Raw genomic sequence first — 230,174 nt, 5'->3', positions numbered from 1 at the left:
TATCTCTGCTGACCCATGAACAGCCTGCAGTGCGTCTAGCTCTGACCTTTAGGTGGTTGACCACCAAAGGTAATCCAACAGAAGGACACCAAAAGGTGGGATGGTAGATTTGACAATCAAAATGCAGATCAGTTTTAGAGCTGCAACATTTCAATTATTATTCTTGTATCGCTTTGATCGTATTTCGAGTGTTTAACAAACATAAAAAGGAGATCTTTGAGTTTTCAGCTTCTTAATTGTAAATATTTCCCAGTGTCTTTCGTCCATATAACAAAGAAATTGTTCAAACTGATTCATTTTGGTTTGTGAACACTAAGGATGGGGGGAAAACAATCGAGTGACAACGAAATATCACAACTAAGGTTACAATTAAACACCAGATAGATTTTGTAGCATTGGTGCAAATTCTCCAAAAACACCTCAGTTTTCGAGTTCAATCCAAAATGGCGGCCTCCCTGTAGGATTCACAGGACACTTGTCATCGACTTTTATTTACAGCACAACCTCATGAACGTGTGTACCAAGTTTCGTTCATGTACGTTAAATCTGACAGGAGATGACCTACTAGCACTTTTTTGCGTCACTCTTTAGCCCCTCCGACTTTGAATTTTCCACGTTTTTTCACCGAACCTTTTAAATACGTCGATTTTCACCAGGATTGATGCGGTCTCTGTGAGTTTTGGGGTATGTTCAGGCCCTCAAAAATGTGATTCCTTTGGCGGAAGAATAATAATCCCTACAGTTTTAAGTAATTACACTTTCTGTGGATTAGCATAAAAAATATCAATTGTGATTGCAGTCCACTAGGTGGTGCCAAGTGCTCATTTTTACTCGGGCTGTTGTGTGAGGAAATCGTAATATACGATTTCACAAATACATCGCAATGTTGCGATACCATTGCATCGTGACTTAAAGATCACACTTCCCCCGTCATATATTAAGCTCTGAGGTCAGGATGTCTTTTACGTGACTTCCTATGTTGCAATAGGGTTCACAAGCTCCACTGGAACACTGCAATAGACACCGGGGAGTAAAAAGCTGCTCAGCAGTGGCACAAACTAGGTCAAAGTGTCTGGATGATAGCAACTAGGACTGAACGATTTTAAATAAATATCCAATTGAGAATATTTTGACAGTAATTGCGATAGAGATAGGATTCGCCACATGAGAGGGAATGGTTCATTTTTACATCGTTATTCTCATTTGAAAACCATATTTAAAATTATTACTGTGTGATATTTGTGCAGATCGGTGAGAAGCAAGGATGTTCTCTTGAGTCTGTAGAATAAGACTCGTAAAGATGAAGACGACAATTAATCTAAAATGACATTTTGACACACACTTTGGCTTTAACAAATATTGCGATTTTGATTCAATTTAATTGTTCAGCCCTAATAGGAACCCTCTAATCTTACTTCCAAAGAAAGCCCCTCTCCCCCTGAACATGAAAGAAACTTGTTGCAGCATATCACAATCACATTTGTTTTGGTCAAATAACCTGATTTTGTACCTCTAATGTACATATCTTGTGTGAAAACTTGGTAGTTGAGCATGAATTGGATGACAAGAAAATAGTCTGACAAGGAAAATGTGACAATAATATGAGCCTTTGCTGGGCTTTGTCCTCGCCTGGTGATTAGACGGGGAACGGTAAAGTGGCACAACAGCAGCACGAGAGCCTCACGAAGAACACAGCAGGTGTAAGTAAGAGCATTTCAAACTCCAAACACCAAAGCCCTTCGACTAAAACCTTCAGTGAACCTTTTCAAATTGGATCAGTGAAGAGACACAGATGGCCGAGCGCTAAGCTCAGTCTCACAGACGGAAGCCACTATGCCATGGCATGGTATATACGGATATACTCAGGGTTTCCTTCAGTTTACATGTTCAACTTCTAGTTTTAGTAATTGTTCAGTTGTTTATAGGACATTACCCCAATTTTCCCTTGTATTTGGTTTAGTTACATCTCTAAAGCTGATTCCATCATCATCCTCGTACACACCACTCTGTTATCTGTGACTGTTGTGCTGGTATTTAAAAGTTTCTTTGTGTAAATTGTGTTAGTTAGTATTAAGTTATTTGCTGATGAGTAAGTGTTTTGGACTTGTGTTCTGTATCACAGTGACACAGTGGTTTTTAGGTTTTTAAGTGTTTCTGAAAAAGTCATGAATGTAGGTTTTACATAGGTTTTCAAAGCCTAATTGAATATTACATTCACACTCCAGTTTTTATAGGCGGTCTCCTTAAAACAAATGAAGCAGGCAAAATACCCATTTCCTTAGAAACGTATTATTAAGCAGTGACTCAGAGGAGGAGTAGCTATTTACATTTAGTGCCCAGAGGAAGTGTAGAGGTGTCATTCTCTCTGCGATCAATTCATTTACATTCAACTGAAAGGTTATTCTGGAATACTGATCAATAAGGACAAAACACCTTGCCTACCGTACCTTTATTTGTGGTTTTAAACATCTTTAGGGATCAATGACAGCCAACACTTGTAAACATTCACACATTCGAAGCTAAACATTCCGAGTCATTACGTATGATGTGTTTTTATTACTGCAGCAAGACTTGTTTCGAAAAACTGGAAGAACGCCACAGCACCAGAACTCAGTGAATGGGTGACGTGACTGAAACTGCTTCTGTGGGTATTCAATAGCGAGAGTGAATAATGTACCGGGGGGGAAACATAAACATGTCAGGGATCATTTCTTGCTGTACCTCAGCAGCACAGTGCACTTAAGGACTGTGAGGGAATCTATTTCAGATATAAAAGGATCCAAATAATTCAAGTTTCCTCCCATTTTGAGTCTGCATCTTTGACTGATGACTGGGTAGTGTAAACAATTTATAAACTACATAAATGAGACTCAAACCACAACAAAAGTGAGTGATTATCAAGTTTCTTACACATTTTTATCACCATTTCATTAGGTCCAACTACTTTGTTAATACAAATATCAGTCAGCTACATGGCAGGAACTCATTTATGCATGTGGACATGGTTAAGATGACCCGCTGAAGTTCCAAACAAGCATCAGAATGAGGAAGAAAGGGGATTTAAGTGACTTTGAACGTGACATAGTCGTCAGAGGCAGACAGCTGGTCTGAGTATTTCAGAAATGATCTGCTTATCTACTGGGATTCTCATGCACGGACAACCTCAACGAACAGTAAGTCAACCATCCAATTACCAAGTTATGAAGAAGACCATCTCTGACACAGACCATGTTTAAAAATGCAAAAGCAAAACCAACTCCCCATTTTGAAGCCTTGAGTTTTGCTATATATGTTTGCAGACTTGCAACCAGGCACCTGTTGGACGATACCATCTGTCACTCGCAGTCATATTGCTGTGCTTTGTCACCTACGTCCCCCTAACTCTGAACATAATTTACAAAACTGACATCAGGTTTAATTAAAGAAGACCAGACACTAACAACGGAGACCAATAAATCCTCGGGAAAACGTTTGCCGATGAAATAAATCAAGTGATAAGTAGAAGCTCATTTTCACACCGACTTCCATCATCGCACTTCTTGGGGCTTCACTTTTGAAACTGAAAGACTACGTCCATTTTTAGACTGTCTATGTTTGAACTGTGAAGCACATGGACTACAGCAGCAGAAAAACACACGTTATAAGTCACAATATACCTTAAGAAGTGAAGAAAATTATATACAGTAATTGCAATAGTACCGCTGCCAAGAAGATTGTGTTTTCGGCTCCTTGTCTCTTTTTGTTTGTCTGGGAGCAGCTTAAGTCAAATGGCCCAAAGAAAAACAATGGTGAGATTTTTGGTGTGAATCTGGACATTGATCCAGGTTTCCGGGATTTTTAATTTGAATACAATTGTTAACCCTGTGGGATATGGGGGTGTACGGACTTTGTGGGAAACTGATGAACCTTGGTGGAGGTGTTTTTTCTAGCTGGTATTGAATTATTTCCTGGCACTAAAGCAGTGCACTTACCAGACAACTCCAAACGCTCCGTAGCCGATGGGCCTGTCCGGCTCTATGTCCAGCTGCGGCTGCTGCAGGTGGTGTGTGTGCTGATGTTGCTGCTGCTGATGCTGCTGCTGCTGCTGGTGGTGATGATGGTGGTGATGATGATGGTGATGGGCTTTGACAGCAGCGGTGGCTTGAACCTGCGCAGGAGCAGCAGCAGCCGCTGGCCCTGGGGCTTGTCCCGGGGCGGGGGAAGGAAAGTAGGGCTGCTGCTGGCCCGGGTTGAGCATCACTGCCGCGGCTGCAGCAGCAGCCGTGGACGTGTGCTGCTGTTGCTGTTGGTCCGTGTGCACGGCGGCGATGGCGGCGGAGCCCGGGTGCTGCTGCAGGTGATGCTGGCCGGCGTGGTGATGGTGGTGCATGTGTGGGGCTGGGAGGTGCTGAAGCTGGTGGTGATGCGGGTGTGGGTGATGGACAGCCACGGCCGAGGAGCCACCATTGTAAGCGGCCATCATTTTTGGAACATTTGCAGCCGCTGTGCTGCAAAGAGCCATTCACTGATGCTCACACAGCCCCAGTCAGTGTCTGCTGCTGCTGCTGGAAGTGATGCTAATGACTAAGCTCAACACTCAGGAAACTTGGAGACAACATAGTTACAGAAAACACTCAGGATGTCTATATGGTGCAGCAGCTGCTATTTCCTGTGTGTACTTGAAGAAGCCACTATATCATATATGAGAATGTGAGTACAGCTGCTTATCAATGCTGATGAATGATCAATCGATTCTTGATCAATTACTAACTTAATTGCTAAACTATTTTGACAATCATGTGAGGAGATTTGTTTGTTGTTGTTGTCATTTTGAAGTTTGGGAGACACTGATCAGCACTTTCTGACATTTTTACGGATGAAGCAATAAATCACTAAATCTAAACAACAAAGAATATAATCAAATTAGTTGCAGGCCTTAAATGTGACCACTTGCTTTGCCTAAAGATGATGAGCCCCAGCAGTGAACCCTGATCCAAAAAAATATGTAAATAATAACAACCTGAACCCCTTTCAGAAATAAAAGCCAGTGGCCCCTAACTGTTCCTCATGATAGAGGAGGCGTCGTCCTCCTTCCTTCTGACAGAAGTGTGATGTGGGGCTTGTCACATGGGAGGAGGCAACATCTTTTTTTGATATAGTCCAAGTTGGCACACACTGCTGCTGCTGCCACCTCCAACTCCTCCAACACCACCAGCTCCAGCAGCAACGGGGCTGGAAATCTCATCCAAAGTGAATTGTCCCCGTCAGTCTGCCGTGTGCTCTGTAAACAAGGCTAATCTCCTGGGCCGTAATTACCACTGCTGCTGCTGCTGCTGATCCGCTGCAGAGTGAGGTGTTTCCAGCTCAGGCCACAGTTACAGCAGGCAGAGGCGGGCACACATGGAGGCCCAGGCCGCGGCAGGTCCACTGCGCTCACATATTACTCCAGCTGCGATCCTCCAGAACACAAACCAGCCATCACTGACACACAGAGGCGGAGAGAGAAGAACTCACACACACGAAGGCTGCCACACAACTTCTAATCCCCATGGACAGAGTCTGTGTCCTCCTGCAGATCACATCCACGGGAGGAGGAAGAGACGGAACAAGAAGAAGAAGAAGAAGGCAACAAAGTTAAATCCTTTAGATGCGGAATAATCTGTGCCAGGAGGAGCAGAGGAGGAGGTGGCGATGGACCTGACAGCTCGGAGCTAGCAGAGAGAGAGAGAGAGAGAGAGAGAGAGAGAGAGAGAGAGAGAGAGAGAGAGCGCTGTGCGCCGCATCAACACAGCCCGGCCTGCGGGGTTGAACTCACCGCTGCGCGTCACTTTCTGTCCCACCACGTTCCCCCTGTATGCTGCTAATGCTAACGCCGCCGCCGCTGCTGCTCCCTCTCCGATTCGATCAAACTATCGATCACAAGGCATCGATGAGCAGAGGATCCAACATGGTGAACAAATCGCGAGCTACTCGGAAGTGAGATTATGGGCGACGGACAGCCAATCAGCGCGCGCCCTCCGCTGACATCACGCTCAATCTGTGTGATTGTCACGGCGCGCGGCCAGTGTCGCTGTTGTTGCTGCTGCTGCTGCTCCCTGTGAGCGCGTGCACGCACACGTTGTGTTTGTCATCATTATAATCCATTACACGATGATCATTATGAGTACTTCGTGTTATTATAATATATAATGTCTGGTACATTCTGTATTCACAAGTATATAATTACATGTTCCTCCACAAGTTGCCTCTATACTAATTCTTTAATCTGTGATGGTAAATCCAGTGTTGACAGTTTATCTATTACTGCCTGATTTATTGAGATTAAGTCCAATTTGGAACTCACTAACGGGGTTGCCAACAAACAACCATCAAAAACAGAATGTATATATTACATGATCATTAGAATATTTGCCTATTGTGTTATCATTTCTTATAAATAATTTTGTCACAAACACATAATTGCAGGCTTGTTTCTATTCTACTATTTCCTTAATCCAGAGGTCTCAAATTCACATGCTGTCAATGCCCCCAGTTGATGTTCTGTGGCCCTACGCTTACTTTAAAGTTATAATGAAAACTGGCCTGTCAGCAATATTTTCATAATAATAATACATTAGGTGACATTCAACATATTATTAAAGCATTGTATTATATACAAGCTTGTCTAGTGTTTTAATTACAATTGTCTACATGTTATTATCGATAAGAAGAAAGAAAATGTAGTAATTCTGTATTTTATTTCCTACCTGTTTTTGTTATTTATAGATTCATTTTGGCATCATCATGCTTTTTTGTGAACTATATATCAAAACAAACCCTTACTTTGACATTTTTAAATTATACAATATCTTGATGGATTATCAAGATATAATTTTAATTTAATCACTGAATTGTTATTTTTTCCCAAACTGTTTATCACTTGACTGGCCTTGGTCCCTCCTGACCAGATGACAAGTTCACTGGCCCCCAGGTCATTCTGAGTTTGAGGCCCCTGAATTAATCTGTTATGGTAAATCCAGCGTTGACAATTTATCATTGCCTGACTCCATGGGATTAAATGCTTTTTAGTGCAATTTGAAACCCACTAACAGTGTTGCCAACATAAGAATATGCTCTATAATAGTGTCCGTAACTATCAACCATATGTAACCTTTTACCTGTGACATTACTAGCATGTGCCAATTAACACCTACATGCAGCATTACAGATCAGACAACAAAAATACATTAAACTTATAAATATGAATATCTCACCAGAATGATGTACGGATTTTTTTTCTTTTCTGTTTTTACTTTACATTATGCTTAGTCCCTCTACTTTGGTTAGCCCTATTTGCTTTATTTATATTTATTTTATTTATTTATATATATTTCTTTTTCTTGTATTCTTTAATAACTGTGATCAATTATACATTTCTTCTCATACTGATCATGTGCCTGATCTTTCAGTGCTTCAATCTTGGACTTACTTTGTAGTGACATCTAGTGACGAGGCTGCACATTGTAACAGAGAAATGCTCCCCATGCTCAATCCTCCCTTTCCTAAACACTTCAGGGAATGATAGTGGGCCCACATGTGTCGAAACATGGTAGTGTTAGATGGTGGCCTTTGTAAAGCAAGGCCCTTGGCTAAAGTACATTTAAAATGATACAAAAAAACAAACATGGCTGGGTGTGGTGTAGCGTGGTCAGGTAAAAACGAAGACAATATTTCAACACAACCAACAATGAACAACAATTGTTGGATCTTTGGTTTCTAACCATGTCAGTGAGCATGAGTGTGTTGTCTGACTGATCAAAACCAGCTGACTGTCTCTTTCTGGATGTTTGACAATGCTCGTAACAAACGTTTGACATCAGATAATGTCTCTGTTCTTTAAGTTCTTATTCTTTTGTAATGTCTGTGTTGTTTAAAGTGACGGTTTCAAAGTAAAAAATTGCTTTTGTTGCAGGGAATATTACTGTAACTGCTCTGAAACAGTTTGTTGTGAAATCAGATGTTTCCAACCATGACGAATAAAATATGACATACAAGAAATTCCTGCAGTAATATATGATCAATTTGTTTCTCCAAATCATTTATTTATTTATTCATTTATTATCTATGATTTATATTTGTGGTTTGATTAAAACATTATTTCAGTTTCCTGATTTCTCCTTTCAGTGATTCCCAAAGACTGGACTGAGACCCCCTAGTGGGCTATGCAGGCACTGCATGTAGTCTTTTACAATTTAATTTATTTAGGGCATGAGCACTGTAGGTGCCAGGACCCTATAGGAAATGTAATGTTCCTTATTAACAGTAATAATAATAAAAATTATTATTATTATTATTATTATTATGCAACTTATTTTGTATTGCAAAAACATGTGTCCATGTCCCTTTAAATTAAACCCAGGACTGAGTTTCACCCATGCACGTGAAAACAGGTGCACACACATAGCTCATGTCCAGATGATCCTCATAGGAGCAGAGTTGTAAACCCAACAGGAAATCGTCCATTTTGAATCTAAATCGCCAGTTTTGCTGTTTTGCACGTGTTGTACTTTAACAAACTCCTTGAGATTTGATGATGATGTTGATGATTTGCTCTGGAACACTACATTGTTATAAGTCAGCTGAGCATGTTTGAATCTTCACCAAACTCTGTAGGTGTGAAGACAGTAATGCTACTCCACGTAATTGACCCAATCCACCTTAAATTTGGTCAAGGAGGCCCAAAGACCATAACAAAGCTTCAATGTGAAGATTGTGAATTTTGGTCAACTGGTTCCTCCGTGGCGATATGGCAAATTTCAATCCTTCACCAGAAATAATTTACACACTCAAACTTTAAAGTCAATTGTCCGGATATTCTGTATAGAAGTACAATGTCTATTGTGATATAGTAGTAGGAGCAGGAGTAGGAGCCCTGGAGATTGGGAGGTTTTATCATGTATAATGTATATCATATAATACAAATAATCTGTAACTTTTGCAATACAATTAAATGTCATGAATTATCACATTAATCAGAATTTGACTTTTTGGTTGCTTCATAAACCTGTAGGTGTTGTGCGTGGCATGACTTGTGTCATGGCAAACTGTAGGCAGGTTCCAACTGGGGTAGTAATGTTTCAATTCCTCAGTCACCAAGGCAAGGAAGAGTCATGTAAAAGGGTTTGCACATTCCACTTGCCATACATCCAGGTTACATTTCCATCCACATTATACCCAAACCTCTCTCGGATCACGCTCTCCATCCAGCCTGCTGGCAGTCGCTGACCAGTCATGTTGCTCGAGGTCCACCAACAGCTGCCAGTCATTTGCAGAAGTCAGGATGCCTGCAGGAGATCTTCGGGCAGGGGTTGCCTGTTCTCCAGCTTTGACAAAGGTGATTGACCTCTTGGAGGGTTGGCACTGCTTATTATAACAATAATAATAAGAAGAATATTAATAACAATAATAGTTATTATTAAAGATAACTGTTATTATAATAATAACAACAATAATAGTTAGTATTAGGGTTATTATTATTTTTCCCACTACAATGACTATGTTTTATTTTGGAGGGTTAGGCCGGAAATGTCCGTGTTGTCTTTTGGTAAACTTGACAGTGTTTTCTCAGCAGCTCGCCCACTGACTGCCACGTCGAGCTACGGAGGAAAAGCGGCGTTCTGACCGATTTGGTCCCGTGAGGAGACCGGGACGTCACCGTGAGAAGAGTCGAGGAGCTTTCTGTAACACTCTGACTCCAGCTGTAAGACAACTTTCCATGCCTATGTCACTTCTTACTGGCCCTTGAACAGCGGTAATGTCGGTCGGCGCTGTACTGTAGCTCACCTGTCTCTGTTAAAGTTAGTTCGTGCTAACTAACGCGAAGATTCCACCGGATACACGAGCGTAACAGTCGACAACTTGTTTAGCAGCGTAGTTGTGGACGAGAAAGTCCAGCCACGAGGCTCTCTAATAATGTCTGTGTAGTCTTCACTGGTCCCCCAGTAAAGAAGCCACTGCCTTATTTGAGCGGGTGTTGGGTTACACACAGACTGTCGTTCGGCCGCAGTAACAACTTGGCCTGTAAATTAACTTTATCATGGTTGAGCAGAGCGGTCAGCAGTTTGTGGAAGTCAGGTCAGGTGGTGCTTCACCCTCTTCCTGTGCAGCTGAGACCATCAGTGTTATTAACATCTCGATTTTAACTTTTAATGTCATGATTATCCTAATCAAAAAACGACTGTTGTCATTTCTTTGGTAGTTGCTACTGAAGAGGGATCCTACTTCATACCATGAAACGTTCAAAGATGACTGTTAGGGTTTTGCAACCAAATGTCTGAGAACACTTCCTGACAGTGTCAAACATATTGGTGACTTCATAAAGTTTTCAACAATGTGCTAACATTACAAACAAATTAACTTCCTGAGTTTTGGGGGAGGAGCTTTGACTAATGGACTGACAGGAGGGGTTTAAACTTTTATTGCTAATTGAGCTCTGGGCCGTGACGTCACATAACCATGGTAACGCCTCTGACACGCCCCCTGGCATCAAACAACGCGGTTCATCTCTTAGACCTAACGAATAGACAGCACATGAATCAGGCAGTGTCAGAAAATGTGTCTCTTTGCTGGCTCTTCTCATCATGAAAGTGGAGATTGTGCCATAACAGGCTAGTGTCCACTGATTGTCCAGTGACAACAACGCTATTTTTAGTCGGTAGACTCCAGATAGCGTCCATGAGTTTCCCTCGAGGCTCTAGTAAACTTTCAGTAATTCTCTGGAGTAAAATAAAGGGAAGTTAATTAGGAAGTTTAAAATATCGGTGTACTACTCATACTGGTCTGTAATAATGTTCGCTCTCATTAAAACTCACACCGGGGTCATTGTAAGGATCAGATATATTCACTATTTTCAAGTTTTGTGAGCTATTGGTCGATATCTGTAGATTTAAATTGCACAGTGAACACTGACAGGTTAAATCCAGCAACTGTCCCATTCATTTTGCTGCATCTGAGGCTGCCATCATGCCATCTAACCCTAACCCATTTCTAATGGAAACAATTTTATTTTATGTTCCAGCAGCTTGTGCAGTTTGATTCATTTAGCCCCTCTTGAATTTTCTCTGTCATCTGTCATTCGAGCGGTCACACCCGCAGACACAATTACAAACACCCCGACAGCAAACACATCTGTGCAGTCAGACTGGTTTAAAAACATCATTTGGTCTTAACATTTGCATATAGAGCGAGATGTGCCCACAAGTAGTCAAAGGAGAAACATCTGCGATTTATTCCCTCTGACATTAAAACCAACATTTTATTGCCTTAATCACATATGCCACCTAAACACTTCTAATCTACACTTCTGATCTAATAATATCAAAAAAGAGCAGTTTTTCCAGTATTCCTATTGGATTTTAGAGGTTGTTTTGCTCTTGAATCTGCTTTGAGATGTTTTGATGACTCATATCCTACTAAGTGCTATATGATTCTTTTGATGCCCTGCCCCACCCCAACTTGACACCACCCAGATACGTGAACTTCATAACAGGAATGAGCCTATTTTTCAGCAGCTCCCCAACAACACATATCCGATGAAGCCCTGGATCAGGCTTGTGTTTTGATTGAGAACAGTACCTTTACAGCCTTGCTCCAACTTGACCTTACTGTACTATTTCTCTGGTACCCCAAGGGAAAAAAATGGAATGGTAGGGGCTGGTTATTTTGGTACTATTCTCCATGGAAACACGAAAAAATATGTGACGTACTGTCCCAAATCGAACTGTTCCACTCAATGGAAAGGTGGCTTAAGTGAAGAGGTGCAGCTGTTTTCGTCATGGCTTGAAATCCAGCTCATTACAGTGTGTTTCTCTTTTGTCAGGTTTCTTTGTGCCCAGTGAAGACCGAGAGCAAGCTGCTGCCGAGGCATCATGAGGCAACTCAAAGGCAAACCCAAAAAAGAAACCTCCAAGGACAAGAAGGAGCGTAAGCAGGCCATGCAGGAGGCACGCCAACAGGTGGCCACCATTGTTCTGCCCACACTGGCTGTGTTGGTGCTGCTCATCGTGCTCTTTGTTTATGTGGCCACCAGGCCTGATGTTATGGAGTAGACCCTGTTGTTCTACTGAAGAGACATGGACGACTCGGGGACTTTGACAAATTGACAGCAGGCTTCACCCAAAAGACCATGTGGCACTCTCTTAACTGGGAGTGGACCAGTGACAGCTCACCATTCGTCTTAATTAAAGCCTCCTCCAAAGAAGATGGCCATCGTCATCAGTATCATCAGCAGACTCATGTGGAGGTCTCACAATTATGCAATATCTGATGTACCAAAGGACTTGTGTTCAACTTGCCGAGTGTGTCCAGAAGTAAACAGTCCTAACCAGTTGTGTTGTGTCCTAGTATGACTAGGTGCTGTTGTACATACAGTATTTCAGGTCACTGCAACATGAGCCTGGTCTCAGACTAAAAATATGAATAATGTGCATGGAGACAATGTTAGAAGAATCCGGTTTTTCCTGACTAGCTAACTCTTTGAATCCAACACTCGAGTTCTATTGAATGTCATTGAAGAATCTGTCCATGTAGGATTTACAAATTGTCTGTATTTCTTCACATTGTATTTTGAAAAATGCCACTTCATTGTCCTACATGTGCTCACACAAAGTTCGCTGGCTGCTGAGATCTTGTACTTCCATACCCAATGCTGTATAAAGTATGTCAACCTTAGCCTATTGTTTCATGGAATGGGTTCGTAGAGTTAAGGCTGGGTGACATGGCAAAAATCATTATTGTAATAGAAATGTACCATTTTCTAATCGATATTGACAATTATCTTCATGTTTACTGTTAGATATTTATTTTTCCTCCGAGTGAAAGTTGAATAAATCATTTAAATGTAATTTTGGACAAAAACGACAAAAGCTTCACATATTTGAGGTAAAAATTTAAAGGAAAACACTATTAAGGAATATGTATTTTGCTACAATTTTACTACACAATTCCATAGCCCTATGAACACCTGCATTTCTTCATCTGTATTGTCACTGTTGCCTTAAATTATTGTAAAACCATACCTTTGAGTCTTTCATGACATCTGTGCAGAAGGAAGTGCCTTACCAGATTTTCAGCTGTTCATTCAGTTCTCTTTATTTTTTATTAAAAAACAATTGAAGTTTGGTGGTTCATGCTTTAGAATGACTAAATGTCCACACACTCTTATGTTATAGCGTCAAAACAAAACTGTACCTGTTCTGTGTGTTTCTTCAGTCATGTGTGCTGCAGTTTGCTCTGTGAAGATGAATCAATAGAAACTGATGGGTGTCAGAAGAACACGGTGGACACAGCAAACAAACCACTCTTCATGTGACGATCTGAGGAAAAGGCTGCCTAATAGAAGTGACATACATTAGCAGACATTAATAAGATACATTTTTTATCACTGAGCCTTTTAAAATATGGTTTTAATCAGTTTTCCCCACAGTCTGTATATGAAAATGGACAGAATCCTCCGAGCTTAATATGAATGCCTGTTATGAAGCCTCAAATTTTAGGTAGTAACCAGCATCGACAACAGCAAATTCACAGACCTCACTTGCATCCAGGCACTGATGGATGATATCAACTGCCAGTTATGCATGTGTCCACTCATATCTATTTTCCTCTAAATGGGAACATGATTCATCACTCTTTACCCACATGGGAACATCATTTACAAAACTGACATCATACCCTACAAAAGAAGAACTGGGACTGAGACCGTTAACTCCTCGGGAAAAAAGCTTACTGATGTTATAAATCAAGTGATAAGTAGGTTCATTTTCTCCATGGACTATATTACTTTACTTTCTTTTACTTTTTTTGTAACCAGCAGAGTCGCCCCCTTGTGGCCATGTGATATGCTCGCCGCTTCAAAACTTCATACAACTACATGTGAAAAATCCTGAACTATCACTTTATTTTACGATTGAGGAAAAGTATCAGGCAATTAAACAAAAACCTAAAAAAAAAAAAAGCACCTCTGATGCACCAAATCATGCACCAATTGTTTTCTTATGATTCACAGCAAGTTAATGTAAAACATTTACTGCTTAATCATTATTGTTGGTTAAAGTTTTCCTCAGTCTTCACTTTGTGTACTTGGTTGTGTCCAACAGTGTGATACCTCGAGTAAAAGTCTACAGCCTCTGACTTAACGATATAAACAATAAAAATCACTCGGAAATGAAAACATTACGATGATCCTGATCCGATTTGACGCATGTCCCAAGCGCGCGGACAAGCGGCCGCAGTTGTCTCCGTTGGCGGCGGAAGTAAAGACCACTGCATTTCAAAATAAAACCAGAAACACATAATCTCACACACCAAAGACGATTATCACAGAGTTCAAATGTGTTAATGCCCACTACACAGCTGTAATAGCTTCAAAGGCAGGACTTAGTATGATAATGTAAACTGTTTGAAATGCGAGTAAACAACATTTAACCTTAAAAGGTGCCAATATGATCTACCAGCTCTTCTTTATTTACAGTAGTAAATAACTTTACTACTGTAACTTTTGTTTGTCTCTACCGAATCAAATATGTGGGTTATCCACTGTGGCGACATCTAATGAGGGAGAAGCTGAAAGCAAACAAGGTTTATGAACAGAGAAACAGAGATATTGTGCATACATTCGCTGTAATCATGATTTATATCATGAACGGATGGTTTGTCATCCTTAAAGGTCCAGGTTGTAACAGTCGGCAGTGACTATTGACAGAAGTTTGATTGGATAAGCACATTAAATTAAAAAAAGCCTTAAATTTACAATTTTTGATGTACTTTTGTCAAGGGCACTGATTTACGGAGTGTGGATCTCACTTTTTGAAGTGGAAGTTTCACATGCAAACAGAAAACAGTTACATACTTTTTGGTTATGCAAAGGTCATAGTTTCATAATAGAGGTCTCAAACTTGCTGCCTGTGGGCCACATGCAGCTTTCCAGTTGATTTCCTGTGGCCCAACAATTAATATGAAGTTATGATGAGTTATTTATGTGTGCTTTTTAAAGCAAATATCAATTTGATATGATAAATACATTTTTATTTTGAGTTATATATTGTTTCATATCATAACTTGTGTTTTTTTTTTAATTATCAACAAAAATTATAGTTACAATACAATACATAATATAAACAATATAGTTATTGCAATATGTTTGATATAATTTTCATATCGCCCACCCTTAATGAAAAGTTGCCTTTTCACTTGACCGGGCCCCTCCTGACCAGACTCAATGCTCAGCAGCCTCCAGGTTATTTGACTTTGTGGCCCCTGATCTCCAGCCTGACCCAGAAATTAAGGGGGCGATTCCTCTGGTTGCAAAAAGAAATATTTAAATGGAAGTACGATTTCTCACTTGATTTACAGCATCAGTATACATTTTCCTGAGGAGTTGATGGTCGCAATATCTAGTTTTGGGGCTTCTTCAATAGCATATGATGTCAATTTTGTAAATAATGTTCACATTTAGAGCAGAATAAATGAAAAGTGAGTGGACAACAGTGTGATTGACAGTCCAATGGATGATGTATGTGAATTTTTAATTGAAAAATCGGACACATCGCAAAAATCTCAAGGCTTCTTAACAGGGATTCAGATCCTAATGGGTCACTACTGGCTGCTACTTAAACTTACCACTAGATGTCACTAACTCTTACATAATGGATCTTGCGAAACTGGTATTTATCATCATGATTAATCATTAATTTATGTAACATTATAATATTGAAATAAAATATTACATTTGGAGCACATGATTTGTGTTTGTGTTCATAGCTTTTCCATTACATGTAGATAACGTTTTTTAAAAGGCACAAAATGGGTTTGACTTTCAACAATCTACATTTATGAATATAAAACCTGGCCAACAATATAATGAGGTAAGAGGGGGAAAATAACACAAATAATAACTATTTTAATCTGTGAGGATTGTTTCTGAAGATTTTCCCAGGAAGCTGTGCAGCTCTGTCACCAGAGCCAGCTTGACTGTGGTGTCCAACACCGCCCACCAGTTTCTCTGAAGAAGACTTCCGGTGGTGTGTCATGGCGGTGGCATGGTGAATCTAACAGAAAAGGAAAAATACTCGGCCCTGTGCTCTTCTCCTGACTAGCCAGGGCACATTTTCATGCGGAAATAAGAGTGTCAGCTGCGGCCTCGCACCTTGGATTAGTCGGCGCTGCGCTGCGGTGTCCCTCCGCCCGGCCATGGCGGCTCATAAACCCGTGGAGTGGGTCCAGGCCGTGATTACTAGATTTGATGAGCAGGTAAGACTGGCACATTCAGGGGCTGGGTGTAGCTGCTGCTCAGCTCTCACTGGTCGCTGTTGACGGTACATTGGCTCAGATATGGCTCTCGTTATTAAAAGGATTCAGAGGAGCGCTTGTTTTGCCGGCGGTAACAGCTCAAATGTCTGTGTGCTGTTTGTCTCAGCTGCAGAACAGTGAGGAGCGCTTTTAGCTGTCGCTGCCTGCACAAATAACACACTTATCCCACATTTGATCCGGGCGTTGTAGGGACAGAGCCGTCAGCTCATACAAACACACTGCACTGGTTCATGTTCGGAGGATTTGAACCTGCACACACACACACACACATGTACACACTCCTCTCTATTACAGTGTCCCTCTCTGTGCGTGCGTGTGTGTGCGTGTGTGTGTGTTCAATTCCGCAGCTGATGGCTCTTTCACGGCAGCTAGGAAGCTAACATTAGCAGGCCTAGCTGTCCAATGTAAACAAATAAGACGTGAGTTAGTTGGCGTCATGGGAAGGTTAGTGAAGCGGCCACCCGGACTCAGTCACAAGGGGTCCAGAAGGTCAGAGAGCCGGGGCCCGGTGTTGTGGCTCCAGGGCCAGAGCCCCTGTTAGCATTTCTTAATGAAAGTAGCAGTGCTTTTGTGTGTGCGTGTGTTTGCGTGTGTGTTTGTTTGTTTTTTTGCCACCTCTGTAGCACATTTTCTGTACAATCTTTAGCAATAGCAGTAAGTGGTCACAATGAGGTAGAACCTCATTTCTGAAATGCTGACCAGTACTCCTAATGGAGTACCAAACCCCATTTTTAATGACTTAGAACCTAATCTGTGAGGCAAGTTTAAGTTAATGTTCGGGTTATACATTAAATGGTTATGTTAGTTGGTCAGCGAATAAAGCTTTTGGTTAATGGGATCAGTCAAGTGTCCTCACAAATACAGCAAACCTGTGTGATTCAAGTCTATAAAGTCCATGCATATACTGTAGGTTTATTCGTATACTGTATCATATACTGTAGGTTTATTCATATACTGTAGGTTTTCTCATATACTGTATAATATCTTGTAGGTTTAGTCATCTACTGTATCATATACTGAAGGTTTATTCATTACTGTATAATATACTCTAGGTTTCTAGGTGAGCTACAGACCTGAGCAGATGATCTCATTAGGAAGAGAAAATGTTGTTCTTCCTGTTACTTTCGGCTCATTTCCTTGATAGGTAACATTTCCCATGATTTTTCTTATTTCATACTGCTCATACGTCCTGGATGTATTTATTCATCAACAGTGTCAGAACTTGTACATAGTTATTGCATTCATATGGTTTCTGTTGTGTGGCAGTCAGGTGTTTGTGTGGAGGTGAATGCTGTAAAAAGTACTGGATTCTAGCTCTTAATTACAGATAATGACATTGCATGTAAATTGAGTCAGAACAAGGATTAATTTCCGCATTAATTTCTATGTATTTTGTGTATTTGTTCCGTGAATATGTTGAGTTTTCCTCACGTGATGTAATGAAGATGTATTGTTGGTGTGTTCCATTTATTTCTGCTAAGAAAGAAATCCATCTGGCGGTTTGTGGTGTTCGGTCAAAAGTCTTTGTTTCTGATGTAAATTGTCACAGATCCTGGATTGTAGTCAGGGTTTAGCGGCTAATCTTGGATTATTGCAGTCAGAAGAAAGTGGCTTTAGTCGTTTAACCCACTTTTTGGTTAGTGTTATCCAAGGCAAGTAATCCCTCATGAAAATGACCCAAACCAGTCCAGTTAAGGTGAAACTGAGGTGTTCATTCAACCCATCGCTCCCATGAATAAGTGATAAGTATTGTTAAATGTGTCGTGTGATTCGAATTGTCTTCAACAGTAGTATAAAGCAAAGTTTATTCAATGCGATTATTTGTTGAATATTAAAATTATCACCCCAAAACACAAACGCCGGTGAGAGTGCACACACACACGTGCAGGCCGAAGATGAACATAAATTGATTGACGATTATGAATCGATTTCTAAGTTAATCATCAACTATTTTGATAATTGAAGGAATGGTTCAAGTGTTAAAAAAAAATGTTTTTTAACATTTGTTTTTTTGATTTTTCAGCTTCTTTAATGTAAATATTTTCTGTTTCATTGCTCCAGACATAAAGAAATCGTTAAAACTGAATAAGTTTGTTTTGTGGACAAAACAAGACATTTGAGAATTTCCAGGTTTTAGAAACACTCGACATTTTCTGATATTTTAAAGACCAAACAAGTACTCGATTAATTGAGAAAGTCATTGACAGATTAACTGATAATCGTTCCACATGTTTACTTTCTCTGATCCTACCTCTTAAAATTAAATTTCTGCATCACACATAATTTTAGCCACGGGAAATTCTCCTCTCCAAGAAAACAAACCACAACAAACTCCAGCGCATGCGAGTTTGTGAAAGTAATGCAGGAGTGTTGAGCTAAGAAGGGCAGCTCACGAGTTGCATTCAAAGATATATATCATCATCATCAACATCTGCAGGGTCCACAGAATACACTGAGTGCAATCACTAATCAAGAATTTTTCTTAATTATGAAACAAATAATCAAATAATAGTTATTATACCCATCCCTAATTTATATATTCCTACACATGCTGTTTTATTTATAAATATAGAGTAAGAACTTTACGTCCTCTACAATTATTGGTACATTTATTGAATATATCTTAGTTGTTTTATTGATACAGTGTTAAAATATTAACGTTCGTATAACAGTAACAACACCTACTTTATTTTGGTAGTCTTGACAAAGACTTTATGACAATCAGTGTCACAGCAGCAATCTGTTCTTTCACAGCTGACCTTGAAAGAGGTTAAAGGTGAACATGAAACGTATGAAAGTTTAAACTCTGTAACAGAACATTCATGACATTTCACATGACTCACTTGGGGGAAAAAAACAGACGAACTCCTCCTGGCTTTGGGAAATGAATCGGTCGTGCATATTTTATTGACAAATTTTGACCTTAAAGGAGGAATGATGGACCTGGAATCAGGGTGAGCTTTACAGGTTATGTTTTGCAGCTATTACAGTCACTATTGGATCTGTGCTAACTTGTAGGGAAGGGGGAAGGGGGAAGGTTGTGGGATTGGGACCTGTCATGTACTCAACAATCAGTGTTGGATACAGGCTACTATTAAGGTGAAGCCACCAACTGGAAGGTCTTCGCTTAGGTTACATATTACGGACATAAGAAAAAGTTGAATTAAATGCCATGCTCTGTGTTCACTTGTGGCATATGAAGAAATAACAGCAGAATACGCTATCGGTGTCAAATACTGTGATATAACACTGGAGAACTGACTGCACTACGCAAATCTATGATGGACACATTTTTTTGAAGGCTTTGTTCTATGTGCAATTAGAGATTTGTAAAACATTCTTCAATTTTTTTATTTAGGATAATTTTAAGTCAAGTTTGGTTTGTGTGTGTGTGTTTTTTTATTTTTAATTGTTTTTATTGTTTTTGTATTGTCATCTACGAAGTAGTTCCCCTGAGGGACAATAATGGTCTTAACTAAACTGGACTGAAGTGCTTCATCATCCTCCTTTGTCTTTTCCCTCAGCTTCCCATCAAAGTTGGTCACCAGAACACTCACACCAAAGTCAGCACAGATCACAACAAGGAATGTCTGATCAACATCTCCAAATACAAGTTCTCCCTCGTCATCAGTGGTCTCACTACAATCCTCAAAAATGTCAACAACATGGTGAGTGGGCTTCTTCCTCTTCACTTTGCTTAGTGGTAGATTCTTAGTCTTTACATTCACTACTCATTATTGCTGCTACACAGTGTTGTTTTGTTCCCCCGTCTGTATTGGTCTGTACTGATAAAGTTAATCTTGGTGACCACTCACAGTTTTTACATTGCAATTTTACCCTTCACCCATTCACATATGCAAAGGACACACTCGGTATGTTTACATGCACAGTTTAATTGAGCTTTGAACCGTAGTCCAGCAGGCAATCGGACAACTTGCTGAGTCTGAGTATACATGCACAGGAGGAAATCGACATAGTGTGCGTCTGACTGTATCTCTCTATAAGCTAGTGCCTATTGAATCAGTTTCCCGTTGAACTTTACATCGCAGAAAAACTAACAGTGACGGTGAAATGTATCATGCAGTGGTTCTCAATGTTTCTTACCTGCTGTACATTAACCCATTAAGGCCTGAAGCGCCTGGAAAAAATGCCTCTAAAACCTGAGGTTCAATGCCTACTAAATGACTGATTTCTTATCCGCTGTAGCAGATAGGAACACAATTCAAAAAGTATTTGAGAGCTGACACCTGTGGCTTTCCTTTCAATTAAAAAACAGTAAGAAAATATATCAGTGCCTTGATTTAGTCCTGATGGAGTGTGAATAAACAAGAACAGCATGTAATGACTGTAACAGTCTGCTTCACATGTGACGGTGATAGTGCTTACAGCGCTGTGGCATCTGCAGGTAAATCCACTGTCACCCCTGGTGTGTGGTTGTAAACACTGCGTCGATTACGGTGGTACTTATCGTCATTATCGCCGACCTCGTCGTCTTCAAACATAATTATGTCTTAACCATAAATCCCGTTTGATTTGTTCAGCGCGTTCGAAAGTTATCAGCGATGACATTATCGAAGACGAAACTCCTCAAAATCACTGCCTTCAGAAATCTCTCCGCTGTCAAAGTCCTCCATGTTTGCGTGAAGTTATTTCAAAACAATGTAGCGAGGAAACCTCATACCCCCCCGAAAATTGACGTATCCGCTTTACCGGTGTCTATGGTAGAATAAAACGCGCAACCGCTCTCCCGGCATCAATGGTAGAAATGCGGCAATGCTTTCCCGGCGTCAATGGGTTAATAGTGATACAAATTAGACCGAGCATGGCTGTGGTTGCTGTGTTGTTTGAAGAAAGAAGATGCAGCCGTATAAATTCCATCAACAGTATTGCAGTTTACACATTGTCTCTTTCTATGTCCGGTTCAAAACAGGCGAGAAGATTTTGGTGCATGCAAATGTCAAATCTGACTCCAATCTAATTAAGAGTATACATGCAGGAGTAATTAGACCATGAAGTGTTTTGTCCAGGTATGTTAGTCCGATTTTAGACTAGCTTGACTTTGGTTGGACTAACGTGTTTATGTGACATTAAGAAAACCAAATTATTGTCTTGGTCCAACTAAAGTCTGACTTTTGCAGATAAATGCTGACTGACATGTTTGACTAGCGGAGTTGGGGATTGTACCATCGACATCGAAGTGTGTGTGTTTTGGGGGGGGGGGTAACAAAAGAGAAAAACAGAGTCCATGTCCACAATCAACTTTGACAGTGAATGAGTTCAGATCGAAGTGATTGTAGATCTTCTCTAATGTTGAGTTACTGATGTTAGGACTGTAATTCTTTTCACAGCGGATATTTGGAGAAGCTTCTGAGAAGAACCTCTACCTCTCCCAGCTCATCATCCTAGACACACTGGACAAGTGCCTGGCTGGGGTGAGTCTCACACAGTCTGAAACACATTTAACAATTGATCTGATCTCTTGAAGTTAGGAGTCAGTTGTTATGTCCCATCCTTTTGCCGTCAGTGTAATCTAACCTTTAAATTATTAAGTATCTATGCTGCTGTGTTTTTCCTCAACCAGACACTAATCTCTGGTAATGTACTTATCATCCATCAATCACACTCTCCCAGTCCCTGGTAGGATACCCAGATTTATTTTCAGGCAGTTGGTGGTAGTTATTTCCAGTTTCCACATTACCAGATGGAAGCCAAGTAGCTGCCTGAGGTTGGTCTTACTGCCCTGCCTTTTCCCTATTATGCCAAACAATTGTTCCAGTTCGTATTTGTGAGAAGGACTGGGTGATATAAATATATTTATATTGTTAAAAATAACCAACAGTATCATATTGGGCCCCATGCACAAATTATTTGTGTGAGTGAACTGCTTTGTTCTGAAGTGGTGTGTACTCCTGAATGATTTAGGAGAACTTGCATTCCTCGCCATCACTTTTAGTTTTGTAGCACATTGATGGAGTCCGTTCTCATTTCCAGTGTGATTCAGAGGTCTTTGTCCTGACTTGTCTCCTCATCTGCACTTTGCTCAGCAATCAAAGGACTGCTTGCGTCTGGATGAGACCATGCTGGTTAAACAGCTGCTGCCGGAGATCTGCCATTTCATCTATACGTACCGTGACGGCCACCAGCACGCCGCTGAGCTCCGAGCCTCAGCCTCAGCTGTCCTTTTCTCTCTGAGCTGCAACAACTTCAATGCCGTCTTCAGCCGCATCTCCACCAGGTAGCGCTTGCAGTATGACTTTGTGATGTCATGTCTACCTTTGAAGTGACATTTTTGGTTGTAGACTAGAGCTGCAACTGCTGTTGACATAATTGACCTCAAATGTTTACCTATGTTAATGGTGGACTCATGGGTACATGTCACTTTAATACAAGATAATGAACGGGTCTGATGTCTAGTACACTGTCAATGGGGAGAAAACCCTTGTCAAGCGGTGTTAGGGCTTTGTTGTGTTCTAATCTAAATACATAAACGCATAAACTTGATTTGATTGGCTCGCACCTTTTGTTGGTGGTGCGTTCATTGTCGTCGCTTAACGCCGTCGTTTGTTGTTGTGACACCAGTATGTCTTGTTTGTTTTGAACGTCTTGTTTTGTCCACAAAGCAAGATTATTCACTTTTAGTGATTTGTTTCTTATGTGGAGCAAAGAAACCAGAAAATGTTCACATTTAAAAAAACTGAAAAACAACAACAAATCAAATCAAAAATAGTTGACGATTGATTAAGTAATCGATTAATAATCAAAATAATCAGTGTAGCCCTACCACACATCCTTAAATGACATAATGAGGTGTGACACTCCCTGTATGCGAAATATGTGCTCGTGTGTGTTTGATCAGGCTCCAGGAGCTGACGGTGTGCTCAGAGGACAATGTGGATGTTCATGACATAGAGCTGATGCAGTACATCAACGTGGACTGCTCGAAGCTGAAGAGGCTGCTACAAGGTTTGCCCTGGAAGTTTTTGCATGTTTACACCAACAGGCTCAGAATTTTAGAAAGGAACCCAACCAGTGGTCCAGAGGGGTTTCCACGTGTGACTGTTTTAGACCCTGACCCCAACCTTCAATTGTGAAGTTCAGAAGAAGAAAACTAGGTGCTAACGAATAAAATTCAGCTCATGAAAATTGTCCAAGCTCTAAAATGATTAGATACCAGTTGTATTTGAACTAGATTCCAGTGCCCAGTCTTATGGAAGACATGTTGCAGTACTGAATGTGGACAGAAGTGCCAGATACACAGTTGCATGGCTTAACTTTTTTGGAATAGTACCTGGTACTTTTCTAGTACCTGCTCTGGTGAGGTTCCAAGCGAGCTGAGCTGAGCTGATACTAAAATGTGACGTCAACCGACTGCTGGCCACTGATTGGTCAGAGAGTGTCGTCACTGGAAGAGTCATGAGTGCAACGTCAGACACAAGAATCAAACGAAACAATGCTGAACTGTAGATTCTCTAAATAGATGTAAAAATCCTGAAAACATGCGTTAATCTCCAACAACAGGAAATTTCTAAAATCTCAATAATAATAAATGATAATAACAGTGGAGTCTTGTGTATTTAGCACTGGCAAAAGCCGGTGATCGTGAACCAAATCACAAACCCATTCAGTCGTATTTCAATTCAGAGTCTAGAGTCTGTGCTCTGGCCAAGCAGGAAGTACTAAACTAATATTTTTAATTAACTGATTCTAATGATAAAGTTTGTGTCACGTATAAAACAACATCATGGCATTATCATGCAGCTGTGGTATGACGACTCCGCCCATGTCGAGGTGGGGCTATAGTATTAGTAAACGACCCAAACCCCGTAGAGTCGAGTCGTACTGAGCCGTGCTACAACTGTATAGTGGAAAAGCGCCATGAGAGCTTGTTATTGAATCTCTCAGTAGTGATGCCAATACCAGGTCTTAACAGAGCTTTAATATCTTGAGTGCTGGTCTTGATGGTTGACTACTAGAGCGTAACAGTGTTAAATGAGTGTGCCCTTCTGTCTTTAGTTAGATTAAGATTTTTATCTGACTGGTTTAGTCAGATTGTTGTACAAAGAAATCTCATTCATTAGATGTAAAAGGCATCTTGAAGTGATACATGTGTTTGTTGTCTTGTTTTTGCCCTAATGCCGTTTGTTTTCTTGCAGAAACTGTACTAAAATTTCGAGCTCTCAAGAAGCCTGCTCAGTTAGCAGTCATCAACAGTTTAGAGAAGGTAACAGTCCTGCCATTCCAACTCTCTTCCATTCTTTTGAAGGCCTTAAGGAGAAGTATGTTAGAACTTTAATGTCATAAAATTACCAAAATATGAAGGAAACGCATTGAACTGAAATACCTGATAACAATTGTACGGTTAGTGTTACTTCAAGAGTAGCTCATCATAGAACCATTGTTCAGTTCAAGTAGAATTGGTTCTGCCAACTCCCTGGCAACCTTGTGTCTCTGGGAAGGAAGTGTAGGGGGGACAGTGCTCTGCAATATTTTTTTAAACTGGAGTTACATATCTTGCGTATAAACCTTTTCAGCTTCTTGGACTTTTTTTTTGATGACTTTGACGTGAGGACGATTTAGTGATTTTCTTTCCAGAGCAGAAATCAAAAACAATTTAGAATCTTTTTTCAAGTTCATCTGACTTGACAGCTAAAGCTGACTTGGCTATGTTTCTAAGAAATACCACACCAAAGTATACACAGTGTCTTCCATTTGATGTTTTTGACTCGGTTGTGATTGGCCATTTAACCTTTAAGCTCTAACATTCTTTCTCCTAAACACTGGCAGCTATTTTTCTATCTCGAAGCCCTGTAAATGGCTTTTTTTATAGGTACAGTCACAGTAACTTAATGGGTCTTTGTTCTTACACTTACTCTTCTGCTTTTGTCTCTGTAGGCATTTTGGAACTGGGTGGAGAATTACCCAGATGAGTTCACCATGCTCTACCAGCGGCCACAAGCGGATATGGCAGGTATAGCTGATCCATCCGACATTTGAAACGTATGAGGAATAGGAAGAAGAAGCAGCTGCTGTCTTTCTCCGAGTAGAACAAGCATCCTCAGGACGTATAGAGACGGCATATATGTCTCTATACGTCTTATAATAGATTTATGGCCTATAATCTATTTGCAGTCATCGCCACAATTTCAAAACTGATCATCACACACCCCCAATGTTATGGCCCCCTTTACACTTAGCATTAGAATGCATTCTCTGTGATCACATAGCGATCAGATAGCACTTCACTTCATTCATTTATAGCTGGTATTAACGCCAACTCAGGTGTCCAGATCCGATTGTTATCCTTTCACACCCCCTCTTCTTCTGCAAAGATTTCCTGCAGCAGTCTTCAGCGTCACGTCCTGTGCGCCGCCATATTAATAACAACAATGTTGGTTGCACGTCAAGTCGTGTTATAGTATGGACTTTTCTTTGCTTTTTGACACAGGGGAAGAAGTTGTCCTTGGTAAGTGGAAAACAGACGAAAGAAGAAGGCACTGTAAAGTTTTGCCACCTCCACAGTCGGCGCTAATGGGCTCCACTTGCTGTTCTCTGCAGATAAAAACGCCGTATTGTTTGGCTTCCGTTTCGCTAACATTGCGTGACGCGTCATTCCTATCATGAAGGTTAATTGAACAGCTAGCGGTGTGTTCATGAACGTGGGAAAGAGTCATTTATAAACACAGTTGCGCTCACAATCCAATCCATGCAGATCTATCTATTTATAGTGAATATATACACACCGAAATATTGCGGTTTACACCCCCCAAAGCGAACCATGACTTGTGTATTGAACAGTTCTATTTTTGTATACGGTTTGGTTTTGCACCCCCTAGTACTCACAAGTGGTCAGGCACTACCCAATTGCAGTTAGATTGCAGAAAACACATTTTAATGCCAGGTGTAAAGGGCGATATTTATTTTGTATATTGTGGACAGATCTCCTGTTGTTGAAATCAGATAACAATCTATTCCCAACCTTTGCAAACTTAATTAAACTACTCTAGATAATTTGTGTCCTGCCTACTTGGCTTTCTCTCTGCGGTTGTAACCATTCTGCCATTATTTGTTAATGAGTTTCAGATTTGTAAGACATTTGTGAAAAAAATCATTTTCAATGCTTCACGAGAAAGCTGTGAAGTTGGCTGTTACTAACTCGGAGTGTTTTTGTGCGTGTCCAGACGCGGCAGAGAAGTTGTTTGATCTGGTGGACAGCTTTGCAGAGAGTGCCAAGAGGAAGGCGGCTGTGTGGCCACTGCAGATCATCCTCCTCATCCTCTGTCCAGAAATCACACACACCATCTCTAAAGACACTGTGGAGGACAGCAAAGCTAACAAGGTGGGAGGAAAGAACTCACACTCACTCTCGCACACGCATGTACCCAAAAACAAGAAGATTTACTGACTCCAGCTGTGTTGTGTCTGCAGAAACTGTTTCTGGACAGTTTGAGGAAAGCTTTAGCCGGCCAGGGAGGCAGCAAGCAGCTGATGGAGAGCGCTGCCATTGCATGTGTCAAACTGTGTAAAGCCTCCACCTACATCAACTGGGAGGACCACTCCACCATTTTCCTCCTGGTCCAGTCCATTGTCATGGATCTCAAGGTCTGACCAATTCCTTAAAAGTAGATTTTTTTTCTTCTTTTGTTGTTACTTTTTTAAAATTCCATTTGTTCACTGCATCTACAAAACTCATATGTGACACATACCTTTTATATTCACTCTGCTCATCTTTATAGATAAATTCAGCTTTTTTGGTCCAAAAACACATATATGAATACATATACTATACATTTAGAAATTAATTAATGCAATTTATTGGGCTGTTTCATATTGCGTTCTTTTTTTTTCATTTTACAGATTTGGTCCTCTATAAATAATCGGTACTTGGTTTTTAGGCCAGTCACTTATCAATGTTCCAAAGCTTATAAAGTCAATAAAGGATTACAGGCCAACATAAAACATTTAAAATAGTTATGTGTCACAGTTTTGTAATATATCACCCTGATATGTGCTTTTGAATGACATCGAGTGTCCCTGTTTCCCACCAGGCTCTGCTCTTCAACCCAGCCAAACCTTTCTGGAGGGGGACGGGCAGCCAGAACGCTGACGTGGAGCTCATGATGGACTGCTTCGTCTCCTGTTTCCGCATCAATCCTCACAACAACCAGCACTTTAAGGTAGCATTAAAATAAATCAATGTTCTTTTTGATGTTTGCAATCTTCTTCCATAGTTACCAGTATGGAGCAGGTACACAAGCAGCAGCTGTGTTTGATTCTCATGAGCATTTTTCTTTTCTTTTTTTCTTCTCGTAGGTCTGTTTGGCCTCCTCCTCCCCCTCCACCTTTCACTTTGTCCTTGTCAACTCGTTGCACAGAATAATCACCAACGTAAGTGACCACAGCCTCTCCACATATTACTGATGGAGGAATGTTTTCATGTGTCATTTCTCATCTTGTGTTTTTCCTCTTATAGTCCCACCTTGACTGGTGGCCCAAGATTGATGCAGTGTACTGCTACTCTGGAGAGCTGCGATTCATGTTCTCAGACACACTCCATCGGGTGATTCAAGGCGCTGGCACCCACGCTCCACTACGCATGACACCGGTGAGTGGACAGCAACAAGATTAGTTACTACATGAATCTTTAAGTTTGCTACTGAGGTATATAAGTTTTAAATCTTGAAGAATTATTTGAATGCATAATATTTAAGCCATTTAAGTATAGTGAATGAATCTTATCCTTTTGACACATGAATAAGCCACAAGTACCAAAAGCCTTTTTATTCTTTTTTAAGCCACGTCTTAGATCTTGTTAAAGTACATATTTTAAAATAACACAATGCAAATTTGTTGGACGTGCTGTTCCTGTAGCAAACGTACCATAATGAAACCAGATGTTAGAAGACTTCTCTCTCTTTAACTCACCTCAGTTCAGTATTGTGATTCAGTCTTCTGATTTAATTTTTGAATTGAAGTTTTGCTGTGTATCTTCCGCCTACCTCAGAACAGTCACCTGATGTTAGGTGGTGACATGCCTTATCAGCTGATTTTATGGAGGCGTGATCTTCCTGTCAAGTCTGAATACAGGATTGTCTTGCTGTTTTTTTCGTGTTCACTCCCACAAAATCTCCCAAAAATGCAGCAGACTTGAACACATCATGATGTGCATGTTGGGAAAAGGTGCAGACTTGAGAACTCAAGGCACAAAATAAAGCAGTAGATGATGAAACATTCACCTGGGTGTCATGTTTACATCACTGCTGAGCCAGAGCAGACGAAAACCTGCGTTTATTGCCGAGTCATTTGACCTGGGAGTGATTCAATTGTTTCTATTCCCATTGCAGACAAAAAGCCAGATGTTTGTGTTGGATGTTTTTGTTTTGACCAATAAATAATTCCATACACTGCTCTGCCACTACAGTTAAATCACCTATTTTATTGTTGTGTCACTTCTGCTGTGAAAGGCTTCTTCATATTCTGCTTGTGGCTTGGGTGAGAGACCTCTAGAAGAAGAGCATTTCTTATTGTACATTTAAACAAGTCATAGATTTAAAAGTGCCATATGTAAGTATGTGGCCAAAAACGGTTACTACACTCAAATTCAAAATACAGAGGTCTTTTAGGTTTTGTTTTCTCCGCCATTGTAGCTCAGACGTAACTGGCAACCCGTGTTTGCTCGGCAGCTGAGACTCTACTGACTGCAATGATTGGTAGATGGCGGTAGGTGGCGCCACATGCCAAAACATGATTTCAAAATATAAACATGATTGGCGGTCTGCAAAAGATTTTTTTTAATTTTTTTTGTACTGTTGTTGTTGGTGGTGAGTTCAGTATGTGATATGAACATGATTCCTAAGTCTCTCTGACATTAGGAGGATTTTACGACCAGTTGCTTTAGATTTATTACATAATGCACCTTAAAAATAACGGATAGAGTCTTAATTTTTCAGCACCTGAGATAGGAGACATTACAGTTTGTAGAACTGTCACCATATTCTCAGGATCCTCTTGATTGTGTGTGAATGACTTAACTTGTACACCTTATGTTGTCATTCTGCAGAGTCTGACATTCAAAGGGAAGATGACCACCAGCCTTAAGTTCAAAGAGAAAGCCACAGACCTGGACACTCGAAGTTACAAGTGCCTCCTCCTCGCTCTGGTCAAACTCATCCACGGAGACCCCAAACTTATGTTGCATGTGAGTCTGCACAATGATTATGTCAAGTCTTTTCCTTGACATCATGTTCACTTTCTAGCCTGACTTTCTTACACATATGATATGATGCAGCTGTGTTGATTTGTGTCACTTATTTGTAAAACTGCAATGACAAAAATCTAATTGGACTTGATTGTGTTTGTGACGCGTTAGAACCCAGTGAAGCAGGCTCCAGAGATGCAGAGCAGCACAGCAGAGCTCATCACTGGCCTGGTGCAGCTAGTGCCTCTAACCAACACCACCCAACTCTCACAAGAAGCCATGGAGGTCAGAAAAACACAAACACAACACTAAGAACAACACTGACACTTCTCATTCTGTAGCACAGGAGAGAGCTGCAATATGTTCACTTTAATATTCAAGAAACTTGTATTTTCACTCAACATAATGGACATTAAGAGGATAATTGCACTCTTTTAATTGCATCATATTGGTTATAATTCTTATTACAGTTTATGTACAAATATACTTTATGACTAATAAAAAAAACAATGGTAACAACTAAAGCAGTACAAGTTGAGATAGGTTGAGATATCCTGTCTTATCCTGAAGGAATTACGCACTTTAACAGCTGAAATACTTCCGTGTGTGGGATTTTTAGGGGATTTAAGAACTGATTTATTTGACACTAAGTAAGTGTACATTGTAAGTATGTGGAAACAAAACCATTATTTGTGTTCTAAGCAAACCGAGTATCACATTCCTGTTTGTTCTGAGGCATTTAGAAGACAATAAAAACAGGCTGCTACTTAATAAAACATGGTGAAATAAACTTAATGAACACAATTACACACATTGATCTGTCTGATTATCTTTGAAATTATGGTAAATATGTGCATACATTATTTATGAATTGTGATTGTTTGAGATACTGACACGAAGTCAACGTTGATTACCCTGTGCTAGAACCAGCATTAGACAGGCAGGTATGTTCTCACTGAGAATGTGTTAGTGGGGATATAAGAGGGAATACAGATGTTAGCCACTTGACAAAAGGCTCACCTAATGAAGTCAGTAAGCATATAACCACTTCTAAACCTACGCCTTTATGGTCTACAATGTGCATAAGTGTCTTGTTGTATGTATAAGTTTGCTAAAAAAAAAGCTTTGGTTGTGTGTTCTTCCTGGTTCTGTTTTCTAGGCTCTGTTGGTTCTTCACCAGCCAGAGACCATAGAGCTGTGGAATCCCGATGCGCCCATAGAGACGTTTTGGGACATCAGGTACTCAAGAGTCTTATGGTTCTATATAATTAAATTAAATAAATATCAGTCATAGACACGGCTGCCCACTGTGACCGGTTCAGATGACACGACTCCTTTGCAAGTTTTCCATTAAATCTCACACTTTTATTCATCAAAATATAGTCAAGACATTGACAAGATTTGAAATAATGATTTTATTCAAAATAATAATTTAGCCCTTCAAACTTTGCTTTCGTCAAAGAACCAGCTAAACTGTTTTCAGCTGTGCTAACGTAATTGCACAAGGGTTCTCAAGGGTTTTCTAATCATCCAATAGCTTTCTAACAATGTACCATTAGAACACTGGAGAGATGGTTGCTGGAAATCGGCTTCTATACACCTATGTACATATTCCATTAAAAAACAGACGTTTGCAGCTAGAAAAGTCGTTTACCACATTAACAATGTTGGAGTGTATTTCTGATTAATTTAATGTTATATTCATTGAAAAAAGTGTTTTTCCTTCAAAACTAATGACAACATTTCTAATTGACCCCAAACTTTTGAATGGTAGTGAATGTGCCTATCTTTAACTTAATCAGACTTGTACTACTTCCTTACAGCAGAGGGCACTGTTTACACGTGCAGTGAGAGACAAATTGCAGGAGCCCAGAGAACAATGTACAGTGTTTGTAATTATAGTCGAGTCATGTTTCCTTAAGCATTATTTCAAACTCTGCGTTGTTTCTGTGTCAAATGTAAACGAAAACAGAAAACCATGATTCCTTTGATCCGTGTTCAGTTCAAACTGATAAATTGTTGGGGCACTTTTATCATTGCACTAAATCACCATTTGTTTTCTGTCAGCATTTGGGATCAGATGACACCAATTGTTGAAGTTTTTAAGTTAAAATCTTTCCCTTGCTTGACATTCGAGAAGAACTTCCAAATTGATATTGGCGTTGTAATTACCTCCCAACCACGCCTTGTTCCCGTTGTGTATATTTGACAGTTGGGTGTCACTGCTCCTTGAATGTGTCAGGTGATATGTCTTCTCCCATTGACACTTGTTTGCTTCTTTCTTCAGTTCACAGGTGCTTTTCCTTATCTGCCGTAAACTGATTGGCCAGCAGTTGGCTAATGGGACTGAAGTTCTGAAATGGCTAAGGGAGATCCTCATCTGCAGGAACAAGTTTCTGCTCAAAAACAAGGTGTGTGGGCATGCTAAACAGTAAATTTTAGACAACGTGTCATCACAATACCTGTTATGGCCAATCTGTGCAGTCACCTACGCGCTGACTTAAGATTAGATGTGAACCATTTCTGTGAGAGGAGCTGCGACTAAACTCTGTGTTTTGTTCTCGATTGTTACAGGAGTGTGCCACTATGGGTGGTGGGATTCCCATTTGCCGACAGGCTCAGACAAAGCTGGAGGTGTGTCTCTACATGTTCCTGTGGAGTCCAGACACTGAGGCGGTGCTGGTCGCCATGTCGTGTTTCCGCCACCTTTGTGAGGAGGCTGACATCCGTAGTGCTGCCGATGAGGTGCCTGTCCAGAACATGCTGCCCAACTACCCCACCTTCAGTGAACTGGCCTCTGTTAGCAACATGATGGGAACTGGTAAGTACTTGCCAGTATCACAGCATTCAACCTGAATATTCACAACATATTCTGACAGTATTTTTTACGTAAATTACATCACAAATTAAATCAGCTAAAAAAATGCAAAAGGAGACGGGAGGGTATAGCTTAATGCCACAAAGATGGCACAGCCTATTTATTCCTGGGACTATATTGCATTTTATATGTTTGGTTACTTGAGCCATTAAGAAAATCTTATCACATTGTTCTGAATTTAACTGCACTAACCTTCTCATACCCCCAGGATGAGTTACTAATAAAGAGGAATGGTTAAAGAGAAAGACCAATGTATTTTAATATGATAACTGAAAGCTAGGCATTTCGTTTAATGATGAAAGCCTTTTTCTCAACAGGGCGATCCACTTTGCAGAAGAGGGTGATGGCCTTGTTGAGGAGAATAGAACACCCCACACCAGGAAACATTGAGGTAACGTTCAGTCCCAGTTGGTTTTTACATTAAATTAGTTCTTTTTTTGTGCTTTTGAAGTGACTTTGGGCTTTTTTGTTCTCACCTCCAGGCTTGGGAGGACACATATGCTAAATGGGACCAAGTCACAAAACAGATTCTCAACTTTCCTAAAAACAAGGCTGATGATGGACAGGTAAGAATGGCTGAAGTAGCTGGACAGTAGCTCACTTTGTTTGTCAGCATTAGCTTGATAGCTTTGGTTATTGCGTATTAGGGTTAGCTTCAAATGGGAAAATGAAATTTGTCATTTTGATGTTAAAACCAATGGTACAGTTTAATGCTGATAGAAAAACAACACCATCTATTTATATTAGTCCCTTATAAGTTTTGCTTTCTCTGCATTATTCTCTTTTCCTTTGTGATGCAGTTTTCACTGAAAACGCTGACTTGTTGTAAGGTGCCAAGGAACAGCATTATTCAAATCAATGAAGAGAATAGCATTCACCTTGAATCTATCATGTTTTTTACACAGGGGTTCTAAATAATTATGACAGAACACAACACCTGTGCCCTTACTAACTGCTGTGTCTTTACAAAATGATCTGTTGCCTTTTAAACTCTGAACGCATCCGTTGTTGACTTAGATTGTGTTGAATGATACATTTTGTCCTATCATCTCACTGGCACTGTGCTGCTGCTGCTTGTATGTGTCCCCCCCCACCCCCCACAGCAGGAGTGGATCAACATGACTGGCTTCCTTTGTGCACTGGGCGGTGTGTGTCTCCAGCAGCGCAGCACCCCAGGCCCAGCCACCTACAGTCCACCAATGGGCCCCATGAGTGAGCGCAAACCCTCCATGATCTCCATGGGCCCCTGTGAGATGTCCAACGCCATGGCCTCTGCTTCATCCTGCTCCTCATCGGCCTCCAGTGAGACGCCTGTCAGCCGCTTTGTGGACCGGTTGTTGGCCCTGCTCGTGTGTGGCCACGACAGGGTTGGCCTCCATGTTCGCACAAACGTCAAAGACCTGCTGGGGCTGGAGCTCAGCCCCGCCCTTTACCCCATGCTCTTCAACAAGTTGAGAAACAGTATTGGAAAGTTCTTTGACACACAAGGACCGGTGAGTTTGTATTCATGTAACAAATATTCATACTCGCAATAAACCTAGTAAGTGTAATCAGTGTGAGAAGTAATTGGAGCAAGAAGCAGCATTAAAAGTTCCGTTGCTGTGTGAATCTGTGAGAATTTTCTTCTGCTATTTTCAAATAGCAACCGAAAATGTTCATGCCAGTTCCGGCAAGAGAAAAAGGAGAAGAGAGTCCGTTTCGTTTCACTGTTTCTATTTATGAAGACCAAGCAATGTTGTTTTTATCCAGTTTGTGTGATACTGTTTTTGTGAGGGAGAAAGTGAGCTAATGGAGTAAGGAAAGACTGACTGAAATGTTTTTTTTTCTTGAATATGCACGAATAATAGTACATATTCTCTGATGATGGTTTGAAATTAAGAACCTGCTTTATTTATTGTGATGTTTACTCATTTTCCTCAATGCTGATATATGGAACTCTGGTTAAATTTTTGGAAATGCACTCATTGGTTCTCATCTTTCCAGGTTCCTATCAATGACACTAACACCCAGTTTGTGGAGCAGACCATAGCCATCATGAAGAACCTGTTAGATAACCACACAGAAGGTAGCTCGGAACACCTGGGACAGGCCAGCATCGAGACCATGATGCTCAACTTGGTCAGGTCAGGACCTTTACTATGGGAAAGGAAATGTCTGAATTGTCTTGATAGGTCTTATGGCTTCACCATGTGGGTCCTGTCCACATGACTGCTTCTAAGGTGAGATAGTGAAGGCTACCCATTTAGCAGGAGCCAGAGCTTATGTCTGCAAAATAAGAAAAAAGATTGTATAAATTATAGCCTAATACAGCACTAAGGAGCAGGATTTGCCACTCAATTAAACATAATTTAGTTCACAAAAAGTTTTGGTAAATGAACCAACACGGAAACCTGACTCTCAGTGTAGAGTGTCTTAAAAACTAATGTGTATCACTGTGCTCCTTCCCTGCTCTCAGGTATGTACGTATCCTGGGTAATGTGGTCCACGCAATCCAGATCAAAACCAAACTGTGCCAACTGGTGGAGGTCATGATGGAGAGAAGAGATGACCTTTCTTTCTGCCAAGAGATGAAGTTCAGGTCAGTGACAACAGCAGACAGTGAGGGATTCACACTCATCTGAGATATTATTAATACAAATTCAGCTCAGTGTTGACTATTATCTCACATCGGATACTAATTAATTTCACTGTAGGAACAAGATGGTTGAATACCTGACGGACTGGGTGATGGGAACTTCCAACCAAGCTGCTGATGATGACATCAAGTGCCTGACGAGGTAACCTTTTGAATCGCGTGCTCAATTGTATTGTTGATAACTTATTCCTCGCAATTTTTTTCACATGTGCGCGTTTCTGTGTATGATGATATGTGGTGTGCAGAGACCTGGACCAGGCCAGTATGGAAGCAGTAGTGTCTCTCTTAGCTGGTCTTCCGCTGCAGCCAGAGGAGGGGGATGGTGTAGAACTGATGGAGGCCAAATCTCAGCTCTTCCTCAAGTAAGAACACACCTGCAAATAATTCTGCTCACGGTAGCAGACCTCAATTAATGAACTGGCCTTTAGTGTCGAGCCTTGAGGAACACCATTAAATATGTGTGCGCAATGTCATTTACTGACTTTATCATTCTATGAGGGAACCTACTGTCGTGTTTGCTATAAGACTGTCGACTGATCAGTAGTGCACTCACTGCAGATCCTGCAGAAGTCATGGTCATTAATCATTTGAACGTTATTTTACAGATATTTATTTTATTTATTCACACATGATCAAATAATATACATATACAGGCAGCAGAATAGAACAAAATAGAAATAACATCTTTTGATTGAGAAAATAACCTTTAGTGTTTTGCTTTCTTTTTAACCATTAACAGTGGTTAATTATCTGCATACAACACTTTTATGATTTTAATTATCTGTTTGTCGTTTGCACAGGTACTTCACTCTGTTCATGAACCTGCTGAATGACTGCAGTGAGGTGGAGGATGAGGGCCAGGCAGTTGGGGGCCGAAAAAGAGGAATGTCTCGTCGCCTTGCATCGCTCCGCCACTGCACCGTCCTGGCCATGTCCAACCTGCTCAATGCTAACGTAGACAGCGGCCTCATGCACTCTATTGGTAAGGGATTGTGAAGAGCCTTTCGCCATATCTTGTTTCAATCCCTTTTTTGTCCCCAATGCCTTTGAAAAATTCCTTCCTTTTCAGGTCTGGGCTACCACAAGGACCTGCAGACCCGAGCCACCTTCATGGAGGTGCTGACCAAGATTCTGCAGCAGGGTACCGAGTTTGACACGCTGGCAGAGACCGTGTTGGCTGACCGCTTTGAGAGGTTGGTGGAGCTGGTCACCATGATGGGAGACCAGGGAGAGCTGCCCATCGCGATGGCTCTGGCTAATGTGGTTCCTGGATCTCAGTGGGTGTGTACCACCTGTTGATTTAGCATCAGTTCTAAATATTATATATATTGGTAGTAGGAATGTTACCTGACAGTGCATAGGATATGTGATCAGACCTATGTACTGCATGTCAATTAATTGAAAGTTCTTTTGCCATATCATAAAGGTGTTTTGTTTTGCATTTCTTTTATTCCCAGGACGAGCTAGCTCGAGTCCTGGTGACGCTGTTTGACTCCCGTCACCTCCTCTACCAGCTGTTGTGGAACATGTTCTCTAAAGAGGTGGAGCTGGCGGACTCCATGCAAACACTCTTCAGAGGAAACAGCCTCGCCAGTAAAATAATGACCTTCTGTTTCAAGGTAGAAAACGCAGTGCAAACCCTGACATTAAATAACTTTGAAAGACAAAGTTTATCAAAAACCTTAACCCTCTGTGTTGTATTTTGTATGTAAGGTATATGGTGCAGCATACCTGCAGAAGCTTCTGGAGCCTTTATTACGAGGGGTCATCACTACTCCTGACCACATCAGCTTTGAGGTGGATCCCACCAGGTGAGTACCAACATCACTGCTCTGTAGTTCTTTAATTCATGTTGTCAGATATCATTTTGTAAGACGAGCACCTTTTCAAAGATAATATTACTATAGGTTTATTAACTTTACTCTGTTTGGAAGATTGATTTGCCTTCATTGAGGTAGTGCAACTCATGCAAGAGGAGATACAATTGATGGGGCAAAATGTTCATAGATTTAGGAAATGTTTACATTTTCAAACTATTGATATGTCCATCCATATAGTGAGGGAATCTTGTTCACTCGTATAAAATAGAGTAAACTTAACCAGGAGAAAGGTGTAATTAGACAATGTATCAATAGTATAGGAGATCCCAGTGTTTAAATATGTAAAATCTCTTTTATGGGGCTGGGGGTTGTGGCTCTCATTTTGTTGGAATAAAACATGTTTCATCATCTGCATACAGGGCTATGGTATGTTCTTTACCTCCTTTTGATATTTTGATATTCCTGATATTCTTTGCAAGTGGTTTCACAAGCATTATTTAATTTCTGCCACCACTAGGGTGTCACAATCAAAACAATGATAGAAGACCTAGTTGGATGATGCCAAGAAGCAACATGCGATCATGGGAGTCTGTTGTCATGTTTGTTTAACCTGTACGATTGCACTTTAAGATGAGACAAACTAGCTAGTAGTAGTTAAATATTTCCTTACGTTTCTTTCTTACGGGTGAAGTTAAGGGCAGATGACTCGGAACTATTTGATCCACAAGTGGCTAATTTGTCCTCAGAGTTGTATCCCTCATGGCCCACATACAGCTTATGATTTTTGTCCTTTCTCAGCTGTTGTCTTTGGAACGCTAGGACTGACAGGAGCTGCTTATTTTTCTCCTCAGGCTGGAACAGGGTGAGAACTTGGAGGAGAACCAGAGGAACCTGCTGCAGATCACAGAGCGGTTCTTCCAGGCCATCATTGGTTCCTCCAGCGAGTTTCCCCCACAGCTCCGCAGTGTCTGCCACTGTCTCTACCAGGTAGAGTCCCCACCACATCCTTTAAGCCACTCGACTATGGCCCACACCTGCTCGTCTATACAGTCAAATCTGGGTCATTAATATTTAGGACTTGTAAAGTGATGTTCGCCAAAAGCTTCACAGCCTGCATTTGTATACCACCACGGGATAATTTGTGAACATCACTGCACAAGCTGAAAATGTTAATGAGCCTTCTTTGATTCTATTCACACCAGCCTCTGTCCTTTTATGTGCATTGTCACTCACACATTTCAAGCTCCTGCCTCTTTTACTCATAAGGTCCCCTGCTTTTCCACTCACTGCTCGCTACATCACGCGTACCAGTGCACAGCCGGGCTGAAAGATCAACTCTATATATTCTGCTAAAGTGATACCTGAAGGCTTTTTTTTTTTTTTTTAGATGAGTGGTTTATCGTTGAAAAGCTCCATGTGCTCAACATTTACAACCCAGAATATTAGAAAAACTGAGGCCCCACAGGATTTTGAAAGATTTTAATGCCATTCAAACAGAGACACTTGTTTTTCTAATTGTTGCCATCATGAATAATTAATTGTTTACTGATCTCAGTTCAACTTAACAGTTATATTTCACTGCCGTCCTGTATTAATTTTACAGCCCAACAGGGGTCCGGCACTCATACTTTGAACAATATTGACAATATACAGTCCTATGGACAGAATGGATATGCAACGGATATCAGCTGACTATATATTTTTTAATATATATTTTCCCCATCAGAATTTTTAAAATCCCACTATGATTTACTGAAACTTCTTTCTGAATTACTGAAATATAAACCGTTTCCTGGAATCAGAGTACTTCATTTAAGAAACTATAAGAAAATATTATGAATTCTTCCTCTAATGATTTATCAAGCTCATCAGTGTACTTGCCAAAATATGTGACAAAAACTGAAATGGGGCAAAAGGTACAGGAATAAATGAAAGGAAAAATAATTGTGAGGGGATATAAACAGAATTTGCAGGGTGCAAATTAGAATTTAAAATGTGAACTGTCTACAATTGGTATTTCAGTTTAACACATTTCCGTAATCCCTGGTAACACATTATGATCATTTTACGACTTGATACACTAAATATCCTACATAGAGCTTATGAAGTGCAGACCTAACATTTTTGTTACTTGTTACATCAAAAAAGTACTCTACTCAACTATATCCCGAACAAATACAGTCTGTATGGTGATGTTGGTAGGTATTCATGTTGGATTTTGTGTGATCAGAGCACAGGAGGACAACAGCTGACTGCTCTCTCTCAACAAACATATCTCCTGATAATATTCCATGCACAACACCTCATCTCCACTGAACCCTGAGTTTGCTGTTGCTTTTTACCTGAATGTCTGAGCAGCTTCACTTTTGCTGCCACTGCCGCTGCTGCTGTGCCCTCACACTTCTGTCTGCTCACACAAACAACTCGGTGAATGCGAGTTCTTCATACACACACCCAGAACACACGGTGTGTGTTTGAATTTTTTTCATGTAGTGACATTTTTGGTCAAATCATTATCCATTTTTGATTTCTGCTTGCAAACTGTAGATATACACACACACATATGCACTCACTCACACGTGCTTAAGTAGAAACACGGCAGTGCATGCATGGACACGCTTAGAGTCCCCCGGAGAAAAGACAACACTCCTCTTACAGCAGTTTACATTTTTTTCCTGTGTTTTCAAGATGTGAATATGTTGAGGTGTAAGAGTGGGTGTGTGTGTGTGTGTGTCACTGGTGCTGTGACCATGATTGTGCTCATCTCTGTTCTGTAGGCTACTTGCCACTCTCTACTGAATAAAGCAACAGTAAAAGAAAAAAAGGAAAACAAAAAAGCAGTAAGTTTGGAGAATCTATTTTCCCTCAGACACTTTACCCCTGAAGCAAAAAAGCCTTTTTTGCATCTCATTTGATTATTATTTTTTTCTTCATTTTAAAATTATTTTTAAAATTTGGTGTTTCTCTGGAAATGTTTTATTTCTCTCCATATTCAGCCTTGTCTACAACCTTCTTTTAAATCACTCTACTAATACTGGCACCATGTAACGTCAATTAACAGTTCCCAGTGAACGGAGGCATTCTCTTCTCTTTTCTCTCTCTGGACTTTTGTTTGCACATGAGGAGACGTTTTCTTCAGAACATTTCATCACGTCCCTTCATCTTATCTGACTAATTTCAATCGATCAGCACCCACTGCCCAAAACTCTCACACACAGACACACTTCAGCATTGCTCTATTAAAAACATGAATGGTGTTGAAATATTCTGATCATCAAGCCTCCCTCTGTCATGGGTTGGATTCTTCAGCTGTATTCTTCTTCCATAATTAAAGACAAACGTCTTTGATTTGGGAACGTGGTCGATGACGATCACGTTTCTTTACTCCCTCAGATTCTTCTCTCTCTCTCTCCATACATACTGTATATACATATGCATGCCGCATAAACACACATAGATACACAGTATATGTGTATACAGTGTCATTGCGTGTGTGTTTATAGTATATGTACTCTATACATTTCATGTGTGCATATATTCTTGTGGATATTCATGTTTATTAGGGTTGCTTGATTTTGGGTGAATAATAGTTCATTGTTTAAGATTTATAACATATTACATAACACATTATGTGATGTTAATGTAAAGAAATCACAAAAGATAATAATAAAACAATCAAACTCTGTAGCAGGTGTTTGTCGGGCACACAGAAAATAACATGGCTAACATGGTGAAGTGTGGGAAAAGTGGTAAAATTGATTCTTACCAGTCAATACAGTTGACACCCAGAGTGGAGATTTTGTTGCTGAGGGAGTTTTATTTATTTTTTTACTTCTTTACTTCTTCCTCTACATTTTTATATCTGTGTAGCATAAGCAGTAGCATCATGGCTGTAGCCGTTGATGGTATGCTTGCTATTTTTCAAGCTTGAAGATTTAATTGTAGCTGTAGCTGTAGTACTGCCACAGTATTAACACTGATCAACACATGATTCATTTGTTCAAGGTAAAATCCCCTGGTATTAACAAATACATTGATAATGGTCACATCTGAGCAGTCGGAGCCATTAAAAACATAATTAGGTCGTACATCGTATATCTATCGAGGTTCTTGGTCATTCAGATAATTGTAATCTTCAGGAGTTACTTATTGGCAACTGGAGTTGCTTTAGTCAGTTTTAGGCATGTCACCTCCCATCCAAGAAGCTTCTTTAGCTCTGGACAGTTACCTTTTAGCCAACTCCTGAAGATAACGCTTCATACAGCATGACACGGCTATGTTAACAATTCTAGTCATGCAAGACCAACAGTGCTGTGCTTTGGGCTGCAAGAGTAAGCAAAGACAACACTTTTACACAGGAATACACTGACCAGAGTGTCTCATCCAAGACACTAACAGGAGCACCACCAACTTGTAGATGGCATGAAATAGACAAACTCAGTGGGAGGAGGAGCCTGTCGAATGTACTACTAGTAATGATGTATATGGATATAGGGTGAACTATGTGCATTTACCCCCATGTGACCCACACAATCCCGGTTTGGCGTAAAGCAGCATGTGATATGTGGGTTGGGATGTTTTTGTGACGTCACTTCTACAGCTCATCCTCTGCTTCACACATTAACCCAGCTCTACTTCTCTCATCTGTCAAATGCCTTGTTTTTGTTGTCAGGAGTTCCATGTTTCATTATTCGGGAGCAGAGAGGGATTGGCTGGGGTCCTTGTTCTTGTTTTTCCTTCTCATCTATTTCTTGGGTTGTTACTTGAGTTGGAGCTTTTCTCACTCCTGTTACAGCCCAAAATGAACTGGGATTTTCACTGTCTCCCTCCACTGTGCCTCTTCCTGAGCCCAACATCTTCACCTCACTCCTCTCTTCCACATGTTGATAAATCTTCACTTTCACCATTCCCCCTATGCTGTTAAATTAAATCAATTTCCAATGTTTTTTTCCCCTCTGCTCAAACATTTCTCTTCTTTTTTATTTATTCTACATTTCTTTTTTCATTTCCCCTGCTCTCTCCATCCTACTTCATGCAGGTGGTGAGTCAGCGCTTCCCACAGAACAGCATTGGTGCAGTTGGCAGCGCCATGTTCCTGCGTTTTGTCAACCCAGCAATTGTGTCACCATATGAGGCAGGCATCTTGGACAAGAAGCCCTTGCCCAGGATAGAACGTGGTCTCAAACTCATGTCCAAGGTAAGACTGGTGAATATAATGGTTTATGATTCAGCTGACTAAAGGGAAACCTAAATGGATTTAGTTGTAGTTTATGACACTTAAGCCCTTTTCTCAGTGTTGTGTGCTAGGAAACAACACTGAAATACTACACAGGAATTCTTGCCCCAAAAGCAGATCCTTGGGATTGTCAGTTTTTGTGTCCGTGTAAGTCTCCTTTGAAGACTGTACAATAGTATGTCGAGTTCCCTCCAAACTGTTACACAATGCTATTCTCAACTGTTCAAAATGCTAACAGGCTTTGGGATTAACCCTTAGATCTCACGCAGCACAGTTCTGTGCCACAGGTGCGCCCATGGTAATTTGCAGTGGGAATAATAGACAACTCCTTATATGGACATCCTGGTGGATGTGTTTGTAGGTCACATATTCAGGCTTTTAAAAAATGCAGGGTTTTTTCGTCTTCTTATGTGACTAGATTTTATGATTCATTTTATATCACATTTTAGTAGTGAAATAAAGTAGCAATAATTCTGCAGAAGTCACAAAATAGAGCATTTTTCTTTTGTTTTGGTTCATAAAAACAAGCCAAGTGACCTTTGAACTGTAACGTGTTTCCGAATTTCACAAACTCAATCAGATTTTAAACACTTTGAGTTACTTTTTGCTCCTTTTAAAAATAAATAAATAAAATAATAAATCAGATTGCCTTGGTTGTGCTGAAAAAAAAGACACTATATTGCACATTCATATAGCCTCTTTATACTGTACGTTTTCACATAGTAATGGAAAAAGGCAGCTGAAATGCTCTGTATAATAAGAGTTAAATGCTATTTAGAAAAGTTGGATTTAGCATCAACCAAGGTCAATTTCCATATTAAGGGAATTCCTTCAAACTTGGATTAAAATACCTATAATTTGTGGCCTCCTGCACTGGGTACACACTCAACCACCATAAAACCACTAACCTCTCCTCTTCCACTTAAGCTGTAAACAACGCTTGGACTAAACATTGAGACAGCGAATGTGATTATGACGGTGATATTTACAAAGCAAGACGATTCAAATATTTCTGAACCACAACAGTATGCAGGATGTAGTGGCATTTATGGTAAAGTTGTGTATTGCAACCTAAAAAAACCTGGCTGACCAACGTGGCAGACTCGATCAAAGAGGACCCACACTGGTGTAATATGAAGTGCTGATTCCAAGCTAATACATTTACAACAGTTCTTAATGAGATGTTAATAAATGAAAACATTGAAAAATATTTCAATTTTCTAATGGCAGATCTCTCCCCTTAATTCTACATACTGGACCTCTGAAATAGCTGATCCCAATTTTCTTCAGATATACTTGGAATGTTTTCTGTATTCCTTTCACAGTAAAAGCATTCTAGCATTGTTGTTGACTGAACCTTTTCACTTTTTAAGCAAGGCTTTTAATGTGAAATGAATGTTTGCAGGAGCAGATAATGCACTGCTTCATCAAGCCTTGACTTTTAGTTGAGCCCATAGGCATATGAAAATTTTTATTTTTGGCCATTTTCAAAGACAAATCCTATATATACATATGGCTCAGTAGCAGCTGCGCAAACACATCCATGCTTTGCTAACGGTGCTGTACATCTGCCCTCCATTATAAATCCATAACTCCCCACAGTTTGGAAAAACCACTGACATACTTAATGGGGACAAGTAGGCATACAAATAAACATCCATCAGCTGTCTTGTGCCAGTTATAGCGGCGAACTGCTTACATAGTAGTAAGGATTATTTTTAACACTCACTTTTTTGTCCTTCAGATTCTACAGAGCATTGCAAACCACGTTTTGTTTACAAAAGAAGAACACATGAGGCCTTTTAATGACTTTGTGAAAAGCAACTTTGATTCAGCGAGGAGGTAAGAAAGTGCCGATTATCGTCATAACAACTAATCTGTTGGGCACATATTTCATGTCATTTTGGTTTTAATCATGGCTTTAAAGGTATGGACACATGCCACTGTTAATCCAATGCTAACATCCTTAATTCCTAAGTAAGTTTTTGATTAACCCTTATCGTCACAAGCTGTGTCAGAGCATGCACCGTACAGGAAGGGGACAGTTAAATATGTCCTCTTGTCTCCTTACTCCAGGTTTTTCTTGGACATAGCATCTGACTCCCCACCCAGCGACACCGTAAACCACAGTCTTTCTTTTATAAGTGACGGTAACGTGCTAGCCCTCCACCGGCTGCTGTGGAACAACCAAGAGAGGATTGGCCAGTATCTCTCCAGTAACAGGTCAGTGTTTGTGACTTAATCACCACAGAAGACAGAAAAGTGATTTCTGTCGTATGATGCAAGGGGTTAACTTGAATTCAGCCATCTATTTTAAATTTCATAATTTGCAAATTTCAATTTCAGGGACCACAAGGCTGTAGGTCGGCGACCTTTTGACAAGATGGCAACCCTACTGGCTTACCTTGGACCTCCTGAACACAAACCTGTGGCAGACACTCATTGGTCTAGTCTTAATCTGACAAGCTCCAAGTTTGAAGAGTTCATGACCAGGTAGGTTTCCTGCCAACCTTTAATATAATGGCTCCATATTCATTATTAGATCTTCAGAAGTGTTATTGCTATCTTCCACATGTCCTAAACAGGTGACTCCATTTTAAGTTATCTGCCGAGTATTGCCTACAGTTTTCTTTCTTGGCTTATAAAAATGTATGCATTGTAAAGAAAGTAAGATCATAAAGATGCCAGTGACATAATTTAATTACAATATCAGAGAGAGAAGGCACTTCTATTAGCTGTTCTGCTACAACCACTCTGCATACAGGTCCCATTAATGGAAACATCTCTACTCCAGTACTGGCAACAACTGTCTGTGCTCTAAAGAAACCTATAAAAAAAAGAAAACAATGTAAAAGAGGGTTGGACAATGCAACAAAACATACCCAAAATAAAACTTGACAATTCACTGCTTTTAAAGCAACCCTCCCACTGCAGCTTTGAGAACTGGTTGTAGCCCCTCTCTGAAATATATATTTATCAACTCTGAATTGGTAATATTTGTCTAATTCTATTGACATATTTTCTCACTGGGATATTTGAATATCGAGAAATGTAACATTGTTGCGCTTCAATGACGACAACATTTGCGTCACAAACCCTGTTTGGTCAATAACTGTCTGTGGTTTGCTCTTCAGACACCAGGTCCATGAGAAGGAGGAGTTCAAAGCCCTGAAGACCCTGAACATCTTCTATCAAGCAGGCACCTCCAAGACTGGAAACCCAGTGTTCTACTACGTGGCACGCAGGTAAGACTTAAGTGACATTATGTTGTTGTGTGTGTGGTGTTTTTGAGATGCTTGTTTATTCATATCAACATGATAGAGGTTTTAGCAAATGCCAGGTCTGTTTGAATAAGTCCAATGCAAATGGAAGCTTATGTAAATATTTATCATTCAAACTGCGATACCTCGTATGTGGCTAAAAGAGGCAAAAGCCCAGTTATTGCTTACTTGATTTTTAAAGGTGAAAGAAATCTGAAGTTCATAATGATGTTCAAACACACAAACAACTAGTGACGGGCAAAGCAGTTGTTTTCGGTGTACTTGAATCGTGACGATCGGTTAATTAAAAATGATTAGTTCACTACTTCCTGCATGACCGGTTTCCGTTTGATTGCGCTCATGACTCTTGCAGTGACGACACTCTCAGTGGCTGGCAGTCTGTTGACGTCACATTTTTTTTTTTTTACCAATAAAAGCACCAGGTACTATCCCTAATGGAAAAGCAAAAAGAATGAGTAGAGTCGAGCTGAGCCGAGTCGTGCTAGAACTGTATAATGGAAAAGCGCCATTTCAGCTTTGAAGTTTTGTTACAGTATAATGTGTTCTTTTATAATCACCAGTTTTTTGCTGTACTGCTACCATTGCTAATTAGCTGTCACCTGCACTTTCCACACTCTCCAAGTTTGATGTCTATTCATTAATATTTTGGTAGACCAGACCCACTCATTAAAAACAAAAACACCTCTACTCCAGGGACTATGAAAAGGTTTCAAACAACAAGGCCTTACTGTTTCTAGCCATTGCTCCCATTTCCCTTCACATAGACTGAGCAGATAGTTTCAAGAAGCTGCTAAAAACACACATGCATCTGAAGCAATTTACACTTTTATTAGATTAATGATCTTTATTTTTTATTTTCTATCTGTCTGTCTATTCTATTTATGGTTTTATATATTCTTTTCTGCCTTTATTGTATACTGTAGCTTATTGTGACTCTTCTCCCATTAAGAGGTGCTTTTTAAATAGTACATTTATTTTCTTCTCAGTCATTTAGAACATGAGCATTATTTGCAATACATTTCAACAGATGCCAATGGTTTAGAATAAAATAAATGATAAAAGTTGAGTAAATAAGGTAGTAGATTGTAGTGCCTCAGCCGTTCTCATCAAAACTCTTAATCGTGCAATAACTTTGACCAAGGAATGTGTCTGTTTTGGCCATGCAGGCTGCTCATTTTGTTCATCTGTTGTGTTTTCAAGTCACTACTTGCAAGAGGGTGCTTTTAAGCATCTTGTCTGGAGATGTATTTATAAAAAGAAATGCTGTGAAGTTCTTGTCCTCTTTTCTGTTTCATGCTGAATACTTTAAAAGGTTGGACATGCAGCCACAGACCAGTCCACACCTTTAATACTTTTCACATTATGTCCAGTATAATAACTGCTCTGGTTGGCAGTTGGGAGAGGTTTATTATAATAATATATGTAAATATATACAACAGTGACCTTTAGTGTTTAAAAGTGCTGCAATCCCAATATTATTCAGTATTTCTCAGTGTCACAGTGTGTTGAACTACCAGGAGCTGTGTAGCACAACAGACCAAAATACCAAACCCAAACATAAAGACAATTTGTGGCCCACAAATTACAATTTATTTTCTAAATAAACCATCATTTTCTGGCAACACCTTGTGATCATTTATGTCTTCATTTACTACTTTACCTTTAAAATAATGTAAAACAGCATATATTGTGAGACTATTTTAACTGTTTAATTGCATTGCAATAAAAGTAAAATAACCGCACCAACATTCTGATTAAGAAACACAGATGCAGCCCAATAAATAAGCAGCAGACTTTTCTTTTGCTCCAAGTCAGATTTACTTTTTTTTCCTCATTTCAATATGATTGGCTTTTTTGTGCTTTGTATTTTTCTTATAATTTATTTTGTTGCATACTATGTTACATCATTAGGGAGGAATTGCATTGTACTGCTGTAGTTCACAGAGTTTCTCTTTGTCTTTCATCTACCTTGAACAGGAACAACAATAACTACTCTATGATTTCCAAATGTCTTGCTTTGTTTTCTTCTTGATTTGTTAACCTCCCCTCACTAAATAGTAACATTAAGCCATGTGAACAGTGGAATGGTAGATAATGTATATTGAGAATCTGGTGTTATGTAGTCCAGCACAAGCATCAGTATTATGAGGAAAGCATGGAGCACATCATTCTCTCAGTTTTTTTCTGCCATGTTTCTTTACAGTTTCTTTGAGTTCAGAAATTCAAGACATTGTAAACAGTGATAGTGATAAACTTGATTGTAGTGACAGAAGAAAGTAACAGTCATAGATAAAATGGAGATGCAGTGTAGAATCTATTAAATAATCCATTATTTAGCATCTTTTGTGTCCAGTTAGGTTGCTTCACAAGAAGTTGAATGCAGCAGTCAGTACTAGAATAGTCAGAGTAGCAGTTTGCTGAAGCTCATCAAAGATACCATGACCTTTACTCTGTGTGTTACCTTGTTCGGGCTTCTTGGCCGAAGACAGTGGGTGCGCTGTTGTGCTTGTGTGTGTGGAGAAACTGTCAAAATGTGTAGATGTCCAGGCAAACACCATAGATTTGTTCCCTTTTCTTGTTTCCTGATATATTCCTGTCTCAAAAAGGGCAGCTTTGTCTTGTAAGCTGGATGTGACGTCTGCAGTCCTTGCAGGTGATTGACCATCACGCCCCACACTTCTACTGTCCACCCAGAGCGGTGGCTCTGTGAACATTGCAGAATGCCACTCCCTCCCTGGTGTTGGCAAAAGGGTTTGCCCACAAATGGGTCTCGTATAACAGGGACAGCCAAAGATGGTTGCACGGGTTGTCTCAGCCCATTTCAGGAGCCTCGTTATGTTTTCTTCCTCTTCACAAGCCCAGGGGTTGTCTCCGAGAGTCATCATTTCCAGGCCTGTCAGCTTGTCAAATACTCCTTCAAACAACCAGTTGAAGCGATTAGCATGCAAGTAGAAGTAAGCCAGCCTGGGCAGCCTGTCCAGTGATCCAGGCAAGATCTGCACCAGATAGTTATGTGACAAATCAATACTCTTGAGGTTGTGTGGCATATTTGTGGGCACAGTCCAGAATCTGTTGTAACTCAGATTGAGACCTTGGAGATTGGACAGTGTGTTGTTGATGAAGACCACTCTCTCCAGTTCGTTGTAGGACAGATCCAGTACTTTCAGGTTCCAGTGGTATGCAGTGTCGTTTTTGTCCAGAGAACGTATGGGGTTCCCTGTCACTCTCAAGTCCCATAGAGACCGTGGCAAAGCAGGGGGTAGGTTCTCCAGGCGGTTGTACGACAGGTCCAGTGTTCGCAAGTGCACATAGTAGCTGAGCTGGCTGTCCGCACCCTGCAAACTTTCAGAGGAATGTCACAATGAAAAAGCACATTAATATATGTATACAGTCGGCAAGAAGCAATTGTTATTTTGACACCTGATGTTTATTCAGAGAGCTCCTACAACAGCCACTGTGGCCACAAATGACTCTTAATGGGCATTCGCACCGAATGTGAAGCGTATCTTCACATCGCATTACTCGCGTGAGTGAGGTCACAATTAGGGATGGGCATTTCAAGCAAAGATGCTATTCGACGGCTTTATTAGTCGAATATTATAATGTTCTTAACTACGGTGCATGAAGTCTATTGAAAGCAATGCAGGGTTCACATCATGTTGAGCTAAGAAGAGCGGCTTCAAATTTCATCACTTCTGCAAACACACATGCAGTCCTCTCAGAATAAATGCTTGCTGCTGCCACCTTGTGATAATAAATGCATCACAAACTAGGTAGTATTTGGAGTCAATTTCTTTTGAATTTAGTATCTTTAATGTTAATGTAAATATTAAGTCACATTAAATGATCAAGTTTATGTATTTAAACAAATAATCAAATATTCATGCCCATCCCTAGTCAAAAGATCTTTTTTGGTTACTCATGTTACTCAAGTGACTAAACCCATCCCACAAACACTCACCTTGGTTTAATGCTTGAGCCATGTTCATGGTAAGTGCGAAGAATAGCTTGAATCAAGTAACACACACATAGTTTAACAATTTACCAGGTAGTCTAACTTCCTCGCTAAATTTCTACCAGCCCTCTTTTTTTCCCCCAGCATTGCTTGCCTAGAGCAACATATACCAACAAAAATGTTCTGAGACCATTTGGGGGACCTTAGGAGAACGTTAAGGCTGATTGGTTTTTGCTGCAAAGCATCACAAATTTTACTTGATTTGTGTTGCCTGGCCAAACCTGACTTTGACTTTATACACCAGTTTGAATCTGTCTAATCCTAATCTTGTTAAGAAGTCATTGATTATTGGATTACTATCATTATATTTTATTACCTGTTACATTTACAGAACTGGATAAAAGTCTGGAAGCAGGCCTGATAACATGACAGTGCAGCTGCTTACCTGTTAAAAGAGAGATTGAGAAACCAGATGTTGTGCTGCAGACCCGGGGGTATCTTGTCTAGACCTCGCGACGAACAGTCCACTACACGGTGTCCCCGGCTGCACGAGCACACAGAGGGGCAGATGGAAAGCACCCAGTCTCCCAATAGCCCACACAGCAGCAGAAGGAAGAGGCAGAGCACAGAGGCAGAGCTGGCAGGCATGATCAGGAATCTAGAGGTTGAGAGAAGTTTGTTTTTGCATTTTTTTAGTGGCTCCAGTATCTTAGGTTGCCCCATTTTCTACTCTATGTCCCAATTTTATCTGCATATCAGTTTAACGCTGCATCACTATTCACTGTCATTCTCATTGCCGAGCCAGCTAAAATACAACTAAAAACATTTTTTACAGTTTATGATTCGCAGATACTATATTTCTTTCCTGCTTTATTACTTTCGGATCAAGTAATAAAGCAGCGTTGAATGGGCCCTCGCGCTCCTGTTCATGTCAGAGATGCAGGTCGGATGCAGGCAGTGATGATCGTTGTATGAGGTTTTCTCCCGGTTGTAAGTTGATTGTGGTATAATCATGTCACAATATTGGCATGTAGCCAGGGATCTGTGAAATATTAGGAAGCTCCAGCAGTACAAGTTTGACCTATTGCATATACCTGTAGTGTCCCATGATGTTTTAAGTGCTGTGGCCCCTGTGAGCTTTTTGTTTTGTAGCTTGTGATCAGTAAATGAGTCGACACATTTTCATATTTTTGGTGAAATGTGCACTGTAGACCTATTTCACCACACCCAATCCTAAGGCCCTTGCAATTATTTAAAAAATTTAACCAGCTCTGACACAAGTTTGCAGCTTCAGAGCATGTGTATAAAGTAAGGAATTAAAATGACTACTACAAAGAATTGCTTTCCAAAACATTGTGTCCTAGAACTAGTTGGTGCTTATGTTCAATTACATATTCTTCACAAAATAACATGATTTTCAGCTTTGGTTTGATGTCTAGTGTTGGAAAAATGTAATGCAACTCTTTCTACATTTCTATAAAGCATCAAATCAAATGTTGCTTAAACAACTAATAATGATCCTGCTGACAAATTCTCAATTTAGCATCACCCATACTGATGAAGCTAAACATGTACTCTTGCAGTGCGTGAGCTTTGAGGGTGTCATTAAGGCTACAACTAATCATCATCGATTAATCCATTTTTATTTTCTTCATAATCGATTTATTGTTTGATTCATAAAAGAAAATGGTGAAATGGATCGGACACCTCGAACTGATGACGCTTAACATAATGCTCAATTGATTATCGCAATAGATGGCAATTTTATTGTAAATGCCATCATTTGTCGATTAATGGAATTTAGCCTCCCTTGTTGTCATTAGTGGTTGACTGATGGCCATTTTTTTCGTTCACTTGGCTTCATATTAAAAAAAAAAAACAGTTAACTGGTTGTTTTGACACATGAATGCATTTGCAGCCGTGCTTGTCAAATGACTTGAAACTCTGCCAGTTGGACTGGAGTTCACATTGCTGCAGTGAGACCAATAATTTGAAATTAAAAGATAGTTTTCTGAACTGCAGATGTTCTGATCTAAAGATTCTATGGAGTATGTTAAAGCATATTGCAGGACATTTCTGGAAAATTCTTCATGCTTTTTAATTTTACACTTGGTTGTTGCAGTGGATGGTCTGCTGTCATTGTCACCAACATCACTAACCTCCTCTCTTTGAATGCTGTATTATCACTTCTACATCTGCATAGTGTCAGAGCTCATCATGAGCCAGCACTGCATTACACTGTAGTTTACAACATTACCAGGATTCTAACTGCCCTGCCCATCAGGCTAATGTCGGTCGAAAACATTTTTCCTTCTCTTTCCATTTGTAGTCGCTCACCTCATCATGTCATCGCTCCGTTTCTTCTTCCGTCTCAACCTCCAGCTGTTTTTTTCTTTAGTGTCTGTGTTCTCCGTGTTATCCGAAGCTGATGGTGTCACACTCTCACATGCTGCCGGCTCATGCGGGCGCGTGTCCTGCCTGCTCACCGCTCTGCAGGCTGCCGATGCAGCTAGAGGTCCAGGTTAGGAGAAGGAGAGACGCTAGGGGGGGAGGGAGAGAAATGCAGCAGCGAGCCAGCACAGTCTGCTGCTGCTGCTGCTACTGATGAGGCAAGCAAGAGCGAGAAAAGTCTGTGTGTTTGTGTGTCCTGTGCAAAGACAACAGCGTGATTTGCAACAACAGCTCCTGCTCTCTCTCTTCATGCACATGCATTCCTTTACACAAGTTCTCTGCCACCACAACAGATTTCTCTCCGTCGGTTTCCCTGCCATCAAGACATTTAATGTGGTTTAAGCGTTTTTGCAAGTGCTTTCTCTGAATGCAGCAGACACTGTAATGACTGAGAGAAGTATCTCTTCTGTCTTTGCTGAAACGTGTTTCTGACCACCCTGCCGATTATGAAGGATTAAAAAAAGTCAGTAAGTTTCAAATCATCAATTTCATCGTCAATCATTGTCTGCTCTGAGACACTGGGGATGCGTCTGCTTGCCTGTACACACACACACACACACACACACACACACACACACACACACACACACACACACACACACACACACACACACACACACACACACCTCTGCTTTAGTGGGGGACCTTAACATTGCCATTTGTCAGTGTTTGTACAGAATATTAATGTAAACGATGCACAGAGACAAGTAACATTTTCACTGTTTTGTTCACAATTTAATGACATAAACACAGAGTTGCTTTATCAGTGTTACCTGCAGCAGCAGGCGTCTGCTCTTGCTTCTTTTCTTCTTCTTTATTTAATTTCCTCATCTTTAGGGATTTGAAATGAAGAAGAAGAAGGAGGGCCAGGGAAGACACATTTTCAGTACAAATAATATCAACAACAAAACCCTGCAACGGTAAATTGAAATAAATGCCTATTTTTCATTACAAATTATATTTGATATAGATTTGAGGTAGGTTTTTTTTTATGTTGCTAGGCTACCAGTAGGCGTGGGAGTCGCATGATATTGCAGTATGCTGAATATTGCAATATCATTTTGTGCGATATATCCCCCGATATATATCAACTGCAAATCATGGCCACAAAGTAAGCAATTTGTTAACAATTTGTCAACCAATTAAATAAAAGATTCAGTCTATTCATCCCCCTCCAGACTTTTGATTTTAACTTTTAATGTCCCCATCCTGTTTATTTTCAGCTCTGGGAGCACTTGGCACCATCTTGTGGGCTGAAACATCAATTGTTGTTTTTATTCTAATACATAAAAAGGGGTTAATGTTTTATTTGTAACATCACTTAAAAATGTGTGTATTAAAAATCAATACTTGGTGTCTCAGAAGGGAGACCCCTAGCTACCAGGTTTTTTAAAGCCCAACCTGAGTTCAAATCCACCTTTTATACAGTCAGCTGGGTCAGATTTTAGTCCCACTCTTTTACTGCAGATCCTGGACCTGTTTGTCTGTCTAAAAGTAGCATAACTCACAATGTTATCAGTGGATTTTGATGAAAGAAGGATGAACTGATTATGGGGGTGATCTGAAGATGGTCTTCGTGTTTTGACACTGTGGGAAAGTGAGCGGCCTTGGCAGAGCATTGTGTACTTGAGTGCTTTCTCTAGTTTAAGATATTTTTCTAAGGCACGAGCAGAGAGACATTATAACAGTTTTGAAGATTTCCAGTAGAAGGACACTTGTAGTCAGCAGCAGGTGCAGCTGGGAGCTGAAAAGTGCTGTGCTTGTGGAAAGCGGCACACAAGTGTTTGTGCATGTGTCTGACAAACACATAGCCAGTGATTTCTTTTTTTTTTCTTTTCTTTTTTTTATGATGCTGCTTTTCACACCATCATACCAGAAGAGAAAATACTTCCGTAAGCAAATGGTTGCCTTCCTATTTAAAACACTTGACAAAAATACTTATAACAATGAGCCAAAATGATGAGCTTTATTTTTACAACACCTTCTATACACAAAGTGCTACTCAAAGTGTTTTACAGAAGAAATGAACACTTACGCTAAACATTAACATGAAAAAACTAACATTAAATAAGAAAAAACAATGAAAGGACAAAAATATCATGAGCTGCATTATAATCGTTTCTTGAACCGTTTCTTTAAAGTTCACATCAGAAGCTGCTTGACTAATTTGTAGGGCGCTTATGTTGGTGGTAGGATTATATTATGTGACTATGTCACAGTAAATAGCACTCACAATAGCACTGAATGGGAAAAGAAATGTGATGGTGTGTGTGGTGAGCGTGGTGTATGTGTAAAGATCCAAGGACCCAAAGAACATAACCGGAGGCAAGAAATCACTAATGCATGAACCAAATCAAAGTCTTATCATCACAATTTGCTTGTCCAATGAAACATGTTTTCACACTTGAAAACTTCCCAATGGCTACTGTGTCGAAATAAAAATGCAAATATATTTGTATTTAGTGCTTAAAACAGTTCGCTGTCTCTCGTCACGTACAGAAATCGCTTCCTTTCCTCTGCACCGTATTTCCTTCTGCTTTTGCACCAGCTCCGAGATGAATGCAGCAGTATCCCTTTGCCCCATACAGTTATATAGTCTGCAGCAGCAGCAGCAGCAGCAGTGTGGAGGGCAGACATCATTTAAATTGACACTCTGGTGATAAATGAAATCCTGCAAGGGTGTGATGTGAGAATCTGTTCGATGTTTGATGTGGAGGCGCACTGTTGCCTTGCTGACAAGTGACAATAATATACCATAACTATATACAATAATACTATAGCGTACAAGCAAGCTGATGGACAGTGAAGGGAGCACTAATACTGGCATGTGCATCACATGATTACTCTTTTGAAAAGTCAAGACAATATAAGACAGTCCATTTTTGAAAAACTTTGCAGAATTGTGTAATAGCAAACCATGGGAATTGATTTTGTATGTTCTCTTTATTAGTTGCTGTTGAACATGTATAATGTCAACAGTTCTCAAATATTTGAGGAAATGTTTATCGGTCAGACTTGCAGATGTCTGCCAAGCAGCGAAATATAAGGTTGAGACCAAATGCTCTGTATGAAAGGTTGCTATGTTGATATCCTGGTGTGATCGGTAGCCCAGCGTGTAAGAATTACTAATGTGGATCAGGTAACTATACTGGCTCTCACATACTAGAAAGGATGTCTCCGTTTGCATAGTAAGCTATTATAAACACACACTCTGGCATGGCTCTCAAACATGGTGGCACAAGATGGCAGCCTCTGGGAGCACCTTGCCTAAAGTACATATAAAAGGTTCTCCATAAAAACTAAACAGGCTTTATTTGTAAGCAGTTATACACTTATGCAAACATACCTAAGTTTATCATCACATAAATAATTAACGTCACTTTGTTTCAGAAAAGTGAGCTCACAGGCATCTATGGAAAGCTACAAGTGCAACATTTGATCCGGGAGACTGTGTTGCTGATTTTTGCAGTTATCAAACCTGGCTGTTTGTTTGAGAAGAGGGCACTGGGACAGTCTCAGCTACATCTTCTGTGCCTTTTATTTCCAGAACTGCAGTTGCAGCAGTCTCTTTACTTTCTTTTACTTCACATCCATCCACCTGGTGATAGGATGTATCCCCTTGGTGCTTATCTCCAAATGTAGTACCTGGTGCCATGTCCTGTAACTCCTGCTGTGATTCTGTGGACGCGGAGAACCTTTTAGACAGTCTCTGAGGCAGGAAGCTGCTGATAAAAACTTGGTTCGTTGACCTCAGCTCTACGTTGCCAGTGTCCACTCCATCCTGGAGAAATGGTGTTGGCCCAGCCCAGTCTGTTGTAGTCATCTGCTGCTTCTTATCACAATGCTTCTTTATGAAGATGACCAGGAATCCTACCATCATCAGTACCAGGGCTCCACCTATGATGCCTGCCACTGTGTTGGTGTGGTTTGTCCCCTTACTGGACTTTGTTGTTGTACTTTTCTTTGTGCTGAGGATGTGTATAATTGATATCTTTGTTGCAGCAGGTGAAGTTCTGTATGAACTTGAATACTGCGTCGCGTCACCATCTGTGACTGCACTTGTACTTGTAGTCTTGTCAGTCGGCTTGCTGAACGTGGCTAGAGTAGAGATGAGCTGTGTAGATCCATGGGTATTTTCCTCGCCTTTGATTGTGCTTCCTGTGCTCTGGCTTTGGGTGAAGCTGCTTGATGCTGGTGGTATTGCAGTTGATTTTGGGTCGCTGGATCTATTGGTTATAACAGTTGTTGTTGATTTTGGGACTTGAAATTGCCCGTCTGTTGTGGACATTTCCTCAGCTGGTGAGGTTTTTAACTGAGACCATGTGGAATTTGTTGGGTTTCCTGTTTGGTTTTGGGTTATTTGCAGCAGAGGTTCAATCTGTTCCGCTGTTGGAACTATAATGGATGGTGTGATAATGAGCGCGTTCGAGCTGGGTATCTCCTCTGTTGTTGCACGGTTCGTCTCTAACTGATTTGCAGTTACCTTGCTAGTTGTCACATCAGCAGAACTGTGATGCAGAGTTGTCAGGGCACCACCTGCTGTCACTGGCAGCAGCCAAATAAAAAAAAGATTAAAGGAATGGATGGTCATTTTTTCCGTCTTCTGGCTTCTTGATGGTTGCGATTCTCTTTCATGCTAGAACAGAAGTGAATAAGTTACTAAGGAAGTGCCACAGTATATGAACTGAAGCAGTAAGAAAAGGGAGTGTTGTGAAAGACAACTTTGTGTTGTCATCTTTTCAAAATCCAACCGAAATCAGACTTGTTTCAGTCCATGCTGTATAGTTTAATTTGACTTACATTCACCTCCTCTGTTTTGTAGTTATATTTTACCATGTTGACCTGTATCAAACTGAAGGAGGGCTGAAGTCAAGAGCTTACATCTTTGAATCAACATCGTCATTATTATTTTGTTGCCGTTCATCAGAACTGCACAAATGTTTCTCATATAGTTTTTTATACACTTGCCTCTATTTTAGCTCCAGCATAAACCCATAGCTCTTTCGATACTGCACAGAACAAATCACATTCACACAATTAAAATGTACTCACCAATGTGACTTTATGCTGATGACCTCTGTAACGTACTTGCTGTGTGTCTCGGAGTGAGAACGTTTTAGTAATACTCTTGGCGGTCCAGCAAAATGTCACTAAAATAAAAGCAGGAACTAATGACATGAAGCGCTGCTGAAATTTCAAGTGTACCAAAATTGCCTCACAGGAAGTGTGATGTGGCTCTGACTCATGAGGTATAGCAGGTAGTTTCTTAATCATAAGGAGTAAGATCCTCAGCTGAACAAAGCCACAAATGGCTCCTTCGGCTGTGTGAATGATGTATTGGTGATAGAAAAGAGCTATGTTAAATATATGCATACAGTTTAAATACATTCACTGTATCAGTGTGTGTGAATAGATTGACAGGACTCCCCTTTACTTCTTTGTATACTGCTAAATCACAACACATGTTGACTAGATACACTTAACGTATTATTAGTAAGCCTGAACACTATTATGAAGAAACCCAGCACTTTCTATAGTTAGCAAACACTGTGAAAAGTAGTGAACACCATAAGATCACACTTACAGTCAGCAAGCTTTAAATAGAGGAAATGAATTGGTTCATGTTCATAGATCACAATCTAAGGGCTGGACCATGTGACCAACAATTTTGATAATTTTATTCACTGAATGTGAGAGTGGATGGTTGTTTGTCTCTATACGTGTCCCTGTGATGGACTGGTGACCTGTCCAGGATGTACCTTATCGCCCCATGTCAACTGAGATTGGAACAGCTCCCCCCTGACCCTCATGTGGAGGATAAAGCAGTAGAAGATGGATGGATGGATGGAAATTGGGATGATTATTGTTATTGAATGATTGCCGAGCCCTTTTATGAGCTTCCCTGAGTCAAGATAAGCGACGATCCTTTAGTTTTGGCTAACCAGCTTTATGTTCTTTGAACATACATTTTTATCTCCATTGTGTTTAAAGCACTGACAAAATCTTCCAGTCTTTTACTCTGGTGGGAGCCCACAGCCAAGTAAACATGTGTTAACATAACAGACGAATGCAAAATTGGGACAAAACAGTTTCTATTTATTTACATTCTAACAACTTTAGAACTGATATATATATTATAATATATTATGACACAACTATTAAAGCTTGGATAATGAGGATGAATAAAAATACAAAAACATGACAATGCAAAAATCTATTTATTTAAAAACATTTCCAAAGACTTTTAAGACTTTTTTTGTGTACAGTTATGAATTGTAGAATTATAAAGCCAAGATCAGCAGAGATTTAGTAATGAAAGGACTGACTTTCCTACCATAATTATCACATGGCTGTAGAAGCACATAAGGTTGCTGGAGTTACATAAATACTTGTGTACACTTAATTGTTTTGTAAAACACAATAATTGAGCCTAAAGCAGTTTCATTATTCAGTCTTAAACTTGTATGAGTGTGATAAAAGTGTGTAAATATGTAGCATATCATTTTTAGACGTAAAAACTAACATATGTTAAATTAACTGATAAGAGAAATGTACACTTTGCTTATGGTTGAGGTTGGCCAAGAGAAATAGTTTGATGCATTTGATACATTACTCTTAACCAAAGACTTGGCCAGAAACTACATTTATGCTGTAAAGTAACTGAACTGTATATACTGTGTATATATATGTATATATATATATATATACACATGTATGTATGTATGTATGTATGTATGTATATATATATATATATATATATATATATATATATATATATATATACACATGTATGTATGTATGTATGTATGTATATATATATATATATATATATATATATATATACATGTATGTATGTATGTATGTATATATATATATACATACATGTATGTATGTATGTATGTATATATATATATATATATATGTATGTATATATATATATACATACATGTATGTATGTATGTATGTATGTATATATATATATATATATATATATATATATATATACATGTATGTATACATGTATATGTATATGTATATACATATACATGTATATATATATACATGTATGTATACATGTATATGTATATGTATATACATATACATGTATGTGTATATATATATACATATATATATATATATATACATGTATGTGTATATATATATACATATATATATACATGTATGTATACATGTATGTGCGTATATATATATACACACATATACACATTGCTGGGACATTATATAAACCTCAACTGTCTTGCAATACTGTCCCATAGAAACCCATAGTTCCTAAATTAAAAGCAGTAGGTTTTTGTTGACATTTTTCTTCCTTTTCTCAATGTATGGTATCCAAAAATCTATCTATTGTTTTGGTACTGTACATCAGCATTGGTATTTCAAATGTAAAACATTTTTTTTTGTTGTTTTAGCAGAAGTTTATATGGTTGAAATTTGAATGAATAGAACATGCCAATTTAAACCTAGTGTATGAGCTGAACTGGAGGGCAGTTGTGTCACAGACTAAAGTTTTCTGAAGTTACTTCCTCACACAACAAGAGGCATGTCCTCCAGATCCCTAGAAACTTCAAGACAGTAGTCCCTGGAGCTGGAGCTTGGCATCTGACTGGCCTTCTCTTCTGGGTGAAAATCCATTGCTGTGGCCCCTTCTTCGAACCCTGTCCTAGCCTCCTCCTTAACCTCTTCTATTTTAGCTTGTCTCTCTTGCTCCGTCTTGTTATCGGATGTCACCTCCTCAAGAATGACACTGGTGTCACACGGCCCAACCACCCCTCCAGCATCTGGCTGGTCAGTGTCCCAGTAGCTCGCACTGCTCACCAAGTTCATGTTGGACCGGGAGATTCGGGGTGCATAAACTCGATTCTGAAGGTGGCAGACCTGGCATGCCAATACCATGACGGCAACAAGGAGGCAGACAATCAGCCCTCCAGCTGAACCTATTGCAATCAGACCCATCTCAGTGTCAATCAAGCAGTCGGCACGAGTGCCATTGATGTCTGTATCGGGAAAGTCAATGTGCTCAGTAGAAGAGTGACTGGACTCCATGGTAGAGGGTGAACTACCACCGAGATCTATTTTGTATGTACTCATCTGCATGGTTGTAAGGACTTGGTCTGCACCAGTAGGACAGAACTGGAGCTGGTTGAGTAGCAGAAACAGGCATAGAGAAGTTGTTGTCCCTTCCATTGTGTCCTGGAATCAAGACAGTTTAACAAATAAACAAAACAAATCCAAGTCATAGATTAAGTAGTGCTGCATAATTTACAGTTATACAACTCTAAAACAAACAACATCTCTAACTCTCTTTTAGATTGTTTCTTGCTAAGCAGTCACTGCTGGAGCTGGAGTGACCTGTATGCAGAGTAGTTGTAGTAGAACAGCCCGTTGGAGCACCCGCTTTCTCTCTGAACTGCCCTGTGATTGGTCAAAGTCATGCCAGTTTTCCAGAGGGAGCGCCTAGATGAGGTCCATAAATCTCTCTCTCTCTCTCTCTCTCTCTCTCTCTCTCTCTCTCGGATCACTTGATTTACATTTTATTGACAGGGTATTGTGTACTTATTGAAATGAATAACATAGTCTAAAAATAAGTCCTACGTACTGTATCTTTAATGCCACATACAAATACAATCAATGATACAAATTTGTATCCAGTAGGAACAGGTTTCACTTATTTGTTTGTCTGATGATCTCTTATTTATTATACTTACTAGAAGTAGTCGTATGGTATTTATCCTGGTTTAGAGTTGGGCTGAATCAGCTGCCGTGGACACTTGTTGTCCCCTCTTTCTTTTACTGGTCTGGTTTGGCTAAAATAGGAAACGGATAAAAAGAAAATTGGTTTCTCAGAAATCAGAATGTTGTGTGCAATTTGCAATTTTGGGCTAGCTTCATTTATTGCAGAAGGCTTGAATTTGACTTCACCATGTGTTATTTGTCTTCTATCTCTAGGTTCAAAACAGGACAGATCAACGGTGACCTTCTCATTTATCATGTCCTCCTTACCCTCAAACCCTACTATGCCAAGCCCTACGAGATAGTTGTTGACTTGACCCATGTCGGGCCCAGCAATCGCTTCAAGACCGACTTCTTGTCCAAGTGGTTTGTGGTCTTTCCTGGCTTTGCCTACGAGAATGTAGCGGCTGTTTATGTCTACAATTGCAACACATGGGTTAGAGAGTACACCAAATACCACGAGCGGCTTCTGACAGGCCTGAAGGGCAGCAAGAGACTTCAGTTTATCGACTCTCCAACTAAGCTGGCTGAGCATATCGAACCTGACCAGCAAAAGCTGCCTGCTGCCACACTGACCTTAGAGGAAGATCTCAAAGTGTTCCACAATGCCCTGAAACTGGCCCATAAAGACACCAAGGTCTCGATAAAGGTAAGGGCACAACTCTAGAAGCTGTACTAGAAAGCACTCAATACTTGGACTTGTGAGATTGTGTTTCTTAAAATGACACATTGTCTTGTCGATCAGGTGGGCTCAACAGCAGTTCAGGTGACCTCAGCCGAGCGCACCCGTGTCCTTGGCCAGCCAGTCTTCCTCAATGATGTCTACTATGCCTCAGAGATAGAGGAGATTTGCCTCGTGGATGAGAGCCAGTTTACCCTCACCATGGCCAATCAGGGCACACCACTCACATTCATGCACCAGGAGTGTGACGCCATCGTCCAGTCCATCATTCATATTCGGACACGCTGGGAGCTGTCTCAGCCCGACTCTATCCCACAGCACACCAAGATCCGTCCAAAAGACGTTCCTGGAACTCTGCTCAACATTGCTTTGCTCAACCTTGGCAGCTCTGACCCCAGTCTCAGGTCAGTCACGTGGGCCATATAGAAGTATTCTCGAAACTAGCCTCACCAACTTTAGTGGTAAACTAGATGATGCTGCTGAAAAAGGGATGGATTTAATTGAGCCACCATGATTGTTTGTTTTATTCCTAGTAAGTTTTAGTTTCTTTTGTTTCACCAATGTTATGTCTTGTGTATTATCTTTCTCTTTCTAGAGAAAAGTTATGTACTTACTATCAGCATATGTAGGTATCAGGCTCTCCAATTTCCTCTGTTTGGGGCAGTAAATGTTTAAGTTCCTGATGTGACAGGTTGAGTTAGAACACTCCAAACCTGTGTATCAAATGGAAGTGCACAATTATGTTCACCATTACACTGCCCCTGATATACTGATTTCATAATATACTGGGAAAAAATACTGAAAAGCCCTGAACACTAGACACCCTGAACTTCAATTAGATTTTTTCGATTAGAGATTTTTTTTTTTTTTATCTCTGCCCATTTTTATTTTGAGGAAAAACAGTAATTGTAAAGCATGAAAAAACACTTGGTGCTCTACTCTGGCCAGACACCAGACATTTGACTTATTGTTTTTCCTCCACATCCAGGTCTGCAGCTTACAATCTGTTGTGTGCTTTGACCTGCACCTTCAACCTTAAAATAGAGGGCCAGCTGCTGGAGACATCGGGTCTCTGCATCCCAGCCAACAACACTCTCTTCATAGTCTCCATCAGCAAGACTCTGGCTGCCAATGAGCCCCACCTGACACTGGAGTTTCTGGAGGAATGCATCTCGGGCTTCAGCAAGTCCAGTAAGTCCTTTCAAAAAAGCTGTTCATACGTGCTCTTACCTATAAACTGTCACTTTGTAATATACGGGTGCATCTCAAATTGTTTTTAATAATTGTTGGAGTTCATTTCTAATCTGACAAAATCACCATTGTGGGCTATTTAGATAACCAGGAGTTGTTTTAAGTCCCTGTGTTGTTTCTTTGCAGGTATTGAGCTGAAGCATCTCTGCCTTGAGTACATGACGCCCTGGCTGCTCAACCTAGTTCGCTTCTGTAAGCACAACGACGATGCCAAGCGTCAGCGTGTCACCGCGATTTTGGACAAACTCATCACTATGACCATCAATGAAAAGCAGATGTATCCGTCTATCCAAGCCAAAATCTGGGGAAGCCTGGGCCAGGTGAGCTCTTTTTTTTAAAACAACAGTTAAACGTTAACATCTGCTGTGGATTTGGCCTCTGACATTGTGGCTGTGTCTTCAGATAACAGACCTGTTGGATGTAGTGTTGGACAGCTTTATTAAGACCAGTGCTACAGGAGGCCTAGGCTCCATCAAAGCGGAGGTCATGGCCGACACTGCAGTGGCTCTGGCTTCAGGGAATGTCAAACTGGTCTCCAGCAAGGTGAGACTCTAAGATTTATAATTCCAATGAGTAAATCTTTCCTTAACTACCCAGTCTACTGAAGTTACATTTATATAAATGTACATACAGCTGAAATCAAATCCAAATGTCAAATTCCACAACATATCACAAAGAGAGAATAGAGTTTGTTTAATGACATGAAAAAAGACAACTTACTAACAGAAGAAATGAATCCAACGCTGTAAATGTCTCCAGACTGCAGAATCCAAAGAGAAAACCTCATTCACTCACTATCCATCATCTGCGTGCTTGGTCTCTGAATTCAGCCTGCTACTTTAGAAAAACAAACACAACGTAGACATTGAGGCACAAAAGAAAAGCCAGGCCCTTGCTCCTATTATGGCCACTGAATAGTGGCTATTGTGAAGATTGTTGGCTGAGAAAGGACAGTCAGTGTTTATGGTGAAGTACTGCTGCTCTTTTCACTGATTTAGTCCAGTTTTTAAGTGTTGTTCTGTTTTCACGGATGTCAGATAAATTAGTTCACATGTCTGATGGAACATTTATGAGTGTTTATGTTGGTATTGTCAACAAGGTTACCCTGTCATGTCATGGCAGGACAGCCCACCGAGCACAATGCACCATTGTCTGTGGCTCTTGAACTCTGTGTCACCCAAGGGTTGAATAAATGCTAATCGTCTAAGGTAGTAAATTTGTCATATAAGACGCATGCACAGTGTTTACTGAGGGATCCTCACTGTGGAATGACGATAAATCTCACTTATTTAATAATCCTGATACATTTTTATCTGTGTTGGGCTTTTAGCAAATGCTCCAAGACATTTTACATCATTTAAAACAAGCAATAAAAGCAGTAAAATACACATACATATACATCACATTAAATAGACATACAAATACAGTATGTACAACAGCTCATACATTAAAAGCAGTTTTTATGTTAAGTTTTAAAACTTTGATAGGTCGGTGCAGTCTTGAATGTGTTTGGGGTTTATCAGTGACATCCTGGAATTATTGATTGATTGATTTTTAATTTTTTTATTTTGCCATGCATAGATAAGATCCCCAGCTTTCACAGGCTTACAAAACACCATTATACAGACCAGTAAGCCAGAGTAGAATGGAAAAAAACAGATACTATTTAAAAAAAAAAAAAAAAACTGACGTTTTTCATGTTATACACACATAAACTTAAATAGCCAATTCTCTATTCTTTCTGTTATCATCAGTGCACTAGAATATTCATTCAGTGAAGGTGTTCATAATTCATGGAAAATAAGAACAATACAGAACATTTCATTTTCATTTTTCATTTTTGTATTTATTTCGTAGCATATTTTCTTCCTGAATATTTTCAAAGCTACCAGCTGCTTGGATTGGAGTGGTTGAAATAGACTACTAGGATTTTATCACAATTATTTTTTCATGTTATTACGATATAGTTTTCATTATTGATTTCCATCAGCCAACGTCATTCAGAGAATGATATAAGAAGTCAAGATTTGTCCCCACTGTTGAACGCTTTGTTCTTTGTTGCAGGTCATTGGTCGTATGTGCAAGATCATAGACAAGACCTGCCTGTCGCCAACACCGACACTGGAGCAGCACCTCATGTGGGATGATATAGCCATCTTGGCACGCTACATGCTCATGCTGTCCTTCAATAACTCGCTGGATGTTGCTGCCCACTTGCCCTATCTGTTCCATGTGGTGACCCTGCTGGTAGCCACTGGGCCACTGTCACTCAGGGCGTCCACCCACGGTTTGGTTATCAACATCATCCACTCCCTCTGCACCTGTTCTCAGCTCAACTTCAGTGGTGAGGACTGACATTAGCTCCTTGTTTAGGCTGGCAGCAGTTGACATCAGACTTAAGCCATGTCTAAATTAATATATGTTTTTGTGTTGAATGAATTCCAGAGGAGACGAAGCAGGTCCTGAGGCTGAGCCTGACTGAGTTTTCCCTACCAAAGTTTTACCTGCTGTTTGGCATCAGCAAAGTCAAGTCAGCTGCGGTCATCGCCTTCCGCTCCAGCTACAGAGACCGCTCTTTTTCACCGGGCTCCTACGAGAGGGAGACATTTGCCCTGTCCTCCTTGGAAACTGTCACTGAGGCCTTACTGGAGATCATGGAGGTCAGCAGACAAAGTCAAGCCCACTAGACATAAGCTCCCTCCTCCTTTCTGCCAACAGCATTTATTTTACCCCATGTATGTGAGTGTGTTGGGTAGTACTCGCTAAATGTGTTGGGTAGTACTCGCTAAATTAATTTCCTGTGATTGACCTGCTGAAGTGATTAGGTTTTTTTGGTGTGATTGTATGAGGCACAGATACATCATCAGCATCATACATTCAGTTAACTGCAATATGCAAACCCCCTGTACCAAAAACTAGTCATCATTTTAGCCACTTAACTAATGGTTCACCCAATAAAATCTATGCTTGCCTAAGTTTACGCATTCTTGAGAATATGTTCACCCTTTTACAACTGGAAACTGAAGTTTGTGACGCTTTGTAAATTTTTGTATTCCCTACAACATAGTCAGTGGAGAATATCAGTGATTTTGCATGCTGGAGTTGTTCATTTACTACTTATCGAACAGCAAGATAAGATGGTGAACATATTTTAGAGAAAGCATACACATTAGTTTGCGCATATATATTATTAGCTCAGCCTTTTGTAAATTGCCCAAAAGCATTTTTATTCCTGGTGTCCCAGCTGGCAGCCATGTGTCAGCGTCTCATGCAACCACTCATCAAAAAGCCCTTAAGTTTTTAGGGTCCTGGTGTACTTTAATTTACCTGTGGTTGGCTACAAAAGTGAAAACATGTACAAATTTAATAGAAGTTCACACTCCTCAGTTGTTTACACTTTGTTTAGTAAAGGTTTTTCCAAATATCTCAGGTTTATATATTCAGTTTGTTTGCTCTGTTCCTCAGGCTTGTATGAGAGACATCCCGGCCTGCAAGTGGTTGGACCAGTGGACGGAGCTTGCACAGAAGTATGATCTTCATCCATTCTGTTTTTAATCCGTGCTAACAGTGAACAGTTTGGTTCATAATTGTCTGTGTGTTTGGATTCCAGGTTTGCATTCCAGTATAATCCGTCTCTCCAGCCCAGAGCGCTGGTGGTGTTTGGTTGCATCAGTAAGAGAGTAAGCCACGGTCAGATCAAGCAGATCATCAGAATCCTCAGCAAGGCGAGCCCTTTGCTCAGCATAGACCGCGTAAGAGTCCAAATTCACTTGCACCACCATGTTCTTGTCAATTCAAACTACTCGATCCTCCACCAGGTGGAGTCCTTTATTTCTTCTCCTCTTTCTTGTTTTTTCTATCTGGTGGACTGACATTGATATCCCATTCACTGATGTCTCAATGTCACCATTACAGGGCCTTGAGAGCTGTCTGAAGGGACCTGACAATTACAACAGCCAAGTATTAATAGAAGCCACAGTCATTGCTCTGACTAAGCTACAGCCTCTACTCAGCAAGGTAAACCAATCACCCCTTACTTTTATAACTATTGTATTTAAAGCAATCCATCTTGTATCTTATGTAAAAGGGAGAGGCTGTGCAATTTAGAACTGAAATGTGTTCTCCTGATGACTTGTGAAAATCAAAAGGAGTTGGGTTTGGTCTCTATATCGATTCCCTACCTTCTATAGCGCCTAAATGATAAGCTTGGCGTTCAAATAAATTTGCCTGTGTACACTATAAATGTGAATGAGGGTCAAGAGATTAGTTTGATTAATGTTGCAAGCAGAATAGACAAATATATACTGTACATGATATTTAAAGGTTTGATTACTTTTTGCCAACTGAAATGCTGCTCCTTCTCTTTGAATGGGGGTGACGTCAGCTGTTGTTGCATATTGTAAAAGTTGAGCAACTTTCCAGTGAGCCCTCTCTGTATTTAATCTGCAGGAGTCCCCCATGCACAAAGCTCTGTTCTGGGTGGCAGTAGCTGTGCTTCAGCTGGATGAAGTCAACCTGTATTCTGCTGGAACCGCCCTTTTAGAGCAGAACCTTCACACTTTGGACACAATGCGTATCTTTAACGACAAGGTAAAAATAACACCCAACACTAACCCCAGAAAGTCTGCTGTAATTATAGTTGATACAGTGAATGGTCTATGACACCTCTTCACACACTGTTTCTTCTGACTTCTTCCTCCAGAGTCCAGAAGAAGTGTTCATGGAGATCAGACGTCCTTTAGAGTGGCATTGTAAACAGATGGATCATTTCGTGGGCCTAAATTTTAGTGCCAATTTTAATTTTGCACTGGTGGGCCATTTGCTCAAAGGTAAAGTTTTAAAAGGCAAAATGTTTACTGATTACAGTGTGGTTTAAGTTAGTTCACTGGTTAAACATGCATGGTTCACACCAATCACTAGGGCTGTGCAGTAATTGTAATCACTGTGCAAATTTTCTTGAGCAGTCAAACAAAAGTTCACTTGATATGCTTGTGCATTATCCAAACACGTTAAGATATAATGAGTAATAACTAGAAAATATTTCACTATATTTCACTAAAGCTGTAATTGAAAGGAATTAAGCAAAATATTATACACACAATGGCCTCGCTGTCCGCAGCCTTTTTTTTTATTAGCACTGTGTCTGGTTGTACAGTCTCTTGCTTCATCACTATGGATTTTTTTGTTTGCAAGTGAAGATCACCATGTTTACCTTCGAGTGACTGTCTTTTTGTCTCAACGCTGTGTCCCCAGGCTACAGACATCCATCACCCACCACAGTAGCACGGACGGTGAGAATCCTGCATACGCTGTTGGCGCTCATCAGCAAACATCTCAAATGTGACAAGTTTGAGGTCAACATACAGAGTGTGGCCTATCTGGCTGGTATGTAACAGACTTATTGTTATACTGGAAAAGAATCCTTCATCCTTTCCAACAGTCAATACTATCCTGCAATGATGTAAGAAATATGATAAAGACTTACTTAGTGGTATGCCATATTTTACTATGTATCTGAGAATGTGGAGGCTTTGAGTTAGTATTTACCAGCACTTGTATGCATCCAGTCTCACGGAGAGTGAGGGCTGGATTTTAAAATGTTGGAATTGGAATAAAATGTATATTTATTTGAATCATCCAATATTAACCAATTTTAGATTATGAAATAGAAGATTTGGATTTGGTCACTAAATTATCCCATTGAGAATCGATATTTAATTGTATCTCAAATCAATTCGAAGCATGGTGAATTGGAATCAAATCGACTGGTAGCAACACTCAGCCCTGGATGGAGCCTTTACTTAAAAGCTTAAAGTAAATGTGTGAGCCATTAGCTGTTTTTGGTTATGTTGTCGTGGTTGGTTTAGATCTGCTGTACTGTTATGGTTCATCACCACATCCTTCTTGTGTGATGCAGCACTGCTCACTGTATCTGAAGAGGTCCGGAGTCGCTGCAGTCTAAAACACAGGAAGTCACTTCTGATCTCTGACCTGTCCATGGACCCAGTCCCAATGGACACCTACACCAGTCATATCACTGATCCCAGCTGCAGGTGAGCAACTAAGACAGAGGAAAACAAAGTTTGACTTTAAATAGAGACATATAAATACAATGATGCGTTTCTTCTTTTTTTCCTGCTTATTCTTCTTCCTGGTCTCTTTGAAGCTAATAAATGTAAATTTACAAACTTTAAAGGACCTATATTGGTGCCCTGTTGTAAAATTCTTGGTTAGGGTTTAGCGTTTTTATGATTTGATGTACTTCCACATCTGAAAAAAGATGGTGAACATGGTAGACATATGTATACCATATACCTGTTTAGCATTAGCATGTTAGCATTATTGTTTTGAGCATATCAGCATGTTGACTTAGTTTATATCTGAATGTGCCACCTCACACAGTTGCAAGCATGACTGTAGAATATAAATGGGCTCAAATGAATCTTAAATGGACTAAGATGCATGATGCATGCATCGTATCTTGATCATGCATCTTACAGTATTACACTCTAGGTCAGTCATGTTGACAACTGCTGCATTCTGACAAAAATGTGAAAAATCATTTAAAAACAAAAGTTGTGCGTCTTTGTGTTTAAATGTAATTGATGATTACACCAAAGTAAGAATGAAAGGTAGTCAGAATGTGTTGCAGTTTGTTTTTTATCGGGTTGGTTTTTCACATTATCCGTTCATGTTCCACTCAGAACTCTTCGAGAGACTCAGCCATGGACATCGCCGCAGGTTTCAGAACGCTACCTTTCACCCCATTACCCCACAGTGGGCCAGATCAGCCCACGAACACGAAAGTCCATGAGCCTTGACATGGGTCAGCCATCACAGGCCAACACCAAGAAACTTCTGGGTAGGATTCATTCTTCAGCTCTGTACTTTCTTTAAGAGGAGCTTCCCCAAAAAAACAACCAGGATGCCCCTCTGGATTGTGAATGTATTTGTTGTTGTTTTTTGTGTTGTCCAGGCACCAGGAAGAGCTTTGATCATCTCATATCAGACTCTAAAGCACCAAAGAGACCTGAGATGGAGTCAGGGATGACCACCCCTCCTAAGATGAGGCGTGTGGCTGAAAACGACTATGAGATAGGTGAGTGTTTAATCCTGGCACGTCCTGATGTGGAGACGGTGGATATATTGTTGATGACATGAAAATGCATCGATGTCATAATTGCAGAGACGCAAAGAATTGGAAACTCTCACCTTCGTAAGGTCTCTGTGTCGGAATCAAATGTTCTGCTGGACGAGGAGGTGCTGACTGACCCAAAGATCCAGGCTCTACTGCTCACTGTGTTGGTGAGGAAAAGCAACCGATCATGATTTAAAGACATCAGATGCTACACTTCATTTCTTAGTCACTGACACTGTAATCAAACGCACTGTTGATCTGTTTTTTCCAGGCAACCCAGGTCAAATACACAACAGATGACTTTGACCAGCGGATTCTATATGAGTATTTAGCAGAAGCTAGCGTTGTCTTCCCAAAGGTTTTTCCAGTTGTGTGAGTAGCCAACAAACAGCTTCTGTCTGCACCTACATTGTTTTCATCTGTATTCCCCAAATCACACATCATAACTCACAGATGTAGATGCTGCTACAAAAGCAGAAGACCACATTAGTCACTTTATTATGTATTATGTGGATTAAAGAGGTGGTCAGTCAGTGTAAAGTGATCGGTCGCGTCTCATCCTCAGCCACAATCTGTTGGACTCAAAGATCAACACGGTGCTGTCCATGTGCCAAGACACCAATCTCCTAAACCCCGTCCATGGCATCGTCCAGAGTGTGGTGTATCATGAAGAATCACCACCGCAGTACCAGCCATCCTATTTACAAAGTAAGACACAGCGACACTAATCACCTAAAATCTGTGACAGTGATAGCTGCATTTTTTTCACACATTCCTCTGATGTCACAGGCTTTGGCTTTAATGGACTTTGGAGGTTTGCTGGACCCTTCTCGAAGGTATGAATGATTCTTTCCTCTGTGTATTTCCTCTCAGAAACACTGAAACAATTCCATTTACCAAGTTATTACATCTCAGTTCTGCAACCAAGCCAGCCTTCATATCACAGCACTTGGCCAGGGTGGAGGCGCCCTTCAGAAGTAATAATGTGATGGATGGATAATTCAATTTTATCAGGGCCCAAGGACTGAATAGTGACAGTGTTGATCCTGTTAAATATCATCTTGATACATTTTAGGGCCTAATCATGCTGAGAACCTATTAGCACCTACAGTATGTCAAGTGCAGTCTGGCATAAGATTTTCTATCCTATGGGTCTCAGACATGGGAGTGAAGCAATGGGGGTTTGATGTCCTCTGAAGTCTCCACTTTTACTTTCTAGATTGTTGAAGTTTGGTAGGAACGTCTATTAAGACAGTACATTTTACGAGCTTCTCAAATTCACACCCTAAACCCATTAAAGAATCCACCATTTTGATGTCATAGAAATACTTACTTACTTTTTTTGCACATTTTTTATATCTTGGTCTGAACATATCAAATGTCAGTATTAATTCTGTCACAAAGCCATCTAGTGGCAACAATTAATAGCAGATTTTACATCAGTTTTCTTATATCCATCCATCCATTCATCTTCTACTGCTTTATCCTCCACATGACGGTCACAGGTGGGTGCTGTGCCAATCTCAGCTGACATAGGGTGATAGCTGGGGTACACCCTAGACAGGTCGCCTGTCCATCACAGGACCACACAGACAAACAACCATTCACTCTCACACTATCGGCCAATTTAGAATGTCCAATTTACCTAATCCCCAAATCTGCATGTTTTCGGACTGTGAGAGGAAACCGGGGAACCCGGAGAAACATGCAAACTCCTTGCAGAAAGGCCCTTGTTCCAACGGGGTCATGAACCCCCGGGTCTTCTTGCTGCAAAGGCAAGAGTGCTAACTGCTTTCTTATATCCTTAAAAGGAAATCTGAAAATAGAGATGAGCAGGATTGTCACTGTGCTCTTTATTTGGAGCTTGAGGCATCAGTGTAGAGTCATATAATGTCTAATTACGAACTGATAGCAAAGTATTGTAGAGATGTTGGAGAAAAGTAAATAAACACACTGGGAAAAGGGAGTACATGTGAATGCCTGATCAATTCAGTCAAACCAGCAGAAAGAGAAGACTTAAGGAGAAGCAGCTGTCTGTTCTTTAAACTACACAGAGTGCAACATCAATTATTTAATTTGGTTAGAAAAGCCTTAAGATCTTGATGAGTATTATATGGGCAACTCCTTTAATCTGTGTGTAAATCAAATATGTATGTGGGAACAATTACCATTGAGAGCCCTGGAAATTATATGGATGACTTCAAAGTGAATTCTGTATTCTACTGGCAGTCAGTGGAGTGTTTTTACGAGTGAAGTGTTGTGTTCTTCTTTGCCCAGTTAGCTCTCTGGCTGCTGCATTTTGACTGAATTGGAGTCTCTTTAGGAAGTCCTGAAAAAAGATCCAGTAGTCCAATCTGCTGGAGATGAAAACTTGGACTAGTTTTTCAGTGTCAGACTGGGAAAGAGCATTGAACCCCATTAAATAATTTGGATTGACTCGATGATATAAATTGTCTTTAGGGCTCAGTTAGACTTTGACTGAACACAAGTTTCAGGAGCAGTGTTGACATTGTCTTCTCTGCTATCCTTTTAGCAAACACAGATACCAGACTACGCCGAGTTGATCGTCAAGTTTCTGGAGGCGCTGATTGACAGCTACCTGCCGACAGCTGATGAGGAGCGAGGGGAGGAGCAGCTGAGGACGCCCACCTCACCCTACCCACCCACCAGTCAGAGCCAGCTCAGCATTACTGCCAACCTCAACCTGTCCAACTCCATGACCTCACTGGCCACCTCGCAGCATACACCAGGTCTCTCTCACACACACACACCCACACAGGTTTGCGCAGTTATTCTTCTTACGGCACTGAGTTGACTCCCATTGATTTTAACACTTTAGAAAGCATTATCCCTAACCTAAACCATAACCAGTTAATGCCTAACCCTAACCTGAACCTAACCACAGTTCAAACCTTAGCCCTAAACTTAACCAGTTCCTCAGAATTGAGGTTCTGCCTCAATTGGACCAGGTTTTGGTCTCCATGAGGACCACTGGTCCTGATAAAGTCAGTGTTTATGACTGAAACAGTCCTAAAGAGGTAACAAATACAAGTACATACACAAACAAACAGATCCACATCTGACTGTGCCTGGCATAAATGGAAGGATCACCTGGAGTCACTGATGCTGCTGTTTGTTAGTCACTTGTTTGACCTTTAGACACAGTCAGGAGACGTTCATACTTCACTCTTTATCCTTAAGACTATTCAGTTTGTCTGAGCTCTAGCAAAGATGGACTCCAAATGAATACGACCCTGAGAGGACAGCCTTACATAAGACAGTTCACACATGCATATCCTGTGACCTCGCACACTTTGAATTCAATATGTCAATATGTCTCTTTTTCTTAGTTGATATTTGGATATAATGTCAGTGGAGCCACAATGCTGAAATGAAATTATATTGAAGCACTTAACTGGATAAAATGCTGATGTGAAGATTCTTCTCTTTTCTGTCCAGTGTAAGTAAAACCACAATAACACATATATTTATGACAGAAATAACATTGCTAGGCTATGAGTATTTTTAGATCCTACAGGAAGGAGTGTTTCAGAATGAAATAATTTCACTTCCTTGGTTACTAGACTTAGTTCAAAGTGAAGGGTTGAATCACACAGTTGACTAATACGCATGTGACACACCAAACAGGAACTAACAGTCAGGGTTTGGTATCATCTGAAATTGAAGTTCAATTCAATGTTTAAAAAAAAATGCTGTCAATCACAATATCTCTATTTGTACTCTCTTAATCCTGATTAGTTTTTGTGACATTGTGTGTTCAAAGATTTTAACCCGTGTGCCACAAAATTAACATCTGCACTATTTGTGTCTTTGCGCTGATGCATGGTAGAGAATGAGAGTCATATCCGTTTTTAACTTGGTGTCCTCCTCCCTGTGGTCCTCCAGGTGTGGACAAGGAGAATGTTCAGCTGTCCCCCAGCTCCGCTCTGTCCAGCGGGGGTCGCACTCGCCACGGTTCAGCCAGTCAGGTCCAGAAGCAGCGGAGTGCCAGCAGCTTCAAGAGACCCAGCATCAAGAAAATAGTGTGATCGGCCGGAGAACACTGTCCCATCCACACCACGGACCCCCTCCACCACCTCCAGGCTGCCAGGCCTCATGCCGCACCTAACTTGGTTAACATTTCCTCCGCCTTCAGGCCTGTTGCTTTGGCCAGAGAGGAAGTCCTTCTGTGTTCTGGATGGAGGAGAAATATTTCCCACCTGAATTCTGTGCTTCTTGGGATTTTTTCTTTTTTTTTCTTTTCTTTTTCTTCTTCAAATCTTTAATTTGAGCCAAACCATGGTGGAGAAGGTGAATAGTTAGTGAATAGTTTCTCTTTACGTCTGGAGTCGTTGTCAGAGCTCCTCATCACATGTGAAACTACACTGAACACTACTGGGAATAACTCTGGACGGGGAAGTTGAGTTGATGACATGGACTGCTCACACATCCCTTGGACTTCCTCATGACTCAACACTCCTTGTCAGTGAGATGGACCAAATAACAGCAGCAGGAGCAGCGGTGGTGGATCATCTGTGAGACGGGACCTTTACTCTACTCCCCTCTCCCAGTCTTGTACATATTTTACATATACAGATAATGTATAACCCGTCCTTAGTGCTTATTTGGATGTTGACGTTTTCTCCATGGTGTGCCTTTGTCAGGGTTTTTCAGTGTGTACAATTTGTAAAGTAAAAGTCAAACCTTGATGAGGACAAAGAACAGGTACTAATTATGGAGGCGAGCCGTCCATATCACCACAAGGTCACACAAGCTGCGTCATGACTGGCCTCCAATGATCGTCAAATATACAATCATCCATATACCCTGTTGCCTGAAAGTATTTATCCTGTACAGCTAGATAGTGCTACACCAATTTTCTTCTTTTTTAACACTTTTAAAGTGTCATGAAGGTTTCAAAACACTAGGGGAAACACAACAGTGTAAATAGCTCCAAGCTTCTTCTTTTTTTTTTGTTTCTTTTTTTTGTTTTGTGCGATTGCTTTTACTCCGCTGTTTTTGTTGATTCTAAGTAGTATAAACTGTATTTTCCGCAGCATAACATTTTTAATTTGTTTACACAGTGAAAAGGAAATTATGGATTAGGCAACAATCCTTAACTCTTGTGTCAACCACCGGTTTTTGTTTTTATTTTTGTTTTTGTAGGGGGCAACATGTCACTATGTCAGTTTTGTGGAATATGATGCCAACTCCAAGTTGCCTTTTAACATAGAAATTTAGTTTTTACGACCTTTTACCTCCAGTGACCATGTGAAGAGAAAAGGGGCAGTGGATAGTATGATGTTTAACCCCACCTCCATCTTTCTGAGCTTTTTCCTGAGCTTTCCTGTCCTGTGGGCTCTTGAAAAATGAAAAATCCACCCTTACAGAAGCTGACTTTTTGTTATGGCCATGTATCCTTGGGCATTTAACTGTAGCGGAGACGGTTTCGATAGAAGTGTTTTATTATTTACCAACATCAGCCAGTTTGACTCTCTCCCAGTCAACGTCTTGAGTGGTTTGGGTCACAATACCATTCATGACATGTGATGTTCAGCTCTGGGAAAGAACACTGTCACTTCAGTCAAAGGAGTATTCACTCAACCAGGAATTACCTGTCTATACTTAAAGCTGCAGTGTGTAAGAATTGGCGACATCTCATGGTGAGACTGCAGATTGCAACAAAAAAAGTGTGTCAGGGAACTGCGGTGGCCTTCACATACCGGAAAGGAGGTCTTCATACCGTTGTCTGTCAGTTCTCTCTCTCTGTTTTCTTCTCCTTCATTGATTCATTCATCAGGAAATATGCGGGCAGAGCTGTTCTTACGCTTTAAAAGACACATTTTAGCCTTTTACTGAGGCTATTGTGGTAATACCAACATACGTATGGGTGTTAAATGTAATTTCTGTCAACACACCCTCTAAAATAATTCACACGTGCCCTAATTTTCAAAAAGCAAAATGTCCTATCATAGTCTTAAAGCTGCAGTTTGCTATTCCTACTAAGAATTAATGGAGAACAGCTAATAATACAGTCGATAAACGTTCAGGCAGTTTGATTATGTTTCATAACGAGATGGAGACTATGTCTGACATGGGCCGGGACAGTTGTGGAACAGTACTGTGCTGTAGATCAATACTTCCATCTGTTTGACCAAGCATTTTTTACCATCTGTAATGTTTGTGACATTTTCTCGATGACATCTAGAGTCAAAAACACACTGATGAGCCACAGACTTAAAACCACTTGCCTGTTTTTATGAATTGGTCGATCGGTCTACAGTATTTAACATAGAACAGCTGAACGAATGCATAACCAATCGGTGTTTGTAGAGACATGTATGTCATTGTGATGAATCACATGATCGTTTTACCGAAATAATGTTAACTTGGAGACGGACGGACACCGTGACAGCTGTAAAACTGGAAGGACTGCTGTACAGTGGTCCCGTGGGTCACTCTGACACATTGTCATAGCTTGGCTTCTTTACTTGAATGTGTCCACGATGAGACTTGTGCGCCACTTGCACCCTGCATCCATACTTCAGCCTGGGTTGCTTTGTTAAAACTCTTCTATCCTGCCTTATCATCTATGCATGGCATGAGTTAGGTATTGTTGCACTACTCTGATTTTTTTTTATTTTTTTTTAATGTCTCAGAGAAGCAGTGCTGTGCATCTGCTGCTCAGATGCTCACGTTTTATGTGTCCACGCTTTTCGTCTTAAATCATCAGAATCAGTAGATGAATGCCATTGAAAGGGACATTTAATGAGACAGAATCAGAAACCGTTATTCTGTTGTTCAGCTCTGAAGGATGGCGCTAAGGGAAATGCAAGTTTAAAGCTGTAGTGTGTAGTTTTTAAATGGAATCAGAAATTCCTTACATTGCATTCTTCACACAATGCTATTCAGCTCCACACGACTCTCTCTCTGTTCCCTTCTATTGCAGTGTTTAGATCTGGTGTTGCTTTCCCATGCTGCACACAGGAAGTGATTTGTTAATGTCAAGGTTGGAGGCAACACTAGTGGACGCGCTAGTGAAGTGAGACGTGTTGAGAGTTTGACTGAAAACACACAGAAGCGCAAATGAAATCCTACCGTCTCAATAACCCTGGTCATTCAGCAGTTTGACAGGATAAATATGTTTTGACCCCGTTCGTCCCTGCATTGCAGGTGTATACACAAATGCACCCCCACAAGTTACGCACTGCAGCTTTAATACCAACCAAATGAGCTCACTGGTTCTTCTTTTCTGAACGGATCCAGCAGACGTTCTCTCATCAGCCTCCATCTCTAAAAGTTGTCAATGAGAGATGAGTTTTAAAAGTGAATCAGGACCCAAACACAAAATAATGTTTTCTTCCACTGGTTAAATATCGGCGCATTTCTTCAAACGATTGATATTGAACACATTTTTTGACTCTTTAACACAGACATGCTGGACCACACTGACCAGCTGATGTGTCACACAAAGAACCATCCGCCCCCTGCACATGTAAATAAGCCGAACCTTCAAGTCACACATAGATTCATTATCTGTAATCTGTCAGAAAACACATATTCTAACACACAGGGTGTTTGTTTGCAGCAGTTGTGGAAGGTACAGTTTCTCACGAAGGACATGTTGAGGCTGTTGAAGGTGTAAAGCTATAAATCCCACACAAACATCTCGTCGTGCGACTCCATCCGTCGTCTTCTCTGCACTTTCAGCTGTCTGTCCTTGAAGCTACACTCCTTGATTTCCTTTAAAGAAGTGTCCACGAAGTCTGAATAACACAATCAGTGAGTGTACCTTTAACCAAACACAGTCAGGAACAATCTGAAGGCAAGCTTTATTCCAGCACCATGTTAGCAGTTGCCATTTTGTTTTGCAGGTTTTATTTGAACTTTGAACTTGTGCGTGTGAATGGAAATATTAAGGATCACGTATCCATAACCTCTTAAAGAAGTGGTTGACTTGCACTAATTTAAAAACAGTCATAGGTTTGTAAAGATGAAAAACCTCAAAGTGTGGCATGTTTTATTTGATGTTATGCAAAATCTAATGTCTTTAGAGTATAAGTATTAGAAGTTTTGTTTTTAATGCAGTATGTGTGACAATTGTAAATACTTTGTGTACAATTTGAGATGGTATATTTACTACACTGTATATACATGTGATATTGTATCATTTTGTTTTTGTAAAGCAGTTAGTTTCTGTATAATAATATACAAATTGAACTATTCCAGTGTTAGTAATAAAATGTTTTGCTCTCCACAATGTTTGGATCTGTGTGGTTCCCCAACACCTTGAAATAAAACCCCATGCTATTTTTATTTTGAAAGTTATATGTTGGAATGTGCTTTTTTTTGTCAAATATCAGATTGGATCCGTGATGTAAATACTGTTTTTCCTGCCTTACGGTTCCGCTCTGGTACCATAACTTTTATATTTTTACATACTTTGCCAGCCTTGCACCTTTTAGAGCTATTTTCCTCTGAAACACATTAAGACTTTTTCCCCCTCAACTCTGGTTCAAATTTTGTAGGATTCCTAACCATTCCTTACCTGTAGAGGGCAGCATTACGCTTTGAAGTGCATATCCTGCCAGAAACTACTCGAAGAAGAAGACGAAAGATGCCGGGGAGTTGTTGACATCTGCCGTCCGTCACTGCTGCAGTAAGTAGTAACAGTAAAACCACGCTGCTTAGATTACTGTGTTTGAACGCGACAGTGAAGCCACGGTGAGGTTCAGACGTTGAACTCATGTCAGTTAATAACTACGTTTGTTTAACGCCATATTTCCTTCCATACAGTGGAGTTAAGCTAGCTAATTACGTAGCTAATGTAGCCGAGCGTCCACCGGAGGACACACGCACGCACACACGCAAACACACGGTAAAAAAAAAAAAAAAAGCATGTGATTTTGGCTATGACTCGGGCTGATTTGTAAGGACATTAACATCCGGTTTCCAAAATAAACCACTGAGAGCAACGAGTGCATGTTTACAAGCACATTTTTCAATTGAAAATAATGAAAGACCTCACAGCTGTTTCAGAGACCTAATAACTGTATGAATAACTTTGAGCAACTGTATAAAGATAGTCCTCTAAAGGTTGTGAATAAGAATGACAGTTGATATCTACTAGTGTACTTGATACGTTTTTACTGTACAGTTTATTCACACTGAGATGCAATAAAATAAAAATGATTTCCATACGTTCTGACCAGTGAATTGACTGAGCAATAAGTGTTAATTTACTAGTCATTTCATTTTTGACAACTAATTGACTTGTGAAATTTGACGGTTGCATTATTACGTGGCTCTGGCTCATCAGCAGTGTCAGATTCTTCATTCAGGGCAGGTTTCTCTCTGAGAGCCCTGGCCTCTTGGAAGATCTTGTCTTCCATCAAGAAGTCTTGCGAAATTTCAATATGTATTTATATTGTCTTCTAGATATTTCTTCTAAATTAAAATAGTTTCACCAAAATTTTACACCTGGACCTTTAAACAAAAATGTAAAGCTTTCTGCCTTTGCTTCTAGTGTATATACAATTGAAGAACATCAAAAAACAATTACATTCATAATAAGATTATATATACAGTAGATACCGATCTGATATATAAAACCATTCATTATAATGTTGACAATAATGTTTTTTAATTATGCACACGTTTTCCTGTGGAGGAGAAAAGAATGTCATCTGTAGGTGGAGCTGTATTGATCCAGACACCAGTGCAGCTCTATCGATATCTGCGCAGATGTTGCAGACAGTTGCCGACCGCAGCCATGCAGCAGCACTACAAACATGCCATCAGACAGGTGAGCTTGTCATGGGTGCAACAAGAATTTAATCAAATGGCTGGTTTACCTATTCAAACAGTTTTCGGTGTCATCGTAATTACACCAACAATATTGAAAAACATTTTTGCACAAATGTGCTCGGAAAATCACAGGGGTAAATAATCAAATTATTGAGGGCTGAGTTCCTTTTAGCTTCCTCAAATTCAGGCTGCATGCTGGCTCAGTGCCACACTGTCATGATCTTGCAAATGTTATCAGTAACACCCGTGCCTTTCCTGCTCCCAATGTCACACAACTCTGCAGGAAATGTTGCCTCAAAAATGCACCTGTGCCAGTTTAAGAGTTCAATGGGTATTTTAAATCCATGGAGATTGAAGAATATACAGCAGAAATGTACAGACTTTATGGGACTGACCCTTGGAAACAATCCTAGCAGTGTTCCAACACCTTGAACTTTCTGATAGTCTTTATACACTTATACAAATGTACTTATTGGACATTTAAACCTGTTTGGCTCATTCAAGTAGAGCTTTTCACCCTATTTTTCTGAACTTTATTTATTTAATTATTTTTAGAAAGAGGAACTCTCTAATGCTTTACTTTTTTGTTTTAAGGGATACATCAGTCACTCAGATGAAGACGACCCCGAGCGAATACAAATGATAATTCAAAGAGCTTTAGTAGACGCGGAATGGATTCTTGATAAAGTAAGGATGAATGTGCTTTTAATATTAGGTTAATACACCAAAAAAAACCCACAAAATTACATCTTTACCTCTCATTTTGATTTACAGTACACAAAACATAAGTGAGACTCATCAGAATCAAGTGTCTGCTGTGATGGACCTCGCTGTCCTGCCTATGGACACTGCACCATATGGACTGTAGCAGCTGGAGATCTAACAAGACCTTTCAATCCTGAATACAATACAATATTTAAAAAAGTGTATTTAACCTAAGGCTGACATTTTCTTTTTTCTTTTTTTGAATAAATAAATTAAGTTTCAATGACATTAGCCCAGTTGTGTTTGTAATATTACTGTAATATAAGTCGACAAGGTACAAGTAACAGTGTCCACAACTTCAAATATTTACATTGTATATGAACATATAATCTTCCAGAGGGCACTACTCCAATTTCTAAGTCAAAGACAAGTTACTATTTTTGTTTTCTAGTTTGTATAAGAGGTAGTAAGACCAGAAAGACCAGAGAGCGTGGGATCAACTGAGCATCAATATCAAGTCATTTTATTGAAACAATACATAATAGCACAATGTAAAAATTTGCTCCCATGCCTGTCAGGCATCTTTACGGCAAAACATGTACATTTTCTTGTGCGACAATATTTATTCAAGTATAACCGTTTGTCATGTGATTAATGAATGAAAAGACAATAATACATACAACAGAAAGAAAGGAGGAAAAAAACACATCTCAAAAAAGGAGGCTGTACTCTTCATGTTGTGTGCCCTGATTGGTTGTACCAAAAATAGTGAAATAAAAACAACACCAAGGATCAAATGAGAATATTTGGTCTTTTACAACTGGGACACATTTATAAATGCATGCACATGCAGAATTTTGATTCATATAAAAAGTAATAAAACTAGATATCCAGGGTCATTTTTAAGTATAAATATTATAAATAATATTGTTTTATATAAAATGCTCCATCTTTAGTGTTGGTCAAAGATGTTAAGATATTAAATGTGAACAAAACAATTCAAGTTTACAACACTGTAAATCCTCAAAGCTGCTGACCCCGTGGTGGGGGAACAACTATAGTCCAGCCAAGTTCACACAACACCACAATACACACTTTCAGAGCCATAGAATTTCTCTACATGAAAACACATGAGAAATGACACAGGGAACGATGCACAGAACCAGGCTTAATAGTGCATTGCCGTTGTACACAGGTTGTTCCTTTTCAGTTGGAACGCAAACAAAAGTAGTGTTTTTAAGCCATCTACTTGTTGAATCAAAGGTAAATAAAATGGGTGGTAAAAAGGTGTCCAATTAAACAAGTCCTACAATACACACAGACCATGTTGTCCTACTGCTGTCTTCAGTCTGTACTCTTGCATGAAGCCTGTTTTGTGGAACTGACATTTGTTGTGTTGCTCTCTATTCACTAAAAGAGCGAGGCTTTCTTGGAAAACTTGTGAAGCTAGATGGAAACCAGAACTTGTGTACACACAAGAACAAGTTTTGTAACATTTAAGCTTTTTATCCACACACAACAGGCGTTCTGGCGTCACATAAAGGTCTGGCAATTATACGATAGCATTTGGACTCATTTTGAGAGGTTTTGTGTGTATGAGGACAGTTCTTATCATCAAATCATGTTGTGTGAAATAGCCTGTAAACGGCAGCAGAAAGTATATAAATAGAAGATGTAGATGTTATGTTGTAGGTGGAGCTTTAGACGGGTGCAGCAGAGCAGTTCTCTGGTGTAGGTTTTATCCAGAGAAATGAGAGGACAGGCACTGCGGATATACACATCTTCTGCTGTCTCAGTCACATCCTTATTTCTGCAGAATAAACTGGTCGATGAACTCATTCTGCTCCGACTCCACCTTTGACAGAGCTTCATACTCGATGCGATATCTGAGTGTAGGGACATAAAAAAGCCAATAAAGAACAAGTGACTCACAGGAAATATGACGACAGAAAATCATTTCTGATGACTAATAACTAATAGTTAAAGAGGGACACAGCGACCTGGGTATTCATTGTGCTTAAAGGTAGAAAAGAATGTGGCCAGACGACATCAAAGTGTGTTTTTGAGATTGGATCTCAGGATAATGCTGGCATTCATCGTGCAGAGAAGTCCGTGTGATGAACTCAGTTTATGTTTTGAAAGACTGACTGTGTTAACATTCTTTGTGACAATGTAGTGACGTGTGTAATTTTTTTTGTAGGATATCTACTGTATTTTTTGGGACTCATCCCCAAACCATGGCTTATTGAGCTGTGTTGTTGCTGTTGTTGACACACACAAACACAAACACACACACAGTTTACCTTTCAAGTTGCATCTTTTTCTCTGCAATGAGAGCCTGAAGCTGTTGCTGTTGAGCCTCCCTCTGCTTTGCCACTGACTTCAGCAGGTTTCTGGCTCCTATTGCCTTATGGACAAGAACACAGATATCAGTTGCTTTTATGTTACCCAGTGGTAGATTCATTTTGTAGGGTAAAAAAAATGTAAGTTTAGCATCCATATTGACAAATAAATTATCATAAGAACACTGAAAGTGGGTGGACAATAAATTAAGATCGTGGTAATAATTACTAGAATAAAACTGCATTATACCACTAGGTATATCGGCTTATTAGAAAAACAGCTGGGCCTGTGGCAGTTTGTTTTGCACCTTGAGACTTGAAATCCAAATGAGAGGCTGAACTTAATTTAGAGGGTGGTCATCATCAGCAATATACATGTGGCTGGCTATCTACTGTGTGCAGCCATTCAAGGCTCAGCTGTAACTCTAATCAGCAGACTAGACCATTTAATGATCTGTTGTTGTACTTCAAAACTTTCCAAACTATGAGACAAAGAAGACAAACTACACAAAGCTTCACAATTAAAAGTGCAGCAAACAAACAAACAAGAGTTCCTCTGTTCCAACATACTTTTATCTTTTCTGTCTCCGCTTCTTTTGCCAGCTCATCAACCAACTCAATGAGACCGCCAACTATCTTCTGAAACTGGCCAATTTCTGCAAGAAATAAGAAATCCATTCAGCTGTTGATATTAGGTGGGGGAAACAGAAGAGGCCATCAACAAAACCTTAGGTGCTTACTGTCCACAAATTCTTTACACTCCTCCTTGAGCTCCGAAGTCTTCTGGCTGACATCGGGCTCCAGCACTCGTAGCTTATTGAGTTCATCAAAATAAAAGCCTGCCTCTGATAACGGGTCTTTAGCCATGGCCACAGGCCCTATTACAGAAGAGACAAGAACAATGGGTGAGACAAGTAGACAACCCCCACAACTTCCACAGTAAAAGATAAAAATATAAGTAAGAACAAATAATAACAAAAAAGCAACAAATCTGAAACAGACATAGATGGGCTACATAGAGTAGACTTATGTCCAGAATATACAAAAAGACAGACACCACAAACATAATAATACAATAAAAGCAAACATACAATAAAAAAGACACCTAACATTATGTTTTCAGAAAGCAGTTATACCAGTGCAACATATGTTGCTATAGGTAAAGCTTGTCAGTATTAAATTAACTCGATTTTCAGACTCACTGACAAATACATCTGTTGACTCACTCAAAATTCACTGGTACTAGTCAATCTGGGCATTAGAGAATCACGATATGCTTTTTTAAATATAGAATTAGACAATAGATTTGCAGTGTATAGTGTGGTACAATATGCTTTAAACAAAAAGAGATTCGCTCCATCAGTGCAGGAACCACATTTGAGTTGCAGTACATGCGACGCTGACCATAAATATCTGACAGTCGATCTGTTTTAAAATGTACAAGATATTTCATTGCCGGATAACTTCCTTAGTTTAGCAGATCATAAGACAACAGGTTGACATACACTATATAGGTTATTACTGTTTGTTCTGCACCAAAACACAAAAGCAAATTTCTTGTATATTAATGCCCACTTGGCAGCAATATTTTTTTTTAATTTAAGGGTTTTAATTCTGGAGAAACTTACATATGGCATAGCAACTATGACTATGATCCAGCTATCACAGTTGTAGGACATGTATGTATGGTAAACACTGACCTCTGCCCCATGACGAGCATATGGTTAGAAGAGCGAACCGGTGTATGTAAATGTAGCATTCGATACAACACAGGGTTGTTGATGTTTTTTTGTTGTTTTTTAAAGAGAATACATTATAAGGATATTAGTAGTAGCGTACATTTGTTCGTGTTAATAACAATAAGCTCACGAAAACGTGAAATTTAGCTTGAGTGTTTCCACCATCTGACCTCACCGAACCACAGCTTCAGCTATGTTAACACAATAGCTACTTCTCGTTAGCCGGTTCACTAAAGCCACTTGGGCGCGTACAAACATACACCGCCCACGCCGAGCCCACCATTCTTACATTAAAATAAGAAATACACATTAAATGTGTGTCTTACCACTTTGCCCTACCACCACCGTCTGTGTTGTGTGACTATGTGGCACCACAGTAACTAACAGTAACGCAACAGAGCAGCTCCCCCTCCCCTCCGTGTTTAGATTTTCATGGCGGCTGTAAAGCCGACTAACAAGTGCATTAGCGCCACCTACTGGACTGGAGTGTATATGAGAGAAACAAAGAATATAAACAACACTACAACAGATGGAAAAATGTATAACAACATCAAATAAATAATAATAATAAAATATTTAAATGATTTGTTTATAAAAAAGGAAAGGAAAACTGAAGACCTTCCTTCCATATATTTACTAATAAATAATATATAATACTAATAAATAAAACATTTTTGCATGAACGTCTCTCCCTTGACAAAAATGTCCACTTCCAAAAACTGTTATAAAGGAGTTGAAATCCTGTTAATTATCCAACATTTGATAGTTTTAGTCAGGACTGAAGTTGATCAAAAGATTTAACAAAAAAGCAGAAAAAAAAAATTGTACTATGTTTGTATCAGCTTTTGGAAGTGGAAGGACATTTTTGTTCTTTATGGAGGACAGGGTCATCACACAGTAGTAGAACATTTTAAATCTGATGCTACACAAAAACTACTAATGCATCGACGCTAACATATTACAACAGTGACATCAAGTAATCAAACTCGCACTTACAGGGTTAAAATCCTCAAAATTATTGAATATTTGAGAGTTTCAGAAATATTTATCTGTAATGTTTTTATAACAGTTTTTGGAAGAGGACATTATTCTCATAAATTAAGATGATGCTTGAGGGTGAAAATAATTGTGACTGCCATTTTAGCCATAACCATGAAATTGTATAATTGTATAAACCGCATCATCAAAATGGGAACAATAAAGTGAAACGTGGTTTATCATACTTATTTTCATTTTATTGATTTTGCCCCAGAAAAAAACAATACATGTTTAGATGAACTGATCAGAGGAAGAATTGTTATAGATCTTGTTGAGGCCCGCCTGCAATACCTTCAAAGATCCACCAGTGGGCAACACTTCGCGGAACACTGCTCTGTAGATCTGTAGATGTCCATGGTAGATGTGGGTGGGTTAAGCGAGGGTGGCAGCGCGCATTACTATCTGTGGGGGGCAGCAGAGTACTCAATGAGCCGCATATCAGAAGGAAGAAGAAGATAAAGAGGGGAGAGAACTTTTAATTAATTGTTTTTAAATAACTCTTCTTGTAACGGTTGTAGGTTATCTGTCATGAAGCTTCAAGAACATGTTCATGTTGACTTCAACAAGAGGAGACAACTATGAGCGCTCGGTAAGTAAATGTCGAAGGTCGGTAAAGTGACGCCCCGCAGTTTAAATTACACTAACGTATAGGCAGAAAATTGTCATTTCTTTTCAGTCGAATAGACGCAACTGTATTTTAAAAATGTTGTCATTGTTAATAACGAATTACTTGTGTAATCATTTCAAAATCCTCCCCCCACTCAACTACATTTGTAACTATCTTTTGTTGTCTCGCTTTCACATCGAAAATAGGTCCGCTCTTCACAACATCATGACCTGACATCAGCAAAATAAGTGAATGTATGATCATTACAGTAATATACTGTTGTGGTTAATAGTGTATAGATAAGAGTATTGATGACACAGAGTGGTCACACGTTTGTTGTGGCGAAATTAGCCAAACGTACAACGTTTAGTTTTTAGGAGCAGGAAATGAACTATTAAAGAGGCATGTTTTTAATGTGAGTTCGGTCTGTAACATTTCTGTGAACCATATGCCACTCAGTAACGGTTAGTTCAAATGTTAGCTTTTTACTTTTCAAGTAACACCAGGGCTAACACATTTGCATATTAAAAACAACAAAAAACACTTATAACACAAAGATTTATGCACATTTTATATCCATAATTGGTGATCTACAACACAGGCCATTGATCTACATTTCCTGGACCTGTAGTGACATAAAGGCTAGAAATGCAGCACCAAACATGCTCCCATTCTCACTGATATGTCAATTATAGGTCCAGGTCCATACAGTATAGGACAGAGGTGGCCCCCCAGTTAATTTCATGCGACCCTCCACTAGCTATAGAGTTATAATGAAAATACATTATGAAATGTATGGCATTATTATAAATAAATTACATCAATGGTCTGTTTAAAAATTGTATTTCTGTCAATGTTTTTCATTTATAGTTTCATTTTCAAAACAAAGACTTTTATTTTGAAATGGTATGCAATATTATCATGAACAGTAGTTTTCTCACAAACCTTTGGCCATTTTTCACATAACCGTCCCTTTCCTGACCAGAATAGAAATTCACTGGCCCCCTGGTATAGGAGTTTTTCTTGCTGACTGCAGTCCACCTAGTATGCACCTCATGTCTGTTTAATTTATAGCAAAGTTTTCTGCTCCATTCCAGGATTTCAAGTATTGTCTGGAATGATCTGTGGCTGTGAGAAGTTGTGGTGGCCTCATCAGTAGCTGTCACCACGGCGGGGGACATTCGAACCTCCGTCTGCAGGGTGATCATCTTCCTCCAAAAGGACATGTCTGGAGACAGCTGCCTGCCCCAGCATCACACCCAGTCCGACTCCACCTCCCCAACCACTTCTCTGGTCTCTCCCAAAACCAAAACTTGCAGTTATCGAGGAGCAGTTGGCCTGGGCAACAAGTATGTCCGGATTAATGTTGGTGGGACCCTGTTTTACACCACACTACAAATACTGACAAAGCAGGACTCCATTCTGAAAGCCATGTTCAGTGGAAAGAAGGAAGTGTTCACCGATAAAGAAGGTGAGTCATCTGTGAACTTCAGACACAAACTGACTGTTCTGTATACATCATGACTATAATCTATAGTCATGATATTTAAGACCCCATACAAAACTGGTATTCTGACCTTTTGAGATCTGACTGCACAGAATTAGCAGTCCACACCTTAAAATGTCCTGGATGTGTTTCCTATTTTCATTTGTGACCACTTCTTACTTTTCCCACTTAAATGTAAATACACATAAACCTAATTTCTGACCACAAAACCAAATGATGTTCTGAACCAGTCTAGATTTTCATGTATGAAGAGGGATAAGTGCAGGATGATGCATCCAGCTGTGATATGGGATAAGATTTTAACCATTTGAAAAAAAAAACATTATGTTGAGTAGTGTTTATATTGTGGTGGTGGTCCCAAATACAACTTTTGGGTCACTGTGACACTGCAGCACACTAATGTGTCCTGAGGACATACTTGTGTTCAAAATAAAAAGAATATGGCCACATATGTCCCAGAGAGATTACCTCTAAATGTTGTCTGAGTGATCGGATCTAAAATCCACATCCAGGACAGATATTGGTAGGTTCTATCAGGATGGATGGATGCATTTTTACATGAAATGTTGTTGTGTCATGTCCTGCACATGCTTGGTGCCGCATTATCCCTGTACATTCAGGTCAGAGAGATTGTGACTTAAAGGTTAATAAATAATAAGTCTGTGGTTGTATCTATTTTTTTCAATTTGGTTATGACTGAATGTCTTCATATTAAACAAAAAATATGACTGAAATGTTTTGAGTAATGGATCTTATCTGCTGTTTTTTTAAATGTTTTTTTATTTACGAGATCATTTGAGTAAAATGACACTGCAGTGGTGACTTGAAAAAGGTGAATGGTCACATTCCATTCTTAACATGATCTTTTTCTGTTTAGGTTGGATCCTGATCGACCGCAATGGGAAACACTTTGGCAGCATCCTGTCCTACCTGCGTGACGGCACAGTCACCTTACCCAAAGGCAGTAATGCTGTCAAGGAGCTGCTCTCTGAGGCAAAGTATTACCTCATTGAGGGTCTGGTGGAGCTCTGTCAAAACACCCTGCAGGTCAGTTACACCCACACTTACGTTTACTTCACAATATCCACATCTGCTGAGAGTACTGTAGGTTTAATTTTTTGTAGATTTCACTAGCTGATTAAAAATATTTGCAGGAGAGCTGTGTAACGTAATCAAATGTGACATTTGACATGTTTGTTTAGTTAGTACTTTTCTTATGATCAATGTGAGAATCACTATTAACGTGTGTTACACTATCATATAAATGTGCTTTTCTTAAAATGCTATAATAAGGAAGGATACCTTTAACTGTCAGTGTATGTTGATTTATGATTGACAGGGCAATAAAGAGCAGCCACTGTGTGTTATACCTGTGCTGACCTCCAGGAAGGAAGAAGAAAAGCTGATCCAGACATCAACCAAGGTAAATACGATAAAATCGTATAATAAGTGAATCTGGAAAAATGTTCAACATCAGCTGACTAAATTAGAGCCTCGTCAGGTCCTACTTTGGAATCAGAAAAACAGATTTCAAAATGCTGCTGTGGTTAATCTTGCAATTTGTTCTTGATAATCAGAAAGAAAAGAAATACAATAGTATATATATTGCTACAAAAATGTAGCAGTGGATTAAGTGTGCAAACTGTACCTCCTTTTGCAAATTTAAAACTGATGCAAATAATTTTACCTTTATTCAGACAAGGGCTGCAACTATAACTACAATTCAACTTTTTATATATATATGTAATACATTCATCTGTTGATTATTTTATCAATTAATTGTTTGATCCATAACATGTTGGGAAAGCTTAGAAATCAGAATATATTATAATATAAATCTGAAATCACTGCCCTCAGTGCGTTATAGAAGCATCTTTGGCATCAGACACAACCTCAAGCCTTAGTTAAGTCTCTCCAAGTGTTGCACACCTGCAGTGTATCCCATTATTGCAGGGAGAGCCTCCTCAGCTCTGATCTAAGCTGAAATCAGCGAGTCTGTCCTCAGAGGATTTTTTGGGTTTAAGTCTGGCTTTTTCGGGCCATTCCAGGACAGTCACAGATGTGTCCTGAAACAGCACAGCAGTGCTGTCTCGAGTATGCTGCAGGATATTGAGCTGTCTCACCAGTGTTCTGTTAGTTTGATTGATTGGATCTTGGTCACTGCCAAGTTCTAGACCCATCCCCATGGCTTTTTAAAATGTCAGAAATGAAGTGTAGATTCAGGTACATCCCTTTTTTTTTTGCTTTGTTGTGGTTGTATAAATGTATAAGTGCAATGAAATCCTTATCATTTGTGGTTTGTTCTCTAATAGCCAGTGGTGAAGTTGTTATACAACAGAAGCAACAACAAGTACTCCTACACCAGGTGAGAAAGCCACAGCTTCCCTCATTCATTAAAGACACTTGTCATTTCTACTTCTTCAAAATCCAGGTGTAAACAATGAAACTCTTCTATTTTGCGTCTCCACAGTAACTCAGACGACAACCTGCTGAAGAACATTGAGCTGTTCGACAGGCTGTCGCTCAGCTTCAATGGCCGCGTCCTCTTCATCAAAGACGTAATCGGAGATGAGATCTGCTGCTGGTCATTTTATGGTCAGAGACGCAAACTGGCTGAAGTGTGCTGCACCTCCATATTCTACGCCACAGAGAAGAAGCAGACCAAGGTGACAATTTGGGGGGTGACAAATTCTGTTTATAAAAAAGAAGATTTCATGTATTCGTTGTCAAAGCTTTACTGTATTTGAAGATGTCAAATCAGTCCAACCCTGTGTATTTAATAAACTTTAGAATGAAGAATAATAAAGAGAAATCAACAAAGCAATGGTTAACATAGTGAGGGACATTTATAAAACCTGTAAAGATGCACTGTAAAGAGCATATCCCAGAACGAGTACAAGAAACATTAGTTTTATACTGTGTCCTCAATCTGAATCTGAGGGAGCGTTTGTGTGTATACGGCGGTCGTGCAGGTGTGGGTGGAGACATGAAGTATTTATCCATTTTAAACTGTTGACTGGATTTATTGTGCTTTTCATAGGTTTGCAGTAATACCCCCAGCCAATTTTAAGTTGTGGCCAAAGCAATAATTAATCTTAAATAATCTGAATGATTCCTAAATGGTCAGATTAAGAATGCTGTACAGATTTACAGTACCTATTATAAATCACAATGAGAAGTCACTTCCATAGCTGTGAAATTTGACTGGCTCTATATCGGTACTGATTTAGTGTGGTTTGTGTTTGTTTTTATGTTTGCACTGCAGTTTTCTGTGCCGTCACCTTATTCACATTATAGGAATGGTATATGTATGGTTTGTGTCTGTCTCAGGTGGAGTTTCCTGAAGCTCGCATCTACGAGGAGACTCTCAACGCGCTGCTGTACGAGACGCTGCCGCTGCCTGACAACACCCTGCTGGAGGCCACTCGTCGGAGCTATAACGCCTGTGGCTCTCTCAGTGAGGAGGAGGAGGGACCCGGAGGAACTGAGCTCCGTGTTCGTCGAATCCACGTCAAGAGGTATAGCACTTACGATGACCGGCAACTGGGACATTGAGACTGAAACCCCAAAGCACCGGGCTAAATTCAGCTTTTCACATCGACGAACATTCAAGTGCCGATGCTCATTTGTGTCATTTTTGTGATTTTAATTAATGTCGTTACCACTGCTTTCCAAAATAATTTCAAAATATGGCAATATATGAAATAATTAATACTATTGAAGGAATCACAGCAGATACTTTTTCCACTTTACGTGTACTTCATTAGTGTTGAACAAAGTAATATTGTTCATAATCATAGCACTTAGCATCTTTTAAATGACACATTTACATTTACAACAGGCTTTTGTTTGCCAAACAAAACTGTTTTAAGTTTTAACCAGAATTGCCTCCAACATGCTCAAATGCAGGTTACCATTATGCCTTGTTTCTAGGTTACCATTATGCCTTGTTTCTATCTGTGAAGATAAAGGTTGTGATATTTCAAATATTGTTTGACCCATGTGAATTTCCAGTAGACAGGAAGCTGCAATAATAGGAATAAACCAGAAATACTGGTGTTTCACTTTATACTAGGGCTGCGTGTAATGAGTATTTTAATTACTGATTATGTTCTTCATTTGTTTGGCCCAGAAAATCACAATGTTTATTTTAAGATGTTCATATCACAGACCTTTTCATAAAAGAAATAACAACAAAAGGTAAAACCAGTTAATAAATTATGAGAGTAGTTGGCGATTATTATATCGGTGGTTGCTAATGAATTAGCAGACCTACGTTACAGTGTAACAAAATATCTGCTCACTATATGACCGTTCCCTGCTGACCTCCACGCAGTTCTGCCCTGCAGCTGTCTGTCTAAATATTAACCAGATTAACCAGGTGAGTGAGTCTGATTTAGCACCAACAACAGAAACCAGAGCTAAGTTAGCATCAACAGGCTATTTTTGTCTAGACAATCAGGAGCAGCCAGCTGCACAGTCAACACAACTACAGCTCGTTTTCAAAGAAACGGGAAACATCAGGAGTAAAAATAAATAACCTTTCTTCCGTTAAGAGCAACGCACCTCAGAATAGGACTGTCAGTATATTATTGTATGCTCTCAGTCGAGGTATTTACTGGATGTTATTGATTGTTCTGAGGTTTAATTTGTTGTTGTTTCCACATGAGTTCTAACACATCCAGTAAAAGAAAAACACTAATTGATCCTGGTGCCTTAAAATGTAGTGGCCTTAACAAAGAAACACACGAGTGGACATCCCTGATCTCTGATGTGACCACATCCAAAACTATGTTTTGCACACTCACACATGCAGTCAAACCTGTATATACCTTGTTAGATTAGAGATTGTTTGTTTTCAGCCTTGATATCTTTAAAATAAATGTAATATCTTAAACGTAAAGATTGATGAACTGGTTACTTCAGTTATGGTTCATGAAGCTGCTGTCATTTCACCAACAGCCTAACCTCGTCAGCAGAGAGAGAAAGGACCACACTTTGTGGAGCTCTGCCTCCTGATCGTCGCTGTTTGTAGCTGTTTTGCTTTACCAGCGCAATGTTGCTGTTGCCTCCTCCTGTGTGTGCAGGACTGTTCAAGTCAGACAGTGGTGGCAGCTCAGATAACAATTTCTGGTTCCCACAACATTCTTGGAACATTACCTTTTAGTTGCAGGAATGTTCCCTGAAAGTTTGCCTTAGGTAATCCTATGTTCGTCATGGAACGTTTTCCTAACGTTCCCCTAACATTCTTTTAGTCACAACCTTCATTTGACCTTTTTTGAATGTTTGGTTGCACTAACGTTCTCCTAATGTTGTCTACTGCTGGTGTTAACTAAATGATTACTCCTTAGAGAATTATTTTCATATTTATATTTATTAAATTACTAATTTCAACCCAAAAATTCAAATCAAATAATAAATATATTCCTCTGACGACGTCCTCAGAACTTTCTCTTTTAGTTGTAAAAAAAAAAAAAAAACAACCACAGAGAACATTCCAGTTTTCCAGTCCTACCTAACACTGAGGGAACGTTCTCTAAACGTTAGTTTTTGGTTTGGTTGCAACATTTTGCAATATTTAGGGAAACTTTGTAGAACATTATTTTGGTTTCATTAACATATAACAGCATTTAAGTTTACATTTACAACATTCCACACCTCTGAACAACGTTCTCAGAACGTTCTCTTTTAGTTGCTGTGTGGAGACAATGGTGCCGCTACAAGGAGAACGTTTCAGATTTTGGTTCCCTGGGCTTCTGCATAACACTGAGGGAACGTTCTCTAAACGTTAGTTTTTAGTTTGTGTCTCACAAACGTTAGGAGAACGTTCTTTTAACGTGTTGTGTTCAGAAGGAAGAACTCAAAACATAGAGAATATTCTGTTGGTTGCATGTGTAGCTTTTGTCCACACGGGGGCACAAGAGGGACGTTTAAGAACAAGGACTCCCAACACAGCAGGGTTATTCTGTATCACGGATTATTTTGTGTCACGTTGCTGTGACGTCATGTTTATTTTGCAGTAGTGCCTCCTTGACATCAGTTCAGAGGATGAGAGATATGTTCTTCACAGGAGATTATTATTGAGATTATTATACAGTAGCAACCTCACTGATCAGCTGCATTGTGTGTGTGTGTGTGTGTGCGTGTGTGGTGTGACAGGCATTTCATTAAAGAGATCTGCATTTGAATGAGCTCATCAAATGCAGTGACGTGTTTCCTCTTTCGTGTCTGCATTGAAGAGCTGTGTGTGTGTGTGTGAGCAAACCAAACCTGTCTCTGCCGAGAGTCACACACACACACACACACACACACACACACACACACACACACACACACACACACACACACACACACACACACACACACACACGGCTGAAGGAAACAAAGGATGCTAAAAATAACTTGCAGGCTCTACAGGTTGGTGTGTTGGATGCTGAGAGGCTGCGGGCCGCAGGCTGGGGCGGGGCGGGGCTGGATGCTGTGTGAGGCTCCACTGATTTCCTTCCTCCTCGTCCCCCATTGATCAGTATTTGTGAGGAAGGCGGACCCTCTGACGCTCAGCTGCGTCAGAGTCTAGCCGAGGGAAGGAGGCGAGGAGGAAAGGAGGAATAAAAAAGGAGGCAGGGTGTGAGAGGAGAGGCCGTGGAGAGAGCGGACTGGAGCCAGTGTGTGTCAGTGACAGAGCTGAGTCGTGCTCACCCCGACTGACCGCGGCGGGTGGACGGACATGGAGGGATCCACTGAGGAAGAGTTCAAAGAGAAATTACTATGGACCGTCAAGAGAGAGGTGAGCGCTGCTGTTGCTGCTGTTGCTGCTGCTGCTGCTTGTTTTTGACGCGCTGCACGCTCGTCATTATTTTTTTTGTTATTATGCCATTATTTTCCTTCAAAGTCACGACGTGTTGCATTGACACGGAGCTTGTCAAATCACCGTGTGGAGGCCTACACGTTTGTGTTTGTGTGGCTGCATTTTGGTTTCCAGTTTGCTCACACGAGTTTATCAGTGCTGCTGCTGCACCTGTGTTGGTTTTTTATTGTATTGATTTTTTTTTTTTTAAATGTAATTATTTCTTATTCATTTTATTTTAAAATGTGCTCCTGTTTGTTTCAGGCAGCACAGATCAATCAATTAATCAATCAACCAGTCAATCCATTTTTATTTCTAAACCCCCATATTCACAAATCACAGTTTCTTCACAGGGTTTAAACGATTAGAAAACCTTCTTCTGTCCTCAACCCTCAGCAAACATGAGGCAATTGTAAATAGAAGCAATAGAATAGAAGTAGTCTTACTATACTAGAGGTCTGCACCCTTTACTATGAAAAGAGCCATTTTTGTCCCCTCTTCACCCAAATAAAATTGATCTGGAGCCGCAAAACCCATTTGACCCATAACATTAACATAATATCACACAGTGTTTTTATTCAGATGTACTATGTACAGAATAATGACAGTTTTGTTGCAATAAGAACAACACAAAGAAAACCTTTCTTTTCTGTTTATAGCCAACGTTTTTACAGTGGAAAAAAGCTACTTTGAAATAAACACATAATTATGTACAGTAGACCTAGTCCTTGAAATGTTGTGGAAATTAATAAAATGAAAAGGGACCCACTTTGAAATTAATAAAGCGATATTTGAATTTTTATGTAGATCATGCTTGAGAAAACCTGCCCGGCATAAACAGCAATGTTATGTGTCCAGCAATATGTGGATCCAAAGATGGACAGGACATGTTTTGTCTTGTATTTGGGTTTTCAGGGTCACACCTGATGTAGACGTTGGATGTGATGCACAATATATTAAAACGCTTTATTTATCACCTTGATCACTAAATAAGAGGTGAAAATTAATATATATTTAAAAAACAAACAAAAAAACATTATACATAAAGCTACAAGGAGCCACTGCAGAAGGGCTGAAGAGCCACAGGTTGCAGACCCCTGTAATATACGATAAGTGATTATACTTATTTTAATGTAATGTACTTTAATGTGTACAGAATGTTCATCAAAAGAACCAATATCATTAGTTGTGTTGCAGTGGTAGAATTGTAAAATAGGCAATGCTCCAGTAAGTTATTAATAATAAATACAAGTTAAAAACATATATTTTTTTATTAATATTTAATAAGAATAATTACACATAATTTTTGATGTCGTTATTGCTCATTTTCACATCACGGCCGGGATAACGCTGCCTTCAATGTTTACGACACAGGAAGAGTTTTGCTTGGGGGGTAGGGGTGGTGGGGTGCAAGTTGGAGAATGCTGTTGCTAGGCAACAACTGTGCCAGCTAGCATGTGGGTATGTTTGATTTAAAGCAAGGAATCAAGGCAGAGGGAAAGATAAGTCAAATTAAACTCTACATGGCTAAACGCACAATATATTAACTTATTTATATTTGAAAGCATCAGCAAAAATGTCACAACCTGTGACCTTTGCACTTATGATTGTGTTACAGAGGGAAGGAGATTTAATATCTGTATGTTATTTATTATTTACATTGACTTTGCTTACTTGCTACTTTTGTTATAACATTCAATGGGATGAGGGCACAACAGTTTATTCTGTATTTATATCTGGAAATCACTTAGTGTGGTGTGTACATAAACAAATGTCCATTAGTTTCAAATCATTGTCAAAAGACTTCTCACAATGCTGAATAAGCTCCACGCGGCTCTCTCTCTCTCTCTCTCTCTCTCTCTCTCTCTCTCTCTCTCTCTCTCTCTCTCTCTCTCTCTCTCTCTCTCTCTCTCTCTCTCCGTGTTTCTCAGCATAGCAGTGTTCAGGTGTTTTGTTGCTTGGTGACATTCCCATGCTGCACTCAGGAAGTGTTTTATGTCAAGACGGACACAGGCAACAGAAACGTTAGACGACTGCAAACAGGTCGGAGTATGACTGAAAACACAAAGAAGAGCCCACAAAAAGTTTCAGTAGTGAATTCTGCTGCTCAAAAAAAAACCTGTGGGATAAACATTTATTGCCTCTGCACTGCAGCTGTATGCATGCACACACACTCTACAAACACTCTCTTAGTCATGTCTTCAGTTTTCAGATGAGGGACACCGCATACAACTATTGTATCCTCATTAGTGAAGACAAAACAACTTCAAGCTTGAAAAGTGCTGTATACATACAGTATATAAAATGTGTGCATTTAGTGCAAAATGCTTTTTTCGTTCCTTCACGACAGTATCAGATGGTTTTATCCAAATCTCTGGTATGTTGTTGTGACATGACATCTGCAAACATGGAAGCTCCTCTGGCGTCACACTCCTCTCTGTGTGAAGTGTTTGGTAAGCAGAATCTGCTCAGCACAGGGAGATTTACCAGCAGGATCAGTGTCCACAGCTCACTCAATGCTTCAGGCTGTTGTTCCTGGTGATTAATGTTTCACATCTCTCCAGCGAGCAGTAAGCCATTACTCCTTTAACCTCTCTACACCCACTCCCATCACAACCCTGATGCTTCCCTCACACAAAGCTGCGACCTGCAGTGTAACGTCAGCGGAGTCGGTGAAAGGTGTGGGTTTCTGTCGCTGTCTCCGTCTGAGCAAGTGCAAATGTATGTGCTCTCTCCGTCATTATAATGAAGAGGGAAAGGTCAAACTAAAAATATCAGGCCAAAAATCCATCTGACAGTGGGGCAGGGGGGGAGAAAAGGCAGAAAATTAATAATCGGTGTTGCGTGAACTTTAAGGATTCCAGGCATCGCCTTCACCGACTGAGCCATCATTAGTTCTCATCCGTGGCTCTACTGTAATCACAGAATTTCTTTTGTTTCATGACTAATGAAATCAGACACTGTTCCCAAAGCCTGAACTTGTTAACAATAAGGGACCACTTCACAATAAGACTACACACACAAGGATTTGTTTTATATCATTTTCTTCCTTCTCCCATAGAAGTCACCACAGTGGATTTTCCTCTTTCCATTGTTTCAGTAGTACACAGATGCTCTCCTGATGGCTGGATTAGGCAATTTGGGATTAAGTGTCTTTCTCATGGACATAATAGTGTGTCTGGACTAGAGCAGTGGTTCCACCTGAGAAAATACTGAGCTCTTGAAGTAACACCATTATCACCAATGTTAAAATCCTCCTCCTCACATATACTTCACACACTGGTATAGTGACATTAGATCATCATTATTTCATTTATTCTTTTTTTTTGTTATTTGTTTAATTTTCTACTTCACTCCGATCACAACCGTATTTTCTGATGTACCACCAGGGGAAGCTTGTGTACCACAGTTTGAGAACCATGGGACTAGAGGATCCAGGGACGCTGCGGCTGGAATTAGTGTAGGAGTTGTTAATGGTTTACAATGAGATTATTAATCAGTTTTTTGACATTTAAAATTATTAATAAGATGTTATAACCCCCATTAAATGAAGTGATTTGCTGCTTCCTAAATAGTGAGCTCATACGTCTGTGCACTGGTAAGCCTGATATTTTGTAGATTACTCAGCATCTGCGCCGGTGATCTTTACACTTTAAAATATATATATTTTTTTTTGTCATTTATAAAGAGTAGTAAGTAACTCATACGTAGAACTCTTATTGTTAGAACTTATCTGTATAATTTATGACAAATTATAAAGTATTCATAAATCCTACATTAAGCGTAGTCTTATATTGTAAAGGACTCAAATGGTATCTATTGGAATAGCAACCCTTAACAAAGTGAAACTAGGGCTACACAGTCATAGGTAGCATTGTTGAATTGTTGGGGGAAAAAAAGCTGGTTTGAATCCTGGTTTGACTGAGGTGCGACTTTGCATGTTCTCCTCATTTGTGTAGATTATCTCCAGTTATTCCTGGGATTGGCTCCAGCTCCCCTTTGTGACCCTCAAGTGGAGGACAAGTGATAGAAAATTGGTACCTGGATACATTGAAAAATGTATAATGGATACATTATATATACCAAATCATACATTTTTTAGACATGGTTAACCCGGCTTTAAAAAGCGACTGACTCGTTCTCATTGTCAGGAGAGAAGTTTATCTTTTTCTCTATTTTATCCAGTGAGTCATGTTCGACATCACACGTGCAATATAAACATGACACACAACAATAAATCACCATGAGCAGTGATGATGTTACTGTCGTTTCACTCCAGTCCCTTGGGTGTCCCAGTGATTTTTGATCTTTGCTAGTAAAGGTCCAGACTTTGCCTCTGGACTGCAAAAATAAAGCTGCAAAAGAAGAAGAAGTTTGCACGTCCATCCAGTTTGTCATGTCCGTCACTGCTGATGATTGGAGCTGAGCTCATAAAAATTGTGAGTCTCTTTTAGAGTCAGTGCAGACAAAAGCCAGATGTCAGTGGGTTTTTCCATCAGGAAAAGGAGATAAAGAAAAGCAAGCTCAGTTTAAGATAAGAATGAAAACACTATTCAGGACACACTATTCTTATTGAGGTTTTTAGTGAGAGAAATGTATGCTGGATCGACACAATCTGTCACAGTTTTGTATTGTTTTCCAAGACCTAGACGAAGACTGTTCTAATACCTTGCTATAATACCAGTGACAATTAGACAAATCAAAACACACCACAGAGTTGAGACAAACTCCTGTCAAAGCTCCGTCCTGACAGAGAACAAAATAAAACCTGTGACGCGTGAAGCCCCCTGGACGGAGACAATCCTGAGTTTAAATCACACACAAGAATGAGACAACCTCGTGAGCTGAAAGACAATTCAGAGTCAGAACACCAGTGACATAGTGACATGTCTCTGGCAAGTCTTAAACAAAAAGCACCCAGAGGAATATAGAGGCAAATCGGCTAATGTGTGTATACCGTATATATGGCCTACAGAAAAGTATAATTACATATGACCATATACTTACTTACTCCAAGTCATTTGTTCCTTTTGCTGTCATGTTGTTTCAGTGCATGCAGTGTTTCCTCGTGGACTCTGGATTTTGTGTTTTGGTGAAAGGTTGTGTGTGGAGTGGTGAAACTGTGGAATCTGACTTACTGTATCTGTATCAGATTCCCCGTAGTTAAGGACAGCGTTCAAAGCAGCCTCAAGAACATGTGCATGTACCTCATGCACAGTTTTTAGCTGATTGTGACGTCCAAAATGCCAGTATGAGTGTAGGCTCCGTACTTCTCTGGCCCATCACACAATCACCCACAGGATTTGGCACTTAAATATTTGAATCATATCAATGTCTGTGAGGAGGAAAACGCCTTTCAGTTCAGGATGCATCTTTCTGTCTTTGTCTTTGGTGTTTCACAGCAGTTGGTTTATCTATAATGCTGCATTACTGCCTCGTTCTCAGTGTCTCACTCATTTACCTGTGGCTTCAAATGCTAGTAAAGACTACACACCATTGTTTTTGTTCCTGTAGCGTTTCTCAGCATCACATTTATCTTTCTCTCAGGTATAAACAATGAGATTATATATACATTTTCCTTACATCTTCGCTGTCTAAATGTGTTTTATTTTCTTCCTATATTTGTCTCATGCTTCAGTGATTGGTTGCAGTTAATCTGTGATGTTTGTGTCTTCGGCTGACATCGTAAAGCAGACTGAAATGTACAGTTTGAACAAAGCTTGTGTCTCTTTAAGCGGCACTCAGCTATCTCAGTATTGCTTAGCAACTGAAAGCTTCAGCATCTCCCAGAGAAGTTAAATTGCATCAGTTGGTGATTAATATCACAGCAGTGAGGCAGGTGGTCTCTTGCACTGAAACGAGAAGTGCCTTTTGGTATTAACCTACTGTCATCACAATCCTTTTTTTTTTTCAGAGGTGCTGTGTTTATGGGATGGTTACCAGTATAGATATAGCCAAGCACAGTAGAACTGTCTTTTCTGCTGGAAAACATAAAGAAAAGCTGCTATAATTACTCAGTTTTAAATCCACCAAGCAGATCTAAATGTACAAATGGAACGGATGGAGCATTTCAGAAATACTAATTGCTTCACTGGGTTGCAGATTATTTTGGTAGTTGACTTATTAGTCTTTTAAGTCCGTATCAGTGTTGCCAGATGTACGATAACCATCGTATTTGCACGATGATTTCACCAACAATTTCAAATGTACGATAATTTGACCATTGCATTGAACACATCACTAGCCTTTTTTACAACAACTTGTACACACACACACAGGAGCGCGTGCATTGAGCATTACCCATTTTTGCCAGTTTTATTCAAGGGAAAGGTTTGAGTCTGTTTTTTTTATTTACTTTGTTCCTTTTAGGAGAATTGTAATTATGAGTTCAGAGGACAGAGGGGACCTGTATGATGCGATGTCAGATGGATTTGAGTTACGTTCCTTCAGTAAAAAAGAAGTGGTGCTATATGTAGGTCTTTTGGCTTTTATTTTGAAGGATAAGATCGAATGTGATTGCTATGTGATGCGCAGACTGTTTACTTTGTGGATCAATGAACAGTTGCCTTCTATTCAAATGACCATTTTTTTTCAGTTTGTAAGATAGTTTTTGTCAAAAAACGATAATTTAAAGTCACTGTGCAATATTTCTGGCAACACTGGTCAGTATAAACACTAAAATTAACCCAATCAAAAAACAAGGAAGAAAGCCACTCCTATAATTCACTGCACTGGAAACATTAGGAAATATGACTAATTACACAGCATGGTTGAATACTTGATTGTAATTGTTCAATGGCAACATTCAGCGGTCTGTTACTTCTGTATAACACACTGTGGTTAAGTGGAATGCACTGTTGCTATGGACTTATCACTTATCAGCCTCGTGTCTGTGTTAATGCACAGACGTCCACTCATTTTACCAATGTGTAACTCGTCAGAGACATCTCAGCCACAATGGATTCTTTTCTAATATTAAACTGAATATAGAAGACTTAGTGGCTTTTTATGCTTTTACTGTAAAGACCGTAGCCGAGGAGCACGGAGGAGACTTGTAAAACACTCCAGGGCCAAGTGATGGAACATTTCAGGGTTACCCTAAGACACATTAACCCAGCTTTTGCCTGGTTAACGTGAAGGTTCTTGAGGCAGAAGTCTCTGCTACTGGAATGGAATACATTGTGAGCTAAACACTACTCACTGGGGTTCAGGAAGGACAACAAGATCGGTTTGAGTGAGTACAGTCCGGTTTATTGCAACAGAAATAATCACACGAACAAAGGAAGCCAGCTGTTGCTGTGGTGTCAACCTCTCTCTTTCTCTGTCTCTTTCTCTGTCTCTTTCTCTGTCTCTTTCTCCGTCTCTTTCCGCGTGCGTGTGGACCCAGCCTACTGCAAGAGACCAGAACCAGGTTACAAACATGCTTATATAGCTGACTAATTACCTGATTCTGTCCAGCTGTTTGATCACCGGCTGAGCCACTCCTCCCTTCCCTCCAGCAGCCGCCGCTCTAACCAAGCCCCACTGCCACATACCCCCACCGCCCGACTTAGGCCGGGACCCCGCCGGCCGCAAGCCCACTCCCCCCCCCCCCCCCGCAGAGCGGGAGAGGAAGTCAGCCACGGCCATGCGGTTCCCCGGCCTATGGATCACCTTGAACCGGAAAGGCTGTAAAGCCAGATACCAGCGAGGGATCCGCGCGTTGGCATCTTTCATGCGGTGGAGCCATTGGAGCGGGGCATGGTCCGACCAGAGGGTGAATGGGCGCCCCAGGAGATAATAGCGGAGGGCACCGACCGCCCACCGTATGGCGAGGCACTCCTTCTCCACCGTACTGTAGCTCACCTCCCGCTGAGCTAGCTTCCGGCTAATGTACAGTACGGGGCGGTCGACCCCCTCCACCTCCTGGGACAAAACGGCCCCCAGCCCGCTGTTCGAGGCGTCGGTCTGCAGGATGAAAGGGAGAGAAAAGTTAGGTGTATACAAAAGTGGCTCCCCACAGAGGGCTTGTTTTACCCTCTCAAACGCCAGCTGACACGGCTCCGTCCACTGGACCGGATCTGAGGCACCTTTTCGGGTCAGGTCGGTTAGGGGGCTGGTCAGCTCCGAGAAGGCCGGAATGAACCTCCTATAGTAACCGGCCAGCCCCAGAAACCTCCTAACCTCTTTTTTGGTCTTGGGTCTTGGGCAGGCTGCAACCGATGCGGTCTTTTGTATCTGTGGCCGCACCTGCCCTCCACCCAAGTGGTACCCCAAATACCGTACCTCCCTCCGTCCAACTGCACACTTCCCTGGATTGGCCGTGAGCCCCGCCTTCCTCAGGGACTCAAGCACTGCTCCCACCTGCTGCATATGCTGCTCCCAGGTCTCACTATGAATGATTACATCATCCAAGTAGGCCGCAGCATATGCAGAGTGAGGCCGCAGCACCCGGTCCATGAGGCGCTGGAACGTAGCTGGGGCCCCGAACAATCCAAACGGAAGCGTGACGAATTGGTACAAACCATACGGAGTGGAGAAGGCCGTTTTCTCCCTGGACTCTGGCGACAAGGGAATCTGCCAGTAGCCCTTGGTCAAATCCAGTGTCGTAAAAAAGCGAGCCGTGCCCAGCCGATCCAGGAGTTCGTCGACCCGGGGCATTGGATAGGCATCAAATTTGGACACCTCGTTGACGCGACGGTAGTCCACACAGAACCGTATTGACCCATCAGACTTGTGAACCAGTACAATGGGGCAACACCAGTCGCTGTTGGACTCTTCTATTACCCCCATCTCTAACATGGCCTGAAGTTCTGCCTGAACAGTTTTCCTCTTGTGTTCTGGCAGCCGATAGGGTCGTGAACGCACTGTCACACCCGGGGAAGTTTCTATGTGGTGGTGTATGAGGTTTGTGCGCCCTGGCAGGGGAGAGAACACGTCAGCAAACTGCCGCTGCAACGAGGCCACGTCTGCTCTCTGGCCCGGCGAGAGATGGTCGTCAACGGGGACCGGCGGCGACCTGTTTGATTTAGTCACCTCCGGTCCCAGCTCATCTCTCTCAATCACCGTGGTGGCCAGAGAAACAGACGCCACCTCCCTCCAGGCTTTGAGGAGGTTGAGGTGGTAAATCTGTGTTGCTCCGCCCCTGTCAGAACGCACAACCTCATAGTCAACATCCCCCACTCGCCGTGTGACCACAAAGGGCCCTTGCCACTTGGCGAGTAATTTGGAGCTAGACGATGGTAGCAATAGAAGCACTTTATCTCCCGGTGAAAATTGTCTGAGTTTAGCCCCTCTGTTGTACAGCCGCTGTTGACGTTCCTGGGCCTGGAGCAAATTCTCCCGTGATAATTTACCCAGTGAATGGAGTTTTGCTCGCAGGTCCAGTACATGCTGTACCTCGTTTTTACTGGTGCTTGGACCCGCCTCCCAGTTTTCCTTAACCAGGTCCAAGACACCCCGAGGTTTTCTGCCGAACAGGAGTTCAAACGGTGAAAAACCTGTGGAGGCCTGGGGCACCTCCCGTACTGCAAACAACAGAGGGTCCAACCATTTATCCCAATTACGGCTATCCTCGTGCACGAACTTACGAATCATGTTCTTTAGTGTTTTGTTAAACCGCTCCACCAGGCCATCTGTCTGGGGATGGTACACACTAGTCCGAATTGAGCGGACGCCCAGTAATTCGTATAGTTCGCGTAGTGTACGTGACATAAATGATGTGCCCTGGTCAGTCAGGATCTCTTTCGGGATCCCAACTCGGGAGATGACCTGAAACAGTGCCTGTGCAACACTCTTTGCTGAGATGCTGCGCAGGGGTACTGCCTCGGGATAGCGCGTTGCATAGTCCACTAGAACTAATACAAAGCGATATCCCCGTGCGCTCCGGTCTAATGGCCCGATGAGGTCCATGGCAAGTCTATCAAAAGGGACCTCCATTAATGGTAATGGGCGCAAAGGCGCTTTTGGGGTGGCCGGAGGGTTGACTAATTGACATTCGCGGCAGGATGCACACCACCGACTAACATCCGCCCGAATGCCCGGCCAGTAAAATCGGGCCATGATCCGGTTAAGTGTTTTGTCATATCCTAGGTGACCCGCCATGGGGTTGTGGTGAGCCGCCTGCAAAATCGTTTCTCGGCGGCTTTTTGGGACTAATAACTGGGAGAGCTCTTCCCCTGTTTGAGCGTCACGACTCGCTCTGTATAATCGGTCTTTAACGACTCTAAAGTAGGGGTGAGTGAGTGCTGCGTTAGGGTGAACCGGACAACCATCAATTTCCATCACTTGGTCAAAGGCGTGGCGGAGGGTCTCATCCCGAGACTGTGCGAGTGGAAAATCTTCCATGGGGGCTGTCCATGCCCCCCCCTCAGCAGCGTCGGGATGAGGCACCTCCGCCTCACCACTAAGGACAGCACATAACTCACATTTCCCTGACTTACGTGACCGCACCCTCATAGTTTGCCCCGCTAAGCTCGTAAACCCCGGCCAATTTGTTCCCAAAATTAGAGGGTGCGTGAGGCGAGTACTAACTCCAGCCTTTACTCTATGTTTTTTCCCTTTAAAATAAATTTCCAAAGCCACCACAGGATAATCGTGAATATCCCCATGCACACACCTCACCCTCACCCACGATGCCTCCAACAATGCCCCCGGTCGAACCAAGTGCTGATGGATCATGGTCTGTTCACAACCAGAATCCAGCAGAGCTTGGTGTGTACCCCCTTGTATACATACCGGTATACGGTACGTCACTTCCGAACCGGGGGAGGGGGCCGGCGGGCCAGCAACCCGAACCACTTGTCCCACTTCCATGAGAGGGCAGTCCACCCTGATGTGGCCGGGCTGCCCACACCGCCAGCACACCTGCCCTGGCGTCTGAGGAGCCCCCCGGGGTGCCAGGTGATCAGACACGTAGGCTGGGCCCTGTGAAAAAGACGGCAGAGGGTGATTAGCGGACCGGAGCGATGCATGCTCCGGCGGTGTGTGTGTGTGTGTGTGTGTGGGTGGGTGTGGGTGTGTGTGTGGTGCAGGAGTCGATGCCGCTGCCGCTGGGAACCTCCTCCTTGGGGCTGGGGTAGGACGGCCTGCAGGGATCGTCGCTGGCCTGGACTCCTCCCTCATGCTCCGCCGGGGAAGAGAGAGATGGTCCTCCGCGAGGACGATCGCTGCCTCGATGTTGGCGGGGCGGTGGCACTGGACCCAATTGGCTGTAGCTGACGGCAATCCAGCGATGAACTGCTCCAGCGCCACCTGTCCAACGACGTCCTCAGCGGAGTGTGTCCCCGGCTGGAGCCAGCGCCTCGCTGCGTCCAGGAGCTGCTGCGCGTATGCAAAGGGGCGCCCGGCTTCCTCAAAGGAGAGCCCCCTGAACCGCCGCCGGTGTCCCTCCGACGTACTGCCCAGCCGGTCCAGGATGGCTCTCCTCAGCTGCGTGTAGTCGTGGCGCGCGGCCGCCGGCAGGCTGTGCGCGGCCAGCTGTGCCACGCCGGTGAGCAGGGGAAGAAGCCGAACAGCTCTCTCCTCCTCCGGCCACCCACACGCCTCCGCCGTGCCCTCAAATATGTCCAGGTACGCCTCCGGATCATCTTCCGCGGTCATCCGCTGCAGGGCGACAGGCGGAGATCGGCCCCGACCGGGCTCCGGGTCGGCGCCGTGGGCAGCCGGGCGTTGCAGCAGCTCCCGCAGGAGAGCACGATCGTCCCGCTGTGACGCCGCAATGTCCGCGAGGAGCTGCGACTGCTGCTGCTGCAGCGTGGTGGTGCTCTCCTGCATCGCAGCGAGGTGCTGAAGGGCCAGCGACAGCGGAGATTGTCCTTCCATGAGCGGTCCCTGCTAAGGTGCCAATGTGAGCTAAACACTACTCACTGGGGTTCAGGAAGGACAACAAGATCGGTTTGAGTGAGTACAGTCCGGTTTATTGCAACAGAAATAATCACACGAACAAAGGAAGCCAGCTGTTGCTGTGGTGTCAACCTCTCTCTTTCTCTGTCTCTTTCTCTGTCTCTTTCTCTGTCTCTTTCTCCGTCTCTTTCCGCGTGCGTGTGGACCCAGCCTACTGCAAGAGACCAGAACCAGGTTACAAACATGCTTATATAGCTGACTAATTACCTGATTCTGTCCAGCTGTTTGATCACCGGCTGAGCCACTCCTCCCTTCCCTCCAGCAGCCGCCGCTCTAACCAAGCCCCACTGCCACATACATGATTTAGTCCACATGCATAAAACACTTGACTGACGCACAACCTTTTTTAAGGTTGATGAAAGGTGAATGAAACCGCGGGCATGCACGTGCACGTGCATGTGAAAATGTGGAGCAGCTCTCACAGTGCTGCAATCCTTGTGTGGAAATCGGCTGAATTGGAGAAAAGTTAAAGTTATAAAGTCAATGCAATAATCACATTATGTTTTCAATTGCATGAAATCACCAAATTTGAATCACACAATGCAAATTTTAGTTCAATTCTAACCAGAAGCTTCCCATGATTCACACAGTCTTTGAGATTATTGTATCTGCACATATTTATCTCCAGATACCTTCTTCAGGACTTGAAGCTCAATAAAACTTTTCTGAACCACTCCCACATCAATATTCTGACCCGGGTGCTCGGAGCCACTGCAATAGGCTTCCATTTTTCTAATATTATTTCCATTGTTTACTACCGTGAATTGCCTGACTTGCCTCATTGCGAGTCACAGGTAAACAACATTAAGAGACCACTTCCCTGAAGAAATATTCCGCCATTATCCAGCAGAGTGCTGCATAACTTCTCCTTCTGCACAGAATCATTTCTCCATGCACACAGTCTTATTTTTATGACAGTTGGTCCTAGAGCTTGAACGTCTAGACAAGCTCTGCAGACTGCAGTGATATCCACTTGATATTTTGCGCTCTGGGGTCAAATGTTAATTTCCTCTCCATTTTCAGGATTCCATTGACAGGAAAAGTGGAGCATTTGATTCCACACAGGATGTGGCACTCTCAAGGGAAGAACATGATAACTGAATCTGAAAATGATCCCTTTTTTGTGTGTGAAAGCTACTGCAGACCTGCGAGTGACAAGTAAAGACAAATTGGTGCAAACTCCATTAACTCATCCTTCACGGTCTGCTGTCACCACACCCTTCTCCCCAGCCACCAACCTGATTCTAGCCCACTAAGGCATGAAAATGACCTCATTAATGACTGTCACCTAACCACAGCTGATGAGGATGGACCCAAAGTGCAGCTCCTTAGACTGAGGGAAGGAAGGAGGAACAATATCTCAGTAAATGTGCAGAGCACCACATACTCTATGCTGCAACAGATATGCAACAAATTACATCTGGTTTTAACAATTTATTGCAGCAGCACCCATATAATCTATGTGAAGTTTCCTCTTTAGTGTGCAACATTTAATCCTGTCTTCCATCCATCTGTCATCTACCGCTTTATCCTCCACTGGAGGGTCGCGGGGGGTGCTGTGCCTATCTCAGCTGACATAAGGCGATAGGCGGGGTACACCATGGACAGTTTGCCAGTCCATCGCAGGGCTACATATAGAGACAAACAACCATTCACTCACTCACACTCTCACACCTACGGTCAATTTAGAGTGCACAAGCTAACTATCTTCATGTATTCAAAGTATGTACTTTTACATAGCTTTATAGAAAAACATGGTCATTGCACTGCATGACTAAACAGCAAGCATGTCTACTGTCTAAATGGGGCCATCATTTACAAAATGAGACCATAAACTATAGGGATAAAAAAAAAAAAAAAGGATAATTTTGTCACTGACCTTCATACAAACTTTTTTTTTTCCAGTGGAGTCACCCCTTGATGGCTGATTACAGATTTCAGGCACTTCAATTTCAAATACATAAGTTGTTTACAGAAAATTAATCGATCAATTTAATCAAAATTATGTAATATTATTCATATGTTCCGTCTTCCTGGCTCTGCCAGGCAATACTATCAGACCTGACTGAGGGAGCAATGTGTGTACAGCAGCAGGAGTGGACAGAGACAAAAAGCAGTTATTCTGTCAAAGTAAAGAATGACCACATTTTTTAAGTAGAATAATTCACTTCTGAAACTTTACATGGACACTTCTTTGTGTCATACTACAAACTGTTTGTAGTCATCTGGCTTCCTGTGTGCAGTGTGGAAATGCCACTGGGCAAATAGAAACATTGTTAATAACTTACTATACAGACAAACAGATATTCATATTAAAATCTCAAATTTGTGCATTTTTCCTTGCACTTGTTTGAAACAAATCACTTCCAGCTCAGTTTTTTATCTCACTTTATACAGAATTATGAGTACTGGTCAAGACAAAAGACAAACAGTTTGAATGAACATTAGTGTTTTTATTAACTGTTGATGAACTCTTCGGTCCAGTCATCAACATTAGAGGAATGGGGAAAAACAAACGTGTCCTCGTGCAGCTGACAGTTGGCTAATGAGCTTTTCTCTAGAAACCATTTACCTCAGAATTCTCAGAAGTGTTTCGTCGTTAGCCATCTCCACTCAACCAACTATATTTGTATATTTAAGTGACATCCTAGTTACTAAGTGCTTGGTTTTCTACAAGATAAATTGTTAATCAAAGTGTGTGTGTCACCATGTTGTTTTCCTACCTGAATCATCAATTATGTAATGTCATTGTACATATATGAGTTAAAATCAACAAATGACCTGTTTCCACGTCTTTCATATACATCACTGTTTCTCAATCATGGTCCTGTGGACCCACTGCCCTCCATGTTTTAGATGTTTTCTTTGCTCCAACACACAGGGCAGTGGGTCCACAGGACCAGGATTGAGTATATATATTCTGCTCATCTGTTCCAGTTTATTATTGTTGACCTGTTGTGACTGTTTAATTGAATCATGGAAGAAAAACAAAACAGTTTAGAGTAGGCGCACACACCTAAAGTCGTGGTGTAAGAGTTCTGCTACGACCCATAATGGTCTTTAACAACTGTATGAAGTGAGAGACAGACTGTTGTTTTGGGCCAAAGTCAACCATTACATTTCATTTAGGATGCAGGTTTTAGTCTCTCCCAAAAACAGCACCAATACCAATTTTTAAATACATTAATTCCATACCAAAATATTTTTTTGTCTGTGTAGGTGTAGTGGATCTGTGCTGTCTGTGTGATATATATTGTACTTTATGTACTATTAGATTACTGTCTGCAAAACAAATGATCTCTCAGGTATATGTAGCTGAACTCTACACACAGATATGGAGCTTGTAGTATTTCTGTTCATCACGTGTGTTTGTGTGCGTTGAGTTGTGATTTCTCGGTGTGAGGCAGAGAACAGGAAACAAATTATGTCTTTTAAATGAGGTATGTATTGCTATGATAAGAATATTAAAGGGGACATATTATGCAAAATCAACTTTTTAATCATTTAAATCCTTATATCAGTCGGCAAAGTGTGAAAAAAGATGTCTCACTCATGTTTTTGTGGTCCTCCTCAGTCTAAGTACAGGAGATGAAACATGCGATGTTGACTTCCGCGCTCATTGGGACGTCACAATGCGGTAAATTCTTGAAATTGTTGTCTCACAGAGCTCCACTTTGTCCACAAAACATGCGAGAGTGCTGGCGAGGGCAACGGTATCCGAAAACTGGAAATCCGCAAAGTCCGCGAAAAGTTCTATTCTTGGCTCCACAGTGCAGCACAGAGTTCTACACAAACTTCCAGCCTCAGAGGATTTATCTGTCCAGTGGATACATGTTCTATATGACAGCAATGTGCCTGCTAGAGCCTGCAAATGATCACTTTTCCAAATGCTAACAGCTGTTAGCTCCCAGTAGCCTCTGTGGCTGACGTCATTTCCTGTCCCTTAAGTTTCGTTTTACTTGTTTTTTAAGGTGGACCTAAAGAGATACTACTAAACAGAGCGTTCTGAACAGGGCTTTTTGGCTGGGTGATTGAACTGCTGTGGTGCTTCATCCTTATGGTTTTCACGGACATGTTCATTAGGACACCAGAGAACTAGGTTAACTTGGAGAAATAGGGTGACTCCTTTAAAGTAAAACATGTGGACAGAAATGGGATTGTGGACAGCCGCAGATAGAAACATTTTCAGAGGCACAACGCTGTTAAATAAAGTTACGTTTCAAATCTTAAGCCCAAACTTGGACATTTAAGTATAACGAATGATCAGGCATCAGGGTGGAGGCTTGCATAGAGACAGTACCTCGAACTGATTGGTAGTAACTTTGTAAATAGAGCCACTGGGGATGATGAGGAACAAGAATCCAATAAGTCAATTTGTTAAAATGACCGACCAATAGCAGTGGAGAACATCAGGAGAAGCATTGGAGCGGTGAATTATTTTTGGTTTGCAACATTGATTTCTCCAGCCTTCTTGGTCCATAATAGTGAATTAGTGTTTGTGCAGCAACATATGAATCCTTTGTGTCATTGATGCTGTATTGTATGTAGAAAAGCACACCAGTGTATGCATTAAGGGAATCTATGCAATAAGGGAATCTTAATCTTAATTTTAATCACAAGCTCCGCAGTTTTATTGTTGACACCACTTTTATGACATCGTTTTATTACTGTTTGACTGAGAAAGTACAACATTAAACCAAACCGAATAATAAAACCAACTTCTATCAGCTGTCATTGGTGTAAATGTAAATCCCAGGTTTCTTTCCTGTGCCCATCTTATAAATTACTACAAAAACACAAATCCACTCACCCTAATTAAATGCTTTACACACTTACCAGAGTGTACATTGATGAAACTGTAATGCAGTGATAAATATGCCAGTCTGGCATTTTCCTTTCCACAACTACAGCCTAATTTTCTTACATTGGCCACACACAGTCCAGTCTCATAGACTTTGGCCCAGTTCAGTTTGGAGTGACCCGCCGAGTATCTGCTGCTTTCTGTGTACAACTCATTAACGAGCACGTTGAGATGCTAATTCCTCTTAATATACTCCAACACGCATGGTAGAATGTACCAAAATGTTACCCACAATCCCTGACGGCCTGCGCTAATTAAACTGCTTCATTCACCACACGCAGTCAATGAAGCATCACAGTTACTTTACCCAGGTGAAGTTATTGACCCTTTGACCTACTGCTGTTTCTCATTTCACTCTGATTCACTGGGGCAGAGCTGCAGCTCCATATAAATAGATGTAGCTATTTGCGTCTCTCTGCGTGGGCTGTGGTCACACACTGACTGACCACCGTGCTGAATCATAATCATAACACTACTTTTAGATATTAGGGTCTTCCAGAACTTTGAAGTGTTTCTATGTGAACCTCTGTGAATTGTAATGAATAACCCTGATGGACAGTGCTCTCTCACAAGCGCTGCTAGTTACAACAAATACTCATTAAAGTCTGACGGGTTACTTTATCAATGTATCTTATTTCTTTAGATCATTTATTTACATTGACTGTAGAAAGTAGCAGGGCTGACTAGGGTCAGCGTGACATCATCTGCCCATTTCTGTGGTGGCAAAGGTTGGACATGGACACTTGTTTGAGGTTATCTGAGTTCACCTGTAGCCGAGCGTACAACTCTGCACTCATAGAATCAAAAAGGACATACAAATGAGGGTGATTCATGCTGATGCAGACGCCCATTTTAGTATAAACGGAGCTGCTGCTGTGTATGCGCATGTAGAAAATGTGAAGCGACTCCCTGCAGATATGGAATGTGGAAAGTACTGAATGTCCTTGGCCATAGACTGACGCATGTCTGTGTTCTTATTCTCTCAACAGTGTCTTGAATTATTATTTGATTTACTGAAATTCCTTAGTTAACCTACAGTATATTATGTGTAATATGTTTCACTACTGAAATACATAAATATTAGACATATAGCTCACATTTTTGGTTTCTTCTGTCAGTGAGGGAACTCAAAAACTCAACACAGGTTTCGAAAAGGCTTTTTATTATCACACAAGCGAGCAATTAAATTCCTCTTGTTTATCAATTACACCCAAACAAGACAGAGGTGTCAGACAGGTCCCACATTAATTACTGGCAACAATTAGTTCTACAGAGAGAACAAACTTAGACAAGCGAACACTACACTAACCACCAGAGACACAAGAGACAGCGGCACACGGACTCATGTGAACGTTTCCAGGATGCTGTGATGTTAATTAGAAGTCAGTGGTGCAGATGTTTGGGGGAGATTATCTGAGACTCATCTCACTTGTCTGAGACTAACCACGACTCAAATATCAAATATATATATTTATCCTCATGGGAAATTTTGTAACATTTAAGAGGATTTTTTGTCAGAAATTGAATATACTACTCATAAGTATGTTTGTGTCAGTATATATCACTTTAAAATAAAAAATAGTTTTTTTTTTTTGTAGCCTTAGAGTTAGACTTCTATATCAGTGTTGATTGCTCTAAGACAAGGGAAGCTCAGCTTCCTCCGTATTATCGTCAACGACGGTGATTGGATAAATGCGGCAGAAACATCACTTGGAAGTCAATGAAACAGTGGGCCGGCGCAAACGAAATGCGAAACCAGTTTTTGATTGACGGCTTGCAGAAATTATGTTAAAATTTGTGTATAAATAACTGGGCCTGAAATTAGCTTCTCCTCATTCAAAGACCAGCAACATTCACTATTCTATATGTACTAAATGTACTTTCCTTGCAGTTTCCCATCTGCCATGTATCTACAGCAGCCTGAATCTACAGACATGTATTTTGCATTTTTAAGCAGAATCTTACTGTACAAATGAGAATTACATCCTTTCCGGTATGTGAAGGCCACTGTACTGTAGTTGTCTGATGCATAAAGGCGAGGGTTAAAGGAGGAATCCTGTTATAGTCTGCAGTCTCACCACTGGACGTCAATAATTCTTACTCACTGGATCTTTAATGAGTAAAATTATTAGCAGTATTCATTTTATTCATAGGCTCTGTTGTTACTGTTATTATTATTGACCTTATTACATCTACTATAAGTAGACTTTCACTGTAATAATCATTATTATTACCATTATTAATAGATACCGCTGTGGTAAATGCCCTGCATTTTTATAGTGCTTTGCTTCTCTTAACGACCACTCAAAGTGCTTTACTCTACCAATTCACACACACACATTTAATTATACTGTATGTTGCCCCTCTCTATCATATATCACACACACACACACACACACCCCCAAACACACAAGTAAAATCTGTCTTAAATTTAGCTGTGTAAATGTTTTATTCTTCAGTGTACCTCCTTGTTGTATTATTTCTGGCTATCAGTCGGGGGTGGGAATTGTGATGCATGGGCAGAGTGCACAGGCCGGCTTTAGTCCAAAAATGTATGTATATGTATAAATCTATATATATATCTACATATATATATATATATATATATATATATATATATATATATATCCTTTAAAACAAAAAAGAAGACACACACGCGTTTGGCCTCCAACTACTCTCACTTATCGTCAAACATTTCCTACGAAATAATGCCAGGTGTAAAGGAGGCTTTCACAAGCAATTTAGATCCCTGAGCTTAAAGGAAATGTGTTCCTTTGATTATGATCTATTTTTTCTGTATGGTCATTATGTCTTTGACAGCTGTACACTAAAGACGGTGACATTGACTGCAGTTACATTAACTAACTTTGAGTCTTTTGTGTGCAGGTGAAGCAGATTATGGAGGAAGCAGTGACTAAAAAATTTGTCCACGAAGACAGCAGCCACATCATTGCTCTGTGCAGTAAGTACGCTCTTCCCCTTATCACACACACGCGCACGCACACGCACACGCACACGGACGCACGCACTCTCTCTCTGTTTTGTTTTGCTCACACACTTGTTGAACTCTCCAGCAGGTGACTCTCCATCAAGGACATTTCTTGATGTCACTGCCTGTGACTATGCTGCTGCATCAATGGAAAGTTAATAATCACTGTGCAGCTAATGGAAACGGATTTCTAAGCCTTGCGTGAGTGTGTGTGTGTGTATGTGTGTTCATGTGTGTGTGCGTGTAAGATGGATTGCCACTCCTGTCCGGATGCTTGAGCTGCGTGAGTCACAGTCTCCAATGCGTCTCAGGGAGATGAATATATCTGTAGCCACAGATGAACCAAAGGACCAGCAGCATGGCCTCTTGTCTGTCCGATGACATCATGACACATAACTGAATGAAAACTACAGGAAACCAGAGATAACTGCATCTGGGTCTTCTTTATTTTTTATTTTTTTATTTTTTTAAATACGGACACTAGGATATATTGATTATGAAATTGTTATCGGAACTGAACAGAGTTAGCATGACTGTCTCACTGTAAGATGTTCGGAGTGTGTGTGTGTGTGTGTGTGTGTGTGTTATCTGCAGGTTAAGACTGTACTACTAACGAGAAAGAACGATAGTTAAGAGTGAGAACATGGATTTCTCTTGGAGAGGTGAGAAACTGAAAATAGTGTTGAGCTTTTCGTTCACAGCTGGTGATTCATGGCTGATAAGAATAACCAGGAAGTGAATGCAGGTTACTCTGTCATTGTTTTCAAAGATCTCTGCTTATGCAGAGATCAGAGAGAGCAGAGAAAAGACTACTGACTGGGGTCAGTAGTCTCCAGGTAGTCAAACCAAAATGGCGTCAGTAGTCAGTAGTCTTTTTAAAGTTATTCATTTTTCGAGTAGAACTTGTGAGTTTGTACTTGAAAACAGACTAGTATGGATGTTGTCGGAGACTCTAAGTTGACCGTGTGTGTGTGTGTAAATGGTCATGGGTCTCTGCATGTTAGTCCTGTGGTGGATTGGTGACCTGTCCATAGTAAAACCTGCCTTTCACCCACTGTCAGCAGTGGTGGTACAGGATGGAACACATTTATGAATTTATGTCACTCCAATGAGTTTCGCATACTGTGCGTAACACTGATGACATGTCAAACAGTGCCTCTGTCAGCACAGTATGACTTGTTGAGACTTTATTCACATTGACAGTATTGACTTCCGCTTTGTTGCCTTCTTCACCTTCTGATTAATCTGTATTAAGCCCTGTTTGCCCAAGATTACTATTGACTGGAGAGAAGCATTGATTTTGAAGAGAGCATTGGAAAGCAACCCTCTCTGTTTAGTATTATGTGGCATCGTCATAAAAAAAAAAAGAAGCAAACCCTGAAATTTAAAAATAAGAGTTCAATATTACATACTTTGCTTGTGACTCACTGGATTATCAAAAGCATTTTTTCCAATATGTTCTGCTTATTATGCGTCCACGCTGGCAGCGGAGCCCAAAGGAGGCACAGGTGTGTCATTCCTCTGAAGACCGTACACTAATCTTCCTGAAAAATTCATGAAACATCCTATGTACTCTACACAGTACATCAGGCAGTTGTCAGTGATAGATATTAGATACAAGCAGATTCCTTTGAGACTCTGTCCCTCTATTAAATGCACATCTTACCAGCGCAATACCTGTTCCTTTACATTTCTTATCATCGTCAAAGTCAGCACTTTGTAAGTCACCTCCCAAGCTTGAAGCTAGTGACCCATGAAACTGTTATGCAGTTAACACACAGAAAGAAGGTCCTTGCATTTATAGACTGATAGTTTTAGACAGAAATACTGTATTTTTTGTGTGTTTTTGAATGGTTACAATTACTTTTACACAACAAAAGTTAATTTGTTTATTTTCTTTTTGTAATAATGAATTTAGATATTGGAATAATGATGTAATAATAATAATAATAACAAAGACAATTAATGACAAATATAATAATTCAGACGGCACTGTGTGGGAAATGGACATAGCTTTTTTAGCGATATATTTGTTTAATTTCTAGGAATATCTCTTGCATTTCTTACCCAAACAGCATCAAAGTTGTCACTGCACACACTGGTGCCCTTGGTAAGTTACCTACCAAGTTTGAAGTATGTTAAACAAACAATTCAACAGATATGTGATAACACCCTGACAGAAAGACTGACAAATGTCACATTACTAGAAAGACGTTCTCCTCATCATGTGGGCTGTTATCTTATCAAATGAATAACGTAGGCCTCATACAATACGAAGGTTAATGCAGCTGCCATTCTGTTGGTTTTTTTTCTCATCAGTCCTGAGCGCCTGCAGGTGAACCTGACCATAATCAGACTCTCGTGGGGGAAAGGTGAAAGGTAAAAGGTCAGGTGATAATGATAGGCAGTGACGTCTTCCTCAGCGGTGCTCATAATACCTGTTAACTTTGCTACATCTGCTAACGAAGGCTACACTAATTCCAAGGAAAAGCCAGTATTACACACTGGTGTGTGGTTCTCTGTTTGGATAAGAGATGGGATTTACTTCAATATGTTAATTTGTCGAATCAGCAAATTACACTCACACCTTGTGTGTGAAAAGCTGTAAAGAAAACATCAATGCAAAGACTTGTTAAATCATATGTGATAATAATATATACCAACCTTGGACCATATGTTGCCATGGTACCTTTATAGGTATTTACATGTCTACAGATGTGCATAACTATGAGATAATGTTTCAAGAGCTTGAGGCGGTTTCAGCAGAAATTAGGAAAAAAGTGTTAAGATAACTTTATTAATTTTCTTGTCCCTAGAACAATGTCCTCTCCATACAAACACAACAGAGCATCTTTGTAACAATGCAAAAACAAATCTTATTGTCTATTCATTGTCTTTAGTCTTTGGTGACTGGTTGGATAAATTGTTTGAGAATCTAGTCCACTCATTCTCAAACTTTAACTGTGATTACAACATGCATCCACTGTGGAATCACTTTAATTAACTTATGTTATGTCACAAGATCATACACCTTAATACTCACAAAATAACACAGCACTAGCAGAGATGTAAATATTGTAATCATATGAATATGGTAAATTTACAAATGATGTTCAACTTGCAGCTCTCTATATACACAGATAAGGTATACGTTATTTTCTTCTTTTTCTGTCGCATGAACCAACTTGATGAGTATTTGAGCTCCTCCCAGGATGCGATGGCAGTCAGAATACCTCCCCCCTACACCTTTATACTGATCTGTAAACAGAGAGGCTGTCGGTAACATTTTTCTCATCTCCGGTCTGAAATGGCCATGGGTTCAATTCAATTCAATTTATTTGTATAATGCCAAATCACAACATACATCATCTCAAGGCACTGTACATAGACAACATCATGCAGAGCAGAGAAACCAACAATTCACACAATGAGCAAACACTAGGCATCAGTGGAGAGTAAAAAAAGACTCCCTTTTAACAGGAAGAAATCTCTGAGAGAACCAGACTCAAAGATGTGCAGCCATCTGCCTCGACCAGTTGGGGTGAAAGAAAAAATGGGGGACAGAGGAGAGGTGAGGTAGAGGCAGAAGAAGGAGACCAGGAGCAGATATATAACAACTGTATCAAGTTATGTTTATACAGGACAGGGTTTGAACCACTGACCTCCCACTACAGAAGAGACCACTCTAACCACTAAGTCACTAGTGTAGTCGTGTGTTTCTCAACCAGTAAATGTATTGTTTTTCCCCCACAGATGTGTAAAGCTTCTATAGCACAACAGAAAAACTGAAAAACTCAGGCCCCAGACCACTATCGGTGGTCTGGGGCCTGAGTGTGTCTTTCACTGGACAAGTGCATGCAGTCACACTACAACTAGACCAAAACACTTCAGTCCACTTAGAGGCAAATTTTTTACACATTTCTTTCATACATATCAATAAAAGTTCATGGGATCATGAAATGCATCTCATTATTCAGTTATGGATTATTAAAAACGCTGTTTTCAAAAGAATTATAACCACCTGAATTGTTGTCAAATCAAATAATGAGGTACATAGAGATTCCCACCCCTAACTCTAACCTGCTCATTCATTCATTCATTCATTCATTTATTTATTCACACTTGTTAGAAGTGCAAGTTTTAAATGTGTCCATTACATTTAAACTATTGTCAGATGAGTTCACATAACGCAGATAAAGCCTATAAACTTCACATCATTCTCTCTGCATTTCTCGTTAAAGTGGTGTAATTCATTTTATTTCAAGACAGACGGAGGCAACAGCAACTTGTTAAGAGAGGAAGACCAAAAAACACAAAGAAGCACCCACGGAAAGCGAATTCTAATAATAAATACTAGAATAAATGTCTCTTGTCCCTGCCCATCACTGTGCTGCTGCTGTGTGCACACAAACGCTCTCTCAGACAGGTCTGATAGTATTGCTTGGCAGATTATGTTCAGATGAAGGACATAGAATGATAGTGTTACATAATTTCTGTTCTGGAACTCCAAACAGAGGCAGGATGATAACCAATGTTTACACACAGTAGATTTAATGTTTTAGTTTTTCTATAAAAACTACAGTAGCCTAAAGATTGATCTGCTTTCATGTGGCCTAACAGTATTCACACTCTTTCGGCTCCATCACTTCTTCAAATGACAGAAACTGTCTGTAGCTGTTACATCATTTTAAAACAACCCTGCATTTTTACACTGGAGGAAAAAGAGGCACGAAAGGGGAAGACAGAAGTGATAATTGATCTCAGTGACTGGGGGTTAGAAAGAGGACATGATTTGATTAACTGGGAAAGTATGAAGGAGTAGAAGAGAGGAAGGGGTAAGATTGGTGAGTAAGAGAGGAAAGGATGGCCTGAAGCAGCTAATGGGCTCATTAGAAAACTCGCAGTCATGTAATGACCTGCCACAGAATGGACATCTGGGCCAACATGCACTGCAGACAAATGAACAGACAGAAATAGATACAAGACGGAGGAAAGATGAGGACAGAGCAAAGGATGAATTATTTACTGTAAATTTAAGTTTTTATTTGAATATATATTTAATTTCAATAATGAAGAAGACATGGGCGAACACATCAGAATGGTAACTACAGCAATCATGATTAAATATTTTTTCGACATGCAAAACCTTTTCACATACCATGAATGATAAAATGGCTTAATGACCTAAATGAATGTCACGTCAGAATCCAGGACTTGAACCAGCTCAACCTGTAACCATTACATGGACACTAATTAACTAAACTCTTGGTTCAAACGGTGAGATACAGATTTTACTTTTGCACAATTAACGAGCAGAAGAGTTACAGAATGATTTATGACTCCATTTGGACACAAATTATATATTATTAAATATAATTGTATCCTTATCATTTATTATCCCACCATTTATGTCAGTGTAGCACCAAGCACCAAAATAAAATGTTAATGGTCGTTGATTAATAAAAGAAAAAAAAGTACAGTAGATTCACTATATGAACGTATAGAAATAGGTTAATGGTAAAACTACAGTGTAAGCGATATGAGCTGCTTTTAACCTCTTAATTTGCTTAATTTGGCGCACGGTTGTCACTTTCTCTAAAAATGAATTTCCAACAAATATTAAAGGTGCATTATGTAATAAATCTAAAGCAACTGGCTATAAAACCCTCCTAATATGTTACAGAGACTCAGGAATAATGTTCATATAACAAACTGAACTCACCAACAACAACAGTACAGACAACATATTTGCATTAAAAAAAATCTTTTGCAAACTGCAAATCATGTTTATGTTTTGAAATCATGTTTTGGCATGTGGCGCCACCTACCGCCGTCTACCAATCAGAGGCAGTCAGTAGAGTCTCAGCTGCCGAGCAACCACGGGTTGCCAGTTACGTCAGAAAACGAAACCTAAAGGACCTCTGTATTTTGAATTTGAATGTAGTAACCGTTTTTGGCCACATTCTTACATATGGCACCTTTAAATGACATGGGTGTCATTAATAACCTTAGTTATATTAACTTTATTCTTGTGGCACCCATTAAAAAACAGAGTATGCAAAGTTCTTTCATAGACCACGCTAATAAAAGCCAAACAATTAACAGCTAAGGTAACAGATGAGTTGACGTATTTGTTACTTACTCTCTCAATTATGGTGAACAACCCGAAGTACTTAGCTTTTCTAATGCTTTGGTGTTGTAACTGTCTGCTCAGGAGGACGGTTTACCTCACAGCAAAAGGTGAAAAGGTGGAATAACCTACTCAAGAGGACACACACGCAGGAATAAGACATAATGGAAGCGCATCACAACAGGTCATAATGTGCAGTTTAGAATAAATGGTGCACCTCTTAACTTTGTAATCTCAAGATCAAAAGAAAGAGGCTGTGGATCATGCCCACACCAGTCTGTGTCTGTTTGAACATACATGAACAGTTGTACTGCATCTCCCGTTTGCATTATCTGGGTGTGTTCGTGCGACTTTGAGAAGTTTAGTACATTCTCAGTTCGACTGACATGTTCACATTTATTTTAAAAGTAAGATTTTGGTTGTACTTGCACAACAATTACATGACTGTCTGAGTGTGAGGAGGAGGTTACTGTGCAGCAGGATGTGGGCGCTGCAGTGGGCTGCTAAATATTCAACCACAATACATAAGACTTATAGGCATACATTGACCTGAGGTATATTGGGGAATGAATGGTTTAGCCAGTAAAATATTGAAGATGTGTGTGGGGACATTTGTCAGCTGTCTAGCACAGGCCCTGATGTCACAACCTGTTGACCCTCCATTAGAATTCAGCTAAATTAAAAACGAGCACACTCTGGATTTTGTATTCGTTTCATCCGTTTAATCGCTCTTAACTCCCGTGTTTCCCTTTCTTTAGCTCTCTTTTACTCTGTGTCTCCAGGGCCCTTGCAGAAAACCTTTTGGAAACCACTACACCGGTGGTTTTCAAACGTTTTATACCAAGCACCACCTGGGAAAATATTGAGCTCTCAAAGTAACACCATTATCACCAATGTTAAAATACAGTGGTGTGACTAGGTCGAGCAAAGTCATCTACGGAATTTTCACAGGAGGCAGATTTACGCTCAATAAGATAATTTGCTCCTCTCGTCATCCTCTTCTTCCTCACTTCACACACTGGTATAGTGAAATTATATAGTTTTCTCCAAGTTGGACACTCTAAATTGATCGTAGGTGTGAGAGTGGATGGTTGTTTGTCTCTATGTGTCCATGTGATGGACTGGCGATCTGTCCAAGGTGTACCCCGCCTGTCGCCCCATGTCAGCTGAGATTGGCACAGCACCCCCTTGTGACCCTCGTGTGGAGGATAAAGCAGTAGAAAATGGATGATCAGCCCTACACCAAACCAAATGATTTATTGGTAATAACATTTCTTTTTTAAAATAGAATTAAAAGTGTGGCAGTGGTGGTGCAGAGCTTGATTATAATGAAAGCTCCCACAGACAGATATGAAGTAACAGTGGAAAGTAGTCCATCTGCCGTCCATGCCATTAGACTCTTAACAAGTTTATTAGCTTTGTTCTGTGAAACTGTAAGGCTCATATTTATTACACTATCACTGAAGAACACTTCTCATAATACAATTGCTTGCCTGCATTTTATTGACTTCTGAGCTTCATCGCAGATTTAATCAGGTCCATGTGTAATAATAAGGGTAACATTCCACCGTGTATCACAAATGAAAGCAGTGTTTGTCGTTGTGTAGCACCAGTTGGTTTGTGTCTGTGTGAAGACGAGCATCACTAAATGAGACACACACATTTAGGAAGAAGATGACAACATACGCTATTTCTCCCACATCTTAGGAACCACAACTGGAGCTCCTTTGATTTTTTCCTCCAAACCTTTCCTCCCTTATTCCCTCCCCTCCTCCCTCCTTATGGCCCTATTCTCTAATGTCCACCGTTTCTGGTCTCAGGTCAGCACCACACACGGTATGATTAAATATTGATTCAGTCTGACCACCCATTACCTGTTCAACCGCTCATCAAATATATAAGAGCAAGAGCGCAGAGGGGAGAAGAAGTGTTTATCTTTGGACTTCAGGGCCAGAAACAAGCTGTGCCAATACTAATCGATGACTGAGCACTATGGATCATGTAGAGGAGAACTTATCTCACTGTCACAGAGTGTCCGTCTCACACACGCACAAAGGTTTGATAACGGTTGGCTTACATTCATCTGGACAAAGCCTTATCCCTAACCTTAACCATAATCACTTAATTCCAAATCTTAACCTTAACCTAACCACTGGTCAAATGTTATCCCTAAACGTAACCAGTTTGTCAGGAGTGAAAGTCTGCCTCATTAGGACCAGGTTTGGATTTCCTTGAGAACTATTGTTCCTGATTGGCCCCTTGCCCTCCGCCCTTTTATCCCCACATATGACATAAGATCTTTATGACGAGGATCGAGTGCAGTTGCGATGAAATACAGGGGGTCCGAGTAGATCTTAGTAAAACGTGTTGACGGATTCTCATGAGGGCACTTTTTATTGTTTTTACTCCGTGGTCTCATTCTTTCTTTAGAAGACGCTTTAGTGCTGTAATTAAGGAAATAACAGATGCATCAGATGAGCTGATCTCTTAGGTTAACTGCTCAAAGAGAGAGAGAGAAGAGAGTGTTGCGGGGAGTTCATAATCCGCCAAGTTTCGCTTTTGCGCAAAGAGACTTTCCAGCATTTAATAGGTGCTGTTCCACCGTGTACTCACATCTTGTTGGAATCTTGTGGTGTTCCAAACTGATCTTGGACAGACTCTAAGCGAGAATAGACAGACGCGTGCTGGCAAAAACTACTGCCAGCACGCGCCTGTCTATACCCGCGCGTCATCACAACATCGTTTCGGTGGTTACCGGGGGAAAAATAGGGTGTCTTTAGGACTTCCTGCCTAAAAGTAGGGCGTCTAATTTCTGATTATTTTCAGTACAGTCCCCAGGAAGCCCCGGACGCCCTGCTGGCTATAAGCCTGGTCCTGATACTGTTTCTTCAAGAGAAATACAACATACCCAGCCAGGTGCATCGCATAATGGTCTATATGAATCATGTGAAACCACAAGTGCACTAAATAGGCCATAATTGTTCTAGCTACACATTCAGCCATGTTTTAAAGTTACGGTGAGAGTCGAAGAACGTCAAAGGAGGTTTCGCTCTGTGCGTGCATGAATGTGCTGTGACGACAAAAAGTCATTTATCGTTTAAAGTGAGCGACACGATGTTCAGGTTCCCCTTGTACTGTTGAGAAAATACTCTTCTCTCTTATCCTGTCACTGTTTAGTCACGCTCTCTGCCCACCAAAGCTCCAATTGAGCACAGGCAGTCTTTCCTGGAACAGAGCTCAAAAGACCGATTTGAACGGAACACCTCATTCCGTGACAGAGAGTCAATTCCCTTCATGTCACTATTTCAATGATAATAGTCTGATTTGCTACTTAAAGCAATATTTTGTGCGCCCCCCCACACACACTCTATTATATATGTGGGTATAGCTCTCAGTAGCTAAGACTCAGGATTTATTCAGAGACATGACGCTCGGCAGGCTGGCACCGGGAATCTTCTTGACGCCTGCAGAGATGAAGCAGACATCAGGGTGGAGGCTTGTCGGCTCAAAGAAGGTTGTGAAAACCAATACCTGCTTTTACCACTTCCTCGCTTGTTTTAATCCCTCTGTCTCCCTCTGTTCTCGGTTCTCCTTCACTGCTGGCAGCTGCGAGTGACCTCTGTCACTCCCACGCAAACAACATGGATCCTCTACCTTCCCCAGTGGGTGGGAACACCCGATGAGAAGGAGACAAAGAAACAAAAATTTCAGCAAGCTGTCCCCATGTGTAGATGTGTTTTGAATTGGTAAATGGTAAAAGGTTTATATTTATAAAGCACTTTTCTATTATTGATATGCTTTACACCACCGTTTTACCATTAACCCTCAAAGCAGCAGCAATACAGACAGATTACAAGGGACTCCGTTCTTCTATCTCTCTAAAGCTCAGCCAGGAAGATTACTTATCGTACAGATAGTGCCAGGCGAGTCCTGTCAAATGTCAGTATTGTATGATGATTTAGTAGCACCAGATACCAAGTAAAAAGATCAGATTGTGGCCAGACAAGCACACAGAAGCATAACACACTCTAATAGCACTTTTCCACTATACAGGTCTAGTTATTGGCTTGACTCTACTGGTGTACTCGCTTTTTTTAGTACCTGCTCTGGCGAAGTTCCAAACGAGCTGAGCCAATACTAAAATGTGACATCAACAGACTGTCGGCCACTGATTGGTCAGAGAGCGTCGTCGCTCTCTGAAGAATCATGACCACGATGTCCGACACAGGAGTCAAACCGAACAATGCTGAACTGTAGTTAAACAGACTTAAAATGCGTTAATCTCCAACATTTAGCAAGGAAATGTCTAAAATCTCAATATTTAACAGCTGAGTCTAGCGTATTTAGTGACGGCACTGCTGAAAGCTGGTGACTGTGAAGCGAATCACAACCTGTTCAGACATATTTTAGTTCAGTGACTGTGTCAGACAGAGTCTGTGCTCTGGTCATGCAGGAAATACTGAACAAATATTTTTAATTAATACATCAGTACATCGGCCACACGGTTGGCATAGTGGTTAGCGTTCTTGCCTTTGAAGCAAGAAGACCCGGGTTCGAGCCCTGGTTGGAACCAGGGCCTTTCTGTATGGAGTTTGCATGTTCTCCCCGTGTGTGTGTGGGTTTTCTCCGGGTTCTCTGGCTTCCTCCCACAGTCCAAACACATGAAGATTTGGGGATTAGGTGAATTGGTCACTCCAATTTGACCATAGGTGTGAGAGTGAGAGTTATGTGTGGCCCTGTGATGGTCTTGCAAACTGTCCAGGGTGTACCCCGCCTATCGCCCTATATCAGCTGAGATGGGCACAACATGACCCTATAGGGTGGAAGATAAAAGCAGTAGATAATGGATGGATGGATTCAGTACATTAAAAAAAAACTGCTTTGCTCATCACAGGTTTGTGTTGTGTATTAAACAGTGTCACAACATTTTCATGCAGCCATGCAACTCCACCCCCCTTCAGGTGGTACTATAGTATTGGAAAACGACGTTCTTGATACCAATCAGAGTAGAGTAGAGCTGTTATAATGCGCCATTAGTGTACACACACTCTGCATTGTTTTGAGTAAAGGAAGCTAGGGCCAAACCACAAACTCTTTTGGAGATAGTCGCTGATTCATTTCTGACAGAAAGTGCAGAAAACTAATTTAAAAAACAAACAAACACTGCACAGTGTGGAATAATAAAAATAAGTTTACCTAAGTATAAATAAGGAAGCTACAGCAAAAATATAACAAATGAAAAAGTCACGTACCTCTTTGTCGCACGCATCATCTGCATTACAGCAGAAAGGGGAGAGGTAATGCAGGTGACACACCCTAATACACAGGGGCACCCACTAAAACAAACACAAGCAAAAACCAAACAAATATTCCACATGTCTGTCAGGTACAACATTGGATAGCTAATTCCACAAAATGATTATATTATAAACACATATCATAAAATAATAATTGGCATTGTTACATCAGGAGCTTGTGTTCCAATAATCATACATACTCTCTCCCGTCATTCACCTGTGTTCACTGAGCCTCACGAACATGATGTGTGACAAAACACAGCATTATACACAGGAATAAATAAGAACATGTCAGAAAGGACCCAGTAGAAAAACTGAACAATGAATGCTGTCGTGGATGTTTTATCTCTGTGGCTGCCAGTTGTATTTTCCTCTCAGAGAGAATTAAGAGTTGTCAGGCTTCCCTTTCACATTGTGCTGAGAAAGTGAGGAAGCACAGAGCCACAGTCCATGAGGACAGGTGGCTGCCTTTGACCGTGTAGACAGTGAAGAGATCGTCTACGGAGGAAGTTTCTATACCGTTAGTGCTGTCGCTTAGCAACAGAGCTGCAGTTGGATACTAATGTACTACACTGTTAGCTATTTATTTAAGTTAGAGCCTGGTACTTGTATTTAAAAGCACTTTTTTCCAGATGTTCTGTGGTTGCTGGCTGCTGTGAGCACATTTCAAAACATTTGTCTCTGACACTCACTGTTGGACCCTTATTGCTCAGGGATGGAAGGACACACAGTAGTTGGCTGCATTTGGAGGATTCTTCAGAATGGGACAACTAAGCTGCTGCGTTGTGATGCAATCTAGCTTTAATTACCCTGTCCTTCACACATTTAGCCTGACAAATATAATTTCCTGTGAGCTGTTTTTTCTCCTGAGCTCCTGTGAGCGTATAAATAAAACTATGGTGATATACAGTATGTAATGTGCAACTAACTGGGAGGTTGGTGTTTTTATACCTTGCTCCTCAAGTGTCCTTGTGCAAGACACTAACCACAACACTGCATCAATGTTTATTATGTATTTTATGGCATCAATCCCATTAACATTTGTTACCAATTTGGGGTCCATTTTTTTTTCACAGGATCTACAAATGTGTGTGTTTGCACCAAACGTGAATCAGATTTTCTCATGTGAGAGTTTGGCTGTAATTGGTGTTACTTGCCCAAGTAATGTGAGTAAACAATGTGAGAATACTTCCCAGGTGATGCTAAGCAACTACAGTACTGTGCAGAAGTCAACATTAGATATGTTGTTTTAGCAATGCTATAACGATAATAGAGGATAGTTATTTCTATTTCACTTTACTGGAACACATCCAGAAAATATGTATGCATAACAATGACAATAACACAGCTCTGTTAATACTGGAGTGGAACCTTAATTAATGTTACTGGTAAATCCTGTGTTTGTCCGACTATTTCATTTAAAGAAATCTCTGCTGTAAAAAACCTCTATTACGCCAGGTTTATTCAAGACATGCTTGAGCATTAAATACACATCACACTAATATATAAGAGCAGCTTTAAGTCGCATCACTTCCTTCCAAATTCACATGATCACAGAATTTGACAGAAAGACAGAAGAAAACAACAGAGCTGGTGGTGCCTGAAACGTTTTGCACAGTACTGTATATTCTTATAAATCAGATGACATACACATCATTTAATTTCCTCCCTCACTCTCTGCCAGTCCTTCTTCCCCAGATGTGCCACATACTGTGGGTCAACTCAACCCAACAGATGGGTTGAGTTACACATTGTTTTCGCTCAAATTCATATATTTCATTGACTTTTGCATCTTTGTGTTATTATTGCTAATATGAGTGACAATGTAGCGTCAATTTGCATCTCTGCAAATGATTTACACGTGTAATATCCACGCTCGACAGTAAAATGTGAGCCGAATCGGTTGATATTAATTGACACTTGTGTCATATAGCAGCCATTTTATAAGCTAGTGCCGTTTAATTGTTTGCTGAGAGACCTGTTGCGAATATGACACGACGAGAACTACTTTAATAATATCTGTACACAGCTGCAGTTCCTGCAAGAGCCCCGTCCATTACGTCTCCATCAGTGTGATATGAAGTATCGTCCTTAGAAAGATGTTCTGTGTTTTTATTACACTGCACTCCTCAGTGCGACACAGCACAGCAGTCTTCGTACGTCTCTAGTGCTTAATCAGACCCCAACTGTCTGTGACAATCACCATGATTAGTGCTGCACTCCACACATAATGAGCACATCTGTCTTCTCACAAGGAAAGCATTGATCCTGTGTAGTGTGACTCGTGTCATAGAAGAGAAAGACTGCTCTGAATGATGCCAGCCTGCTGCAGCTGTGGCACCAGGGATCCTGGCGTGGCTGTGACGTGGAGGATAGAATAGGCTGGGTTACCACAACCGGATGCACGTGTACATCCTGTGTGCATCATGGAATGTCTTGCTTTTCATTTACGAACACAGGTAACTCATTCCTGCGGTTAGACTGCTGGCCACTGATTGGCATGAGCTAGTTGTCCGACAAAAGAATCAAACTGAACAATGGCGAAATGTAGATGAAAAATTGTGTGAATCTCCAACATTGATCATTGAAATGTCTAAAATCTCAACATTTAACAGAGGAGTCTGGTGTATTTAGCGAGAGCACAGCACTGAACCCTGCTGCTTTATTTCAGTTCAGTGACTGTGTCATACGGAGGCTGTGCTCCGGTCATGCAGGAAGTACTGAACAAATCTTTTTAATTAACTGCTTGTAATGATTTAGTTACCCTGAAAAGAACTGATTTACAAGTCACTAGTCACTAGTTTGTGTGTGTCACACAAGTCACCCATAAAACCACGTCCCTGGATGGTCGTGCAAAACACACTGCTGATTTAGAAGAGTTAACGTGACAACTTTTTGGGATGAATAAGTCTACTGTGGACAGCTGTGGTCACATTGGCTAACACACACAATGATCACTGAGATTCACCACTTCCCAGAAAAATGCCCAAAATCCTAAATCTCACACAAAAACAGTAATTTGTTATTTTACAACAGAAAATGGAGTAGCTCATACCTGCATTTCTCAGCTGAAGACTCTGCACAATGTTATGTTTTTGATGGACCAACGAGGAGACTAAGAGACTGACAGCCCTGAACTTAACCTGCATTAACCGGCACTTTGGAGATGAAGGTGCCTGATCATCTTAAACTCCTGCCACCACCTCTGCACATGGCAGACTGTGTGCATGTGTGTTACCTCTAGAGCATTTCTGCCATAAACACAGACCTCCTAAGTTTAGGTTAGGGTTAAGGCTGTCCAAATGAATGGAAGTCAATGCAGTGTCCTAAGAAGTATAGCCGTGAGTGCACATGTGCCTGCGTTATCCATTAAAAATAGATCCAAGTGTGCAGCAAACGTCTAGTGAAACAAAGAAATGGCAAAAAGAGTGAATTTGTACCTGCTAGAAAGAGTTAGATTTTTCGGCCTCAATTCCTTTTTTTAGTGTAGGCTTTATTTGACTTTGTTTGGAAACGATTGAGCCCACCCCAACCTTGATAAATCCTACCTTTATCCCTTGGCTCAGCGCATGGATCTCCACACACCCACTCTTTGCACTTACTCTATCTTCCTGGCTTTTCTTTCATTTTACATCCTACTTTACTTCTTTCTTTCTTTGCTTCTCCTGCCCTTTGATTTCCATTCTCACTCACCTCTGTTATAATTGCATTTAACTAAGCCTTGCCGTGAAACCACCAATCCCTCTTACATCCACTGCATCATGTGACTAACCGGAGCACAGCCTCACACCAGATGCTGCAGAAAAACGTTCATCGTGTTCCTCTCTCCGTCCGCCGTGGTTCAGAAAAGCAGGCTAAATAATTAGTCGTGGTTTGGCTGATCTCTGCACACAGCCTCTGCTTTAACGGTTAATTTCCAGTGGCAACCAAAAGCAGATGCAGATTGGTCGCCATGCCAACCTGCCTGACCCTTTGACCAAATCTCTTCTCTATACCTCCCACCCTCCTTTTTCCTTCTACCATCCTTCCATCCCACACAATAGAGCAGAGAAAGGCGTGAAAAGCGGAATGAGTCAGTTCAGAAGATCCTGATCCATTTCCACAGCCGGTGCGCACACGCACACGCACACACACACACACACGTGGGGAACTGCTGACACTGCTGTTGATTTCTCTGACTTGTTGGAACACTTATCTTCACAGAGTAAATATCATAGGCTTCTAATCGCCAGTTCCATCTATGCTTTCTTGGCTCCCTTTAACTCAATGACAGAGAAATACCTGATGCAGCAGCTTCCCACGTTAAGCCTGTCCAGCTACACTATCATCCTCGCAGATTAATTGCATCCTCTTGCTACTGGAAGCTGAAGTTCTTTCAAGCTGCCACCATCGATAAAATACTAGCAGATTCTTTTTAAGTCTAGTAAAAGTCTGTTTATTAAAGCTGAGCTAGACAATTTAATTTTGTCGTTATGTGACATAGTAGTTTTCATATTCAAATGATGACATAATGTTTATGGTTCCTCTTCTGCTTCTTTGTTCCACTTTTGTCAGTGGACTGTGATGCACGGGAGTGAGTGGTAACTAAAAACCTCAATTTCCTGTTGGAAAAGGCTGTCTATCAGTAAGGTGTGATCAGTGACCACGCTCTTGAGATAGTGTTAAAGTGTTAATTAAACTGACCGGGAGTTTATCAGGTGAGCTTTTTGTCAAGTGGCGAACATCTGACCCGCATCGTATCAGGAACACAATGCAGGTCAGATGTCTTGACAGGTATTACAGTGGATAAATACCTGGGGTTTTCCCACCAGTTTGTCAGAAATAAAGAAGCCTCTTGGATGAGAAGTCTGAAACAAACTAAAAACGTGATCCTGAACTGTTCCTTGGTTCCTTGGTCCCTGGTTTTGCAGTGGAGAGGGTCATAGATAGAATTCAGCAGAAAAGGCTTTAATTGGCTCATGTTATTCTGAATAGAATAACAAATCCAGTGTTGCACAATCACACTATCAGTGTCATTACTAAGGATTATGAAAATATGGTAAACGGTATCTTTTTTTTTACATTATGTTTTTTTCAAGCCTCTATCCAGTGAACACAGCAGTCATATTAGCAACAAACGTTTGATTAAGTAAAATAATATCAGTTGAGAGGTCTCTCTGCTCTCGCCAAGGTCTGTGTTACTTTTGAAGCATTTATTTCTGCGTGACTTTTCCTCAACCACATCATGCAGCTAATGCAAAGTATGTGATGCTTCATCAGAGATGGTCATGCACAATAATGAATTATGAGGCAGATTAATGGAGAAAACAATTGAGTGAGAGGATCAGTCCGTTTGGTTTCCACAGAAACAACTGCATTAGAATGAAGGAAAATCTCTATTTCTACTCAAATTTACTCCAGAGACAGAAACCCATGTCAGTAGCTAGTTAACATGGACACAAGTAATCAGAATAAAAGCCTGATCAAAATAAAAATACATTTTGTAATCATGCCAATCTGAAAATTCTGATCTGATACAGCCCATCTGGAAACTAATTTAATTCCGAACTACTGGGCTGATATATGCCGATCCTTATTCGAATCTGTGTTCATATAAACATTCAATCCGATCATGACTTCCTGGTTTGGTGTCTGATCCATGTAAAACATGAAGTCTTTCTGTTTTATTACTGCTTTGTTTTTATTCCAAATAAAGAATAATGAACAGACACGAAAGGTACAGACATAGAAGAAGAGGAAAATGACATAGATAGTGAACAGCGAGGGGACGAGCAGACAGAGGCTTCTGCAGCACTTCTCATGTCAAAATAGTCCATTACAAATTAACATGTGATGCATGTGTACTCACACCACAGAATGATTTCATTTAGCGTACATATAAACGACAGAACTGTAAATTCCAATAAGAACACATTTTTTTATGTCAAATAAAAATTTTAATGATCTAGTGGTCAAACTCTCTAGATCAGTGGCTATCTTTACACAAATAATTGGAGTCTAAGCCTTATCAGAATAAAAATGCTTCATGTCTGAAAACCCTGGTCCGATACAAGGATGGTTTATGCCAATCATCATTCCGATCAGTGTTCATGTAAACATTTGTTCTGATTGTAAAACCTAGTCTGGATTAGACACAGTTTTCTTATGAGAGATAAAGAACTCAAGATTGTAGGGCATAAAAGTGCTTGGATTGGTGTAAACGTCCTCCTGTCCTCTCCCTCAGTGTGAACGGCTGAGCCTGTAGCTTCATCACAGAGCAGAGACAGAACAAACAAATGTAGTGTTTAAAAAAAACATGATAGACAAAAGACAGTCACAGATGTGAGAGACGAGGGAAGTGAACCCGATGGTTTACTGCAAAGAGATGAGCAATGGAACAGCATGTGTTTACAGTACAGGTGAAATTGGAACCTCTTCCCTGTCAGCAGCTTTAATCTGCCAGAATAAAGCTACTGTGAACATACAGAGAACTTTTCAAGCTGCTGTAAATCCTCCAGCCTTTTAGCACTTCCTCTATTGCTCCAAGATGAGCAATAAAATCAAACTATTAAACCCATAAAGCACAGTTTTTTTCCCCCAGCATAATATAGAGAGGAGAAACACAAACATGCAGCTAAAAAAGCTCCGACATGCTGTACGCGGTGAAGACAAGCTTTTTGTCCAGACTTCATTAAGTTATTCTCTGTGGTGGCCTAATGTTTGCACAGAGAGTCATTTTGCATGGACCTAATCCTTTTTTCATTTGTAAGCAAGAACATTATTAACACTTAGATCACTGGAACGATCAGAAGATGTGCAACAAATGGAAAAAGAGGTAAAAGCATCTGTTTGTATTTGCCTGAATAATCAAGTTACACTGTTGCTTTTACCATCAGATCTAAAAAGCTCATTATAGCTGAGCATTAATGCAACAATTACAGATGGAGGGAGGCAGCTAATGGATCACAGCCAGACTGTTTGCCTCCATTTCTCTCTCATTTTCTGCTTAATAGTTGACGCATTTCTATGGGACATTTGCTGTATTTATGTGTCTCTTGTCCGCCAACAAAAACGCTCTGCGCTTTGGCGTAAACATGTCCAAGTCCTGTCCACAGTCCAAGATCAGTTTGACAGCAAACATCAGATTTAATGTGTATTGTTTGGGTGATATTAGGACAATGATGGTGTGTTTTTGTCAACAAGATGTTAAAAAAACAATAATGTGGATATGCATGTAAATCAGAAATGTCATTTTGATTTAGAAAAAAAAAACTTTTATCAAACAGTTTGGCAGAGCTGTTTACTGAAGAGTTGGGACTCTATTTTAACGCTATAACACAGAGCGTAGCCCATTTTGCATTACCGTAATTACACTGCAGTTTGTGTTAAAGCTGAGAAGTTGCAAGTCAAAGCCAACATGAGGTTATTACGGTAACTTACCTTGCCCTGTTTCAGGAAGCCGGAGAATTAGCGTTTTTGTCGCCAGAGAGGAGAGCGTGGCAAGAACACCTGTACATGCAGTAGTACATTTTTTTGCCTGTTTTTGCACACTGAGGACAACGATTCAAAAAAATGCTATTGTAAAGATGCAAAACATGCAGTAAATTGTAAATAACTGCCAGATATTGGAATTTATTCTGGAGAAATGGTCAAAAGCACTTGGTTACAGGTCCTTTTATGGTTAAATTAAGCAAAAAAGGGTTAATGATCAAGGCACATTGCCAGGTGAAAAAATGCAGCTTATAAACGTCAATGCCATATAGAAGAATATAAACAGGGAGTGTATATAAAAAGTGAAAGGGGATCTAGTCTTCCACATCCATTCTGAGGCCAACCAGGAAATGTCTCCACTTGTTTTGTTTTTTTTGTTTTGTTTTTTTAAACAGTTTGAATGAAAGACTATTGGAAAATGAGTCAGAGCATCAGTTAACCTTTTCAGAGTAAATGGTCTCTGCTGCTCAGATCTCTGAACAGAACATGATGTCAGTTTTGTAAATTATGTTCCACTTTTAGAGAAAATAGACAACAAAGTATTTATGTATTACATAATTTGTGAGTGGACACTATATAATGTGATTGACAGCTGGTATCGTCCAATAGGAGCCTGGCTCTGACTATCTGGTCGCAAAATATCACCATGGAGGCTTTAAAACAGTGGTTCCCACCATCAGTAAAATAAAAATACATTACAATACAAAAATGCTTCTATTGCTAAATGACACATGATGTGTGAAGACTCACGAGTCTGAAAATTACAATCATGTCAAATTGTCAAGTGGTCTACTTTTGTGACCTATTCTATTTTTCTGTCTCTGTTTCCACGCTGCAAAGAGCCAATTTCCCACTACAGAGATCATTAAAGTTTCATGATGTCATCATCCTCGGTAACGAACGGAGGACGTGGGTGCACACAGTGTAAAAGGGCACAATTAGTGAGCAGCTGCACTAGGTTACAAAACTCCACCCGTCTAAATATTTGAAGGCATTTGCTCCTCACTTCTATTCGTGGCGATGGTGTTGGTTCTGATTTAATAAGTGACCATCACTATAATGGGGTACAGAGAGAAAAGCGCTCACTAATAAAAATGATATGTCTGCACACATGTGGCTCCTGCAGCAGAACACAGAGGAAGCTGTTCTGTGAAGTTTGAGATTCACACAATGTTATGCCGCTCATTTACATATGAATACATAACAAGTAGTCTTCAAACATACCGCTTTATTGATTTATTTTAGCATTACAGAATAAAAAACATTATTTGTATGTATTCCTGCAGTTTTAAATTCATATTCTACTTTCGCTTTTTCTTTCTTTAGTATTTTTCTAATCTTTGTGAAGTATTTTATTTTAATTATCACATAATTTCAGAGGTAATGGTAAATATCTTCGACAGTGAAAGTTGCTCGTGGTGAGAGGTGTGCTCGTGAAGACATGAACTGCTGCTGAGCTGAACACCACTGTGTTGGATTTGTCACATCCAGAAAGAGAAGGGTTATCTGTGATTCTGTCAGCTCAGATTTGCTGTGGCTAAAGCTCTGTGTGGCTGTCGTGCCGGTTCAGCACAGATCAGGACTTCGCCTGACCTTCTTGGTGTTGGGACCTGGAGAGAATTGCACCTTCCACCTGTAGCTTTACTGTGCTTAGTGTTGCAGTGGTATTAAGATAAATAATGTTTTGTCATGTTGTCGACATGATGAAATTCTCCCTGACCAATTATTGGCCATTTCAACCAGCTCTTTAGATCTTATATAAGGCTAATGCAATGTATTCATGTCTATATGTGTATGTATACAATTAATTATGACCCATTTATGTATATATTATATTCCCCTATCATGTTTATAATGTGTATTTATTTATTTATTACTAATTTTATTCATTTAGATAGATAGATACATCTAATATTAGATGTTTTTAATGTTGAAAGGTCTTTTATCTCCGACACTGGAGCATCTGTTGTCTATTTAGAGTCTACTTTTAGAGCCAGTCTATTCAAATGGCGGGCCGTGGCCCTGAGTGGCTCAGCCTGTGGTTCCACCAGAAATAACTGAAGAAATAACAAGAGAAACACTTTTCACTGTCCCTCAAAGATTCCTACAGTAATCTGATAGGTTTGATAGCAGTGTTAGTTCTTCTGTTAAAGGCACTTTGAGATGTTTGTGGGTCGTATATGACATTATGTTCATTGCATTTCAAAGATAAACAAATGCTTTTATTTTTTAATTTAACACAGTCACAGCTAATGCTGTGCATGTTTTTATACAAACAGGTATGACCAAAATAATTGTATTACTATTACTAGCACTTTTTGATGTATATTTTAAATTTGTCATCACCTGCTGCTTACTGGCTGCAACTAAATGGCCCAGCTACATTTCTTGGATTGAAAATGTGGCACCAGCTGAGTTTTTAATTGAATAGTCCTGTTCTAGAGGATACTGTAACTCAATTTAATTTCACAATTTATGTGTGTGCGTATTTGTGTGCACTGCAATAAAAAACTTTAAATAAAGTTTTGTATCGATGTACAAATTTTGAGAAAATGCCTTTGTGTCGCCTTCTCGAAGTTTAGAATATCCCAAGACAGGAGAAGACCGAGTATCTAAACATCCGAAATTTAATTCGAAGCTCTCCAGCCATTTTCTGACAGCAAACCTCCATCTTTTTAGTTTACTAATAACCCGCCGTCCTCATGTTGAATATTTTACGATCCTCAGCCTTTCTCCTCCACTCTCGCTCTTTGTCAGTATTAACGTAGCCTCCGTTTGTTTTCCTCTTCCTGCAGCTGCGATCGAGGCATGTCTGGGTCACCAGCTGAAGAGACGGGCTGCTGGTTTCCTCCGCAGTGACAAGATCGCCGCCCTCTTCATCAAAGTCGGCAAAGTTTCCGACACAGCCGGTGAAGTTTGCCGTAAAGTGCAAGAACAGCTCCAGCAGCAGGCAGATCTCACCAGGTTGGTTTGACAGCAATTCGTTTTCTTGTTTTCTAATTACTAATGCATTGATTTTAAATAAATAAATTACTTATGTGCGACAAAGAGGAAGAGCTCACTAAATCCTGCTTGAAACCAAACATTAATTTCAGGTTTAAGTTTCAATGAATCATTTTGTGATTGGAGTGTCGCCTCAAGGGAACATACCTGACACCACAATCAGAATTTAATTTGCTTAAATTGAGTGACTGGGACATCTTCATTAGAGAGGAGGAGACACTCTTCTCCATTACAGCTGTCTTTGTTATTGTCCATAATGAGACTCACAGTGTAGATTTAATTATTCACCAAGTGATCAGCGAGTCAGATACAATGCTATTACTCGACTACCCTGTGCCCACTGGTCACAAAACCTGTTTAAGTTTAAATGACGTGTTTTATATATGTCATAGATGTAGTTTTTTTTTTTTTTTTTATATTTAAAAGGGTAATTTGCAGTGTATACATTTGTTACCAATGCTTGGATAGACATTTATTATATTAACTATTATTTAACACCAGTTTCAATGCCAAGCTACACACACAAACAGCTGTGAGGTCACTGCTGCAAATATATTATTTATTGTTAGTTTATTCATCTTTTCTGTTGCTCACCAGAGTCAGTGCCAGTGCAGCTGTTTATGAAAACACACAAGTCTGATTCACAGAGACTCTCTTTGTATTATTGTTAACCACCTTTAGTATTTTTTTAGAACATTTATTATTTATGTATTATTAAAGAGCAACACATTTTCATGACAATGATGGATTTTGGGGGGATTTTTTTTCGTACTACTCGTTGCACTTTAGCTCAACACAAAACAGCATGTGTATTTATTAATTATTTAGTCCCATAAATATTTATTTACACTTTCACTGTCATTCTTTGTTTATCAGGTCATTATCTATCTCTGTGTGTGTGTAAAACACACAGTAACACACACATATGACACCTGCAGACACAATTTCTTGCCAGTGGGGTGTTTCCCAAACCTGAGCGGTCTGTGTACACACTGTGATAAGCCTCGGGCTTATGCATATGTATTTCAGTGTTGATGTGTGTACATCCAGAGTATGATAAATGGCTTTATCTGCAGGCACTTAGGTACTAGCCCAGCTGTTTGCAAGCCCATTAATTGTCCATTAGCCAGAGCCACATGGCTACCACACATCTCTCCAGGGCTGTGCCGCAGAGGTTGAGACATGGAGGAGGCAAAGCTTTGAGCTTCAGAGAACACACCTACAGTACACACAGTAACGCACATGTCCGTGTAAATGATTTACAAAGAGTACGACAACAGGCTGACAGTAAGGCTGTGCAGTGAAAACGTGTGATGTAGGTTAGCTGAGATAAACGGGTTTGAGTAAACTGAGCGTTGAACTCTCTGTCCTCATATCAGCCACCATCTTTTGTTCATCTGTCAAATCTCATTGGCCTTTATTTCCCCAGACAGACTGCACACAACATTACAGGCTATTATTATTACTGTGTGTGTGTGTGTGTGTATGTAACCACGAGAATGCATATGACACACACAAACAATCATACACACTCACGCCCCCCCCCCCCCCCCCCCCTTCCCTACCCACCCATTTTGTCATCCCATCTCAGTGCTCCAGAGCTCATTTACCCTGGTTGCCATAGCAACATGGTTTGTGCCACTGGCAATAAAGAAAACAGAGAGCATGATGGGAAACGAGAGACGGAGTGAGAGAAAGAGAGAGAAACTGTGACCATGACATCAGTTTCAGTGGTGGAGGGAATTATAGGAACGGCATGTGTGTAGATTTGAGCGTTTGCACAATTAATTCTTCTCTGTGTTACCAGTTTTTCTTAATTATCATCATCATAAGGAATCATAAGGAATATGCAGGTTACTATGGTCTGGCAACCTTTGACTTTACACTGCATTGAGCTACTACCCAGCAGCAGTAGCAGCTGCTGTGATGGATTATGTGAATCTTAAATTGTAAGGGATTTATAGATATATAGGTTTCAAATGTCACTGGAATATATAAATATCAGCCGTTATCAGATTATTTATTTAACCTTTATTTATACAGATCAGTCTCACTGAGTCACAAATTCAGACAGAAATACAGAGGTACAGTAAAATCAAAGATCCAAGCAGAGCAGATTCAAATGCTAAGAACAGGAACACATGCCCTTGAAGATCGTTTGACATCTTCTGTCCACTTTGATTGTAAAGTGTTCCAGGTTGAAGAGGCAATCTGAATGAATTTAATTATATTTCCTCATTTGATTATATCGGTTGTTTTTATTCTGAAAGTCCTATCAGCAACAGCAACACAGACACACAGGTGACAGGTGACAGGTGAGCTGTGATTAAATAGAGCCACTGGTGATACAAATAATCAATAGTGGATATTTAGTGTTTGCGCCGTTTTTGCTGAACTGTCAAACTCACTGACTCTTCAAAATAAGAGTCAACCAGTGTCATGTGAAGATGCAGCAGCTTTAGTTGAAGTGATTAGTTGCTTTGTTTACCTCTGAGGAGAACACAGTAGGCCGACTCAAATCAAGCTGCATCTCACATCATACACACTGAATCTCAAGGCCTAATGCTTCAACTTGACATATTCCTTTTTTCACAATCATGTGTATTTGTCAAGCGTGTTGACATTTGTTGACATTTCATATTTGTAAAAGAGCAAAGACAAAGCAGAGTATAATGACAGACGACACTCAGAGGAAACATTTCCATAAGAGAGAGATTTGTGCTCAGAAGCAATACATCATGAAAAAAGGAATGGGGGTGTTCACTAAATAATATATGCACACTGGATTAGCACAATGCTCACTCAGACTCACAGATTAACTGTCAGACTTTGGTGGGCAAAGGTCATGGCATCAAAATCATGTTTTGGTCTTGTGAACATTAACTGTTTCCCGGATCGCCATGGCAACAAACAAAAGTGGGGGGTTATAACAAATAGCCACAGCTTTCTTTGGTTCATGAGAAAGCAAGTAGTGATCTGTAGATTGACCGTAGGATTTAGAGATTGGTGATTTATGCACACAGTGGGCTGACGCAAACAACATATCGATCGAGCAAAGCAGCTAAACATAGAAGAAGCTTCTGAGATATTTATGGGCTGCGGTATTTCAGGATTTAGAAAGAGTCCTCTGCTAATCAGAGGGTTACTTCTATCATGTTTAAAATCAACCAGGGTGTAAGTGCTTCACACGGTCAGTCAGCTATTGCTGTTTTCTTTATATTTCCAGTGTGGCTTCTATCAGATTATTTTTCTCTGTCTATAATCTGCTTCTGAAGACATTAGAGGACAGATTAGGAGATCAAGATCTTTCTTTCACCTCCTCAGTATTTAAATACAGTGGAAGCATTAATAAAAAGCGACGCATGACACAAGAAGAAGTTTTAGGCAAATCCAAAGAGACATTTCCCATTTAAATTACACTGCAACAAAGTGGAATTGAGAAAAAGAAAAACCCTGTCTGTTTTACATTCTGTCGTCTGTCGCTGACATCATCTTGGTGTTCCCTCCAACACACATTCACACTCTCTCACACACACACACACACACACACACACACACACACACACACACACACACACACACACACACACACACACACACACACACACAGGAGGGGAAGACAAAGAGGGAGGGAGTGAGAAACACACACTTAAAAATATTAGCGGACTGCAAAAGTCGTGACTAGAGACTCGTGACATTTTACACAAACGCACACCGGGATATCTAAACATCGTGACTGTTTTTCAGCTGAAGTGTGTGAGTGTGTGTGTGTGAGTGGTTGTGTCTGATTGCTGTACAAGTGTTCCAGATCCAACTTGGTCTGGGATGAAACTGCTCCTCTCGCTCCTCTGCCACCATATATTTCACCCACCCATTAGTTTCATCTAAACTGAGAGATTAGAAGGAGGTGAATGTGTTGAATGTGAGAAGACGCTACGGCACAAAAAAGACACTTTTTGTTTTCTCTTTGTACTTTGTTGTGCTGCTTTTTCTTTGTTGAAATACGCAAATCGTTCCAAATGAATTTCCTACAAACAGATGCACCTGTGCAGTATATTTATGTACATATGTTTGAAATGCCAAAAATCATGACGGCAAAACTACAGAGCCCCACACTTAACATGAAAACAATAGATTTAGACTGGAAATGAACTACAAATATATCCTTAGGTACAAAACACAGTTAGGACCAGGTTGTGTTCAGAGCCTCTGCTCTAATAAGCACTCATCAGTGTCTCTGTACTGCTGTTAACTGACATGTGGTCTGTGTCCTACAGGAGAACTCAGAGTGTGGGACATGAGCCTCTGAGGAGACAGGGCTCCTCCACCACCAGCCGCCCCCCTCAGCCCCTCTCTGCTCAGGCCATCAAACACATCTGGGTCCGAACGGCGCTCTTCGAGAAAGTGCTGGACAAGTTAGTGCAGTACATTGTGGACAACTCCAGGTGATTTGTTTTATTCTTTACTCCCCTTCAGGCTTTGTTATGTGTGATGCATCACATCACAGGTAGTTACACATGTGACTGTTACTGCTACAAAAAAGAAATATTACATTTAAATGGTGATTTTTTTTTTGTGGTGGTGGACTGACAATGACGTTGGCTTTTCAATGATTTCAGCACCATGGACAGCGTCAAACACTTTCAAGTCATTGTTCTGTATGACTACAACAACTGAATTTAAACAACGATGTTGTTTTTAGTCAGTGTGAATTCACGGGTGTGTGTCTATAATATACATACTTATATTTGTTACCTCTGTAGGACATTATCTGGCATAAGCACTGCTCTTGTCCGAACCAGTAGTCCTCATGGAGACCAATGAGATTTGAATTGTCGTTAGGGTCAGTTTAGCCCTTAGAACACAGGGCATTTTGGCTGCTTTTCCCATTACTATGTTTAAACATAAAGTATATACAGAGGGTATGAGAATGTGCAACAAGTAGTGTTTAGTGTTGATGAAAAAGAAAATAGATTTTCACCAACTATATAACACACCTGAACAAAAAGAACTCAAACTGTTTACAATCAGATTGAATTTGTGAAATGTCTAATATGTGACAGTTTAAAGTTCACTTGGCTCGTTTTTATTAACAAAAAGATAAGAAAAATACGGTCAATTTTGTGACACATAAGAAGACGAAGCCACCACATATCTGTGCCACATGAGCACTAAGGGTTAAGATTAGGTAATAACTGGTAATGGTTAAAGTGAGGGATTTGTTTAGGCTGTTTATATTAATGGAAATTAGTGCAGTGTCTTGAAGAAAAGTGACGCAAACTTATGTGTCTGTGTGTGTGGAGAAGGAGTTTGAGTGTGAAGGGACTGAATGAATCACCCAACACTGTTACATGTGACAAGTAAAAATGATTGGTTGTTCAAAAATAAAATCTGTTCAGTTTCTTGGAAATCTAATATTTTACTCAGAGCACAGCAGTGTACTATTGGATGCATTCAGGTTGGATATACAAAATTGTGTCAAATTGTTTAAAACAGCAGCTGGATAACCTGTTATACCTGGTTTTGTGAGTCAGGTCACAGGTAACATGGTAAAAAGTTAAGAGTGAAAAGAATGAGCGCAGAATGAAAATTCTACTCATAATACTTAACAGCCCACACTACATTAAAACCACAAACACATTTTAAAGTTGTAATGATGATGAGGACTCATCATTAGAAACTAATGACAGTTTAATCATGTCTTCCGCTAATTCACATTTTCCTGTGTGTTTATCACTGCAGTAAATACTACGAGAGAGATGCTCTGATGCATGACTCAGTCTTCGGGCCCATCTTGGCAGCCCTGCTGGGTAAGTATATATCAGACTGTGCATCAACAACCAACAGTCAGTAACAGCCAGTAAAATGTGTACAAAGCTACAGTACCTGGAACAAACTCGAGTGAAAGACACAATTAGGTAAATGTATTACAGTTGTCGGAGGAGTTGACATCATAGAAATTACATCAAATTGGAACTAAACTATTACGGAGGCAACAATTAGGTGTAGTTTTGAAAATGGAGATTTTCCTCCACACACTCTAAGATCTCAAAAACATTTCTGTCCACTTTAAAAAGTGAAGCAAACAATGTTAAGTGCTGTTAAAAGCACACAGGTGATGATATGACTGTAAATGTAACTTGTCAGAAGAGACAGAAGCAGCAGGAAACTGTGACCAAGAGTCATGACACAAAGTTTAATAATGAGACAAACTGAAACATACAGGCAGTCAGGCAGGAACAGAAAATCATGTAGGCAGATTGAACCAAAGAAGACAAGATGAACAGACAACTGGCCGAGGAAAAATACAACACTACTGTACACTCACACTGTGTGGAGCAGTTTATCAAATGCACCTCAGCTGCCTGTGGTGGACAGGTACGGTGTTGCTCATACACTTATGTGTGCAAATATTAGACAAAAGTGTTTTGTACTCCCACGGTCAGAGCACATTTAAAAAAAACAACCAAGTTTGACCAAAGTGCTTTACAGATTTAAAGGCATAGCAACATCAAATGTATAAAACATCAAATCGATAAAAATAGTAGTAAAGCAGTAAAATAGTGACACAATAGAATAGTAAAATGGTACTCCATAGAAGTGTCCAGGTTGACTTTTTTTATCCTGAAGTGAACTCCAAAGAGAAGAGGTGGGTCTTTAAAAGCTTTAAATTTAAAATGTCCAATGTCCAGATTTAATTTCCATGGGTAACTCATTTAAATTTTTAGGGAAAAGGCCTGATCGTGCTGGATCTTTAATTTGGAGTTCAGCGCATCTAAAAGCAGCCTATTATACCTCAGATCTCGGGTTGTAAAAGAAATAGGAAGCCAATAGAGAGTGCAACACAGGTGGTGTAGTGGTAAGTGCTGTTGTCTTTGCAGCAAAAAGAGCATGTGTGTGGGTTTTCTCTGGGTTCTCCAGTTTACGTCCACAGTCTAAAAACATGCAATATGAGGATTAGGTTAAATTGGACACTCAAAATCGACCATAGGTGTGAGTGTGAGAGTGAATGGTTGTTTGTCTGTGGCCTGTGGCACTTGTGATGGACTGGTGACATGTCGCCCTATGTCAGCTCGGATTGGCATCAGCAGCCCTGTGACCCTCATGTGGAGGATAAAGCAGTAGACGATGAATGAATGAATGAATGAATGAATGAATGAATGAATGAATGTTGTATACGCGTCTGTTTTTTGCTACTATTTGGCAGCGTCGATATCAACCTCTGACACATTGTTTTAAGGGGTTGCATAAGTTATAATTATCAGTATGATAACAAACATAATCCATCAAAACTGCACTTTTAAATATAAAGCAATATCTGTTATTCAAACCATTGTCAAATGAGTTCACAGAATGCTGATTAAGTCACACAGCTCCACACAACTCTCTCTCTGTTTCTCAGTATAGACAGCTGTTAAGATCTCATGTCCCCCAGTGTCAGGTGTGATTGACAGCTAGTATTGTCCAGTAGAGGCAGATTGCAGGTGACATCTATGAATTTATGGTAACAAAACCTCAACATGGGCTGAATTGCAAAATCTTTTTATGGGTGACGTGACCAATGAAAGTCACTTGAGTACGCCGCTCAGTAACCATGTTGTGATTATGTCTGGATGTGTTTGTTGTGTTTTCAGTCGGACCTTGTGCTCTTGAGTACACCAAGCTGAAGACATCAGACCATTTATGGACTGACCCCTCGGCCAATGAACTTGTCCAGCGTCACCGTATCCATGGAGCCCACAGAAGTCAAGACACCACACCCAGCCGCCGACCTGCTCTGGGGGTGAGTGGAGGCTGATTGGCTTCCTTAGTCCTTAGGGATTGATGGAGTTTGGTGGTCAGAAGATATGATCACTGTGGATTAGTGGGATCATGGGAGTTTTTTGGAATGCTTTGCTATTTCAGATCCGCAAGAGGCAATCCAGTGGCAGCATGTCAGAGGACAGGTTTGCTGCATCAGCAAGGGAGTATGTGGAATCTCTTCACCAAAACTCCAGAACGCACCTTCTCTACGGCAAAAACAACGTCCTGGTGCAGCCGGTACGTTACATACTCCAAAAAACAAAAAAAATCATGATATTTTCTTGGTTAAGAATCGTAATTATGTCATTTTATTTTATGTTTAATCAAATTACCTACATAAAACATGACAGGGTTGAGAAACAAAATCACCTCACAGGATGAATTAATTGCTCAGTCATTACTGTGTTACTGTATATTGTACTGCTGTAATAAAGAGAAGAAATACCTGAGTACACTGAAGAAGAGAGGTTGGTTTGGTTCACAGTTCTCTGATTTCAACCAACGAACTGGTCCTCTTAAACAGGGTTGTCTTGTCACATCATGTCCTTCATCTTTCCTCTTCCATCTTCCAGAAGAAGGACATGGAGGTGTTGCAGGGCTACTTATCGCTCCACCAGGCTGGAGATAACCTGACCCTGAAATGGACCCCCAACCAGCTCATCAATGGCACGTTAGGAGACTGTGACCTGGAGAAAAGGTAACACTTTATTTGTGTCTACAGATAAAGGCATATTAAGATACTTAAAAAGGCTTTAAATTCCCTACTTTTCAAACCATATCATAATTTTCCAGTGTATAAAAAATATACAGATGATACATATCATACAAATCATGACAAAGCATTTACAGTAATGCAGTATTTTCCTCCTTGTGAGACTAATCCAAAACACGATTGTTCTCTTTCAGTATCTACTGGGATTATGCACTGACTGTTCCTCTGCGCCAGATAGTCTGCATCCACTGCCATCAACGTTGTGAGTTAACAGCCATTCATTCCCATTCACACGGCATCAGTCAGCCCAAAGGCTCTGGACACACCATCCTGACTGTCGTCCTTTGGGCAGTTGATGACTGTGCGTAGTCCTTGTCTGCATCGGCGCTTTTCAGGCATCCCTCAGTGTGAGAAATCACAGAGATTGGCTGTTTAACTGCAGCCGATTAGACAACAAGACACAGGAATGACAAAGCAGACAATCAACCAATCGCGAAGTCCGTTCGTCTGTGTAATGAGTGACTGTACTTCGTTACTTTACCGGCTGTGTGCTCGTCAGCAGTGTGCAGTATATGAGACAGCAAGATTTCTCCACATGCCAAGTTTAGTCAGCTTTGCAGTTGGTCATCATGCTTTGCCTTCAGACAACTCTCAGGGTGGTGTTACCCAGGCCGAAGTCATCAACAAGCTTCATAGAACTGTTTTCTTGTTTCTTTCACTTGTCTTTATAATGAATGCCTAACACCAAGTCCCCCCCCTCCCTCTTCTCCAGTGGATTGTGGTGGTACACTAGTTCTGGTCAGTCAGGACGGTATCCAACGGCCTCCACTCCACTTCCCCCCTGGTGGTCACCTCTTGGCCTTCCTCTCTTGTCTAGAAACAGGTCTCTTGCCGCGGGGTCAGCTAGAGCCTCCTCTCTGGTCACAGAAAGGCAAGGTGGGTTAGAACTGCACTACATTTAAAAAATAAATAAATAAATACATTGTCTTAACCCTGTAATTATTTCAGCTGCACAGCAGTGGTAATTAGCGTGGTGTAATCTTGGTAGTTGTTGTTTCTTTTCATGACATTATTCTGAACCCTCAATGATTTAATTTGATTTGAAGTTTATTTCGAGTCAACAAGAAATAACAAAACAACAATGAAGGAAAGAAAAAAAACATAAATTAAACTGACACATGTTCAAAATGAGTGGGAAGAAGTCTAGACTTATCAAATCCCACTTATCCTGTTTCCAATAAGTGCTAATAATACTAATAACTATTATTATTCATAAACAACTTGAAGTACACACATCATCACATAGAAAAGGACATGGACCAAACACCATGATCTAAATGTACACTTTACATTGCAATTACTTTTTGTTTTGTTGTTTTCTGTGTATTTTTATAAACATGTGTGCGTCCCACAGGGAAAGGTATTCCCTAAATTAAGGAAGAGGAGCAGTGCTGCCCGGCTCATTGACCAGGACAGAAATGGTGAGGAGCAAACAGCTGCTGACTATGTGTTTCGCATTGTCTACCCAGGATACCACTACGATGCCAGTAAGTAACATTTACATTAATATGCACACAACATTAATGTAATCCTCTTCTGTGTCTTTAACACTCATCACTGTGATTTTTGAATTATTATTATTATTATTGTATGTAGGTTTAACCCTTATATGACGTATCAGTCCACAGTGCACATGTTGAAGCGTGTGGGACGCCACTGTTCTAACTGTGTTCTCTGTTGTCCCACTGGTGCAAGCAGTCACTATAAATTACCACCACACCACGGGCAGCCGCGCTCCCTCGCTGGACGATGACGAGGAAGAGGAAGATAGGCTCCATGCTATGATCTCAATGATCTGCTCGCGGAACCTCACAGATCCTAATGTCATGAAAGGTTTTTATCACCTTAACACACCCACCCAACCCCAATGCCCTTCCCCACTCGTGAGACCTCACCTCAGCTTTAAACATTCGTCCCCTGCCTCCCACACCATCGCTCTCTTTGGTCCTGTCCCTTCCTTTCCTCCTTACCTCACTCCAACCAGCTTTGTCTGCCTGTGTGTGTGCTGCCTGACACCGAGCCCAACAGTGCCAAGCATCTTGGGGTTGGCTTTATTAACTAAGTTAAAGGGAAATTCAGGATGAATAACAAAAATCTGAAATGGGGAACCTTTTTTTAATGATTGTCATATATGAGAAGGAAAATGAAGCACTGAAGAGCTAATTATCAGAAATCAAATACATTAGCTTATGCTGTAGATGTGAACCAGTCCAACAGTCACTAAGATAATTGACATCCTCTAACTGTATACTATAGACACTCTTAAATGAAAACAAAACCTAGTATATGGCAAGACAGTGACAGGGGTGTCGAACTCATTTTAGTTCAGGGGTCACAGACAATGCAATTTGATCTCAAGTGGGCCGAACCAGTAAAAAAATAGCATAATAACCTATAAACAACAAGATCTGCAAATTGTTCCCTTTGTTTTACATTTAATGAAGTATCGTTTTACAAAATCTTTATGAACAACCTGAAACTTCTTGAGAAAAATGTGTGCAATTTCAACAATATTATGCAAATGTTTACCATTTATACATGTGCAAGAACAACTTACACATCACATTTAGCCGCAGGTATCTGAAACTGATAGCATTTCACATGATGATCAGACTGTGATTGGACCCTCGGGTGGGCTGGTTCTGGCCCGTGGGCCGTATGTTTGACACCCCTGGGCTAGATTATACTGTGCATGTTAGATGTACCTGTAGTGGTTCAACACTGTTGTGAAACCACATTATAAACACAGTAATGACATCGCTGTGTTGTTATATGAATTGTGTCAAGTTTCAACCCTTCATCATCCAATGTTGGCTCAGTCAGTCATTACATAGATTTGCGCAATGGTTCCAAAGTCTTTCTAGAATCACATACACGGCAGGAAGCCGGAGGACCCAGTTTACAATGGAAAGATGATGTTGCTCGGCATCTGCTTTGTCAGGCAACTGTAACATGTTTTCATGTCCCAAGTGTGTAAGGAAAAAACGCAATTAGCAAAATGCTACGTGTTGCACTTTTTATTGAACATTCTTCATGAATTCATGCTGGCTCAGTAATGTTGTAGCCACATTGCAGTACTTTAAAACACAGCTTTAGCCAGTTTAATTTAGTTCTGTGTACCACTGTCATCAAATCCTAATGCCAGATGTTACGTATTAAGAGTAGCTATGAGATGCTCGTGCAGTTCTGCACATAACACTGAAGTGAACACTTACATTGTGCTGCCTGCTTTCTATCTGCAACTTCCAAGAAAGAGGAGCAAAATTAGCAACCATACAAGAAACTTAAAGCCATATCACACTGGATGCAGACGTGCTGTGGTAGCCAAAATTACGCATTTTGAATGTATTTTTAAGACTCATGTTGTAGGTTGTGTGTGTGACACCACAAGTGTGACCCAGTCGTAAGGGAAATACAGTGGAATTCATCACAGATAGGGGAGTTTAGACAAAGCAGGCAATTTGGCTGTGGCCCCGAGCTGAGTGGGATCCTCGCCAAGAACAGCTCATTACGTTAATCCACAGCAGTGACAATTTTTGTGAGAGTAATCATGCTGCCAAACACTTCCTAATTTCAGAATGGTAACCACAAAGCACACATTCAAATAAGTTTCCTGTCAATTCAGGTTGATACATTCTGCATCAACATTGTGTTTCCATTGTAAATGACTGATAAGAGTACCCGAATAACCGGTGTGCACCATCCCAGTTTTTGGCACCCTTGTGTTGGGGTTCCAAGCGCAGTGGTCCGTCACTTACAGGGTGGAACTAGACTCAGTACAGTCCACTGATCAGTCGACAGATATTTGATACTTTCATGTGACGGTAGGGGAAAAACACAATGCTCTGCAGGCTTCTTTCAAATAAAGCATGTCCTCTTGTGATAAGCAGCCATGTGTCAAAAAAGAAAGCTGGACAAAATGCTGGATGTCCTCCATTGCTGCCCCTTGTTTACTGTGTTGCAATTTTATGTTTTGTGGGATTTATGGGCAGATGACACTGTTTGATGCTGGACACAGTGTAACTCTCACCACCTGGCCCACACACAACCTGGCTCATGGTGAACTTTCCCTAATCAAGCTGAACTGTACTGTACTACATGGTGATAATGCAGCTTTAATAGTTTCTTGCTTGTTTTCCCAGATTATCCCAACCTTTCTCAACATACATTCTCAGCTTCGTTGTTGGTTAGATTTGCTGTGTGTTCTTTTTTTTGCTGGTGAATTTCAGCTACAGCTGATGGTCGTGAACACTTTGAAATGAAATAGTCCCCTCTTGAGACGATGGCACATGCTGGCGGAAGAAATCAAGTTGAAGCTTGAGCTTGACACACTCCCTCCACCCTTCACTCTCTGTTCGTCTCTTCTCTGTCTTGCCACCACTCAGACACACCATATAATTCATGATATTTGGCAGCGATCCTTATGCGAGCCTGTGAACGCACACTGTCAGATCAACAGGCTTGTCTGACACCTGGTTTCATCGTGGATTCACAATTCCTGAAGGCTCATGATTTCGGTGAAAGCCTTTCTGGCTTCTTTGTATTCTGGGACTTGCAGTGCCGACTGGCGAACAGTTAAAATTGGAGGGTGTAGTTTGTGAAGTATGCCCCAGTACTGTTGGGTTTGAGTTGTCGTGGCCAGGAACTGCTTGGATAATTTGCTTAGTGTTGTTTTGTTTCGTTTTTCTTTGTTTGTTAAATTTTCCTTCTTTTTTTTGTCCTTTCATTTCTCACTTGCAACATGCTTGACAGTATATGCATGGGAACTATGCACCCTTCTCATTGTTTTTTTTGTTGTTTTTTGAAAGGAACGATTGTGTGTTTCTGCATATGTGTGATGAAAAAAAATTCCTTTTTTATTTCTCTCTCTCTCTCTCTCTCTCGTCTGACTTCCTCGGTTGTTTCTCCTCTGTTTGTGCAGTCGTTTGCTGCGATGCTGTTCACTGTAATTCTTCACTAAACCTGCCACCCCTCTGCCCTTCCCCCCCCCGCCCCCCGTCCTCCACCCCTCTCATTACGGTCCTGTGGGGTTCCGCAGTAGTAGAGACGTGGAGTCCTTGTGTGAGCGGGGTCGCAGTACTGACTCCAAAACCCTTGTTGATCACACATAGTCCTAAAGTAAAGAGGGGGCGGGCCAAATGTCGGTCTCGCTCCAGCAATTTTTCTGTTCGCTTTTTCCTTCTTAATTTGTTTTTTTGGGGGGAAGGGGGTTATTGAAGAAACATAGCACAGCTTCATATTTATGACAGGTCATCAGCTCCAACCTGAAGAATTAAGGTGAAGAGCATTTATTTAATGTTGACGTTTCTATGATTTTTTTCTCCCCTGTGTGTGCCCTTGTACTGGTGTCCATTTATTTTTGTTGTTTTTGAGATGATTTCTTTTGGTGTCTCTTGTCTTGTTCTGGCTTTATGCATCCTGCACGGCTTGAGCATCAGCCTCACTCCTGCCTTCTGCTCTTCTCTCACTCAGTTCTCTTCCTCCTCTCCTTCTTGCTCTTCTCTTCTGTGTGTCTGGAGTGTCCCTCTGAGCTCTGCTGTCTCCTGTCTCCCCTCTGAATGAACTGATCCAGCATGGCTTCCCTGCATCCTCTCTGCCTGTCTCTCCCACAGCACCGTTCCTGCTTCCTACAGTGTCCCCCCACCCCCCCCAACCCCTCCACTTTTGGTTTCCTCTCTACACTTGTTTTTTCCAGCTCTCACATGTAACATGAGTGTCCATTCATCAGTTCATCTCCTACTGTCATGAATAACAAGGTGGAATACATGGAACGATGTATTAATGGTTGAGCTGAGGGACCTATGTCATAATATGTAAGACTTCAAACATAGACAGTGTGACAGTGTAAACGCACATGAACACAGCATTGTGTGTTGTCTCTCACAGCACTGAGACCCCTTTGTTTTCTCACTTTCGCTCTCTCTGGTGTAGACCACGGGGATATGATGGAGATGCAGGGTTTCGGAGGAAGCCCATTGTCATGGCAACAGGCTGAAGTAACCACTCATGAGTCCCTGTGCCAGTCCTGCTCCACAGCTGGCAGCAATGTGTCATTCGAATACCCGGCCGGCTGCACCTGCATTCACAACACGGCAGATATTCACACGTATGAACTTTTATTTCACATTTAAGTGTTTTTTTAAATTATTATTTTAGAACTTACTTTTAGCAACTGTTGAAAACATCTGACAAGTGTCTGAGTAGAGACTTATTTTAAGAATCATAAGGGAAGGGGGTGAGTCTGTGGACCCAGCTCTGCATAGACACTGCTGATGTGATCTGATTAGATATGAGATTTCATGTCATGATAGTCCTGACTTAAATAATATATATATATATATATATATATATATATATATATATATATATATCTCAGTGTGAAAATCAGCTTTAAAGTCTTCAAATGGCTCTGAAAATACACTCACATTACATTACAGTATGAACAATAAGAATCTTAAGGAAGAATAATGAAATGAAAGACAGAATAAATAAAATTCATAAAAGATCATACAAGGCAATAAAATATATCTAAAAACTCCAACTCATATACATTAAAATATCTAAAACATGGGTAAAAGTAACAGCCATCCAATAAACCACATCCACAACCATAAAATCAAATAAAAGAAAAGAAGATCATAATAATTGATGAGGTTATGGAATTATGTACAGGGTATCTGTGGAGTCTTAAAAAGTCTTAAATCCAATCATTTAAACTTAAGGCCTTAAATGTTAAACAGTGATGTCAAGTCAGTCACATGAAATATTAATGATTTTTTTGTCATACATGATGATCTCAATCATGGAAATTCACCACCATCACTGTATTATGAATGCTTTTTTTTTTTTTTATCACAGTGCATGGTAAAATTGTTAAATAAAGTGGATTATACTGTATCAATGGATTATAGTCACAGCAACCACTTGGTTGGCAGATTAAGATTATAGCATCATCTGTTTGAATTGGGGAGAATTGTGTAGCAGAGAAACTGCTGTTATTTCTTACAGCCAAATAAAACCAAACATCATCACAAAAAGTTTAAACAGGTGTCTCCAGAAACTCTGCAGTTGTGTTACTCTCACTGTGTGAAATCTAAATTTGGTTTAATTGGATGAAAGATTCACTTGCAACTGCCGAGTATTTCTGTTGCTATGGTGACCAGTGCCTCAGGGGGAAGGACATACACAGACAAAGCTCTCACATATTAATTATCCACCCGCACCAATAATTTTCTTCAATTTAGAGAACTGCACTTGTGCTGATATTTCACTAAACTTGTACCAGTGGGATTTGTGCAAGCACTGATTAAAACTCATCTATTATACATTAAAACTTACATTTCTGCACCATCAGCATCACAAAGCTTCTGTGACGGCAGTGACTCACTGCTGTTTAGAGTTTCCATCAGTGCTCTCTGTACTTTCAGGCGATTTAATTAAAAAACTTAGTCATGTGACGACAAGAGCAACTCTGGCTGATAGAAGACTCATTTTACTGCTTTGTATTCAGTGTTTTATTTAGTCAACAGATACATTTGTATGAGAGGCCGTTTGAGAAATAATTCAGTCTTGCACTCACATGTTACATCATAGTCTCTCACAAACACAAGTATAGTCCATCCTGATAAGCCAATTAGATTCCGTTTCAATCAAACTCTCTCACACATAGTAGTATACTCGCATACACTGCATATCATTGTCTCATAAATTCACTATTATGTTGTTGCATTCATAATAGCGTGAAAGAGAGTATGATAGTAAATGTACGTGACTATAGTACTGTTTGTGAGAGTGTATGATAGTAAATGTACGTGACTAAAGTACTGTTTGTGAGAGAGTATGATAGTAAACGTACGTGACTAAAGTACTGTTTGTGAGAGACTATGATAGTAAACGTACGTGACTATAGTACTGTTTGTGAGAGAGTATGATAGTAAACGTACGCGACTATAGTACTGTTTGTGAGCGAGTATGATAGTAAACGTACGTGACTATAGTACTGTTTGTGAGCGAGTATGATAGTAAACGTACGTGACTATAGTACTGTTTGTGAGAGACTATGATAGTAAATGTACGTGACTATAGTACTGTTTGTGAGCGAGTATGATAGTAAACGTACGTGACTATAGTACTGTTTGTGAGAGAGTATGATAGTAAACGTACGTGACTATAGTACTGTTTGTGAGAGACTATGATAGTAAACGTACGTGACTATAGTACTGTTTGTGAGAGACTATGATAGTAAATGTACGTGACTATAGTACTGTTTGTGAGAGAGTATGATAGTAAAGTAAGAAAGACTGAATTATTTCTCAAATGGCGTCTCATTGTGCACCGTGTTTCAGGATAAAGCTTTAAAGTCGTTCCCTCCTGCTTTACAGAATACGTTACTAACACATGCGTTCACTTGTAGCCGTGTAAACACTTCACACTTCATGCATAACACAGCATTAATCAGTGCTCTATGAAGAACCAATAATGCTCCCCAAATGGGTGTTTCTAAGCACTTCATTAACGGTTAACAGGAATAGGAACATAAGAACAGGATTTTGTATCAAGTCGTTATCTATGCATTAATAGAATGAAAAGGCCCAAAGTTCACCCTCACAGACTCACAGACTCTGAGACGCATTGACAGTCAGTCAGCGACAGCTCGTCTGGAGTGTGACGATGCTCTTGCAGCCAATGCATTTCGAGCACTTAATGGTCACTTTTCAACAAACAAAGAAATATGAGGTTAATGTTAAATAAAGGCATCGAAGAGGGGACCAACCCTGAGGTCGAATTTTGTAAAATTGTTGTCTTTTTTCCAAAAGTGTAATTTACAATATATATTACAGTAAATATATACTGTAATTATTATATGACTTATATATATCTATGTATATAATTATATACTGCACTCCTATAGTCATCATAAAATAAACAACATACATTAAGCATTGTTTTTGTTTTTTTTGGTGGCATCAAGTGCATAAAGTTTTTATATCATTTTTTAACCCTTGCTGCATTTCTCACATTTCACATGTGACATTGTTAAAGTCTGTGAGGGTCCAGGGTTTAATGATCCAGGGGAAATATTGGGTTTGGGCTGAAGAGTGATGACAGTGGCTAACATGATGCTAACAGTGAACTCCTCCCCTCCCCCATCAGTGTTCCTCTGAAGCTGCTCTGCCAGAACATGAAGAGACAGATCGTCTCCAGAGCCTTTTATGGATGTAAGTACTCCCATGTTTTCATTTCATATATATGTACTCTATATAATATTATGTACTGTTACTGTACATCAGGGGTATCAAACTCATTTTAGTCCAGGGGCCACATGCAGCACAAGTGGGCCAGACCAATACAATAATAGGATAATAACCTATAAACAACAAGAATTCTTAATTTGTTTTACATTTAATTGAGTATCTTTTTTATAAAACATGACATTTCTTGAGAAAAACAAGTGCAATTTCAACAATATTATGCCTAAATTTACACATGTGCATCACAACCTACACATCTCAGTGGATTTACAAAGGCACACACATTTAGTCACTAGTATTTGGAAGTGAAAAATCTAGTATTTCACATGATTAGATTTTTATTATAACAAATTCATCTTGTTGGCCAGATTGGACTATCTGGAGGGCCAGTTCTGGCCCACGGGCCATATGTTTGACACCCTTGCTGTATGTCATCTGTATGTATGCATATCTGTAAGACCACATTGATTTTAAATGTTATATTTTATATCCTGCAGTTTCTTTTGAATTGTTTGTGCCAAGTCTGTAATTATGTGAGATGTAATTCAAGTCCATCTTCATAACACAGTGAGGTGAAGACAACAGAACATTTGATGTTCTATCAAGTGCATTTTTTATTAGACGCATTTATTTTCCTGTCAACAACAGAAACTGACAGTATGCTGTAGATCAATGTTCCACCTGCTTTTGTGAACTTTGAAACAGTAACAAAATTGCGTTGTTGGATAACATTTTAATTACATTTTACTTATGGGATCAAATCACAGCACATATTTTTTTTCAAAGCACACGCTGAGATCTCGCAGTATTACAGAGAAAAAGCCAACACTTGATGTATGGCTCGGTGCAGTTGCTGCTCGGCAGAGTAATAAGTTTGAGGGCTGTAATATAATATCGCACAATATAAATCAAACTTGTAATTAAACTCTGTAATAAGTTGGTGAGTAATTTAATGCACTTAAAGTGTTATCAGAAGTGTTTTTTAATCACAAGAACAGCCTAAAGTAAAGAGTTTGTTAATTGTCTTTGACATAACAATATGAACAATAAAACACAGCTGTAGGTGATAAAGCGGTGACTGTGGTCTCCTCTGCAGTGTAACCCCACATCCTTTTGAAAAAAACTAAAAATCTTCTTTCTTTCATCCAGAAATGATGCAAATGTTTCTTAGATGAGCTTTATGAAGAAGAGAAGAGTGGGAGACAAAAAAGTCCCACAAACGTGATTGTTGTGTGGTGTATGAACCATAAGAAAGCTATAATAAAACACAACTTTGGGTAAATGACTACCCAAAGAGGATCAATCACTGAATAAAGAAGTGAGCAGATGTCATTATTAAACGAGCTTTGATTGAGATAGAGAGAGAGAAAGAACCACATTGCAGCAGGAGGTGTTATCTGTGTCTCAGAGCAGGGGCCAGCTGAGTTATAAGCTCTGTTATTTCTACATGTACAGCATTCTTACTGCCAAAGGCAGAGACTGACAACCAACCACAGTCCTACCTCAGGTGGAACAAGTCGAGGAAAAAAAAGTTGCACTCACACACACACCACATCACCCTCAGCTGATGAGCAACCTGCATGTAGGTTCTACACCTGTGATGAAGGCCTCCTGACAATGTCATCAGTTCTGCACACACTTGAAGCTCATTAGAGTGAACCTACGATCTACTGCATGGGTCATAATTCCTGCATACGACCCATGATTATGTCTCGAAGGTCTTCTGTTCAGCCCTCATGGGGCAATTGTCTTGTTGCACTTGATTGAATGATTGAATTGTGGCCTGGTTGAAGTCATCTTTTTGTCTCTAATTTCTGTTTTGTTTACGTGTTCCGACTTTATCGCTGCTTCACTGCTTGGTCTCAGCTGTGTGTGTGTGTTTTTGTGTGTGTCCATCAGGGCTGGCCTACTGTCGACACCTGTCCACCGTGCGGACTCACCTGTCAGCTTTGGTCAACCACAACATCGTTCCTCCAGACAGACCTTGCGAGGCGTCCGGAGGCCTCAGCAAAGAAGTGTGGAGCAAGTACCAGAAAGACTGCAAGGTGAGAACAGACGCCGCATTCCATCTGAGACAAGACTTACTTTGTGGTGAGCTGGTCAAAATTACAGCCACACCACAGAAACTTTAATCTTCCTGCGACACTCTGACAACTCCACCTCCCACAGGCTCTAGGATTTAGAAGCCAGACATCTGAGCTTTGCCAATTCATTGTTGGTATTGATCAGAGCCCACAAATAAATCACGGTCATTTCATGCTGCAGGGAACCTGTGTGAGTGTTATTTAATGCTATGTTTTATAAAGTGAGATAAACTGTTACCCATCCTGGTACTCCAGCTATATCATCTTGTGACAAATTAGCCTCTGGGGCAGACTTTCAATTTAGGTAGAGGACATCCAGGCAGAGACTTGCATTTGAACTTTGTCGACCAAGTGAGGTGAGATGTGAGAATGGACTGGTTTTATGGTCTGTAAATGGTCTGTATTTATATAGCGCTTTTTCTAGCCACGATGACCACCCAAAGCTGCTTTACGCTACATTTTTTGCCATTCATCCATTCAGTCACACGTCCATACAGTGCATCTATGTGCACTGTAATCTATCATATCCATTCACATGCTGTATGCACAGCCATCAGGAGCAACTTGGGGTTAATTGTCTTGCCCTGGGACACATGGCAGGTGGACTAGCGGAGCCAGGGACGGAATCCTCACCCTTCCTGTTGAAAGAAGACCCACTCTACCACTGAGGCATGGTGCCCCTTTTTTAAGTCATTTCTAGAAACAGCTATTTGCATATGAATGCAGATCGGTGAAACAGCAAAATAGAAGATGCATTTCTGTCTATGTTTTCTGCTTCCTTTGCTCTGTACATGGATTGTTTATCCGTGGGCAAACAAAGCCCACTCGTACGTGATTGGTCAAGTTAGAAATAGAAACTAGAGGATAAATATTGTCCCTCACCTACAGATTCTTGATATTCAGATCATAAAGAATCTTTCTATAGAGACAAAATGTTCCGTACAAGGAACAAAGGCTTTTGTTCTGCATTCCACTTTTGGGACATGAGACGTACAACATTTTTATATAGCCCATATTCATATTTCATTATTTACAAATAGCATCTTCTTTATGAAGAGCAGAGTCACTGACGTCAAATGCGAGAAGTGTAATGAAATGTTAAAGGAAGAAAAGCCTCGTTTATGTTGTAAGTGGAAGAGATTTGAAGGAAAGTGACTCATAGTGTGTGTGTGTGTGTATGTGTATGTGTATGTGTTATGGTCTGTCCTCAATGTGGATAAATGACTCAGAAACAAACATCTTCTCTGTAGATGTCTACTGCTGTGACCATATTCAGCCAGGCAGTGACCTTTTTGTTCTTATCTCAGCCTTTGATGTCGTACGGCAGCAGTTGATCACAACAAAGTGAATTGTGAATTTGTGTAGCAGATAAATGCTTGTTTGTTGTTGTTTTTTTTCACAATTTTACCATTCAGCACACGTATCTTCTAACCCAATGCTATTATAACCCCAAGAAAGACAAGAAGGCCTTTAATAGCACACTGAGCAGAAAATCGTCAGCGCTGCACACAGGAAGTGGCTCGTCTTAACCCTAGAACACTATCGCTCAAATTCACTCCACCATCACTAACGCCGGGTGACAATACATGACACATTTGAGTAGTGTTATTTTATTTTAAACTGTGTCATGTCTAACAAAATTAAAGAAAAGCATCATGAGTGGACCTTATAAAAATGCTCCGAAATTACTGGAAAATTAGGAATTTGGGAACAAAAAATGTCTAAAAAAAATGAAGATGAAAACTTGGTTTTCATGAAAATCACATAAATGTATTTGCTCAGGTGAAAACCACCCGGCAATGGTGTTCTAAGGTTAACGGCAATACTGCGCTAGTCAAGCAAGCTGGCTGATGACTTGGTTGGAGTATGACTGAAAACACTGAAAAGTTGAATCCATATTGTTCCATCCAGTTTCATCCATATTAAAATGGTATAACATTATATCTATAATCTTAACGCTAGGTGATCTTCTGGGTAATTTTTTCTGATGCTGCTGTTAGGATTCACCTCCCTCCTCCTCACATCACTTCATGAACACGTTTGGTGAGGTCATTTATTCACTGACAGATTCACTGAAAAAGGTTAAATTGACTGTTGGGGCACTGAGACTGAGAGCAGATGAGTGACAGCTGTCAGAATCCAGCCATTTCACACTCTTTTTAACCAAAGCAGCTTTAATAAACTCTTCACAGACACATTATACATGTACTTTTATTAGCTCATAGATGAATGAGTTTCTATACCTCACCTCATACACTTTATATGATATCCTCTGCTCATGAAGATGCATATTAATTACTCTACATTATGTCAAAGACCATGTATGTCGCCTGCAGTCTCCTCTCTCTCCTTTACCCTAATGAAAGTTTAATGCATCTCAGGGAAATGAAGTCTCATTAAAGAGTGCAGTGTGATACTATCATAAAGCACCACTGTAATAATTTATCAGCTCCAACAAAGTCATCATTACTAATTCACTCGCTCCTCATACTTGCGTCCTTTATCTTCCTCTGGATCACAATCACTCTTCTGTCTCCTTCTATTATTCATGCACTTTCTCTACCTTTTGTTCCTCTGAGCACTCACGCCCAGATCCTTCTTCTTCCTGCGTGTGTGTGTGTGTGTGTGTGTGTGTGTGTGTGTGTGTATGTGTAGAACTATAAGGAGCTGGAGCTACTGAGGCTGGTGTATTATGGGGGAGTGCAACATGATATCAGGAAGGAGGTCTGGCCTTTCCTGCTGGGACACTACAAATTTGGCATGGGCAAAAAGGACATGAGCCAGGTACAATACAAACATACACACCTGCACACACACACACACACACACACACACACACACACACACATAGACACACCTGCAGAGTTTTTTTTTGCCATAGCCTCAACATCATGTATTTGCCTCCTGTACAGATCGATGCAAAGATCAGTGAGCGTTACCAGCAGGTAATGCGGGAGTGGAAGGCCTGTGAGGTCATCGTCAGGCAGAGGGAGAAGGAGATGCAGTCGGCCATCTTTGCCAAGCTGTCGTCAGGCAGCAGCATTGACAGTCACGTCCTGCGACTGGTTCACAGAGACTCCACACTCAGCAATGAGGTGAAGGAGCTCGACAATAAACACACCAGGAACACACATCTGGCTCCTTATAGCAGCGCTTCCTTCCGTCCTGTCTGACCACACAGACCCGAGAAGCAGATGTAATATTTCTGACTGACTGGCAGGAGAGAGGGGGCGCTACAGAGCTGGCAATAATGTTTTTACCAATGTCATTTTGACAGCAGGTTTTTTAACATTCACTCTGCTGCTGAGCCTTGGTTTGGTTTAGTCCATTTAAATGAATACAAATTGAGTTGTGATACGTAATAACAGGTTAAAAGGTCATGAATATGAAAGGGGGAGTGTTCATATTTCATATGTTCCCCCGTGTACTACTGCATATTTATATACATGGTGTAGCATTTCCAACAACACTCAAATTGCTGGACCAGCTCCCAAAATAGAGGTTTGGTAACAGACAACAGACAAGTGTGACATCACGTTTTAACATTAGTTTATAATGATTACATACAATATATTTGTTTTCTGTGAGGCAGAATGTTGCAGTTGCTTTAATTCTAATTATTAAACTCTTTATCACTGCATCCTCAGGTGTTTATGTCGGTGGATGAGCCAGATGCAGGAAGCCAGGAGACTCCCAGTGGAGAGGACATCACTCCCACCATGACCACCTTGGTCCCGCCTGCCGCCCTCCCCCCAGAGGAGCGTCCCCTGGTGGAGTTTGACTCCCCTGACTCGGGTCTGCCCTCCTCCAGAAACTACTCAGTGACCTCTGCCCACTCCCAGATCCTGTCCAGCATAGATGACGGTCAGAGCATGGAGGAGGAAGGAGGGGGTGGGGAGGAGGCCAGGACTCTGGGTGTGTTGGGGGGGCGTCAGGACTCTCTGACCGAGGACCGGCTGTGTAGCCAGCTGGACAAACTGGTGACCAATGGAGCGTCTGCGGAGGGGGTGTCACCTTCACTGTCCAAATACACAGTAGGTGTTTATTTAACCTGAGTGAATAAGCTAGTAACATGACTTATAGTAAACTAAAAGGCTGAATGTGAGGATAAAGTGCAGAGGCTGACTCTGTTTTTGCACCAATTAACAATAAGACTACTTATATAAATGACGTATAAATTATTCATTATTACTTTAACCATTAGCTTCTCAGCTATTTAATAAGTCACTTGTATATACCTTTGTACGCACGTCAAAGTAACAAATTCAATGTTAAGGGTTAACATGGATACTTGGTTCTTGTTAATAAAAACATTTGATAAAAATGTCATTATTATAAGTATAACAGTACTTTGGTCCGTTTTCACACTAGGAACCTGATGGTGGAGGTTTTAACAACCACATTAACTATCTAATTATAAACAGTCCATAGATCCTCTATAAGGGGTCGTTTTATTGTAAAGTGGTATCCATGTTTTTTGTGGGACCTGAAGACCTGAATCAAGCAGATGTACAGAGTGAAGTCAAAGAAAAGCCACAGACACATAAACACAGGAATGTTTCCTTCACACAGATTGAGCTGTTGGACATCGTCGCCCTGAACCTCCACAGGATAGACAAAGATGTCCAACGATGCGACCGGAACTATTATTACTTCACCACTGCAAACCTGGAGAAACTACGCAACATCATGTGCAGGTGTGTGAAGATAATGAATGGTGGGTCAAAAACATCATGATCAGAGCAGCTGGTAAACACAGTGGAACATTCAGCTGCTGAAAGCTAAATGGTTTCACTCAGTTTGTGTTTACAGGTGGACAAAAGTAACATTGACACAAAGAAAAATCTATTTTACAAGTTGAAACCATGCATTTAAATATGTTATTAGACTACTTTAAGTTCGAATGGGCAACATTCCCATTGTTAGTGATCGAAAAAGTAATGGAAATCAAATTATTTGAAAGAGAATTCTCCAGGCCAGGCATGTCCAAAGTCTGCCACAGTCAGATTTTGTATGGTCCACAGCGTCGGTTTTATAATGTATTATTTATGGCCAGGGACAGACAATTGGCCCTGATTGTGCTTTGAAACCAGAGTCCAGAGTTTGCAACCCAGCCATTATAAACAGATGCATTCACATGTTATTATGTTATGACCCAAGATGTCAAAGAAAGGCAGAATTGTTTCATTTGTTCACTCCTGCGTGGCTTAGATTTGATTACATTGCCATTTGATAATTGTGTGAAAATAGTACATTTCTATATAACTTTTACTGTTTACTGAAGGGACCATTGACACCCCTGCTCTAGTTTTGGGGAAATCTCACCCATGACTGGAGAATTTGACCTTATCATAGAACAGTTCAGACAAAGAGGAAACTCCTGTTGACTTTTATAATTTACTGCACAAACCTCCAGTTAAGACCAGCACTGGTAACAACAGCTACAAGACAAACTTTTAAAAAAGAAAGAAAGAAAAACAACAACAACTGACTTTAAAGAAATACTGACTTTTTTTTTTTTTCAAAAGAAGTTATTTTTAGTCCAATAATGACTAAATTGTGAATTAAATTTGATGGGTTTTGATAATTTGGTACCTAAGAAATCTCAAATGGCACAGATGGTGCCAAACTGTGCCGAAAGAGAGAACACATAGACATCTCTTTACTAAAACCTCGTCATTTTACTCTGCTTCACTTCAGCAGCATAAGACTTTGCACAGTTCATGTCCACATGTTGTTACATGATCTCCATGCGTTTTTAAGCTCCTACTGCATATTTTAAAGGTGATATTTGCTTTAAAATGCAATATTTTTAGGCGCAAGAAAAAACTCATTTATAAAAAAAACTTAATTTATGCTGTGTTCCATGTGCATTTACTCTACCTCTGATGGAATCTCACAAGTGTTATCTTTATTTTGATACCAAGATAATCCACAAAGCGCTTGTAACTGCAGATATTTACTCTATTTAGTTTGGGCATGAAATTTTCGAGCAGGGATCAGCAGCATCAGTTTTATCAATCTGAGCGACCAATAACTGGAGCCATCTGCTGAAAGACAAAAGAAAAAATATAACTAATGTGTTTTGTCATTGCTCTCTCTCTCTCTCTCGCTCTCTCTCTCTCTCTCTCTCTCTCGCTCTCTCTCTCTGTGTCCTGCCTGCAGTTATGTGTGGGAGCATTTAGAGATGGGCTACGTTCAGGGCATGTGTGACCTTCTGGCTCCACTCATGGTCATCCTGGATGATGGTGAGAACTAACATTCACTACCTTTACACACACGGTTGAGCCTCAACTCAACTATGTGGTTTAACTGTCCTTACTTTTCCAAGTGAACGAGCGCTAACGGGGCAATCAATTTATTAAATGAACTGTGAGCGACTCTGCTACGCTAGGTGCCCCCATCATGTAATTCAAAAATGTAACCGTGTGCATTTATTTCAAAAGTCAATTTTAGTCAAAGACAATAATTCATTCTCTCTCCTCCTATGTTTACCATATTTATTATGTATAGATCAGAAATAGATCATGTCAGTTCCTCATTTAAGAAGAATGACATTTACAGACAGTCTATGTCTATTTTCGGATACGTTTCAGCGCCAAACACTCTCTCAGTGGACACCAGTGCAGGAGAGTATTTCCATATTCCAGTATAGGCTAGTATTGAAAGTGAAATTGAACGGGAGCTGCATTGAACACCATAGTGTGTGTTTGTAATGACTGAAGATGACAGGAAGACAACTTGGGTTAAATTACTGGCTTTACAGTAACAGTCTTCTATAGAATCTGTCTGTATACTTGGACACTTTAGTTTGTCTCCTCACTGCCACACCAGTGAAATGTTGTTTTGAGCCTTACAGTGGTTTTAAAAATAGCAATTTGTCTCTGAGATTTTGATCAGGTGCCTATGATGGAACCTCTGTAGTCAGTGATGAGTTAAGTTGAAAGATGTTATTGAAGACAGCTCAGATCTGAGGAGAACTGAGACAATGCCTGACATCTGAACAGTGAGGCATCATTACAGATTCTGGCAAGCAGCGTTCCAGGTCGGATACATAAATCAGAATCAGAATCAGAATACTTTATTAATCCCAGGGGGAAAATTGTTTTTGTTCAAGATGCTCTGTGCAAAGTAGGTAAGAAATACAGCATGAGGAAACAAGAGTTAAAAATACAGTTATAAATAAAACAGTAAAATAAGCAATACAATGAAATGAAATAAAATATACAATAATAAAGTAGGCAAATAATACTTGAGATAGTGTATCCGGTCCAGATGACTGGTGCCTTGGTATCTAGTGAGGGAACCTTGAAAGGAACCTAGTTTGTGTTATGGCTGTTAATATTGAACACCAGGTCTGGTTATAAGAATATGTGCATCGTTAAACCTAAAGTTGGGTGAAGATTAGAATTTTCTCTCACACTATGCACTGCCATTTTAGCTCTTTCAGTTTCAAGATTATTATCCTAAATAGACCTAGAATGTCTATAACTCCGGATTTTTCCTTTCAAGACATGAAAAAGCGTTTATAACGGTGTGTCACCCAAATCACTGTAAATGCATTCATGTGTTTCTCATCAGCAGGCTTAGTAATTACTGTTCACTGTGTCATCTCAGTCACTGGGCCCTCTGTACTTTCTCTCTCCCTGTGTGTGTGTGTGTGTGTGTGTGTGTGTGTGTGTGTGTGTCAGAGTGCCTCGCATACAGCTGTTTTACTCAGCTAATGAAGCGGATGAGTCAGAACTTCCCTAATGGTGGAGCCATGGACACACACTTTGCCAACATGAGGTCACTGATCCAGGTGACAGATAACTCTTTTGTGTCCATGTGTGCGTGTGTGTGTGTGTGTGTTCATACAAACAGCTGAACTCTGTCTCTGTGTCGTCAGATCCTGGACTCGGAGCTGTTTGAACTGATGCAGCAGAACGGGGATTACACTCACTTCTACTTCTGTTACCGCTGGTTCCTGCTGGACTTTAAGCGAGGTGAACAAGCCGCGCTGTTCTTCCACTGACCTGAATTCACTGACTGTATCAGTCTTTTTCAGCAGCTGGTGGCAGTCACACGGTAGTTAGTTGAAGGTTAGGTTATACTATATTGTCCACAATGTGGAACATGTAATTTTGCTCCACGTTAATTACAAACACATACTGAAAATAAAAAAAAACTCTTTCTTGTAGAACTTGTAGATGTGGGAGTTTAAAGCAGTTCAAATTGGGAGTGCAGTGGATGTAACTGACCACTTCTAACAAGATTGTAGTATGTTTGCAATAGGGATGTAATATCATAAAACCATCTGTATCTATATTGTAATTTTCAGGTAATAGTCTGCTGCTACAGGCTTCTATCAGTGTAATACCTTCATATTAAATTAAATTGGACATAATATAGATGGATGCATCATCCCTACGACCACACTATTAGTATATTACCAGCTTTCTTTTCATACTCACCTGTCACTTAGCTGCATTTGCGGTTATCCAACCACTATGACAGTTTTGCTCTTTTCCTTGAGGTTAAGGGAAATTGTTTCAGGGTTAATGGCAGATAAGGCTTTGTAAAAGACAGCCATGATGTTGAAATAATTTCCCTGCACTGCAACAAGAAGTCATAATTATCCAATGGAAGTGTTAATGATGTTTGTGCTGAGACTCTTCACTTCACTGAGGTTATATAACTGTAGATAAAACAAAAATATACAGAGATCACATCACAGTGTTTTCCCTCAAAGTAGAAGCTGGTTTGTTGTTGATTTTTCAACCATAAAACAATGTTGTGGTAACATGAGAAGCTGCACGTTTGTTTTGTTTACCAAGTAAAATCAGAGAGAAGAAGGAAATCAGAGCTGTTTTTCAAGTGGACAAAGGACATTGACATGTCTTTTGTGTGTGTGTGTGTGTGTGTGTGTGTGTGTGTGTGTGTGTGTGTGTGTGTGTGTGTGTGTGTGTGTGTGTGTGTGTGTGTGTGTGTGCAGAACTCCTGTATGAGGATGTGTTTGCCGTGTGGGAGGTCATCTGGGTGGCTCCCAGGATTTCCTCCAAGCACTTTGTCCTCTTCCTGGCCTTGGCCCTGGTCACCGTTTACCGTGAGATCATCATGGACAACAACATGGACTTCACTGACATTATCAAGTTCTTCAATGGTAAAACACACACAACACTCACCAAGTGTAGACTGTGATTCTTTTAGATTTATTACCATCCTGTTGGCTGCTGTGTAAGTGTCATTCACAGTGATACACAGCACCCTCTGGTGGACAAGTGTGTGGACAACCCTCTGCAGTTAATCACTACACTTTCCTGATTAAACTTTAGAATACATAGCATAAAGGTCTTGCTAATGCAAAATTATCATTTTATGTCTGTCAGGTTCTGTGATATTTGGTATTTTAAATGGCATTAATGTAATAGAGAGTTGGTTTTGGATATTTCCTCAATTTCAAAAATTAATTTCAATTATTTCTTAAGAGGTGTGTTTATATTAAATATTAGGATCGAATGGATCGACAAGTGTTCAGTGTGACCCTGACTATTGTTAATGCAAATATCAAGTCATTTTACTGTATGGTTTGTCTATAGGTTAGTATGTCGTCCAAAATTTGACAAAAAAGTCATACTATAGTATGTCGCCAAAAATTTCACAAATAGTCATACTTTTTTATGTCGTCCAAAATTTGAAAAAGTTTTACTGTAGTATGTCGTCCAAAATTTGACAAAAAAGTCATACTTTTCTATGTCGTACAAAATTTGATGAATAAAGTCATACTTTTTTATGTCGTACAAAATTTGACAAAAAAGTCATACTTTTCTATGTCGTAAAAAATTTGACAAAAAAGTCATGGGTTAGTAAGTGGTTCAAAATTTGACAAAAAAGTCATATATAGTATGTCGTCCAAAATTTGACAAAAAAGTCATACTTTTGTATGTCGTCCAAAATTGGATAAATAAAGTCATAGGTTAGTAAGTCGAATAAAGTTATAATTTTGTATGTCGTCCAAAATTTGACAAAAAATGTAATTCTTTAGTTTGTCGTACAAAATTTGACGAAAAAGTCATACTTCTGCCTCGGTTCGTGTTTGTCCGATGTGGGCTCCTGTGGAAACATGTCGTTTGGTGCCCATGGAGGACTTTGGGGGAGCATCCCATGCTTATATTTAATTATAAACTGCTTTTTCTATGGCCACAAAAATCATACCATAATTATTATACAACACAGGTGTCCTTTTTATGGACAGTATTTTGGTAATATAGCCCCAGAAATACTACAAAATGTACCTTGAACTAATGCAGTTGAAGTTTCTTTGACATTAGTGTCCCTGAGTCTGTAGCTCTCCTCACTAAGTGTGTCTGATCCACAGAGATGGCCGAGCGTCACGACGTCCAACATATCTTAAAGATAGCACGTGAGCTGGTGCATAAGGTTCAGTCCCTGATGGACAACAAGTGACCGAGGAGGAGCAGGAGGAGACGGAGGAGTGGGAGGACATCAGTGCTTCCTCTCATCCCTTAGAGAGATGTCAGCGTGTTTACAGACCTCCACCTGTCCAGAGAAAGTCCATATGGTCCATGTCTCGTCCCTGGCCAGGTGAAGGTGAGCGTGGGGCAGGAGTGCTGCTCAGACGGTGCGGCTCTGGAGCTCGGCCTGGATCTGTTTACATTTACCTTTACTTGGAATGCTCATGGTGTCCGTTCAGACATGTGGATTTGTCTGCATGCTTGTGAGTTTGACCACACTGTGAGGACATTCTTGAGTCTCCCCAGTCTTGCAGAGCTTGTGTGTGTGCATGAAAACACACACACACATACACATACACACATATATACAAATACACACTATATTAACTCTTGTCAGTGCTCCTATTTCAAGAGTTGCACCCTTTTCTCCAACGCTTGAAGCAGAACATATTGGATGCCTGTCAGGAAGTGTTTGTTCCTCCAGTAGAGGTCAGTAGAGTTCAGGATTTACCCACAACATTGCCAGAGGAGCGGAAGACTTTAGCCACGAAGAAGTTTTCATTAGTGACCAAATGGACTGTGCCAACTACCTTTTCATGAGTGTTTTCTACAACTAGCATGTATGTTTCTACCCTTCCACCACTGTTGTTTTTTTTTCTTTCATTCATGGAAGTTTTATTATCACACAAATGTTGCCTTTATCAGTAAGAGCCCAAGGTACTTAGTTGCACTTTTTCTGAGGGTTTCCTTCCTGGTGCCTATGAAGGCCTCGCTACAGTCGGAGGAGGCTGGAGGTGCCACAAGAGGCCAAATTGTTGAGAAACTCAGGATGAATTGCAGCCAACTTTTCTGAGCATGTCAGTCAGTGGTTAGGCCATGTTTCATCCTTGTTCCAAGATGGAAAAACTAACAGCAGAGCACAACAGCGACGACAAAAGCACACTGGATTGTTAATCTTAACCTTTGTAGTCCCTTGATTTTAGTCTCGGAAGACATGAAGACACACTTTTACAGTTTTAGAGCATTGAATTGGGAATTACAATTACACTTAGTGTATTACAATTTTGTCTTATTCTGATATTGATGGAATAAATTTAACCATCACACATACGTACAGGTTTTTAAAACAGTATTATGGTATACATTTATACAAAACACAATGTAAATGATTCATGGAAAATATGTGGTGAATTTTCTGATTATTCCATTTTTAAATGGTCAGCTATTTAATTCAAGCCAACAATTCTTGAGCTTAGTAACTGGCTATGGCCGTGTCTCAGTTTTCCTCTTCATTTCTGATTTAAGTTTTAGAATTACTGATGTAACACCGGTTAGGGGAAGGAGACATGACGACCACAGAGACATGATAGCAGGACAGGAAACAACATTTGGATTGATTATATTTAGTAACGTCTACAAGTGGTGTAAAAATAAGGCTGGTGCTACTCTGTTTTATCATTGTCAACAGATCCCATGAAAAGACCAAAACCAGCAACACAAGCACAGAAGTCTGATCACTGATCACAGACACCAGGGGGCGACTGCTCTTTACAGAAAGTTTAAATGGATGTCTATGAGAAAATTAGCCTATTTCCCACTTATTAGGAAATTAGAGACCAGTTTCTGTGTTTCTGTTACAATTTGTACCTTTTGGTTTGCTGTTCACTGTCTAGTTTTGGGGGAAACATCTAACTGTGATTCTTCTGACAGGTACTGCAATTTGGATTTGATTTGGAAAACTTTCTAAATCAAGTTTTCACTGTGTTCATAGATTTAAAACAATAAGTTGTGACAATATTAAATAAATAACTGTTCCATTAATAAAGCCAAATGGAACTTGCTGTAAACAATGTCTCACACTGAAATAGTTGTCATTCACTTAATTTGTAATCATTCGCATCCATCTATATTGTCTATGTCATCCATAATTGTACATCTAGATTCTATGAATATAGACACAGCTCTTTTTGCTGTGGGTCTCACTGACTTCCTGTAACCTGTGTTTGGGAGCAGATTAATCTATCTACACTGGTTAGTTTTCAGGATGAGATTAAGTTATTAACCCATTCTAGAATATCTGAAGGGCTGTGTCTCTGCTTATAGAATTTGCGGTTACAGTACATGAGCAGTGTTGGTTTGGGTCTTTTCATGAAGTATGGTGACAAACTCTACCCTTTAAATTTACCCACGTTTTCTTTCGGAATGAATGGAGTCAAACATGCCCACTGATCTGAAGGCAACCACTTTGTGTTGCGTTCAGTGCTGTTAGGAAAAGTGGTTGCAGTTGTCCATGTGGAACCTGATTGGTCCAGCCTCTGAGGAGAAGACGTGGCTGGAATGTGTTGGTCTGAGTTCACAGGTTGAACAAAAAAATACCTGAGACAAAGCTGCTTATGATGCCAACCTTTGTCGAGTGTTCAGTGAATCAGTATTCGGATGGATTTGGCTCAACAGCAACAGCACAGAGTACGTTTGTGTTTGTACCAGAAGGGAATCTGGTTTACAATCTCCTTCATCACTTTGGCCCTTTACCCCCCGCCCTCCTTGCCTCCTTAAAATGTCCAAAATGGCTGCATATGATTGGTCATCCAGCACTGACCCACACCTGTGATTCAAGTGCCAAGAGTCTTCCCCAATCCTGAAGTGTACTGTAGTCATCTGGCTCGCTGATTCGCTGGTTTGATCCCAGGAATGGGCAGTGGTGTGGATGTACCTTGCTACGGACTCTTCCTCTTCCCCACCCTGCCTCTACAGCGACGCGGGGGTCGGTAAGGGAAACCTGGGCCCATAGCAGAGCCTTTTCTTCCAATCAGGACATTGCGTACCAAAGCCTTGAAACTAGAGCCCGACTGATACTGGATTTTTGGGGCTAACCCTGCTTGCATTTTTGGGGGGAATAAAGTAATCCTGAAAAGTTCTTGATGAGTTTCACTCTGGAGTTTATCGTCTCTGATACTGTTCAGGAAATATGGCAATTAGCTAATGAGCTACATTTGGCACAAATGTTTATAAAGATCTTTTTCTGCATTATGTTCTGTAAAAAAAAAAAAAAAAAAAGGTTTATAATGGTGCACATGAGATGACATATACTCATGATACAGGTGTATATTGGCAGATAAAACTGATATATCAGTCGGGCTCTACTCAAAACAGCCCCCTCTGTGGCATGACAGCAATGTGCAATTTCATACTGCATCTTGAATACTGACTGTTTACTATGTGTGTAAAATATTTTTGAAAATGGTGATCTTGAATTCTTTGACTACAGTGTCATTCCTGTTGTTTGAGAAAACCCATTAAAGTCTATATTCCTGTACATACGAACCAAAACCCAATATTTCTATGAAGACAGTCAGAACATATAACTTATTTTGAGATCTATTTTTATGTTGGTTTTAGCGGCACTTGTTGGAGGTGTATACTGTGCAGAGCTGCAGAATGTGTGCAGACCATGTACACGCTGACTGTTAAGTGTTCTTTCTCAATGTCGTGCACTGACTTCAAGATTTAAAATTTCTATTTATTTAGAGAGCCAGTGATTGCATTGCTGAATATGTACTAGTGAGGATGTATCATTTGCCTTGAATGTAATGTATTATTAAACAAAGGGTTGTTCAGTAGTGTGCTGCTCTCTTTCCTTCTCGACCTTTTCTCCACAGCACATGACATGATGGAGCTCAAGGTAAATTCAACAGGTGCTAAATATAAATAACTGTATCTCTACTTTATAGTAGCACAATACTTAGTCCCCGTCTCATTGTTTATTGTTAATATTAGGTCAATGTTATGGAAGCGTATTGCATTCACTTGAAAAAAAAAAAAATCCTGTTTTTCTCACTAATTAATTTTCGGTTTGATTTTTTGAATAATCTTTTTTTTGTTTTTCTGAGTAATATTTTTTTCCCCTGTTTTTCTGTCTAATTATTTTCCTGTTTTTCGGAGTAATTTTTTTTTCTGTTTTTCGTGCACATTTTTTTCCCCTGTTTTACGGAGTAATTTTTTTCTGTTTTTTGTGCAAATTTATTTATCCATGGAGAATGCCATATCTGTCCAACTGATCCTGGAGAAAGATTGCTATGTCTAGCAGATCTGAATGGGCTTTCCTTCTGAACAACCGCAAAGTCCTCAGGTGCCTGCGTAAAGTCGACAAACTAATGATAATACCATCTATGTGACTTAAAGACAGGACTATCTCCCAGTGTCTTAAACCCAGATCAAAGTAAAACTTGATTAAACTAAACAAGCCATCCATGTTGTTTTAAATCGAACTCTCAATAAAGGAGTGAATGTGTTTATTATTTCAAATGCTCTCTAAACTCAGAAAAAAATTACTCCGTAAAACAGGGGGGAAAAATTTGCACGAAAAACAGAAAAAAAAATTACTCCGAAAAACAGAAAAAAATTTACTCCGAAAAACAGAAAAAAAATTACTCCGAAAAACAGGAAAATAATTAGACAGAAAAACAGGGGAAAAAAATATTACTCAGAAAAACAGAAAAAAGATTATTCAAAAAATCAAACCGAAAATTAATTACTTTTTTTTTTTTCAAGTGAATGCAATACGCTTCCGTACAATGTAATCTTTAATGTGATAATTTAGAAATGTATTTTCCATTTGTATGGCAATTTTTATCCAACTACTTTAAATACCATACTTTTGAACAAATATATAAGCCCTTATAAAATAAACACCTTAGTGTTTGTAGCCTTGTACTAGGCCTTGCATGTGTACTTTAGGTGAGTGCATTGCTTTACTGAGGCTGCCATCTTGCTATGCCATGTTTCTACAGGAGCCCGAACATACAATTCATCTAGAAAGCTTATTTTCTGCATCTTTCTACCTCTCATTTATTTATATTCATTTATATTAAGTATTCCTTTTAAAATCCAGTAAAATTTTAATAGCATTTTCACTGGACTCACTCTCGAATCCTCAGCTATTACACTAACCATGTGATAAGGACGAAAAATATAACTTTGCAGGAAAATATACTACTTTAATATAATGCTTCTTTCAGCTTCTCCCTTTAGGGGTCGTTGCAGTGGATCATTTAACTCCATCTTCTTCTCTCCCGTATGGCCTCTTCTGTATTGCCCAATTCAAACAAACATGGAATGGAATGAAGCTCCTCCATTCCTTTGGTACAAGGCAAGATAAAAGTGACAACTGAGCACAAAATTGCTGAGAAAAGACTGTTGTTGATCACAGTGAAAATTGTGTTTGAGTGTTTTCTAGCTTGTTAAAAGCCTACAGTTTCGCTGCAGTGTCCCTGCATGAATCTTAATGAGTGTGACACCAAGTTCACCGTCATGTCACTGGTGCACAGCTTATGTACAACAGTGTGAACTTTGTTGCCCTGTTACAACCACAGGTTTGTGTTTTTTCTGTATGTGTCTGTGAGTCTGCATGCTTGATTTAATGAGGTGTGCGTAAGTTTCATGTTGGTGAATCCTGGGAGCTGATTAGTCCTGCACAGGAAGCCTGATCATCCCAGCTGCAGTGGACTTCCCTTGAACCACTCACAGTCAGACAGCCAGCAGAAAATTTGTGTTTGTTTTATAGTAAGCCTTTAAAATGGTTTTAATGTGTTGTTGTGGTTTATTGGGTGTTTGGAGATCAGGGATCAGGGATTTCCCCTAAGGTCGTGACACCTCCTCTGTAAAAAAGAACTGTAAGAATTTGAGCAGCAACTAAGTAGACTTTGTGTAGGGAAAAAAAAATCACCTTCAATTTTTTATAAACAATTATTCTTCCCACATCAAATGTGTACAATATTTGATTATACTGTATTTGTTTGACTGTTTCTACATAAGAAAAAAAAACCCAGACGGACAACAGGCTTTAAAAAAGCATTATTTATCACGGTTGATACTTAAAACTGATCAGTACCCATGACATTGCACAATACAAAGGCAAGAAAAAAAACTTTAAACATTAAAATAGGTATTGCATCTTCCAAAAGCTAAATTTTTCATTCATAAATACTTCTTGTGATTTCAGTTCACGGCAGTTTCTTACAACAGGATCACAAAGTCGTTTTTCTAAATAGGCAGAGCTCACTTCTAAGAATCAACATGTGATGTGACACGAAAATAACATTCAGCAGACATTCTGTGGTTTGAGACAACCTGTAGGACCTTCGTACAGTCGTTTATCGAAAGGCCAAGAGTTCACCGGAGAAGATTATTGGAAGATGATACTGTCCCACTGTGGTCATGTGACTTTTAAAATACGCCAAGCCCCCAATACAGATGGCTGAGATGATGTCCACCATTTTCTGTTGCGCTGCACTGATTCCTGTACGAAACATGACAATATAATGTTAGATCATAACAAAGTTTCATGTTCTGTACAGTCAAATATCATCAAGAACCCCTTTCTGATCCATTTTACCAAAGGCCCATCAAGTCCTTCAATCAACGCCCCTGCTTTAGTGGCATCTCTATTGGCGTGTTTCCACCGGCTAGTCTTGACTAAAACGTATGTTGTTGCAATTTAAAATGTATGACACAAGTGACATAAAATGCAGACTGGAGAGTCAGACAGTTTTTTTTTTTATAATAACGCTGGAGGGAAAAAAGCTCAAATGCTAAACATATCTGTGAAAAATAATCTGTATTGTATATCTTCCTGAGATTGGCACTGGCATCTGCCATAGAAAAACCCATATCACTCAACTTCTACTAATTTCCCATCATCATACACACAGTAGTATTTTATAAAACAGATCCTGGCAGAGATGTTTCTGACACACAACACAGCTGAAGTCATCCTTGGCTGAGGTAAGAGCTGAACTCCATAAATAGCAACTCAGTCAACTGGTATGATACCTGAGCTCCAGTGTGTTAGTCATGTCACAGGTACCTGCGTGTTGAGGTGATGTGCTCCCTCTGATCTAACTGGTGTTGGATCTCTCTGCAGATTTCTGGATCTGTGAGGAGGAACAGACAGTGGAAGGTTATAGTAACATATAGCTCTCAGCATCACAGATCATCTCCAACAAGACGTCTAAACAGCTGACATCTATTCCACTTGCTCAATGTAAAAAAAGAGTCTTAAAAGGCATCATAAGAAAATAAAAAAATGCAACACGCTTCAGAAAAGAACAACATACAGATGTAGATGCATCAAACTACCAGAAGAGGGCAGAAATGCTCTTCAGCCAACATCAAGCTACTGAACCGAGGGGCAGGCAACAAAACAAAGAGACTGATGGACAAAATAACCATTTAAGACCAGACACAGGAAGAGAATCAAGAAGCCGGGACCAGAAAGCAACAGGCTTCATTAGATGGCAAGAAAATAAAGCCAAAAAAACAAATGATGAACTGTGAGCTGATGGAAATCTGTTATGTGATCTTCAGCTGAGCTACAGATGGTTTTACTCAAATCAGACACTTAAAAAAGGCTGAATTTGAAGGAGAGGCAAAGCCTCAACGACAGGCAGAATTGTTACTGTACCTGTGGCTGCTCTTTTAGGAAATCTGGAAGCTGAAATTCACCTTTAAAGACCTGGAAAAACAAAGGGCCAGCTTTAGAACTCCACAAATCCATAATTTGAATTACCATGCTGGAGATCTACTGGATTACTGTTATGACTCATTCAGGAAATGAGGTAAATGCATCATTCTGAATGTAAAACTCTATGAATAACATCCAGCACAGTGTGGAAAGGTAGAAGCTGCTTAACATGTGCCAAAAGTCAAACACTGGTGTCTTCTGGTTTCACATACACTCACCATTCATTCACACTTATTGAACCACCATAGTTTTTTTTTTTTTTTTTTTTTCACACTGGACTGTACGCAGAGGTGACAGAGAGCAGACAGTATATGTCAGCATCCTGGGATCAGAACTGTGATGTAATGAACAACAGTCTGCCTCTTCTTATTCTTCCTTTAACACAGTATGGATGGATGGTTGCTGCTGGTGATACTTTAACACAGAGCAGTACAGCAGAACACGATGCTGTGAAAGAGTGGCCAGATCACTCCAGGAGGCTGATTTTGGATCAGAAGACTCAGGGAAAGCTGGCTGGACTGGAGGTGCTTTCAAAAGGTCACATCAGAGAGAGGGGAAGGGGAGATCAATATCCTATAGAATATAGCGGGGTGTACCACAAAGCAAGGAGAGAATTTAGTCTGAGGGTTGACAGTACTTTTCCATTTTTCCACAGAAATGTAACTGTATCTGGACAGGAAGTCTCCTCCTCCTCCTGCTCAGCAAGCCAGAGGAGAAGAATGTGGAGAGAAGGCTGTGTGATGCGTAACAGCAGTTTGATGATGGAGGGAAGCTCCATGTCAGAAGAATTTACCAGATAAAGACACGGAGCAGTGAGCAGGGAGACAGTTTTGTTCAGTCACAGTCTGGTGTCAAATAGACCGAGTAACAATATTAAAAGGTGCTATAATATAGCAGAATGCAACTAGAGTTTAAAACCGGTAATGCAATGTGTGTCTGTGTGGTGGTTCTTCGATAGTGTTTTTTTTTTTTAGTTTTAACACTGTAATATACTGGCTATACCATTGTTATCAGTAGCAGTTCAGTTTGACATGTTTTATACATTCAAAATCTCGATTAACTTTCTCAGTTTCCGTCCAAAAGCCTTAAAGACAGACATTTCCCATATGCGAGTATTAATTGTGAGTGGTAAATGGAAATCTTACTCGACTCCCTCCCTGACAACTGTGTGTCTGTAACACTGTATGTTTTATTCAACTGCAAACAAGTTTGTGTTGCTTTGTAAACAGCACGTGAGTGAGAATTAGAAACTGTACATGACAACACACAGGAGTTTGTTGATCCACTGCAACCTTTATTGTAAATGACACGGTGTCATTTTGGGACAATAATTTCCTAGGTAAATAATTTCCATTTACCTAGGAAACACTCATATAAAAAAGAAAACAGCAATTTTCTCTATAGAATTTGAAGTGTCACAAAAAAGTGAACACAAAAAGAAAAGTGGCAAATGTATTTGTGAAATGGTGAACACTTAAATGAGCATAGATTTAGAGTAAACCATTTGTTAAATGCTGGTGCTCAGTGAATGAGTCAGCTCAGTGCTGACTATGTATTAGTACCTCATACAAACACACTTCAATATATGTACACTCTGTAGAAGTAGAACCAGGTGAATGTTTGTAAAATGTTTAACATATGTACCTTTTTGTAGGCACACAAAACATTTTAAGCATCAAAATCAAGCACACAGGCCAAATTTTTTTTCTTATTATTAATCTATTTTGTTGAACAGTGCTAACAGGCGAAACTTATCCAGTATGAAGTACTACAGTGATGTAAACAATGAAGATTTCATTTGAGGCTAAGCTGGAACTCCACAGAAAGGGAGTAGCCTCAGGTCCCGTTCTCCTTTTGGGTAGCAGTGATTAAAACATCCCCATAACACAACTCATTCTTTAACCACCCCATGAGCCTTTGTGCATGCTTGTGTGTTTGGCTGAAATCAACAAAGGACCAGAACGTGAGTGTGACCTCAAATGATTTCCAACAGCAGACACTTTGAGGCAAGCGTATGTTTCTGATCAGTCTACTGAGGCTCAGCTGTGAGCCTGACCAAAATCCCCTCAGAGCATGCCTGAAGGACATGTGGGCCGCAGTGTGTTTATACACTGGGTCACACACACTTATATGTACAAGTGGTGTACGATGAAGACAAAAAAAATGCATGCATATCACAGATCCATACATTGTTCAAAGAGGAAACAGACAGGAATGGGGGGGGGGGGCTGCCTCTGGAAGAGAGAAGACGTTACATCTGCTTGGTGGGAAACTGCCATAACATGAATCCAGTGTCTGACCTTGAGCTCTACAAGCTCAGAGTGATTTGTTAAAATGGTCATGAAAGGAGGAGTGTTCTCGTGGTGGAAGATTTACAGACGAAACCAGATGAAATACGACAGTCTGATAAAAAAAAGAACCACTGACTGCAGACCTCAGTGGAGAGTCAGCTGACTCACTGAAATACTGTGTCCCACTCTGCTGTCATCCTCCCAGAGCCGATCGACAGGCAGCTGACCTCTTTTCAACTAATGAGAGGACGGCACCAGCAAGCAGCACTACGCTGTTCTTCAGACTAGATGAAGAAACTGATTTTCTAACATATAATCATAGTCACACTTCACATCATTATCCATTATCACCAGTCATCATCATATACAGCCATATTTACAGTCACCAATTCTCATTATACACTGTCATCAGTCATCATTATATGCTGTCACAATCACATTTACTGTATGTACAATTATATACAGCAGAGGTGATTGCTCTATGATAGTCCCAGATAGTCTGATGATGTTAGAAACTGAAACACTGAATGTATAGTTCTCATACATTCCCACAGCAGCACGGCACATTAAAACCAGTAGAAGCTCGGCTTCAATTGATCACTATGAGACCGCGCAGAATAGCTTTTTTCACTGTGGTGAGTGAAACCGTGATTGGATTAATGTGGCAAAAACATCATTTCCAGGGAAGATCGGCTTCTCTGGGAGTCAATAGAGCAGTGGCTAGGCACAGACGTTTTTGATTTGACAGCGTTGTAGAAATATAAACAACACCGGAGCCTTTTCTGTCTCAGTCCAAGAAAAGTCCAGTTTGCGATTAAAGCCTAGAAACATATATTATGTATACATTACACACTGTAAATAAAAACACTATTATAGCTGGACAGAGTGGACAAAGTGTGCAAGAGAGCCATGACTTAGCAGGACAACCCGGACCATAAAGGGACACTGGGTGAAGTTTCTGTTATGCTGCTGATGTTCTGCTGACACCATCAAATCTGCAGATATTGGGGCTAAAAGAGAGCCACAGCTGCCCACTGTGCTGAAGAACAGCTAACCTTGGACATGTTCTCTCCTCGCTTGATACAAGCCTGACAGACAGGAAATTTTGGTAGAGACATGATCAAATCCTGAACCAACTGGCTGCAGGTCTGGAGGAAGCAAGGAAGATGAAGAAGCCAAGACAACCTTCTAAAGGCCCCCAGTTCATGACCTTTCTCAGAGCGAGTAGAGCTTAGGAGGCAGCGCAAATACCCACAGGAAATAACTGCCACGAGCCTTAGACCTGATATGGTCCTCTGGTCAAAAGGCACCAAACAAGTCATACTCGTGGAGTAAGGCAGCCACCGAGTCGAGTGGTGGAAGGTGGGGCGAGGAGGGGGGGTTCCCTTTTGACAACTCACAGAAGCCACTCGACACAGGCGCTCAAGAGGGGAGAGAGAGAGTCAAAGAAAGATTTCAGACTTTCAGGCAAAATTAGCCACCTTTAGCCCAAAACAATGGTTCTAATCACTGAGTGGTGAACAACTGTTGGTGCACAGGAACCCTGAGAAGCTGACACAGTGTGTCAAAGCAGAACCAGACATAGTCCAGTTAGGGAGGGACCGGCACAATTGGGTCAGCCAAGCCATCTGCTGGTACACGTAGCAGGTCAAAGAGCACTGAATCACAGTTGACAGCAGAGAAAGTTTCAGTTGCATGCTGACAATCACCTCCCTCTTTGAGTGGTTAACAAAATAGTTGTTTCTCTGCTCAGTTTAGAAAACACACCTATGTAACAGCAGTCATTCACACAATTCAGTATCAGGAACAAAGGGTTGGGAGAGTTGATGTCCAATGCTGCAACAAATCATGCAACATGGAACAATTATGCAAGCTATTTCACCGTGTCGTGAGAACAGAAGTTGCTTTAAAACTTGAATTAACTATTCATGGATATGAATAGTTAGGTCATAGCCCCTGCTAGTAGAGAACATCCCAGAACCACACAGGTTTCACTGCAGGCATCTTTTACCATTTCCCCAACAATGGCTAATGTGTTGTCTGTGTTTCTCACAGCTGCTATTTGACCACTAACATGTTCTAACTCCTACAGTAAAAGTGCTTTATATCTTTCTGTAGCAGCACATTCAATTACAATTAGTATAAAGATCTTTTGACTTTTTTGCTAAATAGATGCCACTGAGAAGAAATGTTTTCACATACCTCTGCTTGATAAGGATACAGACTACATACTGGTCATAATGTAACCACACACACAAAAACCTCACAGAATATTTTAACGATTCCCAGAGCTCTTAATCACCCTGTGGCTGATTTCTGCCAAGAGACCTGAATACACGCAGTATACTAACACAAATACACTCACTACCCCCCACAGTGTACACGTGTGTCTGTTCAACACACTGTTGAAGGCAACTTTTATTGAATGCATGGTTGTCTATGGGCCACAGGGTTTCACTTTCCACCCATGTTGTTTCACACTGCTGTGTGCACATACAGAGATGGTGGGCAAGTTCGAGCCTGTCTACTTTTATACAGTATAGTAGCAGTGCTCAATCACTGACTGGCACACAGACCACCTCCTTGCACGGTGTTTCAGATGCAGTTAAGATGATTTAGAAAGCTCTATCCATGTTATTAAGTGCACTGAGCTCATAAGCCTCCTCTGTGTAACTGCAAAGAAAGCCTACCGCACAGCCTATTTGTCTGACTTTGTTACCCAAAATCCTGATAACAAATTTAAGTCATGACTATACTCTCTGGACATTTTACAAGAGGCTTCTCAGAGAAGATCTGGCTTACTAACTCAGTTTAAATGTTTGCTTAAACATTCATCAGCAAACAGTTCATGTGAAATCTCAATTAACACATATTCTTCGGTCACTGCTCTTGCAGCCAAGGCTTTTAAGAATACCTTTGTGATGAGCAAAGACAAAGAGCACCATGGTGGCAAAGCACTGAAGACAACCTGAGTCAATATGATATGATTAGCCTCCATATCATTAAGTGTTGCTGCAGCAATATAACAGAAGTGGTCCAGCCACCACAGACATGAAGTACAAGCTGCTTAATGAGGAGCTTCGAAGACATTTGATTCTCATGCCTCCACTCACTCACAATATTATCATGATTATTGTTGTTGTTACTGAGGACAAACTGAGAACTTATTGATCCCAATATCCATTTCTCACAGGGGATCAGAACAACTGCACAGCCACTTAAAAACTATTGATTGCGGCTCAAAATGAGACACCTCATTTAGAGCACAGTGCCACAACCTCAACAACAAGAAGAGACGATACAGGGAGGAGGAGCTCCATGTGTCCTCCACTGGTGGACAACATACATGAGAGTAAGGTGCAGTAGCTCCAGTTCTATTGAAGTGCTCTAAAGATAAGACCTAGTGTCAACACATCTCTAAAACAAAACCCACACAAACCAATACTGTATTTAGACCCAAACTGATATCAGAAACTGAGGACACACCACACTAATACCAAAATATTAGCTGATCGCACTATATGAGACATCCATAAGAACAGGATCTATCTCTGATAATACGGTCCATGTCCAGTCTACCCTTTGGTAATCCATGGAGCTGCCTTTAATTTGTGTGAGTCAATGGAAGTCATCTAATTTAATCAATTATTTGTACAGCACCAAATGTACCTATCTCAGGACACCTTACACAGTAAGGCCTAGACATATAGAGAGAAAGAGAGACCCAACAGTTCACACAATAAGCAAGTACATTGTTACAGTGGAGAGAGAAAAAACACTTTACACAGCAAGAAATCTGTGGCAGAACCAGACTTTATCAGACAGAATGTATTATTGACCTCTACCAAGGAAGTATATGTTTTCGCCGGATTTTGTCTGTTTTTTATTTTAAGTTAACATGATGTCACTTTAGATTTGAAGCTTAGCTAGCATAGTTTAAGTATTAGCAGAAAACATTCTCCAATGGGAATTGGAATGTACAATGCCTGTTTTATATCAATGAATTGTTTCCACAGGAAAAAACAAAACAGTGTGGAAACAGTGTGATGCTCTCTGGACTCTCATCTAAGAGAGATATGAGTCAGAATATATTGTGAGACGTCACAGCAGTGAGCATTTAAATCTAAATTACATTGCTTACAGCCACTTTGTTAAACTGTGGAATGTGTATATGTATAGTCTGATTCCAGAGTACCACTCTACACTCTGGACACAAAGACAAAGATTCAAGCAGACTCAGGGTTGCTAACTACAGAATATTTATGAATGATATGCCTTTTAACTGAGGATGCTATGTTGCTAAAGCTAACAGTAGCAATAATAGCTGTAAAGTAGCTGGGTTACTGCTGGGTAACTGCAACTGCATCACAAATTGTACATTTTTTAAGAGTGACTCCATGTTGCAGTAAATGTTTCATCATGTTTAAGCCGTTTCCTCCCTTTCCTGAAATGTCCCAGATATTGAGGTTTCATTTTGCAGTGACGCCATCTTTCCTTAACAAACATACCCAGACTTTAAGGGTACACGTTATCAGCCTTTTCTCACAATGTAAACAGTAATGTCTCCTCCTCGATTTTGTTGACATAGTGCACAACTAATGACGTCAAGTTAGGTTCACGTAGCAGGTCCTAGCAGACAGACAGCACAAACAGACTCACTGCAGGAGCACAAATTAAATGTTACATGAAACATAGCAGTGAAATTCTCAAGTTCAGTTGAACCTAAGATTCTTGAAAATTTGGAACTGGTTCTTCATACCTAATCCTTATCTCAAAAGCAAACCATTTCCTGTCCTAGTGTCCTGTTTTACTTGCATCATATCCATTTCAAATTCAGTGAAGCATTAGGGGTTGAATCAATACAGACCGATGTTTATGAGGTGATATGCATTAACTCTGTTAACAGCTTAGACCACAGGGTTGACACCGTTTAGAAGGCTTCAATTCAGTCATCACTCACAAGCAACGTGCAGCAAAGCACTGCTGAGATAAGGCTGCTGTCCACAGGTCAAGCTTCCTGAACTGTGCACACTCTTCCATCTTTACAATACAAACACTGATTATCAAAGAGCCTCCTAAGCGTTTCTCTGATGAGCAGCTACATCCAAACTGCATAGTCTAAAGGCAAAATAAGACCTGAACGTGAGATGACACACTGACACAGTAGGTAAATATTTGGATGGAGCTTGGAGAGAACACAACACAGAAATGATCATCACATGTGACAAGTTATACTGTGGCGAGCTGAGGGATGGTTGTCAGATGTTATGCAATACAACGCACAATTACTATGATTGAGCCACCTTTTAGTTCTTCCTTTTAAAAGCTAGAGCCCACAATTTGTTTCTTTTTTTATTTGCTGAAATTCTATTTACATTCTGATAAGCCATCAATAAATAAAGTTGCGCTGGCACAAAAGTAAAATAATCTGGCACCAATCATTTCATTCAGACCACAAGTATTAAACCAGTACCACACATGTCATAAATTTACTTGCTTAACTATGTGGGTTATTATAATAATATTTAATGTTTTCTTAAAAGTGATTTAGACATAATGATAACACAGCTGTCCTCCCCACACTTCAAGTGTAGAATCGATCAATAAATCCTTTAAATTAAGAAAATGTTGTGGACAAAGTGATGTGTGTCTCAACACTGTAACTCCTTCAGGCACGCCACACATACACAGGAAATCTCTTAGATAACAGTGGTAAGTAGGGACGGATATTTTCAAACTAACAAGCCAACAACATACCACAACAACAGTTCTTCCAACTATGTAATAAAATGAAAATGCACTTTATTTCAGCAAACTTTTCCTTGAACTCAATGAGCCAAACTTGTCAAAAGAAACTCTAAAATAACACAAAGGAGGTATATGGGACATTACTCTATTTAAAACAGAAGACTGACCTCATTTGCAGTAAACACTCTCTGTAATGAGTACGCTCACTTTATGACTCCATTATCCTGTGCTGCAAAGTTATGTAGACTCCCTTTATTTTATTTTTTTAACCACGGGGAGCAACTGTAAGCCAAGCTAAACTCTTGTTCATTACCAATAGATCCAATTATTAGATGAGAGGAGTTGGTGGTTGCGATGAAGTCACCCAGATGCACCTACCAACAGCCTTTTATCACATTGTGGATCACCATGTAACTGTTGCCTCCACATTCAACATTAGGCAACCTCTGAAGCAAAATATTCCAATAAATCCCCTGAACACTATCAACCAGGTAAAATTTTGCACTTAGCTAATAAATCAGAAACCAAACACCAAAATGAAGGACTTAGAGGAGTCTTATGCTACATCATCATGAGAATACTTTAATTTTAAAATGCATCACATCAGCTAAGTTTACACCCTCTGCCAATAGTGCCGCACAGTTTGGAGCCCCTAAAACAGAGAGGTTAAAACATTCTCCTGCGTCCATTTTAGTTGAAAAACTGTAATGCTGCTTTTTAGTCTGGACAGGCAGAGAGTGAGACCTTTAGAAATAATATCAAAGTTACAGACATTAACTTCCTGATTTGTTCTTTCTAACTGTGAATGTGAAGAAGCACCATCAACACTTTTATCTCAGCTCTTACTTTTCACAATTCTTGTTTGTAGCATTTTATGATACTCAGCAAACAACTGCAGAGGAGATCATTTGGTTACTATTTACATCCACACGTCATTTGAGAATACTTTTTTTTTTTTAACAGCAACAGTATGGACATAGATAACTCCTCATATGGAGCTGAAATGCTCACCTAAATAGAGATTGTTTAATAAAAAGTAGACATTCATGGTAACAGCTTGATTATAAAACACTGACATTTATTACACAAACCACAGACATATTTCACACTGCTGAGGTTCAGTGCCCCACCCTGCAAGAAAAGTAATAGGATTGGGAGACGTCCACTTCATAGGCATTGTGATGCTTATTCAATAAAGCATTGCAATGGCTGATGAAATGATGTGGTGAAGACTAAAATGATGTCTATCTGCCATCAGCATCAGCCTCACCCAACTGTCCAACTCTATGAATATACTCACAAAGACAAAGTGCAGACTCTGCCGAGTTTAAACATCACAATCTTGTTTCCGAAGCATCTAAAATGAATAAGCAGCCCAACTGAACACAGGGCCCTTTGTAAAATAGCTTGTTCAGTTGGCTACAGATGGAAGTAAGTCCTTTTCTGTAAAAACTCTGGGCCCAGAAGGGAAAGGGGGTGGGGAGACGCGCAAGTAAACAAAAATATCAACCCTACAGCTGGATTTGATGCAGGGGAGTCACAATAATAACCTACAGATGTACACAATCATAAATCGGAGCAAACAAGCTTCAACATGCACATGCTGTCAACAAGACATGAAAGGTAATGGCATAAGGAGGCAGAGGGGTAAGCAGCACTCAGATTTGGATATCAGCTGCATCAAAAGCATGTAAACAGGATCACAGGCAAATTTGAAAAGTATTACCATACCCAGCATGGTCATAACATGGATACAACAGCATGAGGATTTGATATGTGTGTAGCACTGCGACGCATGGAATTGACAGAACAATGGTAATGCATGCAGTATAGTGTAATGTGCAAACCCAGGCTTAGAGGAACAGTCAAGCCTTTTGGGAAATGTGCTTCTTTGTGATCATCTTTCAATGAGACATTGTGGTACTTAAAGCAGCCGATTCCAACACAATGGAGCTATTGTTCACTGGCAGTTGTTTGCTATTACTGTGAGCAGCATTTTTACAGTCCTGTAACCAGGTGCATGATCACAATGTATGTCAAATGTACAGACTTGAGAATTCACATGGCTCTATAAAAAACTCAATCACTGTGACACTGTGTAAAAGTTCATCGACCTGAATTCCACTCATGCTCAGTCACTGGTTTTTACGTCAGACACAAACAGTTGACCAGCCATTCACTGGGTATATTCCATTTTTTGACATTTCCAATTGTAGCTCATTAACACATTTATTTCTCGCTCTATTAATATTAATTATTTAACAATTGCATTTTTAAGTCTCTACAAATTGCAGTACTTCGTCACGAAAAACATGATTTTCTAACTTTGAACTTGATCAATTTGATGCTTGCAGCTGTGGGTTTGCATCACTACAGTGATGTAGTGGCGCCAAGCCCCAAGGTTGGCACATATTCACCGTCTCACTGAACACAGTGTGATCACAAAGCTGCAAATCAAGACAAAAAAACATATTTTTTAATTGTTTCACAGCAGTTATGAAACACTGTGCTGTGACAGAGACTCAGCTGTGAGGGAGACAAACTGCTGCCAACAGAGAGACCCAAAGAATATGGGAAGATGTTTCATATTATGTTAACTAAGTTATGTCAACAAAACAACACATTTTTCAAATAATTTCTTGGCTAACAAGTGGAAACATCTTTAATGGCCAATAATCCAATAACTGCGATCCATGTTTTAACCGCAGCAACTTCGAAACAAAAAAATACAACAATTGCTGCAAAATATACTACAGCTACACTAGAAGCAGCCTTATCCAATATATTGGTCATGTATGATGATTTAAGTCCTATTCCCAAATAAAGCTAAAAGACATTGACACTTAGCTACTGAAAAGAGGGAAAACATTTAATAGGTACACTTGAAATGTAAACAGTGCTACATTAGAGCCATTCATATTTGAAATCCTATGGAAATCCTGAAAAGGAGCATTCCTGCCACCGTGTCTGTACTTTCCATCCCTGTTTGTGGTCAGACACATTTTTCCAAAGAATTTCCCTGTCCCCTTCACATCTTACACACTGAATGTTTTCCATTTGACTCATAACAGTCTTGACAATATGATGAATTGCGCCAAATCCATTCTGTATCCTAATTCTACGTCTGTCTGGTTCTTGGAAAAAATGGAAACAAATTCTTTGCTGAAACTTTTAAGAGGGTTATAGATGATTCCACCATTGGGACGGCGGGCACATGGAGAAGATATAACCCCTAAAGTCTAAGTAAGCTTCATTAGTGACAGACCATCAGCAACAATTACATGATCCAAAATCCCAGTACATCTATCTGAATGTCAAAATCAAGACTGAAATAAAACTAGAGGAAGACGCCTAGATGTAGCTGGTATTTATTTTTTTCCTGCAAACTGTTTAAATGCCTGTGTTCTGTTACACTCCTCCCCCACTGCCAACAGTCTGCCATGGCTATTTACGTTTCTCTGAGTGTGCAGTTTCATGCCCATGGGTGTTGTGTCTTTCTGCTGATCCACAAGTCACTGTTTTATGCGACCAGGGAGACACTTCCTGCTTGAATGAGAGACGTCAAGATGATGCAGCAGTCATGTTTCAGCAAAGCTGGACCGAGATTGAGGGTCTCCTGGTTACAACACTTGGACACACACACACACACACACACACACACACACACACACACACACACACACACACACACACACACACACACACACACACACACACTCTTGTACTTGCTGCATACTGAGGACTGGGTTGCTGACAAAGTGAGGACCAGCCTTTCCACTTTATAAATCAACACTATTACAAATATCTACTTCATGAATGACATCTACAAAGAATACTGGTTGTACCACAAAACGTCTGCATGTGGAGCCCCAGAGCAAAAAGGGCTGGAAAACTTTTTCGATTTTTTTTTTTTTGGTCCAAAATTTGACAAAAACATCATACTATACTATGTCGTCCAAATTTTGAAAAAATCTTTGACAAAAATTTTTGGTCCAAAATTTGACAAAAAAAAATTTGGTCCAAAATTTGACAAAAACATCATACTATACCATGTCGTCCAAAATTTGAAAAAATCTTTGACAAAAATGTTTGGTCCAAAATTTGACAAAAAAAAATTTGGTCCAAAATTTGACAAAAACATCATACTATACTATGTCGTCCAAAATTTGAAAAAATCTTTGACAAAAAATTTTTGCTCCAAAATTTGACATAAACGTCATTCTATACTATGTCTTCCAAAATGTGATTTTTTTTTTTGACAAATTGAGTACAGCATGTTATAGCAACCTAAGGAAGTGATTTCAATGAAAACAAAGTGAAGACCGGCCAAAATGTCCTTACTCCGTAAAAATGACCTCACTTTGTTGGTTAAAAACCCTCACTGGTCCTCAGTATGCTGCAAGTACAAGAACACACACACGCGCACACACACACACACACACACACACACACACACACACACACACACACACACACACACACACACACACACACACACACAAACCAACACTGCTGATGAGATCCTGACATTCCAAGCTTGAGCTACTCTGACCATGGCCCTCGTGCAGTGTGGCTGAGGCAGAGTAATACTAGCTTTTACAAGAACACAGACCTACTCATTAGGCAGCCGCGGTTATGGTAAGGGCAAGTTAATCAGAAATGACTGCAAGTCTGATGTCCTAAAAAGTGGCCTGTAGATGTGGGGTGTGTGTTTTCTACGACTATTTTAGAGCAGATTGTAAAACAATGTTTCCAAGTTTATCAACTTAATAGACTCATAGTTTGAAGCTTAGGATGTTAACCATTGATGGTTCTGATTCAACTTGCATGTGACAGATCATTTCCAAATGAATGCCAAAACTACTATATTTACTGTTTGTCTGTTGCATTGCAACTGTATTGGTCGGTACTACATTTATTTTATGAATGTGTGATGTTAAGCTAAATTTGGCTATAAATAGCATACAGTGCAATCTCAAATATGCCTGTTCTTCGCCATGTCTAAAAGAAATTTTAAAATGGTTTAACATGAGCTATGTCATACAACAATGACAGCAGTTATCGCTTCCAAACAGGATCGGCAAATGTGTAAATTGCATGCATATCAGTAAGAAAAATTGTATATCTACCATCAAATAGAGGAGATACAATTGCATTTCAATGTATACATTGATAGGTCCAGCAGAGACCTGGTAGTGTCATCATTTAAAGATGCTCCAGTATATTTTGATACGTGTTATGCTAAATTACTAAGACTAAAAATGTTGTGTGTGCTATAACAGCCTCCATGACTGAAAAGACATCAAGTTTCAATAAAAAGAAACCTGGAAAAGACCTCCAGGCTCCATGCTTGGGAACAACAAATCAGCCAAAAATGTTTGGACAGGAGTCCAATGGGGGAAAGGTCAAGCTTGGAGAAAAACATGCTCACACCATCAATGAACAGACATTCTTCAGTCTGCAAAAGACATACACTTCTAATCCAGCTGCACACAACACTTAAAGGAGAAGTGTACGATTTTCAATTTTCTTTTCATGTCAATGATAATTTCATTACCATTTCAGTGCAGCAGTGGAGAGCTGCAGGTTTACCATTAAATCATTACGGGGGGGGGGGGTTCCAAGTAGGGGCAAACACAGAAATCTGGGAGCACAGTGACAACAGAGTGCTGTGTATTGTAATCCATATTTTTTTTTCTAAATGCTGGCAGCAATATTACATAAGCACTGAAACACTGCATCCACACACTATCGCTAGACAGTGGGTGTGCTTTGTGCTAGAGGAGGTTTTTGGAAGTTAGCAGAGCATAGTCTATTATGGCTGGCTTCAAGGCAAAAGTAGCTTTTGTTGCTTAAGAGATGGTGACATGATATCCATTGTTGTTGGGTCAGTATATTGTTGTTTTCTGCTCATATCGCCCAGCCCTTAAAAGCCATGGTTTTAAATCAAGTGTCTCCTCAAACTATTCAGCATGTGACCCAAAAAAGCAGAGCCGTGGATCACATCACCTGATAGCTCAGTCTAAGAAAAAAATTTAATAAAACATGTTCTGCTCCAAAAATAGCTAAAATCTTCCCATGATACAAGGAGGATTTGACATCTGGCAAGGACGTAACTGCTGAGGCAAAGACGGCTATGCTCATGCACAAAGAAAAGGGATGACTAATACAAGGCAGGGTGATGGTTACTCGTACTTACAGTTTAACTGCAACCAAATTTGTGAGTATGGAAAAAATGTAAACTCACTTTGGACAAAAGCATCTTAAATGCTGAACAGCCATCATGTAATGTGAAGAGGTAACAGCAGGAGTAACTGCCACTGCACAATGCTGAGGGTTCTGTCGCAGTTTTAAAACTCCCGTCATCTCTGTTTTGTGAGAACGGTAGAGCCACCTTTAAAATGGCAGCTGATGGGAGTTGTGTGTCCCTGAAAGAGGTATAGCAGTCCATCTCAGGTGGTTTGTTTAGTTCACAGTTAGTAAGATAGGAGGAGCCGAGTGAGTCATTGTGCAACGCGCAGTTATAGAGTTCTGTATCTGTTCTTATCATACTTTATATCACTAGCACTACCATCAGATGACACATGATCTATGTGTCAATATAAGTGTCAATCAGCTGCTCCGTCTGTTTCACTGCAGCATAAAAAAATATTTTATATTTTATAAAGAACAGTGCAAGCTATGACTAAACCTATTTTTTTAAAGAAAGTGGTCATTATATTGAAAAATCTCTTTCAGTTTCTGGCTAAAATAATCGATATCACCACGTCTATGATTGTATGATTAATATGAATATACAACCAGAATACAGTTAGCTTAGCAGAACATGGGTGAGGATGCATGTAGGCTCTGTTCAGTAATGATAGCCCACCACATAAGAACTCTAAAGCTTGGAAATTAAGATTATATTTTTTTGTTAATCCATGCTAAACCAAGGAGTCATATTGGTGGACAATCTTCCCAACTCACCCTTCTGGTGTTGTCCAGGACTTTAGCGTCAGGCCGACCATAGTTGGGAGGGTTGGCATGAGGATCGTAGCCCAGTCTGGACAGCATTGGAGCGATGATAGCCATGTCCCTCACCACGTCTGCTGGGATTTTCCCCACCCATTTGGACAAGGCCTCCACGTTGACAGGTTTGATGACCTGGTCTGTGGACCTCTCAACCCTAACAAGACACCAAAAAAAAATGTTGATTAAAGCTGTGATTTCAAGCAATGGAAATGCTAAGAGCAGCAACCGACAATATTTTAGACAAAAGACATCAACAACAGATTTAAGTTATGGTCAAGTACTCAAAGACAAATACTGCTCCATTAGCCACTGTTTTTTTTTCTTTAGGTGATAAGTTGACCATAAGCTATTTTCAGCTGAAAATATTCTAAATTTAGCACACAGTTAGAATGTGGTTAGATCTTTGGCTGAGTCTTCTTTTAAGTTGCTAAAAACATGTTTTCATTTCTAGCCGCCTCACCACTATACTGTATGTGAATCGCCTTTGGTCTCGCAGTGTCCCCCTCCAGGCATCACACCAGTAATGGTTCAGTACCTCTCACACCCTGACTTCAAAAAAACCTGAAGCAATCTTTAAATTATTTATTATATGAAATTAAATATTTAACAAGCAAGTGCACTGGGGCAGCTGGACGGGCTTTTTTTCTGAAATGGCCATAGTTCACCACCTTTGGCCAGCACAAGGGACTTGATGTCAGCTTCATGAAGGTGTAAATATGACCACACCACATGCACAACCGGGGCCAGGCCATATGGCCAATCAGATTTTTACGTAATTACCAATATCAATCATTATTGATACAGACATTTTAAATCAGTATTTATATTTAACTTCACTTTTAAGGTACTATCCAGATAAAACAAAACTGAGCCTCATACGATGTTATGTTAAAACATTAAAACCTGCAGAATGAAGACATTTGCTAATTATCTATCTATATCTATTTTTGCACTTGCTAACATAAAAGGTGGTTTTGTGAAACCCAAACATGCACTTCTTTTTGGCTTGCCCTTTCAGGTCGCACCCTTTGCCCACACACATCGATGTACCATCTGTAGTCCAGCGTCTCCCTCCGTATGTTTCCTGTCTGACCCTATACCTCAATCTGGCAATTCACTTTCCTCTAATCCATTTACTTTGCAATTCAATCTTTACACTGCACGGGTATGGTCTCCTGCATGATTAATAGAGTGAGCTGGTTTTGTCATCTCAGGAGGATGGTGGAGATGGTTTCAGAGAGACGGGCCACGATCCAAACATCCACTCTTCAACAAATAGGTAGGGAATCACTTTAGGTAACTCCATCAAGACTCAAGAGGCTGCTAAGTGTTGATGCGGAACATAAACTGATAAAGACAAAGACAGAGTGTTGCTAATACAGTTCAGCGTCACTATCATGTTTAATATGGTTAAACATATATTAAAAGTCACTTCAACATTCAACATTCATATTCACACAAAAAGGGGGATTGACAGTTATACTGAGGTGGTCTTATTTGTGCCATCTCAATATCATAATGGTCAAACTATTTTTACACAATAACATGAAAGATCTGATCACTCTATGTACCCAAAATCAAATGGATGAATATTCCCATTAATCAACCCTGGTCCCACCTATGGAGTTTGATATCCATTCCCAGTCTCAGCTTGTTTGTTAGGGCTAATTCTTAGTTGGGGTACACATAATGAGAAGGTCTTTATCCACCCATGGGCTTGATGGTAAGTAAAGTGCAGACCCCTATGTGGACATTCCTTGTCAAGACTGAAGAGTAAAACATATCATCATTGTCAGTCATCACCTGTGGTTTATGCACACACATCTCTCTGAGCAGAATCATTCTATAAACTAGAACAAGCTTCATTTACATTATGAACTAACATAATTAACATTTATCAAGGTTACAATTTATATTTCATCTGTAGGAAATAAAGAATTGCATTTGTTCACATTTATGTTATTAATGTGATGTGACAAAAAACCTTTTAATCCATCACATGACCACTTCCCTTCAGGCTGCTGCTCTTTATGGCCTGCAGCTTGTCAATTATTCATTACAGGCCCTCCTTTACCCAAGGTGGTGTTCTGTATCACCAACAGCTGATAACAGAGAATGAGACGGAGACATCAAGATCACAAATGGTACAGAGAGTCAGGGAGGAGGGATGGCTCCTTGTCCTGGGATAAATGATGGAGCAAGTATCTTAGCTAGACAGGGCCTCCACTAAATAAAAGCCAGGTAATTGATGTTAATGCTAAGATGAGGACGTGCCGTGGGACCTAGCTGCCCGCTGACTGAGATTTTCATCTAGATAGAGACCCAAAGCTGTGGGACAATGCAGTTGCTGTGGGCAAAAAGCCTGCAATGGGGTGGATGACTTCAACTACTTAAGGGGAAGTAGGGCAAAATGTTTAATGATGCTAAATGATGATTAAAAGGTAGCTGTGCTGCCATGACGGCTAATTGTACTTGATGCATTATTTCTCCTCTTCTTGTTATTATTATTTTGTGATGGTAGTGGGTGGAAGGCATCTTGTAACTGTATGTAATTGTGACAGAAGAGACCTGCAGGAAATATGGAGAAGAACAAAAGCAGGAAAATGGTTTTAAATGATTCAGGAGCCGGTAAAGAAGTCTTCCAACAATACATCATGATATCTTTTTAACTGAAGATCACATAATGCCCCAAACAATTTTAAGTGCACGTTTTCGAGGACTTGCATTCTGTCCTCTGTAAGCCCAATATCAACTTTGAACTTCTATTTGTGTTACCTTCATGATGAATGCCACTGTGAGGAGTAATAAATAGCTGATAGTTAAAGTGACTTTTGTGGTGATTGAATATTAAATTATACAAAAAACACAAGTCACTGCTGGCTTTGTTTGAATCATGTGCAGAAGAGGCCCAAGAAATGCAACAATTGAGGAGAAAGAAAGTAAGAAAACAATTTGTGCTACAATGGAAGACAAATCTCTGCTGCATCTTGATGAATCATAAACTTTGAGTGTGATTGTGCCTGATAATGCTTGTTATTAGACATAGACTTGCAGTCCAAGGCAGTGCCTCCATACACATTTTCTGCTCAGCTCAGTAGGCTCTGTTTAAAGTCCCCATGCATTAATATTTGATGGAAATCAATTTGTGGAGGGGTGCACACTAAATGATGATCTGCATTTGGAAGTGAAGGGCTAATTCCCTCACCCTCAATGTGCTAAGTTTTCATCAGTTTCAATGTCACATTTGTTTTTCTGTTAAGCATTGTAGGAATGTACACATACTTAGGGCAAGAGGTTAAACACAAAAGGTCTGTTAAATAAAAACATGACCACTGGAAATTTTCCAGAGTCTGGACACAAGTGAGAGACAAGGACACTTTGGCGACACTGAGAACCTCAAGGGTTCTTACAACTGAGGCATGATGGTCCAGCCTTATAGAACAGAATAGATATGAGAGCACTTGAGAGTCTCCATGGCGTCTCTGCATTTGTCAAAACACAATACACAGCATCTTGAAGTCTGTCAACAGAACTAAACATAATATGTTAACATACATATTATGTATACTAAGCTAAACTAAACAAAACAGATTTGTCTGCTATCTTTCAGTCTTGCTACAATGTCCTTGCCTCACTTAATTTTTGGTTCTGGTCTGATTAACAAAACCAATTGACACTCACTGACACATATCATACTCCATAAAAAGAACAGAGGGATAATTAAGTTAAGTTAGTGTGAGTTACAGTGGTGGCTATAACTCAAAAGGTAGAGAGGGTATTATGGCACAGACAGGCCTGAAAAACACCATTCAATCATATTGAGTGAAATAATTGGATTGTGGCGCATCAATCACACGACCATCTGCCCCTCTCCCCTGTGCGCGTACCACTCTTGTGCATTAAGAAGACAACAACAGTTTTTTCTGAAAGCCCAGAAAGGGATGTAAATTATGGCTCTGTTTCTAGTGGACAGGTAGATTAACTATATGTCTTATTGATCTTTTAAGAGTATTTGTTGTTTTTCCCCATCACATTGTCATTTGAACAAGTATCCAAAAAAGTTAGGTGAAAAGTACTGAAAGTTACCGATGCTGCACAGTGAATACGTGTTCATTGCGCATTCCTGTGCTCTGAAGGCAAAGCTTCGGTCTGAAGAAAGGGACTTGGACTTTTGAATACAAAATGTAGCCTGCTCTAACTGTTTTGCCAGGGTCTCCAACCCAACCTTTAATTCAGAGCATAGACATTAAACAATCTCAGTTCCTCCCACATAGGCAGCAGTCAGACAGAAAAGTTGACATTCAATAAATATCTCTTTTTCCTAAAGGTGAAAACTGCAGTACCTGCATTGCACCTTGATAGAAGAAGCTTTGAGACATAACTTAACATATACTGTCAGTTACTGTAACCCTTTAAGCCGTTACTTACTTCCTGGAACAATTTCAGCTAATTTTACACTTGAATGAACTTTCATTACCATTATTATATAGATTAACGCCACAGAAGTACAATTCCGCCCCTACCATTACACTAAATAAAACAAGCCCAACATAATTATGACCTCATCTCCACTACCTCTTTGTTCTTCAAATCGAAGTCATTAAACACTAGAAGGAAACAGAAGGAACTCATTTCAAGTTTTCAACCAATCTCTTTTTTTCTCCAGTGCAAATGTGATGTGTTCATTGAATGTGCAGTGAAGCCAAAAGGCATCTAGAAAGAAAACTAACTAAAATGTAAATGAAAAAGTGGCTAAATCATCTCCAGAGGCAATGGAGAGTGTTCTGGATCAACGTGGCAGGAAAAGGAGGGTAACAGAGGGGGTTAGAGAGAGAGCAAGGAGTAGGGTTGCACCCCTTTTACGTTTCCTCAACAACTTCCAGAGACCACCCATCCAAATCACTGAAACCAAAACAAGTTTGACACCAGGCACGGCCATTAGCAGAAGCTACTTACAGTAGAGTATTGCAAACATAATCTCATGTGTTGTTCAGTCACTAATGAGTAAGTTCCTCACTGTGTTTATGGGCAGGGTGTTTCATTTCAAAATGAAATGTAATGATGGACTGTCTCAAGGCTATGTGAAAACATAGGAAGGAATGCTTTCATGCATTTTAAAGCCTTCAGTAAGTGAGATTATATAAAGAGTGATTCTTCATTTCAGCTTGACACACTGCTTACCAACATGTCATTTCTCTTCAGGGTAATAGCCAATCTATACTCCCCTCCAGGCTAAGTAGTTAAAGGCTGAGTAGGGTTGTCCAAGCTCATTTCTGTTGCACTGGAATGTGATATATGTTTGGTCCAGCTTACCGTGTGGGGCTTATGAGCCTTGTGGATATTTCATATTAATTTCACCAACACTGCAGTGGCATATTTAATGAACATGGAAGTGTGGCGAATACATATAGTAAAATAGAATGCTATGTAATTATCAGGGTCAAAATGGAAGCATTAATTTAAACTAGGATGACACTGCCTCGATTCGGGTAACTCCATCTAGTTTTAGAATCACAGGCATTTTCATAAAATTGTGTATTTAAGATAAAGTCAAACTTTTGCCAAATGTTTCAAAAGTGTTTATTGTTTTCTGTCCTTAAAGAAATAATGATATTTAAAAAAACACAAAAAAAACACACAATTGACTGGTTTCACTCAAGAGCAAAACTCCATTTTTTTTATTTATTTTTTTTAATTTCCATGATATTTCTGCTCATAGTGTCTAGCCCCAATGGTACCACCACTGTGATATTATAACAAACCTTCACTAGAAAAAAGATGTGTGCACCACTGAGCCATCTGATGCTACACTTGCTTTTTACTGCGACTTAATAAAATAGCCAAATGGAACACTGTTTTTGTTTTTGTGTGAAAAAACTTCTTGGACTGGTCACTGTAAAAACCAAGGAGGACCCCAAACACTGCAGACCACTTTTCAGAAACTGCATTCCAAAAGCGTCTAAAATCACAGGATGACACAGTGACAGATGGTGATTCAGTGTGTTGTCACAGGTCGTAACTAAGAATACAGGAAGCAACTAAATAGACCCTAAGCTTAGTTTAAACATAGTGGGGAAACAGACATGAGTACATTGACCCTCATATTACAAGGTAATATACTCAACACTGATGGAGCCTCAGCTTAAAAATAGAGTTTGAAAAGAAAATCTAACCCCAAAAGCCATCACACAGGCCTATGTTGTAATTACACTGAAATCAAAGAGCTCCATCTAGATTAACCAACGTAGAAAGGTTTCTTCCACAGGTATGAACAAAGACGTTTACAATGGCCAGAGTGATGTTTTACTCTTACAACTACTACAGTAACAGGAAAGAGGAAATTAATGAGTAATCAGCATTACTTACTTGGAGAGGGACACTCCTCCAGCTTTCCCAATGAGCTCCTCATGGTGGAGAACAGCATCATTCCAAGGAATGTCAAGGAATTTAAGTAGTGTCTTCATCCATTTTTCAGGATGGAGGACCAACTGTTCATAGTGCACTGGTAAGCATTTATCAGCTGCTTCCAGGCACTGAGTGTACATGGTCTCTATAGCCCGGTTCCACTTTGTCAGGCAGTCCCTGTAGCTGCCAAGATCAAAGCCTGCAATGGTCACCTTCCTTGAGATCATGGAGTGGACTGAAGCCCGCCCATCACGAATCATGAGTAAAAACTTGGCATGGGGAAAGATTTTGGCCAGGTAGGCAAGTGACTTCAGGGAAAAAGGGTCTTTGTTGCACAGGAAGTTGGCAGGCTCACCATGTTTGACGATGATTTCCAGCAAAAAGGCCTGCATGGCGGCATCCAGCACCTCATCCGTCACACCGGCCTCATCCAGGCGCATCTTCTCCCGGCCTGAGCGGCTCCACATCTGCTTCATGGCCAGGATACGTGGGATGACACGGGTTTCCTCTCCACAGCGTACTTCTGGGTGGGCATCCAGCATTGCTCGCATAAGTGTAGTTCCACTTCGTGGCACACCACCGATGAAGATAAGTGGCATGTCTTTGTTGTAAACAAAAGGTGTGCTGAGATTCTGTCCTGTCCGTAAGGTGGTCCTCATGCTGCCTCCCAGTGCTGACAGAGGCAGGATTCCAACTGACTGGCTGCGCTCCTCAATGCGATGATGGCACTCCATGGCATGGCGGCCCAAGTAGAATACTGTGACGGAGCTGATGACCAGACAGGCCACCAGCAAATTCTGTTTCAGCTTGCCAATCATACTGCAGGCTATAGACAGCACCGGACAATATTTCCCTGGGGGCAATTTAGGGGGAGGGATGGGAAAAGGGAACTGAGAGACAATTTAGGTTCCCACCGTTTACGGTTGTTTGCTGGGAACCAGGCATGGATCAAGCTCCCTGGTGCACAATAGGTGTCGTGTTCCCAGCTCCATGAGACCTGGATTGTGGAACAGAATACAGAAAAAAAGACATAGTTCATATTACACACCGGAGTAACATCCAGTACAGAAAAACTGAATCAAATGTCCCTTTTCCATCTCTGCATTTTCTTAATGTTCGCAAACCTGGTCTACAAACTTTTCAAACAACATCTGTGATATAGCATAGAATGGCAAAAACATTATTTATGTGTTTATGTTTGTGTGTCTGTTGCATGAGTGACAGGGAGAGAGAGAGTCACTAAAGCTGACCAAATCAATGCACTGCTCATACAGCACTTCTATAACATGAAAAAACATTAGGAAAAAAGAGGCATGTGTTGATCAGTGTAAATATTTGGGTGGTGGCTATAAATATATTAACGTATGGGTCCTGAGAAGTGTAGAACACTGAAACTGCAGTGGGTGAGAGGGTGTCAGATGACAAGGCAAACTGTAGTCGGTCCTGAGGACATATACCTTTTATGTCTGCTAAGGAATGTGACCATGTGCTTCCTTAAACCACCTACAAATACAAGCATAATCCCTAACTTTAAACACAACCAGTTAATGCCTAAACGTAACTCGATCATCACCACAATTCAAATTCAAGTTCTGATGATAATTTGGTCTCCATGAGAACTACTGGTCTTGACAAGGTCAGTATTTATGCCAGAAAAGAGGAAACAGTGAGATGAAAGTTATTAGAGTAAACAGTCCATTAATTTTTTGTCAAAACAAAAGATGGACTAACCTTCACATGGAAACCAGGCTGAAATACCAGCGTTTGTAATTGCACTGCCAATCATGGCTCTCATGAGGCTGCATCGCTCAGCCATTGTGTTGAAGCAGTGGTAGCTTCACTGTCAGTGTGTTTATTTATTTGCTTGTTAATTTGCACTGATATTTCTTCATCAAGTATTTCATTTTGTTTTGAGCCTGTTGAATTCATCGTCAGAGGCAGCCCTACTGTCTAAATGTAATCAGATTACACAGGATTACACAGGCTGCAACGATTATTGGATTATTTTGATAATCGATTAATGGGTTTGAGTCTTTTTTCAATAATTAATACAAGCTTTCTGATTTTTCAGCTTCTTACATGTCAATACTTTCTGGTTCCTTTGCTCCATATAATAAAGAAATCATTAAAACTGAATTTTGTTTGGTTTGTGGACAGAGCAAGACATTTGAGAACATCATAATTTCCAGAACACCGATCAACATTTTAGGACCAAACAAGTATTCAATTAATCGCGAAAATGATTGACAGATTAGTTTATTATGAAAATAATCGTTAGTTACAGCCCTACTGAGGATGGATGTTTATACCAGGTCTGAACAGTATCTTAGAGAAAATATAGTACCATCCAGCCACCCAGTTTGTGTAATACTGTCTCCATAGTGAATCCAACAGACCTCTTCCCATCTTGTTAACAAAAATCCTTCAGTTAAACTCCATTTGGGAGCTCCTCCGTCAATCACTGTATCAAACCCTCCACATTTCTGGATAAACTGTTGTGACTGGCCCAATGAGTTTCAGAATGGACATACATAAGATGTCAAAATAGAGTAACCACTGCATGTTCTTAAACAAAGCCCTTTTGATCCCTAGAAAAAGAACAATAAAGGGACTATGTGAGAGATGGTATAAAGAATTCAGAGCCCACACAAAGATAAATGACTGAGACAATCAGGGGACAGGACACAGGACACACTGGAGGTATACATCTATTCATTTAAGCAAAAATAGTTCGATTTTTCATCTGGCTACACATCACGCTGTCTTTGTAGCATATAAATCACCAGCGATACGTCCTGCAATGGGCTGGCAAATAGCTTTTCCTCTTCTGTTGGTGAGTAAAAGCTGAAGGCTTTCTCTGAGGTGACTCTGCAGCCACAGTCAGCCTCCTGAACAAACAGATTTGTTGGGAGAGGAGTGGGTGACAGATGAGGAGGCCACAGCAGCTCAGTTTACAGTAGTGCTTTACTTGCAAACCACATATTTATTTGGGTGCGTGTTTATTAGCAAGTTAACCTGACCTGGAAAAAAAAATATATTCAACCAGGTCTTCTCAAACCTTATGAATCAGAGCTGGTTTCTGTACTCAAGTTAGGACTTAAACTTAAAGGGGATTTTTTATTTTTTTTTAAATCTCACGCAAAACATGGCTGCCAATGGAAAAACAGATTTAACAAAAGATTTACCTATTAAAATATATGCCTGTAACCATAATCATGCCAATAACTTGAGAGTATGTCTGAACACAATGGCCAATTTATTAGGGTCATCCACCCCTTAGTTGTGCCGATATTTTAATCTATAACAAAGCAATGACAAACAGACATGGCTTCTCTGTGGCTTTTATTTGAATTTAATAAATTAAGTCATGCCAGTTTTGCATAATCTTTTGTATAAATGATATGCCCATTACCAAGACTCCCACTCATTCTGACAATTGTGCGTTGCTATTGCTAAATGGGCCATGTTGCTGCCGTTGCTTTAAAGCAAACAACCCTTGAATGTTACCTCATTGTTTAACAAGCTAGGAGCATTTCACAACAAAACATTACTGCTAATCTTTGCATTAGCCCCCTGTGAGAGGGAGCTTGTTCCAGACTAAGCTTCAGATGAATGCTTCAATAATTCCCTCTGCTCTATGCCTGGGGAATGAAACAAAAAATATGTAGAAAGATTCATACAATTAAACATCTGACTATGTTTATTTCTTCCTTTCTTTTCATGCGGCTTTGCTTTACTTGTCAGCCCACCCACGCAATCTCACCACCGTGTGCGCTTCTTAGTGATTCAGTGTTAACAGGAGGGGGATGTCACAAAGTGTACCAGGCTGCCAACACCTCAGGTCTAGTATGAGACTACAGGATTGCCACCACTGGCCTTGAGCCTAATTCACACTACACAATGTTCAGCTTAATAGTTCGGTCACCAATGACATTGGCAAGTAGCAGCTTATCAGCATGTGATCGGCATTCACTCTGTGAAGTAAGTAAAGCCAAAAAAAAGCAATGACTTCCAACAACTGCAACCAATCTGACTGCAGGAAACTCAATAAGGAATACACTGGTTTAATAGAGAGATAGAGAGAGAATGAAAAAGAGAATTACGATGTCAAGAAAGGGTTAACATAAATCACAGAGAGCACTTCTATAAGTTCAGTAGTCAACCTGTACACAGGAAACTGAGAAACTGAAACCCTTTGTCACTTTTTGTGACCACAATTCAGGGCTCCTCCCAGAGAAAGTTTATAAGTCATCCATGGTCTCTGAATTCACAATGACTGTAGAGAATCCCCAAGACTGCTCCTGATAAAAACATCATGAGGTGTGTAACCTCCCATCCTCAGTCATGAAGTGTGAACCCAGCAACTGCACAGACTCCCAATCACAGAAGAGCACATGGTGTAGCGTGGGGTGCAGAATTATGCTACAACTCTCTATAGTAAAGTAAATTGACAGTGCACCACTGCAACGTTAAATTAAGTTATAGGAGTTAAATATTAATAATATACTAACTTTCAGTCAAGTCATATAAACAAAATGAAAGATGACAGGAAATGTCTACAGTTCGACCTCTGAACTTTGTGATCGCTGTGTGCAATGTGTGTCACTCTTTTGTTCTTCAATTTCTGATGAAATATGGTTTTGTATTGCTGTGATTCCTCACAGACTCAGAACTTGGTAAATGCTGAAATAAAAAAAAACACAACTGCACCCACTGAGCAGCAGTAAACCAACAATCTTATTAGGTCATTTTTTTTTAACAAAATATGTACAGGTTATCTAATTATGTATGAAAATCATTTGCACAATATGGAAAGGAAAACTGTCAGAAATGAGTAGATACAGTTTCCTCAGAGGTGAAGCCTGTGGTTGAGATTCAGAGCAGTGTCGTGTTACACCTTACACCAGGGCTGAAATGTGTTTGTGTTAAATTAATTGCTGCTCTTCTCTCCTGTTACGGACACTGTATCCTCCTTCCAGCACATTTTTCCCATTGATCTGTTGGGGAAAAGCAGTTGAGGCTGATGCTGTTTTCCACGGAACAGTGATACCCAACCACATCAAACGTTAACAAGGGTGGCACCTGGTGTTGTGTGAGGTGAGAGTTTTGCGGGTCCATTTCCATCATGTTTAGAAGGTCAACAATGTCGTTTCTTTGACCCAATGCTCCACCGACTGTACATGGGATGAACAATAACTCTCATATAAGAACACAATGTAACAAATACTTCCTCTATCTCCTGTTTTGAAAGACACAGCGACCTTGAAATCTTCCTCTTTTATGTGAAACCATGACATCAGCACTAATAAAATAAAACAAAAAAAATTATTGTATAGCTACATGTTCCAATATTAATTGTGTCTAATAAAGGATAATTTCTTTTTTTATTCAGTGTGCGATGTATGTTTAAAAATAACTAAAGTATTCAAAATAAAACATGTGACCACAGAGCCATTTGGAGCTGAACACCGCAATGCAACACACAGGACCTGCATCTCCATTCTGCAGCAGGAGATGAGAGCAGTAGGGCTGTAAAGTCAAAGTCGACTGGTCGACTAATTGGTCGACACGTTGTGGCCCAACCAAAATTGTGATTGGTCGACAATGTTTTTTATTTATTATTATATTTTTTTTTATGTTGAATTTCATTAGAAGGAAAGTTTTTTTTTTAGAGCACCCGTGTTTCACATTTAACAGCGTGTCTTCAGAGAAGACCCCCCCTTGTTTTCCACTATTTTGGTTTAGTCCAGCCCAGTGGGTTGTTGTCACTCCGTGGCTCATGAGCGACAGACAGATTAGCGCTGCCATTAATTAGACGTAAATTTTAATTTGAGGCTACAGTCAGTCCTCCTGTCGCATCCATGTCAAAGACATCAGCAGTGTGGCAGCATTTCTCAAAAGTAGATGACAATACTAGAAAAAAAAGTGAAACTTGCTTTTTACAGCTCTACTACAAACATGACATATCATTTAAAAACGGTAAGCTAAGGTTGCTATAACTTGCTAACTACTAATTACTAATAATTGCAATACAGTTTTTTCAATAGCAATATAACAAACATTTTTCATCAAGCAAATATGACACTTGGTGCATGTCAGTAGCTTCCATGTAAACACGTGAATGGGCAATAACTGAGTAGCCAACTATTGACAGCCTTCACTGCAATATGAGTTGGAATTAGATATCCATTATATGCATGTCAGTTCTGATGTAAAGCACTTTAAATACTCGTCAAAACCAGAAAAATGCTTTACAAGGGCAGTCCACTTAACTTACAATGTTCCAGAGAATTAGAGTGGTCTCCAACTGTCAACCTTTTACAGACAAACGAGTAAAAGTTATGAGGCTTTTAATCAAATAGCTTCCACACAAACTGTAAGAACAATCAGCAGGTCATGGCCATTGCCCTGCCTATGACCTCTGCCCCTGAGGCTCAGTCATATATTATTCCCAATGAGTGAACCTCTTATCCTCCAGCTAGACTGTATAACAGTGGCTTGTGCGCTAAGAACACATCAGACTCATTCCAGCAGGAGTACAGCATAATGCAGCCTGCAGACATGCGCTTAAAACGTGGATACATCTAAACATCATCATGCAGGGAATTTACTGCTGTAGCTTAACTGTAGCACATGGCAACTGTCTTAGATGAGCAGCACAAATTGTCTTAAAAACACAAAAAAAGATAAACCCAGTAGGAGTTAGACAGTGCACTCATTAGAGCTGTAGTGTGTAGTCAGTATTGGCAAACAGTCCTATATGCATCTGAACATCCTGTCTCAGTGTAGTCAGCACAATCAATTTCAATATCCCCTATTAAAGCAAAGCAACACTCTAATAAATCAACTTCACCTGGTACAACAGACCACTCAGCAACTGCATATACAACAATGAATGGCACTACTAATCAGTAAAGTGACAGGCTGAGAATAACAAATGAGTCAATCTGCTTGTGACAAGACGTGTGTGTTTTAGGCGGAGCTGAATCTTTGTACGTATGTGCTAGTGGTCGACATCGATTTGTAGGACAAACGCAACACCACCACATCTGTCAGTGTTATCGCAGAAGAAACATTAAATTAAGTTTGCATGTAGGTACATTAAAGATTAGCTGTTAGTCGATAAATTGATATTAAGAATTTAACCAATTAAGAATTAATTATCCAACAGTATAATTTCTCTGGACCTCACATACGTTGGAGTTATGACTTAGGGTACATCCACACCAGCCTTTCTCAATTGAACCTTAGTTTGTTTGGTTGGAAAGTCCAGTTTGTTGGGAGAGGTGAGAATGCGCAACCAAACTGATATGCACCAAAGAAGCGAACTCTGGTCCGCTTAAAATGCAAGTCTCGGTTCACTACACAGTAAGAGAACCAAATGCAGGAAGTGGACTACAACGCAGGGCTTTGTGGGTAAACACAACCAAAACATATGCACATGGCTGAGCCCATTGTTGCAGTGTATGTGTTGTATGTTCACATAAAACGATAGGATTTGACGCAAATCCATGTTTTGATCTTATGGGGCAGAAACAGAAGTTGCCCTGCATTAACCAATAGATGAGCAAGTATTCTTGTTCATTGTTTGTCTTGTCTTCTCCTTCAGTAATTCTTAATGCAGCGCCACCTCAGACGAGGAGGGGAATATGTTATTGAAAAGGTTCAGTTCGTTTCACGAAAGAGTGAAAGCAAACTGGGACTGGCTGAATGTTGCAACCCTCAATTGAACTGAGTCCCTAGTCGTACTGAGTCTAGCAGAATATTAGCTGTGAAAACAACCTTACACAGCAGAGGGTGCACATCAACCAAAGGACAAATATAATTAGCAAGTAAAGAAGTACAAATGCCTGAGTGTAAAGCAAACTGAAAAGGGCTCGGAGCTGGACCTACACTGGGACTTACTGCTGTGACTCAGGCAGAGGAAAGAGCAGCTACAGCCATGATGCTACTGCTTGCTGAGCACTACTTTTCACATTCATGTTACGGTGCTGAAAACAGACGTAAAATAGAAACATTTCTTAAACCCTACTGACTGGTGGGAAAAGAACTATGTTTCCTGTAGTTAATCAGGTTAATATCTGTGTATCACACTTAGATGACACTCACATCTGAGTCAGAATTTCACTGCAGTCGGACTTGACGACAGGCACGAGCGTCTATTTCAAGCAACAGCCTCATTGTTTATTTGGTTCATAAAACTCATGTGCCACTAATGTACAATGTTTCAAATTAGCCATCCCAGGTTTGTTTCATGCCATAGTACAACTTTGTACCTTAATAAGCAATAATGGGTCACTGCAGAGTCAAGTCTGACCTCGGGTCGTCACTGTAAAGGAATTTAAAGGGATGTAAAGGTGATTTAGAGTGGCGTAATAGCCAGTTTGCGACATGCAGCCTGCCCTGAGTAGCAAATACACTATTTTCAGTGGCAAAGAAAAAAAGAGGTAATGGAAGTAGACCTACCCATTATATGATACAAAGTGTTTCAGAGACGAGTTAGGGATCCTCGCTTTAAGAAAATGTCTTACAATTCCACCTTTTCTGGGCTATCAAAGCTTATGCTGTCGATTGTACAAGGAGCCCTCTAAACTACAATCCTGACCATGAAATGGGGGGGAGGGGGGGCTTTGTTGTTTTTTAATTATTATTCAGAAAAGCAAAACAACTCAAAATTTCCAATTAAATCAGAAGACAGCCAGTGTAAATAAGACCTACCCAATAAAAACATCATGCTATCTCAGCAAAACAAACACACTGCTGTGTTTGTTTAACTCAGCTTTCGTGCAATCAGCTGCAGTGGTTGGGAAACACTAAATAAAATGTGTGTGACACAGTTTCATATCTACGTCCTGATTTGGGATTGCAACTTCACAGAGAGTGCGTAGGTTGCTATACTGTGAGGTTGTTGTATATTAATGAGGCTTTGCAAGCATCCTTTTCTCCATAGTAACCTTCAGCATACATTTCTATTAAGTAATTGAGTTGCCTGGAACCCACCCAAGGTCTAAATTATGAGAAGGCAGGTAATTCATTAAGATCAACAGTTATCTGCTTGCAGCTGTCAATCAAGATGTTTCAGCTTGTGTTTGGTGCATGATATATCCATTTTTTTTAGTAATTTGTGTGAAGCAACAGCATTACTGAATGTTCATACAATGCAATGTATTGTTCTAAAAGCTTTTGTGAATAACACCATAACAACAGTATTGTGGGTAGTTCTAGAATTTAGACCCATCCCCTATGACAAGCTAAGAAAAAAAATTAACTTGTGATCTTAATATGAAATATAATGGGATACTGACATAGCAGTCATCATCATGATTGTATACAATACAAAACATGATCAACCAGAGTTTCATGTCTGGGTTCAGTTAAAATGTTTTTGAGGGAAAAGGAGAAATGCAGAAAAACAATTCTGGATGCAGCATCCCGTTCCACTTTACTACTACACAATAGAGCCACTCTTTTCCTCCACACAAAGAAGACACATGAAGTCACCAAGGAAACGTGCCCAGTGTGCGTGGGTGGTCACAAAACCTGCCGAGTAAGAACTCGGCTGTTCCTGGACACTGCTCATGAACAGCCATTTTTCTTGTTTACCATCAATAGGATTTTACTGCAGATGTCACATTAATGACGACCTATCAAGGTAGGTAAAATGAAGTAAAAAAACCTATGTACAAGCTGTAAACCTTGTTCTATTTGTGGAGGTTTGATGAATTGAAGTATAGGCCCCCGCGTCAGGAAGTCCTTGAGTAGCATTCTCTTTTTGGAGGGATCCCATGAATATGGGCCTTGATCTCCAGTTAAAACCTTGGCTGGCCACAGCAATGAGACAGCTGTTTGAGTCAGTGTAATAGCTGTGATGCAGCGCTGCATGTTCTTTTCAGACAAGGAAATGAGAGTGTAAGTGAGCTGGAGTCCAACTGATCCAGCACTGCAGCTGTGGAAGCCAACCCACTGAGAAATACTGTGAATTCAACTGCATGAGAGTACGTTTCCCCTTCAGACCACCTGCACAGAGCAGATGTGCTCCTGCCACCACCACAATACAAGTCTGGGCCTCTCGTTGCCCACTGGAAACTTTTTTTTCTCCCCACTTTAAGACAACTGATACAAAGCGTTTTCTTTAACACACAAGCCAAGTATTTACAATATTTACTTAAGAGACTAACAAGAAACAAGCAATTATCATGTCACTCAACAATGTGGGATGTTGCAGTTATAACAAGTCACACTATTATGTGAACATTAGTAGTAATATATATAAACACAATATATATGAGTAATATACACTAAATTTAGACCACATCTGCAGGCCACAACACAAAAGTGCAAGGACTTCTGAAAAGATCTAACCATGGAAATGGAACAATTAATTGATTATTAATCAACTAATAGATGAATTGCCAACTATGTTCATATACAATTAATCAATTCTGTGATTGTGCATGTTCTGATTTCTTTGTTCTATAATATTAAAATAAATACATTTGTGTTGTCAACAAAACTGGATGTTTGCGGACGTCGCTGGTTCGGGAAGCAGCAATTGACATTTTACATAATTAATGTAACTAATCGACTAATTAAGAAAATAATAATAACCAACAGGTTAATGGATGAAATAATACTTGGTTGCAGGTGTAGTAGGAATGGGAAATAATTGAAAATGATTATTACAATATAATATATATATATATTTAAAGGCAATACAGCAGTGATTTGTATGCAATTATGTTCAGGTATTATGCAAACACACTTTGAAAATCACACTGAATGTTTTACCTTGGAAGTTTCTGTGTTTGTCATTTTCTGTCCATAGTCGTTTTACCTGACATATATCAAAACTAGTTTATCATGCTGATGACTTGGCTCTAGGGTTACACGAACTTGTGTATGCATGTGGAAATGTAACATCATGTCACCATAACATCCTCTTTGGCATCAGCTCAACCACTGTGATGACCTAAGTCTGCAGGAGTAAGACTGCATTCACAGGCCAGAACAGTCACATTAGACCTTCATATTAGAGGAACCCTCAGACCAATGTAGTTATACTGTAGTTAAATCAGAGTGTCATTGTAAGGTAACTTAATGTGATGGTTCTGTGTCCAATTCTGGGTCTAACTGCATCACTCGACCTGCACATTTTATCTAAAAGGTTAGAAGCTAATACATCAATATAATCGTCATTATTAGTAGTATTATTACCATTAAAGCTCTAAATCAAAATGTACCATGACCAGAGTCATTTGGAAGGAAAAGGTCGATTGAGGACACGTTCTAAGTTGGATTTCTGTAAAATGTCGCGTCTCCATTGGAAGAGTTACATCTTTAAGATGATGAAAATGTCTCGATATTATCTTCATGGTGGATAAACGGAGCACATTTGTGTCGGACAGACACCGAGGGCGGCACGTAACGGTGCTATCTGTCAACACACATTATGATACGGAGTAGATTCGTGTGAAACGGGCTCCAACTGGTGTGCTTTTCTATGAGCCTCGGTCATTTCGCAGCCTTCGCTGACAACATGCCTAACACCAGCAATTACATAAGACTCATTAAAAAGGAGGAGTAGCTGTGTTCAAGCTAAGAAAACGACGAATTTGGGCTTTTCCAACAGTGTCGTGCCACAATGTGCGTTCACAGTCGCTGCTCCGGGGCTAAAGGGAAGGAGAGGAGAGGAACATTGCAACAGAACCACGGCGTGGAAAAAAAAAACCTACCCACTGCTGCTGATGCGGCGCAGGAGACTCGGGTTTCTCGGTGAAAAAACTTCCAGTGAAACGAGTGCGAGCGTCCGGGCAGTCCCGCCGTCCTCCACGGTTACTTTCCGGGCATTTTCTCTGCACATTCACGGCGTCAGTTTCACGGAGGGCAGGCTTGTTGAGCTCCTTTCACGTACGGTCTGTGGCGATAACGATATGAAGCAGACGGCTACAACTTACTGCTCTCCGGTGATGAAAGCCGTGCTGTGATTAGTCCAGATTCAGAGGGCGCTGTGTGTCTGAGATGCTGATTGGTCCGTACGGCTTTGGGTGGAACAACAGCGGATTTAAAAGCACAGTACACCCAGGTTCGGTATGCAAAATTCAATTAAATCATCACCTCTGGAGATATTGATTTTAATTAAAACGTTATGCAAATAAATCATTTCGACTCGGTGCTTAATTAAAGCTATAGCTTACCATCAGAGTTCAGAGAAACCATAAATTAAACAAATCCTTTTGTACACATCAGGAAATAACACCACTTTTTGTTCCAATTTTCCACGAAGTAAAAAAAAAAAAATTTCCTGCCTATATAAAAACAAAATACGTATTTCTCTCTTCTTTTTTTTTTTTTACTTAGATGTATGTGTGAGCCAGTTGTATTCAATCTGTCTTTTATTTATTATTCTTTCCAGCATGTTCTTCCACTGTGGTTTATTGAAAGTGCTTTACAAATAAAGTTGGATTGGATTAGCCGTAGTGTATTATTGTATTTAATTCCAAACCAGGAAACACACTCACCTAAAAAAAAAAAAAGAATTAATATTCTTAATTGTACCTTTGCCTTTCCTGCTTTGTCAAGCCAGACTGTCTTCCATGAGACGTTGCTGACATTGAATTAAGCATAGATTTCGGTCATAATATTGCTACTATGATCAAAGTAATGAAATGTCACCATTACATCCTCTTTTCCATGTCGACCACTCTGATATGCTTACAGGCCAGAACACTGTCACACTGTTACCTCTTCATGTTAAAATAGGTCAAACTGTTGATAAAGCTTTATAATTGTTGTTATTATCATTACCGCAATATTTAAAGTACCAAAGTCATCATCATTTTTTTCTTTTCATAAGAATAAATCTTGTCATCTTATTCAACAACAAACAAATCAACCTTTGCTTGAAGAAATCTTCCGTTGATGACTGTATATCCGACAAACTCCCCACTGAACATTTCATGGCTTGAGACTGTAGACCTGAATTTAAACTAATCCTGCTTAATCTCAATTCATTTGACACCGTCAATCACACCATTTTACAACAGAGACTGAAACTTATTATTGGGATTAGTAGAAGTGATGCAGTAATGCAGTGTTCCCAGCCTCCTCCTCTCTTTTCCTGCAGGTGCCTTATAACACTGACATACACTCATATACCTTAGGAAACTATTATTGCACTACTATTGCACTCACTGACACACCCCATACTTTAAGATGTTATATTTCAGTGTCTTCTCGAAAAAAAGAAAAAAACACACATTCACAGCTTCTACCGCTTTATCCTCCATGTAAGGGTTGAGGGGGGTGCTGGTGCCAATCCCCGCTGATCCCCACATATGGCAAAAGGCAGGCTACACCCTGGACAGGTTGCAAGTCCATCACAGGGCCACCTAGATACAAACAATCAATCACTTTCACATATTCACATATTCAAATTAGAGTGTCCAATTTCCATCCCCAAATCTGCATTTCTTATGGGACTTTTACAGGAAACCAGAGAACCTGGAGACCCCTCATAAATTCGAATGTAAGACAAAACTGAAGTTAGTGTACGCACATTAGCGCAACATGATCTGATCATGAAGCCACTTTGTGTGGCACTGTCCAAGTTTCCATCTCTACTGTAAGTCATCTTGGTGTTATTTATAACCTAGAGGGTGATACAAAATAAATAAATAAATAAAAACACATTGAACCATATCATTTTTACCTTTAGACTGGACAATTCTAACCATTTACTATTCGGTGCAGCAATGTCAATGCGAACAACTTAGTCTCCAGGATCATTATGTTGCATTCACAGCTATCTGCAAACCCAATCATCTGAGCTCATGTTTCTGAACCAACATTTCATTACTTATTTACATGTCTTCAGATGTACTCATTGTATTAACATTTGGTATCACGACATTGATCAACACCAGAATTTTAACAGTGTCAAAAATCTAAATACACACAATCTTTGGTGTGGTCAGTTTGGCAAAACATTACATTTAAACCGTATTGAATATGCAAACCCAACCTTTCCTACATAGGAGACCAGACTGCTATGAAAAACCCCCAGTTACTTCCCTCTGTCTTTTGAAATGAAACAACAGCATCCATTTCTAAGCTTGCATCAGCACAGATAATAACACACATCATAAAATGGCAGTTCAGCAGAGACATCAGACAATATCAGGTGATTTTATGTGCTGGAATCTGTCTGGAGTAATAGCCTACTGAATATATGTCTGCTGTACCTCAATAGACTTTACAGCAGCTCTCTGTGTAGGGAATTAGTCTGACCATTACATGAGTTGACCTCTCTTCAATATCAGATTGGTCACATTGAGGAGACAAAGGCACCCCGGCAAGCAAACACAGCTATCTTTGCCTGAAGGTCAAAGACAGAGTGAAGCAGTTGGACTAAAAGCACGCAAGGCTTCAGGGGGTAATGGGGGGCAGGCCGATCAAGCCTCTCACCACATTAGAGATTACTTTACTGTGTCGCAAATATTTCTCATGGCACTGACTGGGAGCTTTGAAGGCAGCAGCACAGAAAATAGCTGGTGATCAATGATGCCATTATTGTGGATGCTCTGGTTCAAGTCACAGTGAAGAGTCAACAGAAACCGGCACTCAGCATCTCGAGCAGGGTTAAATAGTGCATGTGAACTGATATGAGGGAGTGCAGGGAACACTACATACTCAAGTGCACAATTTGGGGTTTGTGAAGGAGTAGAAACTTATTCAAGTACATGGTAGAGAATGCAACTTTTCTTTGAAATAAAGTTGCAGTTATTCAGTACATCTAAGTCTCACTGTTTCTGTCCCCTATGATGAGCACAGTTTGGTTTTTTGTTACTGTTTCTTGATCCTCATGTCTCCTTATTTCTTTTCTACATACTCCCTGGTAGGCATATTATTTTAATTTGGGGGTTATTTGCTTCATTTGTGTACAAACAATAAGTAGTAGACATGAAATATGATGAAAGACAAGCAGTAAAGATCCATCAATCCAGTCAAACCAATCATTAGCTGCCCAAGGCAATCTATGTACCATTCAGCTATCAGAACACCCTGACAACCCTCATTTAAAACCCATACGACAATAATATTCTAATAATAATACTAAAAAAAAAAACACTGAAAAGGAATTGGTCAAGCAGGAACCTCCATCGTATCACATGTCTTGAAATCTGATATTTAGATTAATATTTAATGATATATTGATCTATGCAAACCAGATGTATGGCTAGTCATTGGACAGTTGACATCTTAATACCGCTAAATAAGTGCTCATTGCCACTGAGTGTTAATTGCAACAACACTGCTTAGTTTGATATGACAGTAAAGGTTCGGCCAATACTCCCTCAAGACTCATTTATCGCAGAGCAGTAACTGCGCGCACTGAGGAGCTAAGTGCTCATTGTCTTCTCAAGGTGTGGGGAAGAACAGCAGGACTGCCATATCTTTGGAATTATTTAAATTGCCCTTGAACTTTGCATAAATTAGATCATTTGGAAGTCGACATCAGTCCCTGTCCATTCCTCCTACAGTCGCCCACAGCAATATTTGCCAGGGCAGCAAGATCAGCCAACTGATGACATTGCTGAGGTAATGCCTCTAGCCACAGTCAAGGTCGAGCAGGCCTTCTCCTTGATGAATCGTGTAAAGAGCTACTGGAGAAACCAAATGAGCACAGACACCTCGAACCAACTGAGGCTGATCTCACTGGAGGGTCCACTTGAAGATCAAGTGAGCCTTCAGGCAGCAGTGGAACCGCTAGTTCACACCAGGACAGAAAACCAGACATAAGCAAAAATCATCATGCCATATGGAAAAAAGAAAATCTGCTGCTGACATGACAGAACGTCCAGGATGTTGAATGTTTGTAACATTCTAACATCCCTGACTCTAACCTTGACATTAATCTTCAAGAGGTAGACAGAAAATACAGTATTGCCTTTCACATTCCAGTCTAGTGTTGTGAAAGGTGTGGAGCTGGTAATATGAGCGAGTAGGTTGCTGTATTCATAAAAGAAAATCACATCAAAGAAGGTTCATGTTATTACCTTTGCCTCACCCGGACTGTTATATTGAGAAACACAGAGAGAGAGAGCCATGTGGAAGTAATACTGTAGGCTTAAATGAGCCCAAGTAAACATTTGTGCCACATTTTAAAGGATTCCCTGAAGAAGCTGATGAGATATCACATTCACAGGAATAAATACCACAAATGCATGGTAACTGGACAAGCTAGCAATAGGCAGGTCTTTATTTTACTATTGGGAGGAATACAGACATAATAACTTTGTTGCACTTTTAAAATGTGTTGGACAATTACAAAAAAGATATTGGTGACGTCATCCATTACCAGTTGTTTCTGGTTGAAAGAAGCAGGTTAATGGCCAAAAAATATCCAAAACCATGAGAACATCTATAGATACACACACTCCAAGTTTCAAGTGTTGCTGTATTAGCAGTTAAAATCACGCACACAGACGTACAGAGACTCAAGTTTCCTCAGTTTATGGTTCAATTTGTCTTCTAGCTTAATGCAATAATGGATTGCATCACTGATGTTATCTGACGTACTGACAGTGAGTACTATGTTAGAGATGAGTGAATCCAGCACTGGGAGCTGTATTGATGATCTGTTAGCAGGAACAATCTAGCTTTGGGTTCTGTTCAAACAGGCTGCTCGGAAATGCTTACGGGTCTATTCTCGCAGGGTAGAGTGGCACAAACATGTAACCATGGTAACTGTACAAATAGGTGGTGACAGCTGTTGCCTCAAATTGCTACAACAGTGATAAAAACAAAAAAAGACATTGTTATCAAGTATACTGATTGCTGTTTATGGCTCCAACAAAAAACAAGTGTTTCGTTTATTACTCACTTAAACTTAACTTGACAGAGAAAGATAGTAAATGCTGAACGGTCTGTTTTCCAGTTTTGACGATCACTGGAAAATATTTAAATGTTTTTCCATTCTCACCCATTCATACGCTGCATCTACATGCAGCACTATTTCTATCACACATCATTCACGCCCATTCACACGCTGCTGGCACAGACATCGGGATCACATCAGCATTTAGACAAAGGGAGCTGGGGATCGAGCTGCCAAGTTTCCAGTTAAAAGACAACCCACTCTACCTACTGAAACACAGCTGCCAAAGGAGCCTCATTCATCAGTCCACAGTCAAACTGTCAGTAAATCGAAATAATTCATGTCTCTGTATCGTGTACAATCTTGGAACACATCGGTTACATCTAGAGACATATTAGCCTTTAGGGGCAAAGGCGGTGGCGTGCACAGACATTTGGAAGGACAGGGGCGAAAATTACAAGGGCACATACTACAACTAGAGAAGCACTCGGAGAGCGCAGACCTGGACAGGTGGATCAATGCGGCATCTGCAGTTATGCAGGCTCTGCATCAGTCTGTCCTGGTGAAGCACTCCAGATTTATCGGTCGAACTAAAGTACGCTCCTACCCTCACCTATGGTCACGAGCTGTGGTAGTGACTGAAAGAACGAGATCGTGGATACAATCGGCTGAAATGGGTTTCCTCTGCAGGGTGTGTGGGCTCTCCCTTAGAGATAGAGTGAGAAGCTCGGAACCGCTTCTCCTCTGCATCGAGAGGAGCAAGTTGAGGTGGCTCGGGCATCTTGTTAGGATGCCTCCTGGACGCCTCCCTGGTGAGGTGTTCTGGGCATGTCCCACTGGGAGGAGGCCTTGGGGAAGACCCAGGACTCGCTGGATGAATTGGAGTGTCTGCTCAAGCTACTACTACCCCTGTGACCAAACCCCCAAACCAGAAACGGTAGACGAAGGATGGATGGATGAATGGATCGATGGCCACCTATAGGGAACATACTTGCACTACATCACTTTTTCCATTATAAAGACACTCCTTTAGAAACTATCAATCTTTTAAATGTATATGTGACAGTACAGGGAGCTTCCTCGTGGGCTTTCAGTTGTCGCCACAGTTCAAACGCAGCACTGATTCTGGTCTTGGATCACTATTCATTAGCCTTTCTTTGACTGTAGCTTTCCCCCAAAAATGTCTGCGACCAACACACAACACAGGTGGTTGATGCATCCGGTCTAATTAATTTTTTCAGGACCATGTCCATTCCACAGATGACTGATATTTTTCATTTTTATGATGTACTAATGGCTACAATAAGGGATTTTAAGCAATACAGTAAAAAATGCTCTAGAAAATTATCTCCTACCCTACCTTTAACTTAACTAAACGAACTGAAGTCAGAGTCCAGAACTTGACTCAGTAGAGATGCTGAAGAATTGGCTCAGAGAGAGTGCTGTTAGTAGTACTGCTGAAGGAGCATCATCCAGTATTGAATTACATGTTTTCCACCAACGCAATGTAAAAAAATATGATCCCTTTTTTGCACAATTGTCTTTAACTTGACTTGATGAATATCAGATCATATAACCTGACCAGTACATGCATAAAATCAGGTCATTCCAAAGGGCCGGCACAACCTTGACACCAACTGTAGATAGTGCAGTTCTTTTGGCAGGATGAGGTTTGGAAAAACATACTTTTTTACAGTCAAACAGAGAATCATAGAACACAGATAGAGCTCATGTTTCTTCCACTGATGTGATTGATTTAAACCAAAGTTATCTTTGGCTGGGCAGTGGTGACTGCAGGAAGCAGGACATTACCATGATTGATGGAGAATTTCTTTTTTTTATTCATTTTCTTAGAATAAGTTATGTAGCGCATTGGTGCCAGCAAATTGTTTCAAAACTATTTATATTTCGAGGAATAACCTCGAAAAATAAGAGTGTGAAGAGAAAACGAGAAGAAACAAGAAGTGGTTTAACTCACAGAGAGCATTGTTTAGGCAGGTGCTTTTTCTGTTTCAGCTCATTGTCTCATTCATCTGTTCAGGCTGTTTTTAGGGAGTTGAATTAGTTAAATAAATAAAAGACGGTTTCTCAACCGAAGGTTTATACGAGAGGGAATTTTGTGGAAAAGTCTAATTGGCATCTGGCCTCCCCCCACGCTCTTGAGTCTCGTGTGCTGCCTTATTCAATTAGGTGTTTGAGACCTTTAACGAAGGTTCTGATGAGTACTGTGAAAGTGCTCAGTCATAGCCATTTAGGATCATCACTTTACTGACAATTATTTGTCACATTTATTATTCAGCTCATTGTTTTTGGTTCCTGTTGTGCCTGCACTGTTAAAATGCTCTCTTACTGCCTAAGGTTTTTTAGTCTTTTTTTAATGACATGCTTTCTTCTTCTGCTTAGATTTGCTTAAGACGGATCTGACACAAAACATAAACATCACTCAACATAAATCATTTTGTATTGGGTGAATGTATGTCATTATTATATGTTTATTATTGATAAACCATTCTTTTAAAGTGCTACTACCATCCATCCATTTTCTACCACTAAACCCAGGAGGTTCACAGGGGTGTTGTGCTAAGCTCAGCTGACACAGGGCGGTAGGCGGGTTACACCCTGGACCATTCGTGCTACTTCCATATCTTCAGCAAAAATAAATGTGATGTGATTTGACATTTATGAAAATCAAATGCAATCCTTGTGGCAATTTTGTTTTTGCTGTTGTTGTTGTTCTCTAATGCCAGACTAAACTCTTGAATGCAGAGGAGACAGTGGAGACCAAAAAACTGAGCCAAATTGAGAGGGAATGTTGGATTTACACGCAGATGTACATGAACCTCCAAATTAGTCTGTGTCTACTCAGTGTGTTAAAAGTCAACATTGCAATTTCACAATTTTAAAGGTCCCATATTATGCAAAATCAGCTTTTTAATCATTTTAATACTTATATTTGGAACTCTGGAGGCCCAATCAGTCGGTGTGACTGAAGTGTGAAAAAAGATGACTCGCTCATGTTTTTGTGGTCCTCCTCAGTCTAAGTACAGGAGATAAAACATGCGATGTTGACTTCTGTGCTCATTAGGACGTCACAATGCGCTAAATTCCTGGAATTGTTGTCTCTCGGAGCTCCGCTTTGTCCGTAAAACACACAAGAGCGATGGCAAGGGCAACATCATCCGAAAACCGGAAGTCCGTGAAAAGGTCTATTCTTGGCTCCACAGTGCAGCACAGAGTTCTACACAAACTTCCAGCCTCTGAGGATTTATCTGTCCAGTGGATACATGTTATATGAACTGCTGTGGTGCTTCATCCTTATGGTATTTTGACCAAAGCATGTCACAGGCATGTCCATTAGGACACCAGGGAACGAGTTTAAATAGAAATAGGATATAATATGGGACCTTTAACATTATAGGCTCATAATACGGTATATCATGTTATTTTTGCAGCTCATGTGACATCCAGTGGCTCAGCATGTAATGTGAACCACAGATCTGCTGCGTCTTGAGCATAATTTTGTTACTACCAACAGGGAGCTTTTCTATGGAGCTGCTACTGTGAGCTCTACATAGAGTTTGTATTTGGAAATGGGCCTAAATAAGTAGACCATTATAAATCACGTATGCCAGGTCCAGCAAATAATTCACACTGAAAGCCTTGGTTGAAAAAAATATATGGATTCAGTCAACAGAAACATTAGAGTGCTGTGTTTGTGACATATTTGACAGACACAGACAGTGAGATTGTGATGGAAGATCATCATTTTTAATGCCTGTTTTGCTGTGAACATGCAGTAGAAGCAGAAGGTCAGACATTAGCTGTCAGAGAAAAACACAAAAACAGCATTGGCAAAGAAAACAAAACAATATTTGATGTAAGAGCATCATAATTACTCATCACAAGTCAACGTTGTTGGAAAAGCATCTTTTAGTGGAGGAGTTCCGCTCATGATCAGTGATGTTTTTATGAAAACCTTTCATAATCTGTATATTAATTATTGAACCTTTCACAATTTAGGATGACTGCTGCCAGAGTTATTTATCAGCAGATGAACCTTATTTCAATCCGCGTTTGTACACAAACAAGCTGATCATCGATTCGCCGTCATCTGAGAGTAATGCTGGAAGCCGGCGTTCGTATTTACGTTTGCCTGTCATTTATGACGTGACTGCACGAACACTCAAGTGTTAAAATTTTAAAATGTTACAGTAATGGCTAATGGCTGATGGGAGTGATGAAATACATTGCTGAACCATATCAATGCAGCACTCCATTAAAACATCACTCTTTGGTTTTCATCTCTTGGCCAGAGAGAGAGAGAGAGAGAGAGAGAGAGAGAGAGAGAGAGAGCTGAATTAATGGCCATAATGGCCCGGGTGGAGACTGCTGCTTCACAATTTATGAGCAGGACAACAAACTGTTACGACATTTTACATTATGCAAAGTGACTGGCATCAACTTTCTGACATTCATTTTGCTACAGAGAAGCTAACAAGCGGAGGAGCTGGACCTAATGCATTTATAGCTTAATTGGCCTTGACACTTTATTGTATTTCCTTCCCACTTTGGTAATGCTCTGGGGAGGTCTGGCCCAGGCTGGTGCCTCATTGGTGAAACTTGAGCTCAATCAGGACAATAGACTCCTCCAATAAGGACCCACTGATTGTGCCGTGTCAGAGATTCTGCCTCCAAGATGACTTTGTGAGTGGCGGCTGAGCTGTAGAAAGTCGAATATGTCGTCCAGACATGCTCATTAAGTCTGTCAGGGCCATGACGGATCACCTCTTTGGTTGATGCTGCAACAACTGATAGCTGAGAGATTAGAGGGGAGGATGGTGATTTTTTGCTGCTTGGCCATTTTTCTTCAGTCTTTATAGATTTACTGGACTGTTGTCAGTATTGGCAAGTAATGGCCCATGGAGAGCTTAATGGATTTACAGCTCTAGCTTTGATTTATTATTCTAGAGAGGCATGTGCTGACTTTACACTAGACAATATCCACCGTGACTAATTGCTTTTTTTTTTTCAGTTGTCCTTTTCTGTTATAGTGTTTTAGTTGTGAGGACTGAGTAACATGACAACCATTAGTAAATCAGACAGCAACAGCAACAGGTCTTATTTCTCATCTCACTCACTCATCTTCTTCTTTATTCTCCACATGACGTCGCATTGGTTGCTGGTGCCAATCACATAGGGTGAAAGTCGTTGTACTCCCTGGACAGGTCACCAGTCCATCTCAGGGCCACCATCCACTCTCACACTCATACCTACACTCAATTTAGAATGTCCAATTTGCCTAATCCCCAAATCTGCATGTTTTTGGACTGTGGGAGGAAACCAGAGAACCCAGAGAAAACACACGCACACACGAAGAGAACATGCAAACTCGTATTTCTGTGATTTATAATAGTAATGATAATAATAATCATGTGTTACAGGTTGGGATGGAACCATTTTCTGTGAGAATGTAGTCCAGGTTGTAGGTACAGTACACGACCCTATAGGAACAGCAGCAGGCTATTCTGTATGCGCAGGGGTGTCAAACTCATTTTCTCTGGGGGCCATGTGCATTATAGATGTAACCTGGTCCGCGATGGTGATGCCGTCACCGTCACGCACGGCTTAAAGCAGCATAGACCTATTTTAACACAGATTTTTCAGACCAATTAACCACTCGCGGGCCACATTAAATGACTTGCGTGGGCCACATCTGGCCCCCAGGCCTTGACTTTGACACATGTGCTGTACGGTAATCCCTGATGTGTGGTGGCCACACCTGATATTGCATGTCACAGCTGTACGCCGTCTTAAAGGTCCCATAATTATACCCTATTTCTCCAAGTTAACCTATTTCCCTGGTGTCCTAATGAACATGTCTGTGACATGCTTTGGTCAAAATGAAGCACCACAGCAGTTCAATCACCCTGCCAAAACAGACCTGTTCAGAACGCTCAGTTTAGTAGTATTTCTTTAAAAAAACGAAACAAGGGACAGGAAATCATCATCAACCACAGAGGCTATTGGGAGCTAACAGCAGGTAGCATTTGGAAAAGTGATCATTTGCAGGCCCTAGCAGGCACATTGCCATCATATATAACATGTATCCACAGGACAGATAAATCCTCTGAGGCTGGAAGTTTGTGTAGGACTCTTTGCTGCACTGTGGAGCCAAGAATATAATTTTTTCAAGGATTTTGTGGACTTCCGTTTTTTTTTCGGAAACCTTTGCCCTCCAGTGTCCCAGTGAGCGCGGAAGTCAACATTGCATATGGGACCTTTAAAAACTCGTCTAATATTCAGTTGAATTAGACTACTGTCCTTGTCCAAGTATGCAATTTATTTATTGAAGTGTCTGCTACACTAGGTGACTTCTAATTATTTAATTATTTAACCTTACAAAGCTTTGGTCTCTTCATCATTCCGTGATGCACCATTTAGATTTTGGCATATTTTTTCACTGTTGTTTCCATCAGTGTTTCTTCTACTATTTGCAGGCTACCCAGGCTAGCTAGGACCCATTTGAACATATACAGCACATGCATATGTCATTTAATGCCTCAATCATATTAATCGAGTGTGTGAGTTGATGTAGTAACATTTTACCACATTAAGACAACAGCTGTTTAAACAACCCCCTGTCACAAGAAATACATTTGTACAAAACTAAACCTCACTCTCAGTTAAGTTTATTAAGGAACATATTTGGTGGTGCATGGTGGTGATGTGTAGCACAAGGCAGCAGACCATAGTTCCAGAGTGCCAAATATCAAAATGTTTGTCTTCTGAGGAGATTTCAGTGGGATTTTACAGAGAGGATGTTGATTTCATGAGGGAAAACCATGATAACATTGATATTCATCATTTCATTATTTCTAACGAAAGCACCACAAGAGGTTTAAAATACTTTCTGTGCTCATCTGTATGAATGTCAAATAGGAGCATGCATCATTTTGGATCAAAAAGCTTTTGGGCATGGGAATGTTTTTTTTCTTATTTTTTGCTGCATGAGTGAATGTGTCTTGAAGTGTTTTGAGTGGTTTTTAAGACTAGATAAGTGCTGTATAAATGCAGTCCATGCACCGTGAACACTCTAATATGACTTTAAACCATTAGGTTGGACCCATTAGGTCATTGAAAATTTGAAAAGTCTGACTCAGGAGGATTTCCTGTGGAGAAAACCGGAAAATGCATCCATGTCTTTTATTGAGAAAAGACTGCGGACGACATCTTAGAACACAAATATTTGTGGTCGTGTCTGCAGATCGATTCCCACGGGCAGATACAGTATGTCCTTGAAAATGCTGACTCTTTTGCTCTTCTTCTTTTCCTGCTTTCTATAGCCTCTTTGAAATGAGCTGACATAAGAACCAAAATACGAGCAGCAGCAGCTGGTGACAAGTGAGTCAGATCTCATGCTCTCCAAATACGTGCAACTCTGTTGCTCTGCCTTGCAGCAAAAACATACGCAGGCTGGTACATTCACAGGTTCTAGCATGCTGAGCCATCACAATAAAAAAAAAAAAAAGGCTTTAAAGTGTTTTATTTACAGCACCTTTCAATACAGAGTAAAAGCGGATATTAACAATATACTACTACTAAAAGAAAGCATTACAAAATTCAATAAAAGAGCAACAATTATGACAGTAAAGCCAACAACACTGAGTTTAAATCGTGGAGCTTCAGGAAATACTAATCTAAAAATTTGTATTTTGTACAGTGGCCATCATTTGAGTGTAATGGATGAGAGGAGATGTACAGATGAGGCTGGATACTCTGAAGCAGATGTGATATTTTTATCATGGAGTCAGTTCAGTTGTTGTAGAGAAAAGGTTTTGTGTTTTGAAGCTGTTTTATTTCAGTCTGCTACAGTTTCATATGGATGCACTGAAGAGAAGGAAATTGACCTAATCCAGATGGGATGTAATGAAAGCATGTATTAGAGAGAGAGAGAGACGGAGTCGTTTGATGTTTTTCAAATGGAAAGCTGCTGTTTTGATGATGTGTTTGATGTGAAATTTAGGACGACAGTCAGATTTATTCACTTCAGCGACAGAAGATGTGATGAAATCAGGGAGGGACTGATTTCAATTAGATGTTTTGCAGAGCCGATGATGATGCTTCAGTATATAAGACTGAGTTTGATGTATATTGTGGGCCACACGGGTGGTGTAGTGGTTAGCAGTCTTTGCAGAAAGAAGATCTGGATTCGCCACACAGTCGGAACAAGGGCCTTTCTGCATGGAGTTTCCTTGTTGTCTGCGTGTGTGGGCGTGGGTTTTCTCTGGGTTCTCCGGTTTCCTCCCACAGTGTAAAAACATGCAGATTTGGGGAATTTGAACACTCTAAATTGACCGTAGGTTTGAGAGTTGATGGTTATTCATCTCTGTGTCCCTGTGATGGACTGGTGACCTGTCCAGGAAGAACCCCACCTTTTGCCCCGTGTCAGATGAAATTGCTACTATTGGATAGGAGGGAGGGGAGGGATAGGTGGTGGCATGTAACAAAATGAGTCATCCTCCAAAGCGCAGACCATTTAGAAAGTCAGATTTGTTGCAGATTGTTCTAATGACGACATTCCAGTGTGTGTTTTATGAAGAGGACGATGACACTAAGCGAGAAAGCATGATATTTTCCCAGCCTTCATTTCCTCATTTCAGCCAAAAGCATGACATGTAAATAAGTAAATTAAATGTTTTTTTTATACTATGTTTCCAACACACACAGTATCTTCACCTGTGAGTGGCTCAGATATGTGTATTTACTGTGTCAGGAGATATGACTGAAAGAATGTGATGAGAGAGGTGTGGGGAGACTTTTTCTCTCGCCACCCATCTGAACTTTGACCAAACTCCTGTAGAGGGATTTTAAACCAGACAGAGACAATTGTTAACTGTCATAACTTTTCCGCGTCAGCAAGTAAGTGAAGCGAAAGCACAGAGGGAGAGCTGGCAACACACAATAAGTCAGAGCAGTGAGCCGGGCCAGTACACTCTGAAATCAACCCTCTGCAAAGCACAAAGGACCAAAGTACAGTAAACAAAGGAATTCATAAAGTGCGCAGTGAGTCACTGTTTGTGGACGTGTGGTGTTGGAAGATGACGAACAGCTGGGGGTACAAAAATATCCACTGTTGCCACAGACATTAAAAGGATAGTTCGGATTTTTGAACATTAAGTTGAGAGTAGAACAACAGAGCCCACTCTACTCCTGGGGTCTGGGTCATACAACTTAATGTTGAAAAATCCAAATCCCTTTAATCCCTTTAAACTGTATGAATCTTGCAACTGGAAGACCATGTCCATTTTTATACACAGTCTATGATTCAGACAAACACTGGAATTCCACTACCTCTGCCCACTGATGGACCACTGAGGCAAAGTGGCTTCATGCTGTATCAGTAATATCTTTACAGGATGTCATTTATATATATATTTTGCTTTTTGGCGTATTGCAGACGTCTGCTCAAGGATATTTGTGCTATCGAAAAAAGTCCAGCGGTTTCTGAAAGCTGAGAATTTGCATGTCAAATCCAGTGCGTGGTTATTACAGTAATTCCACTGTTTTTGTCGCAGGAAGCCATTGTTTGGCCTGTTTTTTTGTTTTTTTTTTCAAAATAAAACTTTTAGATTTTCTTCATTTTAAATTTAAACACTACTTTAAAGCGGACCTAGACCGGAAGTTCCAATTAACGCTTTTTTTGTGTGTGCATCTGCGTCATTACCTTGTTTAAGAAGCCATGAAGGTTCAAAACAAACAGTTCAGCCACTGCTGAGAACGCTGTGTTGTATTGTAATCTCGGGCTCAGCGAGATCTCTGAATATGTCAGTTCCGGGTACTGGCCAATCACAAGTTGGGAAGTTGGGTGTACAAGTTAATGTATGAAAGTAGACATCCATAACTAACATATATGTGCAACAGGACCACTCTATGTGAGCTTTAACATGCTGTAAATTGTAAATAACTGCCAGATATTGAAAGAAAAATGGGCAAAAGCACTTACTTATAGGAAAAAAAACAACAACAAAAAGTCCACACGGACATTTTGAGGCATTCTGTGTTTTTTTTGTTTATTTTAAGATTTATGATTGTCTTTCCTGCAAGACCAATCATTAAAAACATCTTCCTCTTGCACGTTGAGGAACTGCAATTTAATGCGCCACTATTCAATAAAATAACATTTTTGCCTCCCAAAAAATTAAGTTCCCACAAATCTTAATTGCATTCTAAGTCATGTGTATAAACTGTATGCAGGCGAGAGGAAACAGGGAAAACCTGCTCTTCTTACTGAGCCACAGCAGCTAGAAAATGACTGGTGAAAGGAGGATTTTTTAATTAACCTGTATTTCATTGCTTTAAGCCAATGATTGTGTATCTCGTACGGGTGCCTTTATTTTCTCAGCTCAGAGGACAAAGCATGTGGCGTGCACCTGAATGTGTCTGGAACACACCAAACATGACATTCACTCCTGACTTTTAGTAACTTGCAGATTTGAGCTGCTGCTGCTGCAGAAATAAAAGAGCAGTCATATTTTTAAATGTATTCCACGCAGCTCAGCCCACACACTTGGCAACATCTGACTCGACTGCACAGAAAACATCGGGAGTAGAATTATAAGCTCATAAAGCTGTCAGATCCGTGTCCTTGTCCTGGTTGCCATGACAACGAGGCAGTTGTAATTGTTGCCTTTTTGTCGTCACCCATAGCAGTTGCTCCTGGTAATTATTACATGGTGCATTTATGGACTCCAGTATTCTGATATTAATCAGATGAATGCAAGAGTGTGAATACAGGACACATGAAAACCAGAAGAAAAAAACACATCAATATTTAAGTAAACATGGAATCCATTTTTAACCATATTACTTTCTTTCTCCTCCTCCAGTCCTGTCCCCCCAATTTCATGGTAATTTTGCACTATTTTACGCAGAGAATAAATTAGAAAAAAAAAACGAATTAATTTCTTCATTTCTTGAGGTGCTGGAGAATAAAAGGCCTTCTCAAATGATCTCTGTGTGTTGTTAATACAACCTGCAAAACACAAATTGACACGTTTCCATTTAAATATTGACACATTTACATGACATATTTAACTTCGATATGGATCTGATATCAGAGCGGCTGATGGAAACACGGCAAATCCTGTCCCGGGAAATCACGGATGTTAAAACTGTTTGTTCAACAACCTGCATCAGAGCGGATCGATGTCCTGATGACCAACAGCGGCGCCATCTGTCCGCACAGTTTATCACGACATGTACATGAGTTGGCAGGTGGAAAAATAAAGGTGTGAACCAGTCAATGCTGCAGGGTTCATTGAACATACATGGTACATTGAACTGGAGCTGGACAAACCATCTGTTACATGAATGGATACAATATTTGACACACACACTCACACACAGACATAAGAGTATCCATATTAAGATTTCAGTATAATGTAATTCAGATCATGTGAGAGAAAGTGCACCCTCTCTCGTCTCTGGAAATCTGGCCTTTGAGAGGAGATGTTACCCAATCAGAAGGCTGTTCAATGGGTGACGGCACCTCCTATTGGCTGGTCTACTGAGCAACAATTAACGTATAGTCAAACCTGTGTCAGTAGGTGAGTTTCCATCAGCTTGTTTTATACACGTTTTTGACTTTGACAAAAACCATACCAGAAAATATACAGAGAAAATCTGAAAAAGTCACGACACATTGCACTTAAGACAACTGAGTTAAATTGAAAAGCTTCATTGGAAACAGCTCAGATCCTCAGTCATTCTGCCTGTGAATCTCAGAGTTATTTATCTAAGGTTTTGTCAGGTCAGGATGTCTGGTGCCTTCCTCTGTTGATGCCTTGAGTCGACCTTGAGGAGGACTGCGTAGTTGAGTTATAGGGCTCTGCCCCAGTTAGGTTAGGTTCAACAAAGATATAATGAGGCCACTCTGTAGACAAATGATGGATGCCAGGGTTATACTCAATACTGAGTTGTTAGGTTTGTACATAGAAGGCTGAATTATAATTTGTTTCTCTTACACATACGTTTACAGGTGTCAAAAGTGATTTTCTGATTAAAAAAAGAAAAGAAAAAAAAACTACTTCACTTGAATCATTTTTAGAATGGGGATAATGACTCATATCCTGAACTCACTTATATCAGTCATTTCCAGAAGTTATGGAGCAATGCATTTTTATAGCACTTCCAATCTGAAGATTTTTGTCACATGAATGTACAGATGGGACAACCTGAACATTAGTCCAGGTTGTGTTCAGGACATCTATGACAACGAGCATACTGGATATCAGACATTTTTACTGAAAAGTTCTAGAGAAATTTCAAGCTAAATAGTCCCACATTGCCTCTGTTTAATCGAAAACATTGTCAAATTTGAGATGCAAGCTATAGAAGTAAAAGCAAATAAAAATTGAGGAGTTAGAATTGAGTGACGGTAGCTCAGTGGTACAGCAAGTCATCTTTTATCTGGACAGTTGTGGGTTCAATTCCCAGGTCCGCTAGTCTATATACCAATGGGCACTTAACTCCATGTTGCTCCTGATGGCTGTGCTGGCAGCATGTGAACAGCGTGTGAATGGGTATGAAAGGTGAGTGATGGAAAACGCAGTGCACATACATAATATGTGCTGTATGAATGTGTATGTGTGGGAGTCAAAGTTGTTAGAAATATAAATAATGCACAGATAATAGGTGAAATGTGTTCTTAAGTACAGAAACCACACTGAATGTCACTCTCTTCACTGCACTGAAGGTTAACCAACCAGCTAACCTTGGTTAATGTGTGTTGTTTACAGGGCATTGAAGTGTTGTTGGTTTTAGATGTCCAGATTGTAAATACGTCCACTTGTGTTTTTGTTGCTTGACCCTAACTTTTAGAGCACGGTCAAACTCCTCCTCATATACATCTCTGAGGTCAGCAGGTCAGATGTCACATGTGGTCCCAAAGACCCATTTTAAAGGAGTCATATTATTACCCCATTTCTCCAAGTTAACCTAGTTCATTGGTGTCCTAATGAACATGTCTGTGACATGCTTTGGTCAAAAATACCATAAGGATGAATCACCACAGCAGTTCAATCACCCTGCCAAAAAAAAAACTTTAAAAAAAGTAAAACAAAACTTAAAGGCCAGGAAATGACATCAGCCACAGAGGCTACTGGGAGCTAACAGCAGTTAGCATTTGTAAAAGTGCAGGCTCTAGCAGGCACATTGCCATTATATATAACATGTATCACATAAATCCTCTGAGGCTGGAAGTTTGTGTAGAACTCTGTGCTGCACTGTGGAGCAAAGAATAGAACTTTGCAGACTTCCGGTTTTCGGATACTGTTGCCCTCGCCAGCACTCTGGCATGTTTTACGGACTCCGCGAGACAACAATTCCAGGAATTCAGCGAATTCAGTGAACGCGGAAGTCAACATTGCGTGTTTCATCTCATGTACTAAGCTTGAGGAGGACCACAAAAACATGAGTGAGTCATCATTTTTCACACTTTGCCGACTGATAGGGCCTCCAGAGTCCCAAATATAAGGATTTAAATTATTAAAAAGTTGATTTTGCATAATATGTTCCCTTTAAGACACGAGATGATCGCTCTTTTGAAGCAGCAGCACCTAGACTGTGGAATGCTCTCCCTTTTTCCCATTCGCTGCCTCTAAACACTGTTGTCGCTTTTAAAAAACAGTTAAAACGTTACTTTGTGGTTAGGCTAGGGTTATTATTGTTTTATCCTTTTACTGTGTTTTCCTGTTTAAACTATCAGTATTTTATGTATATTACTTGTATCACCCTGTGAAGCACTTTGTGATACCTGTGAAATGTGCTATATAAATACAATGTACTTATTCACTTGCCTATGTGTGAAACTAACGCAGGCATCTTAGTATGAGATTTAAATGATGAAACTACAACTTCCCAGCCACAGAAACAGATTCACCTAAATAGAATAGATTCATGAGTAATATTCTTAATTGCTTCTGCTTTTTGTGCTTTCACTCGTCAGCCTGTCTGCCATGAGACGGGTGTGTTTGTGAGGTTACTGGAGGACGTTTTCTTCTCTCGGGGAGTCAAACGAGTGCAGGGATTTTTCAGTGCGATTGCTGAGCCAGAACTGATCTGCTGAGGAGCACGAGCATGAAGCAAAACAGCTGCTCTGTGATTTACAGCTTAGAGCCTCCAAGAAAAAGTCACATACAAGACAAACAAAGCAATAACACGACGCGTTGTCGTGGCATTCTTTCGGGACGGCAACATTAATGATGAAAGATTTCCCAGAAAACATGGAGGTCTGACATCCTACAATAATAAAACATAAGCAGTGGAGCGCAGAGAGCTCTCCAAGAAGAATGGAGAAGGATAAACACAGGAGGAATTACAGTCACAGCTTGGCCCCCTTAGAAGTTACATGTTGTTTCTGGATCTTAATGTCGAGGGTTTTTTTGGGAATGAGAAGTGTGTTCATACAGGTCTGACTGTAGAAGTGACCTGCAGGAGAGTCAGTGTGAGATGGAGGAGAAATCTGAAAGGAGGTCACAGTCCCAGCAGCATTCACTTAAACTACAGAACAGTAATCAAGCTATATTTGTTAGTTTGCTAGACTGTAAGAAAATATGAGTGCAGCCAAGAAGCAACGCCACTCAGGTCAGGAATTAAATTAGAGAAGGAGCAAAATACTCAGCTGCAAAACAGTGGCTATGATTATTATTTATAGTATTAACCTCTTCTTCCCCGAAGCCCCCAGTACCGGGGGCAGCGTCGCACACAGCGACAAAAACGTCATAAAGCCATGTCTAACTTTAATAACCACAGACATGCTGCATACCCACAGAAAGGTCAGAAACTCAGCTAAAAGCTCATAAGAACCATTCTTATGTTCACAAAACAAAGTTAAAACACCAAGTGATCAAACCGCAACAGTGTAAAACATTGAAAAGTGGCACCGGCGGAGAATCAGCGTGATTATGTAAACAAAAAAAACAAAATGTGTCGTCGAGACAGCACAGACTCAGTACAACTGTACCATTTTTAATCACTTTGCGACCAAAATTCACTGATCCAGAAACCGGAAATGCTGTCTGAACTTTGCTGTTGATCAAAATAAGTCATTTCCACTCGAGCAAAACTGCTTCGAATGAAGAACTACACTTCCCCAGCATGCTTTGGGAACTATTCCCGGTCTGATTGGTCATTCCAGAGCAACATTAGATCGTTCTGATTGGAGAAGGGTGTATGACAGTAATAAATAAAGAAAGACATGACCTTGGACCAGTTCATGAGATTTGTATCATTTATAAGCTGTATAGATTTGCAACCTTTTTTTTTTCATCAAACGAAACAAAAGCCTTACATGTGATTCATGCACAACATGTGGTGAACAAATGTTCCTTATGATTACTACATACTCTCAAACTGATATGACCTGGTTACCCTATGAGCCTCACACTCTGTGGCTCAATGGAAGATTACATCAGTTTTGTGTGGTGCTTGTGCTTCTGTAAAAAAAGAACATCACCTCAATTCTTACACAAGTGTTTCACCATTTCTTGTTGTTAAGCAAAGAGAAATGTTCACACTTCACACATACGGTCATGAAAACTTTGCTTCTGATGTCGTCTTCTTCTTTACTATATTTAACGGATGACACAGTCTTGTATAAACTACCTACCGATCTAGGAAGTAACGTGCAATAGTAGCTTGGTGGTGGAGTGAGTTGTCTTTCAACGGGAAGGTTGTGGGTTCAATTCCTGCCTCTGCTGGTCTATATGTGTCCTTGAGCAAGACACTTAACCCCATAAATACATTTACCAACTCTGATTTTATTTGGTAGTAATGAGTAACAAAGATAGTTAGAGGAAATTACAGTACAGTAACAAAGTATTTGTACTTTGTACTTTGAGCTCCAGCTCTGCAGGATACCTCTCATTCATGGCTGTATCTGTGACACTAATCACACCACATTTAGAAACTCCATAATGAGGCCTGAGGCCATTTGCTTTGTCTGTTCTGCTTGTTTGACAGGGGAATCACCGGTGAGATCACAGTACATGTGTATTTCAATAACTCTTCGCTACTTTGTGCAATTTTAATCATTCGAACTGCCCCTGAAAATATATAAATATATCTATTATGGTGCTTAAAGGGTTAATGTCTTGTCAAACCGAGAAAAAGCAGAAATGGTGGAAAACGACGTGCTTTAATGTGTTTGCTTCAGACTAAATCAGGGCTCTATTTGTTTGCCATGCAGTGAAAAAGGGGATTTTAATAGATTACTGGTGTAAGTCTGAGTGTTTTATTTAGCAAAAGATAAAATGTGAAAATGAATTGTGTGTCTGTTTTCAAACTTTTGAATAGAGCTGTAAAGCATCATGTCAGTTCAGACGCACAATAATTCACACAAGCAACAAAACGAATTAAACCCTGATGTCGTCGCATGCAGAACCCACTGAACTCGGCCTTACTCAGAGACACTAACGGACACTTAGAAACTGTTCTAACTGCTTTATCAGTCCTGCTGCAGATATCAGACACAGAACTTGTGTTTATAGTTGATTACATTAAGGTGAGATCTGTGGACAGGAGCTTGATCTAATACCACATACAGATCCTGAAAGTTCCTCAACAGCAGCGTGGGCTTGGACTGAGAGATCAGAGTGGTGCAATGGATTGTGAAAATTCAACTCTACATCTTTGCTGCTGTATTTAACTGCACACAAATCCATAGAGCAAACATTTTCAGCTCACATGTAAGGGTCAGGGTTAGCTGGTCTGCTGCTAAATGTGTTATTCAGGAAATCCCAACGAAAGATTTCACACACAAGTCACCAAATACATTTGAATTAACTGGATTTTGGTGTAAGAGGGTGAGCAGTTTAAAGCAACACAGACTTAAGAGTTCAGTCAAAAAGCTCGTCTTGTGGAGAGATAAAGCAGCAAATGTAATCTTAAAATATTTGCGGATGCACACACTGTTGGCATTTAAAGTATTAGTATTGTCCATGTAGTGACAAATGCCATTGGTTTATACTTTGAAGCTTCCCACCACTGGAATCCCGTGCCTCAAATGTCTGTCCGTCTGTTTCCCTCACTAATTAACACGCTGTTAAATTTTCCTGGCCGTGTAAATATCCATGGCGTCAATCGTCCCTTGGGAAATTTTCAGTGGTCGCACCACTGCTGCTCCCAAGCAAATGCTCCACTTCTCTTCCACACTTTGATTATTGGTAAATCATTAAATCTTTTGTTTTCACACATCACCACATGAACAATGTTAAAGGACCCGTGTTGCACTGTGGGAAATGAACAAAGCCATCTACAATAGATAAAGGATGTGAACTTTTTTTTTGATAGAAAACATTTATTCAGTAACACAATAAACCAAAGTCTCAATTTGGGTAATGGCACTCCACTCCAATGACAGCACTCTGACTCCTTGTGATGCCACTGCTGTCCAACACTTTTGGGTTGTAGACCAGTGAGAAGGCATAAATGAATCTATCCACCATCATCTAAGGGAAAAGAACCACCATTTTAACAAATGTGTCTTTGTCAGAAATTAAACAAAGAATTACATAAATAAATATTTAATAAAAAAACTCAAACCATAAGTGTGCTGCCACATCCATGCAGCTCGGACTCAAACACGAGCACATGAGACGAGTCGTCAATTTCAGTGGGTGGACAATCACCAAGCTTGATTTCCTCTGGTTGGATCAGCTGGTTGAGGCCCAGCAGGTCCTGATACAGTTCCACCTGGATCCTGCTCTCCCCACACCTCACAGCAATGCGGTCAGGCGTCACCGGCTTCCGCACTTCAAACTCAACAGGAGGCCTCATCACTGGATCCACGGGAGCTTTTGGAAACCTCCAGGAGGGAGCGTTGTCCGTCACGTGGAGCTGCTCCACCTGAGGGCCGCCGGATTGTTGATGAGATGAGCTGGAGAGCTTCCTCTCAAGTCGTGCTGTTTCATATCTTTCGGCCTGAGCTTTCCAGTAGGTCGGCACTCTCCTAGGGAGGGAGAAAGCGTCGCTAAAACTCGCACTTGCGAGTAGAAACACAACAATCAAAGTGGGGCCCAACATTATTGCAGACAAACAGACACTTCTCTGTGCAGCTCTGTTTTAATATGAG

The 230,174-nt window shown here is 40.3% G+C and overlaps 9 protein-coding genes across 15 annotated transcripts in view; 5 read left to right on the top strand and 4 right to left on the bottom strand.

Moving 5' to 3' along the window:
- The window catches only part of nlk2 (nemo-like kinase, type 2), a gene marked incomplete at both ends in the record, with an annotated part of 18,204 nt that extends 13,703 nt beyond the window's left edge, over positions 1–4,501 (bottom strand). Inside the window, one exon of the mRNA XM_083887327.1 lies at positions 3,972–4,501. Coding sequence (XP_083743453.1) covers positions 3,972–4,501 — 530 coding nt within the window. The remainder of the gene's footprint in view (positions 1–3,971) is intronic.
- Positions 4,502–9,583: 5,082 nt separating this feature from the next.
- On the top strand, positions 9,584–13,077 carry smco4 (single-pass membrane protein with coiled-coil domains 4). Its single transcript, XM_083887316.1, has 2 exons — positions 9,584–9,718; positions 11,837–13,077. The coding sequence occupies exon 2, from the start codon at positions 11,886–11,888 to the stop codon at positions 12,063–12,065; it is 180 nt and encodes a 59-aa protein (XP_083743442.1). The 5' UTR covers positions 9,584–9,718; positions 11,837–11,885; the 3' UTR covers positions 12,066–13,077.
- Positions 13,078–16,144: 3,067 nt separating this feature from the next.
- Positions 16,145–73,648, top strand: nf1a (neurofibromin 1a; the record flags this gene model as incomplete). Of its 5 annotated transcripts, none has more annotated exons than XM_083886474.1 (57): positions 16,145–16,266; positions 19,851–19,994; positions 21,675–21,758; positions 22,371–22,561; positions 23,183–23,289; positions 24,480–24,547; positions 25,219–25,294; positions 26,505–26,662; positions 26,752–26,925; positions 27,372–27,500; positions 27,637–27,711; positions 27,797–27,928; positions 29,384–29,521; positions 29,693–29,806; positions 30,681–30,760; positions 31,809–31,932; positions 32,096–32,342; positions 32,717–32,790; positions 32,882–32,965; positions 33,506–33,892; positions 34,383–34,522; positions 34,855–34,977; positions 35,093–35,176; positions 35,280–35,396; positions 35,835–36,016; positions 36,104–36,315; positions 36,492–36,653; positions 36,748–36,845; positions 37,706–37,841; positions 39,632–39,694; positions 41,893–42,051; positions 43,835–43,932; positions 44,167–44,313; positions 44,437–44,583; positions 45,225–45,335; positions 60,745–61,177; positions 61,274–61,614; positions 62,199–62,401; positions 62,588–62,781; positions 62,864–63,004; positions 64,526–64,805; positions 64,907–65,121; positions 65,927–65,988; positions 66,072–66,213; positions 66,377–66,478; positions 66,911–67,051; positions 67,164–67,290; positions 67,715–67,846; positions 68,379–68,514; positions 69,166–69,323; positions 69,438–69,560; positions 69,648–69,766; positions 69,871–69,971; positions 70,165–70,307; positions 70,389–70,435; positions 72,133–72,349; positions 73,506–73,648. In XM_083886474.1, the coding sequence occupies exons 1-57, from the start codon at positions 16,207–16,209 to the stop codon at positions 73,646–73,648; spliced, it is 8,325 nt and encodes a 2,774-aa protein (XP_083742600.1). In that variant the 5' UTR covers positions 16,145–16,206. The 5 variants fall into 5 exon arrangements, with proteins under 5 accessions (XP_083742600.1, XP_083742597.1, XP_083742601.1 ...); XM_083886471.1 differs by having other exon boundaries at positions 72,133–72,409; XM_083886475.1 differs by having other exon boundaries at positions 33,503–33,892; positions 66,072–66,186.
- Positions 47,735–49,974, bottom strand: LOC310924552 (oligodendrocyte-myelin glycoprotein-like; the record flags this gene model as incomplete). The annotated part of the gene is made up of 2 exons (XM_083886334.1): positions 47,735–48,713; positions 49,772–49,974. The coding sequence occupies 2 exons, from the start codon at positions 49,972–49,974 to the stop codon at positions 47,735–47,737; spliced, it is 1,182 nt and encodes a 393-aa protein (XP_083742460.1).
- Positions 73,649–78,210: 4,562 nt separating the features above from the next.
- On the top strand, positions 78,211–80,387 carry lyrm9 (LYR motif containing 9). 2 transcript variants are annotated; one of them, XM_083886484.1, is made up of 4 exons: positions 78,211–78,258; positions 79,270–79,404; positions 80,001–80,093; positions 80,181–80,387. In XM_083886484.1, the coding sequence occupies exons 2-4, from the start codon at positions 79,279–79,281 to the stop codon at positions 80,196–80,198; spliced, it is 237 nt and encodes a 78-aa protein (XP_083742610.1). In that variant the 5' UTR covers positions 78,211–78,258; positions 79,270–79,278; the 3' UTR covers positions 80,199–80,387. The 2 variants fall into 2 exon arrangements, with proteins under 2 accessions (XP_083742610.1, XP_083742611.1); XM_083886485.1 differs by having other exon boundaries at positions 78,222–78,258; positions 79,273–79,404.
- A 1,521-nt stretch (positions 80,388–81,908) lies between these two features.
- Positions 81,909–84,601, bottom strand: ift20 (intraflagellar transport 20 homolog (Chlamydomonas)). The gene is made up of 5 exons (XM_083886483.1): positions 84,519–84,601; positions 83,194–83,331; positions 83,024–83,109; positions 82,415–82,518; positions 81,909–81,997 (listed from the first exon to the last, which is right to left on the bottom strand). Exons 2-5 carry the CDS (start codon positions 83,318–83,320, stop codon positions 81,916–81,918), a joined length of 399 nt encoding a protein of 132 aa, XP_083742609.1. The 5' UTR covers positions 83,321–83,331; positions 84,519–84,601; the 3' UTR covers positions 81,909–81,915.
- Positions 84,602–85,693: 1,092 nt separating this feature from the next.
- On the top strand, positions 85,694–92,116 carry tnfaip1 (tumor necrosis factor, alpha-induced protein 1 (endothelial)). The gene is made up of 7 exons (XM_083886481.1): positions 85,694–85,819; positions 86,935–87,308; positions 88,222–88,391; positions 88,684–88,767; positions 89,657–89,709; positions 89,815–90,010; positions 90,675–92,116. The coding sequence occupies exons 2-7, from the start codon at positions 87,062–87,064 to the stop codon at positions 90,897–90,899; spliced, it is 975 nt and encodes a 324-aa protein (XP_083742607.1). The 5' UTR covers positions 85,694–85,819; positions 86,935–87,061; the 3' UTR covers positions 90,900–92,116.
- A 1,955-nt stretch (positions 92,117–94,071) lies between these two features.
- sgsm2 (small G protein signaling modulator 2) lies at positions 94,072–166,180 on the top strand (the record flags this gene model as incomplete). The annotated part of the gene is made up of 24 exons (XM_083886477.1): positions 94,072–94,131; positions 113,822–113,897; positions 135,617–135,785; positions 140,102–140,269; positions 141,567–141,634; positions 143,459–143,607; positions 143,730–143,864; positions 144,200–144,324; positions 144,534–144,601; positions 145,112–145,275; positions 145,754–145,886; positions 146,098–146,232; positions 150,331–150,505; positions 153,553–153,617; positions 155,550–155,695; positions 158,390–158,518; positions 158,647–158,829; positions 159,382–159,768; positions 160,307–160,431; positions 161,900–161,982; positions 163,426–163,535; positions 163,623–163,719; positions 164,709–164,876; positions 166,092–166,180. The coding sequence occupies 24 exons, from the start codon at positions 94,072–94,074 to the stop codon at positions 166,178–166,180; spliced, it is 3,207 nt and encodes a 1,068-aa protein (XP_083742603.1).
- A 6,004-nt stretch (positions 166,181–172,184) lies between these two features.
- Positions 172,185–207,062, bottom strand: tpst1 (tyrosylprotein sulfotransferase 1). 2 transcript variants are annotated; one of them, XM_083886479.1, is made up of 6 exons: positions 206,901–207,062; positions 195,130–196,165; positions 188,719–188,917; positions 173,651–173,701; positions 173,054–173,120; positions 172,185–172,486 (listed from the first exon to the last, which is right to left on the bottom strand). In XM_083886479.1, exons 2-5 carry the CDS (start codon positions 195,984–195,986, stop codon positions 173,085–173,087), a joined length of 1,143 nt encoding a protein of 380 aa, XP_083742605.1. In that variant the 5' UTR covers positions 195,987–196,165; positions 206,901–207,062; the 3' UTR covers positions 172,185–172,486; positions 173,054–173,084. The 2 variants fall into 2 exon arrangements, with proteins under 2 accessions (XP_083742605.1, XP_083742606.1); XM_083886480.1 differs by lacking the exon at positions 173,651–173,701.
- Positions 207,063–230,174: the final 23,112 nt, after the last annotated feature.

Source organism: Microchirus variegatus (genome assembly GCF_963457635.1).
Source record: "Microchirus variegatus genome assembly, chromosome: 3".
Taxonomy (NCBI): domain Eukaryota; kingdom Metazoa; phylum Chordata; class Actinopteri; order Pleuronectiformes; family Soleidae; genus Microchirus; species Microchirus variegatus.
The sequence above is the reverse complement of the archived record's forward strand: the minus strand, read 5'-3'. Positions and strand labels throughout refer to the sequence as shown.

Coding starts and splice junctions, on each gene's coding strand:
- lyrm9 (XM_083886484.1), top strand. CDS start 79,279: ATGTCATCTGTAGGTGGAGCTGTATTGATCCAGACACCAGTGCAGCTC. Junction 79,405..80,000: donor ACAAACATGCCATCAGACAG/GTGAGCTTGTCA, acceptor TTTTGTTTTAAG/GGATACATCAGTCACTCAGA.
- tnfaip1 (XM_083886481.1), top strand. CDS start 87,062: ATGTCTGGAGACAGCTGCCTGCCCCAGCATCACACCCAGTCCGACTCC. Junction 87,309..88,221: donor AGTGTTCACCGATAAAGAAG/GTGAGTCATCTG, acceptor TTTTCTGTTTAG/GTTGGATCCTGATCGACCGC. Junction 88,392..88,683: donor TCTGTCAAAACACCCTGCAG/GTCAGTTACACC, acceptor TATGATTGACAG/GGCAATAAAGAGCAGCCACT.
- ift20 (XM_083886483.1), bottom strand. CDS start 83,320: ATGGCTAAAGACCCGTTATCAGAGGCAGGCTTTTATTTTGATGAACTC. Junction 83,110..83,193: donor GTGTAAAGAATTTGTGGACA/GTAAGCACCTAA, acceptor TATTTCTTGCAG/AAATTGGCCAGTTTCAGAAG. Junction 82,519..83,023: donor CGGAGACAGAAAAGATAAAA/GTATGTTGGAAC, acceptor CTTGTCCATAAG/GCAATAGGAGCCAGAAACCT.
- tpst1 (XM_083886479.1), bottom strand. CDS start 195,986: ATGATTGGCAAGCTGAAACAGAATTTGCTGGTGGCCTGTCTGGTCATC. Junction 173,702..188,718: donor TCCTGGACAACACCAGAAGG/GTGAGTTGGGAA, acceptor TTGTTTTTCCAG/GTCTTTAAAGGTGAATTTCA. Junction 173,121..173,650: donor TCCTAAAAGAGCAGCCACAG/GTACAGTAACAA, acceptor TCCTCCTCACAG/ATCCAGAAATCTGCAGAGAG.
- smco4 (XM_083887316.1), top strand. CDS start 11,886: ATGAGGCAACTCAAAGGCAAACCCAAAAAAGAAACCTCCAAGGACAAG.